Source organism: Saccostrea echinata, unplaced genomic scaffold, assembly GCF_033153115.1.
Source record: "Saccostrea echinata isolate AGI-Se365-2 ecotype Australia unplaced genomic scaffold, CSIRO_AGI_Sech_v1 ptg000030l, whole genome shotgun sequence".
NCBI lineage: Eukaryota > Metazoa > Mollusca > Bivalvia > Ostreida > Ostreidae > Saccostrea > Saccostrea echinata.
In genome coordinates, this window is record NW_026889779.1 from 2,039,307 (window position 1) to 2,287,500 (window position 248,194).

Consider the following 248,194-nt stretch of genomic DNA (forward strand, 5'->3'; position numbering starts at 1 on the left):
CCCATTATGAAATTGTACCATCAGAAATTCCCTATCTATAAAAGTTACATGTGTACCCATAGAAAAATAAGTTTATAACACAAATAGCAAATGAATCTTCCCGGTACAACAAAGATAGCTTCTATAATTTCTAGAACTAACAGTTATGCAGTACCCCTAAGGAGAAGTAGCATAGATAAACTAAAGTAAAGTAAATAATAATAATAAAAAAAAAAAAGTCACGTGACATCTAAGGGTATGGCGGCTTAATCTGAGCTCCAGAGTTTTTGGTCAATTTAGGGCATTTATAGAAGGATTTAATATTCGTACCTTGATTTATTGTGTCCTTTTGTGCCTGGAGAGTGTTATTTGTTATATTTGTGCATATTTCTGCATTTACAATGCCGTCAGACACGACAAGGAGAACCGGGGCAAGTTCTAAAAAACAGACTAAGGAGTGTTCACAGAAGAATCCAGGTAACACAAAGTCGCCTAGTTCTCCCAGTAAAAACAGTGTGAGCGAACCGATAGAAGAAACAACCGTTAATCGGTCTATTGTTGACAGCTCTCAGTCTCGCTCTATTGATGACATTAAAACATCTGTTGAAGCTATAAGAAATGATCTATGGGAGGGTGATCAGAGCGTAATTTCAAAATTAAAATACGTTGCAGAACAAAGCGAGAGCAATTATGACGACATATCTTTGCTACGTCAAGAAAACACTCAACTGCGGAGGGAACTGGAATTACTACGGTCAGTTGTAATTCGAATGGACAGAAAAATGTCTCTTATGGAACACGAGGTTACGGATCTTAGGTCAAGGTCTATGCGAGACAATATCCTTATTCACAATTATCCTTACGAACCCAATGAGGACCTACCCACATCAATGCCAGTAACTTTTAAAGAACTTCTAAGGGTGGATGTTAGTTTTGTAAGGATTCATAGGAATGGGGCACGCCCACAATACAATTCTGACCGACCTGTATCCATTACTGCAAAGTTGACCGACCGTAGTAAAATTAACACAATTCTTAATGCTCAAAAGCTAAAGAAAATTGCCAAACAACCATTACCCTTCTTTATTACTACACAACAACCTGCATCCATTGTATCCGCTCGAAACAGGGTGTATGATACAGCAGAGTCTTTGCGCAGCCAAAATATCACTGTTAAGATTCAAAAGAATCAGATCATCTTGCCCAATGGCTCCAGTTATAAAGATGACATACCATTTCTATCAAATGCAGACGTTTTATTGGTAACGCCTGAAGAGACAGAACATCTAGTCTCAGTTGAAACAAAAAACTCGGACCCCATCAAAAAGGACGGCTCGGAATTTATGGCTTTCGGTGCTCGAGTTAAGACTGTGGAGGATGTCAAGAATATGTACAGCAAAGTTTTAATAGATCCATATGCAGCAAGTGCAGATAATCGTATCTTAGTTTATAGATTTTCTACAGAAGATGGTACCGTGCACGAAAATTATCATGATGATTGTGAACATGGGGCAGGGCGCAGACTTTTGCGATACATGAGAGAAAATCAAATTCACAACACAGCTTTCGTCATTACAAGATGGATGGGCGAAGCCCATATTGGACCTCAAAGATTCGCAATCATGGAACAACTAATAAATGAAGTCGCTAATTCCATGGAAATTTGACTTTTGAAGCCATATGCACGGTAATCTGACAATACATAACTTTAACAGTAATTTACAACTTAGTAAAGAACTATTATAATTGACATAATAGGCGTTTTATGAAATGTGGCCTTTATGATTTTGTAAATATGTTTTTCTTTTCATAAGAGAATACGAATATTAATGCCGTCTTCATTTCAAATTTTAAAATATTGAAAGTTGTGTTTAAAAAATCTTTATTTTTGTCAATAGAAATGCAAAAATCCGGATTTAAAAATAATTTCCGACTTGGAAAATATATTTGTAGTTTTCCGGAATTTAAATGTTCACTTTAATAAACCAAAAAAAGTGAACATTTAAATTCCGGAAAACTACAAATATATTTTCCATATCCGATATGATTTATTTTCATAAATTGTCTCTGCCCTTCCGACCAAATCTCTAACAAGTCCATATCTACCTCTCTATGATGCATGTGTCTTTATTACTAAACCCTTCTCCAATCTTCTCTTCTACCTTTAAAGCAACTTCTTTTCTGTTTCTCATTCTGCATGTTTATGAGTTAATGATGGTAGGTGAATGTTTGTCCAAGTGTTTTGCAACAGTTCAATTTCATATATCATGTCTGGTGTTACAGTAGTTTCAGCAAACTGTCAGGGTCTGCATGATTATAAAAAGAGAAAGGATGTACTCCAATATTATAAGCAATTTCAATGCAATATTCTGTGTCTACAAGATACTCATTTTACAAGTGATATGGAGAATGATATAAGAAATGAATGGGGATATGAGGCATATTTTAATTCTTTTTCATCAAAGTCAAGAGGTGTAGCTATATTTTTGAATAATAATTTTGAGCATGAGGTTCATAATAAAATATCTGATGATGCAGGGAATCTTTTGGCTCTAGATTTGACAATTGAAAACAAGCGTCTGAGCTTAATTACAATATATGGACCAAATGAGGATACACCCTCATTTTATGAAAGACTATCAGAAATTATAAAGGATTTATCAAATCAAGATGTTATTTTGGTAGGAGATTTTAATTTAGTTTTGGACCCAGAAAAAGATTATTTCAATTATCTTCACATTAACAATCCAAAGGCAAGAAGTAAAGTCTTAGAAATCATTTCTAATTACAATTTCAGTGATATTTATAGAGAAATGAATCCTGATGAAACAAGATATACTTGGCGTAAACCTTCCCCATGTAAACAAGCAAGATTAGACTTCTTTCTTATATCAAGTTCTTATTTAAATAGTGTAGAAGAAAGTAAAGTTTTGAATAGTTATAAATCTGACCACTCGCCTATATATCTAAAGATTAAATTAAATGAGCTGACACATGGAAAGGGTTTGTGGAAATTTAATAACTCACTTCTTCAAGATATTAAGTATATTGAAACAGTCAACAAAGTTATTCAGGAAACAAAAGAAAATTATGCATTACCTATATATTCTAAAGAATATATCAAAGATATATCACCTGCAGAAATTCAGTTTACTATAGATGATCAGCTTTTTCTTGAAACACTCTTAATGGAAATTAGAGGTAAAACCATTTCATTTTCTAGTTAAAAAAAAATAAAGAAAAAAAGCAATGAGAAAGAAAAACAGCTAATGTCTGAAATTGAAAATTTGGAAAAAGACTATGATAAAAATATCCAAACAATTAATGATAAGAAAAAGGAATTGGAAAATATAAGAGACCACAAACTTATGGGAAATATTATAAGGTCTAGAGTAAAATGAATGAATGAAGGAGAAAAACCTACTAATTACTTTCTCAACCTTGAGATCAGACACTATACAAATAAAATAATCCCTAAATTGATTAAAGATGAATCAATAGATTCGGAAGTAACAAATCAGAAAGACATTCTTCTGGAAATTGAAAAATATTATAAAATACTCTATGAGGCTAATTCTGTGGTAACAGATGTTGAATTAAGTGATCATACTTGGGATATTTCTGCAGAAAAACTAGTTTTGAAAAATATGTCAAATGATAAAAGTCCTGGAAGCGATGGCTTTACAACAGAATTCTTCAAAGTGTTTTGGAAACAGCTAGGTAATTTCATAGTAAGATCAATAAATTATGGTTATAAAAAAGGAGAGCTTTCTGTAACAGAAAAACAGGGAATTATCACTTGTATACCTAAAGAAGGAAAAAGTAAATTTTTTATAAAAAATTGGCGCCCAATATCTTTACTAAATGTTGTCTATAAAATAGGTTCTGGCTGTATAGCAAGTCGAATGAAAATTATCTTGAACACAATCATAAGTTCAGACCAGACAGGTTTTGTACCCGGAAGATACATAGGTGAAAATACTAGGTTAATTTATGATTTAATGCATTATACAGAAGAAAGAAATATCCCTGGATTGTTGTTAATGATTGGTTTTGAAAAAACTTTTGACACAGTGTCATGGAATTTTATTGATAAAGCTCTTACATTCTTTAATTTTGGGCCTTCTCTAAGAAGATGGATTTCAGTATTTCAATGTAATATTGTATTAGCTATCAATCAAGCAGGTCATTTATCCAATTTTTTTAAACTAGGCCGTGGCTGTCGTCAGGGTGATCCAATTTCACCATATTTATTTTTACTATGTGCAGAAATTTTAGCTTTAAAAATAAAAAAACAAAAAATTAAAGGTATTAGAATTGATGAGGAGAAATATTTAATGTCTCAATATGCGGATGATACGCTAGTTATACTAGATGGAACAGAACAATCCCTAAGAAACTGTATTGAAGAAATAAATAAATTTTATAAATTATCATGACTTAAAATTAATCTCTCTAAGACACAAATAGTATGGATAGGAAGCAAAAAGTATTCAAATGAAAGATTACTTAATGAAATGAATTTCCAGTGGACAACACAATTTATAGTATTAGGTATTTATTTTGACGTGGACTTAACTAGAATTCCAAAACTTAATTATGACAAAAAATTGGTTAAAATTAAGAATATAATACTACAATGGAGTAAAAGACGTACAACTCCCCTGGGTAGGATTTCACTTATAAAATCACTACTAATAGCACAGTTAAACCATCTCTTTATTGCTTTACCTTCACCTTCTGAATGTTTTGTTAAAAATCTAAATAATGTTATGTTTAATTTTCTATGGAGATCTAAAGTGGACAAGATAAAAAGAAAAAAAATTACTCAAGATTACAAGAGTGGTGGATTGAATATGATCGATATAAATAACTACATTAAGGGCTTAAAATCATCTTGGATTAAAAGACTACTCAATGGCCAGGATTCAAAATGGAGATCACTGATTCAAAAAGCCTTTAATATTGAAAAATTATTTAATACTGGTTCAAATTATATTGAACTAATTTTACAAAGTATAACTAATAATTTTTGGAAAGATACATTAATTGCCTTAAAGAACATAGAAGACAAAATGAAAATAGATTCCTGGGAAGATTTCATCTCTCAACCATTATGGCACAATAAAAAACTCAAAATTGACAATAAGCCCATTTTTCACTCTAAATGATTTATCAATGGTGTAATATTTATTTCAGATTTGTTAGATGAACAGGGAACTTTTCTAAAATTAGAAGAACTTCAAGCAGAATTTAATATAGAAACCAATTTTTTAACCTATGCGAGTCTACAGAAAGTTATAAAAGTAGCTATGGCTGTAGAAAAAGTAAACAAAGAAAGATCAAACCCAAAGCCCATTCTACCTTTTTATTTAAAATTATTCTGTTTAGCTAAAAAAGGAACAAAACCTATGTATAATACTTTGAATACAGAACATGTAGTACCTTTCTCAAAAGTGAAATGGAATAAACATTTTGAAATTCAAGATTCCCTATGGGAAATGCTATACAAAATTCCTTTTCAATGTACAAAAAGTTCTAAATTACAATGGCTACAATTCAGAATAAATCAACATATCTTAGTTACAAATAAAATTTTATATAAAATGGGTTTGAAAGATACTAAATTGTGTAGCTTCTGTCAGACATGGGAGGAAACAATTTTTCATATTATGTGGGAATGCCAGAAGGTCCAAGAACTTATAAATAGTTTTACCATTCTTTGTGAAGCTCATAATATAGAATTTCCAATAGATAGTTGTATATTCATACTTGGAAACCCAATACCCAGTAGTAAGGAATTAAATACAATACTGTTATGTATTAAATCATTTATATACAGAACTAAATGTCGTAATGAGGTTTTGAGATTACAAGGATTACGTGGAGATGTTAAAACATTACTATCTACCATGAAATATAGCGCAACAAAAAGTAATCAAATAAAAGAGTTTAATAATAAATGGAAAAATTGGCTTTCACTTATGTAAGACCCTGCAAATAGGCACTTAAAGATATTTTGCACAATGCTTTGACATACTCTTACCAGTAGTTTAATGAACAGACATTTATCTTTGATCAAGCTCTTTTTTTACCATTCTCAACCCCTCCCCTCTCTCTCCTTCTCTCTCTCTCTCTCTCTCTCTCTCTCTCTCTCTCTCTCTCTCTCTCTCTCAGATGTAACAATTATAATTTTTTTGTGTATTTGTTTATTATATTCATTAATGATATAATGTTGTAATCCAGATTATAAACATGTATGTGACAATTGGTATTAATAAAAAAAAAAAGTAAATAATAATAATTATAATAAATAACTTATATTCACACCTTATAGTCTGTAAAAAAAACTTTGTTTTGTTTTGTTTTCGTTTTTAATTTCTAGCAGACAATTCAATGAGGCTCGTCTTCACGTGTAATTTCATAACATCCAGTCATTTCAGTCCTTTGATTTTAGATTTTTTAAAGTAAAAAGTGAACCTTTTTCGAGTAAACATGCATGGTTTATAACAATTCTTAGTAAATCAATAGAAACATGTACTCTAAGTGAAAGTTTATAATAAGAAATAATCTACATAAGCTAATATCCTTCATTATGAGTAGTTAGCTTTTCCTGCAATTATCGTAAAAATGAAGCGAAAAGTTTTTATTTACATGTCATAACCACCTTTAACCAAGTTCATAATTTGGTAGTCACTTTTTATGTTTATAAGAAGTGTACAAACAAATTTTGGTGTTGGTTAAAGTGGTTATGACATGTGTAGGAGTTACCTAACACACCCACCCTCTTGAGTTTTCCCATTAGCCTAATGCTAATACGGACCGATAGTACCTTACTTTGTGACCCTATATCATAACAAATACTATTGTATTTTTAACCAATCAACATTTATCAATAAATTGGAACATTTGCCTACTGATTCATGCAGTTTTTAAGGAAAAAAGTACTATTTGAAAATTTAATTTGAAGTCATTGTAGGCCGCAAAACGGCCTTATAGAGAATGATCCTTTACACCTTCATACAATTTAATTTTCTCAATGTCTAAAAAATATCCTTCGTAAGTGTATAAAGGGTCCTTAAAACTATAAATGAGGTACAAACTTGAGTTAAAAATTCAGATATTTTTTTCACATAAATTTGAAGGAAAAAAATCTTCCTGTGTTTGTACGTTAGTACTAAATAGACTTTCAAGATTCTAGTTATGTTTAAAATAAACAAACTTAAGATGTTCATTCCAAATCCAATGCATGCCCCAATCTGTTCTCAGTTTATGGTTCTAGGCATGGACTTTGATACATATTTCAGAAATCCTTAATGGTTCTAGGGTATCATAAGTAGAAATTACATTGAAAAAGACTGTTTAATGATCAAAACAGTCAGTGTACTTCACTAATGACACACAAACTTAAGGACTTAAGGGGTTAAGGAAAATGTTCACATGTTGTTGTACAAATAAATTGCATTCAACAGTTCAGATTGCTAGGTTTGAAGAACAAATAAGTCTTCCCCAGCATTGTATATTCCAAGAGGAATCAAAATTCAATTCTGTATTGATATCATAAATGTTATTCCAAAGATACCCATAAAGAGATACAAGATGTTCAAAAGAAAGAAAGACAAGGTACGGATATACAGAAAAGTTTAATGATATTGTACATTTCATATAAAAGTTATAATAAAATTGTTTATGTCAAATTTTAAAAAGTATTATTTTTCTTCTATCAAATTTCCCTAGGCAGTGATATACATTTATAGGGTTAGATGTTTAAATATTTAATTTGTATCAGTTGTTTCTCAGTGTATGATCTCAGTGTATAAATCATTTACTTATATCAGTATGACATATATTTTTGGGAATTTCATCTATGACCGTGTTACACATTTCATAATGTTATTCATGTTTTTCATCACCTTTATGAACTATACACTTGTTTATGCCATTCAGCACATTGTGGATACCATAAGACTACATAACCAACCATGTATTATGTTAATGGAGTTCATTAGATAAGTGAAAAGTCTGCTTCTCCTGAAATAAGTGAAGTCAATGAAAGTCAATCACTAATCTTTAAACCTAACATACATGTAACATGCATAAGGTCAACACATGCACATAGTCAATCACTGACACACCAAACATTGATGCTACACTATGGCACGCCGATTGCTTCAAAATTATTTTCTGCACGACCTCAAACAAAAATTACACGAGTAAGTAAAAACTTACACAAAGTGAGGAAAATATACACGAAGTTATTGAAATTTACACAAACTAAAGAAAAACTGCACAATCAACAAAATATTTACACGATATATTGAGGAAATTACACAAACGTAAAAACGAAAACTGCACGAGTGAGAATACAACATCGACATAATATGCTATACGCATCCTCATTGCGCACATGTCATTAATATTCATTAGAGAGCAGCTCAATGTGGCTTGGATGCTTGAAACATTATAAATACAAAAGGAGGAGTAACATGTTAGTAATCTTTTTAAAAAAGATTCTTTTGAAATTCCGCTACACTCTCAAGAATATGTACAACGTATATTATGTAGATAAACTGACTGGCACAGAATCTTAAACTTGTAGTATATGAAGACCCTCGAATAAAAAACATTCTACACAGAAAACATATATAAATAACGTAAAAAAGGGGGTTGCATATTACCAGTTGTGTGTTTAATTGTTGGATTTTTTAAAGTATGTCATTCCTGTGTATAGCAATTTCTTTTGAAAGTTTAAAACAATGAAATATAGGCCTAAATAAAAATAAATAAAAACAACATGTGATATAATACAGGAGAGTTAACAACAAATCAAATTCTCCTCTCCTCCACCACCCACTGAGTGTACTTTTGGTAATAATCAAGGATGTACATGCGTGACCTTTTCATACAGAGATCCCTCCCTGCTGGTTCTGGAACGAAAGACACCTGTACGCTAATCGATTTATAGCTATTTGACACACCAACAATACCTTTTGATTAAAGATTATATTACTAACAATTCATACAAAGATTTTGAAGCAATGTTGCGATCATCTGGGTTGTGGAATTTGACCGAAAACTTTATGGGAGTCAACAGTAAAGAAAATCGAGCAAATACGAGTAATTGTGCAACTTAAATTTTAATATTGAAATGCATATTTCACTTTTTGACATATGTATGTAATAAAGTACATGTAGTACATGCAGTCTTAACTTTTGAGCAACACTTTGTGATTTCATAAAACTCTAAAATTATACAGTCGTTTTACTTATGTGAATTAAAGCTTGTTGTTTTTAATGTACCGGCGGTAGTCTATTTTGAATAGTTAAAATGCATATAAAGGAGTTAAGAAAATTTAAAATTCTAAAATGCAGGCACGTAGTATCGTTTTTGAAAGTGGTGGGGGCAGCTAGAACTTTTTTTTTGACAACCTACCTGCCAAACTCAAAAATCCTATTTCGTGGGAGGGGGGGGGGGGCTTCCACTTTCTTTTCGAAACACATTATAATACCAAATTACTTTGATTTAAACTATCCTACAGCAAAGGGGGCACCAGCTTTTCAGTTGACATTTACAAAAGATGTAGGTTATGTTTGGAAAAAAGTGGGGGGAGGGGGGGGGGGGGGCAAGACCCTACTGATGCTACTTGCCTGAAATATTTTCTAAGAATTTAAGGGTACATATAATAGTCTACGGAAATCAGGATTGACATTCAACTGAACTGTAACGATATTTTAAGACCAAATTCAAGAAGACATACAAGATGAACTTAATTAGCTGGGACAAAGATTTCTTGAGGTTTATATTCATCACATGTTTTCTTATATTTATTCGTAGTCATGCTCGAAGTAAAACAAGACCTGGTTGATGCCATTGATACACATGTACAATATTGTTATAAAGCAAACTTTTGATTACTTGTACATGTATAAGTACAAAATACAAATTGCATAGATTAGACTTTTTAACTCATAATCTGAATTTTCAAAAACGTTAGATATGCACATGAATAATCTTTTAAAAAGTGGATCTTGTATCAAATATGTTCCTTTAATGTTATTGAATATTATTTTCATTTTATAATTATACAGTCATGTTCTACTTATAATGCCTATAGATTTGGGTAAAAAAGTGTTATTACAAAACTGAGTGTTAAAAATAATTAAAATTTTATGCATACAAATTCGAAATGTAAAGAGAAATTGTTATCTTGGAAAATATTTGTCAAACCTCGAGCTCCATAAAGAACATGATTTATTTGAATTATTCAAGAGTGATAAAAGACATTCTATGTTCTTTCTGTTTATTATAATATCCATTCTCATTTTCTTTTTTGTAACACTGTACGTAGATGTATTTAGTAATTCAATATCTTTTTAAAATTTCTGATGTGTCATTATGGTCCAACGATTTGAAACTTTAATAAATACAAAGATTCAGATGTTGCGACTCCAATCAATACACGAATCAGATCCGCCACTGATGATATGTTTTACCAGTGCCAGGATCATTTGAGTAGAGTTTTGTTATTTTTAAGTAACAAAACACAAAACCACAAGTACTACAGCACATAGAGTATATATATATATATATATATATATATATATATATATATATATATATATATATATATATATATATATATATATATATATATATATATATAATTATCTGGTCCTTTTTATTAAAAGTGGAAACATTTATCAAGTAATCGCCATTACGAATGAGGGTAACGCTTACTCTTAGGAATGTCTTGTTTTTTATTGAGTAGTTTATGACTGAAAATATGCGTTATCACAGAAGGAATTCATAATAGTGTAGGCTGATATCCTCATATTTTTTAAGTAATGATACATGTATAATTAGAAATAAAATATTTTTTATGTTCAGGTAATCCCCACTTTTTAATCTTTATGAAAATAAAAAAAAAATACTGAATAATTTCCTATTCCTAAATGAAAAAAAAACTGCCCAAATGAATGCATAATTAGTACAAATGAGAAGTACCAAAATAAATTATAATCAGAAATAATTCTGCCATTATTTTCATAAAGAATCCACTTTATTAATCGTTTTATTATGCATGTGTTAATTTTATTTTATACAAGTACTTTCCGTTAAAGTTGTATCTATCAGTTAGAGATTTTTAAAAGGCCATAGAGCGTATATTTAAAAAAAATAATTCTATCATTTTTTAAAAGCAAGATATGTTTATCGTTAGGAATTTAACGTTTGCTACATGTATTACTTTTAGTTCGGAGTCGAGTGCCTCATATGCAATGGTACTTTTTTTTCCCCGCATTAACACAAACATGCGATTCCTTTCTTGTCACAATTTATGTCCGGCATTATATAATACCTCCATATTTTGGCTAGGATCTCGGTTAATATAAGAAAAATATGATGTCTCCGAGCAACTTTAATTTTTTCTCACACAGTTCACAAGAAAACACTTCATTCGTTCGATTGGCATCAGCTAGAAATCAGACCGAGCTTTAGCAAAGAAATAAAGAAGCAAACAAACATGCATATCATCGTCAACGCCATTTTCTCTCGATTACATCCAGCATTCATGAAGAGATAAAGAGTACAGAAAACCAAGAACACGATGAATATTCTAAATGCATAATAATGATATGCGCAGCTGTATGCGCAGTAAAAATTTTTGTGTAATTTTTAGTTTCCTCTGCTCGTGCATTTTTTGATTTTATGTTTGTGCATTTTATACCCCTTAATCGTGTAAAAAATTTCGGATTCGTGTATTTTTCGTTATGTTTGTGTAAAAATCTTTCAAACTATGTGCAATTTTTACCGATACGTGCATTTTTATTTTACCTGTGTATATTTTTCATCAAGCTCGTGTATAAAATCATGATCGTTGCGCAGAAAATAATTTTGACGCAATCGGCGTGCCATACTACACCCTTTATTCCAAAATTGTGCCTTAGCCTCATCAGTATTGATATACAATTATGGACTATTTACACAAAAAATACCTATAGTGACCAAGACAATTCTTTTGTCATTTGTATTTCCCCCTTTTTCTCTACACACAGTGGAATTGTTTTGATGTCAAAAAATCTAGTAAATTTTCGATAATGTTTCATGTTGGTATAAATACCGGTAATACACACATCACTGACATATATGTTTTTACGGTACTGTTTTCTTCATGGCAAGTGGGCCTTGTTTTTCTCCTGCTGCTATATGGAGTTGTAAACGATTACTTAGTCTGTTTTGTAGGTTCTCTCTGTTTTTGTTGTAGTTCTACAACATGGTGAAATTAATCCAGATTCCTTAAAATGAAAAATAAATTTCTAAAGGTCTATGAGTATAACACAAATAAATTAAAGAAATATAACAATATCTTAAATGTGCTTTCTGATTAAATTAGAAAGAGATTTTAGAAGTAATGATTTACTTCAAATATTACTTCACGTATTGATTTACTTGGTATTTAACTGCATAAAAAACATTGATATCAAGAATAAGTGGCTTAGCAGATTTTGATGCATTCTGGAAATAGTTTCTTTTCTTTTGCAGTTCCTTTCTCCATAATCATTTTTAAATTACATAACTAACTGGAAAACTAGGGTATGGTGATGTTCCTACTGTATATACATACATGTAGCCTGTTGACGATTCATTTGGACATTCTGTTATGACACACGGGTGAAGATTCTTTTCTGTTTCCTTGTGTGCTCCATCATTGATCCTGAATGCATGCAATATTTTATCAAAATATAAATAATGCATTTGACTTGGAATTTTTTAAATGCTTTTAAATCTTGATCTCATAAACAAATTTGCAGTTAACTATCCTCAGCGTTTTCACCAAGACTAAATATTTATCGATAAGGTATAGTACAGAAATGACTATAATAATTCATCTGTGATTTTACTATGTCAAGTTTTCATGGTATAATGATATCTTCACTTGAATAAACATACTGGCTTTGTAACTAAGTTTCTTCATAACAGATACTTTTCTTAACATAATATCAGTAAGCTTACAACTTGTCTCGATAATTCCAAAGAAGCCTTTCTTGATGACTGTGAACCATCTGAGGGAACTGGATTTTGCTGCATACAGTCAGCATTTCATGACCCATAAATGCTACAATTAATCTAGATTCATAAAGCTATATGCAATCACAAAGTGTTTCAAAGATAAAGTATTGTAAAATTACCCACAATATTTTTTGCAGCATTCTCATTTAATACCGAGAATTATATTCAGTTCACCGAGATTAGCTTTGAACGATCGAGTCATAGTCTGAGCACATATAAAGCGCAAAGTTTGTAAATCACTATTGTACGTGGTATAACATAATCTAAACATTGTTCTCTTTAATTGCCAATTATATTATCACTAACTTTGACATTAATATACTCGAATAACTTATTTTTTTACAGACAGTTGTGTTTCGGTCTTCCACATAGCATGCCTTTATCAGCTGTTTATGCAACTTAAACACTTGCTTTTCCGTGTTTTGGACTTAGGAAATGAATAAATCTTTCCTTGTGTGTTCTTTCCGGGTACCTCGTATCATTATTACATCTATCCCATGCAAAGGACCTCACAATTTTTCGCTACACAGTGGATATGTTGCACTAAACGATGTCATCTCGAACCTCCGACATCAGTGTTTTGTCGGAGGTAATGGCGGACAATGTTTCCGCTATTCTGATTGTCTGTGCGGAGATGGCAACTGCGTCACTCGTGACGACTTGGAAGCGTGAATCCGTAACGTAGTTAAAATTTTATATACCAGTTGCCAGAACTTTTGAAATGCCCCTCGTAAATACTTAAAAACTTTACTTTGTGTATTTGATTTATAATGATACTTTGAAAATTTACTACGATACTATGATTAACTAAGAACTTTACTCTAGAACTTTTAAAAAACAATTTAGAGTCTTAATATCTCTTTAAATTAATATCGATGATGTATGTTATGGAATTATGTCTAAAACTGCGATTCAATATCAAAATAAATCATGTAGAAATAAGAGGAATTAGAGAAAATGACATACCTCTTTCGATTTTCATAGTAAAATATACTTATATTTACTGTAGTAAAAATTTGAATTATTATAGGAGAGGCTTTGATAATTTGATTTACAGCAATGTTTAGAAAAATTTTGATACTATGATGAACTATAGTTGACTAGTATTTTAAGTTAGCGTATATTTAATTAATAATCTTCCCATGTAAAACTCTGGATCATACTTTAAATAAAATCGAATCTTCAGTACCTGAAAATGCTTGGATATTAATATCATTAGTCATGGCCCTGCTGTTCTTGTGAAGAAGATTTTAGTTTCTTTTCGGTATATCCTGTGATATTGTGATCCCCTACTGTCGCCCCACCCTACCCTCAGGGGTAATGATTTGAACAAACTTGAATTACACTATGTCAGGAATCTTTCACATGTTTCATCTTTTCTGGCCCAGTAGATCTGTTTAAAGATTTTTAAAAGAACCCTCCAAATGTTCACTTTTTCTCGATTGTACCCTTATGAAAGGACGTGGCCCTTTACTTTAACATTTTAGAATCCTCTTCACCAAAATATTTGTAACAAGTTTGGTTGAATTTGGCCCAGGGGTAGTGGAGAAGAAAACGAGTGTGAAAAGTTAACAGACAACAGATAAACAAACGGTCAGACAGACGCCGGGCACTTTTCGATCAGAAAAGCTCACTTGAACCTTTGGCTCAGGTACCATTTTGATGCCACTTTTAATGAAATACATGTAATTTATTGAATACACATAGTGTTTAATTCCTATACATTAAATGTAAAAACTGAATGTACAAAAGATATCACATTATTAATAAATTTAAAAGTGATTCCTTCATTTACTCTCTCTCTCTCTCTCTCTCTCTCTCTCTCTCTCTCTCTCTCTCTCTCTCCAATAAAAGCAATATTTTAAAAATCATCTTCATCATCATCTGGTTCCACATGTTCAAAACTATACACCCTAAAAAATAAATGAATAAAAATATTACCATAAATGTACTATGCATTTTATCCAAAAATCTGTTCTAACTTTAAATGATATATAAGTATGATATATAAGTATTACCTGGAGTCCGTTCCCCTTGGAATATTCTTAGCAATTCCATTAGGGTCATATAGCCGGTCTTAACATGAGTTGAAAAAGAAATGTAGTGGAACTTTCAAACATAATTTTCAGTTGCACAACTAGAAAAAAACAATATTAAAACATACCTCTCAATTGAACGCTTGGTGTTGTAAATGTACCAGTTTGACAAAGAACTGGATTCTGGACGAAACTGTTGCTGAGCTGTGTCATTCTGAAGGAATGGGAAGAAATCGATGCTCCTGGTTTCATTGCATTAAACAATTTAGACAATCTGCAATGAAACAATTAACATGTACTAGCGGCATTCGTCGTATATAGTTCTAAATTTTGGGTCATATGAATGTATCTTATCAAATAGTACTATTCCCTAAATTATTTTTCCTGCTTTTGAAACTTGAAAAATGTGCAAAAATGTACAAATGAAAGAAATTTTGAACTAATTCCCGTCAGTTCACTCAAGCGTACAAGTGGTATTTAAAGGGATACTCAAATTTAATCGCTCTACCAATATCGTGATTTTTTTGTACGATACGTATCGTGATATGAAAAATAAAATACTGGTATTTCGTGCATAACTTTAAATTCAGGAAATAATGCAGGCGTTGAATAATAATTACTGGAAGTGTAAAATAAAATGTTGTGAGACCCTTATCTTAACATTCAGATATGTTTAAACTTATAGAGAAGAGCACTCTTTAAAAAGTGTTTGGTCCATTGCTTGCATGTCACAATAATGCGTGTTTCATTGGAATTCATGACATGTCATTAAAAGATGCAAGTTTTCGTAGTAGGGCCCGCTGATCAGGGGTCTACCTATGGCACAGAACGTGACGTGAGGCAATCCTTAAAAATGCTAATTGAATGAAGTTGATACGCTTACAGAAGCATAATGTACATGTAGCATTGAAACCGATGTTTCATCGAGCAAAGCAGTGAAGATATAGTCTTCTGCAAAAAATTTATGACTACAATATTTTCAAAAGTTCTTTTTTTATCACCCTTTTCCCTCGAACATATACATATAAGAGGATAGCAAAATTAGATTACGGAATATTTTGAACATATTCTTTTGGTGATGCAACATTATTTCAGCGTTATTTTCCTAAAATATAAAATCATCAATGTAATTTCCATCAATATATCATTTGAAAGATGGGTACATGAATTTAATAATTTACCATAGGATACGTACGATAATTATAATATGAAATAGAACGACTCCTTGGCAAACTCTAATTTTTTTTCAATTTGAGGATTGTTCTCTTATTCTTATCAAAAATTTAAATGTCGGTAATTTATATTCTTATCTTACCTCTTTTTTTCCACTGAAATGATATTGAAATTTGATTTAAAGCATTTTTTACTTATTACAGCTTGTATTTAAAAATAAACAAATTGCTTAATGTTTTGACACAAACACAGAAAAAAATTATACCAGTTTTTATCTTCCTGCACAATACAAAAATTGTTAAGGCAAATACCAGTGACACGAGACCCAACCCACCGAGAGTGATGATCGTCAAGTTCTTTTGCAGAAAAAACACTGCAAGAATTATATTTTCTGTTCTGCTTTAAATGCAATTTAATCCACAAAAATGAATTAAGATATTACAGAAACTAAGTATATACCATTTCCAAAAATAACATTTTCCAATATTATCCTACTTTTACAGAAAATCATTATTATCGTATCGAAGATAAATACAACTTACGAAGTGTCCTTTCATTTCTTGATTCATTGTTGACATCTGAAAAGTTTCCGTAAAAAGAAAATGAAGCTGTTCCATACTTGTTGGAGATTTCCACACAGTACAAACCGTTTTTAGTCAATGATTCAACTTCTAATGTAAGGTTTAATTGATATCCTTGTATGGAATAGTTCGTCTGCACTGTAATCAGACTTAAATCTGGTGTTAAATTAAATACGTTGCCTTTTCTTTTCTGACTACATAATCTAACAGTAACATTTTCGTCTGGTGATGGGAAGCTTATTATTTCTATGATAAAAATAATGTCCATTTCACTCATTTCGACGTAATCTCTCGTTCTTATAATGGATGGCGGTCCTGTAAAAATAACCACTCTGTCTAATTTATTCCTAAATACGGATTTCAGAAGTTTTCTGCGAACAGCAGCTTTATCATTAATGAAAAATACCATTCATTTCTGTACAGTTTTACGTTTCATCTTTTATTTTACTTCACTGGATTTTAAAAGCTTTTTATATAAGAATGTATTGCCAAATGGACTGTTCTAGAACTAATTAATGGTTGAAATGTTTCATAAATTTAAAAGAATAGCCTTACCTTGAATATTCATAGTTTCTACCTTCTGTAAGCATCTGCTTTTTGTATCTGTACAACGATACGTTCCAATATCCAGATAAGATAGATTCACCAGAGTAATGGTAGATTTTGTGAATACCCTTTTTACATCACTGTTTATCCCAAAAAGATGCTCCCATCGAACTTGTTGTTCTGTAGAATTGGTCAAGCTACAATTAATTGTTACCATGTCTCCAATTCTTTTATCAATAGTTGTTAGATGATCTACAAAAGGAAGCAATTGCATATTTCATGAATAATGAGTGTAGTACTGACTTCTCTAGTTAATTTATTTCAAATAATCAGTTCCATTAATAAAACCTCTCATTGTACCTTTTGTAACATTTTCAAATCCCGAGGCCACTTTATTTGTCATAAGTACTGAAATAAAGTGATATATAGTAATTTTATGACTGACGTACGTTGTATGTACAATTTATTAATTACACAGCATATATGTAACGTTATTGTTATATGTTGTAAAATTTTTAATATTAGAATATATTTCAACTTCATACGTACACAAAAGTTTTAAGACCAGATTGAGCAGTACAGCTGCGAAGTACATTCTCTCTAAAAGGAAAAAAAATGAATGGACGTTGATTATGCACTTGCAACTTTTATGAATGTACTTATATAAACACTTATTGTATAGGATCAAAGTTTAAACAAAACATATTGAAACACTTCTAACTATATGGACAAAGTCCGGGTATAAATACAATCGAAAAAACATCGGACATGTCAAATACTCCTATCAAATATTACAAATGTTATGTGGGAAAATCGACTAAAATTGTTAAATTTTATTTTTTCTTTCTTTGAAATATTGCTTTAAAGTACATGCAGATTGTTCAAAGAAATAATGCCACGTAAATGACAACTTGGAATATGATTTCCGTTTGATATTTATTTAAATTTACAGTACGATTATAATGGGGTTTTTTTTAACCATATATTCCATTTTGAAACTTTATCGTAAAATTGTAAGAGGGCTCTATCTTTTGAAAGTGACAATGATTCAAAAGAACCTCAGTTTGATACTTACAGAGTAGGTATGGCGATTTGTAACCGGTTAACCGAATACTCGGTCTGAACGATGGCAATCCGTTAGAAATCAGTAATCGGTTAGTCAAAAAATATTTTAAATATATGTAAATCTGAATGCAAGTTTCTTAAAGTTCATATTTGAAAAAGAAGCCTCTACACAAATGTTGATAATTTAGCGTTTTTCACACAGATTTGAAAGTAACTGTGGTTCTTCGGATAGAGATCTTGGCGTAATTGGTCATTATGTAAAGTGTTAATTTCTTTTAAACATCATGTCGTTACCCTACTGACCGGTAATGTTTTGATGATATTAATAATAATAATACAATAATAATACAATATTCATTGGCGCAAACGCAATTACAACAATTGGCAAAGACACAGCATACAAGAATCATCAATTGTTCATACACTTAAACAATATTCTAGAATGTAAAGATATGCATAAATCATATAGTCATTTGTACAATAGTTATGTAATACAATTATTTCTAGATATATGACATTTTTAAATAAATGAGTGTTATTTTCAGTATTTCAGGGCATTGGCTATTAAAGCAGGGCTTAACGTTTTTAGTAATAGACATATTTGATATTTTCCTTTGAAAAAATTCAACAAATTCCTTTTAAAAGTTAACCTATGTATATAGTATTTTTGGCAGCTGAATAAAAATGAAATTTATCTTCAATCTCTCCTGTGTTGCAAATATTACAAACACTTTTATCTGTGGGTATAGACAAATGTTTCCCTTTTTCTATGGCAAGATAATGTGCACCAAGTCTCAGCCTGCTAATAATTGATCTCTCTACTCTCTTTTTTTAGTAAATCAGTGTATCCACAGCGTTTAAAATTATCAAAAAGAATTTGGTAAAATTTTAGTTTTGGTGAATTATGAATCTGTGCATATTCCTCTTGTAAGCATTGATCTGATATTCTTTGCTTTATGCTTCTCAGAAGTGACTTTATTGAATTTTCTTTTTTAGTAATGAATGAAAATCCTAACTTGTTGAAAATTGAAAAAAATATTTTTAGTCCGAGTTTGTTTCAACTGTTGCTTTATAAATTTTAACATCAATTCTCTGTAAGGACCAAAATTTTACTGTAGGGCTGTGGCACACACCATGAGCAATTTTCATGAAACTTTTTCAGGTGATTAATGCCCATACATTATGAAATAATCAACATTGAAAATTAAGGTTACTACCTTGGTTGCCATGGTAACGGGCTAATATAGATTTTTGCCCCATTTACTCTCAATTCAAGCATAAAAATGCTACATACTTGATTTCATGTGGTTTAATCATCTTTATTATTTTGAGATAATTCATACATTATATGAATAGAACAAATGAAGCACTATATAACACAATAAAAAAAAAATTCTACAAGTCACTGCAAATTCTTCAACTGATGGCTCAAAGATGACCAAATTCTTACATTTTGAAAATGGTGGTTTTTACCCTATATTTCAATAAGTCTTTCAAGAAATGCAGGCAATTCAAGAAAAAATCACCTGAAATTTTAGAAACACCATAATAATATTAGTTAACTTTTATGAAAAATAGAGTGGGGATTTTTTTCGTTTTTGGTATTTTTAACTTCGAAATTTGGCATTTTGCCAAATAATATTTAGTTCAAAATGTTACTAGACACTGGTTGTTTTATAAAAATTTCTTTTCCAAACATTTTTCTCACGAATAGATAAGACAAACAGAATGATTAGTAAATATTATTAAAGATCATAAATAAGATAAAACAAAATTAAATGAATTTATTATTGTTTCTCTATGATCCTTTACAAAGGGCAGATAACTCAAAATCTAAAGAAAATTAGCTATTCAACTTTTCACTGGAACTTATTTCAGTAAACAACATTTTCAAATACTAGATAAAAAATGGAAAAAGATAATGGATAAAAACTCTAATGTTACTTTTCAACCAAAAAATAATAAATAAATAATAAATTATAATTACTCTTTCAAGCATAGGTAGGTAGTTATTAATTTAGCAAGTTTGAAATTTGATAAGCTGATGTTAATTTCCTCCATTTAAATATTGCTTGTTCCCAGATGCAAATATTTAGATATCAATTTTATTTGGTTAAAGAAATTTAGAATTATTTAGACTGACCATGAATTAACACCCCATTAAAAATAAAACATTAATGTATAGTCTTACAATCAGAAAACATACACATATTCATGTGTATATGTATAATTTTATCGTTACTTTTAAAAAGTTTTATTTTTTTCAAATTATTAATCAAGCAAGAATCTACATCTAAACATTATCCAAAATGTGTATTTAGAGATAAACAAAATGTACAAAATAGCTGCTATATAGCAATTTTGTAGACAATTAATAGAAACAGCTAGGCTTGATGTTTCCATGATTTCTCTTTACATCAGAGGTTGACCATTATATGTGTTGTGTCTGACCAGTCAAGAAGAATTTTAAATGGGTTTGAAAAGTGATATTTGAAGTAATCATCTTCATCTTTTCCCCTGGAATAAAAAACATACATGTATACTTTAATTAAAAAAACCAATTGTTTAATATTTCTATATTTTTCGTGTGATAACAAATACAAGTATATAAGCATATCTAATTTTATTAAAATGTATATAATACTAAGCTAGTAGTTAGTATTTACACCTTGAAATAAATTGCATCAAAAATCCTGAAGGTGTACTTGAAAAAGTAGGCTTCCTATCAAAGGTGCCTGGGGATGGGAACCCCCCCCCCCTCCCCTGTGTTCCATACCCCAAGGGTTCTAAAAGCAGGCTTCCTATCAAAGGTGCCTGGGGATGGGAACCCCCCCCCCCTCCCATGTGTTCCATACCCCAAGGGTTCTCCCCGACTTTTTTTATATAAAATATTTTTCTATGACACATTCACAAAGTATTACAATTGAAAAATCCAAAATATAACCTAAAAAATAACCTTTTATAAAAATTCATACTCTCGGATACTAAAAGAGAAATTTTAGTATCAGAAAGTATGAATTTTTATAAAAGGTTAGTTTTAGATTATATTTTGGATTTTTCAATTGTAATACTTTGTGAATGTGTCAAAGAAATATATTTTATTAAAAAAAAGTCAGCGAGAACCCTTGGGGTACGGAACACGGGGTAGGGGGTCCCATCCCCAAGCACCTGTTCTTCATATTTTATCACCTTTAACGCAGACAACAATTTGCTAATTAATGCATACCGCAAATAAACCATTCATAAATATAATACATGGCGCAGACGTTTGTAGCGTTAATTCATGATATGCCAACCACTCCATACCCAGTGATTGCGCTAAATTTTGAATACGCTAATTTATGTACATATACAGTATTTTCAGTGTAGCCAATTGCAAGATAAAAGTAACTGAAACAATTTACCATCACCTACTCCAAAAGCTGTCCCCATGCTCTAACAGAATCTTCTCCAAAAGAATATTGTTCAGTTAAGATACTGTCCGATGGTCAGTTCTCACGGTCAATTGCAAGGTTTCTGTTTCCATTTGTCAATTTTGTAACTGCCTCCTGCTTCTGGTATATAGCCTTTGTGTTGAAATAAAGATGATAAAAACACAAGAATAAAGTTCTCTTTAATCAGTTATTTCCCAAGCATTTGCAACTATATCGATCATTACTGAATACTGGATATTTCTATTTGTAGTTAATTTATACATGTAGGCCTATGCAATTTTCTTGTATAAATCATATGCATTAGGGATATTCATACAAGTCATCAACACTATTTCATATATATATTGCATATTAAATAAATTTTATACATATTCAGTGCATGAACTTGTACTCACAAGGGAAACTTTCCTAAACAAGTTTTGAATGAATATTTGTAAATTATACCCACCATAAATTTGCTTGTGAATTAAGATTATCTTAAAAAAGTTTAATAAAACATACATCATGCCAAAAAAGAAAATTGAATTAATTAAATTATAGTGTACTTACAGTTGCTTATATATCCTTCATCGATGTACTATTTGAGTGCAACCTTTCATAAGTGATGCTCCTGTGTCACAATCCTAAAATGTAACAATACATAGAAGTATAATCAACGACCAATTTGTATTTCTTTTCATAATTACTACACCCCCAGAATCTGTCAAAATCATGACTTTTATAAAAGATTTGATAAATTCATTGTTGTAGTTTGCATTAAAAAATGAAAATTCCATAGCCAGACAATTGTAATATTAAAAAAAAAATCACCTGCTTTTTACTGAAAATTATTTCTCAATGTATCTTTTCATCTTCTTTTTTTCCTTTCGAGGCACCAGTACATTTAAAATATGTTTAAAATACTTTTTTTTTTAAATTAAAGAAATTCATTCTTATTGTCAATCATGAATACATACATTTACATGGGTATAATTTATTTCAATATTTCGCAAAGTGAATTTGACTTTAAAAAATCTATTCTTAATAAAGACCTGTACATCATTATCAAGTTGAATGCTGAGAAAGCAGTGTCTCCTTCATTTGATGACTTACTTTGTCATTCACACCTGAATTCCGTTTTAAAAAGTTGAAAAACACATCATTTTTCTGTTATTGTTTCATGTTTATTTTTCTGGCGTCTGCTTTTGCCACATGTTGTTATAAACTTCTTTAGACTTCAATACAGAAGAGTCAACAAAGGGAAATAACACCAGTTTAATTTTTTTGTCTTCAGTGCAAAAGAGTCAGCAAAGGGAAATAACTCTAGGTTAATTTTTAGGAAAAGTTATAATTTGAGGGGATTGGAATATGACTTTTAACTGATTTCCCCACCTCAAATCTTTTTGCATCTTTTAGATCTAAGCTCGATCTTATTAAAAAGATCTTTTTTCTAAGTTTTAATTGCCTGCAAAAATTAATATGAATATCAAGAAATAGGCACCTTTGTATTCATTTTTATGACAAATTCATGTAAATTGATCTGTATCATATTAAAACCTTGGGTTAAATTGAATAAAATTTAGATGCACATAAACTTTAATTACTTAGCTATAAAATGAAACCCATATTATGTTGATAACTTTCCTACATTAAGGAAGCACGGAATTATTTTACATGGTGATGACAATCAGGTCAGTTTTGCCATAACAAAATATTTCAAAGTCGTTGCTATGGAAACCAAGGAGGTACTGTCCAAAATTTACCCACCAATAGTCTTTATATAGGGCACTCTCTAGTATTATAGTGATAAAATAAAATTCCATGATAGTGCGTGGCCAAGCATTTTTGGTCCTTACAGAGAATTGATGTTAAATGCTAAAGCATTCTTGGAAGAATAGGATGGTTCCCATGAAAAATGTATTCTTGTCCACAGGGGATGTCTACCTAAATCTGCTCTGCAAGGAGCATTATTGGTTTTACAATGTACTCCTAAAATTTCCTTAATAAACTTCATGTGAAATTTTTCAATTATAGAATTTTCACTGACATTATTATAAATGCCCCAGATCTCACAGCAATAAAGAAGAACTTGAGTTAAAATCGAGTCAAAAAAGGTTTTTCCCAATGTTTACATGGATTATCCAAACCAATGGTTTTCTTAATCTTAAAATAGGCTTTCCTGGCCTTTTCCATAAATACTGACATAGCTAAATTCAGATTTCCACTACATTTTAAAGATAATCCAAGATAACAAAACTTTGATACTCTTTGAAGAACACTTCCATTACAGGTAAACCCATTGATACAAATTTTACCATTCGAGTTAAAAATAAGGACTTTATACTTCTCAACATAACCTGTAATTTCCAATCAGAACAATATGTTTCGAGAATGTTCAAATAATTCTGTAACCCAGTCTTACTTTCAGATAATAAAACAATATCATCAGCATATAATAAACAATTTACAGAGATTCCACCAATTTGAACAGGATCACAATTGCCTGTTTTAAGTTCATCAAAAATACCATTAATAAAAATGTTGAAGAGAGATGGACTTAGGATATCGCCTTGCTTAATGTCACATTCAGATGTGAATGCTTTACTGAGACCATTAGCAAACTTTATCTTGGTATTTGTATTCTCGTACATATAAAATATAATATTGAACATATTGGTGTGTATATTGGATTTCAGAAGTTTATAATAAAGTCCAACCCTCCATATAGTGTCAAATGCTTTACGGAGATCGATAAAAGCCGCATAAACTTTTTGCTGTTTGTTTTTATAATACTCCGATATAGACTTGATTGTAAAAATAATAATACTCCGATATAGAACTGATTGTAAAAATAATGATACTCCGATATAGACTTGATTGGAAGAATATGATCTGATGATCTGATTCTTTCTTTGAAACCAATTTGATTTTCACTAATTAGTGATATATCCTTGATAAAATCTAGCAATCTGAAATGAAAAATCCTATTAAAAAGTTTCTTTAAGTTTGATGTGATGGAAAACCCTCTGTAATTACAAGGATCAAGTTTGTTACCAGATTTATGTAAGAGTACCAGAATACTTTCATTCCATAGAGTAGGAAATTGCCTGAGTTTAAAATAAAGTTGAACATTTTTTGTAGTGGCTTCGGTAATATACTACCTCCATTTTTTAACATTTCACTTGAAATAAGATCCATGGATGTACTTTTACCTTGTTTTAGATTTTTTATGGCATTCATTATTTCTTGAGTTGTAATAGGGGGACTAACACCATTCTCTAGTTTCTGTTTTAAAACATTAAACTGTTCTGCAATGAATTTGTGGAAATCATTCCGATTGCTATTTTCAGTATTCAGTTTTTTTGAAATACTGATAAAATGTTTCACAGGGAAGATCAGGAGAGGTGTTATGCATATTCATTTTATCTAGTTTGTTCAACATTTTCCAAAATGTTTTGGGATTGGTATCAAGATTGTTGTTAATTTCATGACATTTTTTTTGTTTGTATGATTTTTCTTCATATTTACATAGCCTTCTGTATTTAGACCTGTATGTGTAAAAGAGTTTTCTATATTGACCATTAAAAGTATATTGATTTTCTAAATTTTCATAGTGTTTAACTGTGTTTCGAAGATCAGTGCATGACTCAGTAAACCATGGTTGCATCTACGGGATTTGAATTTTGGTATTTTTGCCACATATTTTGTTGAGAGTTTTGCACAATCTTGCAATATAGAGTTAAATGAGTTCACAACTGTGTCACTATTTTCATAATCAGTATCAATAAAATCTTGATTTTTTTAGAATACACATCTATACATTCTTTAGTCCAAATAAATTTTCCTGGCAAAGGGTCTAGCTGACATACATTGTTAATTTCTTGTTCAGAAAAATCATTTACAAACAAAGAATAGCTGATTGGACAATGGTTTGAAAATATATTAAATTCATGGATTTCAAAATATCCACCAGACTTGAGTAAATCTTGGGAGGAAAGTGTATAGTCAACAAGACTACTCCCATTATATGTGAAACAGGTGGTTTACCAATAAGATCACCAGTCAATCTACCATTTAGGATGCTTAATCCAAATTCTTTACATATGTTAGAAGAAGTTTCCCACTATCGTTAGTGTGTTTATGGTCAAGATTACATCTTGACAATGTATTATCATATCGATAAATAAAGTCATCATCATTAACTCGATGAGAATCAATGTCAAACATTATGAAATCTTGTTGGGTGTTAGAATATGCATTGAAGTCACCTTGAATAATGATATGTCCTAATCTACTATATCTCTCAATGTCATTAAGCAAAAGTGAATATATTGATTCTAAATCCGTATTATTTCCACATGAGTATTCTGGTGAAATGTAGACTGCAGCTAAATAAATATCTCTATTTAGTTTACAATAGTTACGATCAAGTTTAATCCATAATATATCTGGATGACTGTTTTTCAGCTGAATTATTCCTTTCATTATTCAGCTCTTTGCAAAAATACATATTCCTCCTGAGTGTCACCTAGCCTTTTTCTGTTTTTTCCTACTGCTAGAATGGACCAGTTGAAAATTATTCAGTGTAATATCTTGGTTAATTAATTAATTAAATCACCTTTGAGAATTGGTATGCGTATCTTTTGCAGTTATCTATCAAATTATGTCATTAAACGAACATTGTAAATTAAGTGATACTTCAGACTTAATTCTGATTATGGTGACAGTGCAGAATGAACTCGTATGTCATCAACTCTGAAAAAAGTTCGATCAGTCTTGTGTTCAACCATATTTTAACTTGAAGTCTACATCTTGTATTCTTACGTTGCGTCCAACACTTTCAATTATATTAACAAACTCTACAGTAGATATTGATCATTTAAAACCAAATTCTCCTGAGTGTTCATGTTCTTCTTCTTCTTTTATCTATAGCTCCGTGCCGTCATGGTAGACCAGTCGGTAGAGGTTCGCTCCGTGATTGGAAGGTCATCGGTTCAAACCACGGCCGAGATTGACCTAAGTCGATAAAAATAGGTAGTAACTTTTCCTTCGTAAAGCGCACGGCAATTTGAAGTAAGAGTCGCGGGTCTTTCGGATGAGACCTTAAAAATCGAGGCCACGTGTCACGGCGGGCGTTGGCACGATAAAGATCCCTCACTGTTCAATGGCCCTGAGTGTCGAACAAAGGCCTAAATTTGAAGCCTTTCACCGATATCTGGTGACGTCTCTATATGAGTGAAACATTCTCGAATGGGACGTAAAATCCAACAATTAATCAATCAATCTATATTCCCACTGCACATATCATTTCTGGTGTTTTGAGTACAGTTTAAAATAATGATCTAAAAGCTATCATTTTAAAACGTCCTCAACTCAGGGAACCCAGATCTTTCAAATGGCAACAGAACTTCATTTCTATTATGAATTCCCTAGAGGAGTATGCTAAACGATAGGCTAGATATGAAGAGAAAGAATTTGAAATTCAGAATGGATTAAGCGTTTTAGATAAATACCAATCAAAAGATTAAATGCCAAAATGCGAACTATCTGTTTTCAGTAGAGGAGAAGTGATAAAAGAATAAGAAAGACTACGTGAAAAAATATATTTTGGCTTTAGCTGACAAGGCTTGTAACAATATAGACTTTGTTTGTAGGGCCCATTATTACAACAGCATTTTAGAAAAACTACGTTTTAATTCCACTTCTAGTAATCAAACACATCCATAGTTCCCAAAAGATGAAATTCTTCAAAATCACATTTCAGTTTTAAATACTTTTAACATTTCAGTCAATGAATGAAAAATGGAGATAACGAACAGCATTCAAGCTTAAAGTCCATTAAAACAATACAAATCGGGAGCAGAGCAAACACGGGCCTCTAAAATATCAGAGGTGGGATCAGGTGCCATGGAGGAGTGAGCATCCCCTGCCGACCGGTCACATCCGTCGTGTGCTCCTTGTCATGATCGGAAAATAATGGAAAAATCCGTCAACAATTCAGTGTGTAAATAATGCCCTAACAATTAGAATGAAAAACGTCAGTCAGCATATGACTTACTGATAGATTTTTGCTGACAAGATCATTGTATCGATCAAAGAACTTACGAAATGATGACTTTAAACAAGACTGCTGATATTCTTGTTTCATCAACTTGTTTGTTAATATCCTACCTCGTTTTAGAAATTTTTCATACGTAGAGCATGCTCTTGCGTATCGAATCAACTGAGAGATATGCACCCATATGTAGGTGATAAGGGTATATTGTTGCATAAGTAAGGGAAGTTGACGATTGAAAATATCCAAATATGAAACAGATGTGTCAGACTCTGTGGTATCTTTTATTTCAAGCTCAGTGGGATATATCGTATCGACATACGTGCCGACATATGAATGAACGTGAGTTTGATTTACCGTACCTATATTGGATTCCAAACCTTCATAAAACATCCTTACAAAGATATATTGCAGGGTCCAGTGTTCCATCAAATCCATCCTTACTCCTTACCAAAATATGAACTGCTGTGAAGCAGAAACTTCAGATGTGCTATGCAACTACATATTGTAGAAGTGGTATAAATCATATATGGATTCTAAAAAAAATCCAAGGAATTTTTTTGAAAATTTGAAATCTCAAATCTTTTCAAACATCAATAGCATCAACACATACGACTTTTCTACGCCTTATACAACATTCCTGACGATAAATTAAAGAGCAGGCTTTTGACAATATAGACAACTGTTTCCTAAATTAAAAAATGGAACTCGTACATTTTTATATCCTGTGATTGGTCATCTCCAAAATTACTTTGTTAAAAATCATACTGATTCTGCATACGAGTACTCTGAAGTTGATATTAAAAAGATGCTGGAGTTCCTTTCTGACAAAATCTATGTAGTTTTTGGTCTTCCAAAAATCAGTTGGAATTTCGATATGCACTAATTCTGTTCCTTTATTAGCCATCCTGTTTTTAAATTCTTATGAAGCAGAATTTTTTTCAAAGCTTCTGCATGAGAAGAAGAAAACTCTTGCTGTGGCCTTCAACTCGACATTGAGACATACCGATGATAAAACAAGAATTTCAACAGTCTCGTTTGAAGTCATCATTTCGTAAGTTCTATGGTCGATACAATGCCCTTGTCAGCAAATACAATCTCTCAGTAAGTCATATGCTGACTGACCATTTTAATACTTATTGTTAGGCCATTATTTACACACTGAATTGTCAACGGATTTTTCCGTTATTTCCCGATCATGACAAGGAGCACAAGGCGGGTGTGACCGATCGGCAGGGGATGCTCACTCCTAAATTGCACCTGATCCCACCTCTGATGTTTTGGAGGTCCGTGTTTGCTCTGCTCCCGATTTGTATTGTTTTAATGGATTTTGAGGTTGAATACTGTTTGTTATCTCCATATTTCATCGACGACGTTTTATCAATGAACAACAGTTACTTTCATTCATATGTTGACTCAATATATCCCAGTGAACTTGATATTAAAGACACTACAGAATTTGCTAAATCTGTTTTATATTTGGATGTTTATTGACTATAGACGATAATGACCAGCTAATAACTAAACTATATGATAAACGAGATGATCTCGGCTTTTTCATTGGGAACTTTCCTTATTTATTTAGTAATATTCCAACTTCACCTACATAGTGTTTATGTCCCCCAACTGATTCTATACGTAAGAGCATGCTCTGAGTATGATCAATTTTTAAACCAATTAAAGCAAGCTACTGACAGATAAGTTGATGCTACAAAGATTTCTACAACCCCATTTAAAGTCAGCTTTTTGCAAATTCTACGGTCGTTTGTAAATATAATCTATCTTTGGGTCGCATTTTTTCTGATACATTTGATACCAATTTGTGGTCATTGATTTTATACTAAACTTGCTAAGGAATACACCGCATACCATATGAATATATGGCTAACGGCAGGCATGACCGGTCAACAAAAGAAGCTTACTCCTCCTAGGCACCTGTTCCCTGGGTCGTTTCGTTTCGTTTTATTTACTGGATTCGTTTTATTTACTGGATTTTTAGATTGATCACTGTTTATTATCTTCGCCTTTTATACATGTATTTACTAAAATTATTGCTTGAAATGTCATAAAAATCTTGAGAGATATTCATTTTTTATGAATCAATTCTCTGAAATTAATGTGTTTACATACAGTGGTCTGGTTCAGGACATGGTATGATTTTTTAAAATAAATTCTTTGCATAAAATAAAATTCGTGGCCACGAATAAGATTAGTTCATATATATGTATACAACTTAGATATAGAACAGGCTCATACTTTGGTCTGTTCTCGCTAAGACAACGTGCTACTAACCGAGACGACATTTGGCAGTAAAAATTCGTTACACATTGATGTACGCAACATATAGTCATTAAAGTTTATTGAAATAAATTAAATATAGAAAGTAGTTAGAATACTTGTTACACTATATTAATACACTAAGGGCTTCACGAAGATCCCCATATATAAAGTGTACTTGAGAAGTAAACTTCAGTTTATTAAATTTATGCTTTCGTTTAATAATTACAGTGAATTTATAAATTGCTTCAGTTTAAAATAAAAATTATGTAATCTTTGTGACTCACAGTTTATGTAGATACATCTAGAAATACTGTGACTTTGTTGCAAATATATACTATTATATATACTGATATTGTGTTAAATTCAAATATGCCTTTAGAATACAAGGTCCTAATATTTGAAATCTGTAGTGATTAAATACTTACCTAAGCATGATTTATATTTGTTTAGTATGAAACTGGTTTGTTCACGGTGGTTAAAATTGTCTTGTTTGGTCTAACGCATAAGATCTTTTTTATCAATTTGGTAAATATTTATTTCAACCAAAAACCTCTTTTGCGTGAGTATGATTCAAGAGTTCTTAAATTATTAGAACACATTTACAATAAATTGGGAGCAGAGCAAATAGACCTTTAAAACATCAGAAATGGAATCAGGTGCCGTGGAGGAGTAAGCATCCCCTGTCGACCGGTCTCAAAGACCGTGTGATCTTTGTCATGATCAGGTAAACGGAAAAGCCGTCGACAATTTAGGGTGAAAATATTGGCCTAACAGTCTGTATGAAAAACGTCAGTCGACATGCAACTTAACGATAAATTCTTTCTGCTAAGTCATTGTATCGACCGTAGAATTTGCGAAATATTGACTTTAGAGGAGACTGCTGAGATCAATGCATTTGTCAATAGCTTGTCTGTTTTCAGAACATACTCTTGTGTATCGAATCAGGCATGCAGTACTATTTCTTGTAATTAAAACAGTTTAATACACATTACATAATTACAAGTATCAGCAGGACTGACTATAGTTGGGAGACAAACTCCATATGCAGGTTGCGGTGGTATATTGCTACATAAATAAGAAAAGTTGACGACAGAAAAGTTGAAGTCATCACGTTTATCATGAAGTTTAGTCGTTAGTTTAATATCTTTTTCTAGTAAATTTTTCTACTTACTTAGAATGGTAGGATCTTTATTTAAAATATAAACGAGCCCACTCATGTAAAAGGACATACATTAGACCTTCTAATCACCATCTAGTATATTTTCTGGTGTTTCGATTGTTTAAGATCCCCACCTTTATGACAGTAAAGGCAATCAAAAATGCGACCATTTGGTTATTTTTGCAACACTCTCCCTCAAAAAACCAGATTCAGAAAGGAAAGAAAGAACATCAGCATAACCGATTTACGAAATGAAATCAAAGAAAATTTAGTTCTCCCTCAGGACAAACAAACTTGTGACAGCCTTGTGAGCTTGTATAATACCAAGCTAAGACTCATTGTAGATAAGCTTGCTCCAAGGATAAATAAATCTGTCATCGTAAGACCACACGCCTCTTGGTATACTGAGGAACTGCGTGAATCTAAACAAGAAAGGTGTAGAATGGAGATTGTAGCGACGCACGGGCCAGAACCAGCTGTGTATCTAAAAAGGAGAAATATTAGGCTGAGGGATTATTATCCAAACAATTTGATGGAATTTATGTCTAATCAGTATGGAAAGAAAACACGTACTAAAAGTTAAATAACTTGTAATCTGGACATTATAAATCTTTCTGGGACAGAAGTTCGTTAGTCTTGTCATCTTCAATGTCTTATTTATTCAAATCCGGAGTATAAATAATAATTAATATAATTAAAGAATTATGGACCCTGTAGTGAATATGGTTTGATATTCAGCAGAAAAATATTAAAAGGGATGATCTCGGCTTCGTCTCTGTCGATGTTATTCTGATGAATATCAAATTATATTCACCACAAAAAGAATCTGTATTTGTATATAATGTCGTATTGAAGGCCACAGCAAATGACCTATTCTTTTCATGTAAAAGTTTTTGTTTGAACTCTTCTTCATATGAATACAAAACAGGTCTGCTTATAACAGGGCGCAATTAGTACCCATGGGAATTCCCACATGGGATGATCTGATCCATAGAAAGTATAAGGAAAACAATTTTGCAATTTGTTATCGGTTTATGATAATTTGACTGCAGTAAAACAGGCAAAGTTGGAAGACAGTTTTGAACCCATTCCATACTATCATTACATATCTACAAAATATATTTTGATAATTTCTTGGCCACGAATTTTTATTTTGCTGCCACCATAAAAAAAATTATACTGTCCTTTACCAGCCATCGCATACATTGCTTTATTTTCAGTTCAACATTAAACTGGTTTTGTGTGAAAGAATATTATATAATTTTTTGTTTATTTTTAATGAGATGTTTTATTTAATTGATAAGATATTTTGTATTCCGTAGAATTTTTACCAGGAATATAAATACATATATAAATGGGCTTTTTTTCGAAAACGACTGTAAATAAGTTACTTTGTGTCAGAAAAATGGTCTTGTTTTTGCGGGGTTTTTTTTTTCATTTTAAATATAACTACAATATTTGGTTTGTCACATGTTGTGAAATATTATAAGTATTTCCTTAATTAACCAGTCGATCATCCGTGCATAGCAATTTTTCAAAACACTTGAGCTTAGTGGTAATCGCTTTTTTGAAACAGAGGAAATTTAAAATATGATAATTATAATAGAAAGTTCTGCAACTGAGCATAAAAACGACTAGCAAGCATATTATTGTCGGATTCATATCTTAATATTTCAACGAAAATGACGTCTTACATACTATGAAAGGAATATATATACGGGGTTTACATCTTGAAATATGGACAGTTTTTATTTTTTTTTTCTGCGACAGAAATTCGTTACTGAATATGATGTCGGCAAGCAACTTATTTATTCAATACCAGACTATATAATAAAACAGTTATGGACTCTTCAGTGGTAAAAAGGGTTTGACATTCACTACAAAAATATCAAGATTGATTCTGGCTTTGCCTCAGTAAATACTTACATTTTTCTGGTGAATATCAAATCATGTTTATAATTATATATCTACATAATATGATATCATTTTCCTTTATTATTCCCAGGTATCTGATCGGTTTAAATTATTATTCCAAGATATCTGATTGCCTAAAACTTGATTACTTGGTAAAGTATAAAAAACAATATTGATTTGTGTTTCTACTGAAAGATTCCGAAAATGCATACAAACTTGATGATTTTAAAAATGGAAAGAATTTTCAGTAAAACGACAATAGTGATGACATCACAAGATTTAATTGATGTCTTGATGTTTCAAAAAGCAGATTATTCTTCTCTTATTTATAATTGTCATGTAATGGATATTATGTCTACTCTATGTTTTCAATTTAGATGATTTTAAATACTTTTTTTATACTGATACAAAAAATAATTAAACTTTAGCCTTTTGATTTTGGTTTCTTCCCTAAATTATTCAATCTGTACATGCTTACAAAACGAAAGTCTACACCGTTTCAGTTAAGTTTGATATCACAATAAACTTTGACAGAATAGTCAACATTTTACAAGTTACAAAATAAGCTTCACATGCGTATATTAAAGCAATTACAGACTTAGAACTTTATACTTCTCGGCTTTCCATATGTCAAAGCTCTGTGAGTATGTTGAATAAAACATATTACGAAATTAACTTTGATATCTAAGAGTTGCTCCATCGAACAGTAGAGTCAAGCACTAAACATACAATCTTTAAGTTTGGTTCCAGCCACCTGAGTTGTCAAACTTCCTTATATACTTGCGAAGCAAGTAGCTAATTCTTGTTTCGAGTCCCTATGCTGGACTTTTGAGTATAAACATGTGTCCTGTGTCACTTTATTTGTTGGCATCAAAAGATTCCTCACTGCTCAATGGCCATTAGTGTGGGGTAAAGGTCTAATTTTGTTTAATGACCTTAAGTGCTGAGTAGGTACAAGTTTTTTGCAGTCTTTCACTCCCAATTTGTGGGGTACCGATATACGAGGGTTGTCCCATAAAAACGCAAACTTTTTGAATATTTAAAAAACTAATCGACCAAAATAAATAATTTTTTGCACCTTGTTGGGAAATGAAATTTTTGCTATTTTGACAAAATACTATAATGTTGTAATGACATTTGCATGTACAAATAGCTTTTAAAGGGTGTCAAATATAGGTGCTCGGCGCACGGCAATTTTTTGAGTTTTAGAAATAACATTATCAGGAAAGTTTTCTTTATTACCAAGCTACAGGGAAATATAAGGTGAAAAATATTTACAAAAAATCTATGATCTGAAATACACATGTGTAAAAATTCATTAATTTAATAATTTTGCATCACAAGTGACAAAAATATGACATTAGATGCAAAAACACCTTTACTTAGATATTATCCAAAATAGTTACGTCGGGGGATAAATTATCATGCAGTACTGTTGAGCGGGATATGACCCCTGTCCAAACGGGAAAAGATATGTAAACGATGGAACGACACAAACATATATCTCGGACACAGATTTATACCTAGTTCAAGAGGTTCGAGGATGGCTTGACTGGTTATTCAATGGAAGAAGCGTTTGGTATACCAACAAACTGAAAAGTCAGAAGCTGGTGACGGCCGTTTAACTAAGCGAGCAGTTAGGTTAACTTATGACCTAGGTTGGGAAATTGTTAAAGTTTATTTAAAGAATTAATCCCGCAATCTTTTGGAAACCCTAATTAATACCTGAGATGAATAACTTGGTATGTTAAAGAAAATCAAATACAGTGTCGAATTTATGCTTCAAACGAATTTTATCAGACGGACGATCCCATAATAAATTCACAAACGCCACGAGTTACGTTTTGATGTCGTCAGTGTTGCACCGACAACTGTTTTGCAAGATTCTTTTACCTGAGGTAAACCTGAGACCTGTATAAATGTTATTTATACAGATATTTTATTGAAATTTTTATGCATTATTCAAAATATGGACCGCTCTCTGGGAAAAGGGGTCTTAATGACAAAATTTTCGAAATTGACTTTTTCAAATATTTCAAATCTACAACAAATTTAGGACACACAGTCAAAATTTGAGCATTTAATTTGCTATAGTTTTAAAGCTATGCGTATTTTAACACAACATGTTGAAATGAAAAGATAACGTCATTAACGTTATTCAATAACGTCACCTTTGTTAAAAAAAATGACGTCTTAAAAACACAGACTTTCAATAACGTTATCTTTGTAAAAAAAAAAAAATGGCGTCTGAGAAACAGAGACTAAGATTAATTTGATGATAAAATAGAATAACTTAATTTTTCCTTACATTTTGAATAAAAATATCACTAAGCACATTTATTGAATTATAAAGTGTGAATATCTGACTGTACATGTTGCACAGCGAATGACATTATGTTCATGTATATCAAATTAATTTCATAAAGGTAGACTACAAATCTTTTTTTTTAATATATGTTGAAAACGACTAATAAAATAACTATGATTACAAAGAAATAGGGAACAAAATACAAAGCAAAGCTAAGTATCATTACATGTACGTTATTCAAGCGGTTAACAGGCCCGATGCATGGGAAAATGCATGCGAGCGTCAGCGATAAAATATCTGGTCTATTCTGGTTACAATTTCTCGTCTTTTAAAATGCTGATCTTCACTTCTGCTATTAATGAAATTTATTTCTGTACTTTGAAATCAGTGGTAATTTTGTACTTCCTGTAGAGGCTTAGACAAATCTTCCATTCCAGCAACTGTCATGCAGGGTACTCGGGAGCTGAGATTGCGACTGAAAACTGGTCCACAATTGTTTCAGGCTAATTAATGAATTGGTCTCTTCAGTTTTTTGATTAAAACAAATCCACCATCAATGCTGCAAAATGTATGACATTGAACTTGCATCATGTACTGATTTGTCCTGCTTTCCCGTCATAATATGCCACATAAAATACATTTATTTCAATAATTTTTTTTTTTGGCCATTGCAATTATCAGTATGAATTGTACATGCAAGTTCTGTATTCAGAAAACGACTAGTTCAAATAATGAAATCTGGCCCATGAGTATTTGTATTTTCACACACTATAGTTTCATGTTAAGAAATAAAAAAAAAAAAAAAAAAAAAAAGGATATCGTCTATTCGGAAACCAAAGATCTGGATTTTGCAGAGTCCCGATTATAGAGAGGCCTCATTTCGAGAGCATAGCGAGGTATAACTCGATGGAAGCGGAAAATCAGTTCTTGCGATGTCACTGTAGAATACTAAATGGTGTCCGAGAGAAGTTTTAAGCGTTGAAACTGCCAAGCCTCTGTAAATAAACCAGAACTCTATTTAAATGATGTTTGCCGAGTTAATAATTAAATAACTAACACGCATAAATTTAACTTGCTATATATATTTTTGAATATGTTATTTTAAAAGTGTAACGAAATAAGATTAAAGTAGACTTAACATGTTGTGCACAGGCTGTAGGAGGCACTTTTAGTTGAAAGGGGAGGGGGATCAGCTTAACAGAAAAAAAGTTAACAAACTAAACCAAAAAAGTTACATTACTTTTGAGTTGCACATCTGTAACTTATCTTTATATTCTTTTGTAAATTATTTACTGGTAAAGGTTTTAGGGGTAAAACTTTTAATAAGCTTTGTTTTCTATTGTGAAGTATATAATGGTAAATTATTGCACCCTCCCCTCCTCCGGTTTCTATGGTACTGATATCTTGCAATTTTAGGTCAAATCTCTCCATGAGCGAGGTTGTGTAAAATTAAATCAAATACATGTAATGTGTGCATTTATAAGAGTTACTTATTTCAATAAAAATACAAACTAAATAATGTACTTCCAAAGACACCTCAAGAGTGAATAAATTACATGTACTTATCGTCACCCCCCCCCCTTTCTCCCTTCTTTTCGGATGGTGTTAAGTTGAGTTACTTTTCAGGATATGCTCTATTAGAATCAAATCAACCATCTTTGAGACACTTACAATTTTTTGTGTGAATATCTTTGCTTTTGAATTCTTGATAAAAGTACAGAAAAATAAGAATGACAGATTTGAGGGAGAATGTTTTTAAAAATATAGGATCGTTACATTTTGGTTATATTTATACGGGGAGAGGGTCAGTCCATCTTTGCTAGCTAACGATATTGGCTAGCGGAGATAGGGGTAAGTCATGAAGTTAAGTATGTTATCCAAATTTCATCCAAATTCAGATGCCTGTGATATATCAGTATCCTACTCTCTCTATCCCTCTTTTGGCTTTACACCATTATGTATCAGAATCAAGCTAGGATCCAAGATTTTTTTCCAGAGGGGGGGGGGGGGGGGATTCCACACCAGTAAAAAAAAATCATAACCATAATTTTTTTTTTTGTTGACGAGCAAAAAGAAGCAAACAAAAACGTACACCCCTTCCAAACGTGAAAAACTTATTTCGTAAAGGTGTAAATCAGGGGTGGGAATGTAGAGGTAGAACCGCTTTCCTTCACTTCTTAAACTTCAAAAGTATTATTCCTCGCTCCTCCAATCACAAAAAGTGTCCTTGTTTTCCCGGAGAGGAAGAGGGTCCGAGGTCATTTTTTCGTTACTTTACTAGATCTATCTACATTAGATAACTAACTCCACATTTTTTTGGCAGGGGGGTGGGGTGGGTCCGGGTCCGCGAATGGGAATAACACATTATATGTAAAGATATGTTTTGATATTGATTAGATAAAATTATTACTCTTTCAGTGAAATAATCGGGAATTTTATACATGTATACATCATAAAATCCAGAAACAACGCCGGCGTTAAAACAAAAGTACAACATTTCAAACGTGGAACTTGCTTTTAAAGTATGCTGATTTGCAAACGTGGAACTTGCTTTTAAAGTATGTGCTGATTTGTGAATATTTAAATAAAATGTGTATATTAATACAATGGAAAAAATCTTAACACGAACTGCTGTTTTAATTATACATGAAAAAATATCGGAAAACAAAATGAATTTCGATCCGCCTAGAAACAAATGCTGCATAGATTCTATGATAGATCACTGGTTGATGTATGTTGCGTGAACGCACAAAGATTAAAAAATAATCAAACTAATCTAATATTGTCAATTTTCATGTATATGCAAACTTTCAAAGAACAACCATTATACTTACTAATAATTCACCGTCCATTCTTCTGTCTGTGGTTATCCCTTCCATGCCTTGACTCGCTATACTTTGAGGTCTGGCTTTAGTGACGTAATGTAAATAAAGATGGCTTTTGTGATGTTTGGTGGATCATAATACTTTACATTCACAGAGGCGGGTTTACGTATAAATAGAAATTTATGAAACATTATTTGTTTCAGCGTGGGGTTTTAATTATTCATTTTACTAGGATATTAAAACTGGCGAAAATAACTGAACAAAAGTTTAATAAAGATATTTGTATATTGTGTACATTCAACAGCTGTTCAACTTTGTCAGCGAAATGCATTCGTGTAGGATATTCACAAAGGTATAACAGTAAATACAAAGTAATATATTAGAATATCCCTCAGTGGTAACTTGAGAAAATATTTTTAAAATGGCAAAGAAACGTATTTTACACACGATAACGATCATAATATACATTCATTTATACTTTCACTCTGAAAATAAAACTGAACAACGGAAAGTGAAAAGGGAGAAAAATGGAACATGTGCCTTTTAGACGCAAAAATTTGACGTCACAATAATCACGTTTTTCTCAACGTCAATGCTTATGTCATTAAGCCCGGTTTTGTCAGAGAGCGGTCCAATTATGTCGAATATGGTGTATGCCAATTTTTAACTTTATAGTATAAATGAAACAAAAGATACTGAAAATGTTCGCGTTTTTCTGGGACAACCTCATATGTGAAATATTCGTTTGAGGGGACGTAAGGAAAAAGCCTATAAAACTTTAGAGGGCTGATTTGTATTTTTTTTTTATAGTTACTATTGCGTAGCCTAGATGATGCACCAGTGCATTGCACTAAGCAAGCCACATACAGAGATTTCTTGAGCAACGGCTGTTCCATCAATTATCTATACAATGACATACGCATCTATAATACAATATTTAACATATTTAATTTTACTTGGAATGTTTTTAAACAGATATAAATATAAACAATAAAATGTCCTTCTTTCTTCGTTAGTACTGAAATTAATGTCGCAGCTATTGCAGAAAAAATATATAACCCGCTTACGCGGGTTATGTATTTTTCTGCAACAGCTGCCACATAAATTCCCGTGCTAACAATCAAAGAAAGCATTTTATTATTTAAAATACGCCATTATTGGAAACTATCAGAACTGTTAATCTTCCATGGTCACGTGTTTCATTGGATTCTGTGCCTTATGTAGAGACCGTCTCCCCCAATCTCTTTGTTAGCCAGACTGTCATAAGATGCAACTGCAGCAGTGCAACACATTCTACAATTTTTTGCCCTACAGTCAAGTTCCATGCAGCTTTCAATAATTCAACCTCGGGACAGAACAGGAACAGAGGACAACAAAACCAATTTGATGTTCAAAGAAGGCTCAGAATCACACACAGGGGCAGAGAAATCTGTAACAATTTCAACGGCGAGACGGGATGCTACAGACCCACATGTAATTTAGTACACATGTAAGATTGGAAAGCATGCTTCCACGCAATGTTAAGCAACGATGAAACAAAAAGAGGGTAACCAAAGCGAGAAACTTTGACTATATGATTCATCCATAGAGACAGACTTTGTGAAAAGTCAAGGAAATATAACTCCAATCAACATCAAGGCTACAGCACCATCAAGGCAAAAGCTTTGCAAATACTTTTATTAATAGTCTAGAGAGGAAAATTTCTCAAAAAGCTTTGCCAAACAACATCATTCGAATGCAAGAATCTGAGTTCAGCAAGGAAAAAACCTGAAGTTGAATCTACACTACCTGAGAATGCTTCAGTATAAATATGACTAATCATGGCTCTGTTCTTGAGAAGATTTTTTAAAGATATTTCCTATATATTCCTGTGTATAACTTTGATCCCCTGTTGTGGCCTCACCATACCCTCATGGGTCATGATTTGAACAAACTTCAATCTACACTTTACTGATAAGCTGTAAAGGTTAAAGTAACAATAAAGAAAAAAGAATACACTACCTTTATAGATATGACTAATTATATATTTGCTGTTACTGAGAAGAAGGTTTTCAAGATATTTCCTATATATTCCTATGTAAAACTTTGATCCCTTGTTGTAGCCCCACCCTAACCCCAGGGGTCCTGATTTGGACAGTTTGAATCTGCACTACCCGAGGATGCCTCTGTGTAAATATGGTTAATTATAGCTTTGCTGTTCTTGAGAAGAAGGTTTTTAAAGATATTTCCTATATATTCCTCTGTAAAACTTTGATCCCCTGTCGTGGTCCCGCCCTATCCCCGAGGGTCATGATTTGAACAAATTTAAATCTACAGTATGTAATGAAGCTTTCATCTTTTCTGGCCCAGTGGTTCTTGAGAAAAAGATTTTTAAAAGATGCCACAAAATTTTCACTAATCCCCTTGATAGAGGGTGTGGCACTTCCTGTGAACAAATTTAGATTCCCTTCACCCAAGGATGCTTTGTGGCAAGTTTAGTTGAAATTGGCGAAGTGGTTCTGGAGAAGATGAAATTGCAAAAAGTTTACGACGACGCCGACGCCAACGACAGAAAACAGACAAATTTTGATCAGAAAAGATCACTTGAGCCTTTGGCTCAGGTGAGCTAAAATAACAGAAATAGGGCAATCCAAAAATTTCCAACGGCAACAATTCCAAAATTAGATTACTTTACTTGACTGTAAATGCCAATCATAACAGTATTTTTACTATTATAGATTAAAAATTATTGTATAATTATGTTATTCAAATGACCTATCGCTTACATTTATCAGTTATTTCTTATCACACAGGTGAATAATCAAAGGGAATAACTTTTCTTAAAGTAAAAGTAATAGAGCCCAGCCCTAACACAACAACCCTGACCAAGTGGTCATTTATTTCACAAATCTGGTAAAAACATCTTTGCTCATTACAACTATGTAGTACTACTCGGTTTGCCTGCTAAATGCCCAGAAACATAAAGGAATTTTTTTTTAAATTAATGCATTTTCACTGGTCAATAGAACCCTACCCTAACATCAGAACCCTAGACCCTTGGGTCCTAAATTTCAAAATTAGGTAGAGGCACCCTTGCTTATCATAACCATGTACTTAGTCTGAGAAGGTCTTAGTCAGGACAGAGAAGATTTTCAAAGAAAAAATACATTTTCACTATAAGAGATCAATGTAGCCCCACCCTAGCAACCCTCACCCAGGGGCCACAAATTTCACAATTTTAGAAGAAGCAACCTTGCTCATCATAACCATGCACTTAGTTTGCTAAATTTAAAGGTGCAGAGAAGATTTTTAAGAATGCATTTTCAGTGAAAATGCATTAATTCTTAGAAAAGGCTTTAGTCGAACGATAGTCGAGTACTCGTTGAAATTAAATTAATTTTCATGTCATTTTTCCTGCTAGTCTGTACAATAATTAATCTACGCTATCACCATTATACAACCAATTATTGAATTTAACATTTACGTAGTAATAAATATATGTATCCAAAATAATGTATTTGATTTCAAATATAACATTTACTGCACATTTTATCTGTATACAGAATATCAAACACTCGCATTTATCCTTTCTTTTCATGCTGTTGGTACATGTACATGTACATGTACCCGTTCTTGATTTCTTACCTGAAGCCATTTGAACGTGTCTCGTCAGTGACCCGTGATTGTTAAACAATTAAAGCGTAACTTTTATAAAAACAAAGAGAGCTTGCGATAAATTTTAATTATGAGATTTTTTTGCAAACATCAGTACAATTTTAAAATGATTGATATTAATATCAAAAATAAACACCTTTCAATTACGCTCATAACTGTCCCCCAATTTACATGTATTTACAAATTTGTAACAGCTGTTTAATTATTCTTCATGAATTGATAGCTGCATTATACGAGATCTTACGGAATTGCAGGTTGAAACTTTACAATTTGGATCTGACATCTTTTAAAGTTTGCCAATGCATGTTTGCCGAACCAAAAACCAAAAAAAAATCCTTTGAACAATTAACGAAGACCGGTTAAGCCTTTCCCGGAGTTTTACGTTAATAAATGAAATCAGATCCATTTTTTTTACCTTGAATTTAAGATTACTATTAAGGACATTGGCAAGTCAAGGTTTTCCGGAGAAAAAAGGTTTAATACATGGGTTTTTTCACTTATGAAATAGTGATTGAGAGTGATCTCCCGTGTAGAATTCTCTAAGCGGTGAAAACCAATAAAGCATATGTTTACAGAGGTAAACAAAAGCACATGTACTTCCTTCAACGGGTAGAATCATCTGTACAGCAAGAAAGAAAATTAGTAATGGCTTTGTTGTGAATTGTATTCAGGGGACCAAGATCCAACAGGTTGTCATTTACCATAGTTATGCTCAGTATGCTGGGAAGGGCAAAGATGTCACATGCGCTGAAAGGTAGACCGACTGAGATCAGTTCTCAGGTTGTATGAAGGAAGCAGCATTTAGTAACTACGAATAAAATTTGAAATAAATCCATGCCAATATTTTTATGACAATGTGTTTCAATCAATTCAGTCAATTACATGATAGAATCAATCAACCAGTCTGACTCTCTTGACCATTATGAATAATATGTAATTATAGCTGTTAAGGACATACGCAACATAGTTTGAACTTTATTGTCTTTTTCCTTGGAGTTGAAGAGTTCCAATACTTAAAGGAACTGTGTGCTAAATTTTAATGTCTATATATGTTATTGTACACTTCTTCTAAAACAAGTTTGGATAAACAAAACATCTAGAATATATGTTTAGTAATTTTGTATATTTTTCTTTGAATTATACAAGAATTTTCATCAATTGATATCTTTTCAAAACCCCTGGTAATGCATGCTGATTTTTTGTCTATGAACATCTGATAGCACTATAATCTTAAATTAAGAATATCTCGAAAAAGTATCAGTAGGTAAGGTACATTGCATATGTCCTTAAGGGAAGTAACTCAAAAATAAAGATCGGTGCCGGTATGTTCTTGTCCTGTTTCTATATATACATTTTCAGCCAAAATATCTAGAAGTCATAGGAAATGAAGATACAATAATGTATATAATACAAAAACTATATGAGATAAGTGGGTTTTTGAAAAATATTATGGTGAAAAATTATGTAGCTCCCTTTTATCAACATTTTACATAGGAAATGCATTGAGAATTGCAAAAACACTGATTTGACAAAATCTAAAAAAGAAGGTTGGCTTGGTAGGTTAAACAATCCAGAATATAGCCTGTTTAGTACAATTAAACCTACTCAAGAGTTCTTGAAAAATTCTATACTATAACCAGGAACCTTGCCAATGTCCTTAAATAGCAAATTTTTAACGAATAACCGACTAAAAAAAATTTAGACGATAGTCGGAATGATCGAACGATAGTCGAGTACTCCCATATTCGTTGACATCCCTAATCTTCACTATATTATCAATAGAGCCCCACGCTAACACCGGAACCCCCATCCTGGGGCCATGAATTTCACAATTTAGGTAGAAGGCTCAATGCTTATTACAATCATGCCAGCAGTTTGACTGCTTGATGTCCAGGAGTAAAGAAGATTTTTAAAGATTTCATTAATTTTGATGGTTTAGCATCAGGCCCAGGAGCTCAGGGTAAAAGTTTTGTTCCCCTTTGCCCATAGGTGCTATATGCCAAAAGTGGTTCAGGGGTTTTGGAGAAGAAGCTGAAAATGTTCAAACGTTAATGCACGACACATGACACAAATCGCACGACATATATAGTTGTGGACATATGAATGACATGAGAATTACTACTATGTCTCCAATACAATGACATGCCATTCAATTTGTTCATCTTAACACATAAAGCATCTTTATATCCTTTACAAAAACACAAAAAACACACATTATCAATTAATATTTAATTGATTCAATTAAATCATTCAATAAACATTGTCATGATTTGTACAAGCAAAGAATTTGCAATCCCCCCCCCCCAAAAAAAATTCATAACATGCTGGGGGCATAGCATATGCACATGCACCTAGACTTCAAAATGAGCTTTAAAATGCATGAATCCACACTATCTGGGAAATCTTAATATCAGTTTCACTAATGTGGCCTTGCCGTCCTGGAGCAACAGATTTTTATAGGCCTGTTGTTTGAAGGGCCATATGATAGTATTGTCTTTCCCGTCATTCAGTTTTTCTCTCTGGCCATCTCTCCATGTTAGCTCTTTCGTGTTCTGTCTGTGTTAGCAGTTTCATGTTTGGGTCATACCTATCACACTATCAGGTCTAGGACCACCAGACCTTGTCAGTTGGGTTGCATCCAAAAAGTCTCATTTTGGAATTGTACGGCTATATTACATAGTCAAATCTTATTTGGATCATGTCTTTCCTCACAGAGAGGCCTAGGACCATCAAACTAGATTAGTTAATGCATTTTGGGGGGAAGGTGTGTCACAAAAGAAACAAGGTCATCATGGCCTAGCTCATTTTGGATTTTCATGACTGCACAGTGTCAGATTATGTCCAGAGCATACCGTGCACATTGTGAGGCCTAGGATCACCGAACTTCATCAAACTTTCTGGCTATACATTTCTAACTGTGTCTGAATCATATTTTGTGCTCTGCGACTACCAGTATCATCAAACCTTGTCATGTGATACATCTTGGGAAAGAAGATTTGTCAAAACCCATAACAAGAGACCCATGGGCCACATAGCTCACCTTAGTTACCTGGCCCAACAGTTCTTCAACTGCAGATTTTTTTTCCTAAATATACCTATGTAAAACTTTCATCACATATTGTGGACCCACCCTACACCTGAAATCATGATTTGAACAAAATTAAATCTACACGACCTGAGGATGCTTGCACATCAATACGGCTAATCATGCCTTTGCTGTTCTTGAGAGGATGATTTTTTTTAAAAAATCATTTTCCTTTTTAAAACTTTGATCACCTATTGTGGCCCCAACTTACCTCTAGGGGTCATGATTTGAACAAAACTGAATCTACACTACCTGAGGATACTTCCATATATATATATATATATATATATATATATATATATATATATATATATATATATATATATATATATATATCTATATCTCACTATTCATGCCTTTGCTATACTAGAGAAGAAGACTTTTAAAGATTTTTTTCCTATATATACCTATGCAAAAACTTTGAATGCCCGTTGTTGCCCCACCCTACCTCTGGGGGTTATGATTTGAACAAACATGAATCTACATTAAATGAGGATGCTTCCACAAAAGTTTCACCTGAGAAGAAGATATTTTAAATGTCATTAAATTTTCGCTAATTCTTAATTATCTCCCCCTTGGAAGAGGGTGTGGCCCTTCATTTGAATAAACTTGAATCCCCTTCATCCATGGATGCTTTATGGCAAGATTGGTTGAGATTGGTCCAGTGCTTCTGTAGAGGAAGATTAAAATGTGAAAAGTTTATGATGATGACGACAACAACAATGGACAATTTTTTTATCAGTAGAGCTCATGTTAGCCTTTGGCTCAGGTGAGCTAAAAGTAGATCACCATGGCCTTATTTAATAATTTTATGACTTTGTCAGATTGTGTCAGGTTCATATCTTTCACACTCTGAGGTTGATGCATCTTCGGGAGGTGTATTGTAACCCAAGAGTAGGTCAAGAGTTGCTTGGAATTTTATGGCCATAGTCATATTCAAATTGTGTCTGGATCATATTCTGCACCCTCTGAGGCCTAGGACCATCAAACCTAGTCATGTGATACATCTTGGTGGAAGATGTGTTGCAAACCCAAAAGTATTCACCATGGACTAATTTTGGAATTTCATTGCTATTCGTTTTCAAATCAAGTCTAGATCATATCTTGCACACTTTGGGGTCTAGGACCATCAAGCCATGTCAGTTGATGTATCTTGCATGGGAGAGGGTGTAGCAATTTAAGAGCAGATCATACTGGTAATTTTGGCTATACGAGTACATAGTTAAATCATGTCCAGAACACATCTTGCCCACTGTGAGGCTTAGGATCATCAAACCTTGTCAGATGATGATCTGTCACAATTAAAATTAGGTCACCATGGGTCCATGGCCATATTTTAGAATTTTATGGCTGTACATAAATTATATAGTTCCAAATGGGCATATTGTGTAACCCAGCAGTGCACTTTACTTAAAGATTTTCCCTATATACTTTGATCCCTTACTGTGGCCCAATTTTACCCTCCCCACACTTGAATCTGTATTACCTAATAATGCTTTCATATTAATGACTATTCATGGCCTTGCTGTTCTCAAGATTTTTTTCCTACATATTCCCATGTACAAGTTGAACCCCCCTACTGCTGCCCAACCCTACCCAGGGGGGACATGATTTGAATAAATTTACTTGAGGAGGCCTTATTAATATAACTAATAATGCCCTTTTTGTTCTTAAAAAGATTTTTTAAAATGTGTTCCTATATATTAACATGTAAAATTTTAATTCCCTTTTATGACCCAACTTACCCCAGGGGAGCCACGATTTGAATGAACTTGAGGAATCTACACTATGACAGCTTTCACACATTTTTTTTTTTGGCCTACTCGTTCTTGAAAAGATTTTTGAATGACCCTACTCTAAAAAATACCAGTGTTGCCTGTTTGTGTTCAGTGATGTGTGCAGTGTTACCAAATCAAACATATCCGGTAAAACGTAAACAAAACAAATGAAAGAAAAAGTGAGCAAGCTCACATACCCCACGCTCCCCCAAAACTCGACAATGCAACATGTAATGAATGGCACAGTGTATTTTAAATACACAGCATAATTCAAAAAGGGGCATTACTTGAAAAAAATCATCACATCAAAACTTCTTGCATATACGGACATTCAAATCTTTGTATGTTACAAATTTAATTGGGCTGAAGTTTCTAGATAAATGATGGAATCAAAATTTCTTGGTAGTATACAAATCTATACATTATGTCTGAAATACCTACAAAGTTTCAAGAAATTCAGTGCAGGAGTTATGCTGACAAACTGTTATTTAAATTCCTCAGTGATTTCGATTTGTTAATGAGTGAAAGTCCATGTCCAACACATTACAACCTACACATTTAAATAATTGATGGAAACAAAATTATGATGTAGTCATATGAATTTGTTTATATACTGTACTTATGAAATTATTTAAGGCAAAGCACCGATTTGGGGGGGGGGGGGGGGGGGGGGGGGGTGAGAACTATCCAAGATTCAAGATTTTGTGTGTGTGTTAAATCATTACTATTTTGATCTCAAAATCATTAGGGGTCTTTTAAGGTCATAAAATATTTCACATAAAATGTCATTACAAAGGCTGATTCCAGTGTGGATTTCCTTATTACCTAGCTGGAAAGTTTCTTCAATAATAGCAAAACTTTTAGGGCAAAAATAATGAAATCGGAATTTCCTGGTAATATGCACATCTACACACTGTGTCCTAAATATCTGCAAAGTTTGACCAAATTCTGTGCAACAGTTTAAAAGGAGTTGCACTGACAAAATGTTTGTCTCTATATTCAAGATATGGCAAAAAATCTAAGTTGAAAAGTGCCGAAATTCCCAGAAAAATAAAGGAATCGGAATTTCCTGGTAATATGCACATCTACACATTGTGTCCTAAATATCTGCAAAGTTTGACCAAATTCTGTGCAATGGTTTAAGAGGAGTTGCGCTGACAAACTGTTTGTCTCTATATTCAAGATATGGCCAAAAAATCTAAGTTGAAAAGTGCAGAAATTCCCAGAAAAAATAAAGGAATCGGAATTTCCTGGTAATATGCACATCTACACATTGTGTCCTAAATATCTGCAAAGTTTGACCAAATTCTGTGCAGCGGTTTGGGAGTTGCGCTGACAAACTGTTCATCTCTATATTCAAGATATGGCAAAAAATCTAAGTTGAAAAGTGCCGAAATTCCCAGAAAAAATAAAGGAATCGGAATTTCCTGGTAGTATGCACATCTACACATTGTGTCCTAAATATCTGCAAAGTTTGACCAAATTCTGTGCAATGGTTTAAGAGGAGTTGCGCTGACAAACTGTTTGTCTCTATATTCAAGATATGGCCAAAAAATCTAAGTTGAAAAGTGCAGAAATTCCCAGAAAAAATAAAGGAATCGGAATTTCCTGGTAATATGCACATCTACACATTGTGTCCTAAATATCTGCAAAGTTTGACCAAATTCTGTGCAGCGGTTTGGGAGTTGCGCTGACAAACTGTTCATCTCTATATTCAAGATATGGCAAAAAATCTAAGTTGAAAAGTGCCGAAATTCCCAGAAAAAATAAAGGAATCGGAATTTCCTGGTAGTATGCACATCTATACATTGTGTTTGTCTTTATATTCAAGATATGGCCAAAAATTTAAGTTGAAAAGTGCCGAAATTCCCAGAAAAAATAAAGGAATCGGAATTTCCTGGTAATATGCACATCTACACATTGTGTCCTAAATATCTGCAAAGTTTGACCAAATTCTGTGCAACAGTTTAAAAGGAGTTGCACTGACAAAATGTTTGTCTCTATATTCAAGATATGACCAAAAATCTAAGTTGAAAAGTGCCGAAATTCCCAGAAAAATAAAGGAATCGGAATTTCCTGGTAATATGCACATCTACACATTGTGTCCTAAATATCTGCAAAGTTTGACCAAATTCTGTGCAATGGTTTAAGAGGAGTTGCGCTGACAAAAAAACAGGACTGATGGACTGACTGACTGACTGACTGACGGGTCAAAAACATTATACCCACCGCAACTAGTTGCGTGGGGTATAATAATAGAGCTCAAGCACCTGTTTACAAGCACAGGTGTTTGCAGAGGTAAGGTTATGAAGAATACTGTTGTGATTGAATATTAATTTTCATGAAAGTTCAAATCATTAAAACTGAAGTTATTTTTACAATAATTATAAAAAAAACTGTAAACAAAATGGCAATGCAAGTGTGTCCATGCCCCTTTAAATTTGAGAGTAAAATAGAAAATGATTTTTAAATCTCAGAGTCTCTTTAATATCACTCAATACTTGCTTACTAAGCTTATTCATTTTGTATTTCTGTACTACAAGGCCAACATTAAAATTGTATTATTTTCTGTACTCCAGCCAAACAACTGAATTATGGCAACTCATTCTTTTTTTTTAACAAAATTTTAACTCCCCCCCCCCCTTTTTTCATTTTTTCCAGATCTGGAATTTTTTTTAATAGTTTCCACAATAGACAATGGACTTTGTATCTTAAATTTGAATTATGGTTCAGATATATTTTGTTTCAGGTACAATTTCATGTTGACTAACATACATGAGCCAATGTGCATACACAAAACTGAAAGTTATGAAAATACAATGTAAATATAAGCTACCGATTCAAGCTTTCAAATGAATGTTTGAAGTACATGCTTGATGACATTTTCTAATGAAGGCCCATTACATTTGAAATGTTAATCATCCAAATCATTTGTTAAATTGATATTTTATTTGGCTCTATTTGATATACAGATAATGAAATTTTAATCATTGTCCTCCATCTACTTACTTTCTGAATTAACTGGTCGACATGGTAGATTTGATGGCCAAACAAATTTAGGCTTTGTAATGTCAATAAAGTCATAGTCCGCAAAAGCATTCACTGCAACAACATTTTTAAATGCAAGATCTTTTTCATACATTTCAAGGCTGGATGAAGCAAGGCTAAAAAAATTTGCTTTTGGAGCTTCGAGTAATGACTCATGAGGTCCACTACATAAATATTTATAATTCAGAACAAGCCATGCAGCAAGAATTGCCTCATAATTCACTTGACATCTTGAGCCAGGTATCTCAACCAGTAGCTTAATGCCTCTACTTTCAAGCAAGATATCATGCTTGCTGTCATAAAAATAAATTTTGATTTCTTTTCTAGTTGCTGCCATACAAGGAATAAGAAAATTATCTAGATTAGGATGTCTTTGCTTTTGCAGGAAGGAAAATACAATGATCTGAGCTAAAGTCTGGCTACGGAACCCTCTTTCTTCTACACTTTTGGGTTTCACCTCTATGGATGCTCTGCCACCTGGGCTGATTTCTTCCTCTGGTGGGGCCACATGTACAAAAGACTCAATACTTCCAAGGAGGATATCTAAAGATCCATGCCAGCAATCTGGATTCCCTACAACAAAGTAAAAACAAGTTAACCATTTATCATGTTGATGATAAATTCATATATTTACATTCCATATCAATTTTTCTTATAAAGTATATTGAAAGCATCAGCATTCATAATACCATGATCAGGAATGTCAAGAGGTTAAATTCCTGGTTTTTATTTTGACGTCACAATTTGATTGCCGCACAAGTACAACGTCACAAACGAAAATCAGAATTCAAACTAACATTGAACAGAAACAGCTGTTCTCTCAATTTTTCCCTCAGATGTAGCGTGCATCATATAAACAGGTATAATAAATGCAAACAATTTATATTTCTCAATCTTCCATCAATAAATGTATATATAAGTATTGAATTGTAAAGTTTGGACATTTATTGTGTCATAACACAGACGGCTGTGGCTCACCATTCAATCAGTGTGCATTCAGCATGTGCTCACCATTTGCTCTCCATTCACAGTTTTGCATTCACCAATCACCTTCCCTTATATTATCTTGGAGCATACAGTGACAATTGCTTGGTGGGAAAATTTTACAAAGATCTGACAAATAGGAAGTTGAACTTGGCATTTTTCACTTTCCCGGAAAAGCTGTTAAGTTCCCCTTCACTATAGATGTCGATGCTCAAAAACGGATTCATTTGATCATGATATGCCTTCACTGCATTTATTCACTTTGCATAAGAAAATGTGCTGATCCCAGCTGTTCCATCTACATCAGGCCACGCTTGCCACCTGAAGTCTATAAACAGTTACATTGATTTCCAGACCCTGTTCCTGGTATTTCTAGTTATAGCTTATGATATTTTCAAGTGATTTCTATAAAGATCAAATTATTTAAAAGTGAAGTGATATATGAAATATGAGCAGAATAATAATACAAGTCTTAGATTTCAATGTTAAAAACAAGAGGCCACAGAAATCAATTCAGTTTTGAAAAGTTCCCTTACTGTTTAAGTGGGAAAGTAGAACATTTCAGGGACTGTACTGGGAATGGACTTCCTTCAAAAACTTTAACTGGGACGCCAACACTGATGCTGGGGGTATAGCATAAGCTTATCTCGACTTTGTCGAGGTGAGCTAAATAAATTTTGAAAATTGTTCAAACTGATTTATAGATGGAGTGTAAAACTACAATCTCCTTTAGCGTTTGCCAGCAGGGGACTACAAATACATTAAATTTACCTAGGATTGTTCATCATTTCAATTGTTTTTCAATAAACAGCCAATTTACTCACCTACACTTGTGTCGCCAAAACAAGGTGAAACAAATTCTGGTTTGCATGATCCACATTTGCAAAGAGAAATGCCTTTGTATTTCGCAGAATGATCCATTGTATATGTGTCAGAAAGTGAAAGCTTGCTAAAAAAGTGTTCAGCCAAGACAATCATTAGCTCAGTCTTCGATAGATCTGTTCTCTGTATTCTTTTTAGTATGGCATGTGAATCTTTAAAAAAAAATTGAATTTACAATTTTTAATGAGAACGATTGTCAGTACTTACTAAACTGAACCAAAGGTGTTGAACATGAAAACAATTTCCTAAGTATGTTTGAATTAGATTAAAAATTAATCATTGTTAACAAAATATCACTTGCACTTATAATTATGGTTCCTTATGCCATGGTCCAAATTGTTTAGGGTATTATTTCAACAGACATCTTCAAAAGATGTCTATTAAAAAACAACACTTTTTACCTGACACCACAAGTGATAGGCAAGTTAGAGATTAATTTTTTCATGGTGCAAAACTATGGATTGATTTAACCAAATTTATTATGAGTGTATTCACAACAACAGTTAGAAGAATAAACACTCCTGTTACTGATGCAAAATTTTTCTTTTTTCCCTTTAAATGCAACTTTTTATTCCATGCAATTCCCTACATGGGCATGTCTGTGTAATCTTTTTTTTCTGTGTTTCTATACAACTGGATCAGAGGGGGTCAACCTCTCCAAGGCTCTACATTAACATTTTTTCTTACTTGTCCATTCTGAAATTCATTTGTCAGAATATAATTTTTTCTTGTCCAAAAATTCTTCAATAAAGAATTATCTAATAACTTGAAAAATATTGTTATACATTCACAGAGTCTGTTTTATGATTTTTTAAACACCAAATTATGAAGCAAAATTGTATTATCCTCTCCTATATAGGAAAAAGAGGCCCATGGGCCTAGAATTGCTCTTCTGATAAATTGAATAACTGTCACTATGACCTATTTTTGGGTCATCATATCCCAAGGCCCAATGGCATCAACTCAGAGTTTGACGATTCTTAGTCAATATAGAACCTTTAGTATACAAACTATGATATTTCACAATGAATGACAATGAAATTTTAAACACGTCACTGTGGCGATTACACTTTCCTGTGCCTCAAGGTGCATCAACTTTCTAATTTTGGTGTCCCTTCAAAGTTTGATATTTCTAAGAATTTTAGTATCCAAGATATTTAGCTAAAATAATTTAACAAGAGGCCCTTGGGCCCCATCACTCACCTGAGTAACTTTGACTATGCTGTCCTTTACCAGATTTTCCCCCTTGTAATACCTATTGTGGCCCCGCCCTACCCGCAGGGGTCATGATTTGAACAATTTAGAATCTACACTACCCCAGGATGCTTCCACATAAGTTTCAGCTTTTCTGGTCCAGTGGTTCCTGAGAAGAAGATTTTTAAAGTGTTTTCCTATATATTTCAATGTAAAACTTGGATTCCCTATTGTGGCTCCGCCCTACCCCAGGGGGTCCTGATTTGAACAATTTAGAATCTACACTACTTGAGGATGCTTCCACATAAGCTTCCGTTTTTCTGGCAAATTGTTCTTGAGAAGAATATTTTTAAAGATTTTTCTTACATATTTCAATGTAAAACTTGGATTCCCTATTGTGGCCCGGCCCTACCCAGTGGGGTCATGATTTGAAGAATTTAGAATCTACACTACCCCAGGATGCTTCCACTTAAGTTTCAGCTTTTCTGGCCCAGTGGTTCTTGAGAAGAAGATTTGTAAAGATTTTTCTTATATATTTCAATGTAAAACTTGGATTCCCTATTGTCACCCCGCCCTACCCCCGGGGGTCATGATTTAAACAATTTAGAATCTTTACTACACCAGGATGCTTCCACATAAGTTTCAGCTTTTTTAGCCCAGTGGTTCTTGAGAGGAAGATTTTTTAATGACCCCACCCTATTTTTGTCTTTTCTTGATTATCTCCCCTTGTAAGGGAACTTGGCCCCTTATTTTAACAATTTAAACTCCCCTTTACCCAAGGATACTTTGTAATAAATTTGGTAAAACTTGGCCCAGTGGTTTTTGAGAAGAAGTTGAAAATGTTGTCACGAAAAGTTTACAGACGGACGGACAGACAGACAGACGGACGGACAACAGGTTATCAGAAAAGCTCACTTGAGCTTTCAGCTCAGGTGAGCTAAAAATGAATAGCTGTAATATTTGCAAAGTAAGTCACTGTGACCTACTTTTTTATTTGACACATGCGGGCCTTAAGGTGAAGCCACACTCGTTTGACATTATATTAAAAACTTCAACTAAAATGAGTGGAAAAAGACTGCCTTTAAAATTTGGGTGAAAAAAAGGATGTGTTTCTAAAGTAATGCAGAGATGTCTCTACCTGTTAATGAGGTTTCGATCTGAGTAACACTTGATTTTTGTGAAAAAATAGACAAATATATTTAAAACTGATTACATGTACTTTAAAAGGGATGTAATTTTTTCAATTTTTATAGTTTCCTTATAAATGACATTCTTTCATGAAATGAGTCTTAGTGCAAAAATGTTAAATATGTTAAAACACACACAACTTTTAAATAAATATGATTACATGTAAATTTTTTTTGTAATGAAAGTAGATATTTGCATGTTCAATGATATATTTTCCCAATTTGCATTTTTCTCTGAGATTTTGACAAATATTTGAAATTTAACATTAACATGTATGAAAATTAATCGACGTATGGGAATCTTCAAGTAGTGTATATTGCATCATCAGGCCAACATTTTTTAATAAAATGGTTTTACGGAGCTCCAACTACAATCTTAGCTAAAAATAAAAGTCCTTGTCATTTATTTTATTCTTAAAATTCCCGTGTTCATCCATGCATGTGCACTAAAAAAATAATACAATGTACAAATGAATCAGCTATTTTGATTGACTAGTTTACTGAAAGTCATAAATATCATCCAATCAATTTATGTTAATTATCTACTGTTTCACTTCGTGGGTCACTGTGACCTAATTTTTATGTGACACACTCTGAGGCCTTAAGAGGCATTAACTGACAAAGTTTGATCATCCTAGGCTTCACAGCACCCAAAATATGCATCTAAAATTATCTGAAAATGAATAGTCGCTAAATTCAAAAGAGTGGGTCTCTGTCACCTACTTTTAGATTAATAGATCCCAAGGCCCCAAGATGCGTCATATGACGAGGTTTGATGATCCTAGTCCGCTTAGTATTAAAGCTTGAAAGATGTGATTAGAAATCATGATAAAATTTTAAAAATAGGTCACTCTGACCTACTTTTAAATTGACATAACCAGGGGCATCAAGATGCATTATCTGTTTAGGTTTGGAAATCCTAAAGGTCATAGTGTTCAAAATATATAGGTTTAAAGAATTTTAAATGATATGCCTTAAAAATCAGAAAGTAGGTCAGTGACCTACTTTTTAATGGTCAAACACCAAGGCCCCAAGATGCATCAATTTTACTGACAAGGTTTGATGATTCTAAAATCACTTTGTATCTCAAACACCTTGCTTAAATATACTGAAAATGAATAGCCATAAAACTCAGAAAGTAGGTCACTGTAACCTATTTTTCACACTTTCAGGCATTAAGATGAGCTGACACAATTGACCACTCTAGGCTTCACAGTGTAGATATGCATTTAAAGCAATTGAAAATCCATTGCTACTACATTAAAAAAAGTAGGTCACTTTGACCAGAAAAATTTGACTACGAATAATGAAAAAAAATGAAAAAAAAATTGAAAAAGTAGGTAACTGTGACCTACATTTATATTGACATATCCCCAAGCCTCAAGATGCATCAACTATTTTGGTTTGGAAACCCTGAAGGTCATAGTGTTCAAAAGATATACATTTAGAGATCTTAAAATGATAAGCCATAAAATGCAGAAAGTATGTTACTGTGACCTATTTTAAGCTGACACACCCTGAGGCCCCAAGATGCATCAACTGACAATATTTGATAATTCTTAACCTCTTAGTACCTGAAATTTTTATGTAAAATGTTTTGAAAATGGAAAGCCTTAAAATTCAGAGAGTATGTCAAGGTGACCTACTTTTTGACTGACACACTCCATGGCCCAGTGATGTCCATGTCCAAGATATGCATCAAAATCAATTTGAAAATGAATAGCTGCAAAATTCAAAAAGTAGGTCACTGTGACCTACTTCAGGTTTGATGAAACTTGAGGACCTAAAATGCATCAACTGACAAGATTTGATGATAGTAGTCCTCATAGTGAACAAAATATCAAAGATTTAACAAATTATCATTTTAGGATAAATTTTGATGTGACCTTGATACCATGCCTTTTGCCCTAGGGTGATCCTTGAACAATTACAAATCTGTACTGTATCCTCATCCTTATATCTAACTTTGGTGATAATCTGCCCAGTCGTTCATGAGAAGAAGACTATTTCACAACTGATTTTTTTTTTATATTTCCACCCTCCCTATCATTAGTACAAATGAAAGCCCTTTGCCCCAACAATACTCTGTAACAAATTTGATAAAAATTGGCCAAGTGGTTCTTGATACATTCCAAGAAGTTTACGCACATGGCACACCAGGCCATAGCATTAGCTCTTTCAGCCTTGGGCTCAAAAGGGCTAAAAATAGCAACAAGAAATAGGTTCAACACCAAATGTTTCTTTGCTTATTATTCCAGCCTGTCTTTATTGCCTTTGTCTTCATCTGTTTCAGCTTTTTTAACCAATACTAAAAACCCAAACTTCATCAGATCCATGCCACTAATCGAAGCTCAAAATTGAAAGTAATGCTTCTATACTGAACTTTGATCTCCGTGGAGTTTGATGACTGGGATCAAAATTCATTATGATCAGGATTGAAATTACCCATTTATGCACTGCATGCTTTTGATTTCAACTTCTGATAAAAAAAAAAGTTGACAATAGCTTTTCTTTTCAACTTAAAAAAAAATAATCACAGAACGGTACCAGACAAGCGAACAGGTGTTAATGTTGAGCCCTGCTCCATCGCGAAGGGAGAAAGGATGCAGCCTCCTTGAGAAATGTTTAAACCAGCCAGGACAGGACCCCCCTAATATACATCCTAAATATGTATATATATATATATATGTAATATATACATTCTTAAATATGATAATAATAAGATACATGTAATAATTTTTGAAACAAAACCAAAAAATCCCTGGGTCAGGGTGTATACGGGGGAAGGTGGGAGGGTTCCTGTCCACAAGCACCTAAGGATTTTGTAAACTTTGAAAAACAGCTTTATTTATAGTTTTCTTTTTATTATATTATATTAATATAAGATACAATTACATGCTAACTCAACATAATGCACATACCCGTATAGCATAAGAATGTACATGGACACTTTTGGTCATTTTGTTTGCAAGAATTGGTTAAACTTTTATAAAAACAAGAGGCCCATGGGCCACATTGCTCACCTGAGCTTTTTGGCTACAGAAAAGGAAAAAGCAGAAATCAGTTCAGTTTTGAACAGTTTAAATATGTAAGTGGTCCCAACCTACATTCCCCCCTTCACCTTCAATTTAGTGAAGGTGAGGCATGTAACGAAACTAGTAAGCTTGCGTCATTATGTGTATGTTGATAAGGACACTTCCTAAAAGACTACCTGGAAGTTTAAAATTAACTGATGCAAGCACGCTACTGTCCAGATCAAGGAAAAACAACTCATGTTTTGGAACAGGCATCTTCCTTATATATCAGAACTAAATAAGAGTTGTTTCAGCAGGATTAAAAGCACACCATTTCAATAGGTATGTAGTATGGTCCACCTTATCATTAAATAATTATCTAATAATGAATATTAAGTAATTATAAATATTTAATCTTGAAATCTAATTTTAGCTCTGCTAATTAACGCAATTAACTTGTTTACATTTTTTCACAACTGTTACAGCACTGTCTCAATTTGAATTTACATTTTATCTGACAAAACAACACTGTAAAATGTTTTTGTAAATTGTATAATTCTTTTACATATAAAAATACTCTCAATTCTAAAATGAAATAAGTTTATTTTGATGCTGAAAAAAGAAAATCATATAATTTCTTCTGGCTTACCTAAAAGACTCATACACATGATATATGTTTGAAGAAGCACAGTACATATATGTATGTTTGTGGCTAAAATAAATGATTTTAAATCATGAAACAGAGAAAATTTGTATGAATTTCTTGTGATTTGAAGAAAACTGAGAATTTATCAATGAAAGTACTGTTTGTATTTTGGGGGGGGGGGGGGGGGGGGGGGGGCATAAAATAGCTTAACAAATTTGAAACATGATCATAACTTGACAAACTCTTGAAAAAATCTTGTATACATGTACATCAGAACTTCTAAACACCATTTGATGCTGACTGTGGTTTTCAAGAACTCGATCTGTTAAATTTCACATTTATTTGCATTCTCTGATGGATAAAAGATTAAACTCTTTTTACACTTTTACACTCTTAAATTACTGTATATACAAACACGTTCGTTTTGAAGTCACAATAGTCGCAACTTGCCGAAATGTTTGCAGCTATATTTACAATTTCTTGATGTACGTTGTTTATAAATCTTAGGCTTGAATTCACATTATTATATATTTACATTTCCAATAAATTTCCACTATGATTCTTTACAAAATAGAAAACAGTTCATTTTCTCATGAACTACCATGAACGAGCATGAATATCTCAAATGTTACGTCATAATACTGTACTTGATGTCATAACTATAATGCAAACTGTTTTGCTTTAAAAGTGACAGTTGAATGGCATAATTTGTGGCAACTCAGCAGAAAAATAATATAAATATAAGAAATGAATTTAATTTTTGAAAATTCATGAGGTACATGAACTACAACACTTCACACTGGCATATTTATCATGAAGTGTAATGCGCTTCATGAAATATGGCAGCGTGAAGCGTCGTAGTTCATGTCCTCATGAATCTTCAAAAATTAAATTCATTTCTTAAATGATTTATTTTTATACACAAGTTTTCTGCTGCTAAACACAACTGTGGCCTTGTATTTGCAATTCTTCAACAACTGTTTCTGGTTGGAAATCATTGCAACATATGAAGTCAGCTTATCACGTAACTATCATACTAATTAACTCTGAAGTTGTGGATTAGACACAATTAACTGTTTGCTACTCTGACATTATGCAAAGTCATAGCATATGGAGGGTGTTTACACTTTAATAAGATTATAACAGGTCCAGCACAATCTCTTAATTTAGCTATATACCTTGAAAAAGCTATATAGCTTTATTAAGCTTTTCAAAATAGCTTGATAAAGCTATTTATGTGCAGTTTTTCAGAAAAATGTTTTTGTAAGAAATAGACAAAAAGTCGCAAGTATTTGACTATTCATATATGTACTATGGGCTATCAAAACAACCGAAATCAAAGATAGTTCTAATATTGCAGCAGTTGAATACTTTTAAGCAAAAGATGAATTTCCATTGTTTGAGTAACTGTACACTACCTTGTGTGCGTTGAAGCGTGGATAAGTATGATTGCTTCTCATTGTACTGAATTATTACCAATCAATTATCTTGTTGACCATAATTGGCCTTTTTTATAATTTTAATGAAGAAGTAACTTTATCAATACCTGATATCACGATTACTTATCTTTATTGAACTCTTTCGCTGTGAAGGTAGGAAACATCTGTTTGCTGGGGGCAATGTGATGTTGCATATAACGCGAGACCAAGCATTGTGGATTTTTAAAAGGCAAATTTGAAAGAAGTCCTGGTGAAATATTTTGCGGAACATTCGCTGAACCACACTTATAAATTTTAAGAGAACCCAGTCCTCAAGTGTTACATTTTCTAGATACTTTTTCAGTAAGCCAACTCATCTAATTAAGTTCTACAATTTCTTTTTGATTATCGTTACTTTTGGAAGCTGATAAAAAAATCTAAACATTCCAAATAAGACAACCTACTATTTAAAGTTCAACCCTTTGCAATACATTGTACTTTTAGCATACTAATTGTTCAAACCATTCGACTGTCACTAGCATAAGTAATTCATGCCATGGAAATCTCGCAAGATTTAGAGTTTCCTCGACTTTGCCCCAAAAGAGCGGCATTACGTCATATAACTGTGAGGTAATCATGATACAAAGTATTGCTTTATATAGCCCCAAAACTTTTAGAACTTTGAGTACAAAGTCTCCTAGGGAGATGCATTTTGATGAGTGATTTTTACATGCCTTATTTTCAGAAGCAATCTAATTAAAACTAGTTATAATTGTAACGGGGACCGTTACAGATGTTCCCCAAACGCTCCCCAACACCCTTTTGGTGTCTTATTTCCTGTAAGCTTCATTAAATAAGGCAATGAAGTATATTGATCGTTTTTTGCATTTCACGCGTGCGCACGTGCATGCATGTGCAGGATGACCATGTCATCTCATCTATACTATAAAAGCATCTTTATATTCTCAGTATCAAAACATTCCATCAAAAAATATATAAGTTCCGGCTATATCAAGTATATTGGTCATCTTAGCATTGCACGCATGCGCACCTGCATGCATGTTCATAATGACCATGCCATTTTGTCTACACTTATAATATGTCTGTTTATTCTTAGTATCAAAGCTTTTCATAAAAAAAAATAAAAGTTATGGCTATATTAAGTATATTGGTCATTTAACACATTGCACGCGCGCACATGTGCATTCATGAGCATGATGTCCACATCATCTTGTCCACACTTTTAATATATCTGTATATTCTTAATATCAAAGCTTTTCATAAAAAAATATAAAAATTACGGCTATATAAAGTATATTGGTCATTTAACACATTGCACGCGCGCGCACGTGCATGCATATGCATGCATGCATGCATGTGCATGATGACCATGTCATCTTGTCTACACTTTTAATATATATAAATATTTTGAGTATCAAAGCATTTCATCAAAAAGTATCAAAGTTACGACTATATCAAGTATATTTGTCATTTTAAGCTTTGCGCCTGCGCACACGTGCATGCATGTGCATGTTGACCATGTCATCTTGTTTTCACTTCTAATATATCCTTATATTCTGAGTATCAAAGCATTTCATCAAAAAATATAAAAGTTACAGCTATATCAAGTATATTGGTCATTTTACGCATTGCACGCGCACGCACGTGCATGCACGTGCGCGCAAAATGACCTTGATTCCGCATATCTACAAAACATGCCTATTAACCCTAAAAAGGTTTCACCTCAATCGGATGAGTAGTTGACGAGATCACTCGCGGACAAAAAAGTACCCAGGAAGAAGAAGAAGAAGAAAAATAATAATAATAAGAAGAAACAGAGTAAAAACAATATGTTCCCCAACTTCGTTTGGGGAACATAATTAGATGTTCCGAATCCACTACAATTTCTCAAACATCTAACAACATCCCATTCGGGGTCAGGTCAGAGCGACCTTTCAATTACCAAATGAAATCGCTGTCTCTGAAATCTTGGCTTATAGTTCGGATGCGTTTCTTTTTTATTGCCAAACCTAAACGCCCGAGGGGTTTCATAGTAAACAAAATATGCATGGTAAAGACCGTGCTATATATGAATGTGACGTGCAGGATATATACATGATATAGACGTATAAGTCTAGTTTGTGCATTTTCATTTGTATTATTCAGGTAAAAATGCCAGATTGGCGGACTATACGTTCAATTTATACCAAAATTACTTTAATTCAATGTAAGACAGTCTAATGAGCATCAATAATGTTAAGATGTAGCAGTGGAACTAATTTTAGAATCGTATATAGAAGTTTGAATCTGATTGGCTAAAATGTTTATGTTTATTCATAATCGAAAGGTCTCTCTGACGTGACCACAAATGGGATGTTGTTAGATGTTTGAGAAGCGGTAGCGCATTCGGAACATCTAATTTTAATTAGATTGTTTCAGAAGAGTACAAGATTGAATATTATTACCATGATCACTGTACCAAGGTGTGACTTTTTGTGCATGCTGTGAAAATAACACATTTAAGAAAAAGTGTGATTAAATAGCTAAATCAAGCTATTCTGAATAGCTTAATAAAGCTATGTAGCTAAATCAAGCTTTATAGCTAAATCAAAAGATTGTGTGGACCTGTATAAGTCATGCGTTCATTACCCTGCCTTTGGAAAACGTACGACCTTTGTTTAAAATAACAAAGGAATATGCCAAGGATGCTTTGAGATCACTTGGTCAAAATTAACATAACACTATTAATGCAAGGTATATGCACGTATACATACTCACTTTCGTCCATCAAAAAATGAATCAATTTTTCCAGAAGTAACCTGGAGACCTTGTTGTCGGGAACATAATCAGGTTTGGTAAAAAAGTTATTCAATAACATAATAGCATCCGTGAATATGATTCCAAATGGATATATCTCATCCGCATACGGACGTGTTTCGCACGATGCTCGAGAAAAGCTTATTCCATAACCTGCCGCAGCATTGCATGATGTTATTTCCTGAGCAATTAGTGGATTTCGTCTGTCAAAACACAACGAATTGTACGCACTTTTAAACTGATCCAACTCTTTAAATTGTGCCCTAAATTTTTCAAAAACAGTATCTAATTTTGGTTTTTTGGACGTACTTGGTGAAGTTGGTCCAACAAAATCAGCCATGATGAAAGATTTTTTTTCTACTTCCGGTGCGTCGATTTACCCAAATGGACACAAATTTAAACAAATGGGCCCAAATGGACCCAAATGGAAACCAAATGGACTCAAATGGAAACCAAATGAAAATCAAATGGAAACCAAATGGAATTTTAAATATATATATTATCGTATAATCAACTGATCAACATGTTAACTAACATAAGAGAATAATTACTCATTTCTCTAACAGTGTATTTTTAAAATACGATTTTTTTTCTATCGGTACATGTAATAAATATTGCATACCATTTAATACGAAATTGAAGCAATACATATTAGTTTTTACAGAAAAGAAATTTGATTTAATAATTAATTTTTAATGAACTTACGAAAATGGAAATATATGATTTATTCAGTCAAAGGTTTATTATAAAATTAAATGTTATTGCAGAGAGTTACATGTACTATATGAAACTTGGTCTTAAATCTTAATTTATTTAATTTTTACTATATATTGGACAAATTGCAGGCCTTCGGCCTCAAGGTGTATGGAATAAAATCCGGGGTAAATCCCCGTACACCCTTGATTGGACCTGGATAACTAATAGTACATGAGGAACATGAATTTTCATATAGACAAAATACAACGTAAAGTTAAGGAAGCGTATTATGGATAATAATCAGTAGAATATCGCTAAAAACAGGCAAATATTATAACAAATAAAATCAGATTTTTTAATTAATAATTCATTGGAGACATAAGAATATCAAAGGATGACTGCACTTAAGGACAGGCGAAATTTTCGACAAAATAAACTTTCAAAACAAGCATTTTTCTTTTCATTGCAAGAATGGTCAACATCCAATCTACAACTTTATTTAATTACGTTTAATAAAAGTGTGTATTTACGAAGTTCGAATCTGTTTTCAAAGGCAGGGGTCATCACAATTTCTTGAATCTCCGTTCGATAAAGAGGACGCCCGCTTTTTTACCGACTTCATACATAGGCAGCGCATGTTTGTCTATTGCTCTACGTTTAACAGTAGTTGTATATTTGCATAAACAAGAAAACATTGATGTAACCATCAATTGTCGCCCGGGAAATAAATAAAGTAAACAATAGAAATGAGTTTTGATCATCAAACCACTTCGATATGTGTGAAAAAGGCATGCGTCAAAATGATGGAGACGATATTTTGATAACTTAAAGTCGGATGAAAATCGAACAAAAACGATACCCTTTTAAACTTTATCAGTTCCTCAAGTAAATGTTGGCTGCATAAAATATAATTTGAAACCAGACACATGATTCACCTATTTTCAAAAATGTCTTTCACTTTAAGAATATAAAACACGAACTGTGTAAAGTACATTTTTACGTTTTTATGCGATAAGTAAAATTCGATGTTCTAAAAAAAGGGACCTGTCGTTTTTTCGATAGTAAATGATAAGCAACTTTATATATTAAATATGAAAAACATCTATATTTTTACAGATTCACTTTATGGAAGTAAATATATTGTGTATCTCGTAATTTATAAAGGGAGAGAACATTCTGATTAAAAATCTTTTTAATGTTTAGAAAACCTTTAATTCTGAATAACTTCTCCCACCTCAATCCCCATATACCAACACTTAAACTTATATGTATAGAGCAGCCCGGTCCTCCGGGCTGCAATAATAATGTGTCAAAAGGAGATTAATAGACAAGCATGCGCTCATGGTTAAAAAGAGAAAAAACTGCTTCTTCTTACATTCGCTCTCTGTGTTGTAACCAAGGGTTGTGACATGTTGAATATTATAATTCACCACGTGATTTCTTACCTCAGGTAACTTTGTGATACTAAATTCCGTCACGTGACTTGTAAGGTAGCATCTTTTGTGCTAACTAGGACATTGTGTTCGAACACGTTAAGTCATCTGTCACTGATATAAAATCTGCTTTAATTACATTGACGTGCTCCTATTGTTAATTTCGTTTTGAAACCATTGTCATTAGTGTATTTGTGTCATACAGAATGGAGAGGGAGATTGGAAAGAGTGATCACGTTCTTTTTTCCAAACAAGTCATTGTTATTTATCAAGTCTAATTTTAGTCCCATTCTTACAATCTTAGCTCCACCTCTTATGCATATCTTATGTTCAATCAAGGGCAGGTAAGTGTAAAATCTCTATAATTGGAAAGCAGTAAGGACAAAAAACATTGAATCACTTTATTGTATCACGGTCTAAAATCATTTTAAGATTTAAATTTGGTTCCAAATTGACAGGATTTTTTCATAAACATACAACAGTGAAACAAGCTTTAGATATAAAAGCAACAGAAGCAACCGAAAAAGACCCAAAAACCGGCGTTAAGTGCAGTCGTCCTTTATGAGTATTTACTAACTGTTTACATGGGTACAAAATTTCTCATCAATACATTCCTTATGTAATGAAGATAAAACGAACTCTTAATTATACATAGTGGAATTCATCACCCAAAGCCTTTTTATCACATTAAGGAATGTCTGTCTATACAGAGACATAAAAACATGGGTTTATAACATTATTATATGTCTCTGGTCCGGTTCTGAAACTGATGTGTATTTGTTTAAATATCAACGTAACGTTTAATTCATAATAAATAAATTCTATTAATGTAATACATCTTTAATCCTTTGCAAGGGAGCTTATTATACTAAAGTACATTTCTTGTCTAAAACTGTCATCATCATCGCAGCTGGGTTAAGGACGCCCATGAAATATACGCATTTATATATTCAGGGAAAATTAATACAATTTTAATATTTTTTTAACAGCAGTAGGTTTGATAAATGTGAATTATGTTGATTGCATTTGTGTATATCGGGTCTCTGCTGAGTTCGGCCAAAGTGACATCGCTTACATCAGCTGTTCGTCACGTGACAGGATTAAAATTGGACCATATATGCACTACTACAAAGATCGTAAAAGTTCAACGATATACGGGCATCTTTCCGCTATAAAATTTATTTTATTTTCTTTGAGACAAATTCCTTAACCTGAAAAGTGCTGGGAGCAACTTCCTCATGCTCGAGAATTGTTTAAAATTTAGCCGTCTTTCTATAAACTCCAGACAAAAATGTAATACGCACTGGAATAATGTTAGATTACGGAATAAATAAACAATGTACAACCAGCTCCCAGCATTTTTCAGAATAGTAGGAATAATAGCTACAAATGTTTAAAAATTCAGAATTTATAGTGAAGCGGATATCGTTGAACTTTTGATATTTTCGAGGGGCTGGACCCCTCATTCTAGCACGTTACTGTACAAATGTGCTCCCTACGGCTATATATAAAGTCTGCACATTATCAATTTAGTTTGACAATAAAATGTGAATTAATATATTTCAGAATATGTCTCTCTTTTTGTTTGACTACGCATGTTTCGTATTTATTTTTATTTTTACAAGCTACGATAAAAGCTTGATCCACGCCTCAAATACAGAGAAATGCGTGTCAAACTAAGAAATGACGTCATCTCAGTAAGTACAGCGAGATCAAACTGGCTTTCATTCTGATCATACATAAAACAAATTATACACAATCAATCTCCTAGACAGAGTTGTCGTTCGTTTATCTCTCAGACATGTATGAACCGATGGCAGAGAGTGAAAAAAAAAATGGCGAAGTAACCATGGCGGTACAATATGAATATTGTTTGTAAGTACTAACTTAAATGAATAAACTGATAATAGATTGCATTTGTCATGTCTCTGATAATATGTTTGACGGCGTGGCCGTTGGGGCGAGAGGAGTTGTATTTATTACTTGTAAACAATCAACTTTCAACTTAGATCTGCCTCTTGGAAGGTTAAAGGTCAGACGTACTCAGTCTAGACTGTGAGTGACAATATTCGTCATATATTAGTTTTGAACTTTCACATCAAATATTTTCACACGTTATATGATGCAGAGTCCTCGTTTGAATCTACCACGTCGTCCTGTTCGCGCTCTGCCCACCATATGGGAAACCAGCCTCATTCGGGTACTATGCAGTCCCCGGTGTCGCACCACCAAGACACTAAAGCTAGTGATACCAACACTAAGGATTCATCTAATCTTAGACTGTTAACAGTAAATTGCTGTAGGTTAAGAACAAACCGTAGTGAATTCCATACTGCACTAGATTACGTAAAACCAGACATCATCTGTGGCACAGAATCCTGGCTAAAAGGGATCAAGCCAGGTTTGGACCTTATGGAAAATGCTATTAAGAACAGTCAAATATTTCCGAGTGACCTTATTGTACATCGAAATGATTGATCACTAGGTAATGGTGAATGTGTGTTTACAGCAGCGAAAAGTGACTTAAACTTTAATGCACAACCACAACTTACAACAGCATGTGAAATTGTTTGGTCGAAATTTAAAACTTGGAAAAGGAGAGATCTCTATTTATATTCCTTCTAATGCCCTGTTCACACGGAGAGTTTAATTCGTAGTAAATTAATTCGAAGTAAAATAATGCGAATTGAACTAATGCGAGTTAAATTGCGTTCACACGACAGTCAATGCGAAGTAAACTAATGCGAATTAAAATTTTTAAATTTCTATATAGTAAGGCTTTTATGACGTCATTTGCTAATCACGTCACCTTATGCAGAGTAGGTTACATTTGACATAATATCGTATTGTCTGTACAGAAGTTTAGTGATAAACTTAATTTTTCTTTGTTTTTCACTAAAAACAGCATACGTTCCGGTTTCTGACCACCGACATGTGACAGGTGACTTAATTTTGCTGTTACGCATGCGTCAGAATTTAATTCGAATTAGCTTCGCTTAGCGTTCACATGGAGCTAATGCGAAGTAATTTAATGCGCAGTAAATTAATTCGAATTAAACTAATTCGCATTAAATTCTCCGTATGAACGCGGATTAAATTTAATTCGCAGTAACTTACGTTTAATTCGAATTAAACTCTCCGTGTGAACAGGGCATAAATGTCACATCGTAACAAGAGTGACATCGCCAAATGCCCGGACGTGGACTGGGGAAACTTGTCTGTAAGGAAATACGTCATTCAATGGCGTTTTTAATCAATTGTTAAATGCAAATAAATGTTCATTAAATATCCGACGACTCCTTAGCATCAGCTAATATCTATGATTATTGTACACATTATCGGTAGAATATATGGTATTTACTTACGCGCATGGATACTTTCTTTCAAAAACAGACGATTCTATGTTCTGAATAGTGTGTTTTGTATGTCACAGCAACACTTCCATGTGAGAATTTATGCTGTGACACTTATCATTTTTATATTAATTCCAATACTTGGGGATTATGCAGCTAATAATTTCTTTTTGCATACTTTGACTTTTTGTGTCATGGTATGCCAACCATTTAGACTTTTTATCAAGCATGATATAGCTGATTCTATGCAACTAAACGTTAAATTGAGTGCTTGTGTTATAATTACTTATCGCAAATCTATTTCAGCGTGCAGCAAACTTACACTGTAGAGGGCAAATTATAAAAGTTTTATTGGGCAACAATCTAAATGCACTTTTGATATCCAGACTAGGTCCCCCTTTTCGACATAGCTAACTGGTTATAGTCTGCTATCATTTTACAGGGGTTAAAGGAGAATGGTTTAGCCATATTTCTTTAATACTTGTTTCAACTTCTTGATTCTTAATGCCCTATAATGATTTAAAATTGCAAGAATCTGTTGCACATTTTTGACAATGGTCAGTTGCTTTTGCTGAGGTGACCTGTCCAGATGACTGTTTGAGTAGAATTGAAATACTTTGCGGGGCAAGTTTAATGAAAAACATTTTATAAATTTTAAGTTAACAACAGAAACATGTATACAAACTTACAAGGGTCCGGGCTTTTTTAGCAACTTCCAAGAATATAAAATCATAACACTTACCAATTTCGTCTCTAATGTTTGTAGTGTTGCAACTGTTAGATGCTATGGATCATAACATGTAACCAAACTACATTTTTTTCTTAAGAAAATACATTATTCAATTATAATTGACATAGTATACCCGCCATTACTCCCGTGAAACGTATTCGAAAGCAAAGTATTTTGCCGTTATTTTTTTTTTCTTCAAATGAAACATTTTTGCTCCGAGAAAGTATGTCTCATATTTGGTATTTTACTGAAAAAGATGGAGATAGGAACAGTGATTGAATTCATACATACAATAAAGGATACGAATCTTGAACATGGCAAAAAAAAACACTGACCCCAGGAAACATGAAGGTGATTGTGGAATATTACTACTTAATAGGGAAAGTTGACGATGGAAAAACTCAAGTCATCCCGTTTGTCATAAGTCTAAATGGTTAAACCCCCTTTTTTTAGTAAGTCAATTTAATTTAGGGAGCCTCGATCTTTTAAATAGCGTCGGAACTTCATATCTACTAAGAATTCTAGAACTCCAGACTATGAACATAATAATATAAGTTCCAACTTTTTTTTGATATACGAGGTACATCCTGTATCTTATTGTTCAAGCATGTTTATAAAATCAAGATTTCTCACAACTCTTTATTAATTATAAGTTATGATTCATCTTTTTATGACAAAAAAGAACTTTCCCGTGGCATTCTCTCTCTCTCTCTCTCTCTCTCTCTCTCTCTCTCTCAAATATCAACAATACATAAATTTTAAAAATTATCTTCATATTCATCTGGTTCACTTTGTCCAAAACTATACACCCTAAAAAATCAATAAATGACGATATTACTATAAATGGATAATGAATTTGCTTTTAAGTCTTTCCAAACCGACTTTAAATGATAAATAAGTATTACCTTGAGTCCATTCTTCCCGGAATATTCTTAGCAATTCCACTGGGGTCATATATCCGATCTATTTAAAGGATTTAAACAGAAACATATGCAATAATGTCTTGAAATTTATCAAAGATGAAATCATCTTAAAAACAGGGATTGCTAATTGAATTATTGTATTAACAATAGACTAACAAATAAATACTGTCTAGTATTTTATTTGGCTGAATGGGCAAGGGCCGCTTAAATGAGGGAGCCGAGGCATCAATATACTGCCTTGTAATGGCATCCCTAAAAATGCAAGTGGACCCTGAACACAGATGTCCACTATTTTGACTAGTCCTTACTTAAAAATGTTAAAATGTTGAAAAAGAGTTCGATGGGCCTACCAATGAGCTCAGTAAACGCATGCCTGACGTCAACTGTTGGCATGTATGACTGGTAAAACAGGCGGTCGTGACGAGGGGTTCTTAAAAGCTTAAATCCCAATAATCTATAGTAACAAAATCGGGGGAAAAATCAAGAAAATTACCTCTTAATTGAATGCTTCGTGTTTTAAATGTACCAGTTTGACAAGGAACTGGATCCGGAAAGAAACTGTTGCTGAGTTGTGTCAATTTGAAGGAATGGGAAGGAGGAAATGATGCCATTTGTGTCATTGAATTAAACACTTTAGACAATCTATAATGAACCACAGTATCCTGTACTACTATTAATTATTACTAGTATTTTTTAGCTTTAACTTAAAAATTAACAAATTTTGAGTCAAATAAGCCAAGAAAACTTTCATTTTAAAGGTGGTTGCGGATTCTGTTTTATACCAATAAAATACTGTAATTTATCCTTTAAATGTCAAAGTTTCTTATTGCGTATGAAAAAATGTTAGCAAGTGGTTAATTTGTTCATTATGAAATTACCCAAAAACATCCATGTAGAAATAATTTTATATATTTTTTTATATAATCTAATTGTCTAAAGAAACAGTTTAGAAATAAAGTAGAAGAGAAAATGCTTTATTTCAGAATGCAACGAGTCACGTGAATTGAATTAAAATAAAATGAAGATTTATTCGTTTGCTCGTTATAGAACTTGTTTTACAAAACTTTGCTAAAAATTAAATATTCTATGTATAAAAAAGCATGCTAATCTCCAGATAAGAGAAATTTTAATGAATGAGGCTGTTCTTCAAATAAATGTTTAATTTCAAATGCAGACTGAATATTTTGTAATCTTACCTTTTGTTTTCCACTGAAATAATATCAAAAGTTACGTTTCAAAAAGTTGGAAATAAATAAATATTAATATATTTAATACTAGTAACACCTATGAATTGCATAATTCCCTTAATTTCGTAATATTAAGATATATTTTTGATTTTACCTGTTTTTAATTTCCTGCACATCACAATAATTGGAAAGGTAAATATCAATGATAGGAGACCTAACCCACTGAGAGTGATGGCTGTCATGTTCTCTTCCAGGAAAAGCACTGCAAGAATTATTTACCTTACACGTCAAGTTAATTATATACTTATTTTGGTCAATAGTAAAAAATTACGTGGAGCACTACAGATGCTGAATAAATATTTTTTTCCCGAAATGTTACAATTTAATGCAGAGTTTTACTAAAGGTCTTTAGTCAAAAGATAGACGTAGCCGTAACTTACGTCGATAATGTGTTTTACAAAAGGTTGTATCCTACAATTTGGCGTAGATTTACGTCAAAAGGTCTTTAGTAAAAAGATAGACGTAACGAACGTGTAGATTACAAGTTGAAATTAATCATATACATAACAACCAAGCTTTATGATAAACGTGATTACTTTAACTCTTCAATCGTTAACTTAACTTACTTATGCAGCAATATACCTTCATAGCCTGCATACGGGGTTTATATCTCTCAGTTGATTCGATATGCGAGAACATGCTCGACGTATGAACAATTTCTAAAACGAGGTAAATTATTGACAAACAAGTTGATGAAACAAGAATATCAGCAGTCTCGTTTAAAGTCGTCATTTCGTAAGTTCTATGGTCGATACAATGACCTTGTAAGCAAATACAATTTATCAGTAAGTCAAATGCTGACTGACTTTTTTCATACTAATTGTTAGGCCACTATTTACACACTGAATTGTCGACGGATTTTTCAGTTATTACCCGATCAAGACAAGGAGCACACGGCGAGTGTGACCGGTCGGCAGGAGATGCTCAATCCTCCACGGCACCTGATCCCACCTCTGAAGTTTTAGAGGTCCGTGTTTGCTCTGCTCCAAAATTTGTATGTTTAATGAACTTTAGAGCTTGAATACTGATCGTTATTCCATAGATTTCATGTAAGTGCTTTCTTTACTTATATAACGTTTATAACGTGTACGTGTACTTATAAGGCCTAAATTTTTATCCCTTTTGTGAACACCACGTGTTGTATGAAAAAAATACTACTTACAAAGCGTTCTCTGTTTAGTTGAATCAATTCTGTTTTCATATAAAGGAAACGACTTTTTTCCAAACTCATTCGAGATATCTACACAGTACAAACCATTCCCGGTCAATGTTTCCTCCTCTAATGTTAGATTTAATAAATATCCCTGTACGTAAAATTCTTTATTGTCCAAATTCACTGAAATCAGACCTAAATCTATTGTTACATTATATATGTTGCCCTTGATTTCTTTGTTGCACAGTCTAACTGCAACATAAGGATTCAGGAAAGGAAAACTGATGATTTCTAGGGCAAAACTTTTCATTTTTTCATTCAGTCCGAAGTTCTCACTCTTTCTTATCATGAATGGTGCTCCTATGATGGAAAACAAACAGTTATAACAATTATAAGCAAATTGTATTTATCGTATTAACTCAATTCATTAAAATTTATTAATTAAATTCTTCTTTTTAAATATGTCATTTTTTGCTAAATGTAAACAAACTTGCAATATTGATTTATTAATTCTTTGAAAATATAAAGTTAGAAAATAAGTTTTACCCCGAATATTTAAGCGTACTTCCTTTTTTAAACGTCTATCTGTTGTATCTGAACAACGATACGTTCCAGTATCCAAATAAGAGATATTCGACAAGGTAATAGAGGATTTGGCGAATACCCTACGGACACCACCGTTTATCCCGAAAAGATGTTCCCATCGAAGGCGATGTTCATCAGTAGAGTCGTTAAATTTACATCCAATCAATACACTGTCTCCAATTCTTTTTTCAATATTTGTTTCGTTTGGATTTATGATAAGATCTGCAAGTGAAAGCATTTTTCATGAATAATTAATGTTGCAAATACGTTGTTTCCAATTTTCTTATCTATATAGCTTTTTTGTTCGGATTGAAGATAAGTTCTTCAAAAGGAAATGCATGTATTGAATGAATAATGAATACCAAGCACCCTTTCTAATTACTTTCTTTTAAAGCAATCTTCATATTGATAAACTTTTCTTCCTACCTGCTGAGGCTTTTTCACATCCCGATGTTGCGTCATTTGCAGTGAGTACTGAAATAAAGTAACATACACAATTTAACAATTGCCTTACTTTGCATTTTGAGTCATATATATTACTGCATATGTAATGTAGAAATAAAGAATCATTTTGTTAATATATTATACAATTCTTTATCAATTTTGCTACTTATCACGTACAAGAAATCTTCCAAACCAAATTGAACAGTGCAATTTTGAAAACCATCATAGAGGATAAGATAACTAAAACGTTGCATACACATTGAATACTTTTATAAATATACTCTATCAAATACTTATTATATAGGATCAAAGTTCAATCAAAAACATAATGAAACACTTCTCATTACAAAGTCTCATATTCATAATTGATGTATTGAACTGTAAAGGACATGTCAAATACTTCTCTTGTATACGACACATGACAAGTCCAACATTTGATGATATTCAAATTTTAGCTTTTCTCTTTAAGATTATTGGGTCTAATTTCTAGGCAAACGTCGCTTTAATGTTAGGAGTAATATGTGTACTATGATGTACATTTGTGCTTTACTAATATTGATAATGAAAGGAATAGAAACCGTGTTCGTTAAATTTGTTAAATATGACTGCGATCTAAGTGATTGGTGTTGTTTACTTTACCTAAAATTACTCTCAACATAAACATTGAGATTATATTTTTAGTATTTTATATTACTCATGTTTACATATTACCAAAAGCTTTTCACATTTTAAAAATTCTTGATCTAGATTCTTCACAATGACTTAAAGAATTTGGATCATACATTCCTAATACATGTTTTAGTATCACTTTATGTTCGGGTAATATTTGGATTTTCGATTGTATATTAACCTGAATGACATTCATTGTCCTCTTTAACTTCTTGCCTTTTATTATCTGCTATTCTTTCTTCTAAATAGCAGTATAACAGATAGCCTCGAGGTTTAGAATCACTATTCAATTAAGGTTTATGAGAATAAGCTAAGGTTATGTTGAAAAGAATTCCGTGACTTTAACATCTACCATTGATGGGTTCTGATAAATATCTGATTTTCAATGATTCTGATAGGCTGTTAATTATAGAACTAGTTTTTTTTTAGTGGCAGAGTGGTTAAGAGACATTCATTGTAACAGTAGTCTAACCGCAACCATAACTCCATATTCTTTTAAAAATGTTTGTACGTGTATTTTTTCAGTCACGATTTGGGTAGACTCATATTCATTAATCAGGTCATTATTTAATAATTTGGACAGTTTTTCTACAATCATTATACTTTAACCCCCAAACAATATGTTTTAAAATAGCTTATTTTCCGGCTCTTGTGATTTAATTATGAATTGGGTTCAGTCGTCATTCTGAGAAAAATATCTAATAGTATACAGTAACTCACTAAATTCATAGAGAGAGAGAAGCATTGTTGACAGAAACAAGTTACAAATAAATTACAAATGACTTTCTTATTTTAATTTTCCTAAAATATTATCATGTAAATTAATCAACTATATAGATTATATATATATATCAGTGATATTTTCCAGATATTTTACCCACTTTAACCATTCTACAGCTTTGTTAGAGTGATTATGACAAAAAGCATAAAAGACAAAAATATATAACACATTATAACGAGTTTGTTTATCGTTATAACGAGATACTTATCATCTCGTTAAAACGAGTTTATTTTCTTGGTATAAAATGTTAGTACTTCGTTATAACGAGTTAGTTATCTTGTTTAACGAGTATGTTATCTCGTTGTAATGAATTCGTTATCTCTTTAAACCTAATAAGTATGGAAAAAGTTCAAATACCAAAAGAAATATATCATCCAGTTCAAATAATCAGATGTGATATTAATGTAACAAATTAGACTTATTGTTTTTATTTTAATTATTGTTATAATTTACTGTAGATCATATTGTCTTTATATTTACATGTATACATAATATGCAGTTCAATGAATGATTACTTTTAATGAACGTAGATATTATGTTCTTAATATCATGGTTTTGGTGTCAAAGCAACGAAAACAGGTGATACGCTGCCCTTTGGTATAAATATCATGTTATTATATTATATCCTATACTTGAGGATTATGCAGCTGGTAAATTTCACAGGCATATTTTGGTACGTAACACCATAGTATATCGTACCATTATGGCTCTATTCTTAGAAAAGGATTGCTGGATCAACCATTTAGCATTTTGTGAAATGCTGCTTTTACATATTTTCTGCTTATCTACCTTTGGTAAGCATATCTTGCCATATACGTGTAGGGTAAGAGACGTCATACACCTATTCATTTTCCAGTTTTCATAGTAAACTTGTCACAAAGAGGCAAACTTTTCTTCCCTCAGACTATGTACTTTAGCTTCCTTAAGAATCCTTTAAGAATCTAGATTATCACAACACGTTCTCACCCTCCAAAATTCTTCCTAGTTGTATCTGAATTTTGCATAATCATAACAGAAGCACTCTATGTGATGCTAAAAAAAGTAGTATGTATATTTATGTTATATATATCTACTGAAGCTTGACGCAGCTCTTTTTGAAGCCCATTGTTTTAATATTGCGTCAATTATTAAAAAACAATGATCATTTTGGACGAGAAAAAAAAATCAAATCAATTCTCCTGCATTTCTATTTTTAATGTTACTTAACATCATATTTTAAACCTTAGCAATTTATATCTTACAAGTAATCAAGCTCAAAACTCCATGAAATGAAAAAGACGAAGATAACGAACATTGATCGATCTCAAAAATCTATAAACAATACAATCTTGTAAAGAGGGCATAAAACACGGACCCTTTAAAATTCAAGAGATGGGATCAGGTGCCTAGGAGGAGTAAACACCCCCTGTTGACCGGTCACACCGACTGTAAGCCCTATGTATTGATCAGGTAGACGGAATATTCCCTAGTAAAATTCAGTAAAACACAAAGGTTTAACAATTGGTATGAAACAAGTCAGCCAAAATATGGCCCAATGATAAGTTATAGTTGCTAACAAGGTCATTATTACGGTCATAGAATGTCTACTTCAAACGAGGTTGTTGAAATGCCTGTAACAACAACTTAAAGATGTAATCAGTGATGGGCCATTAACATGATGTTAAAACTTTTCTAGAATTTTACTTTCATTGACAAAAAAGAATGATCCCGTAAATTAAGATCAATCTTTAAAGAAGATGGGCGTGTTTGGCGTGTGATCTGCAGGAATAAGGCGTACGAAACATTTATAGTTTAAATGTCTACGATTTGGTCGGCTGACCACAGCTGGACATACTTTGCAAAGTTACGCACATGGGAAAATGTTACATTCAGTTTGAAATACTTTGTCAAAATCAGTCTGCTTATCTTAATATTTACTACATGTAAAACTTAGTAACGCTTCACATAAATAATATACACCTAAAGGATATAGTTAAATGCAATTATATGTATATATTAAAGTATCAGTAGGTTGGGAAAATTGCATTCACTTTCGGTGCAACAGAACCAGAATGCATCTATTTGAAAATAAATCAATACATAAAATTGAACTAACAAAAGAATTGATTGTTTGTACTTAAAAAAAATATTAAAGCTCCATTCGAGGATCGAACCAAAAATATTTCTTTTTCGTTGCACTGGACGGGTAACGCATTCTACTGAGCTATCACCGCTATGCACCTATTACGGTTTTTAAAGCGACAATGAAGCACCGCATTTACACATTGGATTTTTTTTGGGAAAAAGTTCATTTTTTGTCGTCTCTGGGTCTTCTCTCCATTTTTTACAAATGTTTGTTAGTTTCTTTGATTTAAAATGCACACGAATAACGTTTCAAAATCATGGAGAGATGACCCAGAGATAGCAAATTTTTAGAAAAACGTGTTTAAAAATGTAACATTTTGTACCAAATGACTCATCTAGCCAATTTTCAAGTTCTTTTTTAGTAAATCAAAATACAATATCGGGAAAATATTTCCCTTTCCTATTTCACAGGAACCCGGATACATCAAAAGAATGCTAAAATTTCGGGTGACAGATCAATGAAATTTTCACTTATCAAGTGCGCCCAGATTCCTGCCGAATGTCAATCAATAGCGCCCTTGTTCTTTACTGTCAACTGTTCGACTTTCAAAATAATCAGGAAGTTTTGGTAAGTTTTTGGTATCAGTATGAATTTACAAAGAAATGATACAGAATTACAGTTAAATTCATTTTACATCAGAAATCATAAAATTTCTTTTGATATTCTAAAAGGATATATTTAGACTTTAGGATTTTCTCTTAGATTTCCCTTACATTGCTTAATACTTGAATTGTTTCCAGAATTAGACATCTCTATTTAGGACACGTTTATATGATTTGAATTTAAGATTCTTTCCTCGTTTTAAGTGAGTAAAGTACATAATAATTATGTATTATGAAGAGCTGAAAATTCCAATGTAACATAGAACATCTTTTGTCAAACTTAACGTGGACTATATGAACTCTTCTTGTCAGGTTATTTCAATTAAAGGGTGGCGGAGTATATTATCTTCCATTTTTGTTTCGATTTTTTTCGTTCACATTTTTGTTTCTGCCCTTTTCCCCAATTTTTTATTAAAGGTACACAGATAATCATACATATACACGAGTAATTTAGCTAACCATTATCATTGCATTTTGCTTACAAAATCTAAATAGCCTCTCAAGATATGAAAAAAGAAATCTTCAGATTAATGGAATGAACTTACATGAAAATTATTAAAATTAAAATGACTAGAATGATTGAAATTCAATGACTATGATATTCTTCACTACGTTAAGTTAAGCATCTGTGTTTGTAATGAGGGCACGAGCTCTGTTCTTGTCAGTGTTTACTGTTTACCGGTGTGTTCAATTTGCTAACTGCACACATAACTGAACACGAACTGACAACACTGGTGTATAGATTTTACTTTCTCATATTTCCCCTCTGAATTTTCTGGATTATATTTTTAACATTTTTCTTAAATACACAACAATTTTTTTCACTTTCTTTAAATACTCAGGAACAATTCTACTTCACGGATGCACAAGAACGTGTGTAAATAAAACGCGTCGCGAAATTCGCAGTTTTTATAATTTTTAGAACAAAGATTTTTATTAGAAAACGTTAATGGTAACCTAACAATAATTTTTTGATGAACGTGATGACTCCAACTTTTCTGTCTTTAACTTTATTTATTTATGTAGCAATATACCCTTATCTCCTGCATATGGAGTTTATGTCTCTAAATTGATTCGTTATGCAAGAGCATGCTCCATGTACGCACAAATTCTAAAACGAGTTGATGAAAGAAGAATATCAACAGTCTCGTTTGAAGTCAACATTTCGAAAATTCTATAATCGACACAATGATCGATGAATACAATCTATCATTAAGTCAAATGCTAATAATAGGCCATTATTCACACACTAAATTGTCTACGATTCTTTTTCCGTTTGCCCGATCATGACAAGGTGCACACGGCGGGTGTGACCCGTCGATAGGGGATGCTTATTCCTCCATGGCACCTGATCCCACCCCTGATGCTTTTAGAAGTCCATATTTGCTCTGTTCTTTCTATTGTTTCAATGGACTATTCAGCTTGATTACTGTTCGTTATCTCCATATTTCATTGGTCATCCACAAAATTTCTTTGTTAAAAGTCCTTCTGACTCTATATACAAGTACTCTGAAGTTGTTTATGTCACTCAACTGATTCGATACGCAATAGCATGCTCTTAGTAAGATCAGTTTTCAACGAGGCAAGCTACCGACAAATGAGTTGATGTTATAATGCTTTTCACCCTGTTTAAGTACAGCTTTCTGCAAATTCTACGATAGTTATAATGACCTACTTTGTAAATTCAACCTATCGTTGGGTCGTATTTTATCTGATATGTTTCAAACTGTTCGTTAGGTCCTTGCTTCTATACTTAATTTGACTACAGATTTCTCCTGATGATTGACAGGTCAGCTAGGAATACTTCTTTTAAGCACCTGATCTAGTGTTTAGTGTTTGGTAGTTTAGTAGTAGTGCTAGTTGTTTTTGTTTCTCTGTTTCCTTTGTTTTAATGCCTTCTTAACTTTTTTCTTTGTCCTGAGGAAGGGACAGATCGTCCCGAAAATTTGACAATTTTTATTGTTCGTGTCGTTGGTCATTTTTAGTGCTTTATATAAATTTCCATCCGTGACCTTGTATCTACATAATAGATCCGACACTTAGGATATACATACATACATATATATATATATATATATATATATATATATATATATATATATATATATATATATATATATATATATATATATATATATATATATATAATACAAATCTAAGGGCTGATGACATGTCCGTGCTTTCCAGTTAACAGTAAATTTACTTGTATTGGTTTTCATTGCCAATATTTATCATTGGAAACCAAATATAGTGGTGTTGTGATTGTAAGGGTCCTGATAGTTTTCGATTCTCGTCTCCCTGACGACTCTCTTCTTTCATGAATTAGATACCCTCAAGTGATGTTTGAATGGAAATCAAGTTGGAAAAAAGATAGCATCATCAAACAATTGAAAACATCATTCAGATTTATTAGGATTCCACAAAATAAAAAATATATGAAGAAGTAAAACTGACGTAAAAAAGAGAAAATATTTATGCTCAGGAATTCTCTCGATCGATCGATCGATCGAGGAGTACTTCAGTGGTATCCAAGAGCTCGAAAAAGCTTGTAAATTGAGCATAGGGTTCGTAGAAAGCTTATTCAACGAACAATAACGAAATTTTATGTCATTGGTACGCAAGATAACTCTTTCAACACTATTTTACTTAGAATATTTTAACTAGTTGCCTCCTTTTGTACACAGTGCCATATAAGTTACAAATGGATCTGAAGTTTGAAAACTGAAATTAAATAGCTTTGATGACCTGAGTCACTCAGGTGAAATAATGTTGTTTTTGTTCGTTGTCGTGCGATTTGCGTCTTCCGTCTTCAGTCGACCGTATACATTTGAACATTTTCTGCTTCTTCTCTGTAACTGATGAACCAATAACAACCAATTTTGACATATAGCATCTATGAGTAAAGGGGATCAAAAATTATTAATTCCATGGTCTCTCTCCCTCAGGGCCTGAAGAGTGGAACTAAAAGCATCAATTTCAATTCAATCTTTAAAATTCAATTTTACTCCTGGACATAAAGCAGTCAAAGTAATGGCATAATTGCTTTCATAAACATTAATCCCTCTTCTAAATTTGTACATTCCTGGTCCAAGTCAGGGCTTCTGGAGTTAGGACGGAGTTCTATTGATCATATAGTGAAATGCATCAATTCTTTTCCAAGTTTCTTCTCTCCCCTTGTATATTTTGAAGACAAACTATGTACATGGATAAAATGAGTAAGCGTGTTTCCTCCAAAATTATAAAATTGTTAAATTCATGGCCCCTGTGTCAGGGATCTGGTTTCAAGGCGGGGCTCTGTTGATTCTTCTTCTCTGCTCCTATGTTTTCATAAAAATCCTTACAAACAAAGATAAATAGAGAGTTCCAGCTGCCTATGATGTTTTAAAAAAAACCTAGACTTTAGTTAATCTTGTGGAATGTTGGTATAAAGTATTGAAAGGTCGTATGTTTTGACGTTATTGAATTTGGTAAAATTTTGTGATTTCAAATTGTCTAAAAGTTTCCTAGAGTTTTTAAGTCTCAATATCTGATTTCCACCACTCCTCGAATAAATTGTTGTACAGTGCTCCTGAAGTTTCCCCTTCACTGCTGTTAATATTTTGATGAGGAGTAAAGAATGAGGCTTGGTAGAACATTTACTGGAACCCGCTATGTATCTCTGTAAGGATTTTTGTGTAGTTAGGAGTCCAATATAGGTATAATAATTCAAATTCAATTTGATTGTTGGGAATATTAAAATATTTAAAACTGAAATATGATTTTGAAGAATTTCCTCCTTAGAAAGGAAATATGAGTATAAGTTGGATTACCACTTGCAGAATTAATTCCAAGTTTCTCTAAAACACAATTAAAATAACGAGCCTTACAAAGACAATGTTGTCACCTGCTTTGTCAGCTGGGACCAGAAAATATTGATCATGTACTCAAAAATAAGGATAAATAAATTACCACCAAGAATTGCACATAGTATAATTTCCTGTGTATAAGGTCTAATATATTGAATTTCGAATGGGAGAGGACTATCTTAGTTTTTAGAACTTGTGTCCAATTCCCTTTGATATATTTGATCTATAAAGGCCATGCCTATTAAGAACATTATTTGTGAAAACAAAAATGTCGTTGACTTTTAAGTATCTAGATTAAAGAATTGAATTTGAAAATGATATATGTATCACCCTAAAAAGAATTCCAAAATGCAATTTTTAAAAATTATTATAGAAACCTTTGTAATGTTTGAAATGTCTTTAATTTAGTATGTTTTTTTTTCTTTTTTTTTAACGCCTCTTTCGAGAATTTTTCACTCATATCGAGACGCCAACATTTGTCGGTGAAGGGCTTTAAATTTAGACCTTTACTTGGCACTTAGGACCACTGAACAGTGAGGGGTCTTTTTCGTGCCAGCACCTACTGTAACACGGGACCTTGGTTTATACGGTCTCATCCAAAGGACCGGTCTCCACATCCCGCAGTGGGATTCGAACTCGAGACGTAAGGATCAACTCCTTACTCTGCGACTCTATAGCAAACTCTCTAACCGCTGCGCCACGCCGGCGACTGTATGTTACTAGTGCTTGGTACTGAATGGACAACGGATTTTTAAGAAGGAAGAGAAATATGCATGTACTGCTTAACAACTTGGCTGAAAAATATCTTATGTCAGAAAAATGATGCATTTCACTATCAATACGAAATGTTTTAGCTCACCATACAAAATAAACTTTGCGAGATGTTGTTTAATGTGTTGTTTAAAACACCGCAGTTAAATCCAAAGGTAAATTAGACACACGGGACGTTGTATATATACATGTGTATCGACTAAGATTTTTATAAAGCATTATCGTAATCAACGAGGAAACGACTAGATAACCCAGAAACGCTCTACTGTTTGCTCCGTGAATAATTTAAAATGTTAACAAAGATAGATGAAAACAAGGAAGTAAAAAATCACAGCAAACTGTATGGTAATTTGAATTTCTTTCTCATTTAATCTGATAATTTTTCTATTATTTTGACATGAATACACGGGTATGTTTCAACTATAGTTAAAGCGGTATATAATACAGTATTTTTCTTAAAACAGAACCAGTTAAGCTGTCTTTAGACATTGCAATGCATCAATAAAGAAAGATTATATATATATATATATATATATATATATATATATATACAAACACAGAGAATGTGTTACAGCTGATGGGGAAGAGAACAATATTAACAAACATAATTCAGGCATTCCAAATAACTGAATTGCTGATTTTGATCCTCCATAATGGTTACGGTAAATCCATTTACAAGTTTTCCATACAATTTCAATTGTCAGTACATCTATGAATATAACTGATATTCAAATCCAACATTATAGGAAACTATTCTTCTTGTTAATTCTAATTCATTATGCCTTGTTATATGTTTTTATCATTAATTTATTATCATCGTTATTATTTCAGCTTCCATAACCCTGGCAGTATTACCGTCCAGTATTGTGGAAGTGAATCAGTCGGTGACAATACAGTGTACCTTCCCACAAACAGAACTTGCTGCCTACTTCTTCTCTACTAAAAATTCCTTAGTAGCTTTCTGCTCTCTGGAAACATTCGAAGGAGTGTGTAAACAGGGAGATTGTGCTAGGCAATACAATACAGCATGCCCTAACTCTACAAATTATAGAGTAGAGTACCCTATCCCATTAAGCTGGAATGGAGAAAGTATTTCCTGTAGAGGGCTATTTGCAGGAAACGAAAGAAGTAATAATGTAACTTTCAGTGTTATCGGTATGTATTTCAGACTCAACTAAGATCCACATCCTAATAACTTAAGTATTCATCGGCAATTATATGTATATTATAGTCTAATTTATTTAAAACTCACACCTAAAGCGTTAGTAATTTCAATAGGTAAGCAGACATAAAATCATTAGGTCCAGCAAATGCTCTTCCAAGCCCCTAATCTTTTCTGTTTACTAAATATTGACTGATGCAAAGGAAACAGTTTAGATGTACTATGCTACAGCATATTCTAAAAGTAGTGTAATTCATGTGGATTCTCAAAAACTCCAAAGAACTTTAAGAAAAATTATATTTTTCAAAAGTCAATAACGTGAAAAGCTACGACTTTTCTACACTTTATACAATAATTCCTCACGATAAATTAAAAACTAGGTTTTTTAATATCATAGACACCTGTTCTTCAATAAAATTGGAACTTGGAATTTTAACATCTTAATTGTTATTGTAAAGCATCACTCTGATTCTACATACAATTATTCAAGTTGATATTAAACATCGATGTAATCTTTGGAGATTTGGTATTTCAACAAACATTTGGAATACCAATGGTAACTAACTGTGCTCATTTAGCTGACCTGTTTTATATCCCTTTTATATACCTACGGAGCAGAATTTATTCAAAAGTCTATACATTAGAAGAAGAAAACACTTGCTGTTGCCATCAACTCGACATTCAGATATATCGACGACGTTTTATCAAAAAACAGTAGTTACTTACATTCATATTTTGACTCAATATATCCCAGTTAATTCGAAATATAAGACACTAAAGAGTCTGCCATATCTGTTTCATATTTGGATGTTTTACCCACTATAGACGATAATGACCAACTAAGAACTAAATTGTATGACAAATGAGATGACTTAGCTTTTCCATCGTCAACTTTCCTTATTTATGTAAGAATATTTCACTATCACCTGCATATGGTTTTTATGTCCCCGAACTTATTCGATACTCAAGAGCATGCTCTAAGTATGATTCAATTTTAAAAGGTTGGCTACTGACAGGTAAGTTGATGTTATAGGGATTTCAACAACCTAACATTTACATAAGTTTTGCATTGTTTGTTGCATTTAAAGCATAAAATAAAGAGAAAGGGCATATTTTTGAAAGTAAGTAAAAACAATATTAGAATAGATTCTTATTTTAAGAAAATATAATTTTTTTAATTAGTTGAAATAAGAGTTTTCAATTCATGAACACATTATTGGCTTTTTATCTGGAAGTAATATTGTAAGAAAAATCTTTGCATCTCAAAAATATAGAAATTGGAGTAAAGACATGTACTAGATAGACAAAAAGGATATAAAATAAAAGGTGTAGTGAATTTTTATCAGAGAAACTCAAAAGGTTATTTTGTAGCACCATACAGCTATGGAAAATTCCATAAACTTTGATTAGGGCAGATTCAAAATCTACATCTTTTTTTATTTTTATGCCCCATGTGAGGTTTTTTTATTCCATAAACTTGTACATGTATGTGAAAATCATTACTTGATCTTTGAATAGCCTTCGTTTGGCCCCTTAGGTAATCTAACAGATTTGCCAGTTTGGTGGATAATTGGTGTTTTTATTATATCTGTTATTTTTAATAATCTTAAAAATCACATTGAATTCTTTTTGCACAATATTTGGCTAAATTAAGGGTTCGGTCACACCTAATTGGAAAGCGCTAATAGACGTCTAACGGATGAAAAAAGGATGCAAAAGTAATTCTTTCAAGAAACTCATCCCTCACCGTTTTTCAAAGCTTCGCAATGAACACTTGAAGCTTATAAAACGTATAAAAACCGTATGTTAAACAGACATGACCGTATATTAAACACACATGTACCGTACAAACAACGATCAATTAACAGACTTTGCCGTGAGTACAATGTAAAACAAATGTACACTGCATGAGAAACTGCCAAAACGGATTTCGAACGTAAGACTAACGGCCGTGCGGTCGATGTTTGATTTATCCGTTTCTTGACCAGTAATTTTACTTTTATTACTTATATCCAGACATTGACGTTAGAAGGACGGTCAACTACAGGAGAAGAAGCGTACAAATCCCATGCCTACCGGACTTCAAACAGATCTACCGTACTTTAAGCGCACACCTTAGTACAGTGGTGTCCGTTACAAGTTTTGAACAAGCTCAAAAATTACAGCCGGATAAAACGAACTTCACCGGACATGGAACGTACACATCCAATAAGTAACGGACAAGAGACATATGCAGAGTCAGTATCATTGTATGAGATTGACAAACAAATAACAAATGTAACAATCAAAGATGCTCCCGTTGAGCTTCCAGACTCCTTCATAGCTACAAACATGATGCAGTATGGGCAGGTAGTTGCGGGCAGCATCAAACATGGCACAATTAAAAACACAGCTATTGAAAACGGCACGCGATACCTGCAAATATTAAACTGTATTCCAACTCTACCTAACAGAACTAAATTTGGAGATCATGAAGTCAGAATTTTCGCAGACAACAATCGCACTCAATGTCCATATTGTGGAAATTCTGATCACCCCTCGTACAAATGTATTAAAAAACCTGTAAACAAACCAATCTGTTACAACTGCAGCAAACAGGGTCATATAGCAAAAGACTGTGAAAACGATCCCGTGTGTAGATATTGTAAGGAACAGGGTCATAGTAAAGAGAACTGTGAGATACTTTCAGAAAAAATGCTAACAAAATATGGTAAATATGCTGCAGAAATTAGCGAAGGCAGAGAGGCCTCACACTACGATTTCAACCAATCCGGATCTGACAACAATGCGGAAGCTGAAAAACAGGACGAAAAGCATGACGAACAGATTGATACTGTAATCTTAGGGGCGTCAAACTGCAAACGAATTCAAAACTTACCGCCAAGTATTTTAAATACTTCGGTCTCCGGATCGTCCTACGAAAACGTTTCAGAATTATTAGAATTTGCAAGAAAAAAATTAGGAGAATCTTCACCTGAAAACGTTATTGTTCACTTGGGGACAAATGACGTAACAAGATGCCGGGATGAAATTGGAGATCTAACAGCCAATGTAATGACGGGACTCAACAAAATTCAAGAAGCCTTCCCCGAAGCGCAAATCGCCGTATGCACTGTCATCCCAAGGAAAGGAAAAAGCGCCGCAATTAAAAAAATGAATGACAATACTTGGCATGTCAATAAATTCATAGAAAAACTTTGTGAAAAAAACGAACGTTTATCGGTTATTGATATATGCAGTTCTTTCATTAACGAACAAGGGCTTGCTACTAAAGTATTTTACGACAGCAATGACCCCAGCGGTGTACATATTAGCAGCGAAGGAGCCGAGAAAATAGCCGACATTTTCTGTAAATACAACTCTGCAGATGATCCCCTTCGAACACCAAGTATCTCCAAAAGGAAGTTAAGTTCAAACACTCCAGCTTCGACCGAAAAGCAGGGTAAAATCCAAAAAATGTAAATACATGTAGCACCCTGCGCTGACCTTGATTCATACTGTTAAAATCACAGGGCATTAATAAGCATACTTGTACATATTACTTGTATATATATGTCTTTTTTTCTTTCTTTTTTCTTTCCTCCTTTTATACTTTTAGAATTTTTTCATTATTGTCATTACGATGTCTTTACACATTGCCTCGATTAATACTAACGGGTTAAGAGATAAGAAAAAAAGAATGTGTACTTTTTCATGGTTGAGTAAACGCAAATACGATATCATTTGTTTACAAGAAACACACGGAACAGATAAAGAAACGCAAAAGTGGGAAAATGAATGGAAAACGTTTAAAGGGTATAACTCTATTTGGAATAATTGGTCCAGCGAATCACGTGGTGTTGGAATATTATTCTTTACAAAAAAACCGGAATTAATAGTAGATAAAATAACATTTGATAACGAAGGAAGGGAAATAAACGTAAGCATAAAATTAAATGATTTCACAATGGAAATTAAGTGTATTTACACACCGAATAATGGGGTGGATAGAAAACTTTTTTTTAACTCTGTGAAATTTGATGAAACAGCAAATCATAAAATCATATGTGGTGATTTCAACTGCGCGAAAAACAATCAGCTTGATAGGCAACCGGTGCCCTTACGTAAAGATGTTGCAGTCTGTGAATTAACTGAATTAATAAGAAAATATGAATTACAAGATATTTGGCGTGAAAGAAATCCGGAAAAAAAATGCTATACATTTCACAGGGGTAATTCAAAATCAAGAATAGACTTTTTCCTTACAAGTGAAAATATATTACATAAGGTAAACAACTGTGCAATTATACACTTTCCATTTAGTGATCACGACTTGATAACATTAAAATTGCAAATGGATAATATCCAAAGAGGCCCAGGACTATGGGCAATGAATGGAAAAAACTATAAGAAATGAAGATTTCCGAAAAACTTTTGTTGATTTTTGGGAAAAATACAAGAAAAGCTTAGACAATTGTCAGGATATTTTACATTGGTGGGACTTAACAAAATATAAAATAAAAATATTATGTATTGAGATGTCAAAAAAATTAAATGTTAATAAACAGAAACTTGCAAAATTAGAAAAAGAATTAGAAAAGATTAAAAACAGTCCTTCAAATGACAAAAAGTCTCAAATCGATCTTGAACAAAAAATCAAAGACATTTATACGGATAAGACAGAAGCTGCAATTATAAGATCTAAATGTAAGTGGTTTAGAGAAGGAGAAGCACCTTCTAAATATTTCTTTCAATTAGAAAAAAATAACGGAGAAAAAAAATTGTGGACTAGAATTAAAGCAGAAAATGGCACTTATAAAACTGACATTGACTCAATAATTGAAGAGCAAATAAATTTTTATTACAAATTACTAAATACTGAGGGTTGGGATAGAGAAAGCGGAAATTTATTATTAGAGACAGTACAATGTAAATTAGATGAGGGTGACGTAAACATGCTTGACAGCGATATAACTGATCACGAGATCTACAAAGCAGTTATGTCATTAAAACCAAATAAATCACCAGGGGAAGATGGAATACTGTCAACTTTTTATCAATTATATTGGGATACAATTAAAATTGAATTTTCAAAAGTAATAAAATATATTTTTCAAAAGGCTATACTCTGTGACTCGCAAACTAAAGGAGTAATTTCATTAATACATAAAGGGAATGAAAGAGAAGATGTAAAAAATTGGAGACCTTTAACTATGCTTAACAACGATTATAAAATTATTGCTAAGATACTCTCTGAGAGGTTAAAGGTTGTATTGCCAAAATTAATTCACCCAGATCAAAAAGGGTTTGTTAAGGGTAGAAATATAAGTGATGCAAATAGATTAATTCAAGACATAATCGATTATGCAGAAAAAGAATATTTAGAGGGGGCAATAATATTTCTGGATCAACAGAAAGCCTTTGATAGGATAGAATGGGGGTGGATAGAAGCCACATTACAGAGATTTAACTTTGGTGAAAAATACTGTAAATGGATAAAAATGCTTCTAATAAAATCAAAAACTTGCATTAAAACAAATGGATTTGTATCAAAATACTTTTCAATATCAAGATCAGCAAGGCAAGGTTGCCCTATAGCTCCTCTACTTTACGTGCTTCAAATAGAGCCTATGGCTTGTGCAATCAGACAAAATCCTCAGATAAAGGGCATCTTAATTCCTGGAAAAGATCAACATATAGAGTGTAAAATAAATATGTTCGCCGATGACACACAGCTATTTAATAAAGATGAAGAATCTATAATAAATTCCTTTAATATTTTAGAAGTATATGAAAGAGCTTCAGGGGCAAAAATCAACTTTTTAAAAACTAAAGGGTTGTTTATTGGAAAATCAAAGGGTAAAATACCAAAATTTAAAAAAATTCAATGGATAAAAACTAACATAAAAACTTAAGGGGTACATCATGGATATAATATCGATACTTGTGCAATATGGTTGGAAAAAATAGAAAAAATTATGAACAGTTTGCATGTCTGGAAAACTAGAAACCTTACATTTAAAGGGAAAACTTTGATAATAAAGAATTTGATAAATCCAATTATTGGTTATGAAATAGAAATGAGAGGAATACCAGATATTTATGCCAAACAAATAAACGACATTATTTGGTCTTTTATTTGGGATAATAAATTGAATAAAATAGACAGAAACGTGTGCTGCTTAAGCAAGCATGAAGGAGGAATGAATATGACAAATATATTTAATTTTATAAAAAGTAAACAAATAAAAACAATTTATAAAATTATGCATTCAAAGTTAGAAACATGGAATGCAATTGGTAAATACTGGTTACAGAGTAAAGATATGCATCCAAATCAAGAATATTACTTATGCACTTGTTCGGATTTATCTCAAATTTCCTTAAATAAAATGTCTAGTTTTTATAAAAAAGCACTTATCGCATATAGCGAATTTCAGTCAAAATTTGAGCCAGAGAGTCGGGAAGAAATACTCAATCTCTCTCTGTTCGGTAATAAACTTATACAATTTAATGGGAAAGCCCTATATGTTGAGTCATTTATTAAAAGTGGTTTTTTAAAAATTAAAGACATTTGGAATGATGAGAAAAACTGTTTTAAATACAATGACACTATTTTTAATGAATTATTAGACAAAAGATGCTGGATTTTTGAATATAGTAAAATAAAAGCAGCTATTCCTAAATCTTTTTATCAAATAATGAAAAGAAACAACTTAATATCCAACAACGAAACAAAACTCCCTTATAAATTGAATAATAATTTACTCATTCAAAGAGGTGCTAATAAAGTGGTAAATAATGACGATCTCAAGTTAAAAAACATAGAAAAAATATTAAACAAGAAAAAAATTCCAAAAAGTCAAGAAAAATGGGAAAAAATATATCAAAATAACATACAGTGGAATTTAGTTTGGGAGAGTATTTCAAGAGTGAAAGTAAAAAATAAAATTCAAGAATTCCAGTGGAAAAGCTTGCATAATATATTGTACACTGAGGATAAATTAAGTAAAATCGGACTTTCTAATGGTTTATGCAACTTGTGTAAAAACCATAGGGAAAATCAACAACACCTCTTTTTTCATTGTACAAAAGTTAAACCAACACTTAAGTTAGTAGAAGACATAATTAAAAATGTGTTACAACTGAAGAATTTTTTATCAGTTGATGAGCAAACAATAATATTAGGGTACTTGAAGGAACCGCAAATTCCAAGAACTTTTGTTAATACCTTAATATATATTTATAAATGGGTCATATGGAAAACAAGAAATAAAGTTAAATATGAGAATCTAAAAGTAAATGACTCAAGTATTAAAACTGCTTTTAAAAATGAAATGAAATCAAATTTCCTATTACAATCACATGATTTTACGAATTTTCAGGAGAAAATGAATCATATTTTTCAAAATCCTATGTATTTTTAATACTAGTAAAAGTCAATATCTGCAGACACACTTACTACACTAGTTACTGTTTAGGTTACTTTAATTTGCTTGTGTCATTTTTTTTCACACACAATAGTAATTGGAAACTTTATGATTAAAATAATTTTAGTATGAATGTTAAGTTCATTGTTTTTCCCAGTAAAATGTAATGTGAAAAAATTATACATATATTCAGAAAATTTGTTTTGCTTTTTGTTTTTCTTCCTCTTTTTTTTCTAAAGTATTGTTTTTGTTGAGCATTATAACATAAAAAAAGACCCGTATTGGAGGGTGACCTGGCCCTCGATACTAGTTACAGCGGGAATGATGGACTCATTTTCTTTTTTTTTTAATTAGAAATTCCCACTGTAACAAGGGTCATGTTTGAATATGTGTATGTGATATTACTATTGTTATAAAAAAAAATTTTTAAACAATCAATTACATGTGCATAAAATCTCCTTTTTTCCAAATGTTTCTTCATTTTCTGAGGTTTATGTATCTATTACTGTGTATTGTGCATATATACATATATAGTTTATACAGATGTTGGTGGCATTATAAATAATTTATTCCTTATTGAATATAGTAGTATAAACAGTTGAATTGATGTGATGGAAGAGTAATACGCCCTGTGTACTAAACAATGTTAATTAACGTATCATTTTAGATTGATATTATTTATCAGTTGATTAAGTGTATTGTCATATTATCTTGGAACTGTCTGTGTATATTATATAATATTATACAAATGAATATACATTTAATAAAAAAAAAATAAAAAAAAAAAAAAAAAAAAAAAAAAAAAAAAAAGAGACATATGCTAACGGAGACGCAAAAAAAAACTCTTCCGTTTAACATCCGTTAGTGCTATCCGGTAAGGTGTGACTGAGCCCTAAAGATTAATGCGTAACAAACTGTAGAATGGCAATGGTTTTCTTGTGCTTTTTTAAAGTGCCAGTAACGTCAGTGACTTTGACTCCTACCCAGGTGACGATTGATGCCGGTAAAAATATAGCTTTTACCTGTCAGACAGATTACTGCAACCCAGCAGCAAACATCACGTGGTACAAGTCATCAATACGTTCTATTTCCACTATGGAAGAGTTATACTTCTTAGTGAGCTCTTTTGTGAAAAAGTCGGTAAATGTACAAATCTCGCGGGATTTCAGGGACAAACGTAACGTAAACATGTAAACAGTATGTTGAATGTCGATGAACAAATCCTAAGAAAATGCAAATGAAATATTTTATTGTTGTGGACTTTATATACATCAAGAGTAGGAATGACAACGATATCAATTTATATCTATATTGTTGATCGTATGTATCTATTTATCGTATGCTACATCTAAATACAATATACATGCCTCGGAAAAGTCGTATTTTTTATTAATGGATGATAAATTTAGGGTTCTCGCTCTCTTACATATGTCTTTTAGTTCTTCCATTCTTTAATTGGAATGACAAATACATTTAACATTAAAAATCGGATTGAGATTGGCATGTTTTGTATTATCCGCAACGCCATGCTGTCCCTGTCAGACGACCAAATGCGCCTCTAATTTTGAAGAGTTCACTAATGGAAATATAACGTATTGACGTCACCAGTCAGGCCACATATTCCACGGTCACTGACAGTAATGGCCTAGTGAGAACGACTTCATTTCTACAGTATACAGGTGTGGCTGGCGACAATGGTCAACAGGTGTACTGTAAAGCCATGAACAAGAGAGATCAAAGTGTCACATCAATACGACATACGCTGAATATCAGGTGTACGTTATTAATGTTTGAAATATTCATATTGTAGAACTAAAGCTTAATCTATAGTTGAGCAGGTTTTTTTTTTAATTTTATAGAATTTCAGGTCAAGCATTGTTAAAAGTTAAAGTTCATTTCTTTGTTAGTTTAAATCCAATCCTCCAAATCTTGTGTTAATTTGGAAAAGTGTAGAATCTGTTCAATCTGCAAGGACAAGACATCACACAATTTACAACTAATTAAGCGATTATTACACTTCAAACACATTGTTCATATTCAAACTAATCACTGGTATTTCTTGTGAAGATCTTAAACATACTGTTCAAGTGTTTGGATCAAAATGATGTAAAAAAAAAAAAAAAACGGAAAGAAAAGTACTGTTTACATATGTTAATCTTAATAATGTCATTCTCGTATCGTATATTAAGAAAAACAATCACCAGTATTATCATACATATTGATTAGTATATCGATATCACTGTTTCAGTTATCGCGGAAGTACGCATCTTTCCATCTCGTGTTTTAAACTTAGTTGTTGGACAACGACAGATATTCCTACATTGTTTTGTGGAAAATGCAAATCCGGAAGAAAACATACAGTACAGATGGATAAGATCAGATGGTCCTAATTCTTCTATTGTCTCGGAATCTCAAACATACGTTATAAAGACTGTCAGTTTTGACGATAGTGGTAGATATATCTGTACAGCAAGGAATTCTGCTGGAAACTCTAGTGGCATTATTGACGTTAGTGTGCAATGTACGTTTTACTTCTCTACAGCTTAAATTATCACTTTATAGAACTTACATACCCGTAATTTACAAATAGAGTTCTTTGAAATGAAAGCCCATCTATTTTTAATGAAAGAATGTACATTTATTGGAAAAATATCATTTTTCTCTTATGATGTATTTTTTTACAAGGTTTATCAATTTACGTTTTAGTTACTCCTCTGGCACCCAAAATTGAATATGTTGTATGTAAATCCACATTTGCCACCGTTATTTGGACGACTCCTTATACAGCCTATAACGATGTCAAACTACAAGAAATACTTCAGTACAGCGAACTAAACAAAACATTTGTAAATGTAACTAATGAGCAACAGAATAGCAATGAGGCCAGCATTTATAACCAGAAAGTGACCACGCTGAAGCCTAGAACAAATTATACATTTAGAGTGTTGACTTCAAACCAGTATGGTGTTACTCTTTCTAACACTATGTCATGTGTTACAGACCAAGAAAGATTGGAAGGTATTTTTAACTTATTCATTTATTCCTCCACATAATAAAACGTGTTTGATAATGATTCATTTTATTTTATATTGTAGAAAGTTATCAAGGTTGTGACAAGGGGGAGATAATCGGTGGAATAGTCGGCGGATTTGCACTTTTCCTTATTTCAGCAATGTGTGTCGTTATTTTGTACAAGCTCAGAAAAAGAAAGAGTACAAAAGGTTTGCTTATTACATCTGTACATGAGATGATCACAATTTCTCTGATTACTTTGCATTAATCTTAAGTATTTCAAAAGTTCCTTAAACATTATGAATATCTAGAAGTCGTGTTTTTTTAAATCTTTTTACTAACCTGCAATGTCACATTCTCACATTCACCATGAGCACTATGTATAAATCAGGCAGACTGAATAAACTGTAGTCAAATTTAGTATGAAACAATGGCCGAACAATTGGAACAATTTGATATGGAATGTTCGTCAAAATAGGACCCAATAATTAGTGAAGAAAAATGAGAAAATATAGATATATCTGTGAAAAAAAATAATAACCCAAAAAGTACTTGAAATTTATTAATGACTCATTTTGATTTAACAAAATCTTCTTTTATTTCATTTTAGGCAGATCGGCGGAAAAGTAATGTATTCATTCTATCAAATTTTTATGAGAGAAAGAGAGTTATATATGTAATTTTGTTTTCAAGAAAATATAGATAATACATGTAGTTATATGGTATCAAGCTTGCCAGGGTTACACGTACTTCTACTGCGACATTGTCCATAATAAATCTTTATATTTGGAGTAGAAGTATATATGCATCGTTTAAATTATCAATACTACTACATCTGCTTTCGAATTCTTTTAAGTAGAAATCAAAGTGCGAGTTACGTGGATCAGTTTTCCAAGCATGAAGTTCACCAGTATGAGGGAATTTCTACTGACACAAACAAAGGTTAGGTCTTAGTCTTCAACGCAAAAGAACTAGAAATTGACACATTACTGAAATCTTAATTGTTTACGTTGAAATTTTATTAAACACCTAGATGTTTTAGATTTTTTGTGATCGATTCTTACTTTTATATGAATGAGAGTATTGTAGATTTGTACACTGAATTAAATAAACTTAACTAACTTTATCGCATTGGTAAGATCTCTCATTAATCTTACTCTGAAATTCTTACCCCCTCCCGACCCCTTCCCTTTAGAGTTTTAATTGTCCGTAAAACAAGTCATTATCAGTTGAGTCTTTTCATAAAAGATATACTTTAACATTTTAATTCCTTTTTAGAAACGTTGAAGAATAATGTTTACGAAAAAATTGAAGGTAATTCAGAAAAAAGCACTCGCGACGAATAATGGTGTTTATGTCATTGTTTTATTTTCAAGCTTTTGTTTTTTGACGGGAAATGATTCTTTATATATTCTTTTTACAGCATCTACTCCTACAGATAAGAGGTAAACTGTTCATACAAGCAAAATGTAAATATTTAATGCTAAGTACTAACTAATTTTAGGACAATTATTTTAACAAGATTATATCCATATCTCTTATATTTTCAACTTCCCTTGAATTAAGTGATCACCTACAGTGTATGGGCATTAAACAAGGAAGTTGTTTGCACACTTGATAACGTTATTTGAAACCACATCTATTCACAGTTTATCTACATCGAAATTCGATGCCATAAATAACAGCTAGCTCATATTTAAGCAATAGCTATCACCTACTCAAATGTTTAAATGGTTCATGAGATGAATTTAAAATCTTAGAATAAAGAAACACTAGCAGTTGAGACAACTAGTTATATGTCAATGTACCACTGTATTGAGTCTGATAGGCAATTGTTACATGATAAGTTACAAAAATGGCATTTTTCTAAGATTTCTTAAGTTCAGATGTGCAAAAATCCTTATGTAGTGTAATTATCTCTAGAGATCTATGATAGTTGATGTAGACCCTTACCTCAACATGATAAGGAAATTAAAGAATCTAAATTTTTCTATACACAATTCTAGCTATGGATAGAGAAAAGACTCCTTATGAACAAGTTTTTGATTATGTTATCCATGTATAACCTTGCTGTTTCAGAGCTGAATATATGGAATTAAGTGATTCGTCATACACAGACAGAGACAAATCGGCAGAAGGTAATCTGTATCTTTTAAATATCAATTAATTCAGTATCAATCAACTTTTTTATCTACACTTCCCGATGTTTTTTTTCATGTACAATGTAATTTGATAGTGTGCCTTAGTAAATTAATTGCTCTTTAATTTCATTCTGTTTTTAACGATCTACAGTTCTGCTTTTTTAAAACAATTTTTATAGAATTTGTCCAAATTTAATTTCTAGAGAGTGACAAATACTCTTTGGTTGTTTAAGTTTTTCACTATAATTATTTGTTTATTTATACATTTATGGCAATCGGGTTAAATCATTCCTAAATGATCGACTTCTTCTTTATTCCAGTCGCCAGTGGATTGTACTCAAATACAAAATAGCATGTAAGCATCAATTTTATGAAAACATCTTTTTTATTTAAAAAAAAAAATCTAGTCTAAAACAGTAACCATTTGAGTAATGTTGATCGCCTTGAATAAATGTATGTTAGTTTCTGTTTTGCCTGAAATTCAACTTAGCTTTTTCATAGTCATTATCAACTGGAGTTTTTTGTTTTTTGTTGTTTTTTTTTTTTTTTCATGTTAATGTATGCAGATTTCTACTTTTCACCTGAAAACGAAAACAAAAAATACACCAAAAATGAATTTTCTTAAATCTATTTAAAGGTGCACAAGAAATAAAACAAAAGAGGTCAAGGATTTTTATTGCATTACTTTTATATTTTAAAGGGACATAATCTACCAGCATATGCTGAATATCATAGCTTTGACAGAGATTGAGCTTATTTTTTTAATTTTCAAAGAAATGAATGGTAATTACCAGATTATTTTTACAATAAAGGAAATTAGTTGTTTTAGTCCTGGCATATAAATATAGTTTCTCTTGAGGATGGGGGGTCTGTTTATTCAAATACACTCTGTTCATAAGAAGTCGTCAAATGTGCTATTAAGGGTAAGATGCAATAAAAGTGGAGAAAAAATTGGTTTAAAGTAAGACTTTAGGTAAGCATGCTTATAACGAATTATTTCTTATGAACAACCAATCGTTTATGACCTCTTTTTGATGCTTTAGATATTTTTTATCTTGACTTTATGACTTTACTAAGCTTCTTAATTCATACACTTTGAAACTTAGCTATACACAAAAGATACAGTTACAGGTGTAAGAAGGATTTATTTTTCGAGGAAGAAGAGAGTCAACCTTTATTCATCTCGACTTCATCTCCATCTCTCGAGAAAAACAACACAAAAATGTATCTGGTCATTAGATCAATGTCCTTAATTGCACAGTTATTGCGAATTTTCTTTTGACAATTAGATTACTTTTTTTCATTCTTCTCGGGTACCTGGCTTTAGAGATAAGTCCTCTTTAATTGAATTTATCATTTGAAAAAAAAAGATTAAAAGAACAGTAACAAAATGACTTTTGAACCAATTGAATCGTTGACGTAGGCATACAACAACAAAAACAAATACGCGATACAGCTGTAACATACACGGGAGCATGTTATATTAATTCATTTATGATTTGATAAAATCTCGATATCTTTATGATGCAAAGTCCAATAGAAGTATTTCTTTTTAGGGGGATATCCACCGGTAAGGGAATGCCAAACAAATTCAGTGTTGATGGTGCTGTCGGTTACCCTGCACATTTATACATCCCTTTATTTGTTGGTCATTGAATATTTTCCAGATCATGGAAAGAGCTATAATTGTATCTCTTTTGATATCTTTGAGATATGACAATAAAAATAATTTATTTCAACTGTCCTATCTGCATTTGTTATCTTTTTATTTCAACCACCAGACTGGTGTATCTTTTTTGAATAATTTTTTTTAAGTTTTAAAGCTTTTCATTCTTATACAATGGTGTAATAGATTTTAATTCTTTTGGTACACATGGTTTTAGAAACAAAGATGCTGTACTTTAAAAGGACATGTATATTGATTTCATCAGCTGTTGGGCTAAAGAAGAAGAAATGAACAATTTTATTATTCCATTTACTTTTGAAGTAATTGTTTTGTAATTAAAGCATCCACTTCCTTCCCGATGTGGCAATTTTACATCCCTTTCTTCCATCGCTATAAAATGAAAAGAGTTTGCTATTTCACAAATTTTGGGGAGTTTTGTGTAAATAACAATACTTTTTGAAAATTAAATATAAACTTAAAAAGGAATTAAATCAAAATATGAGAATTTGAGAAGGGGAAATTTTTCGTTAATGAAAGCTGACGATTTTGATACAACTACCGGTATTCTATTCAATTGTATAATTTAGGGTAAACGTATCAATTATGTTTAGAATTTTGATGTCAATGTTACATATATAATTTTGTAGAAGACTAGCTGCTCATACAAACAATTTGTCTACCAATTTCCCATAAGATGTGGAACGATTTGATTTTCTCTCAAATATATGGCCAACTTGGCCCAACACTTACATGTAGGCATGAACCATGGAGCAGGGGCTATGACATCTGGCTTGGGTGGAGGAGGTATTTATTTTAATCCTGCAAAAGTCTTTCTGTTAGACGTCTGAAGAAAGATTGAAAATTTTTGGAAGGGGTTAAGTATTTTCAAAATACGACTTTCATTGTCTTACTCTGGATCCTGAACCATTGTACTGGGATCCATGAATGTGAAACTTTTGATAGAGGGCTAATTGTCATAAAATGATAAAAGTAGTTTTCCTGTTAAATGTTCGCGAGTATTTAGGAAGATTTTTAAAGAATTAATATTTTCAAATCGTAAGACAAGCAAAGTCTCACCCTAGAACATGAGCCATGAACCCATGGGCACGAATTTTAGCAATATTGGTAAGCGGTTTAGTACTCATAATAACCATGCCAACAGTTTGACTGCTGCATATCCTTTATAAAGGAAGATAATTTTCAAAGATATAACGTCTTTCAATATATACCTAACTAAGCCTCACACTCGTTTCTGAACACTAGACCCCGGAGACATGAATTGTGCAATTTTGGTTAAGTTTATGTACTTATTGCAGTAATGAAAACAGTTTCTAACTAGATGTCAACGGATGGGAAAAGGATGGATTTTAAAGGTTTTATATATGCCCAATATATGACAACTTAGCCCCATCCTAGAACCAGAACTTAGGTCTCTGTTTAGATTGTTTATCGAAATCATGGTAAGAGTTTGTCGACCAAATGTTCATTAGTAGAGAAGATTGTCAAAAATGTTGTTTTTTTTTCCAAACTGACTAAGTAAGCCCTGCACTCTACGGCCTAAACCTTGGTCTCAGGGGCCATGAATATCACAATTCTGTTCGAGTATCATAATCATGAGCATAAGAAGAAAATATTTTCAAATAGATATTTCCAATATTTGACAAATTAAGCTTCACCCTAGGACCTGAACCATGAATTCAGGAACCATGATATTCACGATCGTGATACCGGTAGGAGGTTGAGTACTCATTATTATCAAGCTAACAGTTTGCTCGCTAGATATTCATGATTAAAAAAGATCATATAAGGTGTAATGTATTTTCAGTTTATGACCAACTAAGCTCAACCCTGGTACCTAGACTCTGAACCCAGGGACCATGAAATTCACAATTTTGGTTAAGGACTTGATTATTATAATTATGAAAACTCTTTGACTGCTTGTTGTCCAGAATAATGAAGAAACAATTTGCTGATTATTCCCCATCCATAAGCAAAGAAAACACCATAGAATTCGATATTTTTCTTCCCCTTTGTCCATAAAAGCCATTTACCAAAAATTGGTTAAAATTAGTGCAGCTGATCCAAGGAAGAAACTGAAAATTTTCAAATGTTGACTCACGGCCAGTATGGTATATTCCCTACAACAGAAGCCATATATCTAATTTCAACTAATACGGTAGAGACTTCATTTTTTTATTAAGTATGAAAAAAATTCATATTGGAGAAAAAAACTATTGTGGTTCAGTAAATCGAACAAGGAACTTAAAATACACTTATACACTGTATAAGCACAGTCCTTGATGAAATGTGAAGATAGTAAACAGTGAAAAAGCTAAAAAAAAAAAAAATTCATTTAAGCAATGAAAATTTTGGACAGAGTCAATGCCTTTGAAAACAGAGATGAGATCAGGTGCCATGGAGGAGTAAGAATTCCCCTGAAGACCGGTAACACCAGCCATATGACCCTTGTCATGATCGGGTAAACGGATAAATCCTAGACAATTCAATGTGAAAATGATGGCCCAACAAATTATACTGTTGGAATTCCGAAGGGCACTATTTGTGCTCTTTTATTAGCTGACCTGTTTTTATATTCCCATCAAGCAAAATTTATTCAAAAACTTCTACACGAGAAGAGGAAAACACTACCTGTGGCCTTTAAGTCGACACTCAGATATTTCAACGATGTTTTATATCAATTAACAATAGTTATTTTCATTCGTATGTCGACTCGATATATCGTGTTTGGAGCATGGTTTTATTCCTCATTTTTCAATTCACCTACACACATTATTATGTAATGTTTCATAATCTACCTGTGTGTTCAACTAAATAAAACCATTTCACCCAAGCCTGTCTTACATGTTTTTATTTCTTTGCATCAGCTGGGCTAGTTCTTATTTACGTACAGGAAGAATTAAATGTTGTTTAATTATTTATTTATTATTCGTGTTGATACCTGTCACATATGTGCTTTCGCCACCTGCTGGGGTAAACTCAGACCTGCAGTGCAGTTCTTTGTTTTTACTGGCATTGGCACTGTTGACAATACCCAGATGTATGCACCTATCTAGGGTATGATAATTAAGCTGTAGATAAATACGAGGACTTCCGAAGGTCCCCCACTTCATTCTGACCAATCACAGGTCTTCTATTTCTAGTACCCGTATATCAGTTCAGGAAAAAAACTCACTTGCCAATTTTGGGAAAAAAAATTTTGCAAGGGCAAGGCCTTTTTGTACTTTCGTCCCACCTGCCCTCATCTCACCAATAATGTATGCTTAATTAGTTGAATTTTTAGTTTAGTTTTAGTTAGTTTGTTAGTTAGTTCTTGAAGCATGGTTTTATTCCTCATTTTTCAATTCACCTACACACATTATTATGTAATGTTTCATAATCTACCTGTGTGTTCAACTAAATTAAACCATGGATTCATTTCACCCAAGCCTGTCTTACATTTTTTTTTATTTCTTTGCATCAGCTGGGCTAGTTCTTATTTACATACAGGAAGAATTAATGACTCGATATATCCAAGTGAACTTGAAATAAAAGACACCACAGAGTCTCCCACATCTGTTTCATATTTAGATGTTTTACTGACTATAGACGATAAAGGCCAAATAACAACTAAACTGTGTGACAAACGAGATGATTTTAGCTTTTCCATCGTCAACTTTCCTTATTTGTGAAGTAATATTTTCACCTCCTTATGATGTTTATGTGATTGTCTCCCATCTTAATCGCTACTCAAGAGCTTGCTCTGAGTAAGATCAATTTTTTTAAAGCGAGGCATGCTACTCACTGATAAGTTATTGTTACAGGGATTTCAACAGCCTCGTTTAAAATCAGCATTTAGTAAATTTAATGCCGTTATAATGACCTTGTTAGCAAATACTAGTATAAGATATCATTGGGTCGTATTTTGGCTGACTTGTTTTATACTAATTGTTAGGCCTTCGTTTTTATACTGAATTGACTACGGAAAGTTCCGTCTACCTGATCAACACATGGGACTCACGGCGGCTATTACCGGTTAACAGAGGATGCTTACTCCTCCTAGGTACCTGATCCCACCTCCAATAATTTCCAGGGGTTGTTGTTTTATGCCCTCTTCACACATTTTATTTTTATGTTTATGGATTTTTTTATATCGATCACTGTTCGTTATCTTTACCTTTTACACGAAACACGTCAGTCAATATACGACTTAACGACAGATTGTATTTGCAGACAGGTCATTGTATCGACCATAGAATTTTCGAAATGTTGACTTTGATCGACATTGTTGATATTCTTGTTTTATCAACTTATTTGTTAATAGCTTGTATTGTTTTCGACATTGTTTGTACGTAGGTCATGTTCTTGTGTATCGAATAAATAGTCAGAGAGATATGTGTAATAAACATTACAATTGTTGTACCATTGTATGAAAGATAAAAGAGAGTAAACTGAGGGAGTTTGAAAAAAAAACAAGTATTTCAATCTTCTGTTATTGGGATGAAATAATCATTAATATATGTTTTTTTAGACAATATCAGTTGCAAAATATCAAACTTTTCTGTGCACAAGGTTTTGACAAGGATATTTAAGTTGGTTTTCTTTTTTTATTGTTGTTATTAAACCTTTAGGGCTTAGTCATACCTTACTGAAAAGCAGTAACGAACGTCAAACAAGTGGACACCTTAGTTTGTTGGGGTTCGTTCCAAGTTTTGAAAATGCTCAAAACTTACCACCGGATAAAATGAACATAACCGGACATAAAACGCATTCACCAAAGAAAAAACGGACAAGAAAAGTACGCAAAAAATACAATTCCATCGTATTTTTTGCGTACTTTTCTTGTCCGTTTTTTGCCATACGTTTGACGTTCTTTAGCACTTTCCGGTAAGGTGTGACTGAGCCATGATGGGATTACCTCGTGCCAGGAAAGTCATATGTCGAAAATTTGGGCCAAATTTACTTAACCTCCACATACATTTGTTTCAAAGAATTAAGTTATAAATAATGATTTGAATTTTTTAGTCTAAACTTTAAATAAGGCAGAGTATACTAGTGGGAAGTGTTGTAGAAACATGATAAATGTCACAATATATTAGTAAATCCATGTACAAAACATTTTTGGAATGTTATCGAAAAGTATTTTACCAAATACTCTAAATATCATTCAAGATAGGTCAGGGAAGAATTTTACGATGAATTTTGTTCAACATTATTTCTAAATTTTCTAACAATATATTTATGTATTTCCCTTCCTTCTTTAGCCACAAATAGAACCTATAGTTGTATTACACACTATGTATTTGAGAACTGTGTTTCTTGTTGGAGCTTTTATATCGCTAACGGGTAAGACTTTTGAAAGAGTAAACGTAACATAAAAATAATGTTTCGCAAAACAATAAACTATTTATTTCTACCTTTATGTTTTCATCAACAGATTCCAATAACTTGAATGTTTTGGAAAGAGGATGTGAAATACATATAACATGGAGTTCCGAGGGATATGGAGAATTTGATATTAGAATAACAAAGGAAAATGACAGCGATTTTCTGTTCAATCTTCAAACAAATGATGTGAACTTTATATATCATCCAAATGATACAAATGTAAAATACAATATAATATGGTCACCGATAACAAGAGAAAATAACACCAGAGATCGAGTTCAAGGGCTAACGCTGAACAAAACAGCTAATTTTACCAGTTTGTATCTGTTTTATCTTTTTTTGAGAGCGTGAGGGAGAGAATACTTTTGAATTTTTTCTGCATAATTAAAATTAATAGTAGCTAACGGAAACAAAGAAAACAAAAACTTCATCAAATTTACAAGTTTTTTTTTTTTGAAGCCACGAAGTATAACTTATTTTCTATTCTGCAAAAGAAATTTAAACAAAGTTCATTTTTAAATTATTGAATTTCTAGGAAAAATGTCTTTAAAATGTATTTCAAAAAATATTATCAAAGACATTGATATTTTAACATTGATATTTTACATTTTGCCTTAGAATGTCTGTCACCTATAACCACTTATTCACCGGCCGCTACTACACCTTGTATTTCTGGTGAGTGTCTTGGATTTTAAACCATATGTATAGCCCGTCTTTTTGGCGGATTAGGACTTACACGGCATACCATCAAATTTAATTGAAATCATTTTTGCAACTCTTGTTCCATTCATTTTGGAATATATTAAAAGTGTGAAAGTAATGTTTGTTTCATTAGGTTTGGCAAAAAAAATGTACTCAGGCATGAAGGAATTAATTTTTTTTTTAATATAACAAAAATGTGCATATTCACCCCGAAATCAAACTATACATCTAAAGCATCACCCAAGTTTTGTTTCTTGATCGTTCTTGCAAAGCAAATACAATTGTATAAACAAAGGAACTTCTATTCACTTTTGTGAATCTTTAATAAACATCAAATTAGGCCAATATTATATTCCCGCCAAAAAGATTTATACGGTGTATTAAATCAAGATATCTCTTGATATTTTAATTCAAATTATCGAAATTTCTTACGTTGAGGGAAGACATTTTATTTTTAAGATTAAAAGAAAGCATTACATAATTTTCCTTTTAATGTGACAATTTTAAGATTTTGAACATTAAGCAGACTTCTTTTTATTTAGATTTTTGTCGTATTTATTTCTGGTCATCCGTCGTTACGGTTCCTGTTTTGATAGTGGTTTCTACAGCTATCTGTGTATACTTATACTTGTTCAAAAATCATGGTAAGTAACATATGTTTTACCTTTTGATAATGAGTGCATTCAAAGTAATTATGAATATTCAACAGAATAAACCTTACATGTATGTCATTTTAGGATTAAAAAGAACTAATAAAGAACCTAGCTCAAGGTACGACTTACTTATTTTATTTGGCATGTTACATTCCATTTTTCCTTTTAATTTAGTTATGGGGTAACTTATTGCTTATCATTTTAAAGATATATATTCTTTTTCATTTTGCAGGCCAAACATAAATGTTAATTCTACGTGTTATAACAACCATGGTGCGAACGAATATGACCAAGTGCGTTATTCCCTTATGCAAGACACTAGATTTTAATTATCATTTTTATAAACTTTAGAAAATACTTTTTTCATAACTTGATCATTAAGGTTTGCTCTTAACCATACTTTCAAAGGAATGGAACATAAAGTGATTTTATTCTTCCTTATTTACTTGAAATTAGTAGATTAACTCAGGGCATTGAAAACATAACAACGGGAGCCTTGAGGTAGGGTTTATCAACTCAAAAAAGCCTTTTCTTAAAGGAACTGTAGTAGGAAAGGAGAAATGAAAAAAGAAAATGTATGGCTGGAACCCTGCATCTCTGTAGAACTATTCATGTTCTCTACCACTGAACCAGTCCACCTATGTCGTGTTGCCCTAAATTCCACATTCCTCCCTCCTTAATTAGCAGTATTTGGCCTCGAAGACACAAGTTTACGGGCCCTGTAAGGACTTACTAATTTACATATAATCTGAACACTCCCACCCCACTGATTACGAAGTGTAGTAAGAAAGGAAGTATAAATAAAGAAAATATGAAATGTGAAGAAAACAATTCACAAAAGTCCATTTGAACAATTATACAAATATGAGCAGAACCACTGAAACAGAGGTGAGACCTGGTGGCATGGAGAAGTAACCATCCCCTGCCACCGGTCACACACGCAGTGTGCTCCTGTGCTCATGATCGGGTACACGAAAAATCCTTTAACAAATAATGGATATTGAAATATACTGAAGATATTGAATAAATGTCTTTTCCTAACAATATATCCAAATATGAATCAGATATTTGAGACTCTGTGATGTCTTTCACTTCGAGTTCAAAGGGATATATTGAATCAATGTAGGAATGGAAATAAAAGTTGTTAATTGATAAATCGTCGTGATATATCTAAAAGGCGAATTGAAAGCCACAGCGAGAGAATTTTTTGCTAAGACCTTTTCAATAAATTCTGCTTTAAATGAATATAAAAAATATCTTCTAATAACGGGCACAATTAGTACCAATGGAAATTCCAACAGATTGTTTGAAGACCTGATTTCCGAAAACCACATATTTTCAATGAGAAACTTAAGCATTTATCATTTTAATATCAATCTCGGAGCTCTTGTTTGTAAAATCAGATTTTTTTTAACAAAATAAGTCTGCAGATGACTAATATGACTGGATCGACAATCGAACCCGGCACCCCTGTACTAGTCAGGTGCTCTACTGCTGAACTATCCAGCCCGGTTCCACGGTCAGTGTAGCCCTAACTTTCATTGGAACAATATTTCGAGTTTTCTTTATACCTTCAATAATGAAAAAGATTAGGATAACGTTCTTAAAAAATCTAGTTCTAAAAAAAAATCTACAAACGAGACAAATCTGTGAATAGAGCATAAAACACGTAACCCCGAAAATTCAGGAGGGATCAGTTGCCTAGGAGGAGTAAACATCCCCTGTCGGTCGGTCACACCCGCCGTGAGCCCTATGTATTGATCAGGTAGAAGGAATATTGCGTAGTCAAATAAAGTTTAAAGACGAAGGCCAATTGGTATGAAACACGTCAGCCAAAATACGACCAAATGATAGATTATACTTGCTAACAAAGCCATTATAACGACCATAAAAATTGCAAATGCTGACTTTGGGGATTGTTGAAATCCCTGCAACATCAACTTATCTTTCAGTAGCCTGCCTCGGTTTAAAACTTGATCGTGCTTAATGAATGGCAGATAATTCAAACGTTTTAAAATGCTCATTAGAAATAATATCCATTGATTGATTATAGTTTTTGAACGCTTAGGAGATTATTCAAGCTATACTGTAAAAATAAAAAAAAATAGACTGTATCTTTTCCGAATTGTAGTACATGTAAATTGAATGTCTGGAAATAAAAGAAATTATTGTTTTATGTTGTTATTTTTAATCCTTATGGTCATATAGTCTGCAATTTTGCATAATATTTACTATGTGATTGAAGTTGAAAATATGGTATTGACAAGAAGGAAAAAACTTATTGAACGACTCTGCTTTTGTTTAAATTAAAACTTCCTTGAAAATCTACTTACCGCTATTTTAGTTCTCTTACATAGTGTTTCGCTTAAACTGAGGCATAGTTTTGATCTTTGAATGAATGTAGAGTTGCCGAGGTCGGAAAACTGCATTTTAAGTAACTTTAATTCCATTTTTCCCTTGAGATCTGAGGTGTGGAATTTTGTAATTATCAAAATTCGAAATCTTTAAGGAGAAATAATGTATGTTCAGTATTTTTAGCTCACCTGAGCTGAAAGCTCAAGTGAGCTTTTCTGATCACCCGTTGTCCGTCGTCCGTCCGTCTGTCCGTCCGTCTGTAAACTTTTCACATTTTCAACTTCTTCTCAAGAACCACTGGGCCAATTTTAACCAAACTTGGTACAAAGTATCCTTGGGGGAAGGGGAGTTTAAATTGTAAAAATAAAGGGCCAAGTCCCCTTACAAGGGGAGATAATCAAGAAAAGACAAAAATAGGGTGGAGTCATAAAAAATCTTCTTCTCAAGAACCACTGAGCCAGAAAAGCTGAAACTTATGTGGAAGCATCCTGGGATAGAGTAGATTCTAAATTGTTAAAATCATGACCCCCGGGGGTAGGGCGGGGCCACAATAGGGAATCCAAATTTTACATTGAAATATATAGGAAAAATCTTTAAAAATCTTCTTCTCAAGAACCACTTAGCCAGAAAAGCTGAAACTTATGTGGAAGCATCCTGGGGTAGTGTAGATTCTAAATTATTCAAATCATGGGGGTAGGGCGGGGCCACAATAGGTATTACAAGGGGGGAAGTCTGGTAATGAACAGCATGGCCAAAGTTACTCAGGTGAGCGATGTGGCCCATGGGCCTCTTGTTTTTTATCGAGGTAAACCCTTTTGATAATCACACACTATTTGTGAGCGAGCTAACATTTTACAAAATGTCAAAAATTATTCTAATTTATTATTACAACACATGCAATATTTTGCAGGAATGTGAATCGTCAGTTGAGAACTGAGACATTTCTTACTGTAAACAAAGCAGAATGTTGATTCTACATATGAAAATGAAATTCTGAATTGCGTTGATAGTTTCTGGAGTTAGTGTTAAAGCGTACTGCAAAATTTGTCAAAGTTAATTCAACAGGAAATAACTCTTTTCGTGCCTATTTATTTAAATACATGTACTTTGTACTACTTCCTAGTTCATATTTATTTTGTGAAGCACACTCATCGATGGAAAGTTAGAGATATGAAGAGATTGCACGATACGGATGTTGTCAATATCTCAAATTAATTCATGATTTATTTAGAAGTATACATGTATATCACATAGTTTATGGTTCTTTCGAACAACTTTAAGAGTGAAAGATGAAACAACGCATTGGAATATATCTTATATTTTTCTGTGTTCTAGAAAGGTTTCTCATATTTTTTTTTTTCAAATAGTTGTTTCCTTCTACCTACAGAAGACCTAAAGAATATAGAGGCAGAGAGCTTAACAATATAACCATTCATCCTTTAACTTTTTCATTAACCAACTCTTAGATTAGGTATTCTTTTTTTAAAAGATTGACTTATACCTTTAACTTTTCAATCGTCAACTTCCCTTACTTATGCAGCAATATAACCTTATCACCTGCATACGGGGTTTATATCTCTCAGTTGATTCGATACGCTAGAGCATGCTCTACGTATGAACAATTTCTAAAACGAGATAAGTTATTAACAAACAAGTTGATGAAACAAGAATATCAGCAGTCTCGTTTAAAGTCATCATTTCGTAAGTTCTATGGTCGATACAATGACCTTGTCAACAAATACAATCTTTCACTAAGTCAAATGCTGACAGACTTTTTTCATACTTATTGTTAGGCCATTATTTACGCACTGAATTGTCGACGGATTTTTCCGTTATTTCCCGATGATGACAAGGAGCACACGGCGGGTGTGACCGGTTAGCAGGGGATGCTCACTTCTCCATGGCACTTGATCCCACCTCTGATGTCTTAGAGGTCCGTGTTTGCTCTGCTCCTATTTTGTAATGTTTAATGGACCTTTGAACTACTCGAATACTTTTCGTTATCTCCACATAATTTCACCTTATGGGGACATATTATGTACAGAGACACATAACTCTAACAGAGTGAACGATGGGAAACTGGTGAAAACGTTAACATTACATTTTATGAAGAAAAAGAATCTTTAAACATGGTAAGGGTAGAAAAGTTTCTGATATTCTTGAAAGGAGCCATGTTTTCTAGGGGAAAATATATTTGAAAAAAGAAAAAAAATGGACTCTGAAAACTTTCTGCATGGTCCCCAAAATACTAATAATGCCTTCATATTTTGAATTTTAACAAGTGACTCAACTTTTTGCCGGAAGTGTTCAATTTCGGATAATTAAAATCCTCTTACTTTTTTTACTCAAGGTATTATAAAACAAAAATAGGATATGTGCTATTGAAGAAATCGATTTTCGAAAATCACAACCCACTTTCCCTCCTTTATTCATTGATTGTTTGACAAATCGGACAGGTGCTGTACGTGATATTTTTTTTTTATCGAAACACGAACTCGTTGTAAAAGTTGAGATGGATGTTAATAACAGTTGCTTGTGCATGTGTTTGCATATCACAATGAATTTATTTTTACTACACAAGTACCTGTGATTAGAACTGAAAAAACTTAATGCTCTTTAAAATCTTGATTTTCAGTAGTATGGCCTTTGACTTATTGCATTTTTGACAGAAAGATCTAGAAAGTACTTAACACTCAGAAGTATTTCTTTTCCTTTTACCCACATCTATAATGAGGGGCAGTTAGGCAACATGGAGAACTTTTTATATAGGAACAAAATAATTATCAATCAAAGGCAAAATGTTTTATGCATTAGTAAATTTGGGTGTATCAAGGGGTTCATGCAATACAAACGCATGGTTTTTTTTTTCAGCAAGTCTTTCCTATTTTTATGTAAATTCGATGTCTTCATGTAAAAAAGAATATGAATTTTTGTTTACTTACATTCTACTATAATGTATAAGATCTTTCCTATTTTTCTGTAAATTCGATGTCTTCATGTAAAAAAGAATACGAATTTTTGTTTACTTACATTCTACTATAATGTATAAGATCCCGATTTTTGTGTCAAAATTAATGAGGTTTTTTTTTATATAACAACATTTTTAACTTAAAGTTGATAACGACTCGTAGATAGGCATACGCCATATTATATTTCCTATATCACCTATATCACACTGGGATACATAAACCCTTCGCATTTGTTACAACTGATTGCTTTTACCTTTTCGCTGTTGGGTGTAGTACATGTTTATCTTATATTGTCCTTTTTGTTTACGTTTTATTTCATTTAATGTGCATATGTGTTTATTTCACTTTGTAACATCGACCTGTGCAATTGATAACGAATATGTATTTGGTAACTTTGTTTCCTGACTTAGCAGCGGCATACAGAAGTCATTTTTGTCGCGCCCAATTGTGTCACAATGACAGTGAGGGAGACATACTTTCGGGTGATGTCCGTGAAGCGAAATACATTGCACTCTGAACAAAGCTGAGGCTTATAATTGGGCTGGAGGACGACAATCTTGAGAAGACTAATGTGGCGGACAAATATAACTCTCTTCTTTCTACGAATCGTGTTCAGCTTTAAACACATTGTCCAAAGCAAGAAAAATTACAGAACATATCATCTTCAAAAAAAAATTGAGTGTCTTTTCAACAACAAAATATGGAGGGAAAGTTTGTGTTGGTCATCTACAAAATTACGTTGTTTCTACACACAAGTAGTCCTAAGATACTGGAGTTCCTCATTGACGATATCTACGTAGTCTTTGGAATTCTCTTGAGCAAAAATTGCATTCCTTTATTACAGACCTTTTTCGAATTACTATGAAGCAGACTTTATTCAAAAATTCTTATTGGAATAAAAACTCTTGCTAGGGCCTTCAACATTTTTATATATTTCAAACGTTCATTTTCACTCAGATGTCTATTCACTATATCCCCCCAAACACGAAATAAAAGACGGTGCTAAATAGTGAATAATAAAGTATTCAAAAGTCATAAAGCATTTTTTTCTATCCTTACTGACTGATACCATAGCCTGGTGCTAGGGCGTTCGCTTCGTGATCGGAGGCCAGGGTTCTATTCTCGTTCGAGTGCGCGTCACTGGAAGTAAAATTCACGGGTTTTTCGGATGAGACCTTAAAAGCCGAGGCCCACGGTAGGCGTTGGCATGATAAAGAACCATCACTGCTAATGGCACAATAACTTTATTAAACAGACTTCGTCATCACCAATTACTTTTTTCACATTTTATACAGAAAGAGTTGGCTATAAGAGGAAGACACTTGTTAATTTTGAGATATATCTGTCTATTGTGACACAATAAGTCAAAAAGTTTTCCTTGCAAGAATTTCAAATTCTATACAGAAGGAGTGATTATCAGAGAAAGACTCGTCTAAATATTGGGAACTTATAGTTTCTCCCATCTACATGTATGTCTGTATGTCCAGTCTTCAAATATTAACAATTCTCTCAAATATGAGTGATTGTCACATGTCCTTCCTTGTGTCAGTTATGTGCTTTTTGTTCTTGCTATTACTGTACTAACTACACTCGCACTCGAAGAGGGGTCCTCTCTGACTGTATCAACTTCCTAGTTTATTATATAATTCTATATAAAAATACTTTGAAAATAAGATTATGCTTGAATTCATTAAAAAAAATACTAAGCAAGGAACGTGAAATGTTATCTGTCACAATGCATGCAACTGTACATCTGCAAACAGGAAAAACCAGATGTATGTGTTTGTAAACATCTTGTGTAAAATGCAGGGAGTGAACTATTATTCCCTGAAAGAAAAATTTCGTGTCAAATATATTCATAAATTTATGAAGAACATAAAGTATCCTTAGCACAGATATTAAAACTGTTAATTTTAAATGGGGAAAACATAAATTATAAAATTCCTCACTCCAAAAAAAAAGTCCTCATTTCATTTTTTATAAATGGAGTTACATATTTTTTTTAAATTTTGTTTTTAACAATTTTTATTAAAAATCAAAGAAAGACAACTCTTATCTTTCTAATACATTATATATTTAACAAGCACATCAGATTTCACCACAAACAAGATTTTGTCATTACATTTTTAAAGCATGTTTTGCGCAGAGAATTAAGATAATGAATTAATCAGAATATTACAAAGACTTGTATTATTATTGTTTTATTACTTTTTGTCCCAAATTAACCTTTCATGATCATTTATTTAATGATCTTTTGCTTTGTGTTTAACGTGTTCAAGTTTTTCAAAATGTATGCATTGTAAGGATTATCAAATGTAAGAATAAATACATAAAATTGCTGATTTATAAGTACTTCCATTTAATTAACACTCTGTGCTGTCAAAATCAAAGGTAATCAGAGATTACAGAGCTCACCTCAACGAATGTTGTCTTTAAGTAAGGCAAAGTCCCACACTAAACTAATAATCTAGGAGTGTGCATCCCTAGATGCAACATTTATGCAATTTATGCAATTTTGGTCTGATACTAAAAACTAGTCACTCATTCAGAAAATGTAAGTCAAATCCAGCATCCGAAGCAAGTTTTGAGATTGTTCGTCCCTTGATGCATCATCCATGCAAATTTGGTTCAGATAGACCTTATAGTTGCTTGGAAATGAGATCTGCTCCAAAAACTTTAATCTGGTTACTCATCCGGAAAATGTAGGTCAGACCCAGCATCCGAAGCAAGTCCAGTTGTGTGAATCCTTAGATGTATCATCCATGCAAGTTTGGTCAATATAGGGTTTATAGTTACTTGGAAATGACATCTGCTCCATAAACTTTAACCTGGTTACTCATCCGGAAAATTTAGGTCAGATGCAGCATCCAAAGCAAGTCCAGTAGTGTGCATCCTTAGATGTATCATCCATGCTAGTTTAGTCAATATAGGGCTTATAGTTACTTGGAAATGAGATCTGCTCCAAAAACTTTAATCTGGTTACTCATCCAGAAAATGTAGGTCAGATCCAGCATCCAAAGCAAGTCCAGTAGTGTGCATCCTTATATGTATCATCCATGCAAGTTTGGTCAATATAGGGTTTATAGATACTTGGAAATGACATCTGCTCCAAAAACTTTAACCCGGTCACTCATCCGGAAAATATAGGTCAGATTCAGCATCTGAAGCAAGTCCAGTAGTGTGCATCCTTAAATGTATCATCCATGCAAGTTTGGTCAATATAGGTCTTTTAGTTACTTGGAAATGAGACCTGCTCCAAAAACTTTAACCTGCTCCAAAAACATTAACCTGGTCATTCTTTAGCTGAAATTGCAGCATCTGAAACCTTGACTGATACAATGAAACACACTAGAAGCATCCTCCATGCATCTCTGACTAATATAGGCCATAGAAGTACTTGAAAAGAAAACTGCTCCAAAAATCTTTACCTGGGACGCCGACGTCGACGCCGAGGGTATTACATAAGCTTCCCATAACTTCGTTGAGGTGAGCTAAAAATGTATACATGTTGAAAAAAAGATCCATTACAGTGTATTCCCAGATTTTCAAAATTATGGTCAATTAATTACAGAAAAAACAAAAATAGTCCCTTTCAAACAATACCGAGTGAATCAGTTTGAAATCAGTATATATCTAATTATGCAAAAAAAATTCAAATTATTAAAAAGTAAATTAGCATAGCATTAAACATCTTCAAAATATCAAAAATAAATATTCAGACATTTGCTTTAAATTTGAATTACAATAATTCAAATTAGTTTATTATAGTCTAGAAAAATGGCAGAAAAAAATAAGACAATTATAATAGAAAAGAGGGTTACTGTCATAGATGCTAGTCACCTTGCAATATTACACTTAGTTCTGTTGAGAGTCATACTTGGTCTGTTCACGGTGATGTAGTATGGTTTATTGCAATTACTCAACATGAATTCAACCTTCCTACAGTGCTTGAATTCTTATCAATGATAAGGTACGTTCATTACTCATCTGAAAATTATAAAACTAAATAAGCATATAATTATACATCTTTACAATGTCAAAATCATATTTTCAAGTATTTGCTTTTACAATAATTCAAATTAATTTATATTCTCTCAAAATGTATATTTTATTTTTACTTTCATGGGTTACAAATGTTAATTTAAAAAAAAAAGTTTCAAGGATTCAAAGAACCTTGAATCATATTGAGATCCATAAAATGAAAAATATTTGAAAAAAATCCTCATTTCGTGTTTTAGAAATGGAGTTACATTTGTGTGTATGTGTGTGTGTGTTTTGTTTTGTTTTTAACATTTTCATTAAAAGTCAAAGAAAGACAACTCTTATCTTTCTAATACATTATATACAACCAAGCACATCAGATTTCGCCACAAACAAGATTTTGTCATTACATTTTTAAAGCATGTTTTGCGCAGAGAATTTAGATAATGAATTAATCAGAATATAACAAAGACTTCTATTATTATTGTTTTATTACAATTGTCCCAAATTAAGCTTTCATGATCATTGCTTCAATTTTCTATTGCTTTGTATTTAACGTGTTCAAAAATTTTAAAATATATGCATTGTAAGGACTATCAGATGTAAGAATAAATATACAAAATTACTGATTTATAAGTAACTCCATTAATTAACACAATGTGCTTTCAAAAATTGTATACATGTTGAAAAAAAGATCCATTACAGTGTATTCCCAGATTTTCAACATTATGGTCAATCAATTACAGGAGAAAAAATAGTCCCTCTCAAACAATACCGAGTGAATCAGTTTGAAATCAGTATATATCTAATTACGCGAAAATAATCAAATTATGAAAAAGTAAATTAGCATAGCATAATACATCTTTACAATATCAAAATAAATATTCAGACATTTGCTTTAAATTTGAATTACAATAATTCAAATTAGTTTATTATAGTCTTCTAGAAAAATGGCAGAAAAAAATTAGACAATCATATTAAACAAAAGGGTTACTTTCATAGATGCTGGTCACCTTGCAATATTACTCAGTTCTGTTGAGAGTCATACTTGGTCTTTTCATGGTGATGTAGTTGGGTTTGTCTTTTCCCTTTTGCCTATTATAGCAATTAATCAACATGAATTCAACCCTCCTTCAGTGCTTGAATGCTTATCAATGATAAAGTATGCGTTCATTACTCATCTGAAAATTATAAAACTAAATCACAATAAAATTATACATCTTTACAATGTCAAAAACATATTTTCAGTTATTTGCTTTAAATATGAATAACAATAATTCAAATTAATGTATATTCTCTCAAAACTTTTTTTTTTCTTTCATGGATTACAAATGTTAACTTTTTTTTTACAAAACCGTGAATCATATTGAGATCCATAAAATGAAAATTACTGTGCACACGAAAAGATCACAATTTCAAGCTTCATTTTGAATTTTTTTAATTTAAAAATGAGTTAAGATTTATAGTTCCTGGCTGAGGAGCGGATATCCTTAACGATAGATTGGATGTGCTAACAAGGTCATTGTATCGATCATAGAATTTTCAAAATTTTTGACTTCGAACGAGACTGCTTTTATCATCAACTTATTTGTCAATAGCTTGCCTCATTTTAGAATTGTTCGTACGTTTCAAGTTTTGAAAGCTGCCTGGATACCACTTATCATGAAAAATAATGGATACCTTTTTTTCGATCTCACCTTAATTTTTTTTTTTTTAATAAATTTTTAAACTTTCAATTTTTTATGTAACTTACTTTTTCTAATAGGTAACTTGGAAAATAAAGTATTTGAAATGTAATTGAAAAATACATGACATTTTTAGAATGTATTTAAACACATTCAATTACTTGTAACTGAAAGCAAACTCTATTACAAATACTTTCAATAACTTTGAAAAAATGTATTTAAATAAAGTAAATTACAATTACTCATTTCAATTACACCATCCCTGCTTTGAAGAATGAAGATGTTCACAAGTCGGTTGTGTTATGCTTATATATACATTTGTAATTATAATGGATTTTCTCTCTCTTTTGACAAACACAATGGAGAATAGTTTTCGTCTTCCAAAACAATGGAACCGTGTATCTACAAGTCTCAACCTATAAAGCATCAGAGAATAAGTACCCCGAGAAGACAATGGGGAGAGCTTTTGATTAAATGACCAAGTATAACTATCAAAAACAAACTGCCAGCTTTTTGCACCGTCACACTCCCACTATTAGACCCTAAAGAAGACAAACAAATACGATACAACTGCCTAAAGACAAGGTGTATTCCATGATACACACAGGTTTAAGAGCTTTTTAGGCTTCGATTTCAAAGCGAAACCTTTTTTTTACTGAGATGAAAAATTGAAGATAAAGATAACGTATAGTAATCAATCTCATAAACCCAGTAAATAATACAAAAATCACAAACAGGGAAAAATTACAGACCCCTGGAAACACCAGAGGTGGGATCAGGTGCCTAGGAGTAATAAGCATCCCCTGTAGACAGGTCACACCCGCTGTGTCCCCTCCTTGTTGAGCAGGTAAACAGTGTAATCTTCCAGTCAAAATTACAATGGCCTAATAATTGTGGGGAAACATGTCCGTCAAAATATTACCCAGCATAGGCTTTATTTGCAAACAAAGGCCATAACAACGACCATTAAATTTGCTGATTTTGGACAAGTTATTTGAAAACCCTGTAATACCAATTTATTTGTCATTAATTTGTCTCTTCTTAAATATTAATAGTACTCAAAAACATGCTGTTGCACACCGAATTGTGAGATATAAAAATAAAATTGTGGAATACATTACTACATGAAAAGGGATAGCTAACATAACTGCACAATTAGAGCTCATTTTCAAAGACTTCATAGAAATTGTCAATGAGGAAATCAAGCATCGTTTAATATCAATTTTAGAGTACTTGTGAGTAGAATCATAATGATTTTTAACAAATTTTGTACATGACCAATCACAAGATATGTGCATTCACAAATTCCATTTTTTTTTAATTGAGAAAACAGTTGCCTATGAAGTCAAAAAGCCCGGGTTTTAATTTATCGTGAAGAATGGTTGTATAAAGTGTTGAAAAATTATACGTTTTGATGTTCTTGATTTTTTTTTTTAATTGTGATTTCAATTTCCCCAGTTTTTTTATATATTCTTTTAAGAATCCACATTTGATTTTCACCATTTCTTGAATGTGTTGTAGAACAGTACGTATTAAGTTTTTCTTTCACAACAGTTAATATTTTTTAGAAGAGATAAAAAAATTGTGTCTGGTTAAAAATTTACTGGACCCTGAAATATATTTTTGTAAGAATATTTTTAAAAAAAATTTGGATTTCAATATAAGCACAATGAATCAAATGCACTTCCATTGACTAGAAAGTTAAAAGTATTTAAAGCTGAAATGTGATTTCAAAACTCCATCCTTTGATAGGGCAATGTGAGCCAAAAGCACAAAACTTGATGAATTTTGCAATTTAATAGTTTGATTGATATTTCCTTTTTTAAGATAGTTTTCCCCTTTTGCGAGAATAACACTCTTAATACTACTAGATTCGCTAGGAATTGGGTTTCCACAGAACGAATTGCATACCATTCTGCTGAAGTGTCTTCCACAAGTCCTTTTTTAGCCATTGGCATGTTTTTACCAAAAGTTTTTTTATTCCACAGTAAATTTCAAGTAGGATGCTTTAGAGTTTTCAATCAGATTGTTTCCTGGCTGCAGTAACAAAGAAAATATCTATAAAATTGCGTTTGAGAAATTCTTTTGTGCCCTTCAGGAGATATCGAGAGATGCTAGTACCTTGTGTGGCTGTTTAGTATTTCCCAGAAAACGATTTGCATGTCTTATTTATCTGTTTAGCATAAATAAAGAGAATTTCTAGAACGAAATGCAGTTTCTACACTTCCGTTGGCCAGGAACAGTCCTGATTTAAACTCAAATTTGGGGTCAAATAAAGAGAACAGACTTTATTTAAAACATGCAAACAACTTCTAAAGAACGAGGGCGCTTTTGTTTGGCATTCGGCAGGAATCTGGGCGTACTTGAAAAGTGAAAATTTTATTGACTTGTCACATGAAATTTTAGCATTCTTTTGATGTATCGGGTTGCTGTGAAATAGGAAAGGGAAATATTTTCCTGATATTGTATTTTGAATTGTTAAAAAAGAACTTGAAAATTGGCTAGATGAGTCATTTGGTACAAAATGTTTCATTTTCAAACACGTTTTTCAAAAAATTTGCTACCTCTGGGTCATCTCTCCATGATTTTGAAACGTTATTTGTGTGCATTTTAATTCAAAGAAACTAACAAACATTTGTAAAAAAAAAAAAAAAAAAAAAGAAAAAAAAAAACGGAAAGAGGACCCAAAGACGATAAATAATGAACTTTTTCCAAAAATTTCCAATGTGTAAATGCGATGGTTCATTGTCGCTTTTAAAACCTTAAATGGTGTGTAGCAATGATAGTTCAGTAATATGCGTTACTCGTCCAGTGCAATGAAAAAGAAATATTTTTGGTTCGATCCTGGCATGGAGCGTTAATTTTTTTTTTTTTTTACAAACAATTTTTTTGTCATTTTCATTTTATGTAATGATTTATTTTCAAATAGATGAATTCTGGTTCTGTTGCACCGAAAGCAACTCTTCCAACCCACTGATACGTTAATATATACATGAATTTGTAATATTGCATTTAACTATTATATGTGAAGTGTTACTAAGGTTAACATGTAGTAATTATTAAGATAAGCGGACTGATATATTAAATTTGACAAAGTATTTCAAACTAAATGTAATATTTTCCCATGTGCGTAACTTTGTAAAATATGTCCAGCTGTGGTCAGCCGACCAAATCGTAGACATTTAAACTATAAATGTTTCGTACGCCTTATTCCTGCAGATTACACACCAAACACGCCCATCTTCTTTAAAACATATTTTAAGTCACTCTAGTTAGAACGGTGCTCAATTCCAAAATCAAGCTCTGTCAGGAGTTGGTTCACAACATGCCTAGCTGTATTAAGGCTGTTATTCGTGCAAAAAGAGGAGCAACTAAGAACTACAAAGTAAATTATCAATCATGAATATAAACACTTAAATAAAATAGCAGAATTCGCTTTTGTTTAATAGCAATATATTTATTGTCAAAATGTTTATTCAATTAGTTCGCAAAAACATATAAGGTTTAAAAGGTTTTTTTTTTGATTGAGCTGTTTAAGTTGAGTTGGATAAGTTGAGACGTGTCATGGGTTCAAGGAAAAGAAATTCTCCATTCCATAAAAATAAAACAGTGACTTCTCAGAAAAGTATCTGAATTATCATTATGATCCTTCAGCAGGAAAAGTATGCAGAAGATATTGAGAATATATTAGAAAAAGAGGAAATCCTTAGTGTTGGTACCATTAAAATACATTTAGTGATGTATGCAAAGCAGGTCATACATGTGTTTATCCAGAGTGGATACAGCGTCTTGCAAGAATGATCTGTGACAAAAGAAGGTCAAAGTTCTTATTTCATGTACGTTTTTCCAATGATTTTTGATCTTAAGTTTAGCTAACTATGCTAAAAGTTTTTGTTTGTTTATTTGTTTGTTGTTTAACGTCCCTCTCGAGAATTTTTCACGCATATGGGGACGCAACCACTCGCCGGTGGAGGGCTGCAAATTTATACCTATATACTCGACACTCAAGGTCATTGAGCAGTGAGGGATCTTTTTCGTGCCAACACATACTGCGACACGGGACCTCATCCGAAGGACCGGTCTCCACGTCCCGCAGTGGATTGGAACCCAGCTCCTTACTCCTCGACTCTAGAGCAGGCGCTCTAACCACTGCGCCACGCGGGCGACTTAAGCTAAAAGTGAATTAATTCTGGGTTTACGGCTATGTCGCAATAGGTGGCACAGGATATTTTTTAAGGAAAATGTTTGGCTGATTTTTTTTTTCCCTTATAGTTACCTACCTCTAAGATGTGCTTTGGAAAAATTCATTCCCTTTCTGCATAAAATCAAAATATATTCCTGTCCAATACTGTAAACCAACTATTTTTCGCTTCAACTTTTATTCGCGATTCGTCAGTTTGAAAACAATCCGCGACGATTAATTTTCACGACTGAGGAAACTTTCTCTACAAATACAAAGCAAAATAAATGGTTCGCGGCGATTATTATTCGCGAGTTAAAATAGGTCGTGAAACTCGCGAATATTTCTCGCACGCGAATTAAAGTTGGTTTACAGTATGTACTAGTGGAATACCATAAAGTTGATGTTGAAAATATGCTGGAGATCCTTATTGACAATATTCATAGTCTTTGGAGACCGGATCTTCCACCAATCTGTATCACCTGCATTTGTTGTTAAGCATCCCAGCTGAATGGATACCAGAGACGGGTCAATTACAAAGGAAAGTAAATAATTAAATTACAATTCTTGCCAAAATGCATGTACCTTTAATTAAATGACCATTACAAGGATTTTGAAAAGTAATTAATTAAATTACAATTACTTACAAATTTAATCAATTAAATTACAAATTATTTTTTAAGAAACCGCTTTATTGGTCACATACACATGTATAATATATATATAAACAAAAGCAATATAAATAAAAAGTCATGAAAGTTGACTAATATTTAAATCAGATTCAGTTACAATTCTTTTACAATTGCATCAAATGTTCAAATGTTGTGTCCCCTAACCTACATCTATAAGGTCTGAAGGATTTTCCTGCCATACTGTGATTTTTACCAATTTGGGAAAAATGTGGCAGGAATAGATTGATATTGATTAACAAGTTTACTCAGTGATGGAAATTTCCACTTGTCAACTTTCACATTCCTGTAAAAAAAAAGCTCTGTTAAATACTAGTAGATCGTCTCAGTTTCCACTCGTCATTTTTAGGATAAACCGTTCAAACTTTCAACCTTCAATATAACCATTTTTACAGTATTCATCAACCTCAACTTGTACAGTACTAATCCCAGAATCATGTTCTTCTTTCTGGATAGTGTAGAAAAAATCATCAGATTTCATTCTTTTACTAGGAGGAGAAAAGATCGCATCAGGTGAACTGCTACCAGTGGGGACATTTTTACAGATTTGGCTTTCACCAAATCAATATACTCTGTAATCTTGTCAGTCTCCCACCATCTTATCTTAAATCTAGGATCCACAACTGAAGCTATACTGAAACAGTCATCATAGTTATACACAGTCTAGAATTTATGGACTCCTTCAGAATTGAGAGCAAATTTCAATTACAGTCAACACTGATTAAGTTAATATGGTGCTTTAGTCCATATGTAACTGGAACTGGCAAATTTGCAGTGATTGTAAAAGGGTGGCATTTTAAATTGGCTCTAGAACGCAACACAGTTCTTTCAGAAGGTTTCTTCCATAAATGGACTTTACACACAGTTAAGTTTTTTTTTCTTCCGGGACGTTCAATATGGATCGCAACATATTTAACATGTAATGTTGGCAGTTTACAAACGTCTATAATCTTTCAAAATTCCGTTCGCTGCAGCACTCACTTTCTCGGATTTGATTCACAATTTGTTAGACTTTTGCAGCAACTTGTTTCAAATGATAGCTACACTCTTACAACCAGCTGAAGACTATGAGCATCTTACAATCTTTTATAGTAAACAAACATCAACAGAACTTTCGTTCATGGGTTCATCATTTTCTGAACACTCGTCATCACTATCACTGTCTTCGTCATTTTCAGAACAATTTTTGTCTACCACAAAGGAAAAAGCTTTGACAATATTTGAAGCATTATCACTTACAACTGCTGTAATTTTATTTGCAATGTCAAAGCATGCCAAAGCCTTCTCGTATGCATATGCAGTTCTGATGTTTTCTGAAGTATGTTTCCCTTGAAACCAGTTGTAACTTTTAAATCCCACTCCAAATTAGCTACCAATGGTCACGTTAACGCTGTCGGCCATTTTCAACTGATGTACTGTTTCTGATCGGTGTTGACTTTTGATTCGATACATGCCCTGCTTCGAGCAATTTCTATACCGAGGTAGGCTACTGAAAAAGATGTTACAAGGGTATCAACAATCTCGTTTAAATTCAACGTTTAGCAAATTTTATAATTGATAAATGACCTTGTTTACAAATACAACCTGTCTTTATGTCTAAATTTGACCGACGTTTTTAATACAAATTGTAAGGCTTTTATTTGCATAGCAAATTGTCCATCAATTTATCTGTTTTTCCAATCAAGAAAAGGCTTCCAGAGGGTGTCACCGTTCGAAAAGGGATGCTTACTCCTCCATGGCACCTGATCCCACCCCAAATGTTCTCGGGTCCGTTTCTTTTAAGTATAATCTATAATTGTTGATCTTACATTATAAAGGTGTAACCGCAAATTCTACTGGAATGGTTATGCTTTTGAAGATTATTTTCTAATATTTTCGGAAACTTTCAATGAGAATTGATATGTATACAAGTAATCATATGACACTTTCATGGATGTTCCCATCGCATCAAATTGTATTTGAAATAGTAAATTTACTTTTATTTTTGATAATTGATTTTTTTTTTAATTAGTGCGGAAAATGAACAACCGACGCACTTGTGTCATTCATGATTGACAATTTGCGGCAAATCACATTATTTATTATTTCTATCCTTTTGTATCGGCGGATCCAGGATTTTCACCTGAGGACTCGAGGGATATATATTTTGAAATCCAGTGTAAAGGAGAAGGGTTCCACCATAAGAAAAAGAATGTAGTCCAGAATAGTCATTTGTGGGCGTCAAAGTTGAAAGATCTTTAGTTCATATGTTCTTGCCATAAAACTGAACGCATCACACACACACCACCACCACCACCTCCTCCATAGGTCCTTTTGATTTCTTTCGATCCATTGTATTGGTTAACAGACTGAAGTTTTTTCAAGATAATTATTTATTAGTTTCGAGCTAAAAACTCCGTACAGGATAACACTTTTTTTTTTGCTTGAATGGTATAGTGCATAATGTCTGAAAAGCACAATTACCACAACATTAGTTCTAATAACATATTAGAAGTCTGTCAATTTCATGCCAGAGCTCTCAGTGCCAAAGAAAACAACTTAGATGACCATTTTGTATTATCGGTATGGCTTGAAGTAATGGTAGAATGCATAGGGGCATTAACCCTCTTATCAAACAATGCAAAGTCACTGCAAAGAAAAAACAAAGTGTCTGAAATAAATAAACAATCTTCACTAAGATGTCACTACAAGGCCTCAAAACATCGATCTCAATAAGGAAAGCAATATCAATGCAATAGCACTGCGAGAAAATTAATTATAAACAGAGATGTGCAATTAGTTTCGACACTCCAGTAGATGACTGTTGAATCGGTGCGAGATTCAGCGACAAGGCAGGGTTATTTTTTAAACCTTAAAGCTCTAGATAATATATGCACAATTTGTGCACAACCAATTTTGAGGTCTGTATACAGTATAAATCTATAGAGACATGCAGTCAACAGTTACAAATAGATTGGGAAGTTTTAAAAACATATTCGACACAACACCATATTTCAACAATTCATAAAATATCCCACCATATGTTGATTTTTTCCCCCAGGTTTTTAGTTTTTATTTCGTCAAGAACAATGAAAATTGTTATACCTTTTAAAAATTGTTTCCTATGTAATTCTATACTTTAAAAAGTCTAACATTTTTAATTACTGAGCGGTCATAAAAAAAAGCAATGTTTGACCGCAGAGCGAGATATTGGACCTGTCGATGAGATGTTGGACCGCTTACGACACAATGTGGGTGCGGTCAGCTGTATCTTATTTGTATTCGTTGGAGTTTGACAGAACTTTACGGAATTGACCAAGTTTAAACCGCGGTGCCGGTAAACAAAATTTACATCATGTTGTGTCAAAAAAATAAAAAGTAAAAGGTATAACAAAACATTTATTGACTAACGGCCTCAGGCAAACAGTTTAGTTCTTGGGACCGACAAAACGCATGTTGCCCTCGAACCCAGTCAATAAATGTATACTGTTTTCGAAATTGCGAAAACTAAAACGATAGTAGGCCCTATAGACGATTCAAATACTATATTTACAGCGTATGGACAAAAATATTTGTTAAAAACTAATTGAGTCTTATTCGTTCGTTTCTATGTTTGTTAAAAGGGTTTAATAAAAAAAAATAATAATAAAACATGTCAACTCAAAAATCATTAGTCTATATCTTAAAGATTTTTTTTTTCCTTTATAGTGATAAATAAACGTCAAAAAAATATACATACGGTGGTATATTTAGGCCATGCAAATATTTTTATTTACTTCACACGAGATATTAATTCGTTCACATGATATAATATCTTGTTCGCACGACTTAATATTTCGTTCGCGCGAGATATTTATCTAGTTCATATAAAGATATCAATTCAAGTTGCAGAATTTACATTCTCGTGCATTTTTTTCTTTACTTCCGCCACCTGTCCTCAGAGAAATTAAAGAATTTTGATAGAAATTGGAGTGATGGTGTCTTTTCTGAAAGAGAAAGACATCTAAAATGGTTTATTACAAAAAAAAACTTCAACAAATTAAACGTGTGCATGTAGTTCATTTCTTTTATATTGCGATGGTCCTTTTGTTCTTCAAAGAATCAATTACTAGCCAATTCTATTTACATATATTGAGTAGTTTACAAGCACATGATTAGAATTTTCCAACTTTCGCTTATCCACATACTGAAATCAACTTCTGTGTGTACCCCCAAAACTTTGGTCAGTTAAATATATAGTCAGTGCATTGTAAAAAAAAAAAAAAAAAAAAAAAAAAAATACCACTTATCTCTATCTCGTACGAATGACATATTATGTCGTGTGAACGATATATTATGACGTGCGAATGAGATAGGCATTGAATCATTATCTTTTGAAAAAGGTAGTCTCATAACTGCAACCATGGCAACGGTGTGTGCAAACAAACTGAGTAACGCGCTTTAGTTTGCTTTGACCACAAATGTGATTTATATTTCAAAATCCCTGTATTATCCTTCGGGTAAGTTACAATTAATGGAAGAGCCATTGCAACAGCTTCTATTCAATGTGAGCGTAAATTTTGATTTTCACTGATGACGTTGCACTTGTACGGCGCGCTCAAGGTTTGTGAGGTCAAAATAAAATGCACTTTAACGGTTAGACCCCCCTACTTGTTAAGGTGTTTTGAACGCCTTCGCTTTCAACGCATTTGATAAGCAAAATAAATATGGGATGTAACAGTGAAAAACTGTACTTATTGAATGAAAGTGATACCCAGTATTCTGTCACAGTGTGAAAGAATATCAAAGATATTCTGTCACAGTGTGGCAGAATATTAAAATTGCGGCAAAACTTGAGATTGACCTTCCCTTCATGAAGAATTTTATAACAAATACTTCCTGACCTCTTATCAGTTAACCATCCTCACAATCTCACAATCGTGAGGCAGGATTTTTATTAATATTTTTAATTAATCGTGCTCGTGAAAATATATATTTAAAAAATCCTGCCTCACTCGTGAATAAATTCCATATCCAACTACAAAACATTGAATATTCTCTATATATTTCGTTCGAACGACATGATATCTCGAGATATAGACATGGTACAGTGTATTTAAAACGAGATAATCTAACATTTTTTAATATCCTGTTTATATTTAGATGCTAATTTCATATGCCTATATATGATTGTAAATATGTTTTGATGCAGGACCACAATGAAAACTAGTTGTATGCTAATTGAATAATATATAATTATTGCTGTTTTGAGGTCAATGCGATGATTTAGCCACCTGAGGAGTACAATATTCACCAAGCCCGAAGGGCGAAGTGAATATTGTACTTCGAAGGTGACTAAATCATCGTATTGACGAAAAAACAGCAATTATGTTTTATTATATGATTCGATTTGTTAAAGGATACAAACTCATTAAGCAGTTCATGCCATCTTGTTTACATTCGCTGAAGTCCTTACTAAACGCAATAAGAGAAGCATTTGATTCAATTTGACGATACATGAAAAATGACCTAGGCCTAGATCTGAGATTTATGTATTAATCCCATGAAGTTTTTTGTCCTTTTATCAAAGATAAAAACATTGTCGATTTTCCCCTCTCTTTTCCTCTCATGTCTCTTCTTGGCTTTCGTAGGAAGTGCCATTCGGAATTCCCTCTTCCAAGGTCAACCAATCAAAACGCGGAGCGCGGCAGGGAAACACCTGTCTTACGCACAGCTCACATGCTACCGAAAGTGACTTCACTAAACTCATAGAGCTCTTGAGAGTCCGTCGATAAAAGATTCGCTGCTTGTATTTTCTTCAAACATTCAGGACTACTTTAAGTCGAGTGATTCGGTGTACAAACGTTCAAATTCTTTTCCGCTTTGACATTTTTTCACCTGTCCGTCCAAATGTCGGTGCCTGCTACGGCGATAGCTTCACCAGAAGCCTACAAGAATGCCAAGCTAATGACTGTTCCTGATGTCGATATAGACAAAAGTGGAAAATTCAAATATGTGTTAATTAAGGTGCACGATCCCTCTGGGGATCGGGTATTCAAACACATTGTGAGAGGGTACGGCAGATGTGACTATCACGGTAAGTGATGATGCTGCTCGCCTTGTTACCGTTAGATGTACACTCTGATAATTGGACATGGCGTGCACAATGTAGAGATTGCCTCAGGGTAGTATGGGGGGAACCATGCACAGTTCTAAAAATGAGTCCTTATGACTACTGCTGAGTTAATAAGAAGTAATACTTGTTGCAGTGTCAGTGAGATGGAAGGAGTAAGGTTTCTTTAAAAAAAAAGTGGAACAGGGAGGTTTAGGGAAAGTCAAGTTTGGTACATTATCAGCAAGCATTTGCATGGCAAAAGCTTTCCTGCAGGAGTTTGCATCATCTTGAACTACTTTCTCCAATGTATTGTAAATTAAAAAAAAAAAAAAAGAAAGGATTAAAAAAGGGATTTTTGAGAACAGGATCCTCCTTTTTTAAATATTAATTTTGTTATGTATAAAAATATAATCATAACTTTGTCATTGGATGATCCAGATGGCTTATATATTGTCTAAGAAGTCATAGCTCTTTAGTCTTTCTGGGGCAGGATATATGATAGTGGCTTTTTGTTAACCTTTTCAAAAAAGTTGAATATGTTCATGTCCAGTTTAAATATTCCAACTTTGAGTTGTGGACCTCAGTTACTAGAGAATAGCCTAGCTTGATCACTGACTGGTATCATTTAGATAACCATTTCCATCTAGCTTTTATCTGAGTAACTTGATGACATTAAATCTGAAATGACCATCTGGTTTCCAGATTGATTTTTATTACTCTGATCATTGTAGCATATTTATAATGCAATGATAGGGGGTATTATTTGTACAGTGTTGATTTGGATTTAAGTGGAATTATTTACAACAGAGATGTGTCCTATTATATTTTTTATGGGATGGCCTGATATCTATCCTGGCAACTTGGAGTTCCTAACCTGGATTCTTAATCATTAATTGGCAGGCTCAGAAGTCCACAATAGGGTCAGTCCATACAGGACTAGGTTAATCTGGGTCACCTTAACCTTGATTATCTTAATTCACAATATTTAATCTAGGTTGCCTTCATACTGCAATTTCATCCTGGGTCAACTGCGACCTTGTCTAGTTAAGTTAATCTGGGTCAAGTTAACCTAGCTTAACATGACCTTCAATTTTCAATCATCCACAGTCACACTGCATTTGTTATTTTGGGTTAAATTAGCTCATCTTTAGCGATGTTGTTATTGTGAAATAATATGAATGCACAGTCAATAGTTTTTAATGGCACTATTTAGAGTAGCTTCCCTTGAATGCACTCTTTTTTGTAAAAGTTTTTTAATAAATCCAAATCTTGTCAAATTTTTGGGTACAGTTTTAGAGAGGTGCCTTATTCAACACTCACACTTCATCCTTGCATTTTTGTCAGAATGATCAATGCTTTATTGTTTGCCAACACTCCCTATAATCAGAGATTTTTTTCAGCCCAATGGGAATGGTTCCCATACTGATTCAACTGGGAAAAAAAGTGCCAAAATAGAACCAATTGGGATTTTCTATTATATCAACAAATGACATTTAAGTTATGCTTATTCTAAACTCATTAACTTTTAATCCAAGCTTTCATCTCAGGCTTCAATGAACTGTTCCAAGATCTTGCACCAAAATGTGTCTATCCTTGTTTCCACTCTCCAACCCCTACACTTTGCATGTTTCCAATACCAAAGAGTTCCTATACAACAGGTAATCTCAATAATAGCTATTCTGGTTTAAGTTTACCGAGAATATTTATATGAGTTTATTTTGGCCTGAGTATATTGAGTTAAGTGCCGTAGGAGGAGAATCAACCTCAGTCTGTGACACCAAAAATTGCAACTTCCTCCCTCAGACCGCAACAAGAAATGAGGAGAACTGAGGAATTTTCTGACAGATATAAATAAATAAAAAAGAAATAGGTGTACTTTTTGTAAGGATAAATTTATGCAAACTGGAGGTTGAACTTTATTTGTGAACCAGCACATATATTTATAATCATATTCTACATATTAACTGGATCTGGACCCATTTGAACCCCTCCCCCCCCCCCCCCCCCCCATTTTACAAGATCGGTGCATCAGCTGTGAAATTTAAAATACTCTGAAGCAAAGAGTTATGTACACATGAATATTGATGATATAAAACCAAGAAGGAATATAATGAAATATAAATGTGGCATTAAAGATTTTAACTTCGAAATGTATGCATTCAAAGTGTATTTCTTTCATTTTGAGTAATAAACTGTCTTGAAATACATCCTCAGACTTAGACATCTTGTAGTCAGATTGAATTTTGCACAACCACTTATAGAGAGATAAATATGCAAAAGACTTGGAAACTTTAGGTACCTTCAGAAGTGAACATTTAACAGTTCATTGAAATAATTAACTCAATTTTTTACTTTACCCTATTCACATCAGAGTTTCAGTTAGACATGACAGTCCAAAAAATTGATGTCTGTATACATGAACACATATTTTAAAAGATTAAATTTTTAGATTTGTTAATGGGTACCAGGTATTTCACAGTTTCATTCACACAGCTATGTTTACTATACTGACCCCAAACAAACTTTTGGGGAAAAAAAAAATCAGCCTATGTACTCTTCAGGACCTGGTTAAAGCTAGTCCTAAAAACACAATACTGAATGATTCACCTCTTTTGGAAGAAAAATACCTTATGGTCCTGCAGCACTTTTTGCAGTACTTGGGATTTTTTGTATTTCTGTTTAGTGCTTATTTTTGGTAAACTTCAAAGAGAAAATCCCTGGAGTTCCATTTATTATTCATGGACAAAAACTTCATCCTGAAAAGTAAGGTTCAATTTGGCAGCCATTTCCCATTCATTCATAGGGGATAATCAATCATCAATAACTACATTTGTCACAAGAGCTAAAAGAGAGAAAATTGACTCATTTGGCACTGAATCATGATAAGTTTTCCACATTAAGTGGAAAGGACATGTTTATGAAAATGAAGAAACTGTTATATATGAATAAATGCTTGTTAAAAAAAAAATGAAAATTGACATCTTAAAAGCGTGCAAGATGAAATGAGTTGTAATAATTTTATTTTTTTTTCAGTTCCAAAGCTGGTACATGTTTTAGTAGATCGTGCAAAAACAATTATCAGTAAGAACATTAAAGAACATATAACCATGCAGACTGACTTGAATAATATTATTTGCCATGTTTCTTTGTGATTGAGTAGATGTTTAACATAGCAGTGATATTAAGGATGAGTTAGGGATAGGGAAAAACAGCCTGACTTTTACCTCATGCTCAAGCATAGACATTGCTGAAAGTGATTCACAAACTGTGCCTCGCCTCCCAGTTATAATGTTAGGTCAGGGAGGATAGCATTGTTGCATAACAGCATTGTTGGAATACATGGTTATACTCTGTCTTTCCATTTCTTTATCAAAGGTACCATTATATATGGTTAACCACTATTTATACCCATGTCATGTATTTTGTGTAATATTGTTCTAAAAATATGTGGCTGTGTTATATGTTGCAACATTTCAGGAGGCACAATATTTGATAAAAAAATGATAATACTAGAGATTGAGATTAATTGCTTCCTGGAGGAGAAAGTTTTGGGGGCATCAGGTGGGGGTACTGCACTAGACACTGATAGCTAGTTTCACCAGCTGTTTCTTGGAAGTATGGAAATTTTGACCTCATAACATAATGAAGCATCAGAAATTTTAGAATTGTAATAGACATACATTGCAATAATGACTGAGAGAAAAATCTATTGTCATATATTTTTTTAGGTTAAGATCCAGCAGAAATTAGTATGAAGTAATTGAACCCAAACATTATAAGTTTATGCCTCTCCCTGTTCTAGGACTAGTATGTATAATGCCATTAAATTCAATCTTTTAAGATGTTTTTTGGTAAAGGATATACATAATAATAACCCTTATTTCCCTCATGCGAGTTTTTTTGTGGATCAGGCACAAGATAAATAGAATTGTACGGTGTCTGTCATTACACGTGTTTGGCTTGTAACAGTACGTGGTGTGTCTGTTCAGATAAGTCTTGTTTCCACTGAGAAGCAGAGTACAGTGTGTCCTCAATGGAATTGCTGCACAGACAAAATTTGTATAGGTAGATACACAGAACACTATACAGATAAGATTGTAGACTTTTGTTCAGAAGTAATTTCCTGAATGGAGTGGAAGTAAAGGGCGTTGATATATACGCTCAAAAAACAACAGGTTCATTTAAAGTGTGAACAGCTTTACTCTCGAAGAAAATCAAGAGTAGAGCAAGCCTAGTTGTAGCTGTTTCATAGAATCTCACAGGGCATTGGTCACATTTTCTAATATTGAGGATCTTTCTAAATCTTTAACAACCACATTGATTGCTTATCCTAGGCAGAAATTGGTTCTAGCAGAACTTAATTGCCAATATTTCTAAGAGTGAATACAACCCTTGGAAGGCTTTATTGAGACCAAACTTGCATTTTGTCTCGAAGAAATATTGATGCTTTTTAAATATTTCAATCAAGGGTCCAAAGTCATGACTGGTTCTAATTATTCTTTGAATGATTTTTTCGGTTTTGAAAACATGTATGGTATTTTAGTCAGTAATGTTAAGTAAACTCTGGAAAAATATTTTTGGGGGGGGGGGGGGGGAATTTACATATGCATTCATTAGACTTAACAAAAGAAACATAAATTGTTAGGTCTGACATAAGTTTTTAGGCATGAACCAGCAAGAGGATTTTAAACCAATATTCTAACCAGAAGCATTTACAGGAAATGGAAAATTTGATTAATTATAAGATTGAATTTAAGTTGTAAAATGTAATTTTTATATTAAATAATGGTGTAGAAAAATGTTAGTGCTTTCTGGTTGGATGAAGCTTATTGTTCAAAGTGGCAAATTTCTTTGTTGAACGACATCATGATACAGACGCTGACAATATGGTGTTTTCTATGTGTCCTCCTAGACTGTGATTGTAATATTAATAAACTGGACTGTGTTTTCTCATCAGTAGAGAGGATGCAAATTCCTTTATATCTTGCCTTCAATCATGTATTGGTTTTGTAATAGTGTCCATTTCCAATCACTGAGTGCCAAGAGGTTATCTACATTGTGACTTTGAGTCTACCAGAAGAAACCTGAGTGTGGCCGCCACTAACAATGTAGAAAATGCATTGTGTGTGTAGTTTGTAAGAATACAACATTCCTCAGCATATATATTGGCATAAGATTCTCTTCATTAAGGTGGCAGGCAATAATTACACATACACATTATCATGTAATATATCTGTTAGCTACTCCATATTCCTCTAATGATCTTTGGCCATCTGTTATCTATATTCAAGTAGCTTTTCAATTTCCCACAGTCGCATCTCATAGGTATTAATGTTTTATACTGATATATTATGAGGTTAAATATCTGATATTGATAACTTTTACTTGTATATATGTGGTAAAATGTTATATCTAGATAGCATGAGAAACTTAATAATAGCTTATTAGTATATTCTATTTTTGTACTGCTTGCTTTTCAAAGTACAGTTTAATTAAGACAGCCTATATTGCAACAAATTTCAGTATGACAAAACTTCAGTTATTTGTAAAATAAAACCATTTGAATATTTTTGGTACATCCTTTTTTTATTGCTACCTAGACTTTTTGCTGACTGAAAGATTGGACAAATTGGGCATATCATGTCTGTGTTCCATCCTTCTGTCTGTTCGTCCATCACACTTTGTGTTTAGCTCAGTTTCAAAGAAACTGTTCAAGATATGTTAACAAAAATGCATATGGTGAGAGTATTTCAACTGTGACATATTTTTCTGACCTTGACCTTCCCTCTGACCTTCATCTAACTTCCCTATTTTGTGTTTTACTAATGTAATATTTAAGAAATAAGGTATCATTTTTAAACATCTATTGGGATATAAATACGGGTTGATCACGAGATCAAATTTCATAAAGCCCGAAGGGCTTTATGTTAAATTTAATCTCGTAAACCCATATTTATATCCCGATAGATGTTTTAAAATGATACCTTATTACTTATATTTACATTTGTGACTTATTCATATTATATATTAGTCTGATTATAACCTTTAACGCGTGAAATGTTTTATTTTTTCAAACTCAATGGCACGAGTTTGATCTATTGATTGCGCGATGACCCTTTATGACGTCACTGAGAAATTACGTCGAACGTTTATGACGCAAGGAACCGGTGTTTATACGGATATAGATACGTGTTGTTTTAAATAGTGTTATATAAAAGAAAACAATTGCAAATGTATATATATATATATATATATATATATATATATATATATATATATTTAACTGTGTCATGATATTCTGACCTTGTCATTCATATGACCTTGACCTCTTAATTCTTTATTTTGCATTTATTTACTCTATTTCAAAGAGACAAATACTGATATTTTCATCAAACTTTATAGAAAGGTACAAATTTATAAGAGCTATTCAACTGTGTCATTACTTTGTGACCTTGACCTTCCCAGTGGCCTTGACCTCACTGTTGCTTATTTTGTGTTTAGCTCAGTTTCAAAGCAATTATTAAAGATATTTTTATTACAACTCTAACACTGATACATATTAGTGGGAGCTAAACAACTTTGCTATAATTTTCTGATCTTGACCCTATGACCTATGACTTTGATTCCATTTTCAATCAAATCTCTAATATATTGAGAAATTGTAGACTTTCTATGAGTTCAAAGTTCTTTCTTTTTGCCATCACTCTAATGAATCTACAATTTTTAATCACTTTATAGAATATTATTGAGAAATGAAACTTTATATGGCTAAACTTATTCATTTTACTTATAGAAACATAGATTTAGCTGTTATTTTCATGAATTTGAAAAAAAAAAATTGTTTGGAGCAGATGCCCTTAAAGGTTTAAGGACAGTCTGGGATAAGGGGTCTATCGAGTTTGTGCTTGATCACTACAAAATATACTTTGCAGTCTTTTAAAATACATGTAACAATTTCTGTTGGTCATTTTTTCTATATTGATATATTTTTTTTCTTTTTTCCAATTTTAAAGCCATCATTTTTTTCTAGAAAGGAATTGATACATGCAAAGCACCACTGATTTGTTAGTTTTCTGCTGAGAAGCCAAAAAAACTAAATCAAAAAAAGGAATATAGTTCAAACAGTATATATATTTCAGCATCTCACTCCCTAGACATCCTTTGGTTTTACAGAACTTTTGAACATGAAATGAAAACTATGTACACATGGCTCAACATGTTTTTTTTTTCTACAATTGATGAATTTTCACACATGTGCTTGAACTTCAGAACAGTTTCCTTGACTCTGATCTGGATTTGAATTGACTGGTGGTAATTGATGAGGCTTTGGAATGAAGGAAAAGTCAAACTTTAGCATCAGGACAGGATTTATCAATGAAATGCCACTTAAATATGTCGAGATATCTAACAGATTGTAAAGAGTTTCAAGATTGACTGGCAGATGCACCTGGTGGGTTCCTGGAAGGAGTTTTTTTTTTGGTATAAATAGGGATTGTTCAACCTTAGTGCTAAGAAAGATGCTTTTTGATAATAGAGTTTTAAAAAAAATTAAGAAAATGTATTTAGCTGAACTTCGGGCTTAAATCTGTTACTGCATATGAAACTGGAAATATTCTTAGACTATTGGTTCTATAAAATAGTGACCGATTACAGTATTTAAATGTTATTGGTTTTACATGTGTGGGTTTTTCCCTTTCATTCTGATTGTTTAGAAGGTTTTTTTCATTTTGCACAAGATTTATTCAAAAATGTCATTAAGGTTGCAGATGACCATGGGAGACAAATCTGTAGGGAACAGGGGTGATAATTGTGTTGTTTTTCAGAGTCACATGGAAATCTCCCAGCAAGAACAAGAACCATTAACCGGGACAAATTTATTAGAGCTATAAATTTGAGTTTTATAGCCTTCACTAGGAACTTCATTAACTGAGGGATGAATTCTATAACCATCTATAACACATTTAAAATGATTTTTCTTTGCAGTAAGGTTATTGCAGATCAGTTTATCAGCAGTGAATCAATTTCATTCATTCTTTTTTTGATACCACAGAGAGCATTTGGACAAGATAAGGGAGAGTGATCAGTCTGTAAATCTTGAGATTTTTTTCTGCCAAATATTGTGAAAAGATGCTGGAAATTAATTAAATTTTGGGGAAATGTGTAAGCTGCAGTAGGAGACTGGTGGTGTTTTGGTGGAGCTGTTAAGTTTTTGGTGTATCTGCAGACTACTATCACATTCTTTGATGATTTATGCAGTGCTGTAGGTCAATTTAGGATTCTCCTATTGTTATCTGCCCCTGCAGAGCATCATGTCCTACTGGGTCTGAAACCAAGAAAAAATGTCAAAAATTGATGTAGGCTTCCATCAGACTAAAATGTTTATTGTCTGGAATCAATTAGTTGTATCTACTGACACTAACCTATTGATAAAGACAGGAAATCAGTGAGTGCACAGTATTTTTTATTCCTTCTCCTGTGACGATACCTTGCTTATAAGAAATATTGGAATAAATCAAAATGTAAAGTCAATATAGGTTATTATTTTGTGTATTGAAATTCCCCTGTGTACTATACCAGTAATTGTATTTCGAACAATTTCATCTCAAGGTCAAGCATATAAAAGTTTAGTGTCCATAGATGTATGTGTAGCAGTTTTGGTTCAAGGGTGCAGGTATATTAAAAAAAAATATATTAATCATTTTGATATATATACATGTATCATTTGAAAATCTCATGTATCGATTCCGTAGTCAGTTCATGTACATCTAGAATGAATGTTTAAGTTATTTTATCAACACACTGATCAATATGTTAAGGCCTGTTATCAAAAATGTACTGTCTAAATGTGTATAAAAAGCTATTAGTCATTTTTCAGGTGCTTTTTCTAGATGTGTTACCTTGCTTTAAAGCCATTCCCTTTTTTTTGTTGTAGCTGATGTTTATGACGAGGTGTGCCCAGACATAGAGAGTAAAGGTTTGGACTGCGAGTGTGTAGGGGGAGGTCGAATAGAACACGACCCAGTCAAGAAAAAACTGCAGATTTATGGATATTCTCAGGTAGATATTTATACTTTTTATGCATTTATCAAAGTCTATGCCAAGTCATGATCACTAAATGTGTAGTCAAAGTTCCTTCAAGCTGTAACAAATACTGGTAAAACTTATTTTAAGGTCAGACACAACATACCTTACAACCTACCTTACCCATTGATAAGTTTTCAAGATATTCCTAATCATAATCATAGTACCAAAACTACCATTAGATTTTTTTAGACCAAAAATCAGCATACATTGCTGAGGTTTTTGAATAGATATCAGATGATAAAAATCCTTGTGTTGTTAAAAGAAAAATATACAAAAATTACCAAACTGGTATTTCCTGGAAATTTCTTTTAGAAGAGGCGTACAGCATCATTAGGCATTGTAAAAGTCACACAAAGGTCCTTCAATTATTGAAAATCTTCAATTATACAGGAAATAGGAAAATAAAGTCAAAACAAAATTTCCTTAATGATCCTTCATAAATGCACACACAAAATCAATCCTGCTCATTGCTTTGCATTCTGTCAGACTGCATTGACTACAAGAGGAAGGTGTTGTAGTTGTCAAAAATTAACTTCTTTAAAAATTGTGTTATTATGCCCCCCTTCGGAGAAGGGAGAGCATATTGCTCTGCTTTGCTGCTGTTGGTCGGTCGGTCAGTCTGTCTGTTGGTCCACCAACAGTTTCCATTCAATTTCTTTGCAGAGGTTTCACATACTGAAATGAAATTTGATATACAGATTTATCATAAGAGACTCTAGGTCAGGTTCTGTTTTGGGTACAATCGAGCAATTTGTGACAGAGTTATGCCCCTTGGACTTAGAAAAATTCCAATTATTTCCACTTTCCATTCATTATCTCTGCAAAGGTTGAACAAATTAATTACTGATATATCATGAGAAACATGCTTTTGCCAAAGATGTGATGTAGAAGACTATTTCTGGTTGATGCAACTCAGATAGTACCAGTAGATGACCCCTATTGATTTTAAGTTCAAAAGGTCAATTTCATTTCCATGTACACTTCCCATAATGTATACTGCCCATAATAAAGGCTTGTGCACCCTATAATGTATGTCGGGGGGGGGGGGGGGGGGGGGGGTAAGTGTTTCACAAACATCTCTTGTTTACTTTCATACCTCTATAGTATATAACTCTCAAGAAACTCGTAATGGTTGAAAGTCAATTTTATTCAGAAAACACAGCAATGACATAGCAGAGCAGAGCTGTATGCTGTATGGAAATACAAAGGGTTTTAAATTCTTGCTCTGTAATGTCTTAAATATACACATGTTGAGGCTTTTAAACATGTAGATTTTCAAATTGTACTAGGTGTGTCACCATTTGTTTATTGTAAATTAATTGATTATGTATAGTCCACTACTGACTATAAATCTATTTCCATTTTAATGTTTTCTCACATAAATTCTCTCCTAATATTGAAATTTCTTTGAACATTGAGACACCCTTCAAATGAAAGCTCATCAAATTCTCTATCATGGGCTAAAATCTCAATGTGGCATGTCAGATTCATATTCCTGCAAAATGCACTTGTTCGCAAAAACATCTGAAAAAAGGAGTAAAAATAGGGGTTATTTCAGGGTAAGCATTCATTTAACAATTCAGTTTCTTTCCTTTCAAATATGTTTCAAAGACTGAAAATGTTTTTTAAAAGGAATTTTCTTTATTATTTTAAGTATCTTGAGTTTAGGTGACCCCTGACTTTATGTACTGTTTGCATATTAAGGAGCCGTCTCATTTTAGTGAGCTTTATTCTTCCTATTTTAAAAGTACAGTTGAACTTCGGTATCTTGAACACGGATATCTCAAAAACCATTGATATGTCAAAGTCATTTTGATGTCCCATCTGCTTATTAGTTCCCTACTGGTGAAACCGGAGGGGACTATAGGTTTCCTCCGAGTCTGTCCATCTGTCCGTCCATCTGTCTGTCTAGCTGTCCGTCCGTCTGTCCCTCTGTCTGTCTGTCAGTCTGTCTCACTTGGTTTTCCGCATTTTTTTCTAAACGCTTGCAGATATTGAGCTGAATCTTGATTAGTTACAGATCAAGTTTGCATTTCGTTCCGCTTTAATGATTTTTGACGGAAATAGGACCTTTTCAATTTTTAAGGGTTTTCCGCAATTATTTTTTAAACGCTTGCAGATATTGAGCTGATTTTTGGTATGTGACTTTACCTTGATGAGTTAAAGATCAAGTTTGCATTTCGTTCCTCTTCAGTGATTTATGGCGGAATTATGGCATTTTCAATTTTTAACGGGAACCAGATTACACTTGCCGGTAGGGGACTAGTATTGCTAATGCAATACTCTCAGAATGCTTGTTCCTTAAGTATTTTACCCTGAATATCTCGAATTCTCAGTTATCTCGGAAGTATTTTCTTGGTCCCTTCGAGTTTGAGATAATGAGGTTTGACTGTAATATAAGGGGATGTACCCTTAGTACATGATGATACTTAATAAGTATCGTACTGCAGATGCTTCATCTGTCTTGTATTTTCAGAATAAGTGGCCAAATTAAAGTTTACAATGTAGGTCCTTTTTTCAAGTCAATAAGTCCTACCTGTACCAAACATGCATGAACATATATCATACATTAACATAGGATACATCTGACCTAAATCTTCCAAATAAAGGCTCAGGTTCATGTTGGACAAAATATCTCTGAGTAACTAGGGCCTGCCTACCAAATTTGCATGGATGTACCTTTTTTTGTAATTGAGGCCAGATTTATGCTTTTGGAAAAATTTCCATAGCCAAATAACTAAGGCCTACTGTACCAAACTTGTGTGGATGATGCATCTAGGTATACAGACTACCTAACATGGTTTGGGTGCTGTGTCTCATTTACATAATAATCCAGACGAATGTCCAGAGTAAAGGTTTTGGAGCAGATCCATTTCCAAGTAACTGCAAGCAACTGTAGACAATTTTTTGAGCATGATGCATCTTTGGGGTGTAGACTAGCAATCTTGCTTAGAAGCTGTATTTTTCAGATATGTAACTTAATTGAACAAAGTAAGAATGAAATTCGTACAAAATTTTAATGTATTAATAGATTTACTGAGTTGCTGAGATAAAGATATAGCAAAGAAAATTACATAGTAATCATGTCCATTTGTTATTACTGGTATTTTTTCTGAAAAGAATTTTTGTTAATTTAACTGTCATTTTGAATGAATTTTTCTTCTTTTTTAGGGATTTGGTCAAGCTGATCATGCCATTACAGCCGCTATACTTAGCAGAAAATATAAATATGAAAATATTACATTTTCCAATGAAGGATACTAGCAAAGGGCACAATTAGGATGTAAAGACTCAATATTTAATGGAAATATTTGCAGATTTGATGCATTTTTTGTCAGCTGGTCTGAAAACTTCCATTGGAATGGAGAGATGAAGGAATCATTTTCCAGCAAGAGAGAGATGATCTCCTTCTCTCCTTTATCTGTTTATAAAATGGGACTCTTGTGTATTGTAGTAAACATTTTAAGGCTATGTTTCTTGTTGATTTGAAAGTATTTAATGTGTGAACTTTGGAATTAGTCAAATATTGTTTCTTTTTATCAAATTATGTATTGTATATGTGTTTATATGTATTTAAGATGAAAACTCCACTTCATTTTGCGAAAAGCATCATAATTCTTATCTTCCTAGATTTTCATATCAAAAAATTTTGCAGACAAAATATACAAGAGTAAGTAAACTGTAGTAAAAATAAAATGAAAAAAAAAATATTTTTTTCCAAGTCAAAAATCAGCATTCCATTTCTTTATTGGAAAAAAAAAACAATTATGAACGAAAAGCATAAACTTCAACCATTGAGACTGACCTGGTAATTTCCCTCTCTATACAGACAGTGTGTGTGTATGTCATCTGCTTTTTTATAGGCCAAAATCCACTTTCAGTTCTGTTTTAATGTGTTTAGTTGATATTAATTTTTTGTTTTTTGTTCCCCTTTTTGTAATTCATGCATTTACTTTTGTATCAACGTTGTACTCTAACCATGCAGACACATGTACTTATACTGCTATCACTACTTGGAAACAAATTGCCTGTTTAAATTTCATCATTTCTCACAAAAAATTATCTTTTCAGATAAACGAAGCACAGATTCTACTTCTCTTAACTCACATATTAGTTTCGTTTCATTGACCATTACTCATACTAGCCAAATCTTAAAAGTGCAGTTTTCAGCAATAAAATGTTTTTTTTCCCATCACAACTATCTAGAACTTTTTCTTTATTCTTGCTTTTTATTCTTGAATTGTAATAAGCAGTTGAATAATAAATAAAATGCATTATGAGAAAATTATATGAAATATTACAAGCAGTATTAAAACTTTCAAAGGTTTGCATTCACATGTACTTTTATCGTGCATCATTATTGACCATTTTTCATACTTGAATCATCAGGCATGTTTTTAAATCATGTTTTATTCACTATCTCCTAAGAGATATTTAAGTTGGACATTAAAGTTTAGTTCAAGGAGGAACAAAATTGTGTGTTTTTCTCTGTAATTATCAGTTATATTCTGTGTTATTGATATTAAATGGTTGTTCACAGTGTTCCCTTAATGATTTTGTTTTTTGGCTTAATTTGATGTTAAGACTTTAGGCAAATACTGTTGATGCTTTTGTAAACTTTTAGCTGCTGTGATTCAAAAATAAAAAAAAAAAGATTGAAAAATTTCTAACTATTTACAGATTTTCTTTACAATAAATATAATGGAAGTGATAATAACTTACTACAGTAAAACACGCTTATAGCAAACATGCTTTTAATGAAGTGACGCTTATGGCAAAGTGATTTTCATTCCCTGTGGCTTTAAAATATATTGTTAACTTAACAGATGAAACAAATTACATTTATAACGAAGCAGAATCGTCTGTCCTTGGCATTTTGTTATAAGCATGTTTTACTGTACTAGGTCGTGCACATTGAATCACCCATAGGCTCAATCTTCACAAAACCAAAGGTACCTGGCAGTCTTAGATACACAATTCTAGCTTTGGCTAGCAGATGAACCTTAAAGCTTGATGGCAGAGCACTGAACTGTTGGGACTCTGTCTTCTCAAACACAGGATCAGCTGATGAATTTCATACAAAAATGGCAAATGTAGTATAAAGACTTCAATTGGCTTTGTTGCAGAGCATTCAGTTTGTAGAAAAAGACAACCTATGGCACAAATGCTTGAACTGCTGGAGTGATGCTTAATTTTAACCATAAACATGTACCAGTAAGTTTTAGCTGTACCAGTTGAAGAGCTTCTGGGAAGGTAAGATGTCTGTTTTAGCCCCTACAGTTTTGGAGGATTTGATAAAACTTGATATCAAGAAAACCACACAAAGATACAAATTGTTTTTTACCAGTTTTGGATTTCAACAAATGGTGTTGCTATGATTACTACAATAAGGATTTTCCATGAAATTCTTTCAAAATGCTACACCTCTTACAGTTTTGGTCTGATTTCAGTAAAACTTTGATACACAAGGTAGAAATACTAAATACAAAGAAATTTTCGCCCCTATTTTATTCTCGCACTACTCACAGGTGGGTGAGTTTAAACCAGGGCGAATTCAAAGAACACAGTAAAGTTCTTAAACAGAAGGAATTTAAAACGGGGCTTTTTATGACTTCAATGCTGATTGGTTGAATGTATCTTGTAATTCAAAATAGTGAAAGAAAAAGTTGGGGTTAAAAATAATGTAAGTTTTATCTTGACTTCCTAAATATATCTTCATTTTTTGGCAAAGTCTGTTGAGTAAATGTGTAAAATTTGTTCTAAAGATATTAATTGAAACCTATGTTCATAGCATATAATAATGAAAACAAGAGGCCCATGGTCCACAACGCTCACCTGATTAATTTCGGCTCTGCTGTTCTTAACCAGATTTTCCCCCTTGTAATACGTATTGTGGACCAACCATACCACGGGGATCATGATTTGAACAATTTAGAATCTACACTACCTCAGAAAGCTTCCACATAAGTCAGCTTTTCTGGCCAAGTGGTTCTTGAGAAGAAGATTTTTAAAAGATTTTTTCCTATATATTTCAGTGCAAAACTTGGATTCCCTATTGTGGCCCCACCCTACCCCCAGGGGTCATGATTTGAACAATTCAGGAAGAAGATTTTTAAAGATTTTTTCTATATATTTCAATATACAACTTGGATTCTTTATTATGGCCCCACCCTACCCTGGGGATCATGATTTGAACAATTTAAAATCTACACTTTCCAAGGATGCTTCCACATAAGTTTCAGCTTTTCTGGCCTAGTGTTTCTTGAGAAGAAGATTTTTAAAGATTTTTCCTATATATTTCAATGTAAAACTTAAGATTCCCTATTGTGGCCCCACCCTACCCCTGGGGGTCATGATTTGAACAATTTTGAATCTACACTACCCCAGCATGTATCCATATAAGAATTACAATATAAGCATATGTATTCCATATAAGTTTCAGCTTTTCTGGCCCAGTCGTTCTTGAGAAGATTTTTTAATGACCCCACCCTATTTTTGTCTTTTCTTGATTATCTCCCCTTGTAAGGGGGTTATGCCCTTCATTTTAATAATTTAAACTCCCTTTTACTCAAGGATGCTTTGTGCCAACTTTGGTTAAAATTGGCCCAGTGATTCTTGAGGAGAAGGTGAGCTAACAATTCTCTGAGTAAAAATATGTCGGGCTTTTAAAAGTTCCAAGAAATTAAATCAAACAAATGTGTAGATTTGAAGAATTTTCTTCTAAATATCCTTCCACCACAAAAAATAGTCCCCCATAATAAACTTTGTTTCTTTACAATTTTGTGAGCAGCAAAGTGATTTCAATGATACAAGGAAGACAAGTAAACTAAACTATTGACAAAAACAAAATGAATACTGGTATGTGAAAATAATTTAAAATGCACTTTTAAGTTTCGATTTGATTTCAACAAGTGCTACTTTTCTTTCTTTATTATAAGAGTTAACCAGTTGAGCTAAAATCTCATCAGAGAGACTTCTGGTTTACTATTTAGATCTTGATATATTAACCTTCAAACAAAGTAAAGGAAAGGGTTACTCAGTTTTCTGCTCTGTAAATTTCAGCAACAACAAAAAAAAATATAAAAAATTGTAAGGCCTAACCATATATTTCCCATTCATAAATGATTTTTCTTTAAAGTGTGTAACATTTTTTTATTTCGAAACCAAAACATAACTAGCAAATTGACCAAAGTATGCATGCATAATGTAAACACAATATGCCCATGTTTATAGTATTTGACACATATATTATCTCACACAAAATACATCCTGCTAAACAGGTCAAACTAATTAGTCTTGATGAATTCCTGAGTATAATACAATGTATTAGGAAAGAATGTCTTTTTTTCATGTTAACAAAGCTTTAACTGTGGGATAAGAAATGTAGTGAACAATTTAGTTTTTAATAAATAGCATAATAGGCCTGAAGAAATGATTATGCAGATTCATACAGAATTTGCATAAAAACTATCACTAGAAAATGTATGTGAATCGCTTAAAAAATGTCACAATGTGAGACTATTTGAGTATGTCAGCCATCCATGATTTCTTCACACTAAAACGTTTTTAAATAATTGGAACTTTACAACTAAGATTTATTTGTTTCCTTTGTTGGTGTATACAGACACTATTGGATGTCTTTTGACTGATTATTTCTGTTCGCTTTCTGGGATAACCTGAGTCACGTTGATACTGGGGGCTGTTCCCTGCATCTCGATGCTTTCTGAAACTTGTATTTGTTCTACTTGACCATCACCCATTGCAGATGGCAAAAAAGCAAAAACAACCGGAGGTTCACCATCTCCATTTGTTGAAGGTACGGTCTGGATATGCATGTCTGTTATAGCCACTAAAGGCAGAGTTCCTTCTTGTAGTGGCAAAGAAGTTGCTATTGTAGATCCATCATTCACTGCCAGGGTAGATCCACCACCTGTTGAAGATATCTGTCCACTAATGCTATTTATAGATTGAACTATGGGGAATGGGTGGGAAATTGAGACGGTGTTATCCCCATTATTGCTGGGAACACTGCCATTTGCAATGGAGGAGGAGATGTTGCTGATCAGTGCTACTGGTACAACAGCATCCCCTAGTAGCTGGAAGCTGTTGTTTTTGACGTCTTGTGATTTTTTTTCACTATTTCCTTGTTTTTTCTTTCTTACAAGCCTTTTCAGTTGTTTTGGGGCAGAAACCTCATGTGACTCGGACAGTTGCGGCAAACTTCTTTTCACTGCCATTCGTTGACTCTTCCGTGTACTTGTGGTGGTGACAATTCTCTTTGTCTTCTTCTGTGGTTGAAACTCTAGCAGAAAAAAGTAGTGTAACTGATAATTTATGTACACTCTAATATATGATCAAAACTAATACATGTAACTGCTAAAATGCTAGTGCACTAATTAAGGATTGTGCTAATCAGTTTGAAGTGGATGATTGCACTTATTTTTGAGTGTGTTAATGTATTTATGCTTACAGTTATTAATACTTTATATTAATTTTTTTGTTATCATATATTATTTATATTATTATTAATTTTATCTCACCCACTTATGTGTGGTATCTTTATCAAGGTAGTACTTGTAATTATGAACCTGTATCCCCCCCCCCCCCCCCCACTCCTGCTGCTAACTTATGTGTGTTATCTACAGAAAGGTAGTAATTGTGAATCTGTATATGAATTACGCATGTGATCATGAATCTGTATATGAATTATGCATCTGTGATCATTCACCTGACTGCCGAGATGCATAAATTTTGCAACACCCGCTTGGATGTGTTTATATTTCCAATACATATGTAATTAAAATTTAGATTGATAAATCTGTCTTAAAATGACCAATCATACTATTGTAGCAATGTGCAACAAACCATGTGCCAGAACTCGTCAATTTAATTATAAATTTATATGGTTCAGTGTCACATAATCACTAAAAAAAATTTTTAAAAAAAGGTAATTATTTTCTCTGGGCTAGTAGACCTTTGGCAGGGTTAATTAACAACTTTTACTAGCAGTCAAGCCCTGCATGTCTAGCTAATTTTACGGTGAGTTTCAAACACTGATGTGATACTGGTTTACATAAACCCAAAAATTTCTTGCAAATGCTTTTCATCCAAAAAATAGTAGACTAAGTCACACATGAGACAGAAGGTAGACATTTCTTTTACAATTCCTATTTACCTCCCCTTTGCTTCTTTTCCAATGTTTCCTGCAGTTTTTTCAGCCTGGCTTCTCTCTTAATTTTCTTAATTTCTCTGTCCATAACGACTCTCCTCCAGGTATATTTACTTTTCACACAGGGATATGATTTCTTCCTATATTAACATACAGTAGAGAGAAATAGTCTAACCCCTGATTTTTCAGACTTCACTTGGTTGGACTAACTAAATATTCAACAAAATAAATGTTGGAACCATAAGCAACAATATTTTTGGTACAATTTTTTTAAGGTACCTAATAAATTTATGATATGAAGGACTTGGTGTATAAAATAAGAGATTACCATTTTATGTATACATTTAATACAAGTAGATGTATATATATATCAAACTTACGTGACTTTTTTCCTCCTGACTGGTTCCTTACTCAACTCACTTTTGTCTACAACAGTGTACGGTGTACCCTTTTTCGTTATGACCTTTGGATACACATTTTTCTTCTTTGTGTTTTGTACACTAGTTGGTTTATTCTGTGCTGGATTTTCTACATTTTCAGGACAAACTGTGGACAACAGAGCAGGCCAGGCAAACAGAGCTTCGAATCTCTTCTGTAACATTTTATACTCCTTGCTTCTCCTCACTCTTGCCAAAGCATCCTTATGAACATTAGTTTTGTTACATTTTTTCAGTAGGTTTGCTGCTACATCACTGACTATAGAATTGTCAGTAGCATGCAGTGTTTCACTTAATGTTCCAGCTCTATATTCACTCTCACTAATATCTTCTTCGACTTTTACTCCAGACTGTTTGGCCAGTTCCACTGTTATTCTCTTCTGGAGTTCTTCACCTCGAATCTTGTAAAACTGTCGGCTGTACACTTCATCAGCTTTTTTCATCAAATATTTCCTGTGTAATAGCAGGCTTTTGAAAGCACTTGTTGTGACAGTTCCAGGAGGCAAGATCTTGACCCTGTTGGGGTCCTGTATTCCACTAGGAGGCCTGATCACCACAACACTTTGTTTCTGAGTCTGAGACCCCCCTGCTACTGTTGTACTACTGGTGGCTTCCCTCGCAGCTGTGGTCTGGGTCTGGGGTAGATTCTGTGAGCCTTGGACACTGTGTCCTGTAAGTTGATTCTGTGAGCCTTGGACACTGTGTCCTGTAGGTTGATTCTGTTGTGAGCCTTGGACACTATGTCCTGTAGGTTGATTCTGTGAGCCTTGGACACTGCGTCCTGTAGGTTGATTCTGTGAGCCTTGGACACTGTGTCCTGTAGGTGAAGACATAGATGCTTTATGAGCTGCTAAAATGTCTTGTATTTTGTCACCTGGTTTTAGTTTGACACCAGGGGGAAGTTTAATGACTCTAGCTCCAGCTGGAATAGCAGAGGGCTTGGTTGCTAATGTAGGTCTCTGTTCTGTGCTTATTGTGGCCTGCTTTATGTTTGATGTTGTTCCTGGGGCTCCACCTGTGACAGAATTATTCACTGTCTGTGATTTAGTGGGATCTTTTGCACTGTTACTGCCATCACTTGCGTTTTCAGCAGTGTCCTTGTTTATATTAGAAAGAGATGAGGTTTCTTTGGATTTCTTTTGTTTAATCTGTTCTTCCTCATTATTACTTCCTTCTGCCTTCCTCTTCCTTCCGTTACCTGACAAAGTTTTATCCTGTTGACGTATAACATTATATTGACTAGTTACACAAGATTGTACATTCTGATCTAAGTCTGGTCGCTTGTTTTGTGCATATGCTAAATTCTGCCCCACGGATGTTGGAGTTTCCTGACTTTGTGAATTCTGCCCTGTGGATGTTGATGGAGTTTTCTGACTTTGTGAATCCTGCCCTGTGGATGTTGATGGAGTTTTATGACTTTGTGAATTCTGCTCTGCGGATGTTGATGGAATATTCCGACTTTCAGATGAGGATGATCTTGCTGTAGACAGACTTGTGGTCCTGGGAGGTCCTGTTTTAGTTAGTGTTGATATAGTAGATACATTCTGGATATTTGTATTAGTGATTCGTTTCTCAGCTGTATTAGTCGGTAATATGCTGGGAGTGACCCTTTTCAAGAAAGCAATATCTTCCTTCACTGTGGGATCATTCATGTCCATCTGCTTGCTCTTCATCAAAGCTTTTTCGTAATCAAGATCTAAAGCCTGCAAGAAATATAAAGTTTTGAAACTAATTGGAAATACTGCCAACTTTACTGATGAGACAAGTCCTATGATACATTTCTTCTCAAATTAGCAGTACCTGCATGAATATCAATAATGGTAAAATACATAAGAAATTAAATTTATTTTAATATACCATTATTCACATTCGTATGAATATGGTAAATGTGGTTTTTGAATTACTTCTGATTGCACAAACTTTCTCTGAGTCTGGGTGTGCCGTTTACACATATACAGGTGACTCTTGACGGTTCGAGCTACGATCTCTAGAAGTTCTTGATCTCTTAAAGTTTAATCCTGGTCCCTTTTTTTCTCTCTAATACACGTATCTAATCAAATTTATTCCCAATCTCTCAAATTTCTCTATCTCTCAAACCAAGACCTGGGTCCCCTTACACAGACTTCATCGGTTTTTACTCTTGATCTCTTGAATTTTATTTAGTACATTAAAAAAATTCTCATAAATTATTTTATTTCTGTTTCTACACAATCACTGTAATGCAACCATTTCACAAAATTCAAAACTCAATAACTGAATAGAGATACCAAGCAATTGGTTGTAGGACCTAGTGAACTAGGGGGAGATTGAGTGTGCTTTTTGTGCTATTTGCACCAAATACCATCTGAGCGTAGTAATGAAATTAAAACAAATAAATACTTAAACTGAAAGTTTTTTTATTTAATATCTTAAACTATCTTTGTTGTTTGAAATCAAGTGAATTACCAGTAAATACGAAAGAGTTTTCAACATGAATATTTCCGGTAAACATGACAATAGAACTATAATGATCAAACCTGAAAATTACAATTTTCTTTCCCCTTTCGATCTCTTAAACCTCTCTATCTCTCGAACTTTAGAGAACTTTGAGAGATCTAGAGTCACCTGTACATTCATTCATATACAGACAAGTTCTTATCAGCATCATTATCCATGTGCCTCTCATCTTCAGAAATAGAGTCGGCATATTATATGTCTAACATATTCTCTGTGTGTCCAAAAAGTGCCAGTGTGATATCTGTCTGAGATATTGCCTATGTGCTTAATAAAGTCAGTGTGATATCTGTCTGAGATATTGCCTATGTGCTTAATAAAGCCAGTGTAATATCTGGATGAGATATTGCCTATGTGCTTAATAAAGCCAGTGTGATATCTGGATGAGATATTGCCTATGTGCTTAATAAAGTCAGTGTGATATCTTTCTGTGATTGTGTCTAAATGTCTAAAAAGTGTCAGTGTGATATCTATCTGAAATATTGCCTTTGTGCCTACAGATTGTCAGTGACATATCTGTCCAAGTCAGTCTGTGCATCTCAATAAATCTCAGTTTGATATACGTCTGAGATACTGTCTGTGTGTCTAAGAAGTGTCAGTGTGATATCTGTCTCAGATTATTATTTTGTGGCTAAAAATTGTCAGTGTGATATTGTCTCTGTGTCTAGCAAGGTCAGAATGATATCTGTCTACATTATTGTCTGTGTGTCTTAATATTGTCAGTGATATCTGTCTGAGGCATTCTTTGTTTCTAAACAGTTTCAGTGAGATATCTGTCTGAAACATTGCCTGCCTGTCTGAACAATGTATGAACAATGTTAGTGTGATATCTGTCCGAGATATTGTCTGCATGTCTAATAAGAATCTTTGTGATATCTGTCTGAGATGCTGTGTCTAGAGTGTCAATATGACACCTGTCTGCAATATTGTCCAAGTGCCTAAACAAAGTCAGTGTGATATCTGTCTGAGATATTTTTTATTTGCCTTAAGAAAGTTACTGGAAAATCTGAGATATTGTCTGTGTGTCTAAAAAAGTGTCAGTTCCTAAACAAACTTTGTGATATATCTGTCAGTTTAATATCTACCTAAGAATTTGTTCTGAAAGTCTGAGCCAAGACTTCATACATAGCTAGTGTTAGATACATCTACCTGTATGCGAAGTTTTTAAGTGTAACTCGCATTCATTAACAGCATCAGTGTGATATCTGTGTGTGATTTATATATCTCACACTTACATTCATTAACACAGTCAGTGTGATATCTGTGTGTGAGTTTGTATATCTCATATTCATTAACAGAGTCAGTGTGATATCTGTGTATGAGTCTGTTTATCTCACACTTACATTCATTAACAGTGTCAGTGTGATATCTGTGAGTTTGTATATTTCACACTTACATTCATTAACAGAGTCAGTGTGATATCTGTGTGTGAGTTTGTATATATCACACTTACATTCATTAACAGCATCAGTGTGATATCTGTGAGTTTGTATATATCACACTTACATTCATTAACAGTGTCAGTGTGATATCTGTGAGTTTGTATATATCACACTTACATTCATTAACAGAGTTAGTGTGATATCTGTTATCTTTTCTACATTTTCCTCCTCATCATCTTCAGCAACAGGAGGCTTCCTTCCTGTAGGACTGACTGTCAAAAAATAATGGGATATATGAAAAGGAGTATATATATACATTTATAAATCACAGTTTTACTTAAGATGCATATAAATAATATCTTAATATCTTACACAAGTAAAATTTCCTTGGTCGTCCAATTCTTTTCTCCACAAGGAGGGAATGGAAGCATTTCCAGATGAGGACGTCTTTTATTTGTTCGTCATACAGTATATCCTGTTCCCATCTCTTGGCTCGCGCTTCTCGACAGTTCTCTGCCCTTGTTATTTTCCTGGTCAGGTTAAGCATGTCCCTGACAGTGATTTGGTTGGGCTGGTTTGACATCATGTTCTGCACTGCCTTCTGCTGGTCTTTACTCTGTTCACATCCCATAATATAAAGAACCAAAAATGTCAAAAGTGTAAATATTGTCCCATCAAAGTCATATTTTGAATTTTTTTTTCAAATCTATAATATATTAACTAGAAATATGTCCATAGTACATGAATGCCCCACCCAGGATTCATGAGCAATGCAACATGAACAGACCTGCCTACCCTTTTTAGTGCAGAGGTTTAAACTAAATCCTCACTTTGGTGGAATTTCAAAGACAAAGGTGAAATTCTTGTACAGTGAAACTTGTCTAATCCGGATGTTGTGTAATCCAAAATCTTGCCTAATATGATGTAAACTTTTAGTCCTTTTTGGTTAATTTAATTGTTGAAAATGTTCTCAAATCTGGAATGTTGTCTAATCCGGCCAATTTTTACCAGTGGTGTCCAGATTAGACAAGTTTTACTGCACTATTCATTTCTGTTGTCTCACTGCCACTCTATTTAATGTAAATCAAACTCTACCTTATATATTATATCAAGGATGTAATTTACATTATTTTCAAATCATTTACTACATTATTTCTATTTTCTGTAAAAAAAAAAAAAAAAGTCCACATCCCTACATACCAAAATGTCTAAAGTAATAATAACGCTACTCTTAATGCCATATTTGATCAGTATCTTGCATATCACAACTAATTCAATCTTTCTGTGTTAATAAAAAATATGAAAAACTTCAAATAACACACTTTTTAGGCATGAAATTTCAAAAGCACAAAATTGGAATCCCACTTCGGGACCTCGAAACCAGTCCTTCGGATGAGACCGTATAAACTGAGGTCCCGTGTTGCAGTGAGTGCTGGCATGAAAAAGATCCCTTACTGCTCAATGGTCCTAAGTCCCGAGTATAGGTCTAAATTTGCTGACCACCACCAGCAAGTGATAGTGTCTCCATATTAGTGAAAAATTCTCGAGATGCAGTTGAATAGCTCTTATCAAAATGTATCAGCATGTGAAATTTGATTAAAATATTTGATTAGTTTCTTTTAAACTGAACTAAACACAAAAATTAAGAAAAGTGAGATCAAGGTCACAGAAAAGGTCAAGGTCAAAAATACTGATGCAGTTGAATAGCTCTCATCTACATGTATATGTTTCAGCATATGAAGTTTGATAAAAATATTTTGAATAGTTTCTTTGAAACTGAGCTAAAGACAAGGTTAGGAAAAAGAAGTCAAGGTCAAAGGAAAGGTAAAGGTAAAAAAAAATGTTGATGTATTTGAATAGCTCTCATCAATAAGTATAAGCATATGAAGTTTCATAAAAATATCTTGAATAGTTTCTTTAAAACTAAGCTAATCAAAAAGTGTGACAGACAGTTGGAAGGACAGAAGACAGACATGACAAACACTATATGTCATGGCCATAATATTGGTGGGGCATAAAAATGAGGTTGAAATTTGTAACACTGGTTTGAAAAAAGAAAAAAAAAATTCTACCTTTAAATACCTATAAAAAAGCTTCAACATACAGTAGTCTATTAATCCAAAATAATATCACAATTTTCTTTACAAAAGAGTATTAGGTAAAGTACTTGGTTTGAATATCATTTGAACCAAAAGAGATAAATATCAATGAAATGACAATAAGAAGCCTTGTCTTGAAGGTTATTACCAGAGCACCAAACGAATTGAATTCCTTAATGGCAGTGCCATTAGGTGGGACAACTGAGTTGAGGTTCTGCAGGTGCTGGTTTACTAGGGTGTGTAACTGCTTCTTCCTTTCCCAGACTGCTTTAAAACACCGTGTGTTATTTTTGGTCATCACTGGAGGACGGGGAACCACTAAATCACCTACACAAGAGAGTGTATTGTTTATGTCATTGTTGTACCATTTTCTGCTCTGCCTCTGCAGGCTGGCAAGTTTTAGGACAACAATAGGTTAAAAAATTTCAGGAATTTTAACAACTCAATCATTGTCAAACAGATAGCAGGTCATTATGCAATTATGAGATGAAATGATCTCCCTATTTCAGGGTAGAAATACCCATTTCATATTTTTCTCTAGAAATCTTTTCCTTCAAATTCTAGAATTATTATTCAATTAACTCTATATTTTTATGCAAATTTAATGCCCACAGAAGATCAGCAGCATTCAGAAATTACTTGCAGGCAAACATTTAAAATCAAATAAAATCTGAATCTCTACAATGAAAATAGCTATCCCAAGCAGTCCAAAACATAATATCAACCCTTTCAAAAGTTTGCAGGAAAAAGTAATCCGTCTTGCCAATATATTCTTAAAGTTAAAAATTCTTCCCTGTACTTCATTTCCCATAAAATGATGAACATAACTGAAACTGATGAAAACAAGAGGCCCATGGCCACATCACTTACCTGAGCACATTTGCTTGGGAAAAGGCAGAAATCGGTTCAGTATTGAAAAGTTTTAATATAAAGTGGTGTCAGGGGAGGGGGTGATTTGAACAAACCTGAATCTACACTACCAGAGCATGCTTCCATATTTCTTTGACTAATCAGAACTTTAGTATATCAAGTTTTTCCTATACATTTAATCTTCTGTTGTGGACTTGCCCTAACCCTGGGGACATGATCTGAACACACTTGAATCTACACTATCTGAGGATGCTTCTGAATTACAGGTAAACTTCGATATCTCGAACTTGATGGGACTGAGGAAAAACTTCGAGATATCCGAGTGTTCGAGATATCGAAGTTGATGAATTTGTTACCAATATTGCACTGTTTCATGTTCTATTAACAGGGAATTCCCCCCCCCCCCCACCAACGTGCAACAGTAAAGGTTTCAGTTCGTACTTAGTAATTATCTTTTTAAAAATACATATACACTTATATAATGCATATATTATTTTATTTAATACTGCAACACTTACATTTTACAAATTTCGATCGCTTTCATAGCGATAATCATGCTTGTTTCAGGATTTCTGATACCCGAATATGTGTTGCACTTTGTAAATGATAAACCGATCACTGTAATAAGGATTAAGACAGAAACAGGAATTATCGTTCTACAATAATACCTGGGTATATTGAAATTGCCAATAAGCATAAACAAAAGCATTATAATATTTATCAACAGATAAAAGCGTGTTTATAATTCTGTACCTTTTTGGACTTCTGTAATAGCCTGACACTTTGTTTCGATTGTATGAACTTTGTTTTCTTTTTACACCACTGTCAGATAATCTAACTATCCCCCCGGGTTGGCTACCGAGTCCTTCGTTAGATTGCTTATCAGACATGTTGTGTACTGAAGATTTAGATTTTTGGTACTGACTTTTATACTCAAAATAATGTCTTTGATTGTTTAATTTCTTGATTTCAATATCACTTTGATGTGTTCAGTGTTTACTTTGATATATAATAATGTGTATAAGCATGTATTTTCGATAAATTTAAATTCTTATTACAGTAATTGTCCCCAAGCTGCTGTTTCATTATCGTGTCATCCTATGTCTGAGTGTGCAGTGTATTAACACCTCCAAATCACCTGACCTGCTTAATTAAATTTAGCTTCCAAAAACAACAGCTAAAACAACAGCTTGGGGCTAATAAGGTGTGATTACCAGCAACGGTCCAATTGTAAAATTAGCATAATGGGATCATTGTGTACTAAGGTATGAATTCAGCGGAGCGAGAAATTAATTGGACTTCGAGATAACGCATGTGTTTATAGCACTTGGGACCATAAATCTACTTCGAGATAAGCGAGGTATTCAAGATTTCCTTGTTCGAGATACCGGGGTTTTTTAAAATCATAAATGTAGTAAAAATGGCCAGGACCGTTGATTCACTTCGAGATATCCGTGGTATTTGACATATCAGTGTTCGAGATACCAAAGTTTACCTGTAATATGAATAATCATAGCTTTGCTGTTACAAAATTTTTTTTATTGATATATCCTTTTTATTCCTTTATAAATTTTGAAAATTGTTATGGTCCCTCTCTGTGGGTCATGATTTGAACAATTTTGAATCTAAATTACCTGAGGATGCTTCTATATTAATACGACTAAACATGGCTGTTCTTAAGAAGATTTTTAAAGACTTTTCCTATGTATTCCTATGTAAAACTTTGATTACCCTCTGTGGCCCCATCCTACTCCCTGGGGTCATGATTTCAACAAACTTGCTTCTACACTACCTGAGGGTGCTTCCATATAAATATGACAAATCATGGTTTTGCTATTCTTAGGAAGAAGATTTTTAAAGATTTTTCCTATGTATTCCTATGTTAAACTTTGATCTCCCATTGTAGCCCCACCCTACCTCTGGGGGTCACAATTTGAACAAACTTGATTCTAAAGTACCTGAGGATGCTTCCATATAAAAAGACCAATCATGGCTTTGGTGTTCTTGAGAAGAAGATTTTAAAGATTTTTCCAGTGTATTGTATAACTTTAATTGCCTATTGTGGCCCCACCCTAACCCTGGGGGTCATGATTTGAACAAACTTGAATCTACACTATGCAAGGATGATTTCACATAAGTTTCATCTTTTCTGTCCCAAGAAGTTTTTAAGAAGAAGATTTTTACATGACCCTATTTCCTAAATATCTCCCCTTTTAAGAGGGTGTGGCTCTCCATTTGAACAAACTTGGATCGCCTTTACCCAAGAATACTCTGTGCCAAGTTTGGTTGAAATTGGCTCAGTGGTTCTGAAAAGAAGATGAAATTGTAAAAAGTTAACGACAATGCCAACAACAACAACAATGCCAACGTCAGACAAGAACAAATTCTGATCAGAAAAGCTCACTTGAGCCTTTGGCTCAGGTGAACTAAAAAGTCTTTTCAGCTGCTGAAACATCAAACTGAACAAACGTTTTAAGATACCTGTGGAAAAAAAAATGTATGGGAAGAAATTAAGAAAGGATAATCAGACAGAGCAATTACTATAGGGAGATACGTTTCTATAATTCCTACATGAACATTCATTTGCTAAAAATACAGAATAGTTTATTTTGTGTAAAGAATTGTCTGACCTCTCCTTCTGTCCACTATTTGTTTCAGATAGTCCTCTTTAACAACATCAGGGAATAACTGGGCTGTCTCCTGTCAAAGATATTTATGTATTAAGGTTAAATGTACCAGTAGCACTCCATTCCTTAAAAGTAATGGAGCCAAGGCTCCAAATGGAACACTAAAATTCATTAATTCATCGTTTTAAATGCTCGTAATTATTGTTTGTCAATGAATAAAAAAGGCATATTTTTTTTAAAATACGAGGGGCATTTCAAAAGTTCTGGCAACTGGTATATAAAATTTTAACTACGTTACGGATTAAATTGACTCTGATACCACTGTAAAGCTTAGGCAAATATGCATTAGTAGTGACGTCATTTTACATTCAAAATGACGTATAGGTCTGCTAAAATGACGTCATAATTAGGTATACTCTGTATACTGGGCGTAAAAATGACTGATAAGGAGAACAATTTTTTTGTTGAGCAAAGACGTATTGCAAAATTCGCTCATTGCTTGGCTTTATGGCAACAGAAATAAAAGCCGATTTAGATGTAGTATATAGAGAGCATGCTCTTTCATATCGAGCAATAGCAAGATGGGTAGTTCAATTTAAAGAGGGTAGAAAATCAATTGAAGATGACCCCCGTTCGGGGCGTCCAGTTTGTGCATATGGCGAAAAAGAAATCGTCGCTGTTCAAAATACGATAGCTGATGATGCTAGATATACAGTTGAGGAAATAGCAGACTTAACTAACATTATTTCGTCAGCAGTTTTTCGTATTTTAAAGGAAAACTTAAAGCTTAGGAAAGTCTGTGCTAGATGGGTGCCGCATCTTCTCTCGGAAGAGCAAAAGCGCATCCGGGTAGAAATGGCTTCACAGTTACTAACAATTTATGAAGACTGTGACCAAAGGCGAATAAATGAGATTGTAACTGGTGATGAAACATGGATATATTTTTTTGAACCGGAAACTAAGCTCAATAATAAAGTTTGGATCGTTGAAAATGATACAAGGCCTCAAATTGCACGCAGAAACCGGTCTGTCCGGAGAGTAATGTACGCCTTATTTTTTTATTCTAAAGGCCCTGTTGCTCAAGTTCTGGTTCCAGAACAACACAGCAGTGTTACTGGACAATTTTATGCAGAGAATGTCTTGTCTCAGGTTGTAGAACACTATAAAACGACCCAACCAACAACCAGTACTAGAGGAATAAAGCTCCTCCATGACAACGCACCTGCCCATAGATCAGAGGTAGTAATCAAATATTTAAAGGAAAATGGTACTGCCGTTTTACCACATCCACCCTACAGTCCTGACCTAGCTCCATGCGATTTTTGGTGAATGCCGTTATCAAAGAAGCCCTCCGAGGACAGCGATTTGAAAGTCGTCATGCAGTGGGAAGTGCCGTATTCCAGTGTATGAAGCGTATACCGAAAGAGGACTATAGGGCAGCATTTTCCACGTGGGTTTCAAGACTGAAAAAGTGTGTCCAGGTCAACGGAGACTATTTTGAGGGATTGATATAATTTAATTTATGATAATGACGCTCATTAATTTACCGCACACCAGTTGCCAGAACTTTTGAAATGCCCCTCGTAAGATCCCCCGTAAATATACTTTTAACATATTAGTAGTATTTAATATATATATAGAGAGAGAGTTATTTAAATCCATAATCCTTCAACACCTTGATAGCGAAGTGTGATGAGTGTATATGTCCGACTACAAAAGTGAAGGTACCGAGTTGGACTACCGAGAGAATGAAGAGTGCTACAATTTTTCTGAATATGAAAATACAACTTTATAAAATTTTCTAAGTTCCTGCCCCAGTAGAGGCAAGGGAAGGATAATTTGTACTTAACAAAAATTGTTGTCAATGTAAATGCAACTCTCCATTCTTGAAAAGTAATGGAGCATTCAAACAAAAGAGTGATGTCACAAGTAGATTTTTACTCAACACAGTGCTTAACTACTGTTTTTTGTTTTTGTTTTTTTTTTAATGCCATAAACCAGTTAAATCTACAATTCTACTAATCTGTAGTGTAGAAAATTGTGAGAACATGTACCTGAAAACATACGCTTGGTTCAGATTTCATTATTTCCGTTTGAAGCTGCTCTCCTTCCATGACACCCAAATCTCTTCTTTGCTGTTTCTTTTAAAATATAACAAGAAAATAGAAATTAAATAAATTTGATTGTTTGATTATCTATTCTAGGGATATGCATACACAAAATCACTGAACTGTTAAATACAGTAAAACATACTTATAGCAAAGTACCAGGGACAAATAATTTTTGGTTTGTTATAGATATTCCCTATATCCAGGAAATTCATCAATTTTAAAACAACAGGCAATGAAAATCACTTTGCTGTAAGCGTACATTTACTGCGAGTCTGATATACCCATGTTGTACTGTTTTCATGAACACTGTAAATGTCTTTAATTTCATGTGTTTAGAATTCCATGTTTTCCTATATTGGTACATTTTACTGTGGTTTTAATTTCATGGTCATTGAATTTTTCATTACTTAATTTATATGATTTTAAAATTGTTCTTTAAAAACAAATATAATTATGGGAAATGATTCATAACAAACTAATCATGTAACTTCAATATGTTGTTATTAATCTCCGGTTTCCTATTGATTTCCGATTGATTTACTATTATGGAATAGTAAAGCAGGTTTTTAAAGTGCATGGCACGTACTTGATATATTTGCTACATTAATACTTATATTGATAAGTCCATAATATACATGATGGCTTAATGTTCATGGATAAATCTTTGATCGCAAACATATTAAGTTTTTATAATGATATTTTGAGAAAATATTTTTCATGGGGGTCAATTATGATAATTTTCTCTTACAGCATGATTCAAAAGAATTATCCCGATGTAAAATCTCATCTTCTTCACAACATAAAATTGATATTGCAGCCAAGTATGCAACAGCTGTAGAATAGTTGCAATTAATAATTCTTTCTTGTCAAAATGTTGTCAATTACCGACTGCTCAGCCAACCAAGAAGTCTTCATCTCCCAAGTCTGTAATCTTTTGTATCGGCCAAGCAGCTGGTTGTCAGTACGGCCTGGGAACTCTGACGCCAATTTTATCCATTTCACAGGATTTCCTGAATGTGAAAATGTCCTACTTTGACTTTTGTTGACGTCTTTTAGATTTGTAAGGATTCTGAACAATTGCTTTTCTTCCCAAATTCATTATATCAAACAATAGAAAACATATCTGTCATTCTTATAAGAAATATTCCAAGAATCACGAAGGTATCCTGCTACAGTAATCTGTGCATTAGTATTTTACTTACATTCCACAGAAGTTGAATGTGTGTTTAATGTATATCATTATACCAATTTTTATAACAAAATTTCTTAAATACTTTATCTAATTTTAAACTAACAAAGAACAAAATGTGCTAATACCTGTTTCCATCATGGCATAGACATGTTTCAGAAGCTTCTTATCTTCCTCGTACGTCCATGGCTCAGGCGAGCTGATGGCGGGATTCAGACAGTGATTGTATCTATCCCTACACTGGAGAGCCGTACGACCTGGCACATACTCCTGTAACAGTCTCCAGTTCTTGGCACCATGCAGCTGAACTGCAGTCATCAGCAACTAAAAATAGAATTCAAATTTCTTTTAAGGTTTTATTTAAATCACAGTAGGTGCTGTACATGTAAAATTTCTCCCGAGTCACTGTGTGATAATTTCTGTTTATTAATACAGTGTGTAGCTTACACAGTCTTCCTGAAGAGTCCATCTCCCTCTTTTCGTAGTTGGGTTAATCTGGTTCCACCTGGATTGGCACTGATTCTGACTCCTCCCATCCAGAAAGTATGAAACTATTAATAGAAACACAAACTTAAATCACATATTACAATCAACAGCTGGGTGAAGAGAAAATGAAGCAACAATTTTTTCTCCAAAAATACAACTTTTGTATACTTTTTAAATACAAGTACAATCATTCATATACTTATCTAATTTAAAGGATATTTGGCAGATTACTTATGACATTGTCTGACTTATCCCTTCTTCTAGACTCTACTACTGTACTTAATCTTTGTATACATACCTTGAGCAAAAGAAATTTTGTTTCCAACCCGAACACTGTCTACAACTTCCTTCAACATTTCATCTTCCTCCTCTGACCAGGGTCTAAAGAAGATAATATGGTTGTAATTTCATGGATTACTGTGACACTTAATTACAGGGGCTCTAAATTCCAGTTCAGATCAGATGTTAAAAATGAGATACTACAGCACGATACTCACCTATTATGGTAGGCATCATTGAGACTGTGCTGATAGAACTGTAGACATTGAAAGGGGGTTCTTCCTGTCTGAAAGTCAAGAAAATGTCAATTTGCTATCGTTAAAGGATGCTTATACATGTATGACTAGAGAGTAAGACTGTTGTCTGTCTATTTCACATTCAGTGTATGTACATGTATGTAATGCATACATTGTCACACCTGATGCAGTTTTACATATTTTGCTACAGTTTATTCTTGTTTTTAGAGGAAAAAAAATCAATGCACTTTGAACATGTGATAATTCACATTCATTTAAGAAACTTAGCATATTCATTTGTCACATTTGCCCCTTTATCCAGCGGGAATCTGTCTTTAAATAACATAAGATTGCAGAATAATGAGATCCAAAATACCCCCAGTTCATGTGCAATAGCAGGCCAGTTCTTCATGTTGTATTTATTGGCCAGTTCCTGGAGATGTTTAGTCTCCTGGGTGGACCACTTCTCTTTGTTGATGGAGGGATGCAGTACATTGTTCCACATGATCTCACATTCTTTCTCCTCTCGCTTACCACCAAACTTTTTAACAAAATAAAAAAGATAAGAACACAAAACTTCGATGATTCAACATAAAATTGCAAAGTTTTTTTTTTTTGAAACAAACGTAGACAACATATCTCCAGAATTAAATCCAGTACTCGCTATCTGCAATTACCTTGTAAAGGCATAAATGAATGGAAGAAAGTTCTAAAGTTTCTAATATATGGTTTCAGTTTAACCTAAATCAGTCCAACTGACCATAATCCTGTTTTAATACAATGTAATCCAATATAAGCAATTTCAAATTAACAGACATTTACAAGAAAAGAAACAGAGATAAATTTTTTTGGCCATTTCCATCTGACTCCAACATAGGAGATAATTCTTAAGTTATACTTACGATGAAATTGGCAATCATGAGCCAGTCCACCTTCTCACTATCAACACTGAACAGTAACTCAATTTCTGATGTCTCTCTGTAAAATAACAATATTTAATAAGACATGCTTGTATTAGAAATGTTTCCAGAGTTACCTTAATCCTATGGTAGAAATCCTTGCTTGACCTTAAACATCCCCATGTCTGACCTTGAGATTGACCAAATAAACAATTCTGACCAACATCATTAATCCTAAATTCTCAAATAAAAAAGTAAAGGCCAACATTAAATTTTTAGCCAGACTAAAAGTAATTTCCCCTAACCATGGAGTAAAATGCTTTCACAATTATTATCACTAAGCATCTGTACAGAAATTGAAATGCCTGTACTAATCCTGTCACATCTCTGATGTGGAATATCTGGCCCCTGACTATTTATAGGATTTTCTCCATGTCTCTGTAAAATGCAACCCTATCCTCTGATTGCCTTTCTTTTTGCCTCTGCATGGAATACCTTAACATCTCCCCTCAAACCCCACCCCTCTCTCATCTCTTAAGGACAGATGATACAAACAAAAAATGGATGCCTGGATTCGTATATATTTTTAGACATATTTTGGTTGTAAATGATGCAAATAATAAATTTCTAAAATATTCAAAAATTGTAAATTTTCTTTGATGTTTAAAATTATACCTTTCTGCAACCATCCTAAATAATCTATACAATTTTTTTGTCACTATAAATCCCATTATTGTGAAACACTGACTAAAAAAATTAAAAACTATGCCGGTAAACTTATTCATTTTACTTATATAAACATGACCTTAGTTGTTATTTTCAAGATTTTTTATATAAGTTTGTTTGCATTATCTGTCTTTAACTTGACTTTCTTCAAGTCCTTGTAAAGCTACGGCAGAATATCTGACCCCCATTCTCTTACTTATCTCAATCCATATCTAGGTCTAGAACATCTAACCCCAAACTCTCCCTGTCCATGTCTAAAACAATTAGCCCCAAACTCTTAGTAAACTCCATGTCTATGTCTAGAATATCTAACCTCAAACCCTAACTTGTCTAGAATATTTAACACCAAACTCTTGTCTCCATGTCCATGTCTTGAACAACTAACCCCAAATCCTTAGTAAACTCCATGTCAATGTCTAGAATAACTTACCCTAAACTCTTACTTGTCTTCATATCTATGTCTAGAATATTTACCCCAAAACTCTTACTTATTCTCCATGTCTATGTGTAGAATATTAACCCCAAACTCTAACTTGTCTCCATGTCTATGTCTAGAACATCTAACCCCAAACTCTTACTTGTCTCCATGTCTATGTCTAGTACATCTAACACCAAACTACTTGTCTCTATGTCTATGTCTAAAACATCTTAAACCAAACTCTTACTGGTCTCCATGTCTGTGTCTAGAATATCTAGCCCCAAACTCTTACTTGTCTCCATGTCTATGTCTAGTACATCTAACACCAAACTACTTGTCTCTATGTCTATGTCTAAAACATCTTAAACCAAACTCTTACTGGTCTCCATGTCTGTGTCTAGAACATCTAACCCCAAACTCTTGCTTGTCTCTATGTCTATGTCTAGAACATCCGCCCCCAAACTCATACTTGTCTTCTTGTCTGTGTCTAGAACATCTCACACCGAACTCTTACTTATCTTCATGTCTATCTTTAGAATATCTCCATGTCTATGTTTAGAATATCTAGCCCCAAATTCTTACTTGTATTCTTACTTTATCTCCATTCTTTGTCTAGAATATCTAGCCCCAAATTCTTACTTGTCTACACGTCTATGTCTAGAATATCTAACTCCAAACTCTTACTTGACTTTCCTCAAGAGTAATGGCATCTGTCACAGAATATCTATCTCAGACTCTTTCTTTTTCATTGCCTGTCTCCAGGTATTACAGAATATCTATCCCAGACTTACTTTTTCAGAACCTCTGTCTAGCTGTTACAAAAAATCTATCCCAGACTCTCACTTTTTTATTACCTCTGTCCAGTTGTTACAAAATATCTATCCCAGACTCTTACTTTTTTTATTACCTCTGTCCAGCTCTTATAGAAAATATCTATGCCAGACTTTCAATTTTTCGTTGCATCTGTTCAGCTTTCTTCATCCTAATTATAACTTGTTAACTTTTTCCACTTATCTGTCCAGGTGTTAAAGATTATGATCCCCCCCCCCCCCCACCTTCTACTGACTCTTACTTGAACTTTTTTCCATGTGTCTGTCCAGCTGTAACAAAATATCTACCGCAACAACCCCTTCTGAACCAACTCTTATTTGACTTTCTGACTACCTTTGTCCAGCTGTTAAAGAGTATATCATTTTCCCCCTTCTGACTTTCTTATTGTCTCCATCCATATGTTACATAATATCTTCAACCCCCCCCCCCCCCAATCTACTGACTCTTACTTGACTTTCTCCATGTCTCTGTCCAGCTGCTCAATCTTCTCCTGCCATTCTGCAAGTTCTTGCTCCTTTTTCTGTCTACAATGCAAAGGGAGAACTTTTTTCTTTCAGCAAATCGAATCAGTCAGTATATACAATTTTGTTCACTTGCCTAAATAATACACCATTTACATGTATTAATATTTATACAAAGACAATTACTAGTAAACAAGAACTTCACCAATTACAAGATACCTATCTTCATAACATTCAGCTTACAATAAAGGTATTTTTTTATTTTACATTTTCAACAGTTAAATGGTGTGATTTATTTATTGAATACTTGTCACAGTGTGAAAGGATATCAAAGTAAGTAAAACAAGAGGCCCATGGGCCACAATGCTCACCTGAGTAACTTTGGTCTTGCTGTTTTTCACCTGTTTTCTCCCCCCCCCCCCTTGTAGTACTGATTGTGGCCCTGCCCTACCCCCAGGGGTCATGATTTGAACAATTAAAATCTACAATACCCCAGGATGGTTCCACATTAGTTTTAGCCTTTCTGGCCCAGTGATTCTTGAGAAAAAGATTTTTAAAGATTTTTTCTGCATATTTCAATGTAAAACTTGGATTCCTATTGTGGCCCTGCCCTAACCCCCCCCCCCCCAGGTCATGATTTGAACAATTTAGAATCTGCACTACCCCATAATGCTTCCACATTAGTTTCAGCTTTTGTGGTCCAGTGGTTCTTGAGAAGAAGATTTTTAAAGATTTTTACTACATATTTCAATGTAAAACTTGGATTCCTTATTGTGGCCCCATCCTACCCCCAGGGGTCATGATTTGAACAATTTAGAATCTGCACTACCCCAGAATGCTTCCACATAAGGTTCAGCTTTTTTTGGCCCAGTGGTTCTTGAGAACAAGATTTTTACTACATATTTCAATGTAAAACTTGGATTCCCTATTGTGGCCCCATCCTACCCCCAGGGGTCATGATATGAATAATTTAGAATCTACACTACTCCAGAATGCTTCCACATTAGTTTCAGCTTTTCTGGCCCAGTGGTTCTTGAAAAGAAGATTTTTAAAGATTTTTACTACATATTTCAATGTAAAACTTGGATTCCCTATTGTGGCCCCGCCCTACCCCCAGGGGTTATGATTTGAACAATTTAGAATCTACACTAGCCCAGGATGCTTCCACATAAGTTTCAGTTTTTCTGGCCCAGTGGTTCTTCAGAGGAAGATTTTTTAATGACCCCACCCAATTTTTGTATTTTCTTGATTATCTCCCCTTTGAAGGTGACTTGGCCCTTCATTTTAACAATTTAAACTCCCCTTCACCCAAGGATGCTTTGTACCAACTTTGGTTAAAATTGGCCCAGTGGTTCTTGAGAAGAAGTTGAAAATGTGAAAAGTTTACAGACGGACGGAGAGACGGACAGACGGGTGATCAGAAAAGCTCACTTGAGCTTTCAGCTCAGGTGAGCTAAAAATAACTTCTGGTCTGTCATTAGATAGAGATAGTAACTAAACCATCTTGATAGAGACTAAAACTGCCAATATCTTCCCAAATATGTTGCTAAAATCTATGTTATGTTCTCAATCACACAACTGCTAAGCTATGAGGTTTCAACAGCTCAACTATGATGTCACAGCTTATGACACTGTGTTAACAAAAGACAGAGGCAAAGCTTCACACTCTTGAAAATATTAAAAAATCCTGTTCCACTCATTATATAAATTCCATATCCAATACAAAGCATTGAATATCCTCTATTTATCTGAGAATTCACATCAAAAACTTCTGCAGTTAAACAACAGGCCCATAGGCCTTAACATTCACCTGAGTTTAATACAGCCCTGTAAAGGTCCAGGATCAAAAGAGGTATGTATGATAAACTGACAGATGAAGAAGTGTTGCCCAAAAACAAGAGAAAAAGGATGATCAAGGATCAACAAAATACAGTCTACTTCAAATATATTGAAATCTATGGAACCACCACATTTTGTATTACACCATGTACACATTAAAAACTTCTTGTGTAATTTTTTTTACATTTAATATTTATGGTGAATAAATAAATCATAGGTGCATAACAAAGGGGAATAACTTCTCTCAATGTAGAGAATAAATTTCTCAACAAGATCAATAGAGCCAGTCACCCGCGTGGCACAGCGGTTAGAGCGTCTGCTCTAGAGTCGCAATGTAAGGATTTGATCCTTACGTCGCGGGTTCGAATCCCACTGTGGGACGTGGAGACCGGTTCTTCGGATGAGACCGTATATACCGAGGTCCCGTGTCGCAGTAGGTGTTGGCACGAAAAAGATCCCTCACTGCTCAATGGCCATAAGGGCCGAGTATAGGACAAAATTTGCAGCTCTCCACCGGCAAGTGGTGGCGTCTCCATATGAGTGAAAAATTCTCGAGAGGGATGTTAAACAACATGCAATCAATCAATAGAGCCATGCCCAGTAACAGAACCTTTGACCAAGTGATCAGGAATTTCACATATTTGGTAAAAACACCCTTGCTCATTACAACTTTGTTTTCTGCCTCCTAGATGCCTAGGAGCAGAGAAAAAGACTATCGAAGAATTAATGCATTTTCACTGTATAATCTATAGAGCCCTGCCCTAACTCCATAACCCCTGACCCAGGGGCCATGAATTTCAAAAATCTGGAAGAGGCAGACTTGCTCATCAAGTACATGCACTTAGTTTCTTAGCTAAATACACCGGTAGAGTGAAGAAGCTTTTTAAATTAATGCATTTTCACTATATGATCAGTGGAGCTCCAACTTAACTCCAGAACCCTTGACCCTGGGGCCATGAATTTCAAAATTTTGGTAGAGGGCTCAATGTTCATAACAATAATAATAATAATAGTTTGGCTTGATATGCATGAGTAAAGCAGAATGATTACTTTAATTTTGATGGTTTTAGCCCTACCCCTAAAGTTCAAGTGGGACAAAGACCATGATATTCAAAATTTTTATTGCCCTTTACCTATAGATGCAATATGCCAAATTTGGCTGAAATTGGTTCAGCAATTCCAGAGAAAAAGGACTAAAAATGTTCAAAAGATTAAGACCAAAATGTACACATGATGGATGAAAATAGATAGTAACAAGAGGCCCATGGGCCACATCGCTCACCTGAGTAACTTTGGCCATGCTGTTCTTTACCAGATTTCCCCTTGAAATACCTATTGTGGCCCCGCCCTACCCCCGGGGGTCCTGATTTGAACAATTAGAATCTACACTACCCCAGGATGCTTCCACATAAGGTTCAGCTTTTCTGGCCCAGTGGTTCTTGAGGAGAAGTTTTTTAAAGATTTTCCCTATATATTTCAATGTAAAACTTGGATTCCCTATTGTGGCCCCGCCCTACCCCCGGGGGTCATGATTTTAACAATTTAGAATCTACACTATCCCAAAATGCTTCCACATAAGTTTCAGCTTTTTTGTGGTTCTTGAGAAGAAGATTTTTTAAAGTACCCCACCCTATTTTTGTCTTTTCTTGATTATCTCCCCTTGTAAGGGGACTTGGCCCTTTATTTTAACAATTTAAACTCCCCTTCACCCAAGGATACTTTGTACCAAGTTTGGTTAAAATTGGCCCAGTGGTTCTTGAGAAGAAGTTGAAAATGTGAAAAGTTTACAGACGGATGGACAGACGGACGGACGACGGACAACGGGTGAACAGAAAAGCTCACTTGAGCTTTCAGCTCAGGTGAGCTAAAAAAAAATTGAATTTACACTACCTGAGGATGCTTCCATATCAAAATGACTAAACATGATTTTCATTTCTTGAGAAGAAGATATTTTCCAATATGTTATTATGTAAAAAATTTTTGATCCCCCATTGTGGCCCATCCCTATCCCCGGGGTCATCATTTTAACAAACTTGAATCTACACTACCTGAGGATGCTTCCATATCAAAATGACTAATCATGGCTTTGCAGTTCTTCATCAGAAGATACCTTCCTATATATTTCTATTTCAGGCATTGATCCTCCATTGTGGCCCCGCCCTACCCCCGGGGATCATGATTCGAACAAATTTAAATCTACACTACCTGAAGATACTTCCACATAAATATGATCAATCAGGGCTTTGCTGTTCCTGAGAAGAAGATTTTTTAAAGATTTTTCCTATATATTTCTATGTGAAACTTTGATCCTCCATTGTGGCCCCACCCTACCCCCGGGGGTCATGATTTGAATAAACTTGAATCTACACTTGAATCCCCTTCACCCAAGGATACTTTGTGGCAAGTTTGGTTGAAATTGGCCCAGTGGTTCTTGAGAAGAAGTTGAAAATGTGAAAAGTTTACAGACGGACGGACAGACAGACAGCTAGACGGACAGACGGACTACAGACAAAATGTGATCAGAAAAGCTCACTTGAGCCTTCGGCTCAGGTGAGCTAACAACAGGTCATGTGAGTGAATCACATGACCTAATAAAACTTAATCAGTTTATTGCATACTTACCCTCTCTCATTAAGTTCATTCAGTTCTATCAAATTTGCTTCATCTCCATCCTCCAGCTCTGACTTGTCTATGTTAATTTTTACCAGCTCTGATTCCAGATTCTTGACCCTTTCCACATAAACTTCTTTCCTAAGTAAAAATAAAATATATGCTAAACATCATATACTATGTATTATATACATAATTATCATGAAACATCCTTCTATTTTTATTTCTTCAAATGGGGGAGGGGGGTATTAATTTTGTTTAATTACAGGACCCCATGTCTTCTAAACAAGATTGTAAATAGAATTTATATATGGAAAAACTGGAAGTTCCCTGTTTGGGTGGGCTGCAGAGAATTTTCTGATTAGTTTATTTAGTATTAAGTTCCTAGGGATAAGAAAGACCAGCTGTAATTCGGAAAATCATCCAGCAACAGAGAAGGTATCTTATTGGGTTTAAGGGAACATAAAGATGGAAGTGGAAAGCCAACTATTTAATCTTACCCTGGACACCTCTTCCTGAGAAGGCAAACTTACATAGTGAACATCAAATAAGCACCAAAAGGCACCCATCTCCCATAGCATTACTCCCAATAATTTTCATTTTGACAAAAATTAACCATTATTGACATTAACACAAAAGAATTAACTTTAAATTTTATGCATTTTTCATTTCTTTTTTTTCTGACTACAATTTTCAGGCCTGTATCTTTATTCTGTTTAATTAATTCACTTTAAATTTGAACAAACTTATCCGAGACCTATTTACCTACACTAAACTGTTCAAGATGGGGACAAGAGTCTACATCTAAAAACAAACACTAACCTGTTCATAATGGGAACAAGCTTTTGTTTGAGAGCTTCTTCCTTCACAGCTTCCTGAAGTTTACACCTTTGAGCAACACTCCCTACAACATTATAGCTTTAATAATAATACCTCAACAATTATCTGCAAAGATGTATACATCAAAATTTATACAAAAGAGGCTCAATAGGATAAGAAAAGTAATTTTAAGAAGAATCCTTCTTGTGAGACAAACTTAAATTACCCATACATGTATAGAACTTTAGTTATGGTAGCAATCACTTACAGGGCAGAGGTGGTGTTACATCTTGTTTGTGTTCCTGTGTAAGCTTTTTCATCTGAACATCAGTGTTAGGAGGGGGTACCTGCAATCCAGTGGAAAACAAAATCCTTATTAAATAAAACTGACAACACACAATATTAAGGCCTACAAAAGAGATTTTTAATTTCTGAAAATTCCTGAAATGGGGAGTGGGGTTCAAATTTGAAGAAGTTACAGGTGTATCAAATAATTCCTATATTACAGGTTTAATATGACCTCCTTATGACTGTTTATTATGGATCAATATAAAGTCTCTACTATCCATTAATTTTGAATCTGTCAACGTGACCACAATATTTAGCTAAATGAATGTAAGCATGGAGAACACAATGAAAACAAGAGGCCCAAGGAACATATTTGAATCTACACTATGTAACAAAAGCTTTCACATAAGTTTTATCTTTTCTAGTCTAGTGGTTCTTGAAGAGAAGATTTTTAACATTTTTATTATATATTTCAATGTAAAACTTTGATCCCTTATTGTGGCCCCACCTTACCCCCAGGAATCATGATTTGCACAATTTAGAATTTACACTTCCTCAGGAAGCCTTCACATAAGTTTCACCTTTTCTGGCCCAGTGGTTCTTGAGAAAAAGATTTTTAAAGATTTTTCTTATATATTTCCATGTAAAGCTTTCATCCCCTATTGTGGCACCTACAACATGGTCACAGTGGGTTAATGATGGCATCCTATCAACTTTAATATTTAATATATGTCTTTAACTTAATATTAGAATCCTACACTCTTGAAACATTTCGTTAATAAAATATACAATGACTAATTAGAGTGTTTGGGGGTATTTATAACACAAGTCTTTTTTTTAATTAAGGTAAGAAGCACGGTTACACTTTATCAAGGACCCATATTATGAAAATATCAATCAATTTCACTGCTTTTCATTTGAGTTTTGATCATATCCCCATGTGTCAATGGAGTGCTGCAAATTTTGACCTGTTCTTGGCACTTAAGGCCATAGAGCAGTGAGGAGTTTTTTATCATGCCAGCATCTACTGCAACACTGGACCTAAGTTTTTATGGTCTCATCCAAGTACCTGTCTCCATGTCCTGCACTGTGATTTGAACCTGCGATTAACTCCTTACTTCATGACTCTAAAACAAAAAGCTCTAGAAACACTGTGTTACATGAGGCCCTTAAAGAGGTATTCTGCCTGTGTAAGCTCTGGAAGCTGTTAGTAGGTTTGAAATATATCTGGATGACCAATTGTTTGGTATATGAGAATCTTCTCTCCTTGTAAATTGTTGATTTCAACAAATTTACACTGGTATGAGATATTTCCTAAGTTCAATTGAACAATAGTTGTGAATTTATTTACTGTTAAATTTTGTTTTTAGATTCCATTGCATGAAATTCTCTTCTAGAATTGTTTTTGTTGTACTTTTCCTATTTAAAAAGGTATTATTAAATTACAGTGTATTTTAGAATATATTTTCAAAACATCTGTCATAAAAAAAAATATTTACCTACCTACCTACCCAACTTGAGAATTTACGGTCGGGTCAGGGGAAACAAAGATATTTTTAATGATGGCCCATGGATGCTTTGTGACTTTGGTTAAAACTGGCCCAGTGGGTCTTAATAAGAAGTCAAAAATGTGAAAAGTTTACAGGTGGACAGACAGCTGTCGGACAACAGGTGATCAGAAAACCTCACTTGAACTTTCAGCTCAGGTGAGATAAAAATACTAATTCTGATCTCTAAAAGCATATTATAGGAAACAAGCATATATATTTTTGCTTCATTCATCCAGAACTGTTTAATCTAACTGCATGTTCATTTATACCTTTTGATCCTTGTCTTTAAAATAGGGTTTACAAAACATTGTTGAACATTTCTTTTTGCTTCCTTGTTTTTCTGTACTTTTGGAGCCCCCAGCAGATTTCATTTCAAGTCCTTCTTCTAACACTCTCTAAAACAGAAATTGCACAAATGGAAAAAAATTCTTCTGACAACAATCATCAGGCATGTAGACAACCTTCAAATATTGTACTTGCAAAATAAAATAAGTGAAAAATCTCCAGACCACCAATAATTCCAGGACAAAACAGACCTAAATATATGTCCATATAACATGAAACTCTTCTAATGACTATATCAATTTTGATTTCCAAATACAATTCAATTTAATAGAATTACAGAAGAGATCAAGGTTACAAAACTGAGGTATAGCTAAAATGCTCTCACTAGATGTGAATTGGTGCAATTTGTTTGAATGGGTTTTCTTAACTTTTCTATGTCATAAATAAAGTCAAGATCAAAAAAGTACTTTCACAATGAAATGCTCGTGATATATTGAAGTAATCCTTTATGTTTTTCAATAAATATAAGCAATAAATAAACTGCACAGTCAGGGTTTCCTGAAAGGTCAAGGTCTTAATATTTTCTAATCAAAATTTCTCAAAAAGATGTGTTTGTGTTTGAAATTACAAAGATATAATGACATAATCCTGTACAATATAAGAAAATTAACTACATTTTACACAATAAAAACAAAATCTCATTGAAGGTCAATGACACACAAAATTCTGGCATGGGTACAATATGCATGTCATTAAGAATCTTTATTTCACCCTTTCATAACATTCCAAATAATTTTTCTAAATTCAAAGCAACAAGAATATGATTTTATTGTAAAGAGGACACTCGGCACACCTCGGCCGATTCGTACCTCATCAAACCTCGGCTGTATCATGTAAACCTCCATTGAGCTGGAGCTACTTTATACGCAATATGGCTGCGCCCTACATTTACACGTGCACAGTGTGCTGAATTCGATCCTTTAACAAACATGTGATTATGTAAAGATACTAAGTGCATTTTTCTTGGTAAGTGTTATTCTTAGTGTAACCTGTATGCTTTTGAAAATTTTCATCGTATATCAGATGCATGTTTGTTATCGTTTTCAAAGCGTTACGTTTTCCCTAAGCGGTAAACAGGCAGCCTTATCACAAATGTAAAGCGGAGATGCATATCAAGTTTCCTCGTACAGCCGAGGTTTGATGAAGGTGACGGAATCAGCCGAGGTTTGCCGAGTGGTAAAGAGGACAGTCTCTTTGTATTAGTTAAATGGATATTGAGACAGAATAGGAGGTGGATGAGGGTAGACTGACCCAAGTATGCCTTGGCCACCTTATCACCTTCACACTCTCTTTAAGGCAGGTATGGCCATGGTCATCACAGATAAAAATTCATTTGTAACATTAGTTAGTTAATCATCTAAAACATTTTTTCCCCACAAATTACAATATATTCAGAGATATTCAAGGACTGTACTTCTCTTTCTTTTTTAAACTAGAAAAATTTTACCTCACCTGTTTTTCCCTGTTTTCATTCAGTGCCAATTCTATTTTTTTCAGTGATTCCAGAATGAGTTCTTGATAGGTTCTGTTGAGTGCTAGACATGTTTCTGCATTAATGGGTAAATGACTAATTTCAGACATCCCTGAAAACTGATCTATTTCACTGGGTACCTGAATATATATATATTAGAAAATCATTTTAAAATAATTGGTACATAATGTCTTCCAATTGAATCATATAATAAATAAATACTATTACTTTAAATCTTGTGTATCCAAAAAAATTCTATTAATGCACTCAATACACATACAGTCAATTTTCAAATTACTGCTATTCGATTCATCACACACCATTCTTGCAATATCTCTATATTTTTTCAGGAACATTTTTCCTGCTATATAACATGCTAAAATTCTCTTTATAACACCAAATATTCACATACCCCCTTCGTCACACATGGTCAATCAGACACAGAAAGAAATTTTTGGCTACCTTTCAAACATCCTCACAACATCAGGAGTCCTGAGTCCACTCATGTATGTGGGACCCCAGATATTTTATGGGCTTGCTTCTCATTGAGAAGCACCAATCAGATTGGGGCTATCATAATTAAGTTGACTTAAACTATAAACAGAATGCAAGCAGTTGACACCTCAATGCACCTGTTAAATGTTGTTTATCACTGAAAGACTTAGTCTGCTTGGTTGAAAGTTAAGAAAACAATCAAGATTTGTAATTTCACCAAGATGTCACTTCAGTCAGCCCGTAAAATATCGAATGAAATTTGCCAGGGGTCCAAGCCTCTCAAAGATGAAGGAAATGCAAGGACAAGAAAGCCTCGATGGCCATCAATAGATATCAAGAAAATATATATCTTTAGGAAGTGTAAGTACAACAAGCTACTTTTTTCATATATATCTTTATCTTTTTTGCTTGTATATCTTATTTTCTTTTCTTTCTTTCTGTTTCTTTTTTAACTGGTCTCTCTCTTTTTTTTATTCCCAAACCGGTGAAACCATAGGGGACTATAGGTCTCCTCCTTGTCTGTCCATCCATCTGTCTGTCCCCCGTCTGTTTGTCTTTCTTGGTTTTCCAACTTTTTTTTCTAAATGCTTGCAGATATATATTGAGCTAATTTTTGGTATGTGAATCTACCTTGATGAGTTATAGATTAAGTTTATATTATGTTCTTCTTCAATGATTTTTTTTTAATGAATTTACGGCATTTTTAATTTTCTAATGGGAACCAGATTACAGTTGTCAGTAGGGGACTGGTATTGCTAATGCAATACTCTCAGAATGGTGTTTTTTTTTCTTTTTTTGTATTTTTAAAGATTACCCCTTGCTTTGCTTCAGAGCTGATGGAAAAAATGGTGTCCACACTTTCATAATCTGAAATATGAAAAATATTCAGATGGACTAAATTCTAGTGTTTTTCAAACGATTTTATGTGAGGAGTATGTTATAGGGTATGAATACTTTTTTTAACTATAAAGTTGTAAAATTATATATACCTTCATGCTCAATGCTATCTTCGTTGATACAAAGCACGTCTTCATCGTCTTCATCTTGCAGTTCAACTTCAGAGCCCTCAACTTGCAAAGCAAGATTAAGACGCTCTATGTCCTCTTCGATCTGCTCCCTTTCTTCCCCAATGCTATCCATCTTGTGATATTTTACAGACCAACTTCAAAACGTTTATAATATTCTAAAAGTTCTTCGTTCTTCGACGCGACATTACTTTTTTCGTTTTGGACTCCACTTCCGGTGAGGTGATCTAAATAAATCGTACAAAATTGTTTCGCACAATTGTTTTCTTTGAAACTAAAATCAGTAATTGTAACCCCCACCCCCACCCCCCACCCCAAAAAAAGTGACCATATAAAATTTTTATGTCACTAACATGACATCATTTATCTATAATTTTAGATTTATTAGATCGATTTCACCGTTAAAATACCTGGATTCGTATACATTGTACATAATATTCCCAGGCCCGTGGAACGCGGGGGGCCGCCCCCCTTTTTTAAACTGGCATTGCCTGTATGTACGAAATGTATATTGCGCATATCAGACAGGCAAGCCATTCTACCCTTTTTTCTGAGTATATTATTTTGTTATAGTATTTTTTCCTTTAGATGCAGGTTGGCCCACCACTTTTTGATGTTGTAAGGTTGAGCACTGGCAAATTCCAGGAATTGGATATTAAATTAATAGCTTTTTTAGCTATTTTTTTCATCAGACTTTTTTGGAAAGTTGTCCCTCCCCTTTTGGAAACCATTGCTACGGGCCTGATTCCTCTGGCATATTAGTAAGTGTCGCTTCATTCATTCACTTTCTATACGAAGTTTTTACTTGCATAAAAGTTCCATGGAATATTGAAGACCCCCTCCCGTATTAAAAACCTCTTCTCGCAAAGCAGTGCATGGATCCTGTACCATAATAAAAAATAAACTTCCGTAACGTTTTTGTATTTAAATTGTACAAAAACCATGCATATCTGACTGGACTGAAACTTACCTAAAAGCGAGTCGTATGGTTTTAGACATAAAAAAACATAAACATTGTTGTCTCTCTTACGAATATTCCTAAGTTTCCTAAGACTGCGTTATAACCACTAGTATATTCAATTCAATTAAATTTGTTTATTTACCAATTAAGTGCCCTCATGGGGCAAAAAGAAACTACACTGTAACACCTGTATATTTTAATATATACGTATACATGTAATACAATATACATACATACAAGAGAGAAAGAGTTGCATGATTGATAGGAAAAAGACATAAAAAGGAGGAATAAACCAGATAGTATTTATCGAAATAATTGTTAAATGTTTCCGAGACCAGATTTATAAAGATTTTTTCCTGAGTGCACAGATATATTCTTGAGAGAAATATATTGTCTAATTGGTAATTAGTATTAACTTTTTTATGTTGAATACCCTGAATAGATCCTTTTTGGAATTCTGTCTTTTTTAAAACCATGTCCCCTGTCCAGTTATACTGAAGAATTTTTTTCACGTACTTATACAGTATACATATTATACCTATATTATTGTTCGTTTGTTTTTACTAAAAAGTCCTTAAGAATGCTAAAATCAACACTTTATAAGCATATAGTAGCTTTCTGTAAAAAGGTGCGCAGTGGGATGAACAAATCTGCATGTATAGGCCAATGGTAATATACATGTATCGCTATGTACATATTCTGCAATGGCAGAAAAGTTCCATGATAACTATATTTTCTCACAATAGATTGAATTTACCAAAAAAAAATTGTGTGTTCTGTCCCTATACATGGCATTTGCCATTTAATTAATTCTTGTTTCGCTCTGTCAAATACACATTAAAAAGGACTTCGACGTATTGAGGGTAAAATACTTGCTTCAAAATTACTTCAAGTTATCCATGGGTGATTGGTGTTTGTCAATCAAGATGCCGACTTTTTAAAAGATGATGTGTATTTGACAGATCCAAACAAGACTTTATTAACAATGGCAAATGCATGTATAGAGAAAGAACACATAATTCTGGAATTTACACTTTCTTCTGTTGTAAGCGTTGATTAACCAAATTAAAGTTCCCGACTCTCAAATTATTGTTATAAACTATACTAAATTCAAGAGTGCGACTTCAGACAAACAATTAGTTTACATCCCTATAGTATATATTTAGGATTCTTAATTACACAATTTTATTCATTGTTAATCTTAAACTGTTCTTAAACTGATCTTAAAGTGTCATCTAAATTACATAAACAATAGTTTTGAGTAAATAGATAAATTAAAAAAAAAAATGTCGCATTTTTTATGGGATTCGCATTTTACGCCATGCTGGTAAAAACGTGTCTCGTTTCGAAATAATAAGCTTGAGATTGCTAACTTAGCTAGTATATATTCTGTGTATGAAACGGTATACTAGGCGATTTAGAACGATAGTGGAAATAATAAATATTTCAATTTTCAAAATCTAATCATCTTCTATTGATAACATAGCAAATAACAAACTATATGATTTTTAGCTGTCAGTCACAGACATACCTGTAAATCCATCATCCAGTGTACATAATGAGGCATGTCAGCATTTGAGAAAAGTTTCGTCAGAACACTATCAAATTATCAATTACAATTTAATTTTTATAACATACATGTATTTCAATTAACCAGTGCAAATTGTACAGCATTATATTTCATTTGTTAAAAGGCTCACAAAACTGGCTAGAAATGAAATTTGAATATAACGATAATCATGAACTTTCCCAAAGGTCATTTTCGTAAGGTCGAGGTCACTGGACAAAGAGAAGCTAAAATTTACGTCGCATATAACAATAGAACCCTTGACTTGACCGCACTAAAATTGTTACTCAGGCAAGTAGGCAAGTAGTGTGAGGGATTGAAGCGCTCACTTTTTTCTAAGAAGAGTTGTTCCTGTCTATTTTAAAATAGAAATATTCCTTTAAATACCGGCTGCCCTCTAATACCGGCTCCCCTCCTTACGTTTTGTTGTAGCATGATTGAGCTCGGGGTCAAAGGCTAATCAAGGACTATAACAGCAAGATTCCATTCCAAAGGAAGAGAAGTAACTGTGATCCAATGCTACTCACCAACAAACACCGCAGATGAAGAAACAAAAAAAGATTTCTGCGCAAAATTGCAGGCAGCAGTACTAGTGGACAAGACACCAAGACGAGACATCAAAATCTTGATGGGTGACATGAATGCCAAGATAGGTGCAGACAGTTCTGGGAAAGAACTCATCATGGACACCCAGGCACTTGGTGGCATGAACGAGAATGGAGAATTGTTCACAGATTTTTGTGCATTCAATGACCTTATGATATGAGGTAGTGTCTACCAGCACAAAAACATCCAAAAAGAGACTTGGGTTTCCCCTGATGGAAAAACCAAGAACCAGATAGACTTTTTTACTATCTCTAGGAAGTGGAGACGCAGCCTCCTCGATACAAGATCAAGAAAAGGGGCTGATGTAGCTTCGGTCCACCATCTAGTACTAGGCACCATTAAAGTCAAGTTGAAAGTCTTTAAGGACAACTGTGATAGACCAAACATCAAGTTTGATACTCAGAGACTTCAGGAAAAAGACACCAGGGACTCCTTTACCATCAGGCTGAAAAACAGATTCGAGGTCCTTAACAATGTCTGTCAAGAAACACCCTTAGAAGAACACTGGAACTCCATCAAAGACAGCTGGAATGATACAAATGATACATGTGAGGAGATCCTAAGGAAAAGAGAAAAGCGAGACAAGGAATGGCTTTCTGGGGACACGTGGAAACTGGTAGAAGAAAGAAAACTCAAACAGCAGATTATCAGCTGTGAGGAGGAACAAAAGAAACAAGAATTAAAAGACAGATATACTATACTAAACAATGACGTAAAGAAAAGTGCAAGGAGAGATAAAAAGACACTTCTATAACACACTAGCTACAGAAGCTGAGGAAACAGCAGAGAAAAGAGACTTAAGTACCATGTACAAAGTCACAAGAACCCTGGCTGGAAAGAGACCACCACAGACCAAGCCAGTAAAAGATGAGGCAGGCAACCCTATTACAAATGAAGAAGGCCAGAGAAAGCATTGGGCAGAGCACTTCAGAAAACTCCTAAATCGCCCAACACCTGAAACACACTAGCAGCCTCGTAACTCGCAGTGATCACCCCTCCCCCTCCCACAAAAGCTGAAGACTTAAAGATGCCATAGAAGAACGACTTCGTCCAGAACAGGCAGGCTTTAGAAAGGACAAGTCCTGTACAGACCATATCGCTACTCTCTGTATAATAATTGAACAGTCATTAGAGTGGCAGTCAACACTGTGTCTGAACTTCATTGACTTTGAAAAGGCCTTTGATAGTGTTGACAGAAAAGTTATCTGGAAACTACTCCAGCATTATGGAACGCCACCTACCTTCATCAACCTCATACAACAATTTTATGACGAGGCTACATGCCAAGTCATCCACAACGGTAAGCTTACAGAAGCCTTTGAGGTGCGGACAGGGGTAAGACAAGGCTGTTTACTGTCACCGATAATTTTCCTAGTGGTGGTGGACTGGATCATGCGGGAAACTACAAGAGATGGCAAGACGGGAGTCCAGTGGACTTTCACTCAGTGTTTGGAAGACCTCGACTTTGCTGACGACCTATGTCTTATGTCCCGGAAATATGAGCACATGCAGCTCAAGACAGATAGGCTTGCCAAAGAAGCAGCAAAGACAGGTCTACGGATCAGCATTGACAAGGCAGAGGTAATGCAACTCCACAACAAACAGCAAACACCAATCATGCTTAGAGAGCATAACCTGAAAGACATAGACACCTTTACATACTTAGGCAGCATTGTCTCAGCCACTGGTGGAACAGATGAAGACATAAAAGCAAGGATTAATAAAGCGAGACACGCCTTCATCACCCTCAAGCCTGCGTGGTGATCAACAGCACTGTCCACACGCATCAAACTCCGTATATATAACAGTAATGTTAAGTCTGTGCTTCTCTACAGATCCGAAACATGGAGAGTCACCAACACCAACTCCAAAAAACTACAAACCTTCACAAACAGATGTCTGCGCCACATACTAAACATCAGGTGGCCAGAAAAGATAAACAATAAGAATCTGTGGAAAGCAACAAATCAAGACCCAATCACTCAGCAAATAGCCCATAGAAAGTGGCGGTGGATTGGGCATACCCTCAGAAAACCATCGAAAGACATTACACGCCACGCTCTCGAGTGGAACCCCCAAGGCAAACGTCGGGTTGGGCGTCCCAGGACAACTTGGCGAAGGTCATGCGAAGAGGTTATTAGACCGTGTGGACAGAGCTGGGAACAACTGAAAAAGGCTGCTCAAAACAGAGTGCGCTGGAGGACTCCGACTGTTTCTTGAGGCCCTATGTTCCAGCAGGAACCAAAAGGAACCTTGATGATGATTGAGATCTCCCATGTTATTGAATTGCATACTGCATGCCAAAATTGAAAGTTAGAATAGAATCCCCTAGCTGCAGAACTGTAGCGTAGAGGTTTTAAATTTTAGTCTTTGACCATAACGCTACAGATCTGCTAATGCAAATATTGTGAAATTTATAATTACGGTTATGGTCAAAGACTAAAATATAAAACCATAATGCTACAGTTCTGCAGCTAGGAATCCCCTTCCCTCAGTATTATTTTAAAGATATGAAGTCGATCGTGAAATTAACTCATATGTTTCCCTTTTTGGTTGATCAATTATTTGCCCCCCTCCCCCCCCCCCCAAAAAAAAAGATGCTGCATCCATGTTGTTGGTCACACAAATTCTTTCATAACCTTAACACAGTTTAATATTACAAAGGTCAATCATATTTAACAGAGACATAAATGGCATTATTTATATCTCTGCTTTTTCTAACAATTTAAAGCATATCTTAAGGATTTTTCATACCCCTTCAACCAACTAAACCAGGATATATACTCACAATCAAAAAAGAAGGGGGGGGGGGACTTTGACTGTTTTATAGGGTGTTTCGATTTTGGTTTTCAAAAAAAAAAAAGAGAGATGAAGGAGAAATACAGAGTTCTGTTTGTTCGTGGGTTTTTGACAGAAATGCGACCTTGCTCAGCAGTAAAGTCGTTTATTGATTTTTATTTGAAAATGAATATAAGTAAACGACTATACTATATGTATATAGTCGTAGAAAGCAATTTCAGATTGGGGGCACAACCAAGCATTCTTAGTTGGGGGGGGGGGGGCACTACCAAATAATCCTTGACAATTAAGCAGAAAAATAAATGAAAGAAAATATACTATATATATCGGCAAAATTATTATTGGGGGACACCCCCTCCCCCCGTCCACCAACCCATTTCCTGTGGCCTTGCCAACTATACTGAGAAGTTGTTTATGAACTCTTTACAAAATTAATAGTATTCGTGTACAACCCTTTTGAGATTCAAAAATGTATAAAACTATCATGCCAGTGGTCGATATTCTATATTAACTTTAAAAGAACTTTTGTCTATAACTCAACCTTTCTCATTTAAGACAATGGTGTTATTTTTCCAATTTGTCATTATAGTGTTATGATTAAGTTCAAATTATTATCAAAAATGTGGTCGGTTTTCATATAAGTTGACTTTCCCAGTTTCCCCCAAAAGTCTTTTTTTTTATTGTAGCGGTCCGGTCCCAGTACCAAAAGTAGTGTGAGAACAGACTGATACTGAAAATCTCAAAATTTATGGTTTTGAGTAAAAAAAAAATGTTTTTCATATTGATAGAATCTCAATGTCCATGTTTAAAAAAAAAAAACAAGAAGCAAAAGGCAAACTCATTTTTTTTAGAGGCAGTGTAATTTTATTGTTAATCTACCTGTAGTTTGTAACCATCTAATGTTAACCACTTTTTTACAACTTGTGTATCGAGTATTCGCGGGATTCCAATACGATTCTGATTGGCTAATGCATGACAAATGGATGACGTCACATATGCTAATTGCCAAAAGAAAATGGTGGTTCGCTTAGGATTTAGACGTGCAAGTCTATGGATTGTGCAAAGCAAAACACTGGGTTGATATGCCAAAGAGAGGAAAGGGGGAACTACCCCTTCCCGAAGGCTGGGAGGAATGTTTTGATTATGATGGAAAAAAGTTCTTTATAGACCACACCACTCACCGAACAACTTGGATTGACCCGCGGGACAGGTGAGATATTACTGGCGTTTTTCCCTGTCGAAGCACCTAGTATGTTATGTTACCTTGTTTCTGTACAAATGATTATTTTCTAAGAACGCATTATTTCGTGTTTTTGTGAATCAGAGTTGTTTAAGATTTTGAGAGAGTTGTAATTGCACCTTCGATGTGAAATATGCAGTGTGTATTGACGAAGAATTGCGTTCCGACAAGGGAAGTAAGTCCTCACCTGCATATTTCGAATTGCATTGTTTTGATGAATGCCTGACTTCAGTGTAAATTGTATGAATAATATACTCCTATGTTAATAGACACATTAACCCATTTATTGGAATTATGTGTTGACCAGGACAAACACACCATGTATAACCAAGGAAATGTTGTTCCTTTGAATACCAGGCTATTTATTCTTACTTTAACATTTTTATTACCATCAGCAACTTGTATGTGACATTTTGATAGCAGTTGTATACTGTTACTGGTCCAGCTGGCATGAGATTGTTGTTAGTTAGCGTAACTGTTCCCCTCTATATTCAAATTGTTTGTTTTAGAGCACTGAAACTTTCATAATGATTATGCATGATGTTACAAGCTGAAGAACAGTAGCTCTCTTGGAAATAAAATTTGGAAAGACATACCAGAGATAGTATGTCTGTATCCAAATTTTTTATATCCAATAGAGCTACAGTTCTGAATCCTAAGTATTGCATATTTGCTGGCGTTAATTGAAATCATTGTATTAAGAATTGTTTGAAGACTTTGTGTTTCATTAAAAATCATATAATGTGAAAAAGGCAGTTAGCTTTTAGTGCTTGATCAGTACATATGTTACAAATGCATTCCCTCACTCTTCCTTTGATATAAATCAAAACTTATCTGTTACAAGTATGCACTTTTAGAAATGACTTCAATGCACATGGAATACATCATATGGGAAGTTGTGTCCATTTTAATGGGATGTTTGGAAATTTGTGTTGAATGAGTTGTTTGGTCATCAGAAGTTATTTTTTTTTTTTTCAAAAAAGAAGGAGTATTTGCAATGCAAAGAGAGATGCATAATGCTCAGTTCATGCATTTCTATGTGTATTGGGTAATGTCAAATTTAGTATAACAGATTTTTGATTTAGCTTCCAATTTGTCCTGAAAAGTGCAAGAGTATTATTTGAAAGGGAATAATTTTGTATATTAGTTTACAATGTTGATTTTTTTTATTAATAACAATCATATGGTAAAAATTTTGCTACAGGTGTAACATTTTTTTTTCTCATAATAAATTAAAACCCATTGTTTTTGAGTGACAGTTGTTTAAAAAAAAACATCATGTAGTGTAAGGCTTATTGTTCTAGCTAGTGGATTAAGGCTGTCAGTCTAATTTCAACAGGTTCAGGTATCATTGTGTTACATCTCTTGAATTTCTGTGCACTGTGCAGTGATACACATCAGTCATCTAAAGTAATTATATTTCTAATAAATGAAGATATTGCAATTTTCTTTATTTCAATTCAAAATTCATGTATAATTTTTAGAACTTGCAAATATTTGATCACATTTTTTCTCTTTGTTGATTTAGTATTATTTTTTTTCCCGTGGCATTTAGGGTCCCGGCATTTACCCATTTCTTATGCTGCATACTATTCATACATTCACAAGTTTTACCAAGGACACAGATCTATATATTAGGCATTGACATGAATGCTTGTCTTTGCCCAGAAACAGTGAAAACTTTTCACAGACATATGACTATTGCTGGGTAATTGAACAAATGATTTTTATGTGGGGTAAACTCTTTAAAAGTAATAATTTTAAAAAAAGTCATATGAAAAATTTAACTGGAAAGAAGTGCATAATTTGTTGAATTTTATCCTTATTATTATCATGAATTTTGACATCAAATTTCATCTGATCAGAGTTCACTATTTGCATATTACTTTTGATTTTAAACTAAGAAGTAGGATGGATTTGTTGATGTTTTGGTTTTCAGTATCAGGTGAGAAAGCTGTCTTTTTTTTTTTTTTTAATTTTCAATTGTGTATTCACCTATTAAATAAGACATGATGATACAATTTGCAATATGTCATAATGTGTCAACAAAATCACAAAATAGACATAGTGAGTATATATCAGACTGTAATAATTTTAAAATACATACACTCTGACTGAGGTATATTGTTTTCCAAATTGAGGATTTTTTATTGAAAAATTGTCAAGCAAGTACCAGATATGTTTTGATAAGTAAATTTCTTGGTCACAAGTCAATGCAGAGAGCTTGGTATATAAGCAATTTTGTTTCTGATTTTCAGATTTGACAAATGTGGCATTTTATACAGATATTGTACACTACCAGCTTGCTTGTCAATATATTAGATTTGACCCTCATCATGCCTAGTAAAATTTTCTTTGTATGATTTGCCAGGGAGTGTCAATTATCTTTAAAAAGAATGCATACTTCATGCAAGTGTGATAAATGTATTAGTTAAGTTTGTATTTATTTATACTGAATTTCCAGTGTTCTGGTGTACATGATGTGTATAATTCTTAACTGAGTGTCTTTAATCCCTGCCAGGAGCACATCAGAGTATTAAATGTTTGTAACAAAGAAAACCTGGATTTAGAACAGTGCCTCAGATTTTCTTTAGATTGTTTATGATGTTCAGCTTGAGTGGTTTTTAAAACAAGTGGAATTTTAGGAAGTGATGAAAGAGATTTAATTGCAAAGCATGTTTATCATTTAATTTTCATAAATGAAGTAAGGTCTTTTTCATTAGATTCAAAACGGCAGATTTTTATCAAGCCTACAAAGTCTGCATCATAAAGAATTTTTCTGAAATGAAGGATAATTATGTATGTGGAGATATTAAGCATTCAATGAATACCATTTCTGGTACAATCGGACAGTTGTACCAAGAAAGATGCTGGTTGCAAAGTGACTCTCAAATCATACAAGCACAAGAAATTGCTTTTCTTTATAAACCTCAGAGTTGGATGTTCTTGTAATGACAGGGTCTACAAATGATAATTTTTAAATTGATTGTAGGTATTTGCAATTTTTTTTTATGCTCTTTTATTTTACCACAAATATGTTGAATAGTTATGTTTTGAATGACTTTATGTTGTGTATTTGCACTTTAATCAGGAATGCAAGAAATTAAAGGATGGCTTAAACCCCAGATATGATTAATTGAATAAACATCTTTTATTGCAAATGTACTATGTCAATGATCGGAAAGGGGGAAAATGAATTAAAGGAACCTCACACGTTTTCACATCTATTTACACTGCTGAAAAATACATGTACAGTTTACTTATACATGTAGTACATTGAAAGATATTTGCTTTAAATTGTTCCAAAGACTTGTGTCAATATTAGGATAGAATGTAAAGAACTTGTATGACTCCATGTGATAATAACAATAGTGGTTAGTGAATTATTGTTTATGGCATTACAACTCAATTCACTGGTCCTTTATCTCAAATTATTGGCAAGATCAATGTGTTAACTGTGAAGAATTCCAACTATGTCAAAGATTGATTGCTTAGTATAGAGGTAAGTTTAAAAAGCACAAACAGAGGTTCACAGTCAAAATCTAATGCACACCAATACAAATATGCCCCTGGACATAAGTGAATGAAAGAAGAATGTCAAAATAGAGCTTGTTCTACTTGAGGGAAGGATAGCAAACATGAACTCTACATTTTTATTTATAATAATACCATTTATAATAGCAATAAATGATACATCTTTATGATAAAAAATAAAATTATGAAAATAATATAGCATTAGGTTACAAATGCTACTGACTACAATCATTGGTTGTGGTTTGCAAAGGTCATGTAATATGAATATAACTCTAGTTTGGATGTATTTCGGATCACAAGTTCAATTTTCAGAAAGTTGTAAAATTTAGACTCGGTTTCTTCAGCAAAAAGCATTCTTATGAAGTGGTATTGGAAAAAAAAAGATTGTGTCCAGAATAGTTATGGAATTAAAAATCTTAAATTTTTATTTGAAAAGTCTGAGAGAAAATTATAAGCACATATTGTACTGTAATATGCACAGTTAGTGAAATAAACACTGTGTGATACTTGTTTTAATATTTAGTTTTGTTCCTATAAGTTTTTTATGCCTTTTCATCAGTGTGATTGTCATGTATTTTCATTTTGATTGATCATTGAATTGCAATTATGTTTGCAGGTATACCAAACCCCAGACGTTTGCCGATTGTGTGGGGGATGAGCTCCCCTATGGGTGGGAGGAATGTGTGGACCAACAAATAGGTGTCTATTTCATCAACCACAACGAACGTAAGTATCAGGGCAACAAATGAAGAAAGTAAAAATTCTTATTACAAAAAAGTGATATTTTATCCACTTGAGCCCATTTTCCCTTTTAACTTCCAATTAGTTGCATGTATATTTCAAGTAAGACATTATAACCAAAAGAATAATTGACTTGCCAATTTTTACTGAAGTATAAAAGTAAAATTTGTTGATCTATATAATGATGTCCCAAAATGAATATTTCAGAGAATTGGGAGGTTGTTAATGGTGTAGATGTACTAAATATAGATGTAAAATAAATTTGAGTGAAGTTTGTCCCCAGTGGTGCAGAATAGGCCATGGACTTTTTTTTTTTATTAGATATTGAAATATTTAAAACATTCTTAGTATGAAAAAGTCCTGGTTTTCAAAAACAAGCTCTTCAAATTTAGCTGGATGGTGTAATGATGTAGAACTATCAAACACACCTAAAGATTGCCTTGTATTAACTTATTATTTGCATAATTTATGTTATATATATACTGAAGTTCTGTTTATTCATTTGTTGCTGTGAAACCTTAAAATGTTGAAAGATGTTTTATATGACTTAATTTGGTGACTTTGCAAGGACTGTCCTTTATAAGTGTGCATCAAAGGTTATTTCAAGGCTGTGAATTACTAGGTGATTAGATTTCTTGAAAAATGTTTGGTTTTAAATATATATGCTTTCCAGTATTACCGGTACTGTGATAAAAAGCAGATGGTAGCATTAATTAAACACCCATCCATCTCTCCATTTACTCCAGGTTTACAGTGCAATATACATGTCTATATGGATATGGCGATCAGAGATGATTAAATTATGTGTGCTACGTGTTCCATTACAAAGATGCGTGAGGATCATGCCAGTGGTTATAGACAGGGTAGCATTTGTCAGACTTCATATAATAAAATGATTGACAATCTACACTGCATACATATCATATTTTACTGATCAATGATACACTCGACATATTTGATAAATGTTTTATAGCTTAAAAACTAAAGAGGCTGCATTATGCATAACATGTTCTATATTTTTTAAGATAGATCAGTGACAAAATGGTTAAAGTGGAGTTCATTGAAATGTACTACATTTAGTGATACTGATGGAGAATATTGGGAATTGTTGTTTATGATAGAGGGGCTGGCTAGAATCAGTGACAAGCTGCCAGACTACTGCTGCTGTTGTGTGGTTGTGATGACATGAGAAGGCAGAGGAAGCCAGCATTTTATACTGCTTTTTTTTCTGCACTTGCTTACACCAGAGAAATCTCCCTGGCTGTTTACGATCAGATTGAGCAGCATCAAATCTATAAACACCAATAACTTATCTTTTTATTTGAAATTCCTGTCATTAGTTGAATATCTTGTCTTAGATAGTGTTTCTGGCTGGTTAGGAAAATTCAGTGCATTATGCATTAGGCCTGGTCCAATTGTCCAAAGATTGATTTAAGTTTTTAGACTTCAGATATTGTTCAGGTTTAAGGTCTACACTCCTCACTATCTTGCTTACATTTCAATTCAGTTTATTACATGTATATGTGTCAACCAACAGAATTTGGTTAATTATATGTGGATTTCACAGCACTTACCGGTAATAGTTACTGGGGTAATGGGTTTTCCCTCCTCTCTGGGTAGGTGGTGGTTCTGTTGTTACTAATCAGTAACCCAGTACTGTTATTTTTTTTCTCTGAATCTTTAAGATTCTGCCATGGGAATTTGGGTATTTAGAAGTGTTCATACTTATTCATATTTAACATCATATGGTTGAAGTAATTATCAGACTCTCTACACTACAGGGAATAGGGATTGTATAAACTGTACACCCAGTGACAGAGTATTTGGTTAATTTTTTCAGAATCGAACCAGCTTGAAGATCCTAGGCAACAATGGAGAGAGCAGCAGGAGATGATGCTGAAGGAATACCTGGTGACAGCTCAGGAGGACCTCCAGGTAACACATCTCACCTGTACACACCTGTCAAAATACTAAAACATCAAATGTCAGCAAGGTTGGAGTTGCTTAATAGATTGTTTCCCGTGTTTTAGGTGTTACAAAAATGGTTTTATTTAAAATGATGTATAAGTTTTACCAGTTGAAATGATTGAATATGTTAGAGTTCCCTACTCATTATTGTTAACTAGACCTCCACATTCTGTTCGCCTCATAAAGTACAAAAAAATCACTATTTAGCTCATTTCTTATTTCATACTGTAAATGTCCTGCTTTGATGTTTACACTCCATCTTCTTTGGTGGTCCAGCTCAAAGAGACCTTGTCAACAAGCTCCAAGTGACTAATTTCTCTTTTCTGTTTATTTTCTACATTATTCTAGGTGCTTTCTTTGCAAGGTCAAAATGTTTGAAACTTTTTTATATTTCTTGCCTTGTTGAACATCTTGAATTTTAATGAATTATCAAATCATAATGTCATAATGAAATGGAGTTGAAAGCTTCTTTTTTACTTCTTTTTCTTCTGCTCTTATAGACCATTTTTCAGTTTGAAATGTTAAAATTACAAAGATATTCATACAAATTATAAAGCAAGACTTCTGATGAGTTTATACAAGCTGCCTCCAAGACTAAGATGTTGAAAAAGCAAACTGAGGTTGTTGGTTTTTTTTTTCAAGTTCATATTAGCATCATCAACAGGATTCATTTTAAATAATGTCCCAGGCATATTTCAGCATGGCAAAATGATTTTTACTAACCAAGCTTATAATGCAGGTCCTTTATTCTTGAAACAAGTAGTAATTTAATCTAAAATTATGCTAATATTAATACCCTTGAGAGTTGGGTATTCTGAAAATATCTATATCAATGACTAAGATGTTCAAAAACCAGATTCAGTTGTTTTTTTTTTTATTTATATTAGTTGAAGGCTGAAATGTTAATATTTGGGCCTTACTAGCAGTAGAAAGGGAGTTCTTGGAAATATATACAAGATCTCAAATATTAATAGATTCAATATTAAGTCCTCCTGTGTTTTTGTCACTGTGAAATCTACTTATTGTAGGAAAATCTTGTAGGCAGATTCAAGAGTCTAGATTCTTTGAAGTAAGACCAATATTCAACTAAACAATACTTAATTTCTGCAAAAACTATACATATAATTTACTCAGTTATAATAAACATACCAATATTTAATGGGACGAGAGGTCACTGAATTTTTTCATCCTGTGGTCACATGCAACCTTATTCTCTTTAGAGAAGTAGACAGACTTAAGCCTTTATCCATGGAATCCAATGAAGGCTAAAGGCTTTCCACTTCTCTAAAGAGAATAGGGTAACCAAATGCTCCTGTTTACATGCTGGTGTCATATTGTTTTACAGTTAACAAGTTATCACTGTTACTTAGAATGTCATTGAATTAGAATATCATTTATCAACTTAAAGAACCAATCAAAGTGTGGGTAGTAAAATACAAAGGATATTGTAAAATGTAAAGAAAACTGAACTAAAATCAGGAGAACACAAATCGTATGGTCAGTGTTTGATCTGCAGTTAACCAACTTTTTGGTTAACCATGACAGCCCTAGTAATGTGCCATCTGTCAAAATTATGAAATTCAAGTTCTTCTTTATAGGATTAGAACCCTAAGGGGAGACAAAGCAGATGTAATACTTGTAATTCAGTGAGATGTGTGTTGATGTGTTATATTTTTCAAAATGTTCTTTCTTACTCCTGAACATCTATAAAACAAAAGAAAGTTAAAATGGGGAACAATACACCATGTACCAAAGTTCTAAAATTTTGGTACCCATGGTCAGAAATAATGGCTTAAAAGCATTGGACAATTTGACCATGTATTAAAATCAGATCACATGATAACACCACAGCATGTGCAATGAGCCCTTCATCTGCAATTGTCTTAGGGTGGGTGTGAATTTGAAATTTCATTAAATCTTTGTAAATCTACAGTACTTTTGGACCTGATCAGATGTAGCATACTGATTTTTGCAGTTGATTGCAGTTTTATGAGAAATTAATTTCCTATCGGATTCCCTATGGGTCAGAATGGATCTAAATAAAACTCATAACATTTTGCAGATCTTTTTCTTTATATAAAGTCTTTTTGTCACCCCTAGTAATCTAGGAGGCAACCTGTTTGCATAACTGTGCTATTCATTAATTATTTCAGCATTAGGAAATTTGGAATTGGAATTCCATAGACATTAAGTCTTTAGTTAATGTCCCACAATAGGCTGATGTTTTCCATTAATTTTATGATAATCGCTTTAGTAGGTTTTAATCGCATTTTGCTCAACCCCTGTGAACCTAGATGATGCAGAAAAAATGTTTGCTTAATTATGTCTTTTAATTACAAAATTATGAATTCAAGTCCTGAAGAAAAGGTATTGATGTTTAAGGGTATATATATCATAATAATTTAAAAATAATCTTTCAATTTTCTTAAATTCTTATAATTCTTTAAAACTATCAAAATGTACCCTCTTTCTCTATAGGTATTTACATGTAAGTGTCTGTCATCAGTCACAGATTTGACTGAGTGTTTATAACTTAGTTGTATATTATACAGGTTTTCTCTGACCAGAAACTGTCAAAAACTCAAACTCAAGGTTATTTTTGTTAGGCAAAGGACATCAGAAGGGAAATTTGGAAATTTTTCTGTGAGCTTAGAAATTATCTGAACATACCATGACACATGCAAAAAAAGATATGAAGGATTTGAAGAAAAAATTGCAGCAATATACTAAGGAGAACACTGTGGGCCCCATTTTATTCATGAAAACTGTGCAGAAACGGTGAATTTGCTCAAATATCAACAATGTGGTGTATTAATCCAAATGATTGTAAATGTGAACTGATGTTCTTGCAGGCCAAGAGAGAGATATTCTCAGTCAAAGAACAGAGACTTCAGCTAGCAAAGGATGAATTTGAACATTTAAATGACACACTGGGGGGATGGAAATCATCAAGGACAAGCTGTAAGTCATAAAATGTTTTATACAATTTTTGTCAATATTTAAAATGTTTTCAAGTAATTTACATGAAATGTTGCTCTTTTTGCAAAGCATATCATGTTTATTTTCCTTTTGCAGTGAATTCCAACTCCAGTGTTGGCAGCACTAAGTATGACCCTGACCTTTTGAAGTCGGATGTGAATCTGGCCAGGAACAGGGTGGCTCGGCTAAAGCGTGAGCTGGAGCAGATCCGTGCTGAGATGGTGTACAAGGAGCAGGGAGTGGAAACCTTAGCACAGTAAGACACCGACACATTACGCAATCCAACATTTACAGAGGGGGGTTTATGGAGTTTATTACATATACGCACTTCTGTCAATGATTTTCATTTCAAAGGAAATTAAACAAAATGTGCAACACATGCCTTAGGCCCATTATATCTCTGTTTCAATGTGCTTACACCCAGTCTACTGCTATCTTTAAAATTTAGTATATTTATTTGCAGCAATATTTGTGATTTATGTGAAATTGTTGAGAGAAAAAAATAATTCAAAAAAGTATCCAAACTTATTGAATTACAGTTTTAAGCACTTGCTTTTAAGTGTTTTCTTCTTGAAGGTCATATTGATTTATTACAAATTACTCCACCCAAAAAAATGTTAAGTAAGTAATTTGAAATCTCATAGATTAACACTTTATCATTTGTTGTTGTTCTTGAGTATTTATTTAAAATGAATAAACCAGCTATTGGAAAACTTCAAAAGAAATGATTACAATATCAGGACATATTATCTTGTTTGAGAATGCCAAATATTCAGTACCTTCTGTTAGTTTGACACAAATTAACAGCTAACAAAAGAGGAAGAAACTACATGTTACTCTAGAAATGCTATAGGAAAGATTACCCAGTGGAAGGTCAGTGAACAATAGGACTTTATCATTACTAATGAGACTTGGGCTTGTCAAAAAATTCCCCATCATAAGTAAAATTGGAGATGGTCAGGAATTTGTGGAATGTTGTTTGTGAGAAGCACCATGAGTTCACCCTGTATGAAGAGATGACCCCTACGGATTAGAGGCATAGGAAAACAAACAACAACTGAGAATCATCCAAAATGTACAACAGATACACACATAACGAAACCCTCAATCCTAATCCCTCAGTAATGTCACTATCAGCATAATAAATGCAGCTTTGTCAAAGAATCTGTCCAGAAATTCTTAATTTTACTTGAGTGATTCTAATTAGTGACTTAATGTATTCACTGAATCAAAAAATAAGTTTTTGCTTGATTTATTTGCTTGCATGCACATTTATCTACATAGATATTAAGAATGGTTGACTTATGAAAGTCTTTTCAAATTAGCATATTTCAAGAAATTCCATTCTCATGCTTACCGTATTAATGCTTACATTAATTTCGCCTGTCATTATTACTGTTTTATTAAATGTATATCAGTGTATATTTTTGGCCAGATTGCAAAGTAAACTCTGATTTATGGACTTACGATGTTCATCCTTCCATCTGTCTGTCCTTCCATCTCAAATAACAAGTTTGTTTAGTCGTTGTTTGTAGCTCTTTTTGCATGACCTATTCACAGTCTACACATAGTTATCAAGATGTGTTACATACTGTTTTCTTAGTTTACCTTAGCTTTTCTATTGATATAACTAAATGCAGAAAAAAAATCCTGTTGAGAATAGCTTATCTTCTAACATCACACATTAGTAAATTTTTTGTAAAACCATTGGAATTGGCCTTGACCTCAATAGTAGGTATTTGATAATTTTACATGTCTGTTAAGAATGACCAATTCTAACTGTCAACTTCACACGGTAGTTTCATACTAATGTGAAGTAATTTATTTTAAAGTTGTCCATTATTTGATCTTGGCCATGACCTATAACCTTGAGATTGGATGGAGGAGGCATGCTTCCATCTCAGTGCTCTATTTATAAAGCAGGCAATTCAGAATAGATAACCAATTTAGACTTCAGTTTTTAAATTGTGGATACTTTGCAATCTGGTCATATAGTCTTTATAGTGATATCTTGTTAACTACCAGTAATACTCTGAAGCAATTGAATGGGATAATGTTTTTCAGAGTGGACAAGAAGTTGTCTGGAGAAGGGGGTTTCTACAGCATAGATCAGGCTCACTCAATAATGTCTGAGATTCGACAGCTTCAAAACTCACTGTCTAATGGAGAACAAGAAAAACAGGGTCTTATGCAGGTAAACTGATGAATTATTCCTTTTGGATATAAAAGTCAAATTTTAAATGTTAGTGCTTTCTTCTTGGTGTGATAAAAAATATGCCACATCTATGTGATTTTGCATTGGGATACAATCCAAAACCTTGAAAATGCACTATTCAATTTTGAAATGGAAATAATGCTGGTAGATGTTTACTGATTTGGGAGGTGCTGGAAGGAAGCGGGGGCTGACAGGATGAGTCACTAACCTGTTCATTCAGAAGTTTTGTTGATGATTATAATGTATTACAAAACATTATCTTGCTACAGCCCTTAACACCTGTAGAACAATTGATAAAAAATCAAATGTTCTGAGAGTTGCCAAACCTTCTAAGACTTTCTTGCTCCTAGAGAAAACACCAAAACCTGTTTTAGCTGCAATTGTTTGCCTCAGTTTTCTGTGGATTAGTGTTGCACTGAGATAGATACATGATAAAGGATTTAGGGATTGGCAGGGTTGTAATAAAATCTGTTTCAATATCTGATAATTGATAAAAAGGGTTTTAGAAATTGTTTTAGTAGAAGACTACCTGATATGAATGGATGTAGAGAGTGTACTTAACAATATGAGAGACAGAGGAGTTCACGGTGCTTTGTGCTGAACAGCAATATTATATAACTCTTGAATATTTGCCAGCAATTCTTGCAAAATCACAATAAGAAAGAATATCAATAAACACTTAAATTGTTTCCCCCCAATATCTTTAGTAAAATAGAGAAAAGTGAATTAATTATTTTCACATAAACCTTCATTGAAATTGCAATTTTCTGGTTATGAATCATAGCATCTAGCATAGCTGCAAGCAATTTTTGTGCAGGATATGTATGAGAATAACTTGCATGTAATTTTGGCAACAACAAAACCTAAGTATTGAGTCATTCAGTGATGCTAATTGCTTTGGAGATGTAGTTAATGTGAATAGTCTCCCACAAGTTAATCAAGAGTGCATATACAGTATTATGAAATATTACTTTCTATTTATGCAGCAGTTATGTAACTTTGCAGGAAGCAATATTCTCATATTTCTTAGTGATCTAATCTAACTAATATTTAAAACTCTTTTTTTTTTCAAAAATAAAAATATTTACCATGTTCACCAATTATTTATCCCCTCTAATTGTAATTTTTTTTTCAAGGTAGGTGCAATGAGTTCAAATGCATATACATGTATATAAATTCTCATTATTGCTTTGCAGTCCCTGTCACGCTTAAAAGATGAGTTTTTGATGAACAAACATGGTGGATCATCCCCAGATGTATCAACTCTGTCTATACCACTCAAATCAAGCACTGCCTCTCAAACTGACCTCAGAGGGGAGGTAATTCAGTTTTTTCCTCTTTATATCAGTATTGTGGAAGAAACTGAATTGAACACCACGAGTCAAAAAAAATCATCTGGCATTTATTATGCTCTCATTGACAGTTTTCCATTCTCATAAATTGAACATTGTATTTGTTTATTCTGTCAGTGTGATATCCTGTGCACATGCAATTATTTTGGTTCATAGTTGATAGAAATTTAAGAATCGAATATTGTGTTCAGTATTATATTCGTTTATGAATTATTTTGATGAAATTGGACACTTGCAGCAGGGACCTGGCAGCAACAGATACATCACAGAAATTACACGACTGAGACTTCAGTATGATGAAGCTAAACGAAGGCTTTCGAATCTCAAGCACAAACTGGCCAATATTGAGGATCAGATGATACCAGGCCAGAACGAGTCTGACAAAGACAGGTCAGTGGCCAGGGGTGTAGTACACACCTGATACAGTGTTTACAGAGAAGCATGATTTTACATACTTAGGATCATATATGTTTTTATACCTGTGTAACAAAATACTGGAATCACTATCCATCTAATTTTACATACTTAGGATCATGTATGTTTTTATACCCCTGTAATCTGTCTGTATGTATGTCTCAAGAAGCAAGGTTAACTCAAGGTTTCAATTATTTTCCAGCTCATCTCAAGGGGCATCTAAATTAAACTTGCAGATGTCTTGCATCTGTGTATATGTAAAGAAATACATTCTTTTATTGTTCCCCCCAGGGGAAATTGGTCTCACGAATCTCCTAGCCCTAAGGTCGTGGGTGGAGCCCAGTTTGGGAATCAGAGTTTTAAATAGAAATATGTTGGAATAAGTCTTAAAAGATTTTCTAAAGAAAAGGAGGGCCTTAAGGTTTCATCAACCCTCTGATAAGAAAGATAAATCTAACTGGAATAAATATCTATCATTCCTTTATAAAATTACGAAGTTAAGTTGTCATAATTGTTAAATTTTGCCTCACAAGGTATGCTGAAATAATTTGCAGTTTCATTATAGATTAGATTTCTTCTGGAAAATAGTCAATGTTAAAGGCAAATTTGATATGAATATAGAAATAAAGGGGGGGGGGGTGAAATATTTTTCACAATAAAAGGAAGACCACAGTTTTTCTTGTTTGCTATGCAAGAGATCTAGTAAAAATTCAAGATTGTTTCAAATCATGGCCACCAAAAAATGTTTAGAAATCTTGTTGTCAAGAACTCCAGGATCCCAGTTAGTCAAATTGGAAAAACAAGCATCCCAGTTATTGTAGATACAAATTTCCCCATTTGGGCTAGGCCTGGGGCACGACTGAGGATTTAAGTTGTATGTGGGAATATATATATATATTTTTCAAATCTGCAAGATGAGCAGGGTTGAGGTGACTTAGTTGACATTGTAGCCCATGGGCCTCTTGTTTCTGTTTTTCCATTGTTGTAGTACATGTATATTTTTTAAATATTGAATTTTATTAAAGTTAGAATTTGATATTTCAGACTTATGTTGTTGCAAGAAAAAGAGCAACTTCTTCGAGAACTTAAAGGAATAAATCCTAAAGGTCGAAGTCAGGTAGAAATGAAGGATGTACAACAAAGAATAAGTCAGTTAGAGTATGATTTGAATGTTGCTGTGGAGATATCCAACAAACAGATTGCAGATAGGTGAGTATAGGCATCTCAGTGGAAAAATGAATTCCCACACTTAAAGTGCTCTGCAGGTGCACACGCTGCAATCATCTGGATTAAGTTGTACTTTTAGATGATATTTATACAATGTTTGTACTTGGTTGAACTAAATGTTTAAAAAATTTAGGCAGTTAATGATGTTGACAAATACAGAAACTAGTGCAATGGCTTATATTGTTAAACTGTTGTAGACTTCAACTTCATGAAGAAAAGTCATCAATTATGCAAGAATTAGCAGAGACTACCAGACTTACATCATTGCTTGAATCACAGTTACGCAGGTTGGTTTTCAGTTAAAATAAACATTAGATATCTCTAAGCAACTGATTTTCAGAGAGCTTAAAAGAAGATTATGCAGCAGAAAAGGTTCAGTGCTTACTTTCAATTTACTTTTGTTTACTTTCAGTTTGTCTCTCAGTACTCTCTCTGTGTCATCAGGATCAAGCCTCGGATCACTAGGTTCATTATCATCATGTAGTCGTGGGTCACTGAACTCTCTTAACATGCTGGACATTTATGGCCAGCAGCATTCTCCTGACACAAATTTACAGGATCTGCATCGCAGGGTGGAGAAACTGTTACAAGGACACAGTATTTCTCCTATCCACGAGCTGCAGGTGTCGTCTGATGTGACTGAAGCAGCCACAAACAGTTATCTCCAAAGTGTTATGGCCAGTAATAATGATATTTCATCTTCATCCTCAATTGCCTCCTCACCCCCTGTGTCCCCTTATGACGTTGGACCACCTCCCTCATATCAACAACACATGACAAATGTTGCTGGCTTGCCAAGGAAAGTTAACACTTATAACATACCCCAACCACCACCATTATCATATAATGCCGGTGCCAATCTCATAGCAGATCAATCAAACATAGACCCCTTGAATGGACTGCCCTCTGGGCCTAGATTAGAAGCTGGCAAAGGATCATTGGTGCAGCCAAATCCCCCTCCAGGACAATCATTAAGTGACAGTGTTATCAGTGCCAAAAGGTCACAGCTTGCAGACATCATGGATGTGTCTAACCCCCCACTCAGCCCAATCAGTGAAAGTAGTTCCGGTGTTTGCAATAATTTGTCAGGTGGCAATACCAGAAGTGTGTCAGCAGCTGTCAGTGATGAGTCAGTGGCTGGTGACAGTGGAGTATTTGAGGCTTCCATGAATGTCACCAGCAAAAGGTTTGTAGTTCTTTCTGAATTCAGAATTAAACATTATTTATGGAAATTTTTTTTTTTAAAGTATCAGAATGGCTTTGTATCAGATTTTTCAGATTTCTATTTGTCATGAAGAAAATTGTTGAATTGCTTTTATTTTTCAGAGATGCCATTGATGACATGTTTGAAATGAACCTGGAAAGTGCCCAAATTCAAATAAAACTCAAGTAAGCATTCCAATCTTTGTTTATATACATCTTTTGATTCCTCAAGGCATTCACAGCTATGATATGTGTTTCGTATTAGAGAGTTTGTGATGTAAGTATGAGAATCCCTGAACTTGACTTATGTTTACTTTCAGATACAAGAGTGTTGACAGCCAGCTAATCATTGGTATAGAGCAGGCCAGGAATCTCTCGGCACTAGCTTTCCCACAGAATAGCAATGTGTAAGTTGTCTCTATTCCAAGTTCTATAACCTGTATTTGATGTGGGGTCTGTCACAAAGAATATAGAGAACAGATAAAAACAGATAAATTGATTACAGTGTTGTCTGCAGAATTGATTTTATGCCCTGCCATGAAATTGTCAGCACATATAGTGTAATCCCTTTGTGTCCATCATTTTGTCGTACCTAATTTTTAAGACTCTTTAGCTCACCTGAGCCGAAGGCTCAAGTAAGCTTTTCTTATCAAAATTTGTCCATTGTCTGTCATTGCTGTACTAAATTTTTCAAAGTATCATCTCCTTCAGAACCACTAGGCCAATTTCAACCAAACTTGGCACAGAATATCCTTGGGTGAAGGGGATTCAAATGAAGGACCACACCCTCTTCCAAGGGGAGATAATAAATTTATAGTGAAAATTGGGTGGGGTCATTTAAAAATCTTCTCAAGAACCACTTGGCCAGAAAAGATGAAACTTATATGAAAGTGTCCTGACAAAGAGAAGATAAAAGTTTGTTCAAATCAAATTAGGGGTAAGATGAGGCTACTACGGGCACTCAAATTTTTACATGGAATATATAGGAAATATCTTTAAAAACCCTATTTTCAAGAACAGTAAAGCCATGATCAGTCATATTCATATAGAAGCATCCTCAGGTAGTGTAGATTCAAATTTGTTCAATACATGACCCCCAGGATTAGAGTGGGGCCACAATAGGTGAACAAAGTTTTATATAAGAATATATAGGGAAAATCTTTAAAAACCTTCTCAAGAACAGCAAAGTCTTGATTAGTCATATTTATATGGAAGTATCCTCAGGTAGTGCCAATTCAAGTTAGTTCAAATCATGACCTCAGTTGTACAGACAATTGTAAAGTTTTACATAAGAATATGTAGGGAAAATCTAAGTCTTATACTCAAGAACAGCAAAACCAACCCCTGATCAGTCATATTTATACCTGAAGCACCCTTAAGCAGTGTAGATTCAAATTTGTTCAAATCATGACCTTCTGGCATAGGGTGGGGTTAAATTTGTAATCTAAGTTTTACATAGGGATATATCGGAAAAAATCTGATGATGAAGACTAGATGAGTGTTGTGCCCCATGGGCCACTCGTTTTGCTGTGCTTGTAGGTAATGAGCTAATATGACCCGTCATGAATGTTGCTTGGGCATATAGTGTTTGTCATGTCCATCTTCCATCCCTCCATCCTTCCATCACTCTTTGCATTTAGGTCAGTTACAAAGAAACTATTCAAAATACTTTTATCAAACTTCATATGCTGATACAGAGCTTTTCAACTTCATCAAGATTTTTCGATCTTGACCTTTCCTTTGACCTTGACCTTTTCTTAAATAAGTGATTATCCAAATTTCAAAGAAACTTTATATATTTGTATCAAACCTTATTTGCTTGTACATATTGATGAGAGCTGTTCAACTTCATCAATATTTTTGACCTTGACCTTCTTTTGACCTTGACCTCACTTTTCATAAATTAGTGTTAACGTAAATACATAACCCACATATTACATAATTAGAGATATGAATCATCCAACATAAAGAAATGATGCCTTTTGGTAGGGAGGTTTGGAACTTAATGGATATAAATTATCAAACAAGTTCGGATCATATTTTGTAGTCTAGGACCTACTGGTAGAATCGTCAAACCATGTCAGTTGATGCATTGTAGTGCAAAAATTGTGTTGTAACCCAACAGAAAGTCTCTGTCACCTCACTTCACAATTTAATGGCTATACAGGTCAGTTTGTGCCAGGATCATACTGTACAGCAGGTTAAAATCGTGGTCGGAAAAGATCGCGACTTGTTCAATTTGCAGCAAATTGTGGTCGTATGATTTCGCGGAAAGGAAAAATTATACGTAAACTTTTTTCAGTACATGTACTACAAGTATTTTCCTTGCGTATTGTATTAATTCTGAACCTGATTTAATAGAATGAAACACCATACTGATGCCGATTAGAAGACTACATGTTGTAAAGTGATTTATTAAAGTGATTTTAAGTCGTATCCAAACCTGTAAACATTTAGGTAAAAAAGGAAGCCCTTTGGCAGTTTTTCGATCATAGATATGTTTTGAGTAGCGTACAGAGTAGTATTTACCGCAGTATAAATAAATCCCCCTGAATCTAAATCAGTTGGCAGTACTGATAGTTAAAATGTTGAACTGTTATAAAATTAACAAAGTGATATGCACGGGTGAAATCTAACCATACATGCTTATATAGGTAATTACATCGCACCTCTACTGGATGGCAAAATTAAATGTTAGTTATAGACGTTTTTTTATCAGTTAAACTTTAAAAACACCAATGTGTTAGTGGTTGATCCGTACACCCGCATAATTAGAAGACCGTCTACATCTCCGTTATATTAATTACTGCTTTTATATTTGCAAGGAAACTCTGAAAGAATTTATCTAATCTCAGGTATCAGTAATATTTTAATTTATTTGAAGAATTATTCACGGTATGTTGAATTCGCGGAATTTTTATTTTTCCGCGAATATAGCAAATATTAACTCTGCGATTTAATTTCCTTCTGTACATTATCTTGCACAGTGTGAGACCTAGAATCATCAAACCTTGTCAGTTTTAGGAAGGGGGAATGTTGCAACATGAATGTAGGTTTCCGTAGTCTCATTTTGGAATTGTGATATCTGTTTTAATGGGCATATTATGTGCTTCTGTTGCATACATTACTTACACTTATGGTGAGTATGATGATGCTAGAACAATTTTGAATAAAGTTGACTTTTTTCAGAAAAATATGTGTGAATCTTTATATTTTATAGATGCATAAAGGCAGCATTACTTCCCAATATTAAGAATGCATCATGGACAACAAAGGCTTTGTCAGATTTAAAACATCCCAAATTCTGTGAAGAGTTCAGGATTTCAATACCAGAACAACTACTCATTAACAAGACTCTGCAAGTCCAGATTTGGAGCTTAAACAATCAACAGGGCTCAGAATGCCTGGTAAGTTTGATATCTTAATTCTGAAATCAAATTATGTTATTTGAAAGATTGTATTAAAGATAAGTTGTAAACAATATCACAAATTATTTACAATTCTGTATTGTAGAAGATCATATAATCCAATCTTTTCACAGGGCTGTGCACAGGTTAGCCTGGCAGACTTTGACCCTAAGTCTGTATCCCAGAAATGGTACAATGTATTAAGCTTTAAATTCATGCAGTCAGACTCCTCTGATTCTACTCAGAAACAATTGGATACCACCAAAGATAAAACTCCAGTGGCCTCCCCAGAAAGTCAAAAGGTATGCTTAACGTAAGGTCTCAAGAAAGACTGTTGGCTAAATCAAAGCTGTATATACATATACACTGTAATTAAAATAAGATTCAGTGTTTATGAATCCTGAACAAATTGTTTATTTTAATTGTAGGAGGACATAACGAAGTTGTTAGAAGCATCCTCTGCCAGGTTAGAGAAAACTGATGACAGACAGACACCTACAGAGGGACTCCGAGATGGCAGGTATATGTACTTATATTTCTGTTGTTCTCCCTCAAATGAATAATTAAATGATTGTCTTTAGAGGCATTTCCCATCAAAGAATCATTCCAATTTATTTAAGAATCATTGAGTAAAAATGTTGTATTGTGCTCTCCTAACAAGTTTCAAGAAAAGTATATAAATTGATTTTTGAAAAAGGGACAAGTAAGCAAATCTGGGGGGTTATTACAATGATGGGAATTCAATATTGATATTTTCTTCTTTACATATCAAATAAATGCACATTGCACATCTAGCAGTTTTCAAATGCACTCAACACCAGTGATGCATGCATTAGACAGAGGAGAGGATAGAAAGTTGAAATGCCCTAAACAGTTGTTAACATCTTCTAGAAAGTATTACAAATGATGCAATTCTGTCTGGAAGTAAAATGCATACTCCCACTTCTTGAGACTGCATGTTTATGTTCTGATGAGAGAGAAAAGATAAAATTAAGTTGAACAAGTGCACAGATTACATTGATTTGAATTCTCTATCCTGTCTTGCATAGAGTAGTTGATTGTAAAAGTTCAAGGCTATAAAGTGTGTAGAATCAGCTGCTAACCTGGGTCCTGTAACACTCCAACTCACACACACTGTAATATGACTAGTTTTCGTCTGATTTCTCATGTAAGTAAAATAAACAACAGTTACCAATCTTTCAGTCACTTAAGGCATCCCTTGGTTGTGTACTTGAAAGAAGAGAGTAGTGATGAATCTACAGTAATATCTTCCCAGACATCCACTTTGACACGAAATCATGGTGAGTTTTTACTGCAGGTCATGACTGTCTACCACTGCTCTACTGTGCCATAAGATGTTACATGCTCATCTTGTCAAATTCAAAATTTGCCAACATAATTTATTACCTATATCCACCATAAACAGATTACAAAATAATATAGTTGTAAGACCTGATTGTAATGCTTTGATCAATAGGTCCTGAAGATTTGGAGAAGTTGTACAACAGGAACATCATGACAGGTGGCGAGGAGGAGGAGGAGGAGGATGTTGAAAATGAGGCTGTAAGTTATAAAGACAAGTCACAATGTGTGGCTGATGTACAGAATAGTTATTAAAAAAACCCTTGATAATCTGAATAACTGTTATAAAGCGGGGCATTCTTAAACTTACTTGAAAAAATACAAATGTACTTGGCTGTCAGAGGTCTTGATTCACCAAGAACTGTCACACACTTCCAAGTCTCTTCATTTGTTCATTGAAATTCAGTGTAGAGTGTAGTTGCAATGCCTTCCATAATGAAAAAACAAAAATTATGATAAATCAGGTGAGGGTTATTTTCCAGGACTATGATGAGAGAATAAATGAAGTCATGGAAGAGCTCCATAATGCTGTTCACATCGAAGACGACAGTGGGAGTTCCACTGACCAGGAGGACTCCATGACTACAGGAACCTGTGACAAGGAAACAAACACCGTATCTATGTACTCTGACCGTGCCACCATTAAGAGGAGACCTCAGGAGGGAACCAGGAGTAGCACTATCAGGAGGTCACAGACTTTCTCTCCAGCATGTAGACCCGGCAGTCAATATGTGTGTAGGGTAAGGTGTCCACAAACCTGGAAGATTTTTTGTAAGCTGTGATTCCAGAGTATTTTGATTTATGTAAAATTTCTACATTTTTGTGCAATCATTAGTCCAATGTTTATTCTATAAATCTTTTTTATAGCTGAACAGGAGCGACAGTGACAGTGCTATGTCACATATCAAGAAAGGTCCATTTCAGAGGAATTCATTGGATCGCAGAAGCATGCGATGGAAAAGAGTAAGATATTAACTGACAACTTAATCTTGGTTATTAAAAATTTCAACTTTATTGGTGGATACAATAATGAATTGTGTATGAAATTGAAAAAAAAATCCTCCTCAAAATTTTGTGATGGTAAAAAATGGATAGAAGAATGGATAAAAGAATTAGAAGAGTGACAACTCTTACCACAAAACTCAATACTTTAATACATGTATGTATTGTAAAAAAAAAATTTAATATTGAAGAAGTTTATAAGAAATATTTTTCTTTTAATTTTAATTTCTTGTATACTTCAGTCAACTATTCACGGTATTCGTGGGGAGAAACTTCCATTGAGAACTTCAATAGATCTGGAACTGGATCTACAAGCCTCCAAAACTAAACATGCACAACTTCATGATGAGATTAGGAGACTGAGAGAGCTTCACACACTGCTGGAGAATGCAAAAGCAAAGGGTAGGTATTGAACAGATATCAGAATAGCGGAAAAGATGCTTAATTTTTTTTTATCAGGTGTCTCTTTATTTACTGGGTTATTTTTTTTTTTTATCAATAATGACCATCACAGTTAAATGCTAAATAATGTAGGTTTTCATTTCAACATTTGAAAAATGTTTGAATAGAATCTCTCAATTAGGAAAAGAACCAAATGAGGAAAATAGAAATAGAAAATTTAGGAAATATATGAGAAAAAATGCTGATTTTATTGGAGTTATTGAAGATGATAAGCAGCTTTAATAGGTAATGATTTGACTTCTGCTTGTACAAATTTCCTTTCTCTCACAGGTTGGTCATCTTTCCACAAATGTAAAAAAAAATCTGTAGACTCTTATTCCATTCATATACAAGTTCATATTGATAAAAAAGACTGAAATAAAAAATGAAAGGTGTTGTCAAGTGCTGTCATGCCTATGCAGGCTCTGCAATGGAAATTGTAACATCGGAATATAGAATTGGTTGAAAGTGTGTCTATTCTCAATACTATGCATCTGAACAGTACAATAAAAAAAATGCTTCTGATGTTCAAGAAATATTCTTTCAAGAATATTGTTTCATTTTTATCTGGAATTATCCTTTGTCCCTCCAGTAATTGTAAATACTGTGCATTGAAATTTTACCAATATAGAAATATATAGAATACAGAGCTTCAGATAAGGTGCGTATTTGCAGAAATATGCATTGAATTTTTCAAAATACGCATTAAAAATTAAAACGAGGCGTACAATTACGCATTTACAATCATAAATAAGCATTACACTACGAAAGTACTGCGTACATGTACGACAGATTGAATGATACAAGTACTAATTATGTGAATTGTGGTCAGCTCAGTGTTTGAATTTTTATCAAAAGGAAATTTTGATTTATAAGCGTATTCGGAATAACCTAGGCCGATTTTCATTTCAGGAAAAAGATCTGAATATTAAATACTCGTATTTTGTATGAAAATATCACAGATTTCCACTGTTCATATAACATTCAAATTTTCGTTCTTGACGCATAGACGTTGATATTGTCAAAATCCCGCAAAAACACGCATGATGTCTAATTTATCCTTTATCACTGTTTATTAAACAGTTCTTATATATTTACCCTTTTCTGTAGCAATAATATCATCTACAGTCAGCCAAAAACCTTTATTGATTTATGATAATAAATGCTTTTTTGCTTTTAATGCAAACGGGGAGTAACTCTAAAACTTTTACCTCGATTGATGCCAACAATTTATATAGCAAAACCTAATATACTTCATTAAACTAATTGATAAATGCAGAAACTGTCCTTTTTTTACATTCCTCTTTCAAAAACGCTTATTCGATAAGAAGTTAAAAATCACATTGGATGTCAAAAGAGCAATAGATTAACAAAATACTCTTTGATTATTTTGCTGAAAAGCAAAATCTGCATTGATTTGAAAATCAGGGAGTAAATACACTTCGAGGTTAAAAATTATCTGGATCTCTGGAATATATAGAGAGAGGTAAAAAAGTAGGACACAAGTTCTTGAACAAGTTTGTATATGTTATAGGTGAGATTGAGCTTCCTTCCTGGTTGGCTGACAACGAACAGTTTCAGAAACTTCTAACAGAAGCAGATCGAATGGTAAGGTCTTCATAACATTCATACTTTCTTCCACATAAATTGTCTGCAATGATAAAACTTTGTGAAAAGTAGCATAGGCATAATTGAAACAAAAATTAAGTCTTGGATAAAAATGAGAGTTTTTATCAAATTGTGATGAATAGATAATATAATGGTTTTCCAGAAACTGAGAGACCTTGAGGCTGTTAGAACAGTAAGGATTCACTTGTTCAACAGCATGCTATGCATGAAATATATCTTGTCCACTAGAATGTGCAATCCTTGTACTCTCAGACATTTAACAGTTTGTCCATTTATGTAAATTGACTTTTAAAATTAACCATAGTTATTTATGAAAGATTGCATAGAAATGAAAACCATGAAGAAATAAAAATATAGTTTATCTTTTTATACATGTGTATGTATATAGATCATACATTACACACATCTAAGGACAATCATATAAAAACTGCAACATATAAAATTAAAAATATGTACATGTAATTAAATAAAAGAGAATTTGTATTTCAGTTTAACTTATAAATACAGAGTAAAACATATATTCCAGTAATTTCTTTTACCCAAGCTTTATTCACTAACAATATGTATACATGTATCAATAAAATGATTTATATCTATTTTTATAAACTTTTAACACATTCAGTGTTGTGTACTAGATCATTTAAATATTGTAGTATTAAATTTATGTGAAAGTATGTATCCAACAAAAAATATTCTGTGTTGGAATAAAATGGATAACTCAAGAATTACTGGTAGACTCTTACCCTAACCTTAAAAGGTGTGGTTTGTTTAATTTCAAATAGGAAAAGTATGCGTCTTCAGAGAATTATAATATATGTATCATATTTCGTCTTTTTTGATGAATATGTACTTTACAGATAATGAGATGAATAGGCATCTACTCACAGTTAATCTGCAATTTAATGCCAAGTGCCATGATGATACTGTTTCAGGCTCATAAAGACAGCAAGCAGCTATCAAAACAAGACAGACGAGCTGAACAGATGATGAAAAAAGTCACCAGAGAAGTTCAAAGGCTGAAAAGGAATAGCCCTCACTCTAACACCCAGTCCTTCAGGTATGTAATATATGTAACACTCAGTCCTTTTCATATGTAACACTTAGTCCTTCAGGTATGTAATACTTAGTCTTTCAAGTATGTTCAGGTGTGTAACACTCAGCCCTTTAGGTATAAAACATTCAGTCCTTTAGGAATGTAACACTTGTAAAGTAAAGAAGCTTTGATCCCTATTTTATCTCCCAGTAATCCTAGGTTGAATGTTGTTGATACATCTGAAAGAAGTTTGATAAGATGTTGAATTGTTAAATTAAATATTTTTTAGAGAAAAGATGGCTTTCTTCACAAATGTTTCCATGACGGTGCCTGTTATTCCAAATGAAACATCTGTAACTCTAAGTGAAGAAAACCGCTTGGAGGAATTTCTGAAGGATGATAGAGTTGGACAGGAAGTATGAAACTTACACTCAAAAAATATTCAGAGACACAATACTGTCAAGGAGATTAATTTAATTGTATAAGCTGAACAAGCTGTGATCAAACCATTCCATATGTTCCTGAAAGAGAAATAGATTCCACAGAGCAAGCAGGTGAATGCTATTTTTTTGGTGCCTAACCACAGGATCTGCCATCATGGGCATTAGGGATTGACAGCTGTCGGCAAAGAAGAAAAGAGGAGGTGTCTTATTGTGATGATTGATTGACATGATGGGGGAGGAGTCTGTGTGTGATGTTGACAAAAAGAGTCCTCATGCTTGATATGGTTGTGTCATTGTGTCATTCACAAATGGGTAAAGACTAAATAGTCAATATTACACCACTATAAAATATGTGTAATTCATTCAGTGATTTTTTTTCTATTTTTATTCAAACTTTTGAAGTCATAATTTATAGTGCAATTACTATCTATGCAAGCAGACAGTGGTTAAAAACTATCATTTTTTTGACATGAGTGGACTCCACATCACTGGCTTCCTCTAGTATGTGTATATTGTTTTTCTGTGAACAAATTGTTGCAATATTGGTATTTTTTACCATTAACGATATTAATCAAAGGTGTGTGATATTTGTAGAGAAATAAGGGTACACTTCATATTTTTTTATGTACATCAGTTACTTAAATGGTAATCAAAATGTCTTGCTTCTTGATATCATATACACTGTTTTGATAACGATGTTTTAATTTCATAACATTTGTGAAACCAAAGAGTGTTGCATTTTATATACCATTTCAACTGATTTTAGCTTAACACTATACCAAGACTTTTTTAAACATTGAAATTAGAACATTAAGAAAGCTAAACTGATTTACTAAAACTGCAGTGAATAAAATTCCTGTTAGCAATAACTTTGGATATATTTTAATTTAGTTTATTATGTTAAAACTTGTTCTAGTTTTGTACATACATTGGACATCTTACATATGAAAGTTAATTGTGATTGTGATTTGTTTTAGATGTTTAATATATATATACCCATATATCTATATACATGTATTATCTATATATTTACACTATAGCTTAGTATGTTGAATGATCATATTTATTTCATTTTAGCTCTTGTTATATGTGGTTTTGTTTATTTTTTACAATCATATCATTATACATTTGTTATGACTGAAAGTCTAGCTTATCAGCTGTATGAGTTCACAAGCATTAATAACAGATGCATCATTTCAGATATTTGGCAAATCACAATAAATGACTTTCACAACTATAAATTACAAACATTTCCAAGAATCTCAGTTAGTTGAACTTCGAATTTGTGTAGAATGTTGTCAAGATACGAAACTTCAGATCTAGATTTATGTATTTTATTCAGAATTTGTAACCCTGTTATTATCGCGTGTTTTGAACCCAGCTTTTTATTTCCTTCTTAAATGATTCAGTTGTATGACAATGCGCCCTTTGGGGAGGGTATTCCTGTACGTCTTGGTTTGGGTTGTCAGGCTTTAGTAACCTGGGTTGAATGCACAGTATTTTGTTTAGACTGTATGTGGACAACACCAGTCTGATTTACTCAGTGTAGGTTGCCATGGTAACACTCTGTACTAGATACTCAGGATGATCATTATTTGTATGTAACAATTATATTTTGCATAAATAAAGCAAAATATTTTAATGAAGTAGATTTGTCTTTCTTTGTAATTATATGAAGAGTTGTTACCATTTTATCCATAATCAGGAGTTTATATACACATGTGAAGAAAATGGATTTCACAGGCACAAGAAATTTTTGATGATTACTCGGTTAACACTCATTTTACCCAAAGGATTGAGCTTTTTGGGAGTAAAATATGTAGATACTACAGTAAATCAAACCCTAATTGTGACCGTCAACTTAAAAGCCCAAGATTTCAACAACTTTAATTTAAAGTAGAGGAAGCTCAAGTATATGTTTTTTTTATCTAGACTTTGACCCTCTATTGTGGCCCCCTATTAGCTTAAGGGCCATGATTTGAATAATCATGAATCTACACTCCTTAACTTTTCACATAAATTCAAATTTGTTCAAATTATGACCCCTGGAGGTAAGGTGGAGCCATGATGGACAATCAAAGTTTTACATGGAAACAAAGAGGAAAAATCTCGAAAATAAATGGCCATGTTTGGTCATATTTACAAGGACACATACTCAGAAATGTAGAAACAAGTTTGTTCTAATTATGACCTCCAGGAGAGGGTGGAGCCACAAATGGGCGATCAATTATGGAAAAATTTTTAAATATCGACTCACAAACAGCAAAGCCATGTTTACCGGTAGTCATATTTATATGAAAACTTCTTCAGGTAAAGTAGATTCAAGTTTGTCCCAATCATGACCCTGAGGGTATGATGGGGCCACAAGGGCAGTCAAAGTTTTTAGGAATATAAATGAAAAATGTTTTTTCTCAAGAACAACTAAGCCATGATAAGTCATATTTATATGGCAGCATCCTCAGGTAGTGTAGATATGACCCCCAGGGGTAGGAGAAGACCACAATATGTGATCAAAGTTTACACAGGAATATATAGGGGAAAATATCTCCTAAAGAAAAGCAGGATTATAGTGACCCAAGTGAGCATTGAGACCTATGAGCCTCTGTTTTGCTTTTAGCTCACCTGCTGTTCAAAGTGAGCTTTTCTGATCACATTTTGTCTGAAGTCCATCTGTAAACTTTTCACATTTTCAACTTCTTCTCTAAAACCACTGCACCAATTTCAACCAAACTTGCCACAAAGCATCCTTAGGTGAAGGTCAAGTTTGTTCGAATGAAGGGCTGTGCCCTCATTCAATGGGAGATAATTCAGAAATAGTGAAAATTTGGTGGCTTGTTTTAAAAATCTTCTCAAGAACCACTGGGCCAAAAAAGTTGAAACTTAATAGGAAAACTTCTTTACATAGTGTAGATTCAAGTTTGTTCAAACAATGACTCCCAGGGCCTTTGTTGCAGAGTTTCAGCCTAGTGTGAACATGTCATTAAAAATGAATAATCCTTTTGTAAATTTTATACCTGTATCAGGTAAGTAGTTACCATGATTATTATACTAAGTAAGGCATTGCTCAAAATTGAATCTAAGAACTGTTCCACAAAAATAATTCATGATCATTTAGACAAAATTCAGGTTCTTGGTATAAAATTCTTGGGACTATCTAATTACATGCATAACCTAACAGTAAAGAATCACATGTTTTTTGTTTTGTTTTTTTTTTTTTTGGTTAACACAAAAAGGACACTTGGAATTTCATTAATAAATGTATTCATTAACTAAAAGTGAAATCCAATTGGAAATACATGTATATATAACTTTCAAAAGACTTACATAGATATTAACCCTGACACAGGTTGAATTGATATACAATATATACAATGTATACATTTCACATCCAAAAGGGCAAAAGGTATGGAGAACGGTCTCAACATACATCTAAAAGTACATGTATTTATTACTTTCATATTTGTCAACAAAAAGCACAAAAATGTACTTCAAATAGTATAATAATTAAATCAATGATATAAAGAAATGTAATATTTCATTTTTTTAAAAGGAATGTTGTTTGTATAAAAAGTACAAAAATGTAACCAATTTACAGGAAGTTAAACATGTATTCATTGTTGTTTATCTAACCACTTCATCATGTTCCACATTGTTTGTAACTTCTGAGTAGCATTTTCTGTCTGTTCTGTGAATCTGATACATTTCAAAAGTCCTTCTCTTGCCTCTGTACAAGAGACTCTTGGACACTCATCTGTTACTTCCGTACCCTGTCCTTTATTATCTGTATCTGTTTCACTCTGCAGTGTTATGTTATTTATCTCTTCAAATCTAAGGTACTGCTCTATTGTCATTTTGTGATCTCCCTCAATTTTTCGCATCAAGACTTGTGCATCATTTCCTATATTCTCCCCTGCATTGGATGGAATGTTCAGCACTTCAACACATGATAACAACTTAGACTGCTGCCAGTATTTCAGGATAGTCTGCGGTGGAACTGTAACCCAGGAATTGTAAATGTATCTTAGAGCATCTCTCAATCCCAAATTTTCCTGTTCACCCTTTGACTGCTGTTCAATATAATGCTGTAGACAATAGCCTCTGTATCGAGTCTTAAATTCATCCAATAACCCTGCATCAAAAGGATTATTCATACTCACTTCTTCAACACTCTGAGGAAGATACATGAGCTTTATGTTTCGAAGTCCACTTTCTATTTCTTCATGCTGGAGAGAAAATTTCAGTAAAAGCAGAGCTTTCTTTTTGTTGATGCTCAACTGTTCATCAAAATCAAGTATCCAGTCTGAGAAGAGATTTGCATCCTTGCTATTGATAATCCTGAACCATGCATAGTTGTCTGGCTGAAATCTTTCTCCAAGAATTTTTGCATTTGATGGTGGTGTGAAAACAAAAGGTTTTAGCATGTTTGATCCATTTGCATTTGAACACAAACCTACTACGACACTTGCCATAGTGGATGTTTGTCGATATGGCTTCAAGTTATATATGAGCTTTAGCTCCTCAACACAGTACACTTCATTTAAGTCATAAAATTTCAACTCTGAATGTATCTGATTCATGAAATCAATCTGTGATCCCACAACTACAGGGCTTGTCTCTGTGGCTATCTTTCTTTTGTTGAGCCCATATCTTATTTTGAAACAATGCAGCCATCCATTTGAATATGAAAAAGTTTCATCAACTGCAAATTCTTCCCCTAAAGACTGTGCCTTTTCTTTTATTGCATTGTTTGTAATTCCAACACCACGCATATTATTCTCCACTATCCACTTGTAGAGCTTTTCTTCCATATCAAAGTTCCTCGTTTTTCTGATTCTCCGACAGTTTTCCCTTAATTTTGGAAGACTTAAATATTTTGATTTGAGCTTCAAAATGTCACTAACTGTTGAGTGACCAATGTGTCGATTCCATTTTTCTTGAAAATGATCCCTAATTTTTCTCATTGTGTATTTAGGATTTTCTTCCTTGAAAATACACATTTCTCGTTTTTGCCCCATTGTTAACTGCCCCCTTGGGTAAGATGATCTGGAGTTGCCATTGCATTGTTTTGCAGTTTCAACTGGTTCTATTAAAGACCCTTGTTCTTCAATAAAATGTTCACCGCTGTCATGTTCAAAAGATGGGTCGTATTCTTCAACTTTCATTTCTAGCTCTTCGTAAATTTGAATATCCGTGTCCAATACACGCCTAGAATGTGAATTTTCAGTGCAATCCTGTTCCATACCTACAGAATGTAGATGAACAGCAAAATGATAAAAAGTATTATCTGACCGCTAGATTTGAAACTTCCGGTTGAGCAATGAAAGTTAAATCAAACATTGAATAATTCCGAGGATACGATCAAATCTAAATGTAATTTAATTAAGAAGAATTATACTAAGAATAATACATAAGCATAATAAGAAAGAAGTCTTGTTTACGATTTTTTTTCAAAAGGAGGGGCAATGCCAGAATTTCCATTCTATTGGATTTATTAAAAACAAACAAACAAACAAACAAAAACAAAAAGAACCAAAGCAATAAAAAAAAAAAAACAAGAGGCCCATGGGCACATCGCTCACCTGAGCACTGTGGCTAGGAAAAAAAGCAAAAATCAGTTCAGTATTAAACGCTTTAATGCATAAGTTGTCCTAAACTACCCCTAAAAGGACGGGGGGGGGTATGATTTGAACAAAATTGAATCTACTAAGATGCTTACATATTTCTTTGACTAACTGTGACTTTTTTCCCTACAAGTTTGAACTTTCATTATGGTCCCATCCTACTCCCGGGTGTCATGATTTGAACAAATCTGAATCTACACTATCTGAAGATGCTTCTATATAAATATGACCAATCAAAGCTTTGCTGTTCTTGAGAAAAATTTTTACAAATCTGAATCTACACTATCTGAAGATGCTTCCATATTAATATGACCAATCATAGCTTTGTTGTTCTTGAGAAGATTTTTTTTTAAATTTCCTATGTATTCCTATGCATAACTTTAATAATCAATTGTGGCCCCATCCTATCCTCAGGGGGTCATGATTTTTATCAAGCATGAATCTACAATACCTTAGGATACTTCCGAATAGTTAATAACTAATCATGCTTTGCTGTTCTTGAGAAGATTTTACCTATATATTCCTATGTAAAACTTTGATCGTCCATTGTTGCCCCCACCCTACCCCTGCGAGTCATGTTTTTCACAAATTTGAATCTACACTACTTGAGGATGATTCCACATGAGTTTCATCTTTCCTGGCCCAGTGGTTCTTCAGAAGAAGCTTTTTAAAGATTTTTCCTATATTTTCCTATGCAAAACTTTGAACATCCATTGTGGCCCCACCCTACCCCTGGGGGTCATGTTTTTAACAAGCTTGAATCTACACTTCTTGAGGATGATTTCACATGAGGCCGTGCCCCCCCCCCCTCCCCCAATAATTTTGCCGATATATAGAGTACTATAGAAAACATAGATACTATATGCTTGTGCGCCCTCAATAAAAACGTCTGATTACCTTTTTTTTTTTTTTTTTGCTTGTGAAGGAATTTTTGGTAGTTGATGGTGTCCCCTCAACTGAAAGTGTATGGCTGTGCCCCCCCCCAAACTGAAATTGCTTCCTACGGGCCTGATATATACATATATATATGTTGGGGGTCTAATTACAAAGGAAAGAGGGTGTCATTTCATGTTTCCTTAGATTAAAAATACCATCTCCTGGCATGCAGTAGTTGATAAATTTCAAACAAAATATTTGTTTAATTTTTGCTCAGATACACACACAAAGTTGCAATCTGTCTTTATCTGTACGTTTAACAGACTGCAGGGATCCAGGAATTTTTTCCGGGGGGGGGGGGGGTCAAATGCATTTACTAAAAAATCCGACTTAAAAACTTTTCGACAATCTAGGAAAATGTTTACTTCTCCAAATCCCCAAAAGGGGGGCTGCTGAGCATACCCCCCTCCTCGATCTGTGCATGGACTCTGTTGATACTGATAAGGTTTCAAGATACAAGAAACATGATAAGAAACTTAAATTAAAACCAGAAGTGTTTTTTTTTTAATTTTTTTTTTTAACAAATTACATCCACTGGTTTGGACTGGGTCTGACCAAACATATGTATAATATTTCTTTTGCGAAATTCAAATTCTATTTTTTTTTCTCAAAAGTATCAAAAGTTTTCATTTAAATCAGTGAGAAGCATGTCAATATAATTCTGAAGTGTTTTTTGATATACATATATTAAATGTAAGGGATTGTTCGTTTTATTAACACCAGGAACATTTTTCATTGGAATGAAAATTAATAAACAGAATTACAAGTATGAATGTTGACATTGCTTAATTTTAAATGGTTTTGACTACATACCTGAAGAAGGAGTTGCATTTTGAAATAATTCAATAAATAATATTAATTTGTGTAACATTTGAAGAAACTGAAAATCATGTATTTTGATGTGGTCCTTTTAAAATTCCATACTTGAAAATCTTGCTATCTTGACTGAACCTAATCTGCATTTCTTAAAAGGTCAACAATGAAATATATACTTACAAAGCAATAACCTCCTTTAATATTTTAATATTATTGTCTAAACATAAACAAAAGGTAAACCCATTCTCTGTAAACATTAAAAGTGACTGATTCTGACAGGTTTTTATGTGACTTTATTTTGGTAATTTAATTGTAGCATGTACATGTCAACCTTTAATAATTTTTCACATCCAAATACAAAAACAATTTTCAATTAATAACAAATTATTGTAAAATTCACAAAAATACACTATCCCATTTGAAATATCACAGAAATATTAAAATATGGCAACTTGCCTTTTTCTAATCTGAAAACTTATTTTCATTTTGTTTGACTACATAAATATAAATGCAAAGTATACAATATATACATTACTTTGTAATGTAAATTCTTCATAATTATTAAGTGTGACTACATGTTTTATTTCAATAGTCACATAAATTACACTGCATGTGAAATTTATAATCAAATTAACAATATATAAAATAATAAAATGAATATCCGCAGTAACTTCCTCAGTCATCCTCTATTTTTTCTTTCTTTTTCTTTGGAGCACTGTTGAGATTGTTCCATACCTCTGCTGTTTTCCGATCACACTTTGTTACCCGACTGAAGTCTATGGCCTGGAGTTGTGGAATCATTGCCAGGATCTGGAACTTGTAACCCTATCAAGACACCAAAGGACATGTTTAAAAAGAATGAATTCAAAAGCATTTACCAAAAGTCCCCAGTCAGTTTTGGAAGAAGTTATTTGTTTGCCAAAACCAGTTAGTTAAAATGTTGCTTCTCAGTAAATGAGTAAATATATCATACCCTAGTGTATTGTGACATACAATTTAAGTCAAATTTTTCAGTAATTGTAATCTATGGTCATATATTAATGAGGCTTGATATTTAAGTTTACAGTTAAATATAACCAATCTATTCTACAATGATTCTAGAAGAAATATATAATCAATGTACTTGTTTTTCCCTATTGTAGTCTCAACCTGACTCCTAGCTAGGACTTGCACTTTTTATCTTGATTATATGTAGAGACTTCTACAATGCTTTCAAGAAATGAGGGTTTTTTTCTGTTTCTTTGCAGAAGATTCTTTCTCACATACTACTATGGATATGCTTAAGCCTGGTTACCGAGACTTTTACAGGACACTATTGATCTGCTTTTACCATTTTCTGATTATATCCTCTTGGTTTTAGGCAATGTCCTTTATTTGAACAATTGTGAATTCCTCAAGATTGATTTGTGGCAAGTTGGTAAACTTGGCCCTGTGGTTTATACAAGGACATTAAATTGGGAACAGATTACTGTTAATAGTAGGCTGGATGGACAATTTAAATCAGATATTGCTATTTGGAATTTAAAACTTGTCAAAAAATTATAGAAAACTTTTACTTCTACATTGTATTTTTAAAATTATAAAACATGTCAATCTAAAGCGTACCAAGAAACTTGCTTCTATAAGTAATGTTTCTTTTAACTACAACAAATCACAAAATTTATTACCTAATCATTCAATATCAAACCATTCAAAATTTGAGCTTTATCAGAGCAGAAAACACCAAAAATGAAATGTGCATTAAAGTGTGTGATTGCAGGCCAAAGGTATATGTGTTAAAATGTTTGAATGCAGGGAAGGGGGTTAAGTTTAGCTTCTGCACTATATACAACTATACAAGAATAAACATACTTTGGTATTGTGTATCTTTTTGGTTTTATAACTTTTTTTATCGAAGAAGCATTAAGTAAGGAATTATCTGTGATCAGTTTGACAGCTTTTAATCACGTAAGTGTGTTTCCTGCATACAAAACCTACATGAACTGCATGACATGAAATTTGATTAAAAGCAGGTATTTAGAGTAAATGAGTCACAACTGAAACCCATTAGATTAAGCAAAATATCCTAAATTTGCAAATGTTGACCATTTTTACACCACAATTAATTCCTGTTCTTAACTATTTAAAGATACAAAATGCATTCATAAAAATCTGTTAAGATGTTAAAATAATGAAATTCATCAAACGTTGTGGTTGTTGTTTATTTAACTCTTTACAAATAGTAATTAACTCAATAACTTTTCATCCTTAACCCCCCCCCCCCCCCAAACAAAAAAAAAAACTTTAACAAAAAGCTAATTGGCCAAATTAGAATTTTTCAAATAGTTTCTCAACAATCTCTGATCATGTGCAGCAAGTCTTCATTTCTTTCATTCCTACCTTTGCTTTCTCCAGTGGGTTGCCATGGGTTGTCAGCTTTCGTAACTTCTTCAGAGCAGAAAGCTTAGCAACCTCTTTAATGTCTGCTATTTGATTACCATGGAGATATAAGATCTGAAGCTCAGTAAACTCTAACAGAACCTACAAAACATCATAATAATGCAAATGTTTACATTTTCAAGGCATTTTTTATTTTGGTTTAAAACATGAAATTAACAATGTGGTAAAAATATCTCAAAATGAAAGATGATGAATAATCAAATTTAGTGTAGATATTGCAGAAATATCTCCATGAAAAAAATGAAAGCCATGAACAGCATTATCATTTATTATTATTTATTTTTTACTATATTCATTATAAAAAAAAGAAGAGAAACTCAAATAGGATTGCAAGATCTCTTTAAAAAAGAAGACACTCAAATTTTTCAAAAAGGTTTCTTTTTGCGGGGTCAAGCACTGAGAAATTGGTATAACCATTATATGTATCCTAACCTACTGACTGACAATGGACAGTTTGTGTTTATAGAGAGCTATGCTTTTCATGATGCAATACATTTCATGACTTAAAATATTAAATTTCTTGTAAATATCATAGGCTCTTGTAATAAAAATTAAGATAATTTAATTAAGATTATGAATTTCAAAAATGTGAAGGAAGTCTTTTGTACAGAAGATGGAGGAAAATGTTAAATCATGTTAATTTTGACTTCAAAACATTGTAATGAAAAAAAAAAGTTGTTTATTTTAATTGAAAAAAGTTTATTGCTATTAAATGTATGTAAAATGATACAATGTACATGGTAATTAAGCACCCCCCCCCCCCACCATTTTTTCAGAGTCTGTAAAAATATTCCCTTGTTCTGAAATTTTACAAAATAATGTTGCTGCCTTAAAGTCATGTACCGTATATACTCGCCTATAAGTCAGTTTTTTGGGAGTTAAACTTTGGTCCAAAGCTCTATGTCCGACTTATAGGGGAGTTATAAAAAGATTGGTATTTTAGAGGGTCAAGCCCTCCAATATAAGCTTAAAAAATTCAACCGACTTATAGGCGGACCGACTTATTTGCGAGTATATACGGTACCTTTGTTTTTAGTTTTAGATATGCCTACTGAGGATATGTGGGAAGTAAATAAGTCCAAAAATATGACTGTAGAAAAATGATCACTATATTTTACCGGATCAACAGTTGTAAGTTCATTGAAAGATAAGTCAATCCAAGCAATATTCTTGGGATTTTCAAATTTGGCATTTATGACTTCACCAAGTCGTTCAATTGACTGAAGGCTGTTATTGTTTAAACGAAGACATCGACTTGTAGACTTGCCATCCTCAGTAAGGCCTTGATTCTTTCTTGGAGATGATCTGGGCTCCTCGTCTAGTGCATCTGTGAAGTGTAAAATGTGTAGTTAAAAAATTTTATACATTAAATAAGGTTCTTTTTATTCTGACACATAGTTTGCTGAATACATTAAAGCTTAGGGGCTGGGGGTAAAGTGTATTCAATCCTTACCCTCTACTTTATTTAGCCGACAAAATGAATAATCAAGTGGATCCTGTATTTCATTTGTGGCATCTATGGATGGCAATGCATCTGTTTTCTTTTTGGGTGTATGTGGAACAACACTGAATAAAGAAAATACATCCTCAAATTTTTGTAAGATATAGGTAACAAATATTTGAAAATAGAAATATATAATTGAAATAGGACTTCAACTTAATATTCAAAACTTCCAGGGGCATAGCTGCCAAACTGTAGCATTATGGTTTTATCATGTTATATTTTAGTCCTTGACCATAACGGCAACGCTACACAATGAGTACAGATCCCGTAGTGTAAAGCAAGTGAAATTCACAGCACAAGATTTTCTGCGCACTTTGGGATGTATTTCGCCACTTTCCAGCACTGGTCAATCAACATGCAAGCTTTCATACCTTAATTCTAGACATATTCTATAACCAACCTGTATATTTTATCCGCTTCATAACCGTTTATTGTCATCTCTACAGACCGATTAACTCGTTTGTTGTGAATTTTGGATGCATAACGAGTTTATTGGTCTGTAGAGACGACTATAAACAGTTAGGAGGTGGATAAAATATACAGGATGGTTATAGAATATGTCTAGATTAGGGGGATGAAAGGTCGTTGATTGACCAACGCTGGAAAGTGGCGAAATACATCCCCAAATTTTTCAGAAAAGCTTGCGCCGTAAATTGCATTTTATTTACATTACGGAATCTGTAGTGTTATGGTCAAAGTCTAAAATATAAAACAATAACGCTACAGTTCAGAGTTCTGTATGCAGCTACCAAGGACGTATTTACGTCCCTGAAACTACAAATCAGCTGCCGATTATATCGTGTTGGCAAATTTTTCACACCAATAAACAAATTCAATCCTGTTTAACTTCACAAATTATATTTGATAGTCAAATACACTCATCACACTGTTGACTGGGGTTTGGGAGAAATAACAGAGGAAATTCTAGCAAATGTCAAATTCAAATCGAAAAATGTACCGTTGACCTATTTCTGTAAAAGCAGCATATTACCTGGATCCAGACATCATTGACTATTATTCCAACAACTTTGGGAAGCTTTTTAAAGTACTTTTTTTTCTTATTTCAGTTTTCACATAATGTTTTGAAACACTTTGACGCGGTTGGGTTGCTGGGACGACACAAGTTTACTCGGGTCTTTTTAAAAGTGTAGTAGAGTTCCGAATGAATCTTAATTTTCAGAGAAGAAATGAATTAAAATCCGGAATACGTTATTACTTTCCCAATTTAACAACGGCGTTCTTTCATGTAATGAAACAGTAAGATCGCATATAGCTTTCTAGGCTAGGTCAATATTAGTTCTTCTTCCAAGAAATCAAAGGAATTTATAACAATTTATTTATCAATTATTTACAATTTATATCGTGATGACTTCAACTTTTCGATCTATCGTCAACTTGCCTTAAATATGTAGCAATATATCTTTATCACCTGTATATGGAATTTATGTCTCCCAGTTGGTTCAATATGTAAGAGCATGCTCTACGTGTGGACAATTTCTAAAATGAGGCAAGCTATTGACAAACAAATTGATGGAACAGGATATCAACAGTCTTTTGTGAATTCAACATTTCGCAAGTTCTACGTATGGTCGATACGCAAATACAATCTATTATAAGTCGAATGCTGGCTGACGTTTTTCATACTAATTATTATTTACACACTGAATTGTCTATGGATTTTTCCGTTTGCCTGATCATGACAAGGAGCATGCCAAGAAATCCCGTCCATTTTTCCACAGCGATAGAGTCAATAAAAGTGTAATTGATGCAAATCACCCATATTCCCCTAACGCTGGCGAGACAATTAACGGCATCAGACTTGAGGGGGTGGATCCTAAGTTTTCCGTTTTTCTTAGTAAAAGAAAAATAAACTTCTACCCCAGGAAGTAACCTCCTATGCCCTGAAAAAAAAATAGTTCCTGTCAAAAACCTTTATTTGTTTACAAAATATGTAAAATGCACTAGACACAGGTACCAAAATTGTAAAATAGACTGGAAGGAAATAAAAAAAATTCAAAAGAAAAAATAATAATTTTATATGTATGGAACTACAATTGACTAAGTTCATTTTCATTGGTCAATTAGCGGTATGATACCTTAATAAGGCGCGAGACTTCCACAACAACCAAGTTCATCGTGCCCGATGTTAATTTATACTAGGAAAAAACTATTTTGATATGGAAACACTGAAAAATTTGAAAGGCGTCTAATTTTTACTGAACAATTAATTAGTTTACTACAATCTATTGCACTTTCTTTTTCTTCTATTTTACTTTTTTAACCGCATATGATTTGCATGGAAAATCCCCCCTCCCCTTCAATTAAAAAAAGACGGGAAAAAGGTGCAAAGGCTTCTAAATAATAAGTATTCTAGCTTTAATTTAGAACCAGTAAAACTTAAGATCCTTCCCTCAAAACTGCTGACATTAATTGCCTCGCGCACATCTCCCTGGGGAAAATCACAGATTAACGCTAATTCCGCTTTTATTGAGTTCGCTCTAAAACTACAATGCGTACTTTTTCTTGGCATGCACCGACACGGCGGGTGTGACAGGTCGACAGGGGATGCTTACTACCCAATGGCACCTGATCCAACCTCTGATGCTTTTGGAGGTCCGTGTTTTCTCTGCTCCCGATTTGTATTTTTCCAGGCGCGGATCCAGGATTTTTTTCCGGGGGGGGGACCCCAGTCAAATTTCTTGACAAGCAAAAAAAACAAACAAACAAACAAAAACGACAAAAAAACACTAAAATTCCCTTCCCAAACGTATAAAGGACATGCGCAACGTAGTTTGAACTTTATTGTCTTTTTCCCTGGAGTTGAAGAGTTCTGATTCTAAAAGGAACTGTGTGTGCTACTTTATGTCTATATATGCTGTTGTACACTTCTTTTCAAACAGGTCACGTTTAGATGAACAAAACATCTATAATATATGTTTAGTAATTTTTGTATATTTTTCTTTGAATTATACAAGAATTTTCATCAACTGAAATCTTTTCAAAACCCCTGGTAATGCATGATGATTTTTTTGTCTACGAACATCTGATGGCACTATAATCCTAAATTAAGAATATCTTGAAAAATTATCAGTTGGTAAGGTACGTTGCGTATATGTCCTTAAACTCAGAAAATTTCTTGACAAGAAAAAAAAAATTAAAATCCATTTCCAGAACGTGAAATAGCTTATTTCGTGGTAGTGATGATGTGGTCCACGTTTTCTTGGGGGGGGGGGGGGGGGAGGGGGGGTCCAAAGTCATTTTTTATTTTTTTTACTTGTGTCAGTATATACTTTTAATAAATCTGCAAATTCCGGGGGACCCCCCCCCCTCTAGATCCGCGCATGCATTTCATACTACATGTATATGTTTTATATATAGTGACAATGCTATAAATGTAAAACGATTATGTATTAAAAAATTAATGAGTTAGCACTTGTATTTAGCTGGTCAGGCATAATCAATCAAGATACAAATTTATCACAATCAACGATGATAATTACCAGTACCCAGATAAAGGGTTTGAAGTTAGAAGTGACTCTCGAGCTACCGAAAGTGAACGCTGGAAAATATGAAAATTTGGTCTTACTTTCCTTTTGAGTCTTCAAGTAATTCTGACATACTGATTTTGTATCTTGCTTAGCAAGTCCATTTCACCAAAATGGACTTTGTGATTTTATAACTATTTTGTCAAGAAGTTTTCTATTCAACAATTATTATATAGCGTGTCTATCAATAACCTTTAATAAACATTTTAAAAAATGGTAAGTTATTATATTTCAATTTTAAGACTATAACATTATTATATATATATATATATATATATATATATATATATATATATATATACATGTATATATATATATATATATACATACACACACACACACACACATATATATATATATATATATATATATATATATATATATATATATATATATATATATATATAACCTCTCAGTGACCTTCAATTGTTTCAGATTTAAGATAATAAAGAGATACAAGAGGCCCAAGGGCCTTGAATTGCTCTTCTGATAAACTGTACAACCTCTCACTTCTATTTGAAGCCTCTAAGTATCCTGTATATTTATATAAACCCTTGAAATTCCAAAGGTAGGTCATCATGACCTACATTTTAGATGAAACACTCTAAGAACCCAAGATGAGTTTAAGCCAATTAGTACCTGAGATTTGGTCATGGTGACCTACTTATCATTTGTCATTCTCTGAGGAACCAAGATGTATCATTTAAGTTTGATGATTCTAAGCCAATTAAAACCTAAAATATTTTTAAAATTATAACCATAAAATTTCAAAAGTAGATCACAGTGACCTACTTTTCAGTCGACTAACTCTGCGGACCCATGATGGATCAACTGACAAAGTTTGATGATTCTTAGCCAATTAGTACCTGAAATATTTAATTAAAGCCATAAATTTTCAAAAGTAGGTCATGGTGACCTACTTTTCAGCCGACCTACTCTGAAGACCCAAGATGCATCAACTGACAAAGTTTGATGATTCTTAGCCAATTAGTACACAAAATATTTAATTATAGTCATATAAATTGAAAAGTACGTCACGGTGACTTACTTTTCAGTTGACCTACTGCGAGGACCCAAGATATATCAACTGACAAATTTTGATGATGCTAAGCCAAATAGTAGCCGAAAATATTAAATACAGCCATAAAATTTCAAAAGTAGGTCAGGGTGACCTACTTTTCAGTTGCCGTACTCTAAGAACCTAAGATGCATCAACTGACAAAGTTTGATGATTCTAAGCCAATCAGTTCCTGAAATGTTTAAACCATAAATTTTCAAAAGTAGGTCATGGTGACCTTTTTTCAGTCGACTTACTCTATTACACAAATTATATTGTCCCAATTGAAATAATTACTTGAGTAACTAGAGTTAAAAACTTATCCCTCCAAATTCAGGGAGAAACCGAGTTAGAAAGAAGAAGAGGGTATTGTTTCAATACAAATCTATAAAGATTTTTACACCTTCATTCAAAAGAAAAAAAAAACACGTGAAGGATAAATTACATTTATTCAAACACATACATATTCATGGTTTCTTGTTCATCAAAAATCAGTCAATTTTTGTTCATGAATCTACAATTCTCCAGCATTTAGGGCATCTTGGTAAGTTTTACCTCTGCCCTGACTCTGATCCACAAGTTTAATCATATCATCTATTCTAAGAATTGTGATTGCAGCCTCGGTGGCAAACTTAAGGGACTTGATTTTGGACATTGCTGGTTCTAATACCCCGGCCTTCTTGTTGTCTCTCACTGTGCCTTGATACAGGTCCAATCCAACCCTATGTAAAGCATACAATAAAGTAGATTAGAATAAATATCATGTACTGTTGATCATAAAATTTCTTAACACCCTATTTTCGCATGAAAGTTATTTGCAATTACTAAAGGGGAAAAAATTTTTCTGAATTTTGGTTACTACTTTACCTAACCCCTTTTAAATAAATTTTCATGAGCAAATGATCTTGCCCATCTTCCTATGAAGAATGGCAGACAGAAAAAGGCAACACTATATGCCCAGGCCATTTCAATGCGGGGATAAAAAGCTATACTTTTTATCAATAAAACCTTACCATCTGAGGTCCCGGTGTTCCTGTTTGGTCTGGGACATGTTATGGTAGGCCCTTAACTTGGCGACTAAGTCAGTGGAGTCTTGAGCTGCATTAATACCTAGTTGTTTAGGGATTACTAACAAAGATCGTGCAAACTCTGCTATGGCTAGCTGTTCCCTAGAACCCTGTGCAGGAAAAACATTTTTCAGATGATATTTTCATGCAAGTCTAATTTGGAAACTAAATGTTGGATAAATTCATTTTTATTTAATAATTTTCGAAACATTCTTGGTTTAGACAGAGCTGCCAACATGAGAAAATTAAAATTCGTAATGAGGGGTCCAGGGATCGCCAAGGCTGGCCGTTGGCGATTTTTCTCCCATTCTGTTTACATTAAAATGATTTTAAATCACACATTAGCATAAAAACGGGCAAAAACAATACAGGCAAGCACTGAAACGACTATAACTCTTTATTATGATGGTTGAAATCTACGGAAATGCTGATATTTCTACTTTATGATGGAGAAAAACAAAATTTGGAAGAATAAATGGAGAAATTGTAATTAGAGGCTCAAATCGTAAGCCTTACGCCAAAATTTTAAGAGTTGGCAGCTCTGTTACATACAATTTTGGCTTAATTTCTAATCAATCATAAAAATAACACATGAAAATGATGCCCAAGCTAACTTACCAATGATGTAGCAAAATTTTCTAGATATATAGACAATGCTGCTTCCACTGCCCCACCCCCTGGGACAACAGATTTAGACTCCAGGACTCGTTTAACAACACATAAAGCATCATGAACAGAGCGCTCCATCTCATCACACATGAAGTCATTAGCTCCTCTCAATATGATAGATGCTGCAGTCCTAGCCTTAGGACTGAAAAGAAATTCTCATCATGCTTAATTCAACAACATATCTAAGCAAGAGTACAATGTAAAGAATTTTTTTTTTTTAAATCATAATAAGTTTTCAGAACATACCCCTTTACGAGAAGAAGTTCATCATCACAAATACGTTCTTGCACAACTTCTGCTGCATTTCCCAACATGGAGGCATCAAAAGATTCCTCTCCCTCCAAGTTAGCCAAGGTCATCACAAACTGACCTGTCAAAAAATATATTCAAAACTGGAGAAATTTTTTCACAAGATTTACTGGTACGTTTACCTTGCTTTGGCAAAACTTTGATTGGAATTCCGTCAAAAAAAATTAGAACCATTATTTACTTATGGTACTTACTACAGGAAGGGAAAAACGAGTGCAAATGTGTACTTCTATGATTTAAATATATCAACCAGGAGCTTCAAATGCATCATCCTTTTAAACTCCTAATTTCTATTCATGTATTTGGACTCTTAATACCTGTATCTATTCTTGTATTAACGTAAAATTCCAGAGCCTCTCTCTAAATTTCCTACCATCCAAAACTAAAACAAACTTGAATTGACCATACACTAATCCTTTCAAAGCTTAAATATTTTATTTTTGGTCTCATCCAGTGAAAATGGAAAAAGAGACTCCTAAACTACCCCATGCTCTGTTCACAATTATTTCTTTATTATCTTATGAAAGAAGTAAGATCTTTTTTTAATCCCTATATAACATCATAACTAGACATGTGACCCACCTCCAGTAGCTTTGGCAATCCTTTTGAGATCTGCTTTTTTACATCGCCTGACAGCCATTGCTCCTGCTTCAACAAAATACTTTAAACACAAGTCATCAATTCCTCCAGTGGTCAGAATAACATTGGCTCCAGCTGCCAAAATCTTTTGTATTCTTTCCTTAGTGATATCATACTCCCTAAAAATAAATGACAGACGTCAAGGAAATCTTATTGTTGATTACATATTAAACCAAAAAAAAAGTCCTAAAATTAATATTGGAGATTTTATTTTTTATAATAAATTTTCTGTACACCACTCACCTTTGTCGCACTCCATCTAACTGATCTGGATTTTCTATCAGGACTTGAACACCCATCTTCATTTTTGCCTTTTGTAAACTGAAGTCTAAGCAGGCTATTTTGGCTCCAACTACTTTCTTTACCATTGCTGAAAGTAAAAATAAATATCTTTGAAAATTAACCATTTGTTCAGAGTTCATTTGATAAACTTGAAATCCATGAAAAATTTTAAATAATCCAGATACAAATGTATTACTGAATGTGTTATGCAATACATGTACAACAAAATCAACAGTGGACATCAGATAACAAGAGGCCCAAGGGCCTTAACGGTCACCTGAGTATGATACAATAACTTAAAGGATGCATAGAGTATAAAATGAACTGAAAGGTGAAGCTTTTTGCCCAAAAGCAAGAAAATAGGGTGATCATGATTAACAAAATAATTGGTCTTAATATTCATTAACGGTTCATAAATTAGGTTCTAATCTGTTCCCCATTTATCACTATCACCATACAGTATATTAACAAATTATCAATGCTTCTGTACTATTTTAATCCCTTGTTGAAATATCTTACATTGGCCTCTCTTGGTCTTTGATGAACATTTAATAAGACAACTTATTTTTGTCTCATTTTTATTTATCTACTACTTACAAGTCTATCTGATCATTAAAACAATGAAAGTACTTTTTGTATTATAAAATAAAAGTTTTTGCATAATTTTCTTATTCTATTTACCTTTCCAGTACATTATTTACAGTGATAAATTATCAAAAGTAAATGGCAAAGGGGAATAACTCCTCTCAGTAGAATACAAACTAATGGAGCCCTGGCCAGGACCAGAACACTTGACCAAATGGTCCAGATGTTCAAAAATCTGGTAAAAATTCCCTTCCTTATAAAAACTTTTACTCTATTTGCCTCAGATATGCCCAGGTGCGGAGAAGATTTTTTAAGAAATAATGCATTTTTACTACAGTTTCACTATATTATCAAAAGAGTCCCCCCCCCCCCCTCACCGAAACACCAGAGCTTCTGACCCTGGGACCCTAAGTTTGCTCATTATAACTAATCACTTTGTTTATCTGCTTAACACTATGCGGGTATGTTAAGGCTACACCCAGAGATATCCTACTTACCTCTTCAATATGACGTCATAGTAAGCTGTATGACGTGAACTTTAGAAATAATGATTTCTTAATATCTATATTTAAAGTTTAATTTCAGATCCAAGAAATGAATGGAATCATTCAAAATATAATATAAACTAAATCTTGTCGTTTTTGGTTGGTGTAAATAGCTAAGTATTTAGCATAGGGGTTAAATACCAAACCCATGACGTCATAACTATTGATCAAATATTTGCCGAGTGAAATTAAACGTGACGAGAATTCGTGTAAACAAATATATAAAATGGGAGTTTTAGAGCATATACCGTGAATGTTATGTGTGATTCATAAGGAATTAAAGATTAAGAATCAGGTACGCTGATATATTCTTATCATGTTTTCTTATAATAAACACAGACAGTGCTTTGAAATCACGATCAGCCTTTCCTCTGTCGTTCTATAACAACAGAGATGCAAAAGTTCAACACTACGCCGCACACTTTGAAACATAATTTTTGTTTGTTTCGAAAGCTTGTATTCTATAGTATTTGGAAAGTGCTGCTAGAATCGTGTTTAACATGAATTGATAACAATTCCTTGATCGTATTTATAAAATGTAAAAAATATGGTAAGGTTTCATGCGAAACTTTGGAATATATTTTTCTGTGTCGGGAGAGTAGGATTCTAGCAGCACTTTTCATGACCCAGTAATGTTTTTACATAATTATTTTCACTAAAAGAAAAGAATTATCTCCGGGGTAGTGTTGAACTTTTTACTTTTTCTTCAAGGTAGTTTTTCTATTTATAAACGTCACGTGATGACGTCGTAGTGGAGTGCTTCTTTTAGCCTAAGACTTAATGACGTCTATACAATGGATAATTATAGTAAATGTTTTATCACTGGCTTTTCCAATTTATCAATGTTACATTTTACGAAAAAAGTCTAAATTCGCTGAAATATGATCTGGGTACTGCCTTAACATACCTGCGTAAGGAGCAGACAGGATTATTTAATAGAATTAATGCCTTTTCACTATATTATCAAGATCCCCACCCTCACACTAGCACATCTGACCCAGGAGTCATGAAATTCACTACTCTGGAAGAAGCACTCTTGCTCATCATAACTATACACTTGGCTTCTTTGCTTTTTTAACCAGAAGCCGAAAAGAATATTTTCAAAGCAATTATGCGTTTTCACTTTACTTTCAATAGAAGCCCCCCCCCCCCCCCACCAGAACCCTTAAACCTGGGGTCATAAAATTCACAATTTTGGAAGAGGCATCCTTGCATATCATAACAATGTACTTAGTCTGTTTAAACAATACCCAGGGGCAGAGAAGAAGAATTTCAAAGAAATAATTCACCTTCACTATAGGATCTATATAGCCCCGCCCTAGCACCAGAACTCCTGTCCCCGGGGCCATGAATTTCACAATTTTGGAAGAGGCATCCTTGCTTATCATAACAATGTACTTAGTTTGTTTAAATAATACCCAAGTGCAGAGAAAAAGATTTTTAAGGAATTAAAACATTTTCACTTTATAATCAATAGAGCCCTGCCCTAACACCAGAACCCTTGCCCCTGGGGCCATGAAATTCACAATTTTGGAAGAGGCACTCTTGCTCATCATAACTATGTACTTAGTTAGTTTATTTAATACCCAGGAGCAGAGGAAAAGATTTTCAATGAATTAATGCATTTTCACTATATAATCAATAAAGCCCCGCCCTAACACCAGAACCCTTGCCCCTGGGGCCATGAAATTCACAATTTTGAAAGAGGCACTCTTGCTCATCATAACTAAATGTACATGTACTTAGTTACTGAATTTAATACCCAGGAGCAGAGAAGAAGATTTTCAAAGAATTAATGCATTTTCACTATATAATCAATAGAGCCCCACCGTAACACCAGAACCCCTGACCCTGGGGCCATGAAATTCACAATTTTGGAAGAGGCACTCTTGCTCATCCTAACTTTGTACTTAGTTAGTTTATTTAATACCCAGGAGCAGAGAGGAAGATTTTCAATGAATTAATGCATTTTCACTATATAATCAATAGAGCCCTGCCCTAACACCAGAATTCCTACCCCTGGGGCCATGAATTTCACAATTTTGGAAGAGGCACTCTTACTCATCATAACTATATACTTAGTTAGTTTATTTAATACCCAGGAGCAGAGAAGAAGATTTTCAAAGAAATAATGCACTTTCACTATATGATCTATATAGCCCCACCCTAGCACCAGAACCCCTGACCCTGGGGCCATGAATTTCACAATTTTGGTAGAGGACTCAATACTTATTACAATGATGCCAACAGTTTGACTGCTTGATGTCCAGGAGTAAAGAAGAAGATTTTTAAAGATTGCATTAATTTTGGTGGTTTTAGCCCCACCCCTCAGGCCCCAGGGGGGCACTGACCATGAAATTCACAATTTTTGTTCCTCTTCACCCATAGATGCTATATGCCAAATTTGTTTGAAATTGGTTGAGCGGTTTCAGAGAAAAAGCTAAAAATGTTCAAATGTTAACGCACATCGCACGATGCACGCCGACGGACAAAAACGGATAGCAATAGGTCACCTGAGTGACTCAGGTGACCTAATAAAAAATAACAGACATGTCTATCAGATACTAAAAAATAACAAACATGTCTATCAACACATTCATGACCTTACCTTGAGAAGCCACTGTGCAGTTGAGAGCATACCCTTGAACCATTATGCTCTCTTTAGAACTCTTTCCATGAGCCTTTAGAACATTGACAGCTTTTATTGGATATTTATAACCCCCTTTACCATCTGGAGTTTTGATTGCATTGGCTGCATCCACAACCATATTAGAAAAGAATTCAGATTCACTGGATGAAGCTAAGGAAAATTTCCATCAACAAGATTTAAAACAGTTCATGGATTACTTGTTTTTAAAAAGCAAAGAAATCTTATGCACAATGTCTGTATGTAAGAAAGGATACGCTCCTATAATTTTACTGGACATGCTGGTTTTGGCCGCATTAATGATGCAATCTCTTCCTAATTCTTCAACATTAATGGTCATGTGTTCCTGGATGTATTTACAAGCTTCTCTGAAAAAAAAATTGTAGGAAATAAAATTTTTGTGTGAACTTTGGTGACTCAAACTTTGACATCTTTTATACTGTGGATAAGTCACAGTGAATTGTAAGTTCCAACCACTTTTTCTTTTTGTATATTAATCTCAATATCTCAAATCCTCATATATCTCAAAGTTTATTTCAGTCCGACTAAGTTAATGAGATTTGACTATCTTTGCGATGCGAAGCCCCACTTATTTTTTAATCTTAGAACTTTTTTAAAGCAATATGAGCTGCATTTTTGAGAATTTTATTTTGCTGTTAAAATGTGGTATTATGATAAATTTGTAAGGAATTTAAACCTTTTTGATCAATTAGACAGAAATAAAGTGTTAAATTGTTTCAGAATAAAAGATTCTGTACAATCAAATATATAGTATTATATAAGAAATCAATATATTGTACAGGACGACAATAATGTAATTTTGCTTCAATCAAAGCTTATAATTACTTCTTCCGCCGCAAATATGAACAACAGAATTTTAAAAACTTTCTTTTTTTCTGTCATTGAAATAGTTTAAAATTACAATTTTGCAACAAAAATTCCTGACAGCAAAGTTGCAGCTCATATTGCTTTTAAATAGTAAATACACACTGATCTGTTTTATTTTGGATTCTAGGGCATGTATTGTATCAAGGAAAATTCACAGCTCTTGAAAATAGATAACAAGTGCCCTGACACATATTCCTGACAATTTCTTTTTCCCATGCGTATAACTGTCACAAGCAAAAAGCTGGTGCAGCAAATAAATGGGAAAAAATTCATTATCCTGCTCTGGACATTTACACCAACTGTTGGGACCCCTTGATGTTGCTCACAAACAATGAAATGATAAAAGCACTCCGTAGAATTTACCAGACTTTTCCTATGCCAACATATTCTCTGTAATTGACCCCAATTGATGCAGGGTCCTTTTCCATTTCAATTAGGAATTTTAATTTGAATAACTGGCAAAATTAGAAAATAATGAATACTAATTTGTTTCACTGTAGAACAAAGACATATTGTAGACATATCCTCCATATCTATAATATAATTCATTATTATCTTAAAATACAAGACATTTGTTAAAATGCAGTGAAAAATTTATTCTGCTTCTTTATATTTAGAAATACATGTATTTAGTTTAGTTTAAGAGAAGTGATTTCCAATAGGGAAGGGTTTTTTTAAAATCAGATCTGAATGCAATGAATATAAGCTCCATGTAAAATATATATTACATCACTGAGAGTTCTATGTGACATTAACATACACATATCACTGCCTTATTACTTTAAGTCCAACTTATCAATGAATTTGTACTGATTACAAAGAACATTAAACTATTACATCATTTTGAAAATTATTTGAAATGTTTGTTCTGTTACATTTAGGTCTTTTACGACATGTATCAGTGAAAAATTCACAGCACTTGCTAACAGATAACAAGTGCCCTGGCACATATTCCTGACTATTTCTTTTTCCCATGCATATAACTGTCATCAACATAATGCTGGTGCAGCAAATAAATGGGAACATACTTTCATATAGTTCATTAATTTATTAATTTAAGTGAACTGACATCAATGTACCGAGATGAATACCTGAGAGTATTCACACGAGTTTTCTGGCATGACCAATTCCTTATCAAATTTCTGTTAATATTCTCTTTCCCATGCTTAAAACTGTTACATCTAATACTCAGAGCAAATGAACGGGAGATAAATTTAAGATGCCAAAGGAATCATCTACTAAACTGTATATACCCGCCTAAAAGTCCATTTTTGGGGAGTTAAATTGGTCCAAAACTTTATGTCAGACTTATGGACAAGTCATAAAAAAGATTGAAAAAAGATAAGAAAAAGTTTAAATATTCGCATCATTTTTAAAAATATTACTTGAAACACAGGTTAAAACAATAGAGCATTAATTTGAAATTGTCAACTGATTCTAGCAAAAAAGTTTAACTGACTTATAAGTGGGTCAATGGCAAATCTTTCCAAAATAACCTCAAAAAATGCAACTGACTTACAGGCAGAACGACTTATAGGCAAGTATATATGGTACCTAATTCTGTGTCATCTCTAAAAACATTTTGACAATATATGCACTGTAGTTGTGAGAAACAAAATGAAATGAATCTCAAACATTTTCTATGTTTTTCCTACACTCTGGATTCTATCTAATCCAGCCAATTTTCATGTTTCCAGTGTGGACAAATTATACTGTACCAGATTAAATACTTCACTAAACAATACATATTTCTCCTTCTATGTATATATATATGTTTTTTTTTTTTTTTGGATTTAAGGGAAATAGGTTGTGAGGAAGTTACTCTACAAAAACTTCTCTGGGACAAAAGGGAGAATCTGTTTATTGTGTACCAGGGCTCCTTACTTGCATGCCAGTCTGTATCCACTGATGATAGAGGTGGGGTGGATCCTACATTTCACTAATTCATCAGCATTCTTTAACAGTTCAGCAGCAATGATCACCTAAAAGAGTGTAATAGAAGTTTAAAGTTACAACATGGTGTCTCACATGTAGAAAAAAACATTTAGACAAAGACGTACCAAAAAACTTGTGTTCTACAACAATCAATGATGTGTGCAACTTATATCTATTGAATATTCATTATGTTATTTCCAGTAATTCTACAGCCCAGCTTCCAACTCTAATCAAATTATAAATCGAAAGACAATCATGCCATTTCCAAAAACAGGACTTTTATATTGTTTGAAATATATTGGGCACTATTAAAGAAGTAGAGAAGATAGAGCCACAGGAAATAAACATGATAAAGTGATCTTACAACAGAGGTGGTACCATAGATAGGGCCACAGGAAATAAACATGATAAAGTGATCTTACAACAGAGGTGGTACCATAGATAGAGCCACAGGAAATAAACATGATAAAGTGATCTTACAACAGAGGTGGTACCATAGATAGAGCCACAGGAAATAAACATAATAAAGTGATCTTACAACAGAGGTGGTACCATAGATAGGGCCACAGGAAATAATCAAGATAAAGTGATCTTACAACAGAGGTGGTACCATCTCCCACTTCTTGATCCTGAAGATCAGCCAGTTCGACCAGGACTTTAGCTGCTGGATGTTCCACTTCTAACAGCTTCAGAATTGTTGCTCCATCATTAGTTATGGTGACATCCTAAAAATATTATGAAATGACATAATAAACTCTATCTCTTGAGAGTGAATTTTGTTATTAATTTATTCTTAAATATTATGTACCCTCCTGCGACCTCATGCATTTCCATAAATCTCTTATATCTTAACTGAAAACTGAATAAACTTACTCCAATATCATCAACCAACATCTTATCCAGACCAACTGGGCCAAGACTGCTCTTGACTATGTTTGCAATGGAACTTGCAGCAAGAACTGAAATAAAATAATTACTGTCATTTATATAAATTTTATGAGAACATTTCTCATTCACACATAAATGAAAAAAACATATTTACTTTATGGAACACTTGATGAGCATAATCATAATATGCTGAAGAATACAGCATGGTGACCTTTTAGGATGATATCTGACCCCCCCCCCTTTTATGATACGAAATGGTGTCAATATTCATTCATTTTTAATAATGGACTCATAAATTACTGTTCTTTGCCATCAAATATCTTCTATACTTCAAAGAACTAAGAATCGTTTTATATTCAGACAATTTTGTCCACTTTGATTCCTACTAGTTCATACATGTTAAGGAATATTCTGGAGGTAGCCATGCCCATGTGCTTCCCATGTGAACGACACAAACAATAACAAACTACTGTATCGTGAAAATTTAGCATATTCTAACCATCATAAAGATTTTAAGCCAAAATAATGAGATCACAAAATGTATATATCAAACCATTCTGGGTCCTAACGGATTGTCCTGTTGTTCTGTCGCCTCCAACAGTCAGTGTCGGTGCTGTGTCCGCCATGTTGCTTAATTTGAAGAACCTCTATGTCGCTCCTAGACTATTTCGACCCCCTAGGATCTTGGAACTTCTAATCGAGAAAGAACTAACTAACAAACAAACAAACAAACAAAAACACAACAAAAAATAAATTATCAAAACAGCACCAGAATTCAGTAGTATCCACCGAGCAACGTCTTACCATAAGAACTTTTAGTACAGCATTAAAACTAGAAATATGTCCATAGGACATGAATGCCCCCCCCCCCCCCCCGAGCCTAGCAAAATGCAAATTTAAGAAAAGTGAGGTCAAAGTCACAGGAAAGTTCAAGGTCAAACATCTTTGATGCAGTTGAATACGTATCAGCATATTAAGTTTGATAAAAATATTTTGAATGGTTTATTTAAAACAGTGGTAATTAAAAGATAAACTAAAAGTAAATGAAGTTAAGGTCAAAGGAAAGGTCAAGGTCAAAAAATGGTGATGCAGTTGAAAAGCTTACATCAGTATGTTACTATATATGTTATATTAACATATGAAGTTTGATAAAAATATTATGAATGATTTCTTTAAAACTTAATTAAACACAAATTGAGAAAAGTAAGGTCAAGGTGAAATGAAAGGTCAAGGTCAAAAATGTTGATGCAGTTGAATAGCTTACATCAGTATGTTTCAGCATATGAAGTTTGACACTAATTAAAGAAAAGTGAGGTCAAGGTCAAAAGAAAGGTCAAAGTCAATAAATGTTGATGTAGTTGAATAGCTCGCATCAATATGTATCAGCAAATGAAGTTTGATAACACTATCTTGAATGGTTTCTTTAAACCTGAGCTAAACAATAATTTAAGAAAAGCGAGGTCAAATGTCAAAGGAAAGGTCCAGGTCAAAAAATGTTGATGCAGTTGAATAGCTCTCATCAATATCTATCAGCATATGAAGTTTGATAAAAATATCTTTGATAGTTTCTTTGAAACTGAGCTTTGAACTGAGCAAAACGCAGAGCGCGACGGAAGGACGGAAGACGGACATGACAAACACTATATGCCCCGGCCATATTCATGGCGGGGCATAAAAAAAAAGAAATAAAAGATACAAGATAGGAAAATATTAAGCACTAACGTTACACTACATAGCTCATAATAGGTACATTGCATTTAAATCTTTTTTGTGATATGACCCATGGATAACTGCCAGAACTTCAAATATTTCTGGGAAAGATACCAATTGTGTTTTTAAAAAATTACATTTTTATTAAGGTATTTCCATCCTCACAATTTTATGGGTTCAAAGTAGAAAAACTGCATTTATTTTTACTGAATATAGTTTAAATTAATAAATAATCGCAAAAAATATATAGGTTGCCATATTTTTTTAAGATGTAAGACATAATTAAACAGGTGCATATATGTCAGCATTAAAAAATCGCACATTTTTAGTCAGCAGTGAATGCCTGAAAATGAATACGGAAAATGCCTGAATAATAGATACAGGAGAAGGAGTTGTTGCCCTTAACAACATTTTTTAAAGATTGAATAATTGATTAAATAAAGAAAATATTCATTTTTTTAATTCTTTTACTACTTACTATTTGTTATTACATCCATTGAAAAACATTCTTTTAAAAGATATGTTTCTATGGGATATGAATTTAAATTAATAACAGTTTTTGCAAAAACCTATGACATCACGGGACGGTGGAAATACTTTAAGGTCAAGATCTAGTAAATGAAAGGTGCCTACAGGTTTCTGAAATTTAAGAAATAAATTCCTTTAATGATGCTTTATAACTTTAGCTTGGTCAAATAAGGTGTTTCGGGGCATAATTTGTTGATGAAAAAGACGAAAAACCATTTTTTAAACTTCCATTTTCAATGAAAAATTAAAAAAAAAAAACAGTCATGAATACGGGAGTTTTTTCCATATCAGACAAAGGAAATGTATCCAGATTGCCTACAGTCTCTCAGAAAACGATAATTTGTGTGTTCTTGGCCTCCTCTTTAAAATGAAATTAAATTGAATATAGGTATCGGGATTACTTTCACATGATTTCAAATTGAATTCCACGAAAATACTTTATTTTCTATATAACTCTATTTAAGAAAGCCTATTAGGATCAAACTACGGTAAAAAAATATTTTAAAGGCGTTATAACGCCTTTTCAAAAGGCGTAATAACGCGAAAAAAGGCGTAATAACGCCTTTTGAAAAGGCGTTATAACGCGGTAAAGGCGTAATAACGCAAATAAAGGCGTAATTACGCCTTTCCAAAAAGGGGTTATAACGAGAAAAAGGCTTAATTACGCCTTTTTAAAAGGCGTTATTACGCCTTTCTTAAAGGCGTTAATACGCCTTTCCAAAAAGCGTTATTACGCCTTTCCAAAAGGCGTTATTACGCCTTTCCAAAAGGCGTTATTACGCCTCTTTTTTTCAATACATGACTTACTTAGCCCACCATGGGGCTGGTTATAATTAGAATTCCATGAAAAAAGATTTTTAAATGTGTAAAATATTCTCAGTGTTAAACCAACTTAGTCCTTCTCTGATGCCAGACACCTCTACCAAGGTGCATGGATTTCAGAAATTTGGGTGAAGGCTAATTGCTCATTATACCTATGCAAATAGTTTGCCTGTTCTTTTCAAAGGGGAGAGAAAAATATTTCAAATGTAACATGAATTTTTAATACATGGCTAGCAAAGCCCAAAGCTGGCTCTGCCTATATCCTGGATTTCAAAAGTAGAGTGTTGACTTCTCTTAATACGCATGCAAACAGCTGTCTGCGAGATGTGCAGGAATATAGAAAATACTATAATTTATAATATTAAAACTATAATCTAAATATTGTATAAATAAAGATGGCTTTGGTTCAATCTTTCATATATTTATTATTTTAAAATAACGCCTTTCCAGTTTTTGATGTAACTCCTTTTCAAACAGGCCGGTAGTACGAATGCGAGTAAGGGGGGGGGGGGGACTCCCCCACCCCCCACTTTTTGGGAGAATAGTCTTGCTATAGTTTAAATATAAAAAATCATTTATTGATTGCTTGGTCCCTTAACATTTTGTTGCAGTATGGTTAAACTCGGGCAAGTCATTGCATTTAAAAAAAGTTTTACCGAAAAGTTAGAAAAAGGTTCCCCTCGTGTTTAGGCAGTTTATTATTTTTTTTTTTTTTTCGGAAGGTGGGGGTTTTTTCTTGTTTTTTTTTTTTTTGATTGCTTGTCAATATTATGGGAGGCTGACCCCCCCCCCCCCCCCACTTCAAAAGCACGGGCCTGTCAAAGACATAATAATGGGTCTTCAAAAGGCATAATAACACCTTTTGGAAAGGCCTATTAATGCCTTTTAGAAAGGCGTAATAATGTCTTTTTAAAAGGCGTAATAACGCCTTTTGGAAAGGCGTAATAACGCCTTTTCAAAAGGCGTAATTACGCCTTTATTTGCGTTATTACGCCTTTTCAAAAGGCGTTATTACGCCTTTTTTCGCGTTATAACGCCTTTTGAAAAGGCGTTATAACGCCTTTTAATTTTTTTTTACCGTAGGTTTGATCCTAATAGGCTTTCGTATCTATTAGAGCCACAAAGTACGGGAAAAAGAAAGTTAGAATTGATTATGACGTCATAATTGAAGGATTTGTGTGCGATTTTATGATGCATGGTAATGTTGAACGCCTCCTCTAATTATTCAAATTTTGAAGAATTACCAATTAAAACTATATTTTTGTTCATTTCTCTTTAATAAAACACAACTTAAAGATTTTCGCCATTTCGTATCTGTTTAAAACTCCTGGTAATGTATATATATATATAGTACTTTTTGTATTATACAATAAAAGCTTTTGCATAATTCTCTTATTCTATTTACCTTTCAAGTACATTATTTTCAGTTATAAATTATCAAAAGTAAATGGCAAAGGGGAATAACTCCTCTCAGTTGAATACAAAGTAATAGAGCCCTGGCCAGGAACAGAACACTTGACCAAATGGTCCAGATGTTCAAAAATCTGGTAAAAATTCCCTTCCTTATAAAAACTTTTACTCTGTTTGCCTCAGATATGCCCAGGTGCGGAGAAGATTTTTAAAGAAATAATGCATTTCTACTACAGATTCACTATATTATCAATAAAGCCCCCCCCCCCCCCCCCCCACGAAACACCAGAGCTTCCCTTCAACACTAAGGAGCAAACAGGATTATTTATTAGAATTAATGCATTTTCACTATATTATCAAGATCCCCACCCTCACACCAGCACATCTGATCCAGGAGTCATGAAATTCACTACTCTGGAAGAAGCACTCTTGCTCATCATAACTATACACTTAGCTTCTTTGCTTTTTTAACCAGAAGCAGAAAAGAATATTTTCAAAGAAATTTTGCTTTTTCACTTTATAATCAATAGAAGCCTCCCCCACCCCCATCTCACCAGAACCCTTAAACCTGGGTTCATAAAATTCATAAAATGTTGGAAGAGGCATCCTTGCATGTCATAACAATGTACTTAGTTTGTTTAAATAATACCCAGGAGTAGAGAAGAAGATTTTCAATGAATTAATGCATTTTCACTATATAATCAATAAAGCCCTGCCCTAACACCAGAACCCCTGACCCTGGGACCATGAAATTCACAATTTTAGAAGAGGCACTCTTGCTCATCCTAACTATGTACTTAATTAGTTTATTTAATACCCAGGAGTAGAGAAGAAGATTTTCAAAGAATTAATGCATTTTCACTATATAATCAATAGAGCCCCGCCCTAACACCAGAACCCTTGACCCAGGGGCAATGAAATTCACAATTTTGGAAGAGGCACTCTTGCTCATCATAACTATGTACTTAGTTACTTTATTTAATACCCAGAAGCAGAGAAGAAGATTTTTCAATGAATTAATGCATTTTCACTATATAATCAATAAAGCCCCGCCCTAACACCAGAACCCCTGCCCCTGGGGCCATGAAATTCACAATTTTGGAAGAGGCACTCTTGCTCATCATAACTATGTACTTAGTTACTGTATTTAATACCCAGGAGCAGAGAAGAAGATTTTCAAAGAATTAATGCATTTTCACTATATAATCAATAGAGCCCCGCCCTAACACCAGAACCCCTGACCCAGGGGCCATGAAATTCACAATTTTGTAAGAGACACTCTTGCTCATCCTAACTATGTACTTAATTAGTTTATTTAATACCCAGGAGCAGAGAAGAAGACTATCAAAGAAACAATGCACTTTCACTATATGATCTATATAGCCCCGCCCTAGCACCAGAAGCCTTACCCTGGGGCCATGAATTTCACAATTTTGGTAGAGGGCTCAATGTTTATTACAATCATGCCAACAGTTTGACTGCTTGATGTCCAGGAGTAAAGAAGAAGATTTTTAAAGATTGCATTAATTTTGGTGGTTTAGCCCCACCCCTCAGGCCCCAGGGGGGCAGGGACCATGAAATTCACAATTTTTGTTCCCCTTCACCCATAGATGCTATATGCCAAATTTGTTTGAAATTGGTTGAGTGGTTTAAGAGAAGAAGCTAAAAATGTTCAAATTTTAACGCACGACGCACGCCGACGGACAAAAACGGACAATATGTCACCTGAGTGACTCAGGTGACCTAAAAATGGAGTGAAGACCCACCTATATAGAAATAAAATGTGTTATAGTATGAACAAATGATCCTTTTCCCCTTTTTGTTGCATGCATGCTATTTCATAGACATGATTTTAACACTTGTGAGATTTACTGAAAATAAGTCTAGAGATTTTACATAAAGTATACCACATGGCGGATTTAGAGGGGTTGCTTACCCCCCCCCCCTTTTCAAAAAAAATCCAAAAATTAGGTAACATGTGTATAACTGTCATGATATTAAAATGAGCAAACAGTATTAAGATACGTTGAAAATTGAAATACATGTAGATAAATGTATAATACACAACATTTGGCACACTTGTAAAAGCAGCATTACATGGATTTTACTTTTCAAGCAATCAGTATCATCGAGAAAATGATTACCTTATTTCCACAATACAGATCTGCCATCAGTTTTTGATACCAAAAAATTCTTAAGACAATAACCTACTAAAGATGTCGATTTACTTGTATCAGAAATTCTTTTAACCTCGGAAAGTGAAGAAGAATGATTTTGTTTGCACGTGAAAATGACAATCGAGGATTATATATTCCAAATTTATTTGAAAGTCTATTGATTAATTTAATACTACAATAATGGGAAAACTTGCATTGAGTCAAAAGGTGCCATGACACACAATGAAACGGCATGATAGAAGAGGGTCTGTGATGAAAGGCCGGAAGGGGGGGGCTTAAATGCAAAGAATATATAAGTAGACGGAATTCTACATACTACTTCAGATTATTGATACTAAAATGCGTTTGTGTTTGTAGGAAGGGGTGTAACTACACCTATAAAGGCTGCTATAAGGTTAGATTTTACTTTAAAAATCATTAACATTCAGGAGCTTCCGGGGGCTTCTCCGACATGTGTCCGGTCAGAAAGTAAATTAGGAGGTGCACAATGGCACCATGTAATAAAGATTATGTGAAAAAAAGTCTCATTAAGGTCTGACGACACGTTGCTCGAATATTTCATAATTATCATTATCTTGTGATTTCTAAACTGAACAAATTTATAAGTAAAGAAAGACACCAAAAATGTGTGATACTGCCAATGCTAGTGATTTCCATTAGGATTATCTATAGTCAACAACATCCTCTGGTATCTTGCACAAATGTCTGGTAAGGTATCTTAATTTTTTTGTGGGGAAACTTGTTAAAGTAGCAATACGAATACTTCAATGACAAATTCTTTGGGGAAATTATCTATTATTGAGGAACGGTTCGTCTGACCTTAAATTTTATTCAGTGATATAAGAGTTGTGGATAAAAGAGGGGTAACGGACGGACACCCTTATCACTATACAACCCCCGCTTTTTAGATCAGAGGGTCATTGCACCTTAACATAGCTATGTTTATAATTCGCGAATAAGCACTACATTTTCGCGTTTATTCGCGAAGCTCAGAAACAAAGGGGGAAAATCCTACGAAAATGTGCTCAATGGTCTTTCCTATATAGCACAAATATACGAGGGCCATTCAGAAAGTTTTGTCCTTGGTGCAATAAGAAACACAAGGACATGAAATCGTTTGCTTTCCTTCGAAGTACTCTCCTTTAACATGTATACACTTTTTCAGAAGAGAAATCAAACCCTTCACAAACTGAAGTTGTATTCAGATAAATGTCTTCTAAGTTTTGAGAACAGAAAAAAACACACAGGGGGAATGATCTAAAGAGTACGCAAGGTGAGGGATGACAATCCCCCCCCCCTTCTACTGATCAAGAAAATCAGTGACTAGTATTGAGTAATGGACTGGGGTTTTATCATGCTACAAAAAGACATTTGAAACCAGTTTTTGTTACGTATTGTTGTTTACGAGTACGTTTCTTCAAAATTTTACATTTGTACATCTTTCCAGTAATAATGATCTTGGGAATAGGTAATTACGTCACAAAACCCTCCCCATCAAAGAAAATAGTATAAAGAACCCTTTTGTTCTCCGACTGCTTTTGGCAATAACTGACACTGGATGCTTCCCATATTTTGTCATTTATACTTTAATCATTAAACGTTCTTTTCGGTTGAAAATAATTCGGATTCCCGCAAGTTTCATCTCCTGTTACTATACAAATGTATATATCTAAAATAGCCGATTTTTCCCTTTTTTCAAATAGCTTTTTTTCTTTTGCACATGAAACACTGTTAGCTTTCTGTTTCTCATTCGGTAAACGAGAAATCCATCTTGCAGGAATCTTCCTGTATCCTAGATCTCTTGTAAGAATTTATGAACTGCTTCCATTGATATCCCTATAGCAAACGAGCTAAGTCCTCGCCGCTTTCTCTACGAAATCCCTTATTTTGCATTACTGACCGTTTTTGGTCTCCAAGATCGTACATCATATTGAACACTCTCTGTACTTTCTCTGAATTTTTTCAACCACCTGGAAATTGTTCTATATAACGGTTGTTGGAATCCGTATACATTCAAGTTACCGATAGCCTCCGCAGAAATTAATGATATATAGGATACTGATTTTGATTTATAAACTGTACTTTACAAAATATTTAATCAGAGAGGTGTCAATGGACGTTTTGATGACATTTATTACATGGCGAGGTTGTGTGGCCTGTACTGTTATTGGAATATATAGTGCTATACATGATCATGATTACTAAAGTCGGGTAAGCACAAAATCCACAGCATTATAAATGTTGATATTCGATACTAAATGAGAAGTTATGTGAAATAAATTAAATTCTAAAAGGGATATTTGTAATTTAAGACCTGTGTGCCTATCGTGATTGTAAGCGAGTGTAAGAATGTTACAAATGAAGTGATAAATCTTTTGAGTACGAACAAATTATTTCAATATACGAGTGCCACAACCTTCGTAGAAAGTGGTGCATTGAACAAATGTAGGTGTACAGAGAAGCTTAAGTATTTATCGAAATCTTGGGTAAATACGGCTGTCAATTTAAACGGCATTGCCTTTTACCCCGGAGTGCGCAGTTTCTCCGTGTGCTGCCGACTACCCGGACCTTTACTTAGTTACTGTAAATAATACTGTCCAGCAAAGGAGTTTTAACGATTTGTAAACACTTATAGTCAAGTTACTCGTGAACATGGATTAAATTTCTCCGAAGTAAGTTTAATTTGTTTTAAATAATATAGCTAGGTGTTTGTAACGACTAATAATTTTTTTTTATCTATTAAATTTGGTCGACCCGATGTTCATAAAGGTGAAGTTCCAATGCAGTAGTTTCACATTTTAAAGTAATTTTATGTCAGTCATGAAGCATTGTTATCATCTTTGCGATTAATTTTCATGATATATTGAAACTATGTTAAACTAAAATTTGGTGTTGAGAGACATGCGTATATTACACGTAAATCATCTATTGATTCAGCCCCAGACCGATGTTGGAAGCTATTATACATTTGAAATTAAAGAGAATAGAACAAGTGCTCGATACGGTCGATTTCTATATAAAAATACTTATGTATCTGAAATGTACCTTCTTTTTAGTGACCTGGATTTTCGGATTGACTAATTATCAAATACTAAACCGATTTTCCTTGGATTAATTTCCAAAAAACTGGAATATTTCCCAACAAGGGATCACTAATAGTTTGTAAGATTTGACAGTATGCTCCGATCAATTCATTGATTTTTTTTTTTTTTACTTTGAATAAAATCAATGATATTTCAGATAAATAATCTTTACTAATGCCCTTTTCGATTATTTGTTACACGGTACATCAAGTATTATAAAATACCTATATGTAAAATTAACGTTAACCTCCACCTGGCAATTCAATTCGTATACACTTGATTTTTAAACAGCAAGATTAAATCTTTAGCAGCAAAACGAAAAATTGATTTACAATTTGAATTTCAATACAGAATCCTGTTGATATATTATTGGACCGTCCCATAATTTCACTTCAGGTAGATGCAGCTGCCATTAAATTGATCCCACCATTATGAAAAAAGAACAGTAAACAGCGCGGTAGAGAAATTTCTAACCTTTTACATACACTTAAATCTTTTTTTTTTAAACTCCATTTTCATATTAGCCCAAGAAACCATATACTTTAATGACACTGATCGTTCTTTTCGGTGACATTAAACCCGATAATTTAAATGAATTTTACAACTCCCAGTGAAATGCAAGTTTTTTTAAATTTTGATAAAGCACACTTGATTTACATATATAGGAGCCCCAATACAGTCTCCTGTTGACATTTTTTTTTTGCGTCCATTTAAGTAATATTTATTAAATGAGATTCCAGTTTTATCTCATGGTGGTATATTTCAAAATCTATTGGTTTACTCCTTTGCCTAATTGCGAATCCTTCTTTTTGAAGATAACTTCCTTAGTTGAAGAAAAAATTGCTTGATGTAATGATATGGAAGCTGTAGAGATACATTGAGAAACGTAAGTATACCTCCTTTTATGTTTACAATCTGATAACAGTCAACATCACATGATGAAAAGTTTCATTTTTATTTTAAAACTGAATTATTTTGTCAAAGACAACTCTTCTTGAAATAAGGTCTCTGATGAAACTGTAGCTCTACTGGTTTATATCTTATAATTTATTGGTTTTGTTTGACGCTGAATAGGCAGTATTTCAGCAAAATTTCCATAATAATGGAAGAGCAAAGTTGCATCTGGACTTAAAATACAATTTTCTTAATGTTTTCTAAACGTATTTTTATTGAAATCATATTAAGACTGCAGGAGAAATGATGTTTTGAAAGAATTTCACAGAAATTTTAGTAACATTGGCAAAACTGTTCTTCAGAATCATATCTTAGTGTAAGCCAGTTGTATACCAAGTTTTACTGAAATCGGACTCAAAGCTGTGGGAGGAAGAACATTTTGAAAAATCATTTAGAGACAGACGAACGGACGATAAACAGCTTTCATCGCATAAGCTCTTTTAGTCTTAAATTTATCAAAAATTTAATTTAAACATGATTGTTTCTAAGTTGATTTTTCAGTGTTTTGAAGAGAGTTTTTTTTCACTGTAAAACGTGTTATGACTTATGTTTTACCAGATTTTCTTAGAGTGCCAACATGATAACACATCAGGTTTATTATCTTCATTTTTCATTTCACAACAGAATTTTGACAATCTTGCTGTAGAGATATCAGAATTAACATGGCTGTAGCTCTGACCTATCGGGATTACCAGTAAGTTATCGATATGTTCATGAAAAATCATTCAAGCTGCCCACCTGTGTTATGAGTAATTTCTAAAACCTTGAACAATTTATTTTGAACGCTATTATGTGTGTGACTGAGCCAATATGATCGAAAGTCACTGAGAAATTAAAATACTTCTATCGGTTCTAATGAACCGTCATTTAGCTGTTGCTTGAAACAAGGTAAAATACAAATATTGATGTCAGAAATACAGCAATGCAGAAAACATATTTTGAAAAAATATATACTTCTCTTTCAGCAACAAATCCTTCAGCAAGTTTGAGCTGAAGATGATGGAACTAGAGGATCTAAAAAACGAGGCCAACAGACATGTCGGCCGCCTCAACTCGCTCAAAATGCGCTACATGGACTGGTTTCTCCGATGTCAGCAGTCCTTCCTGGACTCTATAAAACTCATTCACATTCTGGGAGGGGACCTGCTACCACGGGAAATTAACACTATCCGAAACTTCAAAAAAGTCATGAGATTTTCTGGACAGTTGCCGAGCAACGGAACACCGCGTGACGGCAGTAAAGGGAAAATGATTGGCTTTCTCCTTTTCTGGGAAGAAATGTTGACGCTGAAACGCGAAAATGACGCTTTGTATAGAAAGATTTGTGACTTTTGTAATAGTATTCGCAGGTTAAGAGAACCAATATTAAAAGATGAGATAGACCGTCTGCACCAGCGCCTCAACCTGTTTCTTTCTGAAGACTATGACTTCACGGCAATATCCAACGACCGACACAATCTCTTCACTTACCGCGTTGCTCTACACGATCACAGATATCACGGACTCGTCTCCTACATCCCCTTCTTGCTCAGCATTGCCAACAAACTGTGTTACTGGACTTCTAAACTCTACATCGAGTTCCTGTAGTGTTGTAGTAATAAATAAGTAGATATAAACTCTCCACCCCTAGCCCATTCATGATATTTGCAGTACTTTTTAAATCAGTACGTTTTACTTTCCCCCGAAAATATAATCTATACTCCTCTGTGATAAAGCCATACTGAAAAGATTTGGAAGTCGTGTGATTTTTGTGTAGTGTTTGCTCTATATTTACTTTGGGTATATAAACGTGTTTTCATTTAAGGAAGCTCTAAACATGCACTAATAAAAGAAAGTTTGTTTTTTGTTTTGTTTTGAATTTTTAGAATTTTTTTTGAATTTGAGAAAATTGTATCATTGTAAAGGTGTTCACTGAGTTTATCTAGTTCATTTTCAACATAGGGTATCTGCCATATTTCTCCTGGATAAATGTTCAGACAATGAAGTACAAGTGAACACAAATTACTGCTGTTTGCTTATTTTGGGAAAATACATGCGTACAATGTTTTTAATAACCTTTTCTTCGTCTAATATAATGTTAAGAATACATAATATACTTAAATTAATTGTGTCATTTACTGTAGATTTATATCTGTTCCTTTGTTCATCAAAGGGCAGATCGCTCTAACTGCATAGAACTACCAAGTAATTAGAATTCTTCAGTGAGCAGTGTTTCGAGCTTCCTTGAGGAGTTTTTGTTTGTTTGTTTTTCTTTGCATGAATTGTTGATTTCAGTTATTGTTATATTTGTATTATTTATTATCGAGAATAAAGTGATTTTTTTTCGTGAACAAGACATATTTTGAGTAGGTATTAGTTATTTTGGAATGAAACTTGTTTTGTCAAGACTTGCCTTGAATACTTTATTTGACTTTCGTTTTGTGACTCTGCATGTACTCTTCCATGTTTCAATAAAATCAGTTCGGAATTCATCATTTTCAGCAAATGTAGAACATTACCAAACATTTGTGTAGGGAGGTGTCAAAATTACGAAATTTGAAGTAAATTTCCAGGTGCAATTTACATATACTAGTATTAAACTTCTTTATTTTGACTTTGCTCAAATAAGTTGGTGGTGGTGGTTCCATATAGATGAAAGCTTGCAGTAGGCAACCGCACATTTTGCAAACCCCGATAAAAATTTTGGTATACATGTATCGAAATTCATGTAAATTGAGACTAAAAGCTTTCTTCAAATTGCAACACTAGCTCAATTTTACTGCATTACCATCTGTAAATGCCGAATTCTAAATCCTTAACGCCTTTCAGCTGTTCTATATATGTTCTGGATAAAATTTCATTTTGGGGTAATAGGCACAAATCAGACCCATAGAACGCCCGAGGGGGGAAATTTTTTCTGAATATAGTATATATAAAAAATTCTGTCCCCCACCCCCCGAACTTTTTTTTTGGTTGTAAGGTCGATCACTGGCAAATTCCAGGATTTGGACAGTTCATTTATTTCTTTGCTTGTCAGATATTTTTGGGAGCCCCCCCCCCCCCACTTGCGAAACCGTTGCTACGGGCCTGCAGATCCCCTTGATTTTACAGATATATCAATATTTAATATAAGATACTATGTCTTTGACTGGTGCTTTGTATCACTAGAGTTTGATATTCTTAATACTCATGCAAACAGTTGTCAGTTAGATGTGCAGGAGTATTGAAAAACATTTTGAGATGGCTTCGATCCCACCCTTCACATAATTATTGCGCCTTTGCAATGAGCGTAATAACGATATTTCACTTCGCGTTATTACGTACGTTTTCGCGTTAATTATAACGCATTTTCACATCGCATTTCAAGGCCTTTTTTGGCATTGTTTAGCAATAAAACGCCTTTTTACAAGCTCGTAGAACGGGGGGGGGGGCTTTTTCCGAGTATAGTATTTTGTGATAGTAAATTTTAATTTAGATGCTGGTCCCCCCCCCAACTTTTTGATGCTGTAAGGTCAAGCACTGGCAAATTCCAGGATTTGGGCAGTTAAGGTATTTTATTTTTTGGCTTGTCGGATTTTTTTGGGAGCCCCCCCCCCCTTTTGAAACCGTTGCTATGGGCCTATTTTACTCTACATTATCATGCCTTATACGTTTCTACGCCTTTTTCGTTTGCGTTATTGTGCCTTGTACGTTATTACGTCTTTTCAGTTTGCATAATAACGCCTTTTAATTCCCCCCCCCCCCCATAGACTGACCTTAAAAGGCTTTCTTACATCTTACTCAAGAAACAATGTTCAACGACATAATTTATATTCAGTATATACATGCATGACCAAATAAGCCCCCACTCCGAAGCCCTTACACTGGACCCAGTAGCTGTGCATTTCACAATTTTGGTAGAGGGTTGAGTAACTCATTGTAGTCATACTACATGTATATAAAGAGTCTGCTTGCTATGTCCATCACAATGAAGAGGAGTAATGTTTTTTCAATGTATGAACATCTTAGCCGACCCTTAACCCAGGGACCATGAATTTCACATCCAGGTGCTATTATAATCATGGAAATAGGGTGCCTGCCAAAAGAGGTCTTTAACAAGAGGCCCATGGGCCACATAGCTCACCCGAGCACTGTGGCTAGAAAAATGCAGAAATCAGTTCAGTATTGAAAAGTTTAACAAGAGGCCCAAGGGCCTTAACAGTCACCTGAGTATAAAACAACAATCCATAGAAGATCCATAGAGTATAAAATAAACTGATAGAAGGAGCTTTTGTAAATATTTGATCGTCCATTGTGGCCTCACCCTACTCCCGGGGGTCATGATTTGAACAAACTTGAATCTACACTACCTGAGGATGCTTCCATATAAATATGACTCATCACGACTTTGCTGTTCTTGAAAAGAAGATTTTTAAAGATTTTTCCTACGTATTTCTATATAAACTTTGATCATCCATTGTGGCCCCGCCTTACCCCGGGGGACATGATTTGAATCTACACTACCTGAGGATGCTTCCATATAAATATGACCAATCAGGGCTTAGCTGTTCCTGATAGGAAGATTTTTAAAGATTTTTCCTACATATGCCCTACCCCCGGGGGTCATGATTTGAACAAACTTGAATCTACACTACCTGAGGATGCTTCCATATAAATATGACCAATCAGGGCTTAGCTGTTCCTGATAGGAAGATTTTTAAAGATTTTTCCTATATATTTCTATGTAAAACTTTGATCGTCCATTGTGGCCTCACCCTACTCCCGGGGGTCATGATTTGAACAAACTTGAATCTACACTACCTGAGGATGCTTCCATATAAATATGAGTATAAAACAACAATCCATAGAAGATCCATAGAGTATAAAATAAACTGATAGAAGGAGCTTTTGTAAATATTTGATCGTCCATTGTGGCCCCACCCAATCCCTACAGTCCAGAGTATGATTTGAACAAACTTGAATCTATACTACCTGATGTTTGCATGTAAATATGACCAATCATGGCTTTGCTGTTCCTGAGAAAAAGATTTTAAAAGATTTTTCCTATATATTTCTATGTAAAACTTTGATCGTCCATTGTGGCCTCACCCTACTCCCGGGGGTCATGATTTGAACAAACTTGAATCTACACTACCTGAGGATGCTTCCATATAAATATGACTCATCACGACTTTGCTGTTCTTGAAAAGAAGATTTTTAAAGATTTTTCCTACGTATTTCTATATAAACTTTGATCATCCATTGTGGCCCCGCCTTACCCCGGGGGACATGATTTGAACAAACTTGAATCTACACTACCTGAGGATGCTTCCATATAAATATGACCAATCAGGGCTTAGCTGTTCCTGATAGGAAGATTTTTAAAGATTTTTCCTACATATCTCTATGTAAAACTTTAATCGTCCATTGTGGCCCCGCCCTACCCCCGGGGGTCATGATTTGAACAAACTTGAATCTACACTACCTGAGGATGCTTCCATATAAATATGACTCATCACAACTTTGCTGTTCTTGAAAAGAAGAGTTTTAAAGATTTTTCCTATATATTTCTATGTAAACTTTGATCATCCATTGTTGCCCCGCCCTACCCCTGGGGGTCATGATTTGGACAAACTTGAATCTACAATACCTGAGGATGCTTCCATATAAATATGACTCATCACGACTTTGCTGTTCTTGAAAAGAAGATTTTTAAAGATTTTTCCTACGTATTTCTATATAAACTTTGATCATCCATTGTGGCCCCGCCTTACCCCGGGGGACATGATTTGAACAAACTTGAATCTACACTACCTGAGGATGCTTCCATATAAATATGACCAATCAGGGCTTAGCTGTTCCTGATAGGAAGATTTTCAAAGATTTTTCCTACATATGCCCTACCCCCGGGGGACATGATTTGAACAAACTTGAATCTACACTACCTGAGGATGCTTCCATATAAATATGACCAATCAGGGCTTAGCTGTTCCTGAGAAGAAGATTTTTAAAGATTTTTCCTATATATCTCTATGTAAAACTTTAATCGTCCATTGTGGCCCATCCCTACCCCTGGGGGTCATGATTTTAACAAATTTGAGTCTACACTACCTGAGGATGTTTCCATATAAGTTTCATCTTACCTGGTCCAGTGGTTCTTGAGAAGAAGATTTTTAAAAGATACCATTAATTTTTCACTAATTCTTAATTATCTCCCCTTGGAAGAAGGCGTTGCCCTTCATTTGAACAAACTAGAATCATCATTACCCAAGGATACTTTGTGGCAAGTTTGGTGGAAATTGGCCCAGTTGTTCTTGAGAAGAAGTCGAAAATATGAAAAGTTTACGCACGACGCACACCCGCACGATGACGGACGAAAACAGATAGAATAGGTCACCTGAGTGACTTAGGTGACCTAAAAATTAAAGTGGTTCCGGGGGAGGGGGGGGGGTATGATTTGAACAAACATGACTAATAATATCTTTGCTATTCTTAAGAAGACATTTTTATTGATTTATCCTTTAGATTCCTTTGTATAAGTATGATCCCCTCTTATGGCCCCTCTATACTCCTAGGAGGTCATGATTTGATCAAATTTGAATCTACATTACCTGCAGAGGATGTTTTTATTTTATTATGACCAATCACGGTTTTGCTGTTCTTGAGAATAAGATTTTTAAAGATTTTTCCTATGTATCCTATGCAAAATTTTGATTATCCATTGTTGCCCCACCCTACCCCCGGTGGTCATGATTTGAACAAACTTGAATTTACATTATTTGAGGATGTTTTCATATAAATATGATCAATCATGGGTTTGCTGTTCTTGTAAAGAAGATTTTCCCTATGTATTCCTATTTAAAACTTTGATTGCCCACTGTGGCCCCATCCTACCCCCCGGGGGTCAAGATTTGAACAAATTTGAATCTACTCTACCTGAGGATGCTTCCACGTAGCTGCAGAACTGTAGCTCTTCGAAAAAAAAATATTGACAGACCGGAGATATTGATATATCCGATATATCTCCGGTCTGCCAATATTTTTTTTCGGAGAGCTACAGTTCTGCTGCTAGCTTCCACGTAATTTTCGTCTTTTCTCGCAAAGTGGTTCTTGAGAGGAAGATTTTTAAAAGATCCCATAATTTTTTTACGAATTCGCAATTATCTCCCCTTGAAAGAAGGCGTGGCCCTTCCTTTGAAAAACTTGAATCCCCTTTAACCAAGGATACTTTGTGGCAAGTTTGGTTGAAATTTGCCCAGTGGTTCTTGAGAGGAAGATGAAAATGTGAA

General features: G+C 33.4%; 10 protein-coding genes and 2 long non-coding RNA genes across 15 annotated transcripts; 7 read left to right on the top strand and 5 right to left on the bottom strand.

Annotated features, from left to right (window-relative positions):
• Nucleotides 1-380: 380 nt before the first annotated feature.
• On the top strand, nucleotides 381-1,646 carry LOC133196101 (uncharacterized). Its single transcript, XM_061332040.1, has one exon. It carries the CDS (start codon nucleotides 381-383, stop codon nucleotides 1,644-1,646), a length of 1,266 nt encoding a protein of 421 aa, XP_061188024.1.
• Nucleotides 1,647-49,581: 47,935 nt separating this feature from the next.
• LOC133196193 (uncharacterized) lies at nucleotides 49,582-62,471 on the bottom strand. Its single transcript, XM_061332112.1, has 3 exons — nucleotides 62,072-62,471; nucleotides 51,777-51,986; nucleotides 49,582-50,541 (listed from the first exon to the last, which is right to left on the bottom strand). Exons 1-3 carry the CDS (start codon nucleotides 62,448-62,450, stop codon nucleotides 49,922-49,924), a joined length of 1,209 nt encoding a protein of 402 aa, XP_061188096.1. The 5' UTR covers nucleotides 62,451-62,471; the 3' UTR covers nucleotides 49,582-49,921.
• Nucleotides 62,472-81,757: 19,286 nt separating this feature from the next.
• On the top strand, nucleotides 81,758-94,499 carry LOC133196102 (neuroglian-like). The gene is made up of 8 exons (XM_061332041.1): nucleotides 81,758-81,812; nucleotides 82,299-82,622; nucleotides 90,991-91,119; nucleotides 91,628-91,813; nucleotides 92,287-92,559; nucleotides 92,745-93,056; nucleotides 93,134-93,259; nucleotides 94,474-94,499. The coding sequence occupies exons 1-8, from the start codon at nucleotides 81,758-81,760 to the stop codon at nucleotides 94,497-94,499; spliced, it is 1,431 nt and encodes a 476-aa protein (XP_061188025.1).
• A 630-nt stretch (nucleotides 94,500-95,129) lies between these two features.
• LOC133196194 (uncharacterized) lies at nucleotides 95,130-96,933 on the top strand. The gene is made up of 3 exons (XR_009722291.1): nucleotides 95,130-95,188; nucleotides 95,512-95,546; nucleotides 96,748-96,933. It is a non-coding gene; the product is annotated as an uncharacterized LOC133196194 (long non-coding RNA).
• Nucleotides 96,934-103,525: 6,592 nt separating this feature from the next.
• On the top strand, nucleotides 103,526-103,966 carry LOC133196195 (uncharacterized). Its single transcript, XR_009722292.1, has 3 exons — nucleotides 103,526-103,588; nucleotides 103,682-103,715; nucleotides 103,830-103,966. It is a non-coding gene; the product is annotated as an uncharacterized LOC133196195 (long non-coding RNA).
• Nucleotides 103,967-105,397: 1,431 nt separating this feature from the next.
• LOC133197094 (uncharacterized) lies at nucleotides 105,398-243,416 on the top strand. Of its 2 annotated transcripts, none has more exons than XM_061332933.1 (3): nucleotides 105,398-105,413; nucleotides 241,572-241,641; nucleotides 241,913-243,416. In XM_061332933.1, exons 2-3 carry the CDS (start codon nucleotides 241,610-241,612, stop codon nucleotides 242,532-242,534), a joined length of 654 nt encoding a protein of 217 aa, XP_061188917.1. In that variant the 5' UTR covers nucleotides 105,398-105,413; nucleotides 241,572-241,609; the 3' UTR covers nucleotides 242,535-243,416. The 2 variants fall into 2 exon arrangements, with proteins under 2 accessions (XP_061188917.1, XP_061188919.1); XM_061332935.1 differs by lacking the exon at nucleotides 105,398-105,413 and adding an exon at nucleotides 240,811-240,879.
• LOC133197090 (14 kDa phosphohistidine phosphatase-like) lies at nucleotides 125,162-139,278 on the top strand. The gene is made up of 3 exons (XM_061332928.1): nucleotides 125,162-125,511; nucleotides 134,462-134,586; nucleotides 137,785-139,278. Exons 1-3 carry the CDS (start codon nucleotides 125,325-125,327, stop codon nucleotides 137,875-137,877), a joined length of 405 nt encoding a protein of 134 aa, XP_061188912.1. The 5' UTR covers nucleotides 125,162-125,324; the 3' UTR covers nucleotides 137,878-139,278.
• Nucleotides 142,263-171,912, bottom strand: LOC133196103 (uncharacterized). Its single transcript, XM_061332042.1, has 23 exons — nucleotides 171,733-171,912; nucleotides 171,558-171,610; nucleotides 170,230-170,388; nucleotides 168,702-168,827; nucleotides 166,863-166,941; nucleotides 166,598-166,679; nucleotides 165,788-165,916; nucleotides 161,315-161,389; nucleotides 158,894-158,969; nucleotides 158,368-158,532; nucleotides 157,974-158,041; nucleotides 157,775-157,857; nucleotides 157,438-157,541; nucleotides 157,119-157,314; nucleotides 156,687-156,811; nucleotides 155,745-155,831; nucleotides 153,694-153,763; nucleotides 150,342-150,520; nucleotides 148,467-148,710; nucleotides 148,272-148,366; nucleotides 144,163-145,922; nucleotides 143,789-143,922; nucleotides 142,263-142,915 (listed from the first exon to the last, which is right to left on the bottom strand). Exons 1-23 carry the CDS (start codon nucleotides 171,881-171,883, stop codon nucleotides 142,263-142,265), a joined length of 4,893 nt encoding a protein of 1,630 aa, XP_061188026.1. The 5' UTR covers nucleotides 171,884-171,912.
• On the top strand, nucleotides 178,703-205,537 carry LOC133197093 (protein KIBRA-like). 3 transcript variants are annotated; one of them, XM_061332930.1, is made up of 25 exons: nucleotides 178,703-178,911; nucleotides 183,092-183,201; nucleotides 185,057-185,151; nucleotides 188,037-188,145; nucleotides 188,260-188,419; nucleotides 190,228-190,357; nucleotides 191,575-191,697; nucleotides 191,969-192,120; nucleotides 193,189-193,353; nucleotides 193,569-193,658; nucleotides 193,784-194,557; nucleotides 194,698-194,760; nucleotides 194,895-194,981; nucleotides 197,795-197,981; nucleotides 198,116-198,283; nucleotides 198,410-198,501; nucleotides 199,185-199,282; nucleotides 199,459-199,544; nucleotides 199,826-200,083; nucleotides 200,211-200,306; nucleotides 200,588-200,747; nucleotides 202,321-202,394; nucleotides 202,558-202,587; nucleotides 203,348-203,472; nucleotides 203,738-205,537. In XM_061332930.1, exons 1-25 carry the CDS (start codon nucleotides 178,784-178,786, stop codon nucleotides 203,868-203,870), a joined length of 3,693 nt encoding a protein of 1,230 aa, XP_061188914.1. In that variant the 5' UTR covers nucleotides 178,703-178,783; the 3' UTR covers nucleotides 203,871-205,537. The 3 variants fall into 3 exon arrangements, with proteins under 3 accessions (XP_061188914.1, XP_061188915.1, XP_061188916.1); XM_061332932.1 differs by lacking the exon at nucleotides 178,703-178,911 and adding an exon at nucleotides 181,380-181,483; XM_061332931.1 differs by lacking the exon at nucleotides 202,558-202,587.
• Nucleotides 207,503-209,131, bottom strand: LOC133196104 (uncharacterized). The gene has a single exon (XM_061332043.1). It carries the CDS (start codon nucleotides 209,129-209,131, stop codon nucleotides 207,503-207,505), a length of 1,629 nt encoding a protein of 542 aa, XP_061188027.1.
• Nucleotides 211,682-216,345, bottom strand: LOC133196196 (leucine-rich repeat-containing protein 51-like). Its single transcript, XM_061332113.1, has 5 exons — nucleotides 216,199-216,345; nucleotides 215,157-215,269; nucleotides 214,822-215,030; nucleotides 213,644-213,784; nucleotides 211,682-212,089 (listed from the first exon to the last, which is right to left on the bottom strand). The coding sequence occupies exons 1-5, from the start codon at nucleotides 216,213-216,215 to the stop codon at nucleotides 211,940-211,942; spliced, it is 630 nt and encodes a 209-aa protein (XP_061188097.1). The 5' UTR covers nucleotides 216,216-216,345; the 3' UTR covers nucleotides 211,682-211,939.
• On the bottom strand, nucleotides 220,299-230,919 carry LOC133197091 (T-complex protein 1 subunit alpha-like). The gene is made up of 12 exons (XM_061332929.1): nucleotides 230,817-230,919; nucleotides 230,249-230,334; nucleotides 229,972-230,100; nucleotides 229,325-229,422; nucleotides 226,810-226,920; nucleotides 226,514-226,695; nucleotides 222,737-222,863; nucleotides 222,437-222,612; nucleotides 221,792-221,915; nucleotides 221,495-221,687; nucleotides 220,823-220,986; nucleotides 220,299-220,531 (listed from the first exon to the last, which is right to left on the bottom strand). Exons 1-12 carry the CDS (start codon nucleotides 230,887-230,889, stop codon nucleotides 220,324-220,326), a joined length of 1,671 nt encoding a protein of 556 aa, XP_061188913.1. The 5' UTR covers nucleotides 230,890-230,919; the 3' UTR covers nucleotides 220,299-220,323.
• Nucleotides 243,417-248,194: the final 4,778 nt, after the last annotated feature.

Excerpts from the sequence above, each read along its gene's own strand:
- LOC133196101 (XM_061332040.1), top strand. The coding sequence starts at position 381 with ATGCCGTCAGACACGACAAGGAGAACCGGGGCAAGTTCTAAAAAACAG.
- LOC133196193 (XM_061332112.1), bottom strand. The coding sequence starts at position 62,450 with ATGGCTGATTTTGTTGGACCAACTTCACCAAGTACGTCCAAAAAACCA. Across the intron at positions 51,987-62,071 it reads TCATTTTTTGATGGACGAAA|ATTCACATGCCATACTAAAA; the intron begins GTGAGTATGTAT and ends TTTTTTTTAAAG. Across the intron at positions 50,542-51,776 it reads TTTTGGCGACACAAGTGTAG|GGAATCCAGATTGCTGGCAT; the intron begins GTGAGTAAATTG and ends ACTTTGTTGTAG.
- LOC133196102 (XM_061332041.1), top strand. The coding sequence starts at position 81,758 with ATGTTAACAAAGATAGATGAAAACAAGGAAGTAAAAAATCACAGCAAA. Across the intron at positions 82,623-90,990 it reads TGTAACTTTCAGTGTTATCG|TGCCAGTAACGTCAGTGACT; the intron begins GTATGTATTTCA and ends GCTTTTTTAAAG. Across the intron at positions 91,814-92,286 it reads ACATACGCTGAATATCAGGT|TTATCGCGGAAGTACGCATC; the intron begins GTACGTTATTAA and ends TCACTGTTTCAG.
- LOC133197090 (XM_061332928.1), top strand. The coding sequence starts at position 125,325 with ATGTCGGTGCCTGCTACGGCGATAGCTTCACCAGAAGCCTACAAGAAT. Across the intron at positions 125,512-134,461 it reads CGGCAGATGTGACTATCACG|CTGATGTTTATGACGAGGTG; the intron begins GTAAGTGATGAT and ends TTTTTGTTGTAG. Across the intron at positions 134,587-137,784 it reads AGATTTATGGATATTCTCAG|GGATTTGGTCAAGCTGATCA; the intron begins GTAGATATTTAT and ends CTTCTTTTTTAG.
- LOC133196103 (XM_061332042.1), bottom strand. The coding sequence starts at position 171,883 with ATGGATAGCATTGGGGAAGAAAGGGAGCAGATCGAAGAGGACATAGAG. Across the intron at positions 157,542-157,774 it reads CAAAATTTCTTTTGCTCAAG|TTTCATACTTTCTGGATGGG; the intron begins GTATGTATACAA and ends TTCTATTAATAG. Across the intron at positions 148,367-148,466 it reads ACCAAGGAAATTTTACTTGT|TCAGTCCTACAGGAAGGAAG; the intron begins GTAAGATATTAA and ends ATTTTTTGACAG.
- LOC133197093 (XM_061332930.1), top strand. The coding sequence starts at position 178,784 with ATGCCAAAGAGAGGAAAGGGGGAACTACCCCTTCCCGAAGGCTGGGAG. Across the intron at positions 183,202-185,056 it reads TTTCATCAACCACAACGAAC|AATCGAACCAGCTTGAAGAT; the intron begins GTAAGTATCAGG and ends TAATTTTTTCAG. Across the intron at positions 194,761-194,894 it reads CAAATTCAAATAAAACTCAA|ATACAAGAGTGTTGACAGCC; the intron begins GTAAGCATTCCA and ends GTTTACTTTCAG.
- LOC133196104 (XM_061332043.1), bottom strand. The coding sequence starts at position 209,131 with ATGGAACAGGATTGCACTGAAAATTCACATTCTAGGCGTGTATTGGAC.
- LOC133196196 (XM_061332113.1), bottom strand. Across the intron at positions 215,031-215,156 it reads TCGGCTAAATAAAGTAGAGG|ATGCACTAGACGAGGAGCCC; the intron begins GTAAGGATTGAA and ends TACACTTCACAG. Across the intron at positions 213,785-214,821 it reads AACTTACAACTGTTGATCCG|GTTCTGTTAGAGTTTACTGA; the intron begins GTAAAATATAGT and ends GATGTTTTGTAG.
- LOC133197091 (XM_061332929.1), bottom strand. The coding sequence starts at position 230,889 with ATGGCGGACACAGCACCGACACTGACTGTTGGAGGCGACAGAACAACA. Across the intron at positions 222,613-222,736 it reads TTAGATGGAGTGCGACAAAG|GGAGTATGATATCACTAAGG; the intron begins GTGAGTGGTGTA and ends ATTTATTTTTAG. Across the intron at positions 220,987-221,494 it reads AAAATTTTGCTACATCATTG|GGTTCTAGGGAACAGCTAGC; the intron begins GTAAGTTAGCTT and ends TTTCCTGCACAG.
- LOC133197094 (XM_061332933.1), top strand. The coding sequence starts at position 241,610 with ATGGCTGTAGCTCTGACCTATCGGGATTACCA. Across the intron at positions 241,642-241,912 it reads CTGACCTATCGGGATTACCA|CAACAAATCCTTCAGCAAGT; the intron begins GTAAGTTATCGA and ends CTTCTCTTTCAG.